General features: G+C 34.9%; 18 protein-coding genes across 41 annotated transcripts in view; 13 read left to right on the top strand and 5 right to left on the bottom strand.

Moving 5' to 3' along the window:
* Window positions 1-22,973: 22,973 nt before the first annotated feature.
* Window positions 22,974-25,463, top strand: LOC126694015 (transcription factor WER-like). Its single transcript, XM_050390045.1, has 3 exons — window positions 22,974-23,106; window positions 24,248-24,377; window positions 24,926-25,463. The coding sequence occupies exons 1-3, from the start codon at window positions 22,974-22,976 to the stop codon at window positions 25,461-25,463; spliced, it is 801 nt and encodes a 266-aa protein (XP_050246002.1).
* A 31,065-nt stretch (window positions 25,464-56,528) lies between these two features.
* On the top strand, window positions 56,529-58,774 carry LOC126694014 (transcription factor MYB30-like). The gene is made up of 5 exons (XM_050390044.1): window positions 56,529-56,661; window positions 56,905-57,034; window positions 57,557-58,085; window positions 58,489-58,549; window positions 58,647-58,774. Exons 1-5 carry the CDS (start codon window positions 56,529-56,531, stop codon window positions 58,772-58,774), a joined length of 981 nt encoding a protein of 326 aa, XP_050246001.1.
* A 10,784-nt stretch (window positions 58,775-69,558) lies between these two features.
* LOC126694106 (uncharacterized) lies at window positions 69,559-71,108 on the top strand. Of its 2 annotated transcripts, XM_050390172.1 has the most exons (3): window positions 69,559-69,738; window positions 70,376-70,554; window positions 70,780-71,108. In XM_050390172.1, the coding sequence occupies exons 2-3, from the start codon at window positions 70,381-70,383 to the stop codon at window positions 71,011-71,013; spliced, it is 408 nt and encodes a 135-aa protein (XP_050246129.1). In that variant the 5' UTR covers window positions 69,559-69,738; window positions 70,376-70,380; the 3' UTR covers window positions 71,014-71,108. The 2 variants fall into 2 exon arrangements, with proteins under 2 accessions (XP_050246129.1, XP_050246130.1); XM_050390173.1 differs by lacking the exon at window positions 69,559-69,738 and having other exon boundaries at window positions 69,747-70,554.
* Window positions 71,109-81,278: 10,170 nt separating this feature from the next.
* LOC126694103 (probable amino acid permease 7) lies at window positions 81,279-118,084 on the top strand. Of its 4 annotated transcripts, none has more exons than XM_050390168.1 (7): window positions 81,279-81,656; window positions 83,331-83,567; window positions 84,533-84,626; window positions 84,937-85,151; window positions 85,672-85,805; window positions 85,900-86,127; window positions 86,397-87,069. In XM_050390168.1, the coding sequence occupies exons 1-7, from the start codon at window positions 81,575-81,577 to the stop codon at window positions 86,796-86,798; spliced, it is 1,392 nt and encodes a 463-aa protein (XP_050246125.1). In that variant the 5' UTR covers window positions 81,279-81,574; the 3' UTR covers window positions 86,799-87,069. The 4 variants fall into 4 exon arrangements, with proteins under 4 accessions (XP_050246125.1, XP_050246124.1, XP_050246126.1 ...); XM_050390167.1 differs by lacking the exons at window positions 83,331-83,567; window positions 84,533-84,626; window positions 84,937-85,151; ... (1 more) ...; window positions 85,900-86,127; window positions 86,397-87,069 and adding exons at window positions 114,441-114,677; window positions 115,551-115,644; window positions 115,957-116,171; ... (1 more) ...; window positions 116,918-117,145; window positions 117,415-118,084 and having other exon boundaries at window positions 81,363-81,656; XM_050390169.1 differs by lacking the exons at window positions 81,279-81,656; window positions 83,331-83,567; window positions 84,533-84,626; ... (2 more) ...; window positions 85,900-86,127; window positions 86,397-87,069 and adding exons at window positions 106,675-106,765; window positions 114,441-114,677; window positions 115,551-115,644; ... (2 more) ...; window positions 116,918-117,145; window positions 117,415-118,084.
* LOC126694104 (transcription factor MYB80-like) lies at window positions 95,141-96,457 on the top strand. The gene is made up of 3 exons (XM_050390170.1): window positions 95,141-95,273; window positions 95,355-95,484; window positions 95,743-96,457. The coding sequence occupies exons 1-3, from the start codon at window positions 95,141-95,143 to the stop codon at window positions 96,455-96,457; spliced, it is 978 nt and encodes a 325-aa protein (XP_050246127.1).
* On the bottom strand, window positions 96,430-141,075 carry LOC126694102 (proteasome activator subunit 4-like). 4 transcript variants are annotated; one of them, XM_050390163.1, is made up of 35 exons: window positions 140,776-141,075; window positions 137,975-138,077; window positions 137,768-137,880; window positions 136,826-136,948; window positions 135,931-136,032; window positions 135,602-135,767; window positions 134,317-134,433; window positions 134,145-134,212; window positions 133,942-134,043; window positions 133,639-133,855; window positions 133,220-133,444; window positions 132,996-133,123; window positions 132,795-132,912; window positions 132,480-132,698; window positions 132,238-132,393; window positions 132,028-132,104; window positions 131,723-131,931; window positions 131,288-131,504; window positions 131,116-131,195; window positions 130,906-131,023; window positions 130,643-130,813; window positions 129,597-129,765; window positions 129,310-129,353; window positions 129,176-129,218; window positions 128,955-129,100; window positions 128,564-128,658; window positions 127,531-128,435; window positions 126,339-126,620; window positions 126,154-126,249; window positions 124,734-124,912; window positions 124,242-124,323; window positions 123,629-123,753; window positions 122,584-122,676; window positions 120,955-121,108; window positions 96,430-96,712 (listed from the first exon to the last, which is right to left on the bottom strand). In XM_050390163.1, exons 1-35 carry the CDS (start codon window positions 140,934-140,936, stop codon window positions 96,671-96,673), a joined length of 5,445 nt encoding a protein of 1,814 aa, XP_050246120.1. In that variant the 5' UTR covers window positions 140,937-141,075; the 3' UTR covers window positions 96,430-96,670. The 4 variants fall into 4 exon arrangements, with proteins under 4 accessions (XP_050246120.1, XP_050246121.1, XP_050246119.1 ...); XM_050390164.1 differs by lacking the exon at window positions 120,955-121,108 and adding an exon at window positions 96,822-96,975; XM_050390162.1 differs by lacking the exon at window positions 96,430-96,712 and adding an exon at window positions 120,675-120,844 and having other exon boundaries at window positions 140,776-141,074.
* Window positions 107,328-108,190, top strand: LOC126694107 (uncharacterized). The gene is made up of 2 exons (XM_050390174.1): window positions 107,328-107,568; window positions 107,794-108,190. The coding sequence occupies exons 1-2, from the start codon at window positions 107,473-107,475 to the stop codon at window positions 108,025-108,027; spliced, it is 330 nt and encodes a 109-aa protein (XP_050246131.1). The 5' UTR covers window positions 107,328-107,472; the 3' UTR covers window positions 108,028-108,190.
* LOC126694105 (transcription factor MYB80-like) lies at window positions 119,255-120,610 on the top strand. The gene is made up of 3 exons (XM_050390171.1): window positions 119,255-119,387; window positions 119,485-119,614; window positions 119,875-120,610. The coding sequence occupies exons 1-3, from the start codon at window positions 119,255-119,257 to the stop codon at window positions 120,587-120,589; spliced, it is 978 nt and encodes a 325-aa protein (XP_050246128.1). The 3' UTR covers window positions 120,590-120,610.
* Window positions 141,076-154,703: 13,628 nt separating the features above from the next.
* LOC126694101 (proteasome activator subunit 4-like) lies at window positions 154,704-179,395 on the bottom strand. 3 transcript variants are annotated; one of them, XM_050390159.1, is made up of 35 exons: window positions 179,041-179,392; window positions 171,254-171,356; window positions 171,045-171,157; window positions 170,689-170,811; window positions 169,895-169,996; window positions 169,642-169,807; window positions 169,082-169,198; window positions 168,906-168,973; window positions 168,700-168,801; window positions 168,391-168,607; window positions 168,037-168,270; window positions 167,821-167,945; window positions 167,565-167,682; window positions 167,246-167,464; window positions 167,010-167,165; window positions 166,761-166,837; window positions 166,451-166,683; window positions 165,918-166,134; window positions 165,738-165,817; window positions 165,487-165,598; window positions 165,227-165,397; window positions 164,348-164,516; window positions 164,228-164,271; window positions 164,084-164,126; window positions 163,859-164,004; window positions 163,542-163,636; window positions 162,536-163,437; window positions 161,662-161,940; window positions 161,478-161,573; window positions 160,560-160,738; window positions 160,105-160,186; window positions 159,698-159,822; window positions 157,065-157,157; window positions 155,241-155,394; window positions 154,704-155,159 (listed from the first exon to the last, which is right to left on the bottom strand). In XM_050390159.1, the coding sequence occupies exons 1-35, from the start codon at window positions 179,199-179,201 to the stop codon at window positions 155,118-155,120; spliced, it is 5,463 nt and encodes a 1,820-aa protein (XP_050246116.1). In that variant the 5' UTR covers window positions 179,202-179,392; the 3' UTR covers window positions 154,704-155,117. The 3 variants fall into 3 exon arrangements, with proteins under 3 accessions (XP_050246116.1, XP_050246117.1, XP_050246118.1); XM_050390160.1 differs by having other exon boundaries at window positions 166,451-166,659; XM_050390161.1 differs by lacking the exons at window positions 154,704-155,159; window positions 155,241-155,394; window positions 157,065-157,157 and having other exon boundaries at window positions 159,699-159,822; window positions 160,105-160,160; window positions 179,041-179,395.
* Window positions 179,396-184,653: 5,258 nt separating this feature from the next.
* On the top strand, window positions 184,654-186,441 carry LOC126694100 (uncharacterized). 2 transcript variants are annotated; one of them, XM_050390157.1, is made up of 3 exons: window positions 184,654-185,571; window positions 185,675-185,758; window positions 185,865-186,441. In XM_050390157.1, the coding sequence occupies exon 1, from the start codon at window positions 184,852-184,854 to the stop codon at window positions 185,518-185,520; it is 669 nt and encodes a 222-aa protein (XP_050246114.1). In that variant the 5' UTR covers window positions 184,654-184,851; the 3' UTR covers window positions 185,521-185,571; window positions 185,675-185,758; window positions 185,865-186,441. The 2 variants fall into 2 exon arrangements, with proteins under 2 accessions (XP_050246114.1, XP_050246115.1); XM_050390158.1 differs by having other exon boundaries at window positions 185,852-186,441.
* Window positions 186,305-191,377, bottom strand: LOC126694099 (THO complex subunit 3). 2 transcript variants are annotated; one of them, XM_050390155.1, is made up of 11 exons: window positions 191,210-191,377; window positions 190,972-191,067; window positions 190,161-190,290; window positions 189,293-189,408; window positions 188,995-189,063; window positions 188,271-188,328; window positions 188,085-188,184; window positions 187,611-187,697; window positions 187,445-187,523; window positions 187,006-187,138; window positions 186,305-186,918 (listed from the first exon to the last, which is right to left on the bottom strand). In XM_050390155.1, exons 1-11 carry the CDS (start codon window positions 191,279-191,281, stop codon window positions 186,884-186,886), a joined length of 975 nt encoding a protein of 324 aa, XP_050246112.1. In that variant the 5' UTR covers window positions 191,282-191,377; the 3' UTR covers window positions 186,305-186,883. The 2 variants fall into 2 exon arrangements, with proteins under 2 accessions (XP_050246112.1, XP_050246113.1); XM_050390156.1 differs by having other exon boundaries at window positions 189,317-189,408.
* Window positions 191,378-197,826: 6,449 nt separating this feature from the next.
* Window positions 197,827-205,405, top strand: LOC126694098 (KH domain-containing protein At5g56140). 2 transcript variants are annotated; one of them, XM_050390154.1, is made up of 7 exons: window positions 197,827-198,202; window positions 199,191-199,276; window positions 201,682-201,788; window positions 202,674-202,793; window positions 202,873-202,989; window positions 204,498-204,641; window positions 204,754-205,405. In XM_050390154.1, exons 1-7 carry the CDS (start codon window positions 198,057-198,059, stop codon window positions 204,901-204,903), a joined length of 870 nt encoding a protein of 289 aa, XP_050246111.1. In that variant the 5' UTR covers window positions 197,827-198,056; the 3' UTR covers window positions 204,904-205,405. The 2 variants fall into 2 exon arrangements, with proteins under 2 accessions (XP_050246111.1, XP_050246110.1); XM_050390153.1 differs by having other exon boundaries at window positions 197,829-198,202; window positions 201,643-201,788.
* Window positions 205,406-206,564: 1,159 nt separating this feature from the next.
* On the bottom strand, window positions 206,565-210,925 carry LOC126694097 (probable calcium-binding protein CML21). Of its 2 annotated transcripts, none has more exons than XM_050390152.1 (5): window positions 210,512-210,925; window positions 209,604-209,856; window positions 208,838-209,040; window positions 207,779-207,950; window positions 206,565-206,963 (listed from the first exon to the last, which is right to left on the bottom strand). In XM_050390152.1, the coding sequence occupies exons 2-5, from the start codon at window positions 209,800-209,802 to the stop codon at window positions 206,845-206,847; spliced, it is 693 nt and encodes a 230-aa protein (XP_050246109.1). In that variant the 5' UTR covers window positions 209,803-209,856; window positions 210,512-210,925; the 3' UTR covers window positions 206,565-206,844. The 2 variants fall into 2 exon arrangements, with proteins under 2 accessions (XP_050246109.1, XP_050246108.1); XM_050390151.1 differs by having other exon boundaries at window positions 209,604-209,860; window positions 210,512-210,924.
* Window positions 210,926-220,497: 9,572 nt separating this feature from the next.
* LOC126694096 (ubiquitin-conjugating enzyme E2-17 kDa) lies at window positions 220,498-225,229 on the top strand. 2 transcript variants are annotated; one of them, XM_050390149.1, is made up of 5 exons: window positions 220,498-220,661; window positions 221,240-221,346; window positions 222,082-222,209; window positions 224,513-224,617; window positions 224,879-225,229. In XM_050390149.1, exons 2-5 carry the CDS (start codon window positions 221,277-221,279, stop codon window positions 225,020-225,022), a joined length of 447 nt encoding a protein of 148 aa, XP_050246106.1. In that variant the 5' UTR covers window positions 220,498-220,661; window positions 221,240-221,276; the 3' UTR covers window positions 225,023-225,229. The 2 variants fall into 2 exon arrangements, with proteins under 2 accessions (XP_050246106.1, XP_050246107.1); XM_050390150.1 differs by having other exon boundaries at window positions 220,513-220,661; window positions 221,245-221,346.
* Window positions 225,230-242,709: 17,480 nt separating this feature from the next.
* On the top strand, window positions 242,710-249,225 carry LOC126694095 (phosphatidylinositol/phosphatidylcholine transfer protein SFH13). 4 transcript variants are annotated; one of them, XM_050390147.1, is made up of 15 exons: window positions 242,710-243,051; window positions 244,074-244,165; window positions 244,344-244,647; window positions 244,758-244,857; window positions 245,164-245,430; window positions 245,780-245,857; window positions 245,933-246,037; window positions 246,125-246,174; window positions 246,261-246,360; window positions 246,522-246,620; window positions 246,713-246,826; window positions 246,918-247,080; window positions 247,379-247,755; window positions 247,844-247,918; window positions 248,616-249,225. In XM_050390147.1, the coding sequence occupies exons 2-15, from the start codon at window positions 244,159-244,161 to the stop codon at window positions 248,634-248,636; spliced, it is 1,860 nt and encodes a 619-aa protein (XP_050246104.1). In that variant the 5' UTR covers window positions 242,710-243,051; window positions 244,074-244,158; the 3' UTR covers window positions 248,637-249,225. The 4 variants fall into 4 exon arrangements, with proteins under 4 accessions (XP_050246104.1, XP_050246105.1, XP_050246102.1 ...); XM_050390148.1 differs by having other exon boundaries at window positions 242,711-243,051; window positions 247,544-247,755; XM_050390145.1 differs by having other exon boundaries at window positions 242,712-243,051; window positions 247,370-247,755.
* A 13,585-nt stretch (window positions 249,226-262,810) lies between these two features.
* On the top strand, window positions 262,811-280,588 carry LOC126694093 (GPI-anchored protein LLG1). Of its 3 annotated transcripts, none has more exons than XM_050390143.1 (3): window positions 262,811-263,165; window positions 276,039-276,095; window positions 279,882-280,588. In XM_050390143.1, the coding sequence occupies exons 1-3, from the start codon at window positions 263,063-263,065 to the stop codon at window positions 280,238-280,240; spliced, it is 519 nt and encodes a 172-aa protein (XP_050246100.1). In that variant the 5' UTR covers window positions 262,811-263,062; the 3' UTR covers window positions 280,241-280,588. The 3 variants fall into 3 exon arrangements, with proteins under 3 accessions (XP_050246100.1, XP_050246098.1, XP_050246099.1); XM_050390141.1 differs by lacking the exons at window positions 276,039-276,095; window positions 279,882-280,588 and adding exons at window positions 263,241-263,297; window positions 264,852-265,444 and having other exon boundaries at window positions 262,821-263,165; XM_050390142.1 differs by lacking the exon at window positions 262,811-263,165 and adding an exon at window positions 275,497-275,939.
* A 465-nt stretch (window positions 280,589-281,053) lies between these two features.
* LOC126694089 (pentatricopeptide repeat-containing protein At5g66520-like) lies at window positions 281,054-282,993 on the top strand. Its single transcript, XM_050390133.1, has one exon. The coding sequence runs from the start codon at window positions 281,160-281,162 to the stop codon at window positions 282,753-282,755; it is 1,596 nt and encodes a 531-aa protein (XP_050246090.1). The 5' UTR covers window positions 281,054-281,159; the 3' UTR covers window positions 282,756-282,993.
* The window catches only part of LOC126694090 (actin-related protein 8), a 77,953-nt gene continuing 72,475 nt past the window's right edge, over window positions 282,881-288,358 (bottom strand). For all 5 annotated transcript variants that reach the window (XM_050390138.1, XM_050390137.1, XM_050390136.1 and 2 more), the window contains exons 6-12: window positions 287,646-287,743; window positions 286,778-286,859; window positions 286,306-286,448; window positions 285,376-285,524; window positions 284,002-284,135; window positions 283,758-283,876; window positions 282,881-283,411 (exon numbers count right to left, since the gene is read on the bottom strand). In XM_050390138.1, the coding sequence (XP_050246095.1) occupies window positions 283,334-283,411; window positions 283,758-283,876; window positions 284,002-284,135; window positions 285,376-285,524; window positions 286,306-286,448; window positions 286,778-286,859; window positions 287,646-287,743 (803 nt within the window). In that variant the 3' untranslated portion in view covers window positions 282,881-283,333. The remainder of the gene's footprint in view (window positions 283,412-283,757; window positions 283,877-284,001; window positions 284,136-285,375; window positions 285,525-286,305; window positions 286,449-286,777; window positions 286,860-287,645; window positions 287,744-288,358) is intronic.

Genomic DNA, 288,358 nt, shown 5'->3' with positions numbered 1-288,358 from the left:
ATTTCTAACTCCCCTAGAAGAAAAAAAAAAATCTAAGCTACCACTACATATTAAATATTTATTTTACACTATATTTCATTAAAGGTGTAAATACACTTTTGGTCCCTACATTTTGGGCCAATTATCGTTTTGTTACCTATTGTTTTTTTTTTTTTTTTTTTTTTTTTTTTTTTTTTTTTTTTTTTCCTGAATGTAGTCCCCAAAATCAAAAAAAAATTCTCATTTTAGTCCCTAACGTCATCTCACCAACGAAAATAACTTATGTGGTAGACGGAGTGTACTACAAAGATAGACATGGCCATTAAAATAATATTTTTTTAAAATTAATTTGCCATTTTTTAAATGCCATGTCATCATTTAAATTAAAAAAGCCAAGTTAGAAAAAATTAAAAACAAAATTTCTAAATTTCTATTTTTTTTTTAAATAATTTTTTTATTCCAATCATTATTTTTTTCGTATGAACATGTTCTTCCACATAAATGACTGTGCATGTTCATTTTCAATCCTTATTTTCTTGTCTTTGCTTTGGCTTTCTTGTAAATTCTGGCATTCTGTTTGCAATATAAAAAAATCAATTTATATACATAACCAAACTTCAGCAAATACTATGTGCCTAGATAATCAAACTGTACACTGAACGAAACAACTTTCTCACAAAAATGTTAGCAAAGTTTGCCAATTATGTATATAACTTCCTCAAATCAAAATTGCAAAATAACCATATATACTGCAACCAAGTCAATCAAGTTTACATATTTCAGCTCACAAAAAATGTGATTAAATTACATACACAATAAGTTAGTGCTTACTGCTTAGTACTACTATACCCCAACCCATGTCACTCAAAGTCACGCGGGGGTGGGGGCAGGTGGCCCCTGAACTTTCAAATTTTTTACTAATTAATATTATAATAACCTAAAATACCTTATTTTCCCCGACACAAAAGACCAAAAAAAAAAAAAAAAAACCTCGATTCAGTGAATTCTAAGCATCTTTCCTACAATTCTATATATAAAACCATTGGGTCCCACTTAGTAATGATTAAAAAATAATTCTCTACATTGATTCATTGAATGATAGTCTGAACACAAAAATTTGATGGACTAGACAAAAACGTACTAAAGTCTACAACTATAATATAAAACTGTGGGTGCCACTTGGTAATGATTAAAAAAAAAAAAAACAATTTTGCTACACCTACCCAGAATAGAAATCAATATTAGCATAGAACTCTAAAAAAAATATATAAAAAAAAATAAACAAATAAATGTATATACAATGCAAACAAAGTATGCCTCCCATCAAAAAGTGAAAAAAAAAAAAAAAAAAAAAATCTTTTCATACCTAAGTCACACGTTCAAATATTCACATGTATACATACTCTTAATGCTTTTGCTTTGATTTATTTATTTATTTATTTACTTTTGAAGAATCAATTATATGTTTAAACTATTTATATTTAGATGGAATTCTTGATTTGACTATTCTTAACCATAAATTTATAATTCAAATTATATGTTTAAACTATTTGTATTTATAATGATCTCTTAATTTGATTATTCTTAATCATAAATTGTAATTTTTTTTTCTTTATTTTAATGATATGACATGTATATTTGTAGTTAATTGACATATAGTTGTTTATTTATTTTATTATTAATATTGATTAAATTTTTTACACTAATTTTTTATGTTCAATCTTGTCTTTTAATCTTGCCCCCGACCTAAATTCCCGACTTTGTCACTGTTCAAAGTTGATGCCTTTTACTAGGGCAAGCTCCTTCTAATTGGCTCATTAATTGTTAAATCTCCTGTTAGAATAGAAGCAACAGTAATGATGGGAACAAGTGGCACTCTTCCAGTCCCACTTCCAGAAAAGTAGCAACTCTCTTGGTATATATTTAGGGAACTTTTTAGGTTGCATTAAATCAAATCATGAATTTATACTCTTTTTTTTTTTTTTTTTGGAGACCAAGTTATAAATCAACTTCTATTAATTAGCTAATCATTATCAAAAGTTGTTAGCTACAAAATATGAGACAAAGTGAATGAGAAAGTAAACATAATTCTTTGCACTAATAATGGCTAATTAAGTACACTTGATGCTTATGATGAACCCTGAGTGCATCCCCACAACAGTTTGAAATTATGTTGCCAATCATTAAATCAAAGCAATTGATTGTCAATAAAAATAAAATATTTATTCTTTTATCTTTTTGAATTATAAAATAATAATTGTGAAGAAGAGTACTTATTCATTCTAACCGAAATTATTAAACCCATGAACGCATCTTCGTGGCAACATTAGTTTTGTGACTTTTGTCCCCTTTCAAGTAATTGAAAATGTGGGAAATCGATGTAATCACGATCTCTTTTTTTTTTTTTTTGAAAAGGAACAAAGATTTCATTGCAAACGAGAAGGAAAATACAGAAAGAAGCCTGCTGTGCAGGTCTATTAGAGCAGTAAATCTGCTTGTACAGTTTATTCTAAAAAGGAGGGAGTAACCCCTTTCCACAAATGATGAGATCCATTCCTACGGGCAAAGAGAGCAAGCTCATGAGTTGCATAATTAGAAGCCCGGTTTAGGTGCCTAAAAGAGCAAAAAGAAAAGGTTTCTTTGGCTTGAATAATGTCCTGAATAATGTGCCCAAATGGAGTCCCTAAGGCAGAATCGTTGATAGCATCTATCACATTGGAAGCATCACTTTCAAACATCACATGAGTGAGCTGCAGATCTTGGGCGAGCAAAATACCTTGCTCCAAAGCAAGGACTTCCGTTAATTCCGCTGGGAAGTGGGACTGAAGAGGTTTGTAGAGGGCAGCAAAAGTTTCACCATTGCAATCTCTGATTATGACTCCAATACTAGAGGATCCATTAAGGTCCGAAGAGGCTCCATCCACATTAATCTTGAATACACCAGGAGGTGGAGGGGACCAGCAACCAGCAAGAGTCGGCCTAGGAGCAGAAAAATCAATGGTTGCTGCATCAGAGAAGTCCTCAATGGAACTTCTAGCCATCTGCCAGGCCTGTAAAGGGGAAGAGCACTTGCCTTCATGAACAACTCTGTTTCTGTTATACCAGATAGCCCAAGCTGCCGTGAAGAAAAATTCAAGATCTTGAGAAGGCTTGTGAGCAAGAATGAACATGGCCACATCAGGGAGGGCCCAACTGCTCCTTTGGATCGGTTGCAGCCCATCACACCAAAGATTCCAAACCTGGGAAGCAAACTCACAATGTAATAAAGTATGATGAATAGATTCAATTCCCCCATTGCAGATCGGGCATTCATTGCTGGTAATAATGCCACGGGAGCACAACTTTTCCTTGGAAGGCAGCCCATTGACACAAGCCCTCCAAGCAAAGATTTTAATCTTTGCAGGGAGGTTGAGGTGCCACAAACACTTCCAAAGGGGCTTGAGAGGATCTCCCATAGAGCTTCCCACAACATCCCTTTCTTCAAGCAAGCAGTGGGCAAAGTGGTAAGCACTCTTCATAGTGAACTCCCCACGGCTGTTCCCCATCCATATTAATTTGTCTTCAAGCAAGCTTCGACTAAGAGGCAATTTTAGGATTGTTTCAGCTTCAAAGGGAAGGAAGGTTGCTCTAATAACATCAACTCTCCGCCATCAACTCTCCACGTTTTCAAATCAATACTTTGCTGTCGCTAGTTAGTACAATATTCCAAATCAATACTTTGCTGTCGCTGGTTAGTACAATATTCCATACGTAGTTGGTTTCGTTTTGTCTTTATATATACAACGTTGAGGACCACCAACAGTACCTTTGCCAAAACTTAGATCTCAACCTCACTTACCATTCACATCAGACCACACAATTTAATTAGAGATTTGACTTCAAGCCTCGGGACACGTGGAAAGATCTCCGGGGTGACACACCAAATATTAATCCATGCAAAATCAGACTTCAAGCCTCAGGACACGTGGAAAGATCTCCGGGGTGGCACACCAAACGATTCACGCAAAATCAGATAGAGGATATAGAATATATATATATATATATACATATATATATATATATATATATATAACTTTGTTTGATGAGAGATGCCGCACCGTTAAGAAGCAGAACACGTATACTTCTAAAAAATAAGAAACAAAACACGTTTGCTTCTGAAAATAACCTCAAATCCACGAGGATTACTTGAATCCACAAGGAGAAAGGGTTTTGGAATTCACCAAAGAAAAACAATAAACAAAAATCTGAATTTTTATTAATATCAATAATACTGAGAAACGTTTGCGGACTTGAAGGCCTATTTAAAGATTCCATAAAACTTAACAGACAAAAAAATATATTTTAAAATAAGCCCTAATTAATACCTAACCATAATATGAACCAAATTTGACTTAAAAGCATTAAAAGCACCTAAAAAACAAGGAAATAAATCAACCAAACCTAAATAACGTTTTTTACATAAAAATACCAAAATTAAATCATTACAAAAATTAAATTGTAGATTCTGTCCTACATTAGAGCCCTACACTTGAAACAAAATCGTCCTCGAGTTCATCTTTGAAATCTAAAATCTCCCGTGCCATGAAAATAAATACTTTGAATACTTCATCTTCTTTGTCTGATTGCCAAACTTGAAAGTCATTAATTGGGCAACTTGAACCTCTTCTCCCTTTATCTTCATGCAATTGACAATATTCACCAAATAAGAGACAATGATCAAATCAAATCCTTCCACCCCAATAAAATCAATAAACTTTGTTTCAGTGACTCCCACCAAAATAATAGGAGCTTGAATGTTGCAATCATCTAACTTGACTTCATCGAGATCGTTGACAACTTCCTCTATAATTTTTTCTTTAATGGTCTCTACAATCTCAACCTCAAGATCTTTCTCTATAATAGGGTCTTCATTAATCTCCTCCACAATCTTGATTTCAGGTTCTTCTTCTATAACAAGGCCTTAATTAATTTCCTCAAAAGTCTATATATTTTCTTCTTTGACTTTTACATATTCTTCAAGAAAAGTAATTTCTTCAACACATAATTTTTCTATTAATGGTGGAATACATGGCTCTTTAAAATAATACAAGTGTGAACTTCTTGGCCAATAATAATCTTTTTTCATATACAACAAAAGTTCATCACAATCCGAAGGATAAAATTTGATAGCAAACATCTTTTTCATCCTTGGCCATGAACGAATTTTGTTTTTACCTCATATGAGTCTATCAAACTGCATTCATTCCCACCAATGTAAGGCATACTCTCTAAGTTTATACAAAACAAGTTCAACTTTTCTCTCATCACAAATATTCTCATAGTCAAATAAATCTTCTAGATCAAGTAACCAATCAAGAAAATCTTCTTTATAGAAATAAACTTTAAAACTTTCAATTTTTTTATAAGACCTAATGAAATTTGTTTACCAATAGGTTGCCCGTGAGTTATGTCTTTGCGACAGTTATCCCTATTGTTTCCATGCTCCAATGACAGACAATAAAATATATTATAAAATAAGCCCTAAAAAGTATTAAAAGCACCTAAGAAAACAAGGAAATAAATCAACTAAACCTAAAATAACATTTTTTACATAAAAATACTAAAATTAAATTGAAAGTTCTTTCCTACATCATTGTTAATGAATAGTAGCTTAATAGAGGTATTGACTATTGAGTTACTATTCATTTGTTATTTTTGAATGCTAAACAATTGAGTCTGGTGCTTGCTGTTTTTAGGGATATTTCGTGATAAGGGTGTTCTTTCAAAATAAATTCTTGACAAGCAAGAAAGCTAACAGTTCCTATGGGCCCGTCAACTTTCTTGAGCATATACGGAATGGAGGAAGCGATAGCATCATAAACCGACAACCTCACCACAATACCTGACAGGCGTCTCCATAGGCCGATGGGAATTCTCAAACGGAGCAGATGACTGACGGATGTGGAAAGGCTGATGAGGTTAAAAAGGCTGATGGGTCCAACCTGTCTTAACTTGACCCCCACAGATATTTATGTACGGAAATTTCTTGTGTCCCACGATCAACCCTAATCAAAGAAATCCCTACAAGGAAAGGATCCCGCAAAATTCGTGTATTAATGAGGATCATCCCTACAAGGAAAGATCCTCTCCACCAAGAAACGAATGTCAATTCTACATTAATATAAAAATCTCAAAACCCTCATAAATCAAGGTACACATAATTTACCTCAGTTTTGACACTCTAGAGTTGTGAAAGTTCTCTAACTTAACCTTCAGAGGGTATTTGGCTAGTACCACACTGGTACTCTCTGTAAGGTCTTCTTTGTTGCGTAGGTTTTGTCAAGAACACGTGAGGACTGTGACTTACTAATGATTTTTTGGCATCATCAGTTGTCATCGTCTATGGGAATGGAAATAGTAACAGCCATATTACCACTTACTAGATGAAGAGTTGTATGGTACTCATTCGCTCAATGGCAATCAATAACCCTACCGGAGAAGAACCATGCACTAACTACCCTGGAAAGACAGTTATAGACCCTAGCTGCAGTTGTGGAATGCCTTACTAAACAAAACCACGACTTAGAGGAACAGCTACGCCAAAGGGATGCTGGGCCCAACAGTCACAGAGAAGAGCAAGAGGGCACCAGCACCGAAAGGGGGGACCGAGAAGGACCAAAAGGCAGCAATGCTTCGAGCAGACAAGAGGGATAAGATACCAGTCGTCCATCCGTCACAGAAACAACACCATCGCACATAGTCGCAGAGATGCAGATGATGAAGGAACAGATGGACTTCATGATGAACGCCCTTAAAGGATGGGTGTCAAGCGACCTCGACGAGTTAGTCCACTAGACAGACTCGCCTTTTACTACACCCGTCACTTCATTCCACCTTCTGCCGAAGTTTCGTATGCCACAGGTAAAAGCCTACGACGGGTTAAAGGATCCCTTAAAGCACCTAGAGTCCTTTAAAACCCTTATACACTTATAAGGCGTGGTGGACGAGATCACGTGTCGAGCCTTCCTGATTACGCTGAAGGGTCCTGTAAGGGTATAGTTCAGCAGGTTGACGCCCAACTCCATCAATATCTTCAAGGAGCTAAGCATACAATTTGCCTTGCACTTTATGAGGGGGGCACAGGTATAAGAAGTCCACTACGTGCTTGATGAGCATCAAGCAATGGGAGGATGAGACGCTGAGATCCTACATAACCCGCTTCAATAAGGAAGCCCTCTCGATAGACGAAGCTGATAACAAAATACTTGTTGCTGCCTTCACCAATGGATTGCGAAAGGGAAAGTTTTTGTTCTCTCTATACAAAAATGACCCAAAGACTATGTCAGATGTGCTTTATCGAGCCACCAAGTACATGAACGCAAAGGACTCGCTATTGGCCCGAGAGGAAAAACCCAAGAAGAGGGAAAGGCAAGAAGATGTGCGGCAGGACAAAGGGCGAAAGACGACTAGAACCGGAGACCAACAGGAGGATAGGTGCTCCAAGCCCCCTATCGAAAGATTTGCAAACTTCACCCCGCTAACAGCCCCTATCGATCAAGTCCTGATCCAGATCAAGGATGATGCAGCCTTGACGTGGCCTAGCAAGTTGAAAGGAGATCCTAGTAAGAGGTCTAGAGACAAGTATTGTCGTTTTTATTGAGACCATGGTCACAACACGTTTGAATTCTATGACTTAAAGTAATAGAATGAAGCCTTTATTAGACAAGGGAAACTGCAACGACTCATCAACAAAGAAAGGGCAGATCTACCACAAGAGCAGGTTGCTAGAAGGGACAATGAGCACCCCAAGCTACCCATAGGGGACATAAGGATGATTGTGAAGGGCACAACAGCTTCTGGTTCATCCAAGAAGGCTCGTAAGACTTACCTTAGGATGGTTCAGAACATCCAGTTGACAGGTTTCGTCCCAAAGATGGCACGGGTCAACAACCCTATAGTTGGATTCTCGGAAGAAGATGCTTGACATCTCCACCACCCACACGACATTGCACTCATTGTTAGTATTCGGGCAGAGGATTACAACACTCACTGGGTCCTAGTCGATAATGGAAGCTCTTCTGATATCCTCTACAACCCAGCATTCCAGCAGATAAGGATTGAGAGAGAGCAACTTGTACCAGCCGACATTCCACTCGTTGGGTTCAGAGGAATGGGGGTATACCCCCTCGGCACGATCACATTGCCCGTGACCGTCGGTGACTACCCTTAACAAATTACTAAGGATGTTACATTCCTTATTGTCAACTGCTCATCTACCTACAATGCTATACTGGGCAGACCTACAATCAACTCATGGAAGGCCGCGATTTCAACCTATCACCTGATGATCAAATTCCCTATCGAGTATGAGTAAAAGAGGTACATGGGGACCAAGTAGCAGCACACGAGTGCTACATAGCAATGTTAGAGATGGACGACCACTTGCAAACCATGAGCATTGAAGAGCAGAGGGCGGCTACAAAACCTGTTAAAGGATTGGATTAGAGGAGATACTTCTGAATAACTCTAGGCCTAAAAGAACGACTAGGATCAACACCTTCGCCAGTCCACCAGTCCATCAAGCGCTCTCGACATACCTAAAAGAAAACCAGGACGTCTTTACTTAGAGTCATAAAGACATGCCCGAGATCGACCTTTCAGTCATGGTGCACAGGTTGAATGTGTCACCCTCTCTTCCCCCCTATCCATCAAAAGAAACGAGTGTTCACCCAAGAACGAGACCAAGCTATAGCGAAAGAAGTCCACAAATTGCAAGATGCAGAATTCATCAGGGAGATGTACTACCCTAACTGGTTGGCCAATGTAGTTATGATTAAAAAAGCCAATGGGAAATAAAGGATGTATGTAGACTTCACGGACTTGAACAAGGTGTGCCCTAAGGATAGCTACCCTTCCATGCGTTGATATCATGGTAGACTTGACAACAAGATACCAGTTATTGAGCTTCATAGACGCATTTTCTAGTTACAATCAGATCAAATTGGACAAGGCTGATCAGGAAAAAACTTCATTTGTCACTAGTCAAGGCCTCTTCTGCTATAAGGTGATGTCGTTTGGTCTTAAGAACGCAGGCGCAACATATCAGAGGCTCATGAACAAAATGTTTGCACATCAGATTGGAAGAAACGTCTAAGTTTACGTGGACGACATGCTAGTGAAAAATCAAAGGGAGGGCGATCATTTAGACAACCTCAAGGAGACCTTTAACTCCCTCTACTTTTATAACATGAAGCTCAATCCAAGAAAATGTGTATTTGGGGTGACGACTGAAAAATTCTTAGGGTTTATGGTGTCTTAGAGAGGTAACGAAGTCAACCCAGACAAGATCCGGGCCATAATGGAAATGGCACCACTAAGGAACATAAAAGAAGTGCAATGCCTCAACGGTAAGGTGGTTACACTGAAAAGGTTCTATTCGAGGGCAACAGACAAGTGTTTGCCTTTCTTTCACATGCTGAAGAAGTCCTTTAAGTGGACGACCGAATGCCAACAAGTTTTTGATGATCTAAAAGCATACCTCTCTTCCCCATCATTGCTAAGTCCCTCCCAACTAGAGGAAGAGCCATTTCTTTCTCTAGCCATCTCTCTAGCCGCTGTCAGGGCGACCTTAGTCAAAGAAGAAGACAGAGTGCAGAAGCTCGTGTACTACACTAGTCGGGCACTCTGTGGCGCAGAGGAGAGGTACACACCAATGGAAAAGCTCACCTTCACTTTAGTTACCATAGCCCGTAAGCTCAAGCCATACTTCCAGGCCCACACTGTAGCTGTTTTGACAGATAAGCCTTTACGACGGGCAATGAGTAACCCTGAAGCAGCTAGACGGATGGTGCTATAAGCAATAGAATTAAATGAGTTTGACGTACGATACCATTTGCGTACTACCATAAAGGGACAAGTGGTCACTAGCTTCATTGCGAAACTCACCAACGTTGAAGGCCAAGGGGCAAAAGAGAATTCCCACATGGAGTATTCACACAGACGACTGGTGGAGCAGGTATAGTGCTTCGTTCTCCAAAAGGGGACGAGATCGAGTGTATGGTTCGCCTTAACTTCCTTATGACCAACAATGAAGTAGAGTACGAGGCCCTAGTGGCAGGATTGGATCTCGCCAAAGCCGCAAGGGCCACAAGTGTGGTTATGTACTATGATTCTCAAGTGGTCATGAGTTAAGTGAACAGTGACTACAAATGCAAAGGGGAAAGAATGAAGAAATACCTAGAAGCAACTGGACCACACCGATAGTTTCTTATTTGAAAAACGGCACACTTCCTGACGATAAGGAGGCCGCAAGAAAACTCAAGGTCCTAGCAGCATTGTTCGCCCTGATAAAGGATGTCTTGTACAAAAAAGGCTTTTCCTGCCCGTACCTAAGGTGCTTAGGCCCTGAAGAAGTAGACTATGTCATGAGAGAAGTCCATGAAGGGATCTACGGGAACCATTCCGGGTCAAAGTCTTTGGTGCATAAGCTGATTCGTGCTGGAAACTATTGGTTCACCATGCAGAAGGATGCCCAAGTCTATGTCAAATCCTGCGAAAAATGTCAAAGGTTCAACCATGTTATCAGACATCCAACAGAAGAGCTCACTCCAATAATAGCCCCATGACCTTTTGCTCAATGGGGTTGGACATCATTGGCCCATTCCCAATAGCGATAAGAAAGCTGAAGTTCCTAGTGGCCAGCATAGATTACTTTACCAAATGGGTAGAAGCTGAATTCCTGGCCACCATCATAGAGAAGAACGTACGAAACTTCATTTGGAGGAACATCATCTACAGGTATGGGATCCCTAGAGTCTTGGTCTCAGATAATGGAAAACAATTCGACAACGACTTGTTTAGAGATTTTTACTCACAACTGGGAATCAAGAATCATTACTCCTTACCCATCCACCCTCAAGCCAATGGACAAGTTAAGGTCACAAACCGATCCTTACTCAAGATCATCAAGACTCAATTCGAGGGGGCAAAATGTATATAGCCAGAAGAGTTGTCAAGCGTACAAGACGAAGGCCAAGACACCTACCGAAGAGATGCCATTTCGACTAGCGTACGAGAGTGCTTGTTCACTCCCAAGTGCAGGAGATCATAGCAATATATTTCTCGAAGTACCGAGGTCGAACCACAAGAAGTAGGGTAAATTCAAAGACAATATAATTAAATAACAATTTGAGTGAAGAAGAAAAATACTTTTGCTTGGTGATTGTTAACAAGAATAATAATAAAAACTGGTTTTAATCAATAATGTAAATACTAGGGCATCAAGGTGTTTTCCTATATCGATATGAAATTCTTTGTGATCTAAGAAAATATCTATTTCATAATTGATTGTTCTTATACAATTAAAAACTTATGATTCGGTTGAACTGAGATAATTCAAGAACGCATGATAACCTCGATTGATAATGCAACTAGAAAAGTTTTCAGAAAAAATCCATTCACTTTAAATCCTGATTTTTATTTGAAACTATTAGAAATTCATCTAAACAATAAGAAAAACATAATTGAACTTATTGAAAGCATGGAAGAACTAATACATCAAAAGAAATCTAATTGAACAATCAAATATGTTGTACATAAAATCCTAGAAAGAATCACATTGAACATTCATACCATATAGAAGAAATATAACCCCTAGCCCTAGCAAAGAGTTTAGGCTGCCATTAGAGAAAGGAAAATACAAGGTTTTCTCTCCAAAATTCGTTCTACACAGCCTCCCTTCAAAACCATAATGTCTAAGTGTCCAAAGAAAATAAAACATTTACTATTTTAATTTCCATCCAGGTTTACAGCGGTAACTTGTGAGTTAATTTCGGCCTTCAAAAATTGATAATTTCGAAAAACTCAAAACTGGAAAGTTGTAGATATTTACGTCACGGTTCCAACCCATATAGTCTTGTGTCAATTGGATTTTTGAGGAGAGAGATATGCCCAAAATACTGATCAGTGCTCAAATCAGATTTTTCCTTTTCAGATTCTGCTTCTTTGATTTCTTTCCTTATTTGAAGCTTCCAATCATGGTAGACGATCCAAGCACTCCAGCTGCACCTCCTTAGACATTTAAGCATGATCATTTAGCTCCACTTTAATTCTAGTTTGGCCTCCATTCTCTCACAAATTCCTGTAAACTCATCTTTCTCACATAATTTCCTGAAAGTAGAAAATCACACACAATGAATAGCATTTTATTCAAGAAATTATGTAAAGATAAATAATAGGGACAAATGCAAATCATGGCTTAATTATACAAATTAAGCATAATAATAAGGAGATAAAGCCCATATAAATATATAACAAGTATACATTTTAAGGCGTTATCAGAGAGCGAGGCCGTCACCTAGTTGAGGTCGGACTCACAAGCTACAGAGTGGAGAACCATGATGAAAATAGGAACAACGAAGCCATGCGCCTACCGCTTGACTTAGTAGATGAAGTAAGAGCAATAACCAAACAAAGGTTAGTGCGGTACCAGGATCTCATGGCCAAACATTACAACTGCAAAATCAAACGCAGAGATTTCCAAGTCATAGATCTCTGCCTAAGGAAGGTCACGGGCTCCATGAGAGATCCCTCCTAGGGAAAGTTGGGGCCTAATTGGGAAGGACCCCACAGAATCACTTCATGGCAAAGGAAATGCACCTACCACCTAGAGACGCTAGACAGACAGAAATTGCACCACCCATGGAACATGGAGCACCTGAAAAGATACTACCAATAGACAACGGCATAAAGAACAACATTCCTCATTTCCAGTTTATTTCATTTTAGTTAATTTTTACTATCTACAATACTTTTTAAGCCTAAAGGGCAACTTTTTTCAAGAACAATTTTTTACTTATACACACATTTATCACAATAGAAGATAGTAAATGTAACCCCAACGGGTAATTGTCTTTACATGGAAAATCCCAAAAAGAGGGCCTTAATTACTGTCTTACAAATAATTTCACAAAATACTTAAATACAAAAAATAAAGAAAATCAAGACAAAGGGACATCAGGTACATTAGGATTCACTATGGCAGACCGTCGGTAGTAGTAGGGTTCTTAGAAGGCGGACAGTCGAGACCACCAAGAGCAGGTTAGGCAATGACCACACCGTTAATCTCCACCTCTTGCTCAACCATATGAATGGAGTCAACGGTCTCATCAGTAACAATGTCCTCTCCTCCAGGCATCAGCGAGACGGAGGTGTTTATTGTGATTTGGGACAAGTCAAGGTCAAGATGAACAGCTTTCACATGCTTCAAGCAATCCTTGAACCCTTCGCCATAGTAGATGCCTCATGCATCAAAGAAGGGCTGGGAAATGCGAAACTCCGAAACGGCGTTGGCTTTGGCTTTCTCCATCTATTCATGAAGAGAAGCCAATTCTGTCGCCAAATTGGTCTTTGCCTTCTTTGCTTCCTCGAGCTAACGGGTCTCTTCCGTAAGTGCTTTAGTTTTAGCCGTCAACTCCTAGTTAAGGGTACAGACAGCCTTCGAGTATTGAGCTCGGTCCTTATTTTCAATCTCCTGGCACTTGTGAAACTGACAGATGACCCCCTCTCTGGCCACGTACCTATCTTAGAGGGCCTTTATGCACACCAACGCTTGAGATAAAGCATGACAATTAAAATTAAAAGAATAATTAAAGTGCAACATAAGTGACGGAAACATACCCTTGACAAGTCGTAGAGGACAGAAGCCCCCAAGTCCTCTAAAGTATGCCCCCCACACGAAGTGACCATCTCGACGGCGTAATCTTTGTGAGTAATAAGCCTTTGGACAGGGTAAGGATCAACAGGCCCTTTCCCCGCCATTAGGCCTTTCCCAAATCTATGACGAGGGAAAGGAAGCAACAGAGCCTTCTGTTGTTGCTTCCCAATTAGTGGACCCGTCCCCTTCTTTGACAGACAGTCATCTTTGGTATTGGGTTTTCTCTTAAGTGTGGTCTTAGGGCCCATATTAGGAGCTGATCCCAATGCCTGCTCTTGTTGCTTACGAGTGGCAGCTATCTTCCTCACCAAAACTCCTTGCCTACCTATGTTCATTTTTGAAAAGGCAAAAAGGTGAGTTATGCAGATAGAAGGAGTAAAAACAGAAGTAGACGAACAAAGAGACTTACAGTGACGAGAAGAAGCATGCAACCGTCGAGCTTCAAGAGTTGGCTCTGGACCACCACAAAAAAGTGTAAAGGGTGTCAAGGGTGACCAAATCCTTCCACTTCCTTTCTTCTAGAGGGATCGCCAAAGCCCTTTTAAGGAAATTCTCTTGTTTTTCGGTTATCTTGGGACGAACCTGGGCTAAAAAACCAAAAGAGCAGAAGGTTAGGTACACAATTTAGGCTAACGGGGCTACAAAAAGGGACACCAATGACTCACCAAACTCCTTGACTATACCCAAGTATTGTCAAACCTGTTGGGCATGCCATCCCACTCTTTAGGCCTGCACACCTATTCCATCCCCTTGACGAAAAAAAAAATACATATTTTTCCAATTTCTATTGGAATCTGGCATGTCAGACACTAATCTAAGTGACATCTTCCTAGCCAAAAAATGATAAATGCCATTTGATGAAGTCATTTACTGGGGCTTGTAACAATAAAAGAACTCATCAAGCATAAGTTGACGATTCCCTAGGCTTAGTTGACCCCATATCACCTCGACACCTATAAAGATCCTCCATGTGTTCGGGGTGATTTGGCTGACAGACAAGCCGAGGAAGTTGGTGAGCTAACGGTGCAGCACCATCAACGGTAATCTCAACCCAACAGTAAACATGGCGTCATACATTCCCACATCTGTCATCTTCCCTGAATAACATTTCTTAAACTTTCTTGGCAAACGGAGGGGAATGTTGTTTGGCATTTGGTGATGGTCACGGAGGGTATTAAAAAATTTCCTAGTCATGGTCAGGTAAAAGTCGTTTACTATCCATATACTTAGTAAAATAAAAGGCCAAGTTTCACTACTTTCAACCCAACTTACCGACCCTTCATCATTTTGTTCACTCCCCCTGTCACTCTCATTTCCCTCATCATCATATCCTCCCTCCCTGTCATCTTTTTCCTCCCCTTCAATGTCTCCTTCCTCCTTACCACAACCTTCTTCCCCCTCAACAGGAGAATAGACAGACAGTTCCCTTGTTGAGGACCAGGATAAATACTCCTTGGGCTCATGCCCTGATGGATAGACCTTGTCATAGCCCATGCCTTCATGGATTGACGACGATTGTACACTCGTCGCTTCTCTACCACCTGACATCTATTCACTTACAAGCGATGGAGGTATTCTAAGAACCTATTTGACTGGTCTCTAAACAAGCGATGACAAACAAAAAGGTAAATAGAAATAGACAATGAGGCGAAGAAACTTACTGTATGGTGGTTGTACAAGAAGTGACGGTTGTACGAAAAGTGATGGCGTGACACAGCAGCTCTAATCCCCCAAGCTCTCATATAATAAAAAGCAAATTAGAAAAGAATGACTGAAGAACAAAGAACTATTTATAGAGAGAAGGGGCACGGTATACGAAGCGATGCTCATGATTGGAAACGAGGCCAATTAGCAAGCATCATGTGTCTCCTCATATCTTAACCAAAAGCTACCTTTGCCATTTAATGACACAGGCTCCCATAAAGTCTATTAATGGTCATAAATGCTCATATACTTCGCGGCCTGTCAACCAAAGCCGATGGGACCACGGAGTAGGGGGCAGCTGATAAGGTGTTCTTGCAAAATAAATTCTTGACACGCAAGAAAGCCGACAATTCCTACGGGTCCGTCAGCTTTCTTGAGCATATATGGAATAGAGGAAGTGGTGGCATCATAAATCGACCTGATGGATGTGGAGAGGCTGATGGGGTTAAAAAGGCTGACGGGTACAACCTAGCTTAACTTGACCCCTACGGATATTTATGTAAAGGAATTTCTTGTGTCCCACAATCAACCTTAATCAAAGGATTCCCTACAAGGAAAGGATCTCGCAAAATACCTACATTAATGAGGATCTTCCCTACAATCTCCACCAAGAAACGAAGGTTAGTTCTACACTATTATAAAAGTCCCAAAGCTTTTACAAATCAAGGTATGCATAATTTACCTCAGTTCTGGCACTCTAGAGTTGTGAAAGTTCTCTAACTTAACCTTCAGAAGATATTTGGCTAGTACCACACCAATACTCTCTATAAGGTCTTCCTCTTCTTTGTTGCGCAGGTTTTTTCAAGAGCACATGAGAACTGTGTGACTTACTAACGATTTTTGGCATCATCATTCAGTTATTTTTTTAATCATATTGCTAGTTTGACTAACTTGATGTGAATACTCTTTGGATCCAATGCTTACATTGATGCTAATTGATAATCTTCAAATATCTATTGAAAAAAATTTGACAACTACTACAGAGAAGAAGTGGCTTCTATACAATGGAACACAGCTTATGTTACAGCATGTAAACACACTCTAAATACTCCTCAAACCAAATATCAAAATTACTATACTCCTCCAACCAAGTCAATCAAATTGCATATTTCAGCTCACAAAAAATGTGACCAAATTACATATACGGTAAGTCAGTACTACTATACCCCAACCCTTGTCCCTCATAGTTGATGCCTTTTCTTAAAACTCATTTGAAATGGGCATGAGATTAAATTCTATAAAGATGTGGTGTAAAACCCAAGTTTTACCCATCAAATTTCAACAAATGTCATATCATCATATTACATATTAAAGAATAGGCACAACCACACTTAATCAATTCTAATATCCATTTGAAAATTCAACTTCTAGTGAGTTTATTGAGATGTTATTATGTATGATAGGATGTACTGAGTTTTAAGTAAAAAACTAATATGGCAACTTCTTATTGGATGGTGTAAAATGCGGACTCATTTAAAACAATGACATGAATAATTTAGATGTTGAATTACAAAGTCTAAAAAAAATTAAAAAAATAAAATAAAATAAAAACTTGTTTTTAGTCAATACTTTATGATGCGGCATAAAGGACAAAATTGTCTTATGCCCTTTTCACCCAAATTATATAGCGTTATGCCCCATTTCCCAAACTAATTAGGAAAATGCCCCTCTTTTGAAACTTGACATTTTCAAAATCGAGTTAAGCCCTATAGTGACATTTTTAAGGACCTATAGTGGCGTTTTGTAACTTGAGCTCCATCAAATCAAGTTATAGGCAATAAAATTACTATAACTCGATTTCATGGAGATCGAGTTACAAAACGCCACTATAGGTCCTAAAAATGTCACTATAGGGCTCCAGATTTTTTTTTTTTTTTTTAACTCGATTTTGAGAAAATCAAGTTACAAAAGAAGGACATTTCCCTAATTAGTTTGGAAATGAGGGTATAAGGCTATATAATTTGGGTGAAAAGGGCATAAGGCGATTTTGTCCTGGCATAAAAGGTTAGCAGGGTTTTGTCAAATGTGAGCAACATATTCTTGACGCAAATGCACATAAAAATGTATGGCTGACCTTTTTTTTCAAGTTCTCTAAGGTTGCGAAATTCTTTTTTGGTTCTGCTCAATTCAAAAGTGAATTGACTAAAACTAATTTTTTCATCAAATCTAGCTAGCAGGAGAGAATAATTTAGATTCGTAGTGTCAGAAATTGGTCTCATATTCTGATATTCATCATCACATCTGACCATGTAACCATGAATTCAAGACAATATTTTTTACTGTTCTTATCGTACCTGTATGTATGTTCCCATGAGTAGCTACTACGCATAGATTTGTAATCCTTTTTTTTTTTCTTTTTTTCAAAAGAGATTCATGCATTGTTGTCAATTGATCATCTTCAAATGTATGCCTTAAAACTATGTTTCCTACGTCAGGGTTAGACCGAATAGGAGCTTATTTTAACTTTCATTTTTGTAATGACTGGTAATTCAAGAAAATTATTATTAATAATGCAACAGGGCATATGTCAAAGCAGCAATGGCTCTAAGAAATTTTTAAAGAACTTAAATATATCAACATTGCAACAATAACATTAACAATAGAAAACAATTATATGAAATTTTACAATTTTTTTCTACTAATAAAATGAAAAGACAAAAAGAAACTGATAAGAAAAAAATGAAAACTGAGAATGCTGAGATGAGAGTAATTAAATGAGAGAGAATCTGAAATGATTATTGTGGGGCCCAATAGTTTATGGGCCCGGCCCGCTCGCTTATGGGGAGTCTACAGGTCCACACTGAAGGAGGCCAGGGCCCAAGCTCAAAAATAGGAAAGCCCAAAGTGGCCCGAAGATACCGCCGAGGACAGCTTAGTCCTCGGCATACCCAAAGTCCCATGGGTTAGAATGGAATACAAGCCAACTTGAAAGATCAGAAAATATCTTGGGGGAAGTTGTCCTTAATACCCTTCGCTGACATGACATTGCACCTAATAGAACCGGATTCCCAGGCTTTATTGACCATCTCCCACAACTTCGGGATTAGATTGATGGGACAAATCTCTGTCCTGGAAAAGTCGACCCTACACGTGGACGAGGGATAATGAACGTAGGCTAGTATAAAAGAAAACGTAAGGTGACAAAGTGAGGGATCCCATCTGACTTCCTGAGAAAAACTTCAGGAGGGAGAATGCCCGGAGAATATATGCGCATCACCCCGAAAAACCCACAGTCGGGTAACCGGAGAAAACATTATCGCTCCTCGGACATGATCCGAGGAGCCAAATCTCTCGAGATACAAAGGTGTAAGGCCTGAATATCCAAACTAAAGCCTTTTCTTGTCTTGGTTCATCTAAAACCCGGCCTGTACTAACGCCTCGTGACCCAACGTTGGCCTTTCAAGCCCACTCTCTATAAATATTATTGTAAGGGATTTTCTGTAGGCGAGCCCAGCGTCGTTGTTGGGTCGCCAGAGATTCGTGTCCCTACAATTATATATATATATATATATAAGGAAAAATGGAGAGAGAGAGAGAGAGAGCAACAGATGATACATATTGTGACTACGAGCCTAATAGAGGTTTAATTTTTTTAAACAAGCTTTTTGTTGAATTTTTTGATAATTTGTTGTTTGACTTAGTCTTGTTTTTGTTTGCACTATTATTGCTATTATTTGAGCTCATTTGTATTGTTGCTACTTGATCTTTTATTTTTGTTTAAGGGGTTAAGGATCATATTGGGGTCCAAGATTTTTTTCGAGTGAAGAGTGATGTTACATCCACAATATTTTAACAATAATTATTTCACAGCAAATCATAGTTAACAAACTCTTATTGGTGCTTTAAAAAGCAGTAACAACTTACCACCTAAAATTTGTTATGAAAATATTATGAACGTAATATTACTCGTATTTTTATTGAACCCAAATTATTGGGATTCTCAAGTTATGTGTGGTGGTTTGTTCCCAACAACCTTGGACATTAGGGCCCAAGCCTCCAATTTACTTATACTCTAGGTTAGGCTTGTCTTACAAAGAGAGGTCCAGGAAATGGCTCTAAAGATTACTAGGGGAGTTAAACTGTTGTTTTTGGCCAAAAATTCCCTTGATCCTGGCTCAACCGAGATGATTGTATAGTCAAGCCCCCTACCCTAAAATCCAAACAAGATTTCTTAATCCCCAAGTTGTAATTTTTTTCCTTACTACTCTCGAGTTTCACTTTCCCAATTTTCCAACCCCCGATCCTTGTCTCTCCTCCTCAATTTATAGTCTCCCCTTAGAGGGGTTGTCATGATGATGGGATTTTCCCCATGTCAGTGGGTCCTTCTATACAATATTCCTGACCAGATGAGACCCACCACAAACTACAAATTAAAGGTGTCAAATGAGTGTGTTTGGATGGGTTTGTATTGGGCATAATTGGGTTAGGTACATAAAACTCATTTCCCATTTAACTAATTACTTCTAACCCAAATCCAACCCAACCCAATTATTATGGGTAAACCTTAACCCACTCAATTACCTAATAATCAAAAATACCAAAATGCCCCTAAAACTTGAAAATGACCAAAGTACTCCTAAAATCCTTTAAAATTACCAAAATACTCCCTAAACCTAAAAAAAGACCAAATATACTCAAAAACCACTAAAAATTACCAAAACACCTCTAAAACTTAAAAAATTATTGAAATACCCTCGAAATCTACAAATTGACCAAAATACCCTCATAAATCTAAAAAAATGACTGAAATATCCCCAAAACTTATAAAAGACCAAAATATCCCCAAAATCTAAAAATTTACCAAAATACCACATAAACCTAAAAAATGACCGAAATACCCTTGAAACCTAAAAATGATCAAAATAACCCCGAAAACCTGAAAATTGACCAAAAATACCCCCTAAATCTAAAAAATGACCGAAATATCCACCAAAACCTAAAAACTAACCAAAATACCCCAAAAACCAAAAAATTAACCAAAATACCACCTAAACCTATAAAATGACCAAAATACCCGTCGAAACCTAAAAAATGACCGAAGTACTCCTAAAACCTAAAAAATGACCGAAATATCTCATAAACCTAGAAAATGACCAAAATGCCCCTTAAACTTATAAGATGATAAAAATACACCCTAAACCTAAATAAATAAATAAAATTTAATCGAAATGCCACCAATTTTTTTTAAAATGACTAAAATACCCTGAAATCTAAAATATGACCCAAATATCCTGAAACCTAAAAAATTACCAAAAAACCCCCAAAACCTAGACAATGACCTAAATATCCCTAAAACCTTAAAAATGACTGAAATACCTCCGAAACCTAGAAAATTACTGAAATAGCCCCAAAATCAAAAAATTAACGAAACACTCCTAAAACCTAAAAAAGTACCAACATTCCCTCGAAACCTACAAAATGACGGAAACACTATTAGAACCGTTAATTTGATGAAAATACCCTCGAAACATCGAAAATACCCCAAACCTCTATTTTAGTAATTTTAGAGGCTTTAGGTGTATTTCGTTCATCTTACAGGTTTAGTGGTATTTTGGTCATTTAAGATATTTTGAGGGATATTTTAGTCATTTTGGAGATTTAGAGCTATTTTGGTCATTTTAGAGGTTTCAGGGTGTTTTGGGTAATTATAGAGGTTTCAGCTTATTTGTGGTCATTTTAGAGGTTTTAAGGGTCTTTTGGCCTTTTTTTTTAGGTTTTGAGGGTATTTCGGTCATTTTTTAGGTTTTGGGGGGTATTTTGGTCAATTTAAGGTTTCAAAGGGTATTTCAGTCATTTTTTAGGTTTTGGAGGTATTTTGGTCATTTTCAGGTTTCTAGGGTATTTTGGTCATTTTTTAGGTTTCAGGGGTATTTCGATCATTTCTTAGGTTTCGGAGCTATTTTAGTCATTTTTTAGGTTTCAAGAGTATTTCAATCATTTTTTAGGTTTAAGGGATATTTCGGTCATTTTTTTAGGTTTAGGGGTTATTTCGGTCATTTTTTAGGTTTGGGGGTATTCAGTCACTTTTTGGGTTTCCAAGGTATTTTGGTTGTTTTTTAGGTTTCGAGGGTGTTTCAGTCTCTTTTTAGGCTTCTAGGGCATTTCAATCATTTTTTGGATTTTGGGGTTATTTTTGTCATTTTTTAGGATTTGAGGGTATTTCGGTCATTTTTTAGGTTTAAGGGGTATTTCGGTCATTTTTTAGATTTAGGAGGTATTTCGGTAAATTTTATGTTTCGAGAGGTATTTATGTCATTTTTTAGGTTTATGGGGTATTTTTGTAATTTTTAGGTTTCGGAGGTATTTATGTCATTTTTTTAGGTTTTGGGGGTATTTTGGTAATTTTCATGTTTTAGGGTATTTATGTCATTTTTTTTAGGTTTCAGGGGTATTTTTTTCTCTTTAATAGTTTTGGGGTATTTTAGAGTTTGGTGATTTGTAGAAATGATACTTGAGTCATAATTAATTGGGTCTAATTGAGAACTCAGTTAAAACCCAATAAACATTAATGTTAATTGAGTTAATACCCATTTAACCCAATTAATAATTAGATGGGTTTTGGTCTTATTTAAGTGGGTGAGTTTGGGTGGACAAATGGGTTTGGGTTAATTTTGCCACCCTTAGTACTGATATGACCTCCTGGGAACTCACATCCAATGCCAGTTGCTGCTCAGCTGGCGGATTCCCCCAAAGCATTATTTCTTGTTCACGGCATATCATGGGGTATGCAGTGTAAATGTTCAGCCTGACCTATCTAGACTCGATTAAGTGGGCTGAGATAGGCCAAGACCATCCAGAGAGTGGGCCTGCAACTGGGGAATGGATTGGTATTTCTTGGTCCATACAATTGTGGTGGTCTATTCCCAACAACCTTGGGCTTTTGGGGCCAGACCTCCACATTATGGTATTCATTTTATTTTAAGCGAAGAAAAGACTAGTTAGTTGTGTGTTTGTATATATATATATATATATATATATATATATCTTCTTTCTTTTGCAAGTAAAAATTTTGTCAAGTTAGAATGTCCTTGTGAGCAGTGAAGTCTGAACACTCTTTCAATAATGTAGAGTTGCCACTGTGCCGAAGCATGCGACACATTTTTTCTTTTTTGAGAATCCATGCGACACATTAGAGTAATTGAAAATGTGGGAAATTGACGTAATTAAGATCTCATCTTGCGTTTGACCACAATTTCAACTCAATACTTTGCTGTCGCTAGCCATGTTATCGACATGTGCTTGTTAGTACACATTTTCCAATCGCCGTTTGCTGTCTCTGAACATACAATGGTGAGAATCACAGCTTATGCTGCAGCATGTAACACACTCTAAAGAGTGCTTCATTCATGGAATCATTACTAAAAGTAGGCGGCCAAAATGAAGTTGCAACGAAAAGGGCTTTAAAAGCCCTTTTCGTTGCAACTTCATTTTGGCCGCCTACTTTTTTTTTTTAATATTATTATCTTGGCGAAACATATGATAGCTAGGTCCACCTTCAAGGCTGTAATTATTGAACATTTTTCAACTCAAATTTTTTGTATAAATATGCTACTTAGACCTAGGGAATCACTTGACCTAAATTTTTAATTAGAGAGAGATGGTGAGAGCTCCCTTCTATGATAAAAATGGACTAAAGAAAGGTGCATGGAGTGTAGAAGAAGATAATAAACTAAGGTCTTATATTCAGAGATTTGGCCACTGGAACTGGCGGGAACTTCCCAAATTTGCAGGTAATTAAGAAACTCTTTGAAGCTGATAGAAATCAATCCAAGAAGGACATTTGTATTTTTTTTTTTTTTTTTTTTATAAGAAAAAGAGAAATGTATCATTAGTCGTTAACCATGTTAACTGCCTCATGAAATGTCTAGATAATTAAGGCTGTCTAATTCCTCGGCTTCTCTCAAATTATACTAAAACATGAAAACGTTGTTTAAGCACTTTTAGTTCTAATTTTTGACAACCTTTTCCTTTAGGGTGTGTTTGCTTTGAGGTAAAATAAGGTGGATGGAAAATTTTGGAAAGAAAATAAGAAGAAAAACTTTTTTGAAGTGTGTTTGGTTGGATGGGGAGGAAGAAAAATAAATGGTGGGGTCCAAATGTTTTCTCCTTGGGCCCACCAAAAAGTGTTCTCCCCAAAATGAAGAGAAAATTGAGTATAAATGAATTTTTTCTTAATTGACAAAAATGCTCATATTCATGTGCACATGAGCTTCTTCAAGTTACCTTTAATTTTTTTTTTTTTTTTTTTCCCATCTCTCTAGCAGTAACATTGCCTTGTCGCTTTTTTTTGCATTTTTTTTTTCTCTGTACAACGTGGCCTTTTTTTTCTTTTTCTTTTTTATTTTTTTTTTACTAGGGTCTAGGTGTGATACTAGTTTTGTTTTTTTTTTTTTTTTTTTTTTTAACTAGACGTGATTTTTTTTTGGTACATGATTTTTTTTTTTTAATAAATTTGGGTGATTATTATTTTTTGTGGTTATTTGTCATTTTTTTTGTTTTAATTAAGCATCATTCTTTAACAAAGGTATATGAGTAAATTTAGTCAAACTCATTTTTTCCATTTCTCCATTTTTCCACTCTCAACCAAATAAATAGGCAAGAAAATAAAATCTCTTCTCTGCTCCCACTTTCCCATCATCTCACCATTTTCTATCATCTCTCTTTTCTACTTCTCCAATCAAACGGACCCTTACTTTTATTATTCATTTTTATGCATGATTTGCCTTTATTGACTATCATGATTGTCTTCCATTTTCTGTCATACTTTTCTTTCCTGGGAAAATCCAAATAAATAAATAAATAAAAATTGGAATCATGTGGCATTACAGTACTTCATGTTAATCAACCTTTTTTGTTATACATTGATTACAGGTTTATCAAGGTGTGGGAAGAGTTGCAGACTGCGATGGATGAACTACCTCCAACCAAATGTAAAACGAGGAAACTACACAGAAGAAGAAGATCTTACGATCATCAAATTGCATGAAGAACTAGGCAATAAGTAAGGACTTAAAACTTCGAAATTCTTCAACAAGAATTTGGATGAACATAACTTTATTTACAAAATCTCCCCTTCTTTCCATGAGCTTTTTCTTGTATGCATGTTTACATACTTGATAACAAATATTTATGAGCATAAACCTACTTCACGCATGCCAGTCATTTTGAAGAATTCAGCGTAAACATGTTGGCATGGTGAATACTCATAAGCATCTTATGTCTGCATTAAATGCGTCTGTAAGTAACCAAGATATGTCACTATAATTAGTAAGTTTTTCTTTGAAATGATTCAAAATGAATTTTTCAATGAGCTTAAATATGTGAATATAAATATATTGTAATGTAACTACATATAAACTTTTGAAATTGAGTTAGATTTGGTGTATATACTGGTGTTCCAGTTCTGCTAATAGGTGCTGTTACTTGAAATTTTTACTCTAGACATTTGATGCAATACAATCTTCTCATTCATCGGAAAAAAAAAAATAATAATAAAAAATAAATAAATAAATAAACCTCTATATAAACCCCATGTATTTTCCTTTGTAGATGGTCTATGATTGCCGCAAGCTTGCCAGGGAGATCAGACAATGATATAAAAAACCATTGGCATGCCCACCTGAAGAAGCGCACCAAGAAAAATCCTACAACATCAAAGATGAAAACGCTATCCAATGAAGCTTACCAACATGACGTTGATATAGCAAGGAAAACAGAAACTGACAGTTCTGTAAGCAGTTCTCCATCTTACCAAATTCAGGAGAGCTCCCAATTACCCCTAGAAACATCTTCTAGTGAATTCTCATACTTGAGCTTTGATAATGCACCTTTATCTGGCATAAATTGGACTGCAGAAGATAGTCTCGCTACATTGGAAACACTTGAACAATCGTTTAGTGACTTTTGGACTGAACCCTTTATATTGGACAATACCTACATCCAGAATAACTATCCAGAATCCTTGGTAGATGGAGGATTGAGTGCATCTCAATCATGCTACAATGAAGGCATAGATTCCATCTACGAGGCAATGCAAGAAATCGAGAACTACCAGAGAATTAATGAAGATCCATATTTGGTGAACTAGTGTGTTGGTGCATTTTCATATTAAGTATCCATTTGGATACTAAGTTTCATATTTGTGTTATGCGTTTCACGTTTTTTTTTTAATTGAGAAGTGCATTTCAGTGCTTTACAATGGGTCCCGTGCATTGTTTATAGGACCCACAAACCTCTTTTTTAACAAAACTTTCATTAAAATGGGTCTCCTGACAGTATTTACACATTTAAAAATTATTTTGTTATAGTGTTTTCAATTTTCAGTTTTCAACAAAATAAACAGTATCCAAACACATCCTAAATAAATAAATGAAATATTTATCAATATACAAATTAGGTTGTTCTTTTTAATGTGAATAATTAGATTAATTGAATGAGAAAATGTGGGAGTTTCATGAGGTAATCATTTCATAGAGGGGAGTTTAGTGTTAAGAAAATAGATTCCTACATTAATAAAGAGAAAATCTACATTATGTTATAATTGATGATGTTATTTGCTTAAGAACATGATGCATACAAATGATACAATCCACACTAGGGGAGGTGAAACGCTGGAGATTTCCAATCCAATTCCATTTTCCCATGTAATTTCAAATTAATTTTTGTATTTCTATTGACAAGATATGATAATTATATTTCCTCAAATGCTTTCTTTTGTTTCTTTGTTTCGGAGGAAAACATTTTCCTTGAATTTTATTTTATCTTATTTTATTTTTTCAAAAAGAGTGACTAGTTTTGATGTTTATTGTAGCGAATTTGAATATGACCTTGAAAATGTTTTATATACATCATTTAATACGCTTTAAAATCATTAATATTTCATATAGACTCAATGCTAGTTTAGGTGAGAGTACTAATGGTAGTGGCCTCAAAGATAGTAGTGGTGGTAGTGATAGAATTAGCGATGGTCGTGTTGAAGGTAGTGAAGGTGGTAGTGGTGATGGTGATGGTTTTAGGAGCAAGAAGAAATGAATGGGTGAGGCCATAAGGAAATTGTATAAAACCACCTCCCACTTCTCATAGAAAATGCTTTTCACCATTTTGACTTATTTTGTATAAACCATGGAAAACATTTTAGGAAAATCTTAGACCCCAAATTATTTATGCAGTGGATTAGTTGGTATTAATTGAATAATTTATGTATATTCCAATAAGTAATTCAACCACAGTAATCAATCACCAATTCTAAAACAATAAGAGTAAAATCAATAAAAGGCACACTAATTTTGGATACAAAGTGGAAAGTTAAGATTTCAAGTTGTAATGTTCAAGATGTATGTCAAAGAAGACAGAATTTAAAAATTTTGACTGCCCTAATGCTCAATTGATCAAACAAGAGCCTTCAATGACCTTTTAAATTTTAATCACAACTCAATCAATCAAAAGCAAATTCTTGATATGGCTTGATCGATCAAAAATTAGGAAAGCTAAATCTGACATGTTTTGTTTAAGTCAATGTTGTCTTGGTTTTTCATTCCCGACATGCAAGCATAAAGGTCATATTATAGCGTGACTCAGAAGATATTTTAGAGAGTTATTTTTGTGTGCTACAAAGAGAGAAAATCTTAACCAAATTATCACCAACCCTTTTTTTTTAGAGATAATTATAATATGCTGCTAACCATACCGCTCGAACCATTTCTCTCTATGCCCTTAAGCACCTTGATTAGAACAGTTTGAAGCTAAAGAGCCAATCCTAGAACGTTGTTTCAGAACAATTTGAAATTACTGCAGTCAATTTGGTCATTATCATTAATTCAAGTCCCTAGTGAATTAACAGTAAGAATTGAATTGACTGCAAGTTTAAAATAATAGAGACCAAATTGACTGCTACCAAAATGTATGGACCAAATTGGTATTTTTGCTAAAAATAAATAACAAAAGTCTAATTGACTGGTCCTCTCAAACTTTGGTCAGATATTCTCTATCAAATAGAACGCTTGAGCATTTCAATCAAACGGTAAAAAAAATTAACTAAACAAGTAATGTTAGGAGAAAAAAAATGTGCTTTTGCGTAATGGCCTAACTTGGGCCTATGTCCAACCTTAATGAAAGCAAGGAAGTACGTAGTAACTTATCCTGGCCATTGGAGGGCTACACCAGTGGCCTAATGATGAGCAAGTTGGCGTATTCTTTTAACCATAAATCAATATCTAGAATTATAACATTTTAATGATTACTGCAGATATAAACATTTTCAGATTTTACAATTAAAGATTAAGTAGACAGTAACATTTTGATTATATTTTTGCGTTTCCAAAAGTGTAAGAAACCTTTTTCTATGAGATTCCTACTGGAGGGAGGGGAGACTGACATTGTGATTTCCATTGCACCAAATCAACCATCTAAGATCAAATCATCCAGTAACAAATGTATAGTTCTTTACCCAATCATGCATTTGCAAACATTAATCTTGACTCCAAAATAAAACAGAACCGATTATTATTATTAACCCACATATGTGGACTAGAAACGTGAGAGCAATACTCAAATAAGAAAGAAATGTCAAATTCAATAGCATATTCAAAATTGACTAATAGAGCGCACAACAACTTCACGCGTTTTATTAAAATACACGTGAATGGATTTTTCCATTTTAAGTTTTCATTTCTAAATTGTGTGTGTGTGTGTTTTTTTTTTTTTTTAATACGCTAATTTTTTTTCTTATTGAAAATTTGAAGGTTATTCAAAAAGCAAAATCATCATTTTTTTTTTTGTATTATTATTAATTTTTATGTCCTCTTTGTTTTGTATGTATTAGGAGCATGAAATAAAAGAATTGAAAATTAATTAGTTGCTTCGAATGCACATCCTCTATCTCAAAGTTCCTGTCCCAATTCATGCTCCACTACTTAACAGATAACATGCGTCTATTTTTTCTTTTCTATTCTTAATACATTAATGTTTTTTTAAGTTTTAAGTCTTAAATCACCGTGCACCCTTGACGCGATGGCCTGGATTCAAGTCTCCAAGAGGGAGTTTCACATACATAAATACTTAAATTAGGCTAGAGTAGAATTTCTATTTTGTATCAATTGATGCCCATTTTTGATAAAAGGCCCAATAGTAGAAGAAGCCCAACAATAAGGGAAGTGAAAGAAAAAAGAAATATGAATGGTAAAAGCAAGTTAGTAAACTCAATGGGCCAATTGGCAGAAATAACAGCTAGCAAGCCCATGGGAAGAATAAGAGGTAAAGATGAAGTAGGTGGATCGAGGAAGCCTAAGAAAAGAGGAAGCAAGCCCAATGGGCTAACATGGCAGGAATAACAGCCAGCAAGCCCATGGGAAAAATAAAAGGTAAAGATGAAGTAAGTGAGCCAAGGAAGCCCAAGAAAAGAGGTAGCAAGCCCAATGGGCCAACATGGCAAGAATAATAGCTAGCAGGCCCATGGGAAGAATAAGAGGTAAAGATGAGGTAAGCATGGGAAGAATAAGAGGTAAAGATGAAGTAAGTGAGTCAGGGAAGCCCAAAAAAAGAGATAGCAAACCCAATGGGTCAACATGGTAGGAATAATAGCCAATAGGCCTATGGAAAGAATAAGAAGTAAAGGTGAGGTAAATGAGCTAGAAAAGCCCAAGAAAAGAGGTAGTAAGCCCAATGGGCCAACATGGCCAACAAGCCCATGGAAAGGAAGAGGAATGGTAAGAATAGGAACCCAATGGGCTATATGGGCAAAGGCCCTTGTCTGGACAATGACCATTCCAAGAAGGGACAAAAAGGTAATGCAATCCCAAAAGCCCAGACATTCCTCACGCCGCAAAAGACAAACATTACCCAGTACATGTAGTAGAAGAATACGGTGCAACAACGGCAGAAATGGTGTGGGAATGAAAAAAGACAAACGCAGATGGTAGTGGCACTCACACAAGGCCCAGGACACCACCAACGTGCATCCAGCCAATACATGGGAGGTGGGCCCTCAGTCAAGGGATTCAAGAGGCGTGGTTTGGTAGTAGGATGAAAAGAGGTCTATTATGGGGTTCCTATCGAGACTCCTTTCAGGAAAATGCTTTACTGGGATGGCATTTCTCCCAAAAGTGGTAAACACAGGCTAGGACCACTTGATTCATGCCATAAAGGTAGGTGTAGAGAGCCCTCAACCCTTATCCGCTAAGGGGAGGCAAGGTAGCGAGCAGGAGAGAAACAAAACAAGAACTTTTGTCTGGAAATGGAGAGTGGTGTGACAAGCACACTCTGAGCAAAGATAATGGTCAGGCAACCAACAGGTTAGTGGGTAGTCCTGGAGAGATGCCCATAAGAAACCAAAGTGGTTGGCATAATCTTAGGGACAAAAAGGAGAAATCCCATAAATTTAAGCGAGTATAAAAGGGATAGAGGTAACCATGAACAGGGACATGAGGAGAGAGTGGCAAGAGGTTAACGGAGAAAAAAAGCATATAGAGAGAAAAGAGAAAAGAAACTTAAAAAAAAAAAAAAAAAAAAGAATAAGAAAATCAAGTGGTAAGGCAGAGAGAGTTATGGCAAAAATAGGGCATGCATCAATAGATCAAATTTTCTCTCCTCTTGACATTCCCACTCTCTTTGACCTATAATCCAGAACTCAAAACCATTTAGGCCCTCTTCCTAGCACAAGTAAGTTCTATAGCAGAAACCTACAATGAGGTTACCAGCATTAGGGATTGGCTCCCTTTTTGGACCCGTTCCTGCTAAGCAGCCAAGCCCAAGATTAGGGAAAGCAAGGCTATCCTCATTGGACTACTGGGCGTCTTGTCACAGTTCCCTTTTGGTTTATGTTAGCAGTACTAATGTTACTAGTTTTGTGCTAGCATTGCAAATCCAACTGTAATGTCTATCTTCTTTTTCTATTTGTTGTATCAATTGTTCTGCTGTAACTCTGTTTATTTTACTTATGATGTTAGTTGCCTATCATGACTCCATTTAACATGTTATACTTTAACATGTTTATTTCTGCTATAACAACTATCTAGCCACGACTACGCCTCACATTCAGCCTGCAGTGCCCTCAACATCTTATCTCAACATTGGGTGAGCCCAACTCGTGCACAAGCTGGCCTATGGTGCAACCTAAACTAGGCCAGCCCCAACCCCCTTACTACTAACTCATGAGCCTTAATACAACAGAAGGGCCAAGGTCCAAACACGCAAAAGGCCCCCACAGTATCAAAACAAGAAAGTTTTAAGTCTTACAAATATCTAGATTCATGGTAAAAACAAGTCATTGGAGATGAAAGAAAAGTGAAAGAGGCGTGAAATGTCTTTGCACGTGATTAGACATTCACAATCACACCTAAGGGCTGGAAAAACAAAAAAACAAAAACAAAAACAAAAACAAAACAAAACAAAAGAGCCATGTGATGTCTTTTGAATTCTAATAATATGTATTTTTTTTTTTATCATTTTTAAATCTCTAATGGTTGAATAAGAAATTTAGGGCTCAATCCTCCTCTATATCGAAAAATCGATTAATGTCTTAATTTAATGATAAAAAACTATTATTAGGAGTGGACGCCAAAAGTTAAAACTCTCTTTAAAAATAAAAATAAAAAATAAATAAATAAAAACTTTTAACTAGAATATCTATTCTCGACTAATGCTTACATTAGACAATAATTAAGAATAGAAAATATAAGTAGATGCATGTCATCTATTGAGTGGTGGTGCATGGACTAAGGGGTACTTCTTTTTTTCTTTTTTAGCAAGACTGAGAGGGACATTGAGATAGAAGATGTGCATTCCTTAGAGCATCTCCAATAGGTTCTCTAAGACTAATCTTGGAGAACAAACACACCAAAAACTCACTCCAATAGCTTCTCTAAAAGCAAAACTTTTCCCTTTTTTTTTTTTTGAAGTTGCTACAGTAGTTCTCTTTATCTAGAGAACACTGTAACAACTCCAAATGATTTTTCTTCTTAAAAAAATCATACAACTCAATAAAAAACAATTCTTTCTCTCTCCTCTCACCATTGCTACAAACATTCACAACGGCTACAAACACAACAATTGTTTCTCTCTAACATCTCTAAACTCAAGCATAATCAAAATACAAACTCAAAAATACAGTTTTAAAATTAATCAAATCATGACAATAAAAGAAAAAAAAAAAGGGCACAAGCCGTCTAACCCATCTGGGCTGCATTGGGGAGGAAAACAAGTGACGGCGGAGCGGAAGGCGCTGCTTGGCACAGTGAACGCCGATTCTCCGCCGGCCTGTGTCCTTTGATCAATGGTGGAGAAAGCAAGATCTCTCACTTGTTCTTTCTCTCTCTGCCTCTTTCTCCATTTCTTATCACAGAGAAAGCTAGAAAGAGAGAAAAAAAATTTAAAAAAAAAAAAAAAAAAAAAAAAAAAGTAGATAAAGAGAGAGAGGTTCTGGAATCAAGTAGAAAAAGAAGTAGAGAAAAAAAGGGGAGGATGGAGATAGGAGTGGGTATACGTGTGTGGTGGAGAAAAAACAAGAGAGAGAAAAAAAAACGTATGGATGAAAGAAATGAAAAATAATATAAAGAATAAGAAATTACAATTCAGAAATACTACCACAATATTTTCACAATAAATCATAAGTAAGATATTGTTATTAGCTAATATTGGTGAATAAAAAAATAATTTCAGTGGTGGGTTGAAATTAGAACTAGTAACAACTTTCCATATAAGATTTTCTTATGATTCTTGTGAAAGTATTGTTGACGTAACACTTTTTGTTGAGAATGAATAGAGGAAGAATAAATAAAGAATAAAGAATGAATGAAGAAATAATATTTAAATGAGATAGAGAAAGGATAAAAAATCTGTTAGAATGTGTATTTGAAAAAGTGAGTAGGTAAAAGGTAAATGTCACTGTTCACTGTCCAAACAATACAAAAATTTGGATAAATTGCTGGAGATGCTCTTACTTACTATCACACACAACTTTGAATAATCTTCCAAATGTGTTAATAGAAAGTTATATATACAAACTCTTCTAAACAGCAAACTGGACTTTGACTTTATCTTCTTCTTTTTCCCCCCATAGACTTGTATCTCTGGAATTTTATTTTAATTCAGACTTTTATTATCTACCAACTAGTTATTTTTTCTCTTTCTGAAAAAAGATAGTTAGACCATTTAATTATTATTATTTACTAACTATAACTATAAATAAATTTCTGCCAGATTGGTTCTTCAAAAAAAAGTGAGAACTTAAATCTTTTTTAGAGACCATAGGAGAAGAAGTTGCAGATGATCAAACCCCATTTTTTCAAACTCAACTAGCTCATGAGCATCCTCTCCAGAGAACTGGTTTGGTTTCAGTTCACCCTTTAATTAACCCATTGTGGTGGGCCTTTTGTGATTTTAGGCTAAACTACCTCCTGTTGTACTGAGACCTAAGTGTTTTAGATAGGAGAGTCGAGACCAGTCCAATTGCAACTCATCTTGGGCCAACTTGTTGACAAACTATGCCCCTTTCGCTAGAATTTTGGTCACATGCCCATGGCAAACGAAATTGTTACAGAAGAGTTATGGTAGACAAATACAATATGACAATAATAACAACAATATGCTTCCCGTTAGACAAAATAAATAAGAAATCCTTACGTAAAGAAAGGAAAAGAATGACATAGAAACAAGAAACACATTATAAGTGAAATTGCAAAGGCAAGAGAGGAAATAATTATGATAAATAATTAAATCAAAAGGAAAAGGTTAGTCTGCCGTGTTTAATTATGTTATAGGACTAAGACCAAGGAGGGAACCATTTCCTCAATGCAGGTAACCTCGCAAGAGGATCCTGCTATAGAAATTATCCACTTTGAGGGAACAAGCCTGAATGGCTTATGCCTAAATAAATTCTTTTATCCTTAACAGAGGGAAGGCTTTTAGAGGGAGAGAAGGAATTAGCCTATTAGTGCATGCCTGCCATTTTTACACTCTCTATTTCTCTTCTTGATTCTCTTTCTCTTTCTCTAGGTTTTATTACTTTGATTCTTTACCACTCTTTTCTTTCTTTCTTAGTGCTCACTCGTGCAGTGTTATGGCGATGGTGGACCTGTAATTCTCTCCTAGTGGTTGTTACCATTTTCCCCTTTCTCTCACTATTCATGGTGAGGTCCCTTTATATACTGCCTGCAATGACTGATTTTTTACCATTTTGACCTTTAACTGCTTTTTTCTGGATGTGGGTGTCCTTCTCGACCACCCACTAGTTTGTCACCTACCTAGCCACTACCATTTACCTATGCTGCCTGTGCCACTCTTCATTACTAGACAAAGAAAACTATTTTGTTTGCTTGTTCACAGTGGCATTCTTATCCACCACAGTGTGGGTATTCTCTCTTACTATCCCTTATGGCATGCACCTAGTGGTTCCAACTCATCCTTCCCTTTTTTGGGTGGCATGTCATCCCAATAGGATATTTCCCCCAAAAGAGTTTAAGCGGGAACCCCAGAATAGGCTTTCCCTTCTCCCCACTGCCACACCATACCTTCTTTTACCTCTAATCCATGACCCACCACTTCTAAATTGGCTGGGTACAGGTTGGTGGTGTCTGGGCCTTGTGCATGTTCCACTTCCGTGTATGTCCAAAGCTTGTCTGCTACTCATGCGTTTGCCATGGACTGGAGGCTTGTTTGTGCATTCTACCGCTCATTCTTTTGACCTTTTGTGGCATAATATGTTTTCTGATCCTCTATCCTTTAGGGCTTGCTTCCTCTAAGGGATGGGTCTTGCCTGATTGTAGGCTTTTCTTTCTTTTAGCCCACTGTTTGCTTTTTCCGTTGGCTTACTAGCATTCCTGCCACGCCATTTTGTTATTCCTGCTACAATGCTATCTAATCCATGCTTGCTGGACCTACTGTATGCTCTTTTCTCACTTGTTTATAATGACCTAGTATGGTCATTAGGTTTATACTCATGCTACTTTGGGCTTTCTTGACCCACTACATTGCTTATGGGCTCCCTTGGCCCCTTTCTTCATCCTTGGGCATCCTCGGCCCATTTCCAACTCTATATTCTCATGGGCTTTTACTAACTCTTTTGGGCTTCCTTGGCCCAATTACCACATCCTTTATCCTTGGGGTTCATGGGCTTTCCATCAACCCCTTACTTTCTTACTTTTGATCTGTCGTGGCCCATTCTTACTTTTCTACATCACATAATGCCCATGGGTTTGCTACTTCCTTCTCCGGGCTCCTTTAGGCCCATTTGCTTTGCTCAAGACCCAGTTGTTTATTTCATGGGCCTACGACCCATTATTCCTGCCATTCGGGCTTAATGGGTTTTCTTTCAATCCTGCTCACTCCTTCCTGCCCGTATTGTTGGGCTTCTTCCTGCTATTGGGCTTTTCCTAAATGAGCATCAACACCCATATTTAGTTCTTTTGTTTTATTTTCAATTAATATGGTGACTATCATAAAGTGCTTTGAAAGAACAAAGATGCAAGGGTCTCAACTTCTCATTTTTCTATATGTTTCCTTTCACAGTATTTTCAAAATTCCAATGAGTTCCAAATTCAATTTTTTCTTTTCTTTTGTTCTTTCTTTTTTCATAGTTTTCATGATCCATGCAATAATGGGAGAATCACAGCATGGTATAGGAACTAAAGTCGCAAGCAATCAGCAATTTTGGTGCATCTACCTACCAAATTTTCTCTCATTCTTTTATATTCTTCTAAAATCATTTAACCATTATTCTAATATTGTGTGCTCTCTAAAGAATTTAATTATAAAATGAGGTATGTAATTGCATGCTAGTACTTATAGAATGACATTCCATAATTATTGGCAAAAGAATAAAAAATAACTTACATCATGAAGCCTCCAAAAGAAGAAATTAGAGAACAATTTTGAAGCGTAAACTATTTTATTAACAGTAATATATCACAAGGGTGTATCTTAAGCACTAGAATGAAACATGTACGTTTTTAGACCCCCTAAACCCAAATAGATTAACATAATTAATTAGCCAAGTGATTACTTAGTCAAATTATTCCAATCTAGGTTAACACAAAAATATCATATCATGTAAAGTAGTGGAAAATAAATAACACAAAGATATGATGACCTAGGAAAACCAAATCAGTAAAAAACCTAGGGAGGATTTAAGCTAGCTATCCTCAAGGTAAAACAGATCCACTATGAAAGAATTGAAGTTTACACAATAGCAACTTAGACCACTAACATGTTATTGCTATCTCGAGTAAGAAAATTACTACCACGACCACGTGACAGCTCCGAGTCCATAAACTACTTCTTTCTTGGATTCACAGCAACCACAAGTACTCCCACTTGTGTTTCTTTAAGCTCTTTATGCATCAACCAAACCGATCATCAAGCTTTTGACATAATCTTGATTCTTGATAACCCTAAGTATATGTGAAGGCAAACACCTCTAGATCTTATAAGAGATTCACATACACAGTATAAACAACAACCTAAAAATGTGGCTAGAGTTTTCCCTTTTATACTTAAGGTAAGACAAAACCCTACACGTCAAACGGGCTTGGGTTGAGTTGGAAAATTTTGCAAAAAAACAATCTACATGAGCTTCGATCGATCGAGTCTAATTCTTGATCAATCGAGCCAGGCAAATTTACACAATAAATCCTGCAGTACACTCGATTCCAACTTTACACGTAAACATACTTTGAGCAAGTCTAAAACAAGACTAAACGTTTTGATCATGGTTTGCCAATATTACAAATGAAGTTCTAATACCTTTAAACCTAAAGTCTTAGAACCCAACAACAAGCTCAGTTTATTCCACCTCTTTCCAAGGCATATAATAGCATTTCTTTGTGCCATTTTCTTTAGATTATATGGATATACTGCACCAGCACCACCATCCTCAACCATGTCTTCTTGAACTTCATCACATGCACTTGGAAGTCCTTGGATGCAATTTTGTCATTGTGGAAAATGGGCACCAGTGGAAACATCATGAACTGGTGAAAACATAGGGAGGAGGTTTTGGGCGTGTGAAAAATATGGGGTAATCTAAAAGTATTTTCTATCATCTTTTTCATAACGGTCTATGTGTCAAGTTGTTATTGAAGAAAACAGGAAAAGCTTGTATGTGTAACAATGGCAGAAGCACAGAGAGAGAGAGAGAGAGAGAGAATGAAAAATTACTGATTTGCATTGCAACACTAACTAACTAATACATAATGTGATAAGCTTAGCCTAATCTAACAAACAAATTGTAATTCTATAATAATAGGAATTAGTTACACAGATTATCAACACGTGATTAATGTGCAAAATACAGAGAAAATATCTGAAGTCTTCATCATTGAGCTACGCGGGCAAGGGGGAGGAAAAACTCAGGAATGTATAACTGCAACCTTTGAAACGACGTCGCGTTGGATGAAGACTTTAGCTCACGTGTTGATCCTTAGGCAAAACGTCACCATATTCATTAATGAAATACGGTGCCGTTTTGTGTAAACTCTGCGACCTGTAAATGACCGTTGAAAACTAGCGGTTGGCATCAATCTCTTCTATTATTCTATCATCCCCTCAAAACCTTAGGCATAGCAGTGCACAAGATTTTGGAACTCAGAAATTGAAAACGAAAAAAGGGCAGACTCTTGGTGAAGATATTAGCCAAATTATTATCAATAGAAATATATTTGACTTGAAGATCACAACGAAGGACATGCTCTCGAATGAAATGGTAATCGACCTCGATGTGTTTTGCTCGAGCGTGGAAGACAAGATTGGAAGCAATGGCTAACGCAAACACGTTATCACATCAGAGCTAAGGAGCAGTGGTAAGAAAAATTCCTAATTCCTTCAAGATTTGCCTAAGCTAGCACAACTTAGCAGCTGTGGAGGCAAAAGCTTGATACTCTGACTTAGTAGAGGATCAAGAGACCGTGGCCTACTTTTTAGTATTCCAAGTGATTGGATTATAGCCCAAATAAACCAAGAAACCAGAAGTGGACTTCCTATCTGTAGGGTCTCCAACCTAATCTGAGTCTAAAAAGGTAGAGAGATGAAAGGGACCAGGCCTAAGATGAATGCCATAGTTTTAAGTGCCATTAAGATATCTCAAAATTTGTTTTGCAGCAACAAGGTGTACATCAGTAGGGAAGAACATAAATTGACAAACTTGATGCATGCAAAACTAAGATCTTGCCCAGTGAAAGTGAGATAATGAAGAGAACCAACAAGGCTGCAATAGACTTGAGGATCAAGCAGAAGGGTGCCCTCATTTGGTACCAATCTGACATTGGGGATGTAAGAAGTTTTCACAGGCTTAGAGGTGAGCATATTGTGTTTAGTTAGCAAATCCATAATGTATTTTGCTTGATTAATGAACAGACCAGCAAAGGATCTATGAATGTGAAGACCAAGAAAGTAATGAAAAGCCCTAAGATCCTTAAGCTCAAAAGCTTGTCCTAATTGAAGAACAAGAGAATCAAGAAACTGGGAAGAATTCCCAGTGATAACAATATCATCCACATAAACAAGAAAGTACAGCAGAATTCTACTCTCCCAAAGAATGAACAAAGATGAATCAGCTTGGGATGACTGAAATCCCAAATGAAGTAACTGAGTACAGAATCTCTCAAACCAAGCTCGAGGAGCCTGTTTCAAACCATAGAGAGATTTTTGCAATTTGCAACATGATTTGGAAATTGAGGATCCATATTACCCGAAGGTTGAATGATGTATACTTCTTCTTTGAGATGACCATAAAGGAAGGCATTTCTCACATCAAGCTATTTAAGCAGCCAATTAAACTGAACTGCAACAAAGAGGATAATTCTGACAGTGGGAGGCTTGATGACTGGGCTGAAGGTTTCATCAAAATCAACTCCATATTGTTGATGGAAGCCCCTTAGAAACAAGCCTAGCTTTGTAACTGCTATTAGTACCATCACTGTTGCGTTTTAGCTTATATACCCACTTACAACCAATCATATTCTAACTCGGATGAGGGGAATCCAAAATCCAAGCTCCCTGCCTTTGAAGAGCATCAAACTCCTCATCCATGGCTTGACACCACTATGGGTACTGCTAAGCAACTCTAAAAGTAGGAGGCTCCAACTCAGTGTTGTCAATCTTAGTACCTTTGGTCTGAATAGCAGTAAAGGCCTTGGTCTTTAGTTTAAAAATAACATTCTTGGACCTAGTCAATCTTAGTACCTTTGGTCTGAATATTGACAAGGACAATAGGAAATTCTACAGAAATGACTATAGAAGTATCTAGAACAAAAGTTATAAAAAGGAGATTAAGACTCAACAACAAAAGGGGAAGGACTAGGCACATCAAGAACAGGACTAAAGGAAGGAATAGGGTCAGGTTGAGGGTGATCTACGATAACAGGGTCAGGCTGAGACTGAGAACAAGGCTGTGAGGTGACAAAAGGTAAAGTAGAGGCAGGAACATTTGAAGTGTCAGGTAGGGAAGTGTCCAAGATTGATAGGAATGTGATGTAACCCAAGAGGAAGGAGTAGAGTGAGTAGGAGAAGATGTACCAATTGACAAAGTAGTGACAGTGGAAAAAGGAAATTCAAATTCATTGAAGAGTGCATGTCTAGAAATGAAAATTCTGTGTGATTTAGGCTTAAGACAAATATATCCCTTAGAATAAGTAGGATATCCCAGAAACACACAAGGCTTGGTGTGGGGTTGTAATTTTTGAGTATTATAAGATCTGAGAAGAAGAAAACAAGTGCAACCAAAAATTCTAAGGTGAGTGAGATCAGGCCTAGATTTGTATAAGGCTTCCCAAGGTGATATATGATTTAATGTAGGTGTGGGAAGTTTGTTTATTATATTGTTACTGCAGAAACAACATATGACCAATAGGAGAGTGGGAGAGCAGAATGTGAAAAGCATAGTAAGAGTACATTCAATAACATGTCTACACTTTCTTTCTACTAAACCATTTTTTTTGAGGAGTGTAAGGGCAAGAAAGTTTATGGTAAATGCCATATGTGGAATAGAAATCATTGAAGGCTTTAGAAGTGAATTCACCACCGGAATTAGTTATAAAAATCTTGATTTTGTGATCATAGCGATTTTCAAGAATGGCTTTAAAATATTTGAAAATATTGAACACATCAAACTTGAATTTAAGAAGATAAAGCCAAGTGAATTTTGTAAAATCATTAACAAACACTACATAATACTTGTAGTCATTGATAGAGGTAACTGAAGTAGGGCCTCACACATCACCATGCATCAATTCTAAAGGTCTAGAAGATTGAAAAGTAGACTCCTTGAAAGGATTTTGATGCATTTTGCTACAGAGGCAGTGTTTGCAATGTGATACAATAGAATTTTGTTTTGTTACATCTCTATCAAAAGAAGTTTTATTGGATACAAGAGAAGACAAAGATGAGCTAAGAATTTTATCACTAAGATGTCCTAGCCTATGATGCCATAGCAACCATTTATTAGATTTCTGAATAGTGAAGGCAAGATAAAAAGACTAAGGATGACATGAAGTAAAAGGAACAAGAGCAACAGATGAAGCTTGGAATGACTTGGAGTAGATTGGATAGAGTCCATTCTTACTCAAGTCCTTGTAAAGGATTTTCCCTGTAGGAATAACCTAGATATGAAATTTGTATGCATCAAAATAACACAAACATTTATTATAGAGACAAATTTTGTGAACAGACAACAAATTGGATGCAATTCTAGGTACATGAAGGACATTTCTAAGCTGAAATTTATGAAATTTGGTGCTGAGAATAAAATTACCTATATGGTTGATTGGTAAGGATTGACCATTCCCAACTGCTATATGATCTAGACCTTTGTACTGAGATTGGACTGACAATTTGTTAAGATTAGTAGTAATGTGGTCAAAAGCTTCTAAGTTAGTGAGCCAAGGACCAGAATTACCAATGATGGCAGTGTTTGATGCAATAGCCATTGCAGTCAGTTTTGTTGGTGGATTTTTTTCCTTGAAATACAAAATCCATCTTATGATAGCAATCAATGACCAAATGTCCCATTTTGCCACAAATCTGGCACTAAAGATGAGTACATACTCGTTTCTAATTCCATAACTGATGTTGTGATGTGAAATTATTGTTGTTAAAGAAGGATCCATAATTGTTGCCATTTGATAGGACATATGTGTTTCACATGTTAAGAACATATGTCATAATTTTATGTAATTGGCTTATCCTTTGACAAAATGCACTTTACTTATATTTGGGTAGATTTAGGATGTGTTTAAAGAACTTCAAGAAACCACGTTTCAAGATCAAGTATTGAAGCCTTCAAGTCTGTCCAAGAAAACAAGTTCATAGTGCAAAATCATTAAAGCTCAACAGCTGGCTCGACAGCTATATCTATCGAGCTTAAGAAAGCTGTTCGAAGGTTCGATGTGCTCGACACCTGCTTGACACCTCCAATCTGTCGAGGTTTAACATTTTCAGAATTCAAATATGATTTTCTTGGGATCCGTGAATTTGTCTTTGGGCTTTCTTTTCTCCCAACCCTAGACATATAAAAGGATTGTTTTAAGGGCCATCAAATAGTTCACAAGTTGCACAAGCTTTGAGCAAACTTTGTTCAAACAAATTGTGACCGGAGACGAAGTTCTTGCCCTAGTTCATCTCTTTCTCTTGAAGAAGTTGCTGTGTATGTGTACCGTAGGGTTTTGTGACCAAGCATCTTCTTGATCTTCATCGTGTGGATGAACTGAAGAACTTTGCAACCAACAACCTTCTTAGTTGAAGATTGAAGTCGCGTACTGGGATCCGCGCAATTGGTTAGTCACATATTTGGGAGTTGTGTATCGAAAGGGGAATTGTCACTATAGAACAAGTCCAATTGGGTATTGGGGTAAGGGTTCAACTGTAGGATGGTAAGGTACTTGGGATTCCTTTACTTGTAATTGCTTGTTGTGATAATAGTGGAGTTTCGGGAGTGGTGACCTGAAAATCACCCGGTGGGGTTTTCGCCGTTAGGTTTTCCCTATTCGTAAACAAATCACCGTGTTATTTATTTTTTACAGCATTATTAGTTTATTGGTGCTTTGTTTGTGCTACCACGCATTTGCATGATAAATTGATTAATTAATAACTTGGCTAATTAATTAATTTCTATCATAAGGGGTCATTCAGTTTGTGGCCTATCAAGTGGTATCAGAGCAGGCACACTCTGATTAGGATTTAATCTTTGCTGTGTTGATCCATTGACCCCTGTTTGTCATGGATAGAGGACAGTCATTAATCATACCTCCTTTATTTGATGGCACTAACTATGCATACTAGAAAGTACACATGAGAGCTTTCTTGCAGTCTTTAGATGAGAAAGTGTGGCAAGCTGTGGAGATAGGCTGGACTAAGCCTACAGAAGCGCCAGTCGACTAGGATGATGCCAAGATTAAGGCGGAAAACTTCAACAGCAGAGCATTGAATGCATTGTTTAGTGCAGTCACCAATGAGGAGTTCAAGAAGATATCCTCAACTAAAACTACCAAGGAGGCTTGGACCATTCTCCAGACAACCTATGAGGGTACTAAGGCTGTCAAGGACTCAAAGTTTTAGAGGCTCACTACAAGCTTTGAAGAGATAAAGATGAAGGAGGATGAGTCATTCAATGAGTTCTATGCCAAACTAAAGGACATAGCGAACTCAGCCTTCAATCTTGGGGAAACCATTCATGAACCTAACATTGTGAGGAAAGTGCTCAAATCTCTACCCAAGAGATTCCATGCCAAGATTACAGCAATAGAGGAATTAAAGGATATTGATAAGATTCCTCTAATTGAGCTGGTTGGAAACTTGCAGACTTACGAGCTAGGGTTGACAAGAATAGGCAAGTCAGGTAAAAGCAAGAGTATTGCACTGAAGGCCAAGAGCAGTGAAACAGATGAATCTTCTGATGAAAAAGATTCCAAGATGAAGTCCTACATCACCAGGCAGTTCAAGAAGTTTATGAAGAACGCCAATGGAAATGGTTTTAACAAGGACCGCAGGCAATCCAGTTCTTCTCAATTTAAAGACCAAGACAAAGGGAAGAAGGATGCTATGAAAGGTGGTCAGTACACTGTTCCCGTAGGACCTAAGTGCTTTGGGTGTCAAGGTTTTGGTCACATGAAGCATGAGTGTCCTACATATCTCAAGAGCATTAGGAAAAGCAAGGTACCTACTGTTACCCTGAGTGACACCAAGCCTGAGGATGATTCCGACAATGATGATGACGGAATCTTGAATGCCTTCACTGCCACTGTTGATCCTACTGATGGGATTGTTGAAGATGTGGTTGAAGAAGAGGAATTGGTGGAATCTAAGTTTGAGAAGATGGATGATCAAGATGACATCCATACAACCTATGAGAAGTTGTACAAGCTTTCTGAGAAGCATGAGGAACTGTATAGGCTAACCACCAAGAAGCTTAGTGATGTGGAACTTGATCGTGATGAGCTTTCCACAAAGTTTGATGAAGCGAATTAGACTATTGGAGCACTAAGGTTCGAGAACAATTTCTTGGCTGAGAAGACCAAGAAGCTTGAAGCAAAGCTGTTTCAAGTCAGAGCTCAATTGGAGAGGACTTCAAGTGCAAAGCTTGATGAGATGCTCAGCATTCAAAAATCTACTTCAAATCAAACAGGTTTAGGGTATGGACTTTCTTCCTCTAATACTGCTTCTTCTAGTACTACTATTTTTGTACCTCCTGCTAATAATGTTAAAACTAAGAACAATGAGATTAAAACTGAATTAGCTAGTGAGAACATAGACAAGGGTAAATCTATCTTAGGAGCACCTCCTAAGCTTGAGAAGAAAGATATTAAAAACCCTAGGGCTAAGAAAGCTAACTTTCAAAAGCTTAAACAGAAGAAGTAGCATCTCTATCATCATTGTGGAGCTACCGGTCATACTCGACCAAATTGCTACAAGTGGCTTGCCACTTAACAGAGCAACGGCATGATAGCATCTAGGAACCAGAATCAACTTCAATCCTCTCTTGCTTCCCTTGGAGATCTTCTCAAAGCCCTCAGTTCCTTTCGAACTTAAATGGTTTTAATTCTTCCCCTTTACCACCGGTTCAAGGGTTTGCTAGACGGAAAAGTTCTTCCAAGGTGTGGAAGGAAAAGGGCTCCAAGTCTAGGAAGATTAGGGTTAATCTGAAAGAGTCTAAGTCTAAGAAGCCTACCCTATCTAAGGACAAGACACATGATAAGCCTACATGAATTTGTCACTTTTGTGGAAAGTCTGGACACATTCGTCCAAACTGTTACAAGCTGCAAGCTGCAAAGAGAGCAAACAAACCAAAAGTACATGTGCCTCAAGCACAAGATCCTATGGTACTTATTGGTAAATTGGTAAAGGCTTTAAACCTTTATTCCATTCCCAGAGTTGGTAATCATTCCCATGTGAATAAGAACTCCAATGCTCATGGTGCATCTAAAAGTTTTTGGATGCAAAAGACTCGAACTAACTGAGTCTTTCCGATATGATCCTTATGCTTCATTGCTCTACCTTTTGTGACCATTAATGGTGCCTTTTGGGAATTGGACCTTTTTCTAAAACCCTTCAAATGTTTTCTTTTTAAAGAACAAGACTCGGAAAGGGCATGTAAAGGAGTTGAAGAAGAGGATGGAGGTGGCTTTGACACAACAGTATCAGCCTCTTTACCTATGGACTTGGTGTTTAATGATAGCTCTGTTTCTAATTCACTCAACCTAACATCATCATCTCTATATTCTACGGTGGTCATTTCTAAATAATGTTTTATTAGAGATTGACGAATCAAAGGGTAAAGAGTGAGCAAAACGGGCTTGAAAGCAGTGAAACGAGACATAAACAAACCTGCTTGAGGACGTCAACCAAAGGAGTATTCAAGAAAGACTCCTAATCTAGCAAAGAAGAAGGAGATAGAAGGACACTCTTGTCTAATGAACTCAAAATCAATCATCAAGAGAGCATAAAGAAAAGAAACCTTACCAGGAGAAAGAATTTTGAAATTTCAATATCTTCGGAGCTTTAAACGCAGAGAAAATGAGGAAGAAGAAGGGGAACGATTTTTTTTTTCCAAAAAGGAAAGGTTGAAATTAAGGCGCAAGAAAATCTAGAGAAATTCGCACGTACCACAAATAGAAGAAGAACATGTGTCCATCATCTGACGAAGGATTCGCTTCACATTTATTGTGATGGAAGAAGAATCTCAAGAAACGAGGAAGACCTCGAACCGTCACAACCGTTTGTATTCCTATACTAGTCCAAGACCTAGACGATAAAGGAATAAAGGGGGCAACTAATGAGTAGTAATCAAATGGTCATCCATCAAAAGGACAACCTAAAGTACATTCAAGTCAGATATAACTCCACCATTCAAGCTAGCAATAAGTAACGACAGTAAAACCGTTACAAGTGCCTTCATGAGCCGCCTCCTATGTGTTACAAACTGTTAGGACATATGTGATTTAGTTGTTAGGAACATATGTCACTATTTTATGTAATTGGCTTATCATTTGATAAAACGCACTTTACTTGTATTTTGATAAATCTAAGATGTGTTTAATACTTCAAGAAACTGTGTTTCAAGATCAAGTGTTGAAGACATGCAAGTCTGTCCAAGATTCAAGCTGAAGAAGTGTTGTTCATTAAAGCTCAACAGCTAGCTATCCATCGAGCTTAAGAAGCTATTCAAGCCCCATGGCTCGACAACATCTTGACAGATAGGTATCTGTCGAGCTTTATGAAAAATAGAATTCCAGTTCTATTTTGACTCTAATTTGGGATTTTGTGTTTGGGCTTTCTTTTCTTCTAACCCTAGACATATAAAAGGATTATTTTAAGAACCGTCAAAGGATACACAAGTTGCACAAGTGTTGAGCAAAGTTTGTTCAAGCAATTTGTAACTGGAGACAAAGTTTTGCCCTAGTTCATCATTCTTGTGAAGAAGTTGTTGTATATGTGCACCATAGGGTTTTGTGACCAAGCATCTTCTTGATCTTCATCATTAGGATGAACTGAAAAACTTTGCAGCCAACAACCTTCTCTAGTTGGTGATTGAAGTCGAGTACTGAGATCCGCACATCGATTAGTCACATACTTGGGAGCCGTGCATCGAAAGGGGAAATTGTCACTACAGAACAAGTTCAATTGGGTATTGGGATAAGGGTTCAATTGTAGGTTGGTATAAGATACTAGGATTCCTTTACTTGTAACCGCTTGTTTTGATAATAGTGGAATTTCGGAAGTGGTGACCTGAAAATCACTCGGTGGGGTTTTTGGTGTTAAGTTTTCCCTATTCCTAAACAAATCACCGTGTTATTTATTTTCAGCTACATAATTAGTTTATTGGAGATTTTTTTGTGCTACCACGCGTTTGTATGTTAATTAACTTAATTAATTCACTTGGCTAAATTAATTAGATAATTTATCACAATGGGTCAATTCGTTTTTGGCCTATCACAAACCTCTTTTAAGAGGCACTTCATTGCCATTATGATCCAACTAAGGTGCAACGCCCAAAGGAGATCAATGGACAAATGCAATAACTCATGAGTTGGCTATACAAAGCCAACAAGAGCAAGTAAGTAAACTCAGATACATTACACTACAATATAATCTATAGATTCCTAAAGAGATATCCTAACTTAAGCATCAGAAGGTTCTTGGTTGGCACCAACCCAATGTCTTTCATTATTTGGTGTTTTCTCTTAAACAGGAGCTACCATCATCCACTGGCATCGATGAGGAACGTACTGACGAGGCAATTTCTTGTTTTATCACTAATCACTACCCTCATAAGTCATGTACTCCATTTGAAACAATGACATGAATATACTTTAAATTTTGAATTACAAATTCTCAAAAAACAAACAAAAAAAAATGTTGTTAGTCAATACTCTATGATGCGGCATAAAAGGTTAGCAGGGTTTTGTCAAATGTGTGCAACATATTCTTGACGCAAATGCACATAAAAATTTGGATACAAGTGATGCTGTAGCCTGTATATGAAATTAACAGCTTATACGTGATACATCATATATACAAAAGCTAAATCTCGTAATTAATTCGAAAGTGAATTGACTAGTAACCAATTCTCTCATCAATAATCTAGCGTGAGAGAATCATTTGGATTTTGGAGTCTCAGAAATTGGTCTCATTTTTATCATCTCATCTGGACCATATATGTAACCATGAATTTAAGACGATATTTTTTGACAGGTCGTATCGTATTGTCAAAAAAATATTTGGGGTTAAGGAATATATTTATGGTCCAAGACTTTTTTGGAATAATATATAATGTTACGTCCACAACATTTTAATAACAATTTCACAACAAATTATAGATAACAAATTGTAATTAGTAAGTAAAAAAGTGATGTTAGTAGTATGCCCAGATTAGAACCAGTACAAGCTTGCCATCTAAATTTATTGTGAAAATATTATGAAGGTAACATTATTCTTATTTTTAATAAACTCAATTTTTTGAAATTTTGTTTTTTCAAGTCAAGGTGTTACGGTGAACACCTTACTATAATGTAGAGCCGCCATTGGCACAGGCAGTGTATTAAAGCATTTAACACATTGTGAAGAAGAGTACTTATTCACTCGTAGTCAAGGGTGGAGCCAAAGGGGGGCAAGGGGGCCACCTGCCCCCCCTGACCCCTAAAATATCCTTGCATATGTAGTTTACTCTAGTTACTTCCTGACTTGGAGAAAAAAAGAAAAAGAAAAAAGAACTCCCACTTGAAAGTGACACAGGAGAAAGAAAGAAGTTACTCTTAAAGGCCAAACTGTGTACCTTTTCACCAATTTCACTATTCTTATAAAAAGCTTTTGTCTTTCCAGTTTTGCACCTATTTCACTATTTTTTCTTTTTTATTTAATATCATTATTTTCACAATTTTCACTGTGATACCTTTCACAACATTTTATTATTGGGTAACGTTAGAGATATTACAAATTTTACTACTTATGTCTTACAAATTGGCATCTCACCAACCACAAAAAATAATTTCAAACATATATTCATTATATTGTTTAAGTAACACTAATCACATTTTTACCACATCAGTTTGTAAAATTTGTAATAGCTATGACTATGAATTGGTATATTTTTGGTTATTTATTTTAATACTATGAAATATATTCATATTTTCTTGCAATTTTTTATTTATTTTGTTATTATTATTGATTAATATTTTTTAGATTAATTTTACCTTTAATATTGTTTATTAATTTTGCCCCTCTAGATTAAAGTCCTGGTTCTGCCATTGCTCGTAGTTGATTCAGTATTGCATAATCTTACATCCACAACATTTTAACAATAATTTCGTAACAAATTATAAGTAAAAAATTATAATTGGTAAGTAAAAAAGTGACATTAGTAATAAGTTCCAATTAGAACCAATAATAGCTTTTCACCTAAAATTTATTGTGAAAATTTTTGTAAACGTAGCATTACTTTTATTTTTAATCAACCTATATTCTTGAAATTTTGTTTTTTCAGGTCAAGGTGTTATTTTAAACACCTTATTATAAGGTAGAGCCGCCACTGTGTCAAAGCTTGTAACACATTGCGAAGAAGAGTACTTATTCATTCTAACGGAAATAATTATTAAACCCATGAACGCATTTTCGTGGCAACATCAGTTTCGTGGCAATATCATAATACGTTTTCAAATCAATACTTCGCTTTCGCTAGCTATGTTATGGGCACGTGCTTGTTAGTACAATATTCCATACCTAGTTGGTTTTGTTTTCTTTTTTTTCGGCTACATAGAATAAGTGGCTTCTATACAATGGAACACGGCTTATGTTACAGCATGTAATACACTCTAAATATTCCTCAAATCAATATATATAAGTATATGTATTTATCATTGTCCACCAATACATAAGGATTATCTAAGAGCTGGACAAGGCCAAGGATTTGGAATGATTGGGCTGTCCCTAGATTTTATTAATATATATTCCCTCATTTCATGTTAATTATTTGTTCACCTCATTTTATATTCTTTTTTTTTAATTTATTGTTTATTTAAATCTTTAAAATTAAATTTTCAAATGAACTAACATAATTTTTGTTTGGAATCACTTGGTTTAGTGTTCTTGCACATAGGTACCCATTGGAATGGGTAAATATGTTAAACACCTGTCATGTCCACATTTAACAGATCTAATCTACATGTGCATTTGATTCAAAATTCAAAACTTTGCCTTTTTTGTTAATTTTAAAATTGAGAATGATTTTTTATTATGTATTTTTTTTTAATGAGTCCAAAGAAATCTAATTTTATTATAATGATAGTTGATTTTGAATGGTGTGATACTATGTAGTATACAACTATGCATAGCTTTGGATTTATGTAAAATGAAATGTTATTCAAATACATCATTTTAATATTAAAGCATAGAAATAGGATCTTATGTGTCATTTAAGTAATTTTAGAAATTGATAATCTTTTTTTATTATTAGTTTAAAGCATTGCATCAAATAACACTATTCAAAACTAATTTTTCTAGTAAGTACTACACTCAATTTGAAACAATTACTATACGCACATGTTAATTAAGGAACTTCCCATGTGCAGAAATGGGCTTTAAAAAAAGTCGTTGGGATCAATCGCAGCCGTCAGAACCGGAAGAGAGAGATCTCCTTCACATTCCCCCCCTGCCTTCCACCTATATATAAAGTAAAGAGAATCATTTGGAATTTGTAGTGTCTGAAATTGGTCTCATATTCTGATATTCATCATCACATCCCATGTAACAATGAATTCAAGACAATATTTTTGACTTTTCTTACCGTACCTGTATGTATGTTCCCATGAGTAGCTACTCCATATAGATTAGTGATCCTTCTTTTCTTTACTTTTCTTTTTTCTTTTTTCAAAAGTGATTCTTGCATTGTTGCCAATTGATAATCTTCAAATACGTGCCTTAAACTATGTTTCCTACGTCAGGGCTAGAATGAATAGGAGCTTATTTTAACTTTTATTATTTTAATTAGTGTGTAGCTTTGTGCATATGCATTGATACAATTAAAAATAATTACAATTATATAGTTCAAATTATAAATTTTCTTTTAGAAGAGATTTAAATAATACATGGTATTAGCTAAAAAAATTTTAACCACGCATTTCTAAAATATGTAATGGACACTTAAATTTCTTTTTTTCACCCAATAATTTATTTGCCACAAAATTAAAAACTTAGATGGATATGTAGCGAAAAATTAAACTCCAATTGAAATCCAATTTAGAATCTAATTAGATTTGAACTCTTCAATTTTTACACTCAATAATTCACTTTACACAAAATTAAAAATTAAATAAGACACAAGACACAAGACACAAAATTGAAAATTCAATTAAAATCTAATTAGATTTTCTCTAAATTTTGGCAAAATATATATAGATTATGGGGGTTGTTTTTAGGGATTAATTAGTTCTCTTATAATGAGATGTGAGTGGGAGGTGTTGATGTAATGATTGGGATCTCGATGGTGTTCATTAATCATGCTCGGGCTCATCAATCCAAAGTGACTATAAGGGGTTGTTTTCAAGGAAGTCAATACTGTACCGAAGATCGTTTTAGTTTAGTCATATGAACAATATATTTCGGTATCAATTAATACCGATGTACCGTTTCGGAGTTATGCAAATTAACATATATATATATATTCATTAACGTTTAAAATAAATAAATTCAGTATCCTTTTAATATATATATATATATATTTTTTTTTTTTTTTGATGGGGATCCTTTTTAATAATTTTACTAGTATATTTTTTGTAATTACTTATATACTAATACAAATTAAGCTTATAAGTTATAAGTGTAGTAGATAAGAAAAAAAAGTACGAAATGATGCTGTGGTGACGTGTTTGGGTAGGGAAGTTGTTAGTAAGGAAATATTTTCTTTTTTGACAAAAGTGAAAAAAAGAAAAAGAAAAAAAAAAAAATATATATATATATATATATAACTAATGGCTTCAAATGAAAGGAATCAAGAAACAACAAATACATCACCCGTTTTATTATCTTTTCACTCGTTGGTACTGCCTTTTTTTACTTTTTCCTCTCCACATGTTTCTCTCTCTCACATTCACTGGTTTTCACATCATTCAATAAAAAAATTACTGATATATTCTTTCACACCTTCTTCTCCACTTTCAAATTTCAAACGATTTTAGCTCTCTCTTCTTAGTTTTGTCTTTGAGCTTTCAGTTTTGTCTCGTCTCTCTCAGTTTTGCAGTTTCGGTTCCAAATTCATTTTGCTGCTTGTGTCGCCGACTCACCATCCATCACCACTCAAGATCCAGTGAGAGGCCGTTGGCTTCAATGATCAATTATTGAGTTCTAAAATAATGAATTTTTTCAGTTTAAAATATATTTTTTTCCTTTTTTTCTCACAGAACATGGTCAAATATTGTTTAAACAAAATCATCACATGATCTAAATTACCAACCTTCATCATTGGCTCTGCGTGATTACATATTCATATTATGTGTTTCAATCTTCAAAAGAAGAAAGACACATGGAAAAATGAGAAGAAATAAAATTAAGAGTGTATTCAACTCCTTGAATTTTGACTATAGCGAAACGTTTGGAAAAATTCAAAAAAGGAGCAAATGAAAGTCATGGTCTAGCTGGCCATCGTTGAGTACGGGCCAACAATATGTATAATTGAAAATGGATAGTTTCTTGTCTCAAAAAAGAAAAAGAAAAAAAAAAATGGATAGTCTCTAAGGCTTTTGAACCAATAACCTATTGACACAAAAATTTATAAAGTTAAAATTGGATACATGACACAAAATTGAATTTCAATTCTAAAATCTAATTAAATTTTCTCAGAACTTTGCCTATTGATATATATATATATATATATATAAATGACTGGTCAAGAAGATAATTATTTATAAGGTGAAGACATCATTTTGGTCCCTATATGTTAGGACATATGTGATTTGATGTTAGAAACATATGTCAATTTAGAATTGGCTAATCCTTTGACAAAACGCACTTTACTTGTAATTGGGTAGATCTAGAATGTGTTTAACGCTTCAAGAAACAAGGTTTCAAGTTCTAGTGTTAAAGCCATGCAAATTTGTCCTAGAAACAAGTGAAGAAGTGCTGGATTTTAAAACTCAACAGCTAGTATCTATCGAGATTTAAAAAGCTGCTGAAACCTGATGCTCATCCATCACCACTCAAGATCCAGTGAGAGGCCGTTGGCTTCAATGATCAATTATTGAGTTCTAAAATAATGAATTTTTTCAGTTTAAAATATTTTTTTTCCTTTTTTTCTCACAGAACATGGTCAAATATTGTTTAAACAAAATCATCACATGATCTAAATGACCAACCTTCATCATTGGCTCTGCGTGATTACATATTCATATTATGTGTTTCAATCTTCAAAAGAAGAAAGACACATGGAAAAATGAGAAGAAATAAAATTAAGAGCGTATTCAACTCCTTGAATTTTGATTATAGCGAAACGTTTGGAAAAATTCAAAAAATGAGCAAATGAAAGTCATGGTCTAGCTGGCCATCGTTGAGTACGGGCCAACAATATGTATAATTGAAAATGGATAGTTTCTTGTCTCAAAAAAGAAAAAGAAAAAAAAAATGGATAGTCTCTAAGGCTTTTGAACCAATAACCTATTGACACAAAAATTTATAAAGTTAAAATTGGATACATGACACAAAATTGAATTTCAATTCTAAAATCTAATTAAATTTTCTCAGAACTTTGCCTATTGATATATATATAAATGACTAGTCAAGAAGATAATTATTTATAAGGTGAAGACATCATTTTGGTCCCTATATGTTAGGACATATGTGATTTGATGTTAGAAACATATGTCAATTTAGAATTGGCTAATCCTTTGACAAAACGCACTTTACTTGTAATTGGGTAGATCTATAATGTGTTTAACGCTTCAAGAAACAAGGTTTCAAGTTCTAGTGTTAAAGCCATGCAAATTTGTCCTAGAAACAAGTGAAGAAGTGCTGGATTTTAAAGCTCAACAGCTAGTATCTATCGAGATTTAAAAAGCTGCTGAAGCCTGATGCTCAACTACTTGCTCGATAGATACCATATCTGTCGAGGTTTATGGAATTCATTTTTTCAAAGTTGATTTTCATCAAATCCATGTGTATATGTTTGGGCTTTCTTTTCTCACAACCCTTAATATATATAATGATTATTTTAAGGGCCATCAAAGGTTGTACAAGTGTGAAACAAAGTTTTGTTCATACAAATTGTAACCAGAGACAGAATTTGTCCTAGTTCATCTTTCTCTTGAGGAAACTGTTGTATTTGTACACCGTAGGGTTTTATAACCAAGGAACTTTGCGATCTTCATCATGTGATGAACTGAAAAACTTTGCAACCAACATCTTTATCAAGTTGGTGATTAAATCGCATACTGAGATCCGCGCATCTATTGGTTAGTCACATACTAGGAGCCATGCATTAAAAATGAGAGATTATCACTACATAACAAATCCAATTGGAGATTGGGATAAGAGTTCAACTGTAGGTTGGTATAAGGTACTAGGATTCCTTTACTTGTAACTGCTTGTTGTGATAATAGTGAATTCTCGGGAGTGGTGACCTTAAAATCACTCAGTGGGGTTTTTGCCGTATAAGTTTTCCCCATTCATAAACAAATCACCATGTCAATTTAATTTCTGCTGCATTTAATTAATTGATGATTTGTTTATACTACCACGCATTTTGCATGTTAATTGAATTAATTAATTAACTTTGCTAAATTAATTGGTTAATTTATCACAAGGTATCAATACATTCTTAGCCTATCACTATATTTTGTGGTTACAGTCAATTCAGTCTCTACATTTTAATAATAGTCAATTTGATCATTGTTATTTTTAACTTGCAAACAATTTGGTCCTTACCGTTAACTTATTAACAAAAAATCTCATTGTGACAAATGGTGTGAACTAAGAAGCTTATGTGGCCTGTAATATGACAGGTTTGGCCCAACAAAAATCAGCCACATCAATTAAAAATCCAAGTCACATCCACGTTAGAAAAATTAATAGATCTAGTTGTCTCTTCGTTACTCATCCTATGCAACCCAAAACCATCCATTCTTTTTCATCTGTTATTCATTTTTAATGTGATGAAGAATGGATGAAAAAGAATGGATGGTTTTGTTAAATTTGCTAACGTGGAAATGGCGTAGATTTTTAATTGTTATGGCTGATTTTGGTTAGGCCAAGTGAGTCATAGTGCACATCATTTGCCACGTCGGCATTTTCTATTAATAAGTTAACGGTAAATACCAAATTGATAACAAAAATTATAGGTGATAAGGCAAAAATGTATTGACCCCTTGCAAATTAATTAATTACCCAAGTTAATTAATTAGGTTCAATTAAATGCAATGGCATGGTAGCACAAACAAATCACCAACTAAACTAAATGCAGCGGAAATTAAATTTGACACGGTGATTTGTTTACGAATGGGGAAAACCACCAAGGCAAAAACCCCACCGGGTGATTTTAAGATCACTATTCTCAAGAATCCACTAATCAATAATCAAGCGATTATAAGTAAAAGGAATCTTACCAACTACCCTTGGTCTATCTCAAATTACTAACCTACAGTTGAATCTTCACTCCAATACCCAATTGGACTTAATCTTGTAATAACACTCTTTCCGTTTAATGCACAAATCCTAATACGTGACTAACCAATGATGCACGGATCCCAGTACGTGACTAACTCTAGTAACTTGAAGAAGGTTGTTGGATGCAAAGTTCTTCACTTCATGCACAATGAAGATCAGGAAACTCTTTGGTCACAAAACTCTTTGGCGTAAAAACGCAGTAGCTTCTTTCAAAGAGAATAAGGCACTAAATCACTCAATGCATGTGCAACGACCTTTAAAATAATCCTTATATATGTCTAGGGTTGTGAGAAAAGAAACCCTACACAAATATACAAGAATCTGCATGCAATCAAATCTGAAAAGTTTGATTTTGTAATTCTCGACAGAAACAACTTGTGTCGAGATTCTATCGAGCTTCAACATTAATTCTCGATAGAAAGGATTCTGTCGAGTTTTAGTGAACAGTTCTTTCTTCACTTGTTTCTTGGTCAGATCTTCATGACTTTAACATTTGACTTGAAATCTTGTTTCTTGAAATACTAAACTCATCCTAGATCTACCCAATTAAAAGTAAAATGTCCTTAACAATAGAGACCAAATTGATTGCTACCAAAATGTAGAGACCAAATAATTGTGACTCCAAAATGTAATGATCAAAATAGTTTTTTCGCTTATTTATAGTGCAACAGGGCATATGTCGAAGCAACGGCAGCTCTAAGAAATTTTTAAAGAACTTAAATAAATCAACATCACAACAACAATAACAAACAAATATATGAAGTTTTACAATTTCTTTCTACTAATAAAATGAAAAGACAAAAAAGAGACTGATGAGAGAAAAACTGAGAATTGAGAATACTTAGATGAGAGAAATAAAATAAAAAGAAAATTTGAAATGATTATAGAAAAAGAAGAGAGAGAGAGAACAATGGATGAAACTTACTATGACTACTAGCCGAATAGAGGTTTTATTTTTTAAAATGAGCTCTTTGTTGAATTATTTGATAATTTTGTATTGTTTGACTTAGTCTTGTTTTTGTTTGGACCATTTTTGGTATTATTTGAGCTCATTTTTATTTTTGCTACTTGATCTTTTATTTTTTATTTTAGTTTAAGGGGTTAAGGATCATATTTGGGGTCCAAGATTTTTTTCAAGTAAAGCATAATGTTACCTCCACAATATTTTAACAACAATTATTTCACAACAAATTATAGGTAATAAATTGCTATTAGTGGTTTAAAAAGTTATGTTAGTAGTAGGTCCATATTAGAACTAATAACACCCTTTCTATAATGTAGAGCTGCCACTGTTGAAGCATGCGATTGCGACACATTGTGTATGTTTGGATAGCACTTAAACGTGCTGCGTCTGCGTTCTCTTTTTTTTTTTTCTCAGCCGCAACTGTTGACCGGTCCTTTGTGAACAGTGCATAAATGCACTCCATTTTTTATCAACTTTTTTATTAAAAATGAGTCACACGGTACTATTTACACATTTAAAAATTATTTTGCTACAATGTTTTCAGTTTTAGCAAAATAAGTTCTATCCAAACAGACCTATTAGAGTAATTGAAAATGTCGGAAATTGACGTAATTAAGATCTCATCTTGCATTTGGCCATGATTTCAATATAAATATATATATATATAGACATATATATATATATATATATATATCGAGTTACTATTCATTTGTTATTTTGAATGCTAAACAATTAACCCTGGTGATTGTTGTTTTTTTTGGAGTATTTAGCTCTCTTTTTTTACCATATTTAGCTTGTGCAAAAATTCACGTCTATTTTAATATAAGAATTTACTCCTTTTTTTTTTTTTTACATACTCACTTTTTAAAATACCTTATATTAGATTATTTATTTTACACTACATTTCATTAAAATGTCAATTTTCTTGATTTAAAAAAAAAAAAAAAAAAAAACTATTTATCTTTCTTCACCCACAACAACCAACATCCACCGTCATTTTTTTTTCCTCGAAATACATTAAAAAAAAATAATAAAAAAACTAAATGCAAAATGAATAGTGTCAGATTAAATTTACATAATTACTTTAACAACTATATACTTTTGCACAACTTTGCATGACGTGATTTATATGAATTTTAGACTTTATTGACTAAAATGTAGTACTTTCTTCTATTATACAAGCATGATGTGAGTGCTCTTAGGCTCCAAGATTTTCATGGATGCTAATTGATAATCTCAAAATATCTAGAGAAAAACGTAAGCCTACTTTACGGTTACATAGAAGACGTGGCTTCTATACGATCGAACATAGCTTATGCTGCAGCATGTAACACACTCTAAACAGTGCTTTCACTCATGGAATCATGACTTTATCAAAAGCCCTTTTCGTTGCAACTTTTTGGGGGCCAACTTTTTTTTTTTTTTATTATTATTATCTTGACCAAACATATGATAGGTCCATCTTCAAGGCAGAAATTATTGAACATTTTTCAACTCAATTTTTTTGTATAAATATGCTACTTAGAGCTAGGGAATCACTTGACCTAAATTTTTAATTAGAGAGAGATGGTGAGAGCTCCCTTCTATGATGAAAATGGACTAAAGAAAGGTGCATGGAGTGTGGAAGAAGATAATAAACTAAGGTCTTATATTCAAAGATTTGGCCACTGGAACTGGCGGGAACTTCCCAAACTTGCAGGTAATTAAGAAACTCTTTGAAGCTGATAGAAATCAATCTAAGAAGGACATTTGTATGATTTTCCTTTACTTTTTTTGTTCATTTTTATGCATAATTTGCCTTTATTGACTATCATGATTGTCTTCCATTTTCAGTCATACTTTTCTTTCCTGGGAAAATCCAAATATAAAAAAATAAATTGGAATCCTGTGGCATTACAGTACTTCATGTTAATCAACCTTTTTTGTTATACATTGATTACAGGTTTATCAAGGTGTGGGAAGAGTTGCAGACTGAGATGGGTGAACTACCTCCAGCCAAATGTAAAACGAGGAAACTACACAGAAGAAGAAGAGCTTATGATCATCAAATTGCATGAAGAACTAGGCAATAAGTAAGGACTTAAAACTTCGAAATTCTTCAACAAGAATTTGGATGAACATAACTTTATTTACAAAATCTCCCCTTCTTTCCATGCGCTTTTTCTTGTTTGCATGTTTTCATACTTGATAACAAATATTTATGAGCATAACCTACTTCACGCATGCAAGTCATTTTGAAGAATTCAACGTAAACATGTTGGCATGGTGAATACTCATAAGCATCTTATGTCTGCATTAAATGCGTCTGTAAGTAACCAAGATATGTCACCATAATTAGTCAGTTTTTCTTTGAAATGATTCAAAATGAATTTTTCAATGAGCTTAAATATGTGAATATAAATATATTGCAATGTAACTACATATAAACTTTTGAAATTGAGTTAGATTTGGTGTATATACTGGTGTTCCAGTTCTGCTAATAGGTGCTGTTACTTTAACTTTGTACTCTAGACATTTGATGCAATACAATCTTCTCATTCATCGAAAAAAAAAAAAAAAACCTCTATATAAACCCCATGTATTTTTCTTTGTAGATGGTCTATGATTGCAGCAAGCTTGCCAGGGAGATCAGATAATGGTATAAAAAACCATTGGCATGCCCACCTAAAGAAGCGCACCAAGAAAAATCCTACAAAATCAAAGATGAAAACGCTATCCAATGAAGCTTACCAACATGACGCTGATATTGCAAGGAAAACAGAAACTGACTGTTCTGTAAGCAGTTCTCCCTCTTACCAAGTTCAGGAGAACTCCCAATTCCCCCTAGAAACATCTTCTAGTGAATTCTCATACTTGAGCTTTGATAATGCACCTTTATCTGGCATAAATTGGACTGCAGAAGATAGTCTCGCTACATTGGAAACACTTGAACAATCGTTTGGTGACTTTTGGACTCAACCCTTTATATTGGACAATACCTACATCCAGAATAAATATCCAGAATCCTTGGCAGATGCAGGATTTAGTGCATCTCAATCATGCTACAATGAAGGCATAGATTCCATCTGCGAGGCAATGCAAGAAGTCGAGAACTACCAGAGGATTAATGAAGATCCATACTTGGTGAACTAGTGTGTTGGTGCATTTTCATATTAAATGAATAAATGAAATATTTATCAATATACTAATTAGGTTTTTCTTTTTAATGTGAATAATTAGATTAATTGAAAGAGAAAAGGTAGGAGTTTCATGAGGTAATCATTTCATAGAGGGGAGTTCAGTGTTAAGAAAATAGATTCCTACATTAATAAAGAGAAAATCTACATTATGTTATAATTGATGATATTATTTGCTTAAGAACATGATGCATACAAATGAAACAATCCACACGAGGGGAGGTGAAACGCTGGAGATTTCCAATCCAATTCCATTTTCTCTTGTAATTTCAAATTAATTTTTGTATTTCTATTGACAAGATATGATAATTATATTCTCTCAAATGCTTTCTTTTGTTTCTTTGTTTCAGTGGAAAACATTTTCCTTGAAAAAAGATTTTCCAAAAAGAGTGACTAGTTTTGGTGTTTATTGTAGTGAATCTGAAAATGACCTTGAAAACGTTTTATATACATCATTTAATATGCTTATAAATCATTAATATTTCATATAGAATCAATGCTGGTTTAGGTGAGAGTACTAATGGTAGTGGCCTCAAAGATAGTAGTGGTGGCAGTGATATAATTAGCGATGGTCGTGGTGAAGGTAGTGAAGGTGGTAGTGGTGATGGTGATGGTTTTAGGAGAAAGAAGAAATGAATGGGGTAGGCCATAAGGAAATTGTAGAAAACTACTCCCACTTCTCATAGAAAATGATTTTCACCATTTTGACTTATTTTATATAAACCATGGAAAACATTTTAGGAAAATCTTAGACCCCTATTTATTTATGCAGTGGATTTGTTGGTATTAATTGAATAATTTATGTGTATTCCAATAAGTAATTCAACCATAGTAATCAATCACCAATTCTAAAACAATAATAGTAAAAGCAATAAAAGGCACACTAATTTTGGTGACAAAGTGGAAAGTTAAGATTTTAATAGAGTATGTAATGTGTTATCGAAGTTCAAGGTTTAATGTTCAATGTGTATGCCAAAGAAGACAGAATTTAAAAATTTTGACTACCTTGACGCTCAATTGATCAAACAAGAGTCTTCAATGACCTTTTAAATTTTAATCATAGCTCAATCAATCAAAAGCAAATTCTTGATATGGCTTGATCGATCAAAAAATGGGAAAGCTAAATCTGACATGTTTTGACTAAGTCAATGTTGTCTTGGTTTTTCATTCCCTACATGCAAGCATATAAAAGGTCATATTATAGCACGACTCAGAAGATATTTTAGAGTTATTTTTTTGTGCTACAAAGAGAGAAAATCTTAACCTAATTATCACCAACCCTTTTTTTTAGAAATAATTATAATATGCTGCTAACTACACTACTTGAACCATTTCTTTCTAAGCCCTTAAACACTTTGATCAGAACGGTTTGAAGCTAGAGAGCCAATCCTAGAACGTTGTTTTAGAACAATTTGAAACTACTGCAGCCAATTTGATCATTACCATTAATTCATGTCCCTAGTGAATTAACAGTAAGAATTGAATTGACTACAAGTATAAAATAACAGAGACCAAATTGATTATTACCAAAATGTATGGACCAAATTTGTATTTTTGCTAAAAATAAATAACAAAAGTCTAATTGACCAGTCCTCTCAAACTTTGGTCAGATATTCTCTACCAAATAGAACGCCTGAGCATTTCAATCAATGGGTAAAAAAAATTAACTAAACAAGTAATGTTAGGAAAAAAAATGTGCTTCAGCGTAATGGCCTAACTTGGGCCTACGTCCAACCTTAACGAAAGCAAGGAAGTAGTAACTTATCATGGCCATTGGAGGGCTACACCAGTGGCCTAATGATGAGCAAGTTGGCGTATTCTTTTAACCATAAATCAATATCTAGAATTATAATATCTTAATGATTACTGCAGATAAAAAAAATTTCAGATTTTACAATTAGAAATTTAGACAGTAACATTTTGAATATATTTTTTCGTTTCCAAAAGAGTAAGAAACCTTTTTCTATGAGATTCCTACCGAAGGGAGGGGAGACTGACATTTTGATTTCCATTATATTGCACCAAATCAACCACCTAAGATCAAATCATTCAGTAACAAATGTATAGTTTTTTACTCAATTATGCATTAGCAAACATTAATCTTGACTCCAAAACAAAACAGAACCTATTATTATTATTAACCCACATTTGTGGACTAGAAAAGTAAGAGCAATACTCAAATAAGAAAGAAATGTCAAATTCAATTAATAGCATATTCAAAATTGACTAATAAAGCGCACAATAACTTCACGCATTTTGTTAAAATATATGTCAATGGATTTTTCCATTTTAAGTTTTCATTTCTAATTTGTGTTTTTCTATTTTTTTTTATAGGCTAATTTTTTTTCTTATTAAAAATTTGAAGGTTATTCAAAAAGCAAAATCATCATTTTTTTTTGTATTATTTTTTTTTATGTCATCGTTGTTTTGCATGCATTAGGAGCATGAAATAAAAGAATAGAAAATTAATTAGTTGCTTCGAATGCGCATCCTCTATCTCAAAGTTCTTGTCCCAATTCATGTGTGCTCCACTACTCAATGGATAACACGCATCTATTTATTCTCTTCTATTCTTAATACGTTAACGTCTTTTTAAGTTTTAAGTCTTACACCACCATGCACCCTTAGCACGATGGTTGGGATTCAAGTTTCTAAAAGAAAACTTTACATATATATACACTTATGTACATTTTTAGACCCCTTAAAACACAAGTTATTTAACCTAGTTATTTAGCCAAGTGATTGCTTAGGTAAATTATTTAAATCTAGGTTAACACAAGTAAATCATATCAAGTAAACAATGTGGAAAATAAAGAACACAACGATATGATAACCCAGGAAAACCAAATCGGTAAAAAACCTGGGGAGGATTTAACCTAGCTATTCTCAAGGTAAAATAGATCCACTATGAAATAATTGAAGTTTTACAATAGTGACTTAGATCACTAACATCTTATTGCTACCTTGAGTAGAAAACTTACTACCGCGACCACGTGACAGCTCCAAGTCCACGAACTACTTCTTTCTTGGATTCACAGCAACTACAAGTACTCCCACTTATGTTTTTCTTTAAGCTTTTTATGTAGCAACTAAAGCGATCACCAAGCTTTTGACATCAATCTTGATCTTGATAACCCTAAATATGTATGAAGGCAAACACCTCTAGATCTCACAAGAGATTCATACACACAGCATAAACAACAACCTCAAATCGTGATTAGGGTTTTTCCTTTTATACTTAAGGCAAAACATAAAACCCTACACGTCATACAGGCTTGGCCTACGTTGGAAAATTCTATAGAAAACATTCTGCACAAGGTTCGATCGATCGAGTCTAATTTTCAATTAATCAAGACTTGCAGAAAGTGAACAGTAATTTTCTGCAATTACTCAATTCCAACTTTATAATAAACATACTTTTAGCAGCCTAAATCTAGACTCTAAGTTTTGATCATAGTATGCCAACATTACATATTGAAGTTCTAAAACATTTAGATCCTAAATCCTTAGAACCTAACAAACCTAACAAACTCCCCCTTTGGCAATCCTTGACAAAACACAAAATAAAACAAAATGCTCAAAGTTACAAAAACAGCCCATTACAATAAAATTTCCCAACCAAAAACAATTAAACCTAACTACTATCTATCAATTGCAAGTGTAGACAGCAGCATGACTGAATCAACCTGTATATTCTTGTAACACTTAACAAACACATAAACGCATGTGTGGAAAATGCAAGTAAAACAAAATAAATTCTTGATTTCACAAAACATAAAATAAAGGACATATATCATAAATAACCTCATAATACAAATCAATAGCCAATGTAGCACACTGTGAAACAAGAAACAGAAATAAAAAAAAATAAAAAATAAAAACATAATGTCTCCCCCTAACATATACAACACATAAAAATAAATACATCAAGATAAACACATCATGAGCCAAAAAATAAATACATCATGAAGCACCTAGATACAATCTAAAGCTCCAAAGCTCCAAAAACTCAAAAAATCTTCCCCTATCTCCATCCATATGTACTCCCCCTTTTTATGAAAAATTGCCAAAGGGCAATCAAGACTCATCATCAAAAGGAGGTGGTGGAGGTGTCCACCTAATGCTCGCCAAATCCGCATGCAAGGCCTGAAGCTCCGTGAGCACATCCTCCAAAAGCTAATCATGAGCTGCCTGAATGATCATGACAGTGTCCAACATGCTCCGAATGCTAGAATCACCCAAAGTAAAAGGTGAAGGATCAATAGCAACCGTCAGATCAACATACTCCTCAGCTGTGGGATCACCTGAAGAAGGAGGAGGAGGAGTTGCAACACTCGAAGAAGACTCTACACGAGGGCGTTTAGAGCTAGCTCTCATCTGAGCAGCTCTCTGCCGAAGGAAGGTGGCACCTATAGGAGCTATAATGTGTACGAGCTCAGATGTTGGAAACTCATCTAATCCTAGATGTAACAAAATCCGATGAATAAAAACAGGGAAGAAAAGACCATGTGCAGTAGAACTACTCCTATGAACCTCAACCAAGGATCAAATGAAAAGAATAGGAAAACTCATAGGAGCATTTGTCACAAGGGCATACAGAAATGCACATCTCTCAATAGGAATGGTATGCAAGTGAGAGATGGGCAAGATGGAATGACAAGAAATCCGAAAAAACAAGTAATGAATCTCGATCAACTCATGAGAGGTAATCCGAGGATCAGTACCCCATTGAATGGAAGTACCGGTGAGATATGACATAATGTCATCTAGAGGAGAAGTCTCATCATAAGGGTACATAGGCTGCTGTACCTTAGGCACCCTAAGAGCAGAGGCCACTACCGAAGGTAGGGCTGTCCATCTCACCCGCTGACCCGTCCAACCCGCCCAACCCGCCCGTACCCGACCCGCTACAACCCGATCCGACAGCTCCGGTGGTCGGACGCGGGTCCCGAGCTTCAAAACCCGACGCCGGCGGTTCGGTTTCGGTTCCCTTCCTTCAAAACCCGTTCAACCCGACCAGCCCGAAGAGAGAAAGACGAGCTGCGATTTCAAGCTTTCCGGCGAGTTTTCCAGCACGATTTGGCAGATTTCGGCGACTAAAACACCAGATCCGGAGATTCTCAGCACGATTTGGGGGAAAAGCCATCGGATTTGGCAAGATCTCTGCCAAATCCGGCTAGATTGCACCGGATCTTGGATGGATCGGGAGAGATCTCGCCGACGGCGAGTTTTCCAGCACGATTTGGCAGATTTCGGCGACTAAAACACCAGATCCGGAGATTCTCAGCACGATTTGGGGGAAAAGCCATCGGATTTGGCGAGATCTCTGCCAAATCCGGCTAGATTGCACCGGATCTTGGATGGATCGGGAGAGATCTCGCCGATTTTCTACGTTTTTCGTCCTCTCCGGCGGGTTTCGGCCTCACCCGAAACCGCTGCTCACCCGACGGGAAACCGACCCGTAAAACCCGACCCTAATACGGGTCGGTTGCGAGTCCGGCACTTCCCTACCCGATCTCCGGCGGGTCGGTTGCGGGTTGGGCACAAACCCGACCCGCCCGACCCATGGACAGCCCTAACCGAAGGAGTAATGACATACTCTTCACCCCGTATCCAACTCTTCACAAACTGAGTGTTAGAATCATTAAAGTGGATAAAGAGGTTCGAGTAGAACTCTCTAATCAAGGTAGCCGGAGGAGGATGATTTATATCCAACAAAGGTAACCAGCCCCTACGCTCAAAGTTCCTCCTAATCTCCGAATCTAACTCATCTAACACAACTTTCCTCTTAGCCCACACAGACCTAAGGATGTTCAGCTTCTCATAGGTTTCTTGGTTTTTCTTAGTTCGAAATTTCTCACTATCAAAAGCTGGAGTAGAGGCGGAGGTGGATGTCCTATGGGCTCTAGTCTTCCTAACCATGATGCTAAGGGTTGGAAATGATAGACAGAAAAGAAACCAAAGAAAGAAAACAAAGAAAAACCAAGGGCAGACTGCATCAGACAAGGTCAGAGAGAAAAAAACAATTGAAAAAATCACTCTATATGATGCATGAACAGAATAAACACATGATGCATGCTATAATGTAGTGAAAATAGTCCAATTATACTTTTAAAAATAAGAATTGACATGAGCATGGTGTTTATAACAAAAACCCCAGATTTTGAAAACCCACTTTCAAAAATTTAACCAAATTGAGTGATTAATCATTACACTAGATAGAAATCAACATATAATGACATAATCAATCAATTTCTCAAGTCAGTTTTACCAAATTAAGTCCAATTGAACAAAATCCCCAAATTCGTGTAGTTATAAGCCCTAGGATTTCAAATTATTCTCAAATCACCAAATTAATCAAATTAAAGCATGGTAAACATGTTTACATTATCTTAGAACAAAAACCCATTGATCAATTTGGACAGAAACCAACTCAAAAATCAAAAACCCCAAATTTTGATAGGTTCGAAAATATCCCTAAAAATGCATGAAAATAGTGAATAAACTAAAAAAGAAAGGGTATAGAGGTCATACCGGCACTAGAAGAAAAAAACCTTGAGAAAAATTTGGACGAAAAACGACAAAAAATGGACTTGAATATGGATCGGTTGAAGAGAGAGAGAGAGAAAAGCTTTTTGAAAAGTTTGAAACAGTGAAGAACACATGAAAAGCTTTTTTTAAAAAAACTCTCTTAATGATTTTCGATCGGTCAAAAATTAGATTCAATCGATCGAAAATCACATTCGATCGATCCAACATCAATCAAGCAGCGATCAAGCCAGACAGATTCAAACCAAGTTTTTTTATCGCAATTTTGATCAGTCGAGCAACAAGTTTGATCGATCGAAAATCGAGAAAAATCAATTTTTTTGAAAAACAAAGCATTTTAATGTAGAAACTCTTCAAAGCACAATGTTGTATGAATAGAATGCATGAGTATGAGATGAAAAGTTTTTCAAAAACTCTTGAATTTAACCCAGATCTTCCAAAAACAAGATTTTCAATCAATTTGTCCTCAAATCTCAAACTTTAAACACATTTTAGCATTAAAATCAAGGAACTTTTAATCTTGGATGGCCACAACAAGATCACACATAATATAATGTACTAAGTTTAGCAAAGAGTAACTTGTGTAATGTGTGCAACTAACAATGGCTTGAGATATATGTGAGGTGATAAGTAAATAGTGAACAATCACAATTTCAACAAAATTCATCACATAAATTTGAAAGTGACTATCACCTAAAGAGTTACATCATATAACTCTCACATCTCTTAAAATAAAAGTTTGCAATCATGTAAGTTTCTTATTTTGCCTAACATACCAATTTTATTTGATTTGAAATTTATTATATCCCAATAATGTACACACCAATTTTATTATTATAAGCCGAGGCTACACCTTATGTTCTTTTTGTGCATGTCTACACTTTCTCGAGCACAAAATCTTATGATATGCACTAAGGTGTTCATGATTGGCTAGTAAACAGTAGTGAGATGATTATTTATGTCTTTCTCTTAGGATTTTTTAATCCTTACAATCAAAAGCAATTGACTTCAAGATCAAGATCATGTGATCAAAAACTATAAACAACTTTCACACAACATGCACTACAAAGCTCAAACTAGTAGAGTGCAAAAAAATTAGTTCATCCAAGCTAAACAAGGTACATGAACATGTTATGTAAAGATAATATGGCCAACCTTGATTTCAAATCCAAGAAAGATAATGCAAAACACATTTTTCTTTCCTTTTCCTTTTTTTTTTGTTCTTTTTTTTTAATTTTTGAAAATAATAACAAAAACAACCTAGTATGAAATACATGAATGTTATGCAATGCAAATCCTAGAAACAAAGAAAACAAAAACAACAAAGAAGAATGGTCACAAAGAATAGAGAGATGAAGCATAAGAACTACGTCAGAAAGACTCAATTAAATTGAGCCTTCTACATCTAAAAATTTTTAGATGCAACTCTTGTATTAGAGTTATTATTCATATTAGAATGCGGAGCAACTCCAGGATTGGAATAAAAGTTTAAAACTTTTACCAATTCACCAATAAGTACCATGGGATCTTGTGCTTGAGGCACAGGTACTTTTGATTTATTTGCTCGCTTAGCAACTTGCAACTTGAAACAGTTTGGACGAATGTACCTTGACTTTCCACAAAAATGACAAACCCACACAGGTCTATCATGCAACTTGTCCTTAAGAGGGTTAGGATTCTTAGGCTTAGACTCTTTAAGATCAACCCTAATCTTCCTAGAAGGAGTAACTTCTGATGGTTTGACAATCTCACTCACTGGAGGGTCAGAAGAAGAAACAAAGTTTGTGGAATGATTCTTAGGCATAGAGATGCTATCTTCAAAACCTAGACCAGTTTTGTCTAAGGGAGACTTCTGAATACTCAACATGTGTTCAAGTTTAGAACTAGCAAACCTATTTGTTTGTTCTCTAGCAACAGATAATTCAAGTTCCAAATTCTTAACTTTATCAAGTAACAACATGTTCTCAATCTTCACCTTATCAAGCAATCCATTAGCATCAAACAATTTCAAGGGCAAATTTTTCTTATCAAGTTCAAGAGAAGTAATTTTCTGTAAACCTAAATCAACATTCATAGCATCCTTTGCAGTAACCTTGCAAAACTTATTATAGGCTTCTTGTAAATCAACATTCTCAAAGAGTTCCTCATCAAAAGGGTTCTCATCAACCACAACACTTTCATCAACTACAGTAGTAGCTGTGAAAGTAATGAAGTTTCCATCCTCATCACTATCAGACTCATGGTCAAAAACTTCATCATCACTAAAGGTTACAGTCATAGCTTTACCCTTTGATCTCAAGAATGTAGGACATTCTGATTTCACATAACCATACCCTTGACATTGAAAACATTGTTGACCCATAGAATTATTGGAGGTTTGACCTACTTTTTCTTTAGGTTTTTCAATATTGTTTACTTTAGTGGGATCGTTCCTCCTAAAATTTCTAGGTTCAGCATTGTTTTTATCTCTTGCCCTTCTATTATGATTCCTAAGAAAATTTCTAAAGTTCTTGGCAAGATAAGCAATCTCTGTAGCAGAGAGTTCATCATCAAACCCATTCCCATCAACATTATCAACTAACTTAAGAGCCATTAATTTAGATTTGTTTGTCTTAGGTAGGTCTAACTCATAGGACTGGAGAGATCCTACAAGTTCATTAACAGGGATGGAGTTCACATCCTTGCTTTCAGTTATGGCAGTCACTTTGGGTCTAAAGTTTTCAGTCAAAGATCTAAGTATCTTCCTAACAATCTTAGATTGATCATAGACTTCACCCAAATTATAAGCAAAGTTAACAATATCATTCAATTTAGCATAGAATTCATCAAAACATTCATCATCAGACATTCTAATACTTTCAAACCTAGTAGTTAACTGCTGCAGTTTGTTAATCTTAACTGCCTGTGTGCCTTCATGCACAGTCTGGAGAATATTCCATACAGTATGAGCAACCTCAACATTAGAGATTCTCTTAAATTCCTCCATAGAAACAACATTATAAATAGCATTCATAACTTTGCTATTAAAAGCAGCTGCTTCTTTCTCAGAAATTTTCCATTTACTAACAAGAGTAGTGGGCTTCTCCCATCCATATTCAACGGAGTTCCAGACTCTCTCATCGATAGATTTCATAAATGCCTTCATTCTTACTTTCCAATAAGCATAGTTGTTCCCATCAAAATGAGGTGGGATCACAAGAGAGTGACCATGTTCCATGACAACAGGGGTCAAGAATCAACTCTTAGATCAAATGATCTAAATACTAGAGCTAAACCGCTCTGATACCACTTGTACGTTTTTAGACCCCTTAAAACACAAGTTGTTTAACCTAGTTATTTAACCAAGTGATTACTTAGGTAAATTATTCAAATCTAGGTTAATACAAGTAAACAATGCAGAAAATAAAGAACACAATGATATGATAACCCAAGAAAATCAAACCGGTAAAAAACCTGGGGAGAATTTAACCTAGCTATCCTCAAGGTAAAATAGATTCACTATGAAATAATTGAAGTTTTACAATAGTGACTTAGACCACTGGCATCCTATTGCTACCTCAAGTAGAAAACTTACTACCACGACCACGTGACAACTCCGAGGCCACGAACTACTTCTTTCTTGGATTCATAGCAACCACAAGTACTCCCACTTGTGTTTTTCTTTAAGCTCTTTATGTAACAACTGAAGCGATCACCAAGCTCTCGAAATCAATCTTGATCTTGACAGCCCTAAGTATGTATGAAGGCAAACATCTCTAGATCTCACAAGAGATTCATACACACAGCATAAATAACAACCTCAAAACGTGACTAGGGTTTTTCCTTTTATACTTAAGGCAAAACATAAAACCCTACACGTCATACGGGCTTGGGCTGAGTTGGAAAATTCTGCAAAAAAAAAACATTCTGCATGAGGTTCAATCGATCGAATCTAATTTTCGATCGATCGAGCCTTGTAGAAAGTGAATAGTAATTTTTTACAATTACTCGATTCCAACTTTACAATAAACATACTTTGGGCAGTTTAAATCTAGACTCTAAGTTTTAATCATGATTTGCCAATATTACATATTGAAGTTCTAAAACATTTAGATCCTAAATCCTTAAAACCTAACAACTTAGATTAGATTAGAGTAGAATTTTTATTTTGTATAAAAAAATAAAACAAATAAAACATAAAAAATAAAAAAATAAAAAGTTTTAAGTCTTACAAATATCCAAATTCATGGTAGAAACAAGCCACTGGAGCTGAAAGAAAAGTGAAAGAGGTGTGAAATGTCTTTGCATGTGATCAAACATTCACAATCACACCTAAGGGCTGAAAAAAAAAAAAAAAAAAAAAAGCCATGTGATGTCTTCTGAATTCCAATAATATGTATTTTTTTTTTATCACTTTTAAGTCTCTGATGGTTGAATAAGAGATTTGCGATTCAATCCTCACCTATATCAAAAATCGATTAGTGTTTTGATTTGGTGATAAAGAATTATCATTGGGAGTAAACGTCAAAAGTTAAAACTCTCTCCAAAAAAAATAAAAAAAATTAACTAGAACATCTATTCACAACATTGGTAAGCTAACGTACAGTACTTATAACTTAAAGAGACATCGAAGAATTAAGAATAGAAAATATAAGTAGACACATGTAACCTGTTGAGTGGTGGAGCATGGACTGAGAGGGACTTTTTTTTTTTTTTTTTTGGAGCAAGATTGAGTGGGACTTTGAGACAGAAGATGTGCATTCCTTACTTACCATCACACACAACTTTGAATAATCTTCCAAACGTGTTAACAGAAAGTTATATAAACTCTTCTAAACACCAAACTGGACTTTGACTTTATCTTCTTCTCTTTCCCCCATCGGCTTGTATCTCTGGAAAATCTATCATCTTTAATTTACAAATTTCAGCTATAAATTTAATTTCTGCCAGATTGGTTCTTCAAAAAAAAGTGAGAACTTAAATCTTTTTTGGAGACCATGGGAGAAGAAGCTGCAGATGATAAACCCCATTTTTTCAAACTCAACCAGCTGAGCATCCTCTCCAGAGAACTGGTTTGGTTTCAGTTCACCCTTTAATTAACCCTTCTTTAGTTCTTTTGTTTTATTTTCAATTAATATGGTGGTGACTATCATAAAGTGCTTTGAAAGAACAGAGATTCAAGGGTCACAACTTCTCATTTTTCTATATGTTTCCTTTCACAATATTGTCAAAATTCCAATTTGTTGCAAATTCAATATTCCTTCTTTGTCACAGTTTTCAAGATCCATGCGATAATGAGGGAATCATAGCATGGTATCGGAACTAAAGTCACAGGCAATCGGCAATTTTGGTGCATTTACCTGCCAAATTAATTTTCTCTCATTCTTTTATATTCTTCTAAAATCATTTAATCATTATTCTAATATTGTGTGCTCTCTGAAGAATTTAATTATAAAATGAGGTACATAATTGCATGCTAGTACTTATAGAATGACGTACCACAATTATTGGCAAAAGAATAAAAAATAACTTACATCATAAAGCCTCCAAAAGAAGAAATTAGAGAACAATTTTGAAGCGTAAACCATTTTATTAACAGTAATATATCACAAGTGCGTATCTTAAGCACTGGAATGAAACAAGCTCGATCGGTTTATTCCACCTCTTTCCAAGGCCTATAATAGCATTTCTTGGTGCCATTTTCTTCAGATTATATGGATATACTGCACCAGCACCACCAGGCCTCAACCATGTCTTCTTCAACTTCATCACATGCAATTGGAAGTCCTTGGATGCAGTTTTGTCATTGTGGAAAAAGGGCACCAGTGAAAACATCATGGACTGGTGAAAACATAGGGAGGAGGTTTTGGGCGTGTGAAAAATATGGGGTATTGTGCTAATCTAAAAGCAGTTTCTATCTCTTTTTCATAACGGTCTGTGTCAAGTTGTTATCAGAACAACATGAGGCTATTTTTATTAGCACTAATCATAATATACAAATTTAACAATTTGTGGAATTTATTGTGTCCAAACTTATTGAATCTGAAAAATAATGTCTCTCTGCCTCTCTGTTATTTAAGTATTAATTATGTTTAATCTCTTTTTGGCTGCAGGTTGATGATACTTGTGGATACTTTGTTTGGCTTGACCCTCCTACATGTGCACGTGGTAGAGAATTGCCGCCTTTGCTTAGAGAGAAGATAGATAGTTTAGAGAAGGAGGTGGCAGCAGCCCATGCAAAGGAGAAAAATGATCGTATTAATACGAAAGACGGGATGATAGTGTGTTTTTGTACTTTTGCTGTTATTGGGTTGGTGTTTATGATCACATTACGAATGATAGGATGATATTTATGTACTCTTAACAACTAGATTTACTTTCTTTTTCTTTTCTTTTCTTTTTTAAATAAATCTAGTGAAATAAAAAAATGTCACTCTTCCACAACTAGACAGGGCAAATACTTTATAATTTCATTTAAAATTATTTTTATGTGTTTTTATAAGATCCATACATAATATTCATTTTGTTGTATAATATTTATGATATTTTTTTCACACTATTGCTGAATTCTTTGAAACCCGATTTCCTTAATTCACATCTTATAAATTTTTCTTGTCCTAGAAGTAGTTTCGAACTGTTAAGGGGATTTTCTTTACTAATCTAGATATATGAGGTTGGAACTGAATAGTGCTTAGACACAAAACTATATTTTATTATAAATTTAATATTAAAATGATTAAAATAAAAATCTAAATAAAAAGTAATCTTAATTTTTTATGGTGAACCAAAAATCAGACCATCTCCTATGCATCCATAGAGTCGTCCAGGACTAAGAAGATTAACTCAACATAGGAAGGCCAATCCACCGTGGGGAGTTCATCCATGGGTATGAAGGTTGTCCATCATGGAAGTAGCTGGACGACCTTACAACACTTAGAAAATTTTCAAAATAAATTTGCACACAAAAGCTTATGATTTGGACTACGTTATGTCGTTTAGAGATATGAGCAAAATCCTTATTCAACGCTATAACTTCCTACTAAATTCTTAACTTCTAATAGCAGTTGTAGAAGATAAGATTGAACCTTCTAACTTCTATAGTAGTTGTAAGAATTAAGTCTGAATCTTCTAATTTTCGTACACGTTGAGAAAGTTACTAAACAAGTAACCACTCCAAAGCTTACTATATAAGAACTCATCCACATCAAATGAAGGTAAGTTTCCACTACTCCTAAAGTTGGAATTCTTGAATTCTAGAGAGAAAAACCAACTTAACATTGAAGGGTTCTTGGCCGGTTCGCCCCAGTCACTTTTGATCTTGTGTTTCTTTCTTTTCAGGCCTTCCAAACAACCACTAGCCCATTGAAACTTGGAGCATTCAGCCTACTGATTTTCTTTGCATTATCAATTTTTATAACTGAACAATTATTAAACACTTCCTCAATCATTCCAATCTCACCACCAGATCCCAAGACCCCAATTCGCAAACATTGTGTTCATTATCTAAATGAGATGAAATCATTTGTGTACCAACATAAAGAGAACATGATCAAACAACGAAAAAATGGCCAAAAACACTTTCATTTATTAAAATTTAATTGCCTCTAACTAGGCCTCCATATCCTTAAAAAACACAAACAAAAAAAAAAAATTGAAATTATCATAATATTTTACTTTTATGGATGTGGCTCATATTGATTCCATATTAAATAGCAGTCAAATAATACAAAGAAACCAATAAATTTTATGGTCTAAAACAAAATATATAATAAAATAAAATAAGAGTGGCTAACTGCAGCAATAATATCAATTAGCTAGAAGTGGTATTTATATTTCTCTTCTCTTTTAGGGTTCAAAAATAAAATAAATTTAAAATCATTGTATGATAGTCTTATTATCAAAACTGCAAACTACATCTCTTTCAAAATTTTAGTCAAATAAAAATATTCTTGGCCTTTTTTTTTTATTCATAAGGACTTAATATATTGTTAAAAGGACCAAAGTTCAAGGAAAAATTTTGGTTACAAACTTAGTTGTAACTACAATTCTGACTAAAGAAAATTAACATGGCTACTTATTTTAAAAATCTAACTGTTAAATTGCATGTTCTTTATGTTCTTAAAACACATGTTAAATTTCATGTCAATTGGATATTATTTATCAATTTTATGTATAATTTTAGACTACAAAAAACTTGAAATATAAATATTTGATTGATGACATAATTATTGATCTTTGATTTTCTTGAAATTTTACAAGTGTGCAGAATATAAGAAGAAAATGTAATCTAAAGGTGGATTTGTCAAAATTCACAATCTAATAAAAAAATATTTAGTTTGAATGGAGTTATAGTCTTAGTCTACAACCAAGTTTGTTGTCAAATAATTTTGTCCAAAATTTAATTATGTTGGGCCTAAAAAAATTTATGGTAGTTACAAATTTTTTTTAGAATAAAAAAATTTAAAATTTTTAAAATTTATATATAATAATATTAATTTTTTCCAATCATGGTAGTTCTGTGACCATCCTGAATCCAATGTGAAGTCACCCCCCGTAAGAATAAGATGGGATGACAATGTTGGGCTAAATATCTGTGTACTTGAAGGTATAATAGAACTCGGGTTCCATAAAATATCAAAAAAATTCCTCAAATCAAAATATCAAAATAACTGTACTCCGACCAAGTCAATCAAGTTGCAAATTTCAGGTCACAAAAAATGTGACCAAATTACATATATACAGACAGTAAGTCATGAGTACTACTATAGGCTATAGGCTATAGGCCCAACCCATGTCACTCAAAGTCGATGCATTTTCCGAAGTCTCCTCCTAATTGGCTCGTTGTTAAATCTCCTGTTAGAATAATTAAGCAACAATAATGATGGGAACTTGCGTCATGATTCCACTCCCACTTCCAAAAGCAGTAACTCTTTTGGTATTTAGGGAACTTCTTAGGCTGCATTAAATCAACTTATTATTCTAAAAAAAGAATAAGTTATAAATCAACTACTATTAGTTACTCATTATCAAAAGCTGTTTGCTACAATAAAGGAGGCATAGTGAATTAGTAATTAGTAAGTAAACACAAGTCTTTGCATTAACAATGGCTACATAAGAACACTTGATGCCTATGATGAACCCGGAGTAGTGCATCCCCGCAACAGTTTGAAATTATATATGTTGCCAATCATTAAATCAAAGTAATTGATTGTGAATTTTAAAAAAACCATTTTATATCTTTTTGAATTATAAAATAACAATTGATTAAGAGGGTATAAAAGTAATTTTATACAAAATTCAACATCCTCCCTTTCACAAGGTATACGAGTAATTTCACACTCAAATTTCCGCTCTTGATAATAGTTCTTTGATGTATGCAAGAATTGAATTTCAAATCTCTTATTCAACCATCATAAACTTTACCAGTTAAGATAATTGGAACCCACAATAATTGAGTGGTCAAGTTTTTACTAGTTGAGTAATTTTCATCCTAACTTACTACTAACATTATTTTTTTTCTACTTTCCAATAACAACTTGTCACATCAATAATTATGAATTTTTTTTTTTTTTTTGAAAACTTTAGACTTATTGAAAGCAAGTGGTAAAAAATTAATGGGACTAAAACTGGCCACCTTGCTACATACACAAAATTCATAACACTGCATTAATGGGGGAAAAAACTATGATTACTGCAATATTATATTCATATGGACTACAGTTAACATTTCATTTTACAACATCACAACTTTTCATCTCAACAAATATAAAATTTATTGCGTTATTGCTCCATCTTTTCATTCCCTTTTCTCTTTCATTCTACCAAAAGGTCCAAAACAAAGGACAATACATCATTTGCTTTCCACCCATTTGCATTTCCTTCTATCCTCACAACCACAAACATATGGAACATTATTAATAATTGACTCTCGCATTTGGGCATGTCCCGTTGCAAGTATCTTTTTCTATTGAATCAGCATTAAGACATATACTGTTCTCCCTTATGGTCAATTGTCATTGTACAATAAATTGACATGTACTTGTTTGTATTTGCACATAGTATATAACCTGCCTAACCATCCTGTAACAAACATAAAGTCCGTACGCAGGCTGCCATCCACTTGTCCACAACCAGGCCTTTCATCTATAGACAAAGTCCAAAATAGAACAAAACCATTCTTATTATATGATTATTATTATGTAATTAGCCTCTCGTTTTCAGATTTGAAAAATAAGAGCCGTAGTAGAGTAATCAAACAAGAAAGAAATATCAGAAGCATATCCAAATTGTTTAAAACCCACAATAATTTAGGCGTTTTGTTTGAAGGGTAAAATTTAAAATTACATTATCTTAGGTGTTCACCAATGCACTTTTTTGTGTGCAGTAAAGTCATATGATTAAATTTATTCGAAAAACTTAAGGCATAACACTTAAAAAGAAAAGAAACGGTATCAAATTTACCTTATTAAAATATATGAAGGGCAATTATAGGTTTATATTGTACTGGGAATGTAAATCTTACATTGTAAATTAAACAAATGTGTACAATAATATCTATACTACTATTTAAGGGGTTTCTCCTGTTTGGATTCCACATTTTTCATGTCTAAGATACCCTCATCATATCAACTTACAAGTTTTCAACTACCGGAGATATATATGTAAATTAAAACTTCTACACTTTAAAACCACAAACTCACGTTCGCTTTGCAGTTTCTATCTCACTTTCTCTCTCATTCTTCTTCAGATTGAAAACATTTAGTTTATCTCTACATCCTCCTTTCTTTTTCTTCAGATTAATGACATTTACTGTCAGAGGCTCCAACAAATTTTCAGGTTCTATCTTTTGCAAGTTCCTCTTTGTTTTCTTTTCTTTTGTTTATGATTGAATTTCTTTAAGTTCTACCGTTTTTTTTCTTATATGTATCATGTTAACTCTCTTTTTTTTTTTCTTCTTCTTTTTTTTAAATGTAATTTCGAAATAAATGGTTCCTTCATATACCCTACTATTGTACTTCTTAATGAATTGTCATTTCATGTTCTAGGTATTGTGATCCAAAGACAGTGCTGCCTTATGCTACAAAAGAAGCATTCAAAATCATTCATGAACAGTTAAACAGTATGACTTCCCTTACCTCCTTTAATAGCCTTTGTCTACATTTTATTTAAAAATTTTGAATTGAAATAAAAATAGTTACATATAAATGATCAATTACTATTTCCTTCTCCTTCCTCACTTCACTTCTTTTTTTTTTCCTTCTTCATATTTTATTTTTTCTTTTTAAGTAAAAAAATTTTTTTTCTTTTTTACCATCATTGTATATGTTTTTGGCGTTAAATTTTTTTATTTAGGTATGTAGCAACCTTGAGTTCTACATTTTTTTTTTAATGTATCACGTTAACTATCCTTTTTTTTTCTTTTTTTTTTAAATGTAATTTTGAAATGTTGGTGGTGACTGAATGTATATGTTTTTGGTGTTAAATTTTTTAATTTTTTTTATTTAGGTATGTAGCAACCTTGAGTTCTACTTTTTTTTTTTTTTTTTAAATATATATATATATATATATGTATCACGTTAACTCTTTTTTTTTTTCTTTTCTTTTAAAAAAAATTTTTAATTTTGAAATGTTAGTGGTGACTGAATAATTTTAAACGTGAGTAAGGAAAGTGAAGTTTAAAAAAAAATAATAATAAATCTTGATAAAAGAAAAAAGAAAAGAGAGAGAGAGAGAGAGCGAGAGAGAGAGAGAGAGAGAGAGAACGTGAGTGAGTTTGCTTTGAAAACTAACAGAAAGTTGTCTTATTTTGTAGGGAGTTAGATATGTATCTTTATTCTAAACAATTTTAATAGGATTTTCAGGAAAAATAATCTCATCAAAATTTAAATTAAACACAAACTCTAACAAACTTAAGCTATTATCTTTAATAACATGCACGCTAAAGTTGGTTTGTTAATTAAAGTTTTTTTTTTTTTAAATACTTGATTTAACCCTAATTCTTTTATCTCTATCAGGTTCACGTACGCACAAAATTTTTGGATTGCATTGAGGAGTCATTGGAATGAAATATTAAATAAGTTCGGGTGAGAGACTTTAGAAGAATTATTATGGTGCAATTTGGATAGCCCATCTGCGTTTTCTTTCTGCGTTTCCTTCTTTTTTTTTTTTTTTTTTTTCTCCCCAGTCGCAACTGTTGACCCGGTCAGTTATGAACAGTGCACTTGTGCACTGTTCATGGGTCCCACAAACTCCACTTTTTATCAACTTTTTCATTAAAAATGGGTCCCACAGCACTATTCACATATTTAAAAATTATTTTGCTACAGTGTTTTCAGTTTCAGTTTTCAATTTCAGCAAAAATAAGCTCAATCCAAACGGACCCTATATGTATTAAACCTCACATAAAGTGGTTGTTATCTAAGAAAGTGTTGTAAAAAAATTTCTTTTCTAATAGAAACTATATTTCTTTTTTATAAAATTAACATGTATCTCTTGCCATAAAATTTTCAATTTAAGCTTTTATATACTTATGTTATGGATGTGTAGTAAATGACTAAAACATGTTTAACTTACACTAAAACATTGCCTACAAAATAGAAACACTCTCTCACTAACCCACTTCTTCAAATTAACTATACGTTTATTTATTTTTTAATAGAAAAATTAGCTAAATTACCTACGTTTTTGTTGTTTTTTTCCTAAAAAAAAAACTTACGTTTCTAATACTACTTTATTATTAAAAAAAAAAAAAAAAAAAAAAAAAACCCTAAGTTTATCCAAAAAAAGGTGTATATATCTATTTAGTTTAATTTTTATAAAAAATAAATAAATAAATGTCAAAAAAAATTTAAATAGTTATCAAAAAAAAAAAAAAAAAAACTAAACTAAATAGATATATACACCTTTTTTTTTTTTTTTTGATAAGTAGATACATCTTTAACTTCCATTAAAACGTTGCCTACAAAATAGGATCACTCTCCTAATAGTTTTCAAATTGCTTTTGCTTTATCCATTTAAAAAAGTTAAAATTAAAACAAACACACTTTTTTAGTAAAACAAAACACATTTATCGTACCAAAACAAAAAACAAAAAAAAAAACCACATCTACCGTTACAAACTATTTGATCCTAAATTTTAGTTCCAACTCTCCAATATATCTTACGTTTCAAAAATATATATATAACTGAAGGTAATTGTAAAAGTTGGATTGCTACACCTATTAAAACCACGTTTGTTCTCAAACAAAAAAAATAAATAAAAAAAATAAAAAAAAAAAATACCACGTTCTCACATCCACCACAATATTATCCTTCTCCTTCAGTTTCTTTTTCCGTCATCCACCCAATCATCTTCCACCATCTTTCACTCTCACTTTTTTAAGTCTTCAATATTTTTTCAAATCCTATTCATAAATTGATACATGTTTTGATGTCAAAATGGTAGGCCTCTGAATCTGAAATGGGCAAAGGCTCTAATAGTGGCTCCAATGTTGTGTTTTGGTCATTGTTGGTCCTCAATAGGAAGGTCGGGGATAGGTTTTTGGTTTTGGGCACTTTCTCACTAATTCCACTGGATTATCATCATCGTCATCCTCTACTTTTAGTTTACTAGATAGATTGCGGCTGTGGGTTTAGGAGATTATGATACTTCGTTTGCTAGAAGCATTATTAAGGGTATCAATACACCTTTCAATTTGTAGTAATTATAATTCGGAACTTTTTTGTTGTTGTTATTATTCAAGGGTGTCTGATGATTTTGATCACATTATGCCTTCACTTCATACATTTTTTTTAGAGGAATTTTTTCTAGAATGTCTCATCAATTGGCCAAATTCAAGATTAATGTACTGCTATGAATGTTCATTGTATTTTGTTATTGTGTTAGCCACATATGTAAACAATCTTAAATCCATTTCAATAAAAAAAATTAACTTCCACAAAAAAATTTATTATATTATTTGTTTGTGTTTGATTTGAACTCTTTAATGTGGGTAGTGTACAAGAAAAATATTAGTATGAGATAGGATGTTAGTCATTTGACTCTTTCATGGTAGAGTCAGATAACTATAATCCTTTCCTAAATCTAATCTTTTTTTGACAGGCATGAAGAAATGGGGAGAGAAAAGCCAAAAGAAGGAGGAGAGATAAAATGAAGGGTATTTACGCTACTAGGTTTTTTTTTTTTTTTTTTTTTTAAGGAATTTATGTTATTCTATACTACTATTTAAGGAGCTTCCCCTGTTTGGATTCCTCAATTTTGATGCCCAAAATACCCTCAAATTTATTAGTTTGTAAAACTTAAATGATAGGGTTATAAATGCAAAAAAAAAAACAAAAAAACACACACACATTCAAACCCACATTCAAATATTTCTTAAAAATTTTATTTAAAAAAAAAAAAAAACCACTTTCAAAATTTTTTTTTTTAAACCACTTTCAATTCTATAACAAAAGTTTCGGATAACTCCCATAAAAATAAAAATAAAAAGTTTCAGATAAAAAATAAAAACCACGTTCAATTCTATAACAAAAAAAAATAAAAAGTTTCAAATTTTCCCTAACAATTAAAACCCCACGTTCAATTAAAAAAAAAACCAATTTCAATTCTATAACAAAAGTTTCGGATAACTCCAAAAAAAAAATTGGATAAAAAATAAAAACCAAGGTCAAATTTTCCCTAAAAAAACCCCACGTTCAAATATATTTTTATTAAAAAAAAAAAACCACTTTCAATTCTATAACAAAAGTTTCGGATAACTACTCTGCTAAAAAAACTGAAAGTCAAAAAATAAAAAAATAAAATCCAAAAAATTTCAAATACCACATCCTAACCCAACCCACGTTCAGCCCCATCAAAAAAAAAAAAGAAAAAAGAAAACCATGTTATTTTTTATAAGAGTTTCAAATGACTATGACTAAAATAACTAAAGGAAGTTAAAAATATGTAACACATGTATATATTTTGAAATTGAGATTCTTATTAAAAAAAAAAAAAAAAAAAAAAAAACCACATCTCTAACAACTACTACTATAAAAAGTAAAGGAAGTTAAAAATAGTTTTGGATTACTACTACTACTATAAAAAGTGAAGGAAGTTAAAGATCTACAACACATCTTGGTTGGTGTTCATAGCAAGCCTTTAATGGAGGCTGCTTCGGGATTACATCATTGTACAATTATGAGAGTAGAATTTGAGTTCCAGCCGAGAGGGTTAATTGCTGAGTTGAGTGTTTGGAGGTATGGGTTTTAATTTAGAGATTTTGTGAGCGTGTGTTTGTGTTTTTTGTTTGAACTTTCATTTTGTTGCTGGCTTTGATTTCAAGTATATGCATTTTGTTTTTTGTTATGTGTGTCATGTATTACATATTCCCAAATCGAAAATTTCATGTTTTAGAGAAAATGAATTTGTTTGAGATTGAAAGGTTTGGTGATTTTTCTATGTACAACCTTCAGTTTTTAGACAACAAAATCTTATTGCTATTAATTTCGTTTACAATGTATACTTACCATTACTTTGGTTTTATAGGCATTTATTAATTTTATAAAACTTAAAGACTTAACTGTTCACAAACACAACTACTTGTATTCCCCCCCCCCCCCCCCCAAAAAAAAAAAATCCTTACATCTAGACGTCTATACACACGTTTAAAAACTTGAAAGTTAATAATTTGCATCAATTATAATTTGGAATTACTATATTTTTCACTCACAAAAAAAAATTAGGAGTATGATGAGTATTATGCGTTTGTAAGTGAAATAATTTTTTATCACACTCCTAGGTTTTTTTTTTATTGGAAAATGTAGTAATCTCAAATTATAATAAATGTTCTAAATTAATTCTTACTCAAAAAATAGAAGAGCCTCTGAGCACACGTGTGCTCAGAGGCTAGTATACTTTTTACAAATATGTCCAAAATTATACACATTTGTATAGTTTAGAGCACCCACACTAGATGTGGGATATGTGCCAAATGCTAAATATTTGGCACATATCCCACACCAAACCCAATTTTAGCCCATTTAGTAGATGTGGTAAATTTTTTTTTTTTTTTGCAACATTGAACAGTACCGTGGCAAATTTGCCACGGTACGGAAGAGATGTGGTATTTTGTTTGTTGTTTGTTTATTGTGTTGATATGTAGTAAATATTATTTTAATGTGTAGTAAATATTATTTTAATGTATAGAATTGAATTATAAAACATCTGATAAATGGGATGTTGTAAAATGATGTGGTAAAATAATAAAGTATGCATTTGATGTGGTAAAATGGCATAATTTTTGGAACATCTGCTACAAATGCTCTTATAAGGTGTAAAACTTACATTATTAATATAATGTAAACTAAAAATTTCCCTTACGTGAATGGTTTCTCCATTTTAAGTTAGTCATTTCAAATTTGTTCTCTTATTTAACAGAATAAATAAAATAAAATAAAAAAACATATACTTTGATTTTTTTTTATTTTTTAATCTTTTTTCTGATACGAGCAAGGATAAAATAATAATAAAAATTAGATGCATACCTATGTGGGTTCATGGAAGAAAGGTAGTTAGGCTTAGTCATGTCTGGTTTTTTACATTTTTTTTTATCTTTTAGAAAACTGTTTCAGTCTGTTCTGATTGAAATCAGTTAATGCCAGGTTTCGGGTGGCCAAGTTAACATTATACATTACAATTATTGACCGTTTGACACTACCTTAGAATAATCTCCCAGAAAGTACATTAGAAAGTTGTACGCTCTTTAGAACACGAAACTGTAATTTGACTTTCTTTCTTTTTTTTTTTTCTTTGCTTCCCACATAATCTATCACTCTGGCAGTTTTATCATCTTTCCAAATTTCAGCTATAAATGAAATTGCTTTTCAGGTGGGTTCCTCACAAAAGTGAGCATTTGTTGTTTAAAGGCCATGGGAGAAGAAGATACAGATAATCAGATTCAGACCCCTTTGTTGCAAACTAACGCAGCTGAGCGTCCTCTCAAGAGAACTGGTTTGCTTTCACTTTTCAGTTCACCCTTCTTTGATTTGTTTTATTTTCTATGGTGGTGATTAGAAATAGTTTTGAAAGAATAAAGGTTCAAGGGCCTTAACTTCTCTGTTTTCTGCTTTTTAGGATTTATCAGAATTCCCAGGAGTTGCAAATTCTTTTTTTTTTTTTTTTTTTTTTTTCCTGTACAGTTTCTTATGTGCCAACGTAGTTTTCATGTTCCATTGAATAAGAGAAATTGAGAATAAGATGGGCACAAATTTCACAAAAACTAGGCACCTCTGTTGCATCTTAACTAGATGTGACCGACTCTGACCTAGTCTATTGAGGATCTATAGCCAATCCCAACCCCTAAATTTTGGGAGTAAGGCTTCATCGATGTTGTTGTATCTTAGAGCGTCCACAGCAGTGGATCTATATTTTTAACTTTTTAGCTACACAAAAAGTCATTTTATCTATTTTACATCCACACATGCTGCAACAGTGGATCTATTTTAACTTTCAACCCAATAAAACCCAATAAAATAATATAAACATCCCAATAAAATAATATAACCACTAAAATAAAATAATATATTCCACTACAAAAAAAAACCTCCACAGCACCATCCACAACCACCTCTACCATCAGTCACACCCACAACCACCACCACCACCAGCCACAACCACCATTCTACTTTGGCAACCACAACAAAACATAGAAAAAAAAAAAACAAAACAAAACAAACAAAAACAAAACCACAACCACATTCACAAATTCCACAAACACCATTTCTATTCTCAATTCATTGAATCAATCACTTCTAAACAACGATTCCAGGCACCGAGCTCCCGACCTGAGCTGTGGGACCCAGATTCTTGATCTTAACCGTGGCGGAGGAGCTCAAATTCTCTGTCTTGATCTTCGTGTTTCGAGCTGAGTCGAACTGGAGCCTCCACCCGCGTTGGCGGCGTCGAGGCGAGCTGTGGTGAAGGTGCGAATGGAGGAGTTGTCTTTATTGGAGTTTCAATGTTTGCGGCTTCGGGGGCTTCCTCGTCGGAATCGTCGTCAGAATCAATGTGGGCGATGGGGCTTGGGGTGGGTCGGCGAGTTGGCTCGGCAGAACAGATCGGCGATGAGGGAGTTGGCCGGCGAGCTGAGGGAGATGAGGGAGCTGGCCGGCGAGATAGAGAGAAAAAAAAAATTAAGGAAGAAAGAAAAAAAATTGAGGAAGAAAGAAGAAAGAGAGAAGCCGGAGAGAGAGAGAGAGAGAATAGGAAATGTATATTTAATTGGAGAGAAGAGAGAATTGTAATAAAAAAGTTTTTTTTTTTTTTTTTTTTTTTTTTTACCTGTGAACTACAGTGCACATCTATCTTTAGATGTGTACTGTAGCTGAGGAGCTAAATCTTTTAAATTTAGCTCCACTGCTGCATGGTATTTTTGTGATAAAGAGTTTAAAAAATACAATTATACCTATATAGCACCACTGCTGCGAATGCTCTTACTTGCCATATTCTCTAAACAATTAGAATAAAGTATGGGTGCATAGTTGCATTATTTTCCAGTATTCTAATAGAATGAGTTATTTTTCTTCATTATTAGGAGTATTATATTTTTTTCAATATTAAAGTTCATTTTTTGCTTGAAGGGTGATTTTTTTTTTTTTTTTAATATTGAATATTTGAATTTTGAAGGGAATCTATGGACAGCAATAGCACATATAATAACTGCGGTGATAGGATCAGGAGCGCTATCACTAGCATGGAGTATGGCACAGCTTGGGTGGATTGCAGGTCCTTTGGCCATGTTATTCTTTGCGGCAGTCACTGTTGTTGCTACATTCCTTCTCTGCAACTGCTATCGATCTCCTGATCCTGAATATGGTCCCGGTAGAAATCGGTCCTATGTTGAAGCTGTTGACATGAATTTAGGTAACATAAGCAGCTAGCTACTTTACTTTTGATTTCCCATGATTGAATTTGATAATAGTAATACCCATCAAATGACATTTTTTTTTCTGATAAAGTAAAAGATTCATTAGTTAATTAGCTTTAACCAAATATCTTATATAAGTAAATAACATCATTTAAGATAGTTTGAGTCGGAATTTTCATATGGAAGCCACAACTTTTTTTTTTTTATATGACAAGATATTCATTGGATCATTAAGAGCACAACAGAAAATAAGTGATTCATGTTTCTTTGTGCCAATATTTGAAGAGAAGTTGGACGAATAGAGAGGGTACAACTAACCAACAGAAAAATTGAAAGCAAGAATTCAAGATTGTGTTGTTAGGGAATGGAGGGAGTCCATCTACCCTTCTAAGAGGATTTGAATTATGCTGTCTATTCTATTGTACAAAATATGTCATTTAGATACCTCACCGACCGAATTCAATGTTAGTTGTGCATAAAAAAGAAAACGCGTGTGTGTATATATATATATATATATAAAAGTTGAAAAAAGAAAGAGGGGCTTGATTATAATATAATGCAAAAACGTGTGGATCTCTTCAACAAAGAAAAATCTAGGAGCCATTAACTTTGTGAAATCATTATGTTCAAGTCTCATGTAGTGGGTCCTATGGTGTGGTGTGTGTGTGTTTATATCAGGCTGTCACTAGTTTGATTGTGTCATGCAAGTCATTTCCTAATAACTAGTAAGTGTGATATTGACCTTTTCATAGATGGTAAAGGTTGTGGGGCTGTCTTAATAAAGAACCAAACGCTAAGTAGCAATTTATTATAACTTTAGTAAACTTACGTGGTAGACCATCAGCTTATTTTGAAGAAAATGCCTAATCATCTTTTCAGAAAAAAAAAAACAGGTTTTCTTTCTTCATTTGATGTAAAATAACTAAGTTGGATTATAGCTAATGCTTATAATGGATTGCAGGAAAAAGGAATGCATGGGTGTGTGGCTTCTTTGTGCACTTCAGCTTATTTGGGACAGGCATTGCCTATACAATTACATCTGCTATCAGCATGAGGTTTGTTATATGCTCCTCGTCTCACCACCAACATGATTCTATAGTGGAGTGATTTTGGTTTCAACTTCAGCTTTTCAAGAATTGTTGCCATTTATTATTTTAGAGATGCATTATAAGAGTTTTTGTTGCCAAATTTTGTAATTTGGGTCAATTAAATTCTAGAGGGGACTATATAGGGAAAACAAAAAATATTGGTTTTGTATTAGTATTGTTGTTAGTGTCACCAAAAAATAACAGAATTGGCACTTCTATGATTTTACATGGTCAAACATTTTCCATTCAGCACTATTTTTTCTCCCTATGGATGCAGAGCAATCCAGAAATCAAACTGTTACGACAAAGAAGGGCACGAGGCCGCATGTAGTTTTGGAGATACCTCTTATATGTTACTTTTTGGAGTTGTCCAAATTGTACTATCTCAGACACCAGACTTTCACAATATAGACTGGCTATCTATTCTTGCTGCAATCATGTCCTTCACTTATTCTTTCATTGGATTGGGACTTGGCTTCGCAAAAGTTGTAGGTATGCTAGCTCAAGCCATAGGCTTATACATTGAAAAAGAAAATGGTAAAAGTACACAAAACCCCATGTGGTTTCTTTGTAAAACACATAACACTCTCAAAGTTTTGAGTGTGACACTTAAGTCCCCGTGGTATTGTTTCATGTGTAAACCATTAAATATCCGTAAAAATAAATGATGAACTGCTCATGTGATAATATGTGTCCATTTTTAGAATTACATTTTCACATAAAACAATATCACAAGAGGGTTTAGTATTAAAATCAAAAACCCCAAGGGAATTAGAAGTGTTATACAATTAACGGTTTACACAAAATAATACCACTCAAACCTCAAGGGGGTTCCGTGTTTTACAAGCAAACTACAAAGGAGTTTTCTGTATTTTTCCCAAAGAAAAAAGAAAATTTCAAGAGATTATAAACTTATTACGTTAGTGGTGATTTTTTTTTTTTTTTCTTCCTTCTTTCTGTATTTTAACTTTTCTTCCAAAAGCTAATAATTTTCTTGTCATAAATATTGCAGGAGATGGATATGTTAAGGGCAGCATTGGAGGAATTTCAACTTCTAGTGCAGCAGATAAAATATGGTTGGTAGCTCAAGCTACTGGAGACATTGCATTTGCCTTTCCATACTCTCTCATTGTGATTGAGATACAGGTTTGATACCCTTTAGGTCTACATATTTAACGATACAGGTGCTTGAAAGAGTTAAAGAGGTTGATATAAATGATGCATTTTGTAAAACATGAAGGATACTTTGAAGTCACCTCCACCAGAAAAACAGACCATGAAGAAGGCCTCAACAATAGCAAGTGTAGTTACAACCCTCTTCTACCTCAGCTGTGGAGGCTTTGGATATGCAGCCTTCGGGGATGATACCCCAGGGAACCTCTTGACAGGGTTTGGATTCTATGAACCATACTGGCTCATTGGTTTTGCTAATGCTTGCATCGTGCTTCATCTACTTGGAGGATATCAGGTAACCCTATTATATGCTAAATTTATCATACTTAAATCTTCCAGTTCTTGTTGGCATCTTAAATCTCTGCTAGACCTTTGTTATGTTTCTCTCAGTGGCCAAGATTATGGTAGCTATTTCTTTACCATTAGAAGTAGTGCAAAGTGCAGCACAGGACTATATATATAAAATAGGCAACACAGAATATTGCTTTGGTATAACATAGTTTTAGTACTAGAATGCTAGTCTATATCTATTTATTATGCTTTTACATGTGTTTATGTTGGCAGGTTTACAGTCAGCCATTGTTTGCAAATGTTGAAAGATGGTCTGCTGACAAGTTTCCAAGCAGTGGATTTGTAAATGATAACTACACTTTAAAACTGCCATTGCTCCCAGCGATAAGATTAAACCTTCTCAGGTTGTGTTTCCGAAGCATTTATGTTGTGTCGACAACTGCAGTTGCAATGTTGTTTCCCTACTTCAACCAGGTTTTGGGAGTGATAGGAGGCTTGAACTTCTGGCCCTTATCGATATATTTTCCAGTGGAGATGTACTTTAAGCAGATGAATATTGAAGCTTGGACAACTAAGTGGATCCTGCTTCGAACTTTCAGCATGTTTTGCTTGCTTGTGGCATTATTTTCCTTGATTGGTTCAATTGAAGGACTTATAACTGCAGAATTGAGCTGAGAAACTGCACTTGAGTCCTTTCATAAAGGAAAAGGAGGATATAAATATATCTAATGATTTTATGCAGAATGATGATGATGGCCCAAAAATTGTGCAGAAAAATTGTTATTGATTCACGAAAGTACAAAAAATATCAGACTTAATTATTGTTTATGATGTAGGCATCTCTAAGTTTTAATGAGAAGCCTAATACATTGTCAGGATTATAGGGAACATGACACTGTAAATTGTTGTTTTTAAATATATATGAATTAGAAGAACTTATTCTTTATTCAATTTGTTGAAGTGACTCTTTGCAGGTAATGGCCCAATTTATTGATCAAAAAAAAAAAAAATGGCCCAATTTAATGCAAGCTGTGGGGCCCGGCCCAAAAATGATGGGCTATTCCAAGCTCAGGCCCGTCCGAGAAGCGTCCTGTCCAACGAAAAGTCTCATATGAAGCGCTATTCAACCCCAATAGCGTCAAGGAAACCTGTCCGAGGAGTAACTCCTCCTCGGACATCGCGAAGCCCAGACAAGAAACTTGCCCCAGCCATTTCAGCTCGTCTTCCCAACATATAAAACGAATTAAATTCAAAATATCTCACGGAAGGCTACCACCACATTAATTGCGCCCCAACCACCCTCTTGGCCGCATTAATGAGGAAAAGACTCCTGAACAGTACCGCCTTGGCCTCTGCAACTCACAAAGGGTCTGATGAAGACGTCTGATGGGACAGGTGCTCGAGTGGATGCTTGGATGATTAACAGGTGTAAGGCTGGGATGAAAAGAAGAAAAATATATAATGTAGTGGAGTCCCTCAAAGAAGGGGACGAGAGAACTGTATCAGGAACAAAAAAGAAATAAAATCAGACTTGAGAAAGATCCATTCTGGTGTTTTTCTATTTTCCTTTTGCAAACCATACTGCCCATGCATAAGACCGAACAAGTTCACTGAGGCCAAGTTCTTTGACCCATCCTCTACAAATAATTATTGTAGGTTGCGCTTTGGGCCAGGGCCTAATCAACACTAGTTGGGCCAGGAAAATCGTGTAACCACAATTGGCGCCGTCTGTGGGGAGAGCTAGGGCATCAGCTAGTGCAACAGTCGAGCATGGAAGAACTAGATCCACACCAGGACGATCCTCACCAAGCTAACTCCCAACAAACACGACCTGCCGAGTCCCAGACTCGGATTCTCGGCTACGAACAATGAAGCCGAATACGAAGCCTTACTTCAAGGAATGGCAATGGTTCAAAGTTTGGGTGGAAGAGTAATAGAAGCCTTCTCGGACTCCAGATTAGTGGTCGGACAAGTGATGGGAGAGCTGGAAGCTCGAGATACTAGGATGCAAGAGTATCTGGGACAAGTCAAACGGCTACAGGAGAGCTTTGAATCCTTCAGTTTAACGCACATCTCCAGGAGCGTAAACACTCATGCAGACTCGCTGGCCACTCTTGCCACGTCCTCGGCACGTAATTTGCCACGAGTGATCCTAGTCGAAGATCTAGTTAAGGCCAGTCCCATCAGTGGAAACCCGACCCAAGTCCATCAGATAAGACAGAGCCCCAGTTGGATGGACCCCCTAAGGAATTTCCTCCAAGATGAGATCCTACCGGAAGAAAGACTAGAAGCCGAGAAGATACGTAGAAATGCTCCTCGTTTTTGGCTATCAGAGGACCGCAAACTTTATCGGCGCTCCTACTCTGGACCGTACCTGCTCTGCGTACATCCAGAAGAGTCCGAGTCTCTTCTTGAAGAGTTGCATGAGGGAGTATGTGGAAGTCACACCGGAGGAAGATCGCTAGCGCACAGGGCACTCACCCAAGGATACTGGTGGCCGAACATGCAGAGACAAGCCCAGGGATACGCTAAGAAGTGCGATCAGTGCCAAAGATTCGCCCCAAATATCCACCAACCCGGAGGGGTTCTCAACCCACTCCCCAGTCCATGGCCGTTCGCGCAATGGGGTCTTGATATTGTCGGACCTTTCCCCAAGGCTGCGGGGAACAAGCGATACATAATAGTCGGAACCGATTACTTCACTAAATGGGTGGAGGCTGAGCCTTTGGCCAACATCAGGGACGTGGACGCCCAGAAATTCATCTGGAAGAACATTATCACCCGCTTTGGAACTCCGAGAACACTCATTTCCGACAATGGTCTTCAGTTTGACAGCAAGAATTTTAGGGAGTATTACCGTGAGTTTGGGATCATTAATCGATATTCCACCCCCGCATACCCCCAAGGAAATGGGCAAGTCGAGGCCGTAAACAAGGTCATAGTGAACGGATTGAAGAAAAGATTGGATGAGTCAAAGGGGAGATGGGTAGAAGAACTACCGCACGTCTTATGGACCTATCGGACAACGCCGCGGCGTTCAACCGGTGAGACCCCCTTCTCAATGACTTACGGGGCCGAGGCTGTGCTTCCGATCGAGAACAATTTCCCTACGTTGAGGTCTAGCTCGTTTACCCCAAGTGATAACGATGAGTTGCTAGGAAGAAGTCTGGACCTAGCCAAGGAAAGAAGGGAAAAGGCCACGATTCACATGGCCTATTATCACCAGAAGTTAAGACAAGGGTATGATGCTAACGTCAAATTGCGGCCTCTGGGTCCAGGTGATCTCGTGATGAGGAAGATTCTCGGCAGCGCAAAGAACCCTTCTTGGGGCAAGTTGGGGCCCAATTGGGAGGGACCATACCGTGTCACATCCGTGGCCGGAATAGGCGCCTACTACCTAGAAGATTTGGATGAAAAAGCTGTACCTCGACCATGGAATGTAAATAACCTCAGGAGGTATTATTATTAATAAGAATGGCTTAGCATACGTTTTCTTTTATGACTATTTGCCGCTTACCAGTCTACATTACAATTATTTACAAGTTTTAAACAGAACTCAAGTCCTGCATGGCTCCTCGGACCACAGACTTGGGGGAAATTAATATTTAAGCCGATTGTTTATAAGCTTTAAACGGAACCCAAGTCCTGCATGGCTCCTCGGACCACAGACTTGGGGGAAATTATTATTTAAGCCAACTATTTATAAGTTTTAAACAGAACCTAAGTCCTGCATGGATCCTCGGACCACAGACTTTTGGGGAAGTTATTACTCATGATAGCTCATAGTTTTAAACAGAACCTAAGTCCTGCATGGCTCCTCGGACCACAGACTTTAGGGGAAATTATTACTCATGACAATTCATAGTTTTAAGCGGAACCTAAGTCCTGCCTGGCTCCTCGGACCACAGACCTTTGAGGAGATTATTACTTGTGATAGATTGGGAGATTATTACTTAAAGGAAATCACTTTTAATACATGCGCACAGTCTAGCACCATCGCGACCCTCAAATGAGCAACCCAAAAACCCATTTTCATTTTGACCGTTTGCCTGTATCTACCTCGTTGCAAATGTTTAAAAAAAAAGAACGCTATTGACATACATTCTTAGTAAGCAAAACGAACATTTTATATTAATATTCCGAGTACATTAAAAAAGAGAGGTCCTTACAAAAGAATGAAAAAACAAGACAACTCTCATTAAAAAAAAAAAAAAAAAAAAAAGGGGGCTAAGCCTTAGCGGGAGAATCTTCTTTCTGCTCGGGCTGAGGAGGAGGAACCTCAATGGTAGAGTCTGTGGCAGGATCCTTAGCCACATCAGGCACAAGGACGGCATCAGGCACCGCCAGGTCTTGCTCCGAGGCGACTTGGGCTTCATCAGGGTTAGCTCGGATCTCCGGAGGATAGAAGATGCTCTCGGGCAGTCTTAGGGCCGAATCCGCAGGAACTCCCGCAGCGTCGAGAGCATGAGTCCATGAAATGTCGCAGTACTCTCTGCATACCTCAAGAATCTCCTCAGACAGCCTGGCCTCCGTCTCTTCGGCCCCGAGCTGGCGAGCAGCATTCTTCTCAGCCTCTGTGGCCTCTCGGATCAGCTGGGCCTCCTCCTTTACTAGCCTCAGCTCATCCTCTACCTTTTGCAGGGCAGTCCTGAGATCCCGCACTACCTGCCTCTCGGTGGTGAGGTCGAGCTGCGTCGTGTACAGCTCTTTGCGCTGGTCCTCCGCCTGGGTCTCAGCACTCTTTAAACCAGCCTCTGCACTCTTGCGCCGGTTCTCCGACACCTTAAAGTCGTCCGTGAGTTTAAGATGGTCGTGCTTGAGAGACCCCAAGGCTTTCTCCATCTCTGCCCGAGCCTGGGTCTCAGCCTCAGCCCTACTTCGGCTATCGCGGCAAAACTCATCAGCCACGAACACCTGTTGGGTAATCTGCGAACGAAACAAGAGTGTTACAGAAATCTAACAAAATGGGAAAATCAATAGACCAGTAAAAGGACTACTTACCAACGCGAGATCCCTTTTTAGGGATAGGAAGAGCTCGGGCTGAGTGCATCGCCTATAGGCCTCCATGTCCCGAGGAAGGAGTAAGGGTTGCTCCAAGGCATCCGCCATGTACCCTACCCGTCCTCAGTTGTACTCTCGAACCGAAGCATTGTAGGAGATGGCAACCCCATCCAGCTCCAGCTTGGGGTTCCATACACGGGGGGAGGTGCGAACGTCAGCAAGGTTCTCCTTATCCCGGCTCTCCGAGGAGTTACCCCTTCTGCTCCTCGGCGCCCGCGTAGTCTTTTGCTGTTTGGTCGGCTGGACAGCCATCTCACCCTCCTCAGGGGTGTCAACCGGTCTCTTCTTCTTCAGGTCCGGGTTAACCTTAAGGCCAGGGTCCGAGACGCCCTGGGGGACCAAAGGGGGAAGGGTTTTGACCTTTGATGGACTTGGTCCCTTCGATGGCTGAACCTTTGATGACTGACCTTTCCCCCGAGAGGACATCAGCTCCTTTAGAGACTTTCCCTTTCCTGCCATGGGCTCTACCTCTTCGTCTGAAGTATCGTCCGAGCAGATAACGATTGAGGGAACACCAACTGCGGAATGTTGGTCCTGCTCTACTTCGGGATTAGAAGACTCCACCAAGGGGTTTTGCTGAATTTCCTCCTCGAAGTAAAACTTATCTATCTCCTCTTCAAGGGAAAGACGAGATGATTCAGCCTCTTCTTCAACCAAAACAGCAGCACCAGGCTCGTTTACCGGAGGTAACTGCTCCGCTAAGTAGGGATTTCTGACACCTGGCAACACAACTGGTGGCAAATCGTGGTCAGCTAGGAATCCGTCCCGGGACACGTCAATTCTGGCCAGCCTCGGGCTGCCAGCCCTTATAGCGTGACCGATTGCCTGGAAAGCGCTGCTCAGAGGTTGATAGCCCAAAACCAGATGGGCCGCACGCAACTGTCCGTCCCCGGTAACGTAAATCTCCGACTTGAGAAGATAGTTCAGCGCTGGCACGTTCACAAGTCTTATCTGAGGAGCAACGTGATTTTTGTCTGCAAACAAACCAAGAAAAGTGAGGTCAGATCATGAAATTTTCCAATTACAAAGAAAGCAAGAAAAAATAACCCCTCAACACTAAATCCTTTCCCCAAAAAGGATCAATCCTAAAAGCGCCGCACCTGGGTTTCCTGCCCGAGTTGGACAGTGAATACCGTCGAACCACTCCCCAAAAGCAATGAGGAAGTCATTCTTCACGGTCTTATTGGAAACTGGAAGACAAGAGATCAACCTAACGTCCTCGTTCCGGGATTTAAGATAATACCCATCATCCCCGAGGCGGTGACATTCGTACAAATAAGCCACATCGTGCCAAGTGAGGCCTAGATTCATCCGCTCGTTTAAGACATCTACACAGCCTAGTATCTTGAACATATTTGGGGCACACTGATACGGCGTCAACCTATGGTTGAACAGGTATTCCCTTGTGATCCTACGCATGGGAAGTGTCATCCCTCCCTCTATGAAAGCAATCATGGGGATAACGACTTCTCCCTCAACTCTATCGGTCAATATTCCTTCAAGAGGACAGTGCCGCAGCCCAACCCTCGGGGGAATGTGGTATTTAGCCCTAAAGGCTTCCATAGCGGCAGGAGTTTTTACTAATTTTTCGAATCTACCCATCTGAACTAAACTGAGGAAATGAAAGTAAAGACTGAAAAGAAAAGTAGAGTCCGAGGAGGGAATTGAAACGGAGAGAAAGGCGAAATGTACTGGTACCTTCACAAAACGCTCAAGGGGATGCCTGGAATCTCTCTTGGACGAAGCGCTTCACAAGAACGGCTACGGCGGCGTAACGGACGCAAGTGTTCGTATATCTCTGGGATTCGATGGAGTTCTCTGGAGTCTTTTGAGGTTTGCGAAATGCAGATGAAAGAAGGAACTGAACCCCTCTGGCGTCTTATATAGCCGGGAGGAGAGAGAAAAGATCATCCCCGCCTAGAAATACGGGAAGAAACGATGGCCGTTCGATCCACGCCAAGCCGTTGGATGAAGGGAACATAACGCCTCCAGAAGTTAATGGCCACGTCTCGTAAATTGTAGCGCGTCAAAAGTAACGGTCCGCACGCGCGCCCCACGATCTCCTTATTTCCCTCCACTCACAAACATCAAAACCCCGCCTTTCCCCTCGGAGGGAGGTAAAAACCGGAGTTTTGAGGGACTATTGTGGGCCCGACCCAAAAATGATGGGCTATTCCAAGCTCAGGCCCGTCCGAGAAGCGTCCTGTCCAACGAAAAGCCTCATATGAAGCGCTATTCAACCCCAATAGCGTCAAGGAAACCTGTCCGAGGAGTAACTCCTCCTCGGACATCGCGAAGCCCAAACGAGAAACTTGCCCCAGCCATTTCAGCTCGTCTTCCCAACATATAAAACGAATTAAATTCAAAATATCTCACGGAAGGCTACCACCACATTAATTGCGCCCCAACCACCCTCTTGGCCGCATTAATGAGGAAAAGACTCCTGAACAATACCGCCTTGGCCTCTGCAACTCACAAAGGGTCTGATGAGGGCGTCTGATGGGACAGGTGCTCGAGTGGATGCTTGGATGATTAACAGGTGTAAGGATGGGATGAAAAGAAGAAAAATATATAATGTAGTGGAGTCCCTCAAAGAAGGGGACGAGAGAACTGTATCAGGAACAAAAAAGAAATAAAATCAGACTTGAGAAAGATCCATTCTGGTGTTTTTCTATTTTCCTTTTGCAAACCATACTGCCCATGCATAAGACCGAACAAATTCACTGAGGCCAAGTTCTTTGACCCATCCTCTACAAATAATTATTGTGGGTTGCGCTTTGGGCCAGGGCCTAATCAACACTAGTTGGGCCAGGAAAATCGTGTAACCACACAAGCAATTTTAGAAACAACGAAATTTTTTATAGGCTGACAAACAATTGAACCTACACATTGGGTTGGTTCAACAATCAACAGGGTTGATAATTGGGGCATAATTTGCCCCCCTTTCTTGGGTCAAACCATTAACACAATTTCAAGTTTGCCCAAAATTATGCACTGGCAATTTACGAGACACTGTGATCTAGATCCAAAACTGAAAACACTAGTTCAAAAAAAAAAAAACTGAAAACACTCTCAACATCTATGGTAGTCATAGACATTTTGGGTGAAAACCACTTTGTTGTGAGACAGAGTGCATTAAAATTGATGTACAAGAATACAAACTCCTCAACATCCGGACAATGATGTGTTCATCATAAGATAGGGCCAATTCTATCCAGCAAGGCCACACGTGAATCAGTTTTGTACGGACACTATAACGGTAAATAACAGTTAAGCCGCCACCAGCCAATCTTGAGGGAATGTGTTAGTTACATGAAATATGGGTTCACATAATGAGCCCCACTGAACCCCACGTGCAACATCAACCTAAGCTTTTGCAACCTTCGAAGGGTACGTGACTCGGTGCAACCATTTAAGGTGGATTTGTGTGTGAGTCAAGCAGAAAGCCACCCAATAAAATAATATATTTTTCTTCTTTTTATTTTTTGTATAAACCCAAAACAAAGTTAGAGAGTCAACAAGAGAGAGAGTAAGGGTTGACCGGGTGTCTTATGGGTGAGCTACCTGCCCATCTCTCACACGCACAATAGCGTTGAATTCTTTAATAAAATCATGCACCTTTGATGTCTCTTTTTTACCTTCACAAATTAACACCACCATGCAATTGCAACCCCATTTCCTATATATAAGAAAACCTACTTTGGTCTCACATATTAGATATCTAACCAATCAAAAATATTATTTCAGCTCCTTTCTTTTTCTTGAAAACATATTTTTTTTTTTTAAAGATTATAAAAGAGCTTAAGTAGAGAGAGGCAGTAGAGAATTCTCTTTTACTTGTGTCTCTTACTCTAGCCTTCCTTTTTTCCGTTAATTGCATTAAAAACATTTCTTGCACCCCACATTTGCTTTTATTAGGGAGGAGAGTAAAAAACAAAAAAAAAAAAATACCAAAGATGGGTAGGATTCCATGTTGTGAGAAGGACAATGTGAAAAGGGGACAGTGGACTCCTGAAGAAGACAACAAGCTCTCTTCCTACATTGCCCAACACGGCACCCGTAACTGGCGCCTCATCCCCAAGAATGCTGGTTTGTGCTCTCTCTCTCTCTCTCTCTCACATAAATGTATTTACAAAATAACTAAGGCTACTTCCATATTTCATATAAAAGGTCTTCAAAGATGCGGCAAGAGTTGCAGGCTTAGGTGGACTAATTACCTGCGTCCTGATCTTAAGCATGGCCAGTTCTCTGATGCAGAAGAGCAAACTATAGTGAAGCTTCATTCTGTTGTTGGTAACAGGTACACCACTTCATGTTGCTCTTTGCTCAAACTGGAATATCAATATTCTTTTGCGAACTAACAAACACTATAAGAGATTAAACAGAACACCAAGTGTGTCATGAATGATTAATAGTCTAATTCTAATTGACCTCAATTTTTAACTTATATTTATCCTCAAAGTCCATCGTTTTGTTAGTTTAAACAAGCAGTTCTATTCCTATTTTTTTGTCTCAATATTTTGGGTACTAAGTAATTATTTCCTACATGGGCATCCAGATGGTCACTAATTGCAGCTCAGCTGCCTGGCCGCACAGACAATGACGTTAAAAATCACTGGAACACCAAACTGAAAAAGAAGCTGTCAGGCATGGGAATTGATCCTGTGACCCACAAGCCCTTCTCCCACCTAATGGCTGAAATTGCAACCACACTGGCACCCCCACAGGTGGCTCACCTTGCAGAAGCAGCCCTTGGCTGCTTCAAAGATGAAATGCTCCATCTCCTTACTAAGAAGCGCATTGACTTCCAGATCCAACAACCCAATGCAACACTAAGGAACACCACTGCCACTTATATTAACAGTAATCAAGACGAAAAAGATGATACCATTGAGAAGATCAAGCTTGGCCTATCAAGGGCTATCCAAGAACCTGAGATGCTACCATCAAACAAGCCATGGGACAGTACTGGAGCGACATCTGCGAATTTCGCAGGGGCCTGCAGTGCTTTACCTGCATCTATGACTGGATATCAGTATGACCCGTCATCTTTTGGCAATGACGGGGACAGATCACCATGGAGCCAGAGTATGTGTACAGGAAGCACATGCACAGCAGGGGACCAGCAAGTTCAGTTGCATGAAAAACTTGAGGAAGAAAATGGGGAGGATTCTGAGGGTGGGAAAGGAATCAGAAATGGGTCCAGCATTTTCAGTTCAGACTGTGTCTTATGGGATTTGCCATCTGATGATCTAATGAACCCAATAGTTTAAGAAAAGTTACAGAACAGGAGTGCGAAGAAGGCAGGAATCCTACTTCAAGGATTAAAAATAAACATCTTACAGCACTTATAATGATTGACATGTAAATAAAGCTCATTTCATAAATCATGATAAAATACTAGAAAAAAGCATTATTTCTTGCTAATAATTTCAACTATCTGTGTTCAAACTATATCTTTGCTCTTACTAGAAATACAATGTAGGTCAAGCAAAATATGAAGATGAAGAGGATGTATCAGCCAGAACCTGCAAGTAATCAAGAAGAAAAATAATTTCAGAAAACAGAATTAAAGTTTTTTTTTTTTTTTAACACAAGGCTAGAGTTCTTGGAGAAGTAATATTTCTGCAAAGCTACCTCAAGTTGCTCTTCAGTAAATGAATTTTTCTGAACATTCCATGTATCTGCATGGGTCCGCCGGAACTCTGCAACTGCTTTTGTAACTGTAGATTTTACAGGCGTTGGCTCCCCGGCAAAACGAGCCAGTAATGTAACATGCTCAGGTAACCAACTGGTGGAAAAAAAAAACACCCTAATGCTGTTAAGGAACTAATATATCAAAAGGAAAAAAATATATATATATATATATAAGAATTGGCAATAAAATTCCATTGAAACCATTCAATCTGATGTCCCATCCCTGAATGAGAGCTAAAAGGTAAATAGTTTGAATGTTATTGATATATTAAACAAAGAGGTTTGAATGTTTAAAAAGATCCAGCATAGTTATACCAGAACTCTAGAAGAATTGTAGGACTAGGCAAACCAAGAGGGTTTTGGCTCCACCTCAATCCGCTTCCATCAAACAAATCCAGTTGATGAATCCTTTTTTTTTTTTTTTTTTTGATAAATAACGGAATTGTATAAATCCAGTTGATGAATCTAAGCAAAACACGTGGAACAACTTATTTTTCAGCTTTTTGAAAATAGGATTATTTGAAAAAACTGTACCTAGAAAAAGTGAAATTATAAAAAGTTGTACTATGAAAAAGTGCAGGTTGAAAACACACTACCAAATGGGCACGCAGTCAGTTTGTAGGGTCCTAACTTGCCATGAGGAACTGAGCTTATCCTTTCTGGCGGGGTGGAGGTTTTTGTGAAGGTAAACTTTTTCACCACAGAGATTTTGCGCCTCATTTCCACACAAAATTTGTAGACCTTTTCACTATCTTCCATAAGAAAGATATGTTTGTACGTACACCACTCATTTTAGTCAAATAACCAAAAATCTTTTGGGATCTTTCATTAACTAATATTAGCTAACGAGTCACATTTGGTCAATTTGCACCCATTTAGACCAAAAACCAAGATTTGGTCTTTGGGTTGGTATAAGTGCACCTATTGTTGACTGACGACTCAAAGAAATTGGAATTTGTAGAAATGTTATTAAAGGAACAATCATAATTCAGAGTTTTCTGATATATAATTGAATGAAATTTAAGCATATTGATGCTATTATTAATTCCATGAACATGATATTTAAAGAAAATAGTGGAAATGTTATTATTGTGAAATGTTATGCAAACTATGAATTTCAGAATGAAGTATAAGTATGAAATGTTTTCGGGTTATGTCTTCTGGTGATATGAACTTGGCCAGTAGGGGTTAAATTACTGGCTTTCCATAGAAAATATTATCTGTTTGGCCATTTAAAGTTGGAGAAAATAGGGATGCCCGTAACTCTAATCTGTACAAGACGTCCTCCCCAAAGTGTACGGACGGCGGGAAGGAACAAAACCTTAAAGGGATGTGCCATCAGACCTCCCAAAGAGGACAATATCATGCACATGAGGGCACCCAAATGTGATGAGGCCTTCTCTATCGTGGACATGCACCAAGTACAAATTTATTAGATATGGACTAGCCAATATGTTATTTTCAGCTATGTTATTTTATTGATCATGAGAGAATGAATTGTTTAAATGCATTATGAAAAATTAAAAGCTCTCATGAAAGGAATTTTATGATGAAAAGAAAAGTTGTTCTTTAAAGATAAAAATTTCTGAAGTTCTATTGTGCTTTAAAGATAAAGAATCTGATGAAAAAGTTTTAGTGTTCTATAAAGATAAAGTTTTTGATGAAAGTACAAGTTTATGTTAAAAAGTTATCAGATATCTGTTCTTTATGAAACGTTAAGTTTTATGACTATGAAAATTATAATATTTTACGAGAAGAAGTTTATGAAGAAAAGTTTTATTATTCTTTAAGATGTTTCTAGTTTAAAACAAAGTTACCAATTATCTGATTTAAGTTAAAATGATTATTTTGTAATGAGAATATATATATATATATATATATATATGTATGTATGTATATGATTTTAAATAATCAATATTATATTTGGTGACTTTGTAAGAAATGAAAGAAGTTCAATCCAAAAAATTTTGGTAATATTATTCTAATAAGAAAAATGAGAACAATTATTTTCCTATGAAGAACGTATAAGTTATTATTATGAATAGTATAAAATACTATGCATGAAAAGATGTTCTCCTATCTAAATATTTATAAAATGAAATGATTTGATTTACATGCATTCTTATTAAATTCTTGTATATCTTACCCTTATTGAGCTGTGTAGCTCACCACTTCCACTCTTTCAGTTAACAGGTTTTATTTTGAAGCAGAGGAAGCCTTAGTCGAGTTTTGGAAGGAGTTGGTTTTAGCTTTAAAAGTAGAGATCCCAAATTAGCAATTCGATGTTTAGCTTTGTAGTATTGTATACCATAAAGTATTAAGAGATGTATTATGTGAAAGTATGGAAATTGAATGACTGGTGGCTTATGTTATTCTTGAAGTACAATATAAATGCTCTGAATATCAAGTGAAAAGTTATATTAAGAAGTAAAAAATCAAGAATCAAAAGAAAGCGGGAAGCTTTTGTAAAAAGTTTAGTTGGTTCTAGTTAATATCAAGTTTAAGATTGATATTAGCATGCCGGTCATGGTCACAAATCCGGGTATTGGATTTGGGACGTCACAATGATGGTTTTAGGAGCAAGAAGAAATGAATGGGGGAGGCCATAAGGAAATTGTAGAAGACCACTCCCACTTCTCATAGAAAATGCTTTTCACCATTTTGACTTATTTTATATAAACCATGGAAAACATTTTAGGAAAATCTTAGACCCCAAATTATTTATGCAGTGGATTAGTTGGTATTAATTGAATAATTTATGTGTATTCCAATAAGTAATTCAACCACAGTAATCAATCACCAATTCTAAAACAATAATAGTAAAAGCAATAAAAGGCACACTAATTTTGGTGACAAAGTGGAAAGTTAAGATTTCAAGTTGTAATGTTCAAGATTTATGTCAAAGAAGACAGAATTTAAAAATTTTGACTGCCCTGACTCTCAATTGATCAAACAAGAGTCTTCAACAACCTTTTAAATTTTAATCACAACTCAATCAATCAAAAGAAAATTCTTGATATGGCTTGATCGATCAAAAAACAGGAAAGCTAAATCTGACATGTTTTGTTTAAGTCAATGTTGTCTTGGTTTTTCGTTCCCTACATGCAAGCGTATAAAAGGTCATATTATAGCATGACACAGAAGATATTTTAGAGAGTTATTTTTGTGTGCTACAAAGAGAGAAAATCTTAACCTAATTATCACCAACCCTTTTTTTTAGAGATAATTATAATATACTACTAACTACACTGCTCGAACCATTTCTCCCTAAGCCCCTAAGCACTCTAATCAGAACAGTATTTGAAGCTAAAGAGCCAAGCCTAGAACGTTGTTTTAGAACAATTTGAAACTACTGCAGTCAATTTGGTTATTACCATTAATTCTTGTCCCTAGACCCTAGTGAATTAACAGTAAGAATTGAATTGACCGCAAGTTTAAAATAATAGAGACCAAATTTACTGTTACCAAAATGTATGAACCAAATTGATATTTTTGCTAAAAATAAATAACAAAAGTCTAATTGACCGGTCCTCTCAAACTTTGGTCAGATATTCTCTACCAAATAGAACGCCTGAGCATTTCAATCAAAGGGTAAAAAAAATTAACTAAAAGTAATGTTAGAAAAAAAAAAAATGTGCTTCAGCGTAATGGGCCTAATGGCCTAACTTGGGCCTATGTCCAACCTTAACGAAAGCAAGGAAGTAGTAACTTATCATGGCCATTGGAGGGCTACACCAGCGGCCTAATGATAAGCAAGTTGGCGTATTCTTTTAACCATAAAGCAATATCTAGAATTATAACATCTTAATGATTACTGCAAATATAAATATTTTCAGATTTTACAATTAAAAATTAAGTAGACAGTAACATTTTGATTATATTTTTGCGTTTCCAAAAGAGTAAGAAACCTTTTTCTATGAGATTCCTACTGGAGGGAGGGGAGACTGACATTTTGATTTCCATAATTGCACCAAATCAACTATCTAATATCAAATCATCCAGTAACAACTGTATGGTTCTTTACTCAATCATGCATTAGCAAACATTAATCTTGACTCCAAAATAAAACAGAACCTATTATTATTCTTAACCCACATTTGTGGACTAGAAAAGTAAGAGCAAAACTCAAATAAGAAAGAAATGTCAAATTCAATAGCATATTCAAAATTGACTAATAAAGCGCACAATAACTTCATGCGTTTTGTTAAAATATATGTGAATGGACTTTTCCATTTTAAGTTTTCATTTCTAATTTGTGTTTTTTTATTTTTTTTTATAGGCTAATTTTTTTTCTTATTGAAAATTTGAAGGTTATTCAAAAAGCAAAATCATCATTTTTTTTTTGTATTATTTTTATTTTCTATGTCATCTTTCTTTTGCATGCATTAGGAGCATGAAATAAAAGAATAGAAAATTAATTAGTTGCTTCGAATGCGCACCCTCTATCTCAAAGTTCTTGTCCCAGTTCATGCACGCTCCACTACTCAATGGATAACACGCATCTATTTATTCTTTTCTATTCTTAATACGTTAACGTCTTTTTAAGTTTTAAGTCTTACACCACCACGCACCCTTAGCACGATGGTCAGAAATCTAGTTTCTAAAAGAAAGTTTCACATACATATACACTTATTAGATTAGGCTAGAGTATAATTTTTATTTTGTATAAAAAAATAAAATAAATAAAACATAAAAAATAAAAATAAAAATAAAAAGTTTTAAATCTTACAAATATCCAGGTTCATGGTAGAAACAAGCCGCTGGAACTGAAAGAAAAGTGAAAGAGGTGTGAAATGTCTTTGCACGTGTTCAGACATTCACAATCACACCTAAGGGCTGAAGAAAACAAAAATAAAAATAAAGAAAAAAGAGCCATGTGATGTCTTCTGAATTCTAATAATAATTTTTTTTTTTATCATTTTTAAATCTCTGATGGTTGAATAAAAGATATGCGATTCAATCTTTACTGTTAGAAATACAGAGTAATTGTATTGTATTTCATTAAGTAATAGAATATACATAAGTGCCTTTATATAGGAGGCAGAGTGTGCAGTACAAGTAAGTGTGTTATACAAATAAACAAGGTGGGCCTAAAGCCCACATACCCTAATACACGTTTATAGCCCCCCTTAAACTCAATGTGGATGTGAGACCAACTTGAGGTTGTCAACCAAAGTGCAAAGACGTCCCTTAGGATGTGACTTGGTGAAGATATCTGCAAGTTGATCTTTAGAAGAAACTGAGATCAGCTTGAGAGCACCATGGACAAGATGATAACGAATAAAATGACAATCGATCTCGATGTGTTTAGTCCGTTCATGGAAGACATTATTGTGAGCAATATGAATGGCACTCTGGTTGTCACAATAAAGAGGTGTAACGGAGGATGTGGACACACCTAAATTTTTGAGAAGCCACCGTAGCCAAAGGAGCTCAGATGTGGTATCAGCAAGGGCACGATATTCTGCTTCAGTACTGGAGCGGGCCACATGAGTTTGTTTCTTGCTTCGCCAAGAAATCAAAGAAGAACCAAGAAGAAAGCAATAACCAGTGGTGGACCTACGATCAGTGGGATCTCCTGCCCAATCAGCATCAGAAAATGCACGGAGAAGAAGAGGAGACTGAGCAGAGTAGAAAAGACCATGGAAGAGAGTGCCCTTTAGGTATCAAAGAATACGCAGAACAGCAGCATAGTGAGTCGATCGTGGAGCAGATAGATACTGACTCACCTGATGAACAGCATAGGAAATGTCTGGACGAGTGACAGTGAGATAAACTAGGCTGCCAACCAAGCGTCTGTAAAGAGAGGGATTAGACAATGGTTTCCCCCCTGACGGAGTCAGATGCGCATTAAGCTCAACTGGAGTGTCAACAGTCTTGCTATCAGTGAGTCCAGCTCGAGCCAAGTGTTTAGAGGCATACTTGGCTTGAGTAACATAAAGTCCATCTGTAGAATGAGTGATTTCAAGACCCAAGAAGCAGCTGAGATGGCCAAGATCTTTCATCTCAAACTGCTGACTGAGAAAATCCTTGAGTTCTTGAATGCCACTGAGGTCATCACCAGTTATGATCATATTATCCACATACAGGAGAAGTAAAATAGTGCCTTTGTCAGTGCGATGAAGAAATAAGGCAGAATCATAATGACTGGCCATGTAACCTAAGCGAGAGATGGTAGAGCTGAATTTGGCAAACCAAGCTCGTGGAGCTTGTTTAAGGCCATAAAGAGCACGCCGAAGGTAACAAACCTTATTTGATTCAACAGAGAGACCAGGAGGAGGTTACATATAAACTTCTTCACTTAAATCCCCATTAAGGAATGCATTTTTGACATCCATCTGAAAAAGGTCCCATTTTCTGGCAGCAGCAACAGCTAAGAGAGCTCGAACAGATGAGATACGAGCAACTGGAGCAAAGGTCTCTTCATAATCAATCCCATACTCCTGTGTAAAACCTTTTGCAACAAGACGAGCTTTGTAGCGCTCAATGGACCCATCAAAACGAGTCTTAATCTTGTAGATCCACTTACAACCAACCACAGATTTCCCAGGGGGGAGATTCACCAAATCCCAAGTATGGTTTTTAGATAATGCATCAAGTTCCTCTTTCATTGCAATCTGCCATAAAGGGTCAGTGGAAGCCTCACGATAGGTGTGAGGCTCATGCAGTGTAGCAAGGGCAGTGTAACAATGATAATCAAGTAAATGTGTAGGAATGGATCTTACTCGAGTTGAGTGGCGAGGTGGAATGTCTTGTGCAAGATCTTCAGGCGGAGCAGGAGCAGGGGACCTAAGCTCAGGGTTGGGTAGCTCGTCTTCAACCTGTGCATTTTCCACCTGTTCATTAAAAGGTGAACTAGGAAAGGGATCAAAGGTATCTGGTGGTTGGACAGAGAAGTCTATAGGCAGATCAGGAGCAACTATAGGAGGATCAGGAGCAATTACAAAAGGAATATGTGCCTCATCTAGAAAAAGATCTAAAACAGAGGAGGAAGATAGGGAGGCACGGAAGTGAGAGAGCTCGACAAATGAGCGATGTTCCCAAAAAACAACATTGCGAGAGATACGAAGACGATGAGAGACAGGATCATAACACCGATACCCCTTTTGAGTTTCGCCATAACCAAGAAAACAACAAAGCCTTGATTGAGGCTCAAGTTTGTTATGCTCACGTTTGTTGTTTTCTTGGTTATGGCGAAACTCAAAAGGGGTATCGGTGTTATGATCTTGTCTCTCATTGTCTTCGTATCTCTCGCAATGGTTATGGCGAAGTTTTCGTTTGGCTCTACCATTTTGCTTAGAGGTACCTGGACAAGTTAGTTGATGAACAGTGCCATAGGAATGCAAAACAGCTTGGAAAGCATATTGAGTGTACTCAAGAGCATTATCAGATCGAAAAATTTTGATACGTTTTGAAAATTGAGTTTCAACCATTTTTGCAAAATTAGAATATACTTGCAATAACTCAGAATGATGTTTCATATTAAAAATCCAGCTATAGCGAGAGTAATCATCAACAAAGACAACAAAATATCGAGACCCACCAATACTAGAGACAGAGGAAGGCCCCCAAACATCAGAATGAATAAGGCCAAAGATATCAGTAGATATTGATTCACTAGTATTGAAAGGTAAAGCTGGTTGTTTTCCTAACTGACATGAAACACAATCAAAATTTTCTGTAGACACTGAACCTAACAAACCTCTAGAAGCCAATTGTTGTACACGAGAGGAAGATGCGTGACCAAATCGAGCATGCCAAAGTGCAAGGGAAGGAGTAGAAGAAACTGCAGCAGCTACAACAACAGAAACAGGGGCAACAAGTGGAAGACGAAGGTTGTCCACGGGAAACATACGCCCAACTCTGGGACCGATCCCAAGCTCCTGTCCCGTCCTTGGATCCTGCACAATACACCCAGAATAATCAAAGATAATGCAATAACCTAACTCAGCTAATTGACCTACAGAAAATAAATTGTAAGAAAGGTCAGGAACATTAAAGACACTAGGAACCGAGAGATTGACGGTTGAAACGGAACTTATATTATGACCAGACATAGTGGAACCATTTACTGTGTGAATATTAAGAGGGTGTGGTGCAGATTTAAGTTCAGAAAATAAGGACAAGTGAGGAGTCATGTGATTGCAACAAGCAGAATCCATAAGCCAAGAGGAAGGAGACATACCAGATAAAGCTGAAAGAGAAGAGGAATAAGATGCATTACCAACCATATGAATGACATTGGCGATGATGTTTTTAAGGTCATCTGTGGACATGGTGAAAATGCGTCCTGAAGACTTAGACTGTGCAAAGACGGGAGCCATTGGTTGGACACTCTCAGTGTTGGCAACAGTAGCAGCGGATATAGACACAGCTTATTTGTTGCGATGATAGCAAGTCTAAATATTGTGGCCAAAACGTTTGCAAAAACTGCAAAGACGTTTGCTGAATTGTTGGCGACGATTATTGCAACAAGAAGAAAACATGTCCTTATTTCTCATTCAGAAGCAAAATATGCAAAAAAAGGTGCGCAAAAATGAAATCTAATCGAAAAACTGGGTAAGGAGGACCCGGACTGCAAAAAGTCAACTCTTGTCAAAAGTCAACGGTCAACCTGGTCAAAGTCAACGGATGACGTCAGCAGGCTGACAGGTGATTACGTCAGCAGATGATGTGGCGCTAACGTAAGCAGGTGATGTCAGCTAAGGCTGACGTAAGCAGGCAGGATGATGACGTCAGCGAACAGGTTCCGGCGCGTGGCGGCGAATGGCGGCGCGTGACTGATACAGGAGGTGCGTGACGCGTGACGCGTTTTGGCGGTGCGTGGTGGCGTGTGCCGTTGACGTCGAGAATTCTGATGGCGCGTGGAGGCGCGTGGTAGGTCCGATGAAGACGAAATTTCACAGAAAGGCAGATCGGAAAGAGTACTTTCCAATGATGCTATCTGTGGTCTGATCGGCGAAGCGGAAGCGATGGTGGAGGCAAGGCAGTGGTCTTTGATGCACTGGAGTCACGGTGAAGGCAGCGGTGCTGCTCACAAAAACGGCTGCAGAGGATACCCAAGAAGACAAGACTGCTTAGGAGCAGCACACCAAAGGATTAGAGCAGTGGCTCTGATACCATGTTAGAAATACAGAGTAATTGTATTGTATTTTATTAAGTAATAGAATATACATAAGTGCCTTTATATAGAAGGCAGAGTGTGCAGTACAAGTAAGTGTGCTATACAAGTAAACAAGGTGGGCCTAAAGCCCACATACCCTAATACACGTTAACATTTACCTATATTAAAAATCGATTAGTATTTTAATTTGATGATAAAGAGTTATTATTAGGAGCTAACGTAAAAAGTTAAAACAAAAAAAAAAAAAAAAAAAAAAAAAAGAAAAGAAAAGAAGAGGGTTTTAACTGGAACATCTATTCTCGACTATCGTTTACATTAGGAAGCTAACTTATAAGTAGACATATGTAACCTGTAGAATGGTGGAGCATGGACTGAGAGAGACTTTTTTTCTTTTTTTTTTTGTTTTTTGAGCAAGATTGAGTGGGACTTTGAGACAGAAGATGTGCATTCCTTACTTACCATCACACACAACTTTGAATAATCTTCCAAACGTGTTAACTGAAAGTTATATAAACTCTTCTACACACCAAACTGAACTTTGACTTTATCTTCTTCTTTTTCCCCCATCGACTTGTATCTCTGGAAAATCTATCATCTTTAATTTACAAATTTCAGCTATAAATTTAATTTCTGCCAGATTGGTTCTTCAAAAAAAAGTGAGAACTTAAATCTTTTTTGGAGACCATGGGAGAAGAAGTTGCAGATGATCAAACCCCATTTTTTCAAACTCAACCAGCTGAGCATCCTCTCCAGAGAACTGGTTTGGTTTCAGTTCACCCTTTAATTAACCCTTCTTTAGTTCTTTTGTTTTATTTTCAATTAATGTGGTGACTATCATAAAGTGCTTTGAAAGAACAAAGATTCAAGGGTCACAACTTCTCATTTTTCTATATGTTTCCTTTCACAGTACTGTCAAAATTCCAATTAGTGGCAAATTCAATACTCCTTTCTTTTTTCATAGTTTTCAAGATCCATGCGATGATGAGAGAATCATAGCATGGTATAGGAACTAAAGTCACAGGCAATTGGCAATTTTGGTGCATTTACCTGCCAAATTAATTTTCTCTCATTCTTCTATATTCTTCTAAAATTATTTAATCATTATTCTAATATGGAAGAATTTAATTATAAAATGAGGTACGTAATTGCATGCTAGTACTTATAGAATGACGTACCACAATTATTGGCAAAAGAATAAAAAATAACTTACATCATAAAGCCTCCAAAAGAAGAAATTAGAGAACAATTTTGAAGCGTAAACCATTTCATTAACAGTAATATATCACAAGTGCGTATCTTAAGCACTGGAACGAAACAAGCTCGATCGGTTTATTCCACCTCTTTCCAAGGGCTATAATAGCATTTCTTTGTGCCATTTTCTTCAGATTATATGGATATACTGCACCAGCACCACCAGGCCTCAACCATGTCTTCTTCAACTTCATCACATGCACTTGAAGTCCTTGGATGCAGTTTTGTCATTGTGGAAAAAGGGCACCAGTGAAAACATCATGGACTGGTGAAAACATAGGGAGGAGGTTTTGGGCGTGTGAAAAATATGGGGTATTGTGCTAATCTAAAAGCATTTTCTATCATCTTTTTCATGACGGTCTGTGTCAAGTTGTTATTAGAACAACATGACGCTATTTTTATTAGCACTAATCATAATATACAAATTTAACAATTTGTGGAATTTATTGTGTCCAAACTTATTGAATCTGAAAATAATATCTCTCTGCCTCTCTGTTATTTAAGAATTAATTATGTTTAATCTCTTTTTGGCTGCAGGTTGATGATACTTGTGGATACTTTGTTTGGCTTGACCCTCCTACATGTGCACGTGGTAGAGAATTGCTGCCTTTGCTTAGAGAGAAGATAGATAGTTTAGGGAAGGAGGTGGCAGCACCCCATGCAAAGGAGAAAAATTATCGTATTAATACGAAAGACGGGATGATACTGTGTTTTTGTACTTTTGCTGCTATTGGGTTGGTGTTTATGATCGCATTACTAATGATAGGATGATATTTATGTACTCTTAACAACTAGATTTACTTTCTTTTTCTTTTCTTTTCTTTTTTAAATAAGTCTAGTGAAATAAAAATATGTCACTCTTTCACAACTAGACAATGTCCCGTGCCATGGGCAAATACATTATAATTTCATTTGAAAATTATTTTTATGTGTTTTTATAAAGATCCATACATAATATTCATTTTGTTGTATAATATTTATGATATTTTTTTCACACTATTGCTGAATTCTTTGAAACCCAATTTCCTTGATTCACATCTTATAAATTTTTCTTGTCGTAGAAGTAGTTTCTAACTATTGAGGGGATTTTCTTTACTAATCTAGATATATGAGGTTGGAACTGAATAGTGCTTAGACACAAAACTATATTTTATTATAAATTTAATATTATAATGATTAAAATAAAATCTAGATAAAAAGTATTCTTTATTTTTTATGGTGAACCAAAAATCGGACCATCTCCAATTCGTCCATAGAGTCGTCCAGGACCAAGAAGGTTAACTCAACATAGGAAGGCCAATCCACCGTGGGGAGCTCATCCATGGGTAGGAAGGTCATCCATCATGGAAGCAGCTGGACAACCTCGCAACACTTAGAAAATTTTCAAAATAGATTTGCTCACAAAAGCTTACGATTCGGACCACGTTCTGCCGTTTAGAAGTATGAGCAAAATCCTTGTTCAATGCTATAATTTCTCACTAAGTTCTTAACTTCTAATGGCAGTTGTAGAAGATAAGATTGAACCTTTTAACTTCTATAGCAGTTGAAGGAGTTAAGTATGAATCTTCTAACTTCTGTGCACATTGAGAAAGTTACTAAACAAGTAACCACTCCAAAACTTACTATATAAGGACTCATCCACATCAAATGAAGGTAAGTTTCGACTACTCCTAAAGTTGGAATTCTTGAGTTCTAGAGAGAAAAACTAACTTAAGCATCGTAGGGTTCTTGGCCGGTTCACCTCGATCACCTTTGATCTTGTGTTTCTTTCTTTTCAAGCCTTTTAAGCAACCACTAGGCCATTGAAGCCCGGAGCATTCAGCTTACTGATTTTCTTTCCATAATCAATTTTTATAACTGAACACTTATTAAACACTTCCTCAACCACTCCAATCTCACCACCAGATCCCAAGACCCCAATCGCAAACATTGTTTTCATTATCTAAATGAGATGAAATCATTTGTGTACCAACATAAAGAGAACATGATCAAACAACAAAAAAAGGGCCAAAAACACTTTCATTTATTAAAATTTAATTGCCTCTAACTAGGCCTCCATATCCTAAAAAAACATAGAAATTTTTTTTTTTTTTTTGGAATTATCATAATATTTTACTTTTATGGATGTGGCTCATATTGATTCCATATTAAATAGCAGTCAAATAATACAAAGAAACCAATAAATTCAATGGTCTAAAACAAAATATAAAAATAAAATAAAATAAAATAAGAGTGGCTAACCGCGTCAATAATATCAATTAGCTAGAAGTAGTATTTATATTTCTCTTCTCTTTTAGGGTTCTAAAATAAAATAAATTTAAAATTGTTGCATGATAGTCTCATTATCAAAACTGCAAGCTACATCTTTTTCAAAATTTTAGTTAAATAAAAATTTTCTTGGCCATTTTTTTTTTATTCGTAAGGACCTAATATATTGTTAAAAGAACCAAAGTTTAAGGAAAAATTTTGGTTACAAACTTAGTTGTAGCTACAATTCTCACTAAAGAAAATTAACATGGCTACTTATTTTAAAAATCTAACCGTTAAATTGCATGTTCTTTATGTTCTTAGAACACATGTCAAATTTCATGTCAATCGGATACTATTTATCAATTTTATGTATAATTTTAGACTACAAAACTCGAAATATAAACATTTGATTGATGACATAGTTATTGATCTTTGATCTTCTTGAAATTTTGTAAGTATGCAGAATATAAGAAGAAAATGTAATCCAAATGTGGATTTGTCAAAATTCACAATCTAATAAAAAAATATTTAGTTTGAATGAAATTATAACCTTAGTCTACAACCAAGTTTGTTGTCAAATTTTGTCCAAAATTTAATTATGTTGGGCCTAAAAAAATTTATGGTGGTCACAAATTTTTTTAAGGATAAAAAAATATAAAAATTTTAAAATTTATATATAATAATATTAATTTTTTCCAGTCATTCTGTGACCACCTTGAACCCAATGTGAAGCCACCCCTGGTGAGAATAAGATGGGACGACAATGTTGAGCTAGATATATGTGTACGTGAAGGAATAATAGAACTCAAGTTCCATAAAATATCAAAAAAATTCCTCAAATCAAAATATCAAAATAACTGTACTCCGACCAAGTCCATCAAGTTCCAAATTTCAGGTCACAAAAAATGTGTCCAAATTACATATATATCAAGGAAGTCAATACCGTACCGGCCTGTATGTACCGTACTGGTATGTATACCGATATCAAAACATCAACGTTTCGTACCGGTTTAAATACCGACCGTACCGACCATACCGGCCAATTTCGGGCAATACCGGCCGGTACTGAAAAATGTTTTTTTTTTTTTAAGTTTTGTAATTTTTGAATTTTTATTAAGGTAGAATGATAACTTATTTGCATTAACTTATTAGTATTATTTGTTTTCTTAGTATGCAATGGTAACTTTTAAGCTTTCTATTTTTTATATTGTGTTTTTTTTTTTTCTTTTTCTTTTAATTGATACTAAAGTCTAAAACCAATTAGTTCTGAATTGAGAAAATGTTTTATGGTAAACTTTTATATTTATTGTAATACACACACACACACACACACACACACACACATATATATATATATATATATATATATTTTTATTTATTTATAAATATAAAAAATAGCGGTAAATCCGAAATGGTACATCGGTATTGACCAGTATCCGAAATATATCATACCGCTGATCAAATCGGTACAACCTCCGGTACGATATTGACTCCCTTGATATATATACAGACAGTAAGTCATGAGTACTACTATAGGCTATAGGCCCAACGCATGTCACTCAATGTTGATGCATTTTCCTAAGTCTCCTCCTAATTGGCTCGTTGTTAAATCTCCTGTTAGAATAATTAAGCAACAATAATGATGGGAACTTGCGTCATGATTCCACTCCCACTTCCAAAAGCAGCAACTCTTTTGGTATTTAGGGGACTTCTTAGGCTGCATTAAATAAATCAACTCATTCTAAAAAAAGAAAAAGTTATAAATCAACTACTATTAGTTACTCATTATCAAAAGCTGTTAGCTACAATAAATGAGGCATAGTGAATTAGTAAGTAAACACAATTCTTTGCATTGACAATGGCTAAATAAGAACACTTGATGCCTATGATGAACCCGGAGTAGTGCATCCCTGGCCGCAACAGTTTGAAATTATATATGTTGCCAATCATTAAATCAAAGTAAGATTTTATATATTTTTGAATTACAAAATAACAATTGATTAAGAGGGTATAAAAGTAATTTTATACAAAATTCAACCTACTCAAATTTTCACTCTTGATAATAGCTCTTTGGTGTAGGCGATGATTGAACCTCAAATATCTTATTCAACTATCAGAAACTTTACCAGTTAAGGTAATTGAAACCCACAATAATTGAGTGGTCAAGTTTTTACTAGTTCAGTAGTTCTTTGGTGTAGGCAATGATTGAACCTCAAATCTCTTATTCAACCATCAGAAACTTTACCAGTTAAGATAACTGAAACCTACAATAATTGAGTGGTCAAGTTTTTACTAGTTCAGTAGTTCTCATCTAAACTCACTACTAACATTATTTTTTTCTACCTACCAATAACAACTTGTCACAATAGTAATTATGAAATTTTTTTTTTTTTTTTGAAAACTTTAGACTTATTGAAACCAAGTGGTAAAAAGTTAATGGGACTAAAACTAGCCACCTTGCTACATGTATACACAAAATTCATAACACTGCATTAATGGGAAAAAACTATAATTACTGCGGTATTATATTCATATGGACCACAGTTAACATTTCATTTTACACCATCACAACTTTTCATCTCAACAAATATGAAATTTATTGTGTTATTGCTCCATCTTTTCATTCCCTTTTCTCTTTCATTCTACCAAAAGGTCCAAAACAAAGGACAATACATCATTTGCTTTCCACCCATTTGCTTTTCCTTCTATCCTCACAACCACAAACATATGGAACACTATTAATAATTGACTCTCGCATATGGGCATGTCCCGTTGCAATTATCTTTTTTTCTATTGAATTTGCATTAAGACATATACTGTTCCCCCTTTTGGTCAATTGCCATTGTACAATAAATTGACATGTACTTGTTTGTATTTGAACATAGTATATAACCTGCCTAACCATCCCGTAACAAACATAAAGTCCGTGCGCAAGCTGCCATCCACTTGTCCACAACCAGACCTTTCATCTATAGACAAAGTCTAAAATAGAACAAAACCATTCTTATTATATGATTATTATTATGTAATTAGCCTCTCGTTTTCAGATTTGAAAAATAAGAGCCGTAGTAGAGTAATCAAACAAGAAAGAAATATCAGAAGCATATCCAAATTGTTTAAAACCCACAATAATTTAGGCGTTTTGTTTAAAGGGTAAAATTTAAAATTACATTATCTTAGGTGTTGTATTAATATAGGTTACTCCATGACCATGTAGTACAATTTGTTCACCAATGCACTTTTTTGTGTGCAGTAAAATTATATGGTTAAATTTATTTGAAAAACTTAAGGTATAACACTTCAAAGAAACGGTATCAAATTTACCTTGTTAAAATATATGAAGGGCAATTATAGGTTTATATTGTCCTAAGAATGTAAATCTTACACTGTAAATTAAACAAACGTGTACAATGATGTATACTTTTTACAAATATGTATAAAATTATACACATTTGTATAGTTTATAATGTGTAAAACTTACATTATTAATATAATGTAAACTAAAAATTTCCCTTACATAAATGGTTTCTTCATTTTAAGTTAGTCATTTCAAATTTGTTCTCCTATTTAACAGAATAAAAAAAAACATATACTTTGATTTTTTTTATTTTTTTTATCTTTTTTCTGATACGAGCAAGGATTAAATAATAATAAAAATTAGATGCATACCTATATGGGTTCATGGAAGAATGGTAGTTAGACTTAGTCATGTCTGGTTTAAATTTTCCTTACATAAATGGTTTCTTCATTTTAGGTTAGTCATTTCAAATTTGTTCTCCTATTTAACAGAATAAAAAAAACATATACTTTGATCTTTTTTTTTTTTTAATCTTTTTTCTGTTACGAGCAAGGATTAAATAATAATAAAACTTTGATGCATACCTATATGGGTTCATGGAAGAAAGGTAGTTAGGCTTAGTCATGTCTGGTTTTTTACTTTTTTTTTTTTTTTTGTCTTTTAGAAAACTGTTCAGTCTGTTCTGATTGAAATCAGTTAATTCCAGGTTTCGGGTAGCCAAGTTAACATTATACATTATACATTACAATTATTGACCGTTTGACACCACCTTAGAATAATCTCCCAGAAAGTACATTAGAAAGTTGTACACAATTTAGAACACGAAACTGTAATTTGACTTTCTTTTTTTATTTCTTTGCTTCCCACATAATCTATCACTCTGGCAGTTTTATCATCTTTCCAAATTTCAGCTATAAATGAAATTGCTTTTCTGGTGGGTTCTTCACAAAAGTGAGCATTTGTTGTTTAAAGGCCATGGGAGAAGAAGATACAGATAATCAGATTCAGACCCCTTTGTTGCAAACTAACGCAGCTGAGCGTCCTCTCAAGAGAACTGGTTTGCTTTCACTTTTCAGTTCACCCTTCTTTGATTTGTTTTATTTTCTATGGTGGTGATTAGAAATAGTTTTGAAAGAATAAAGGTTCAAGGGCCTCAACTTCTCTGTTTTCTGCTTTTTAGGATTTAACAGAATTCCCAGGAGTTGCAAATTCTTTTTTTCTTTTTTTTTTTCCCTGTACAGTTTCTTATGTGCCAACGTAGTTTTCATGTTCCATTGAATAAGAGAAATTGAGAATGAGACGGGCACAAATTTCACAAAAACTAGGCACCTCTGGTGCATCTTAACTAGATGTGACCGACTCTAACTAGTCTATTAAGGATCTATAGCCAATCCCAACCCCTAAATTTTGGGAGTAAGGCTTCATCGATGTTGTTGTATCTTACTTGCCATATTCTCTATACAATTAGAATAAAGTATGGTGCATAGTTGCATTATTTTCCAGTATTCTAATAGAATAAGTTATTTTTCTTTATTATTAGGAGTATTGTTTTTTTTTTTCAATATTGAAGTTCATTTTTTGCTTGAAGGGTGATTTTTTTTTTTTTTTTTTAATATTGAATATTTGAATTTTGAAGGGAATCTATGGACAGCAATGGCACATATAATAACTGGGGTGATAGGATCAGGAGTGCTATCACTAGCATGGAGTATGGCACAGCTTGGGTGGATTGCAGGTCCTTTGGCCATGTTATTCTTTGCTGCAGTCACTGTTGTTGCTACATTCCTTCTCTGCAACTGCTATCGAACTCCTGATCCTGAATATGGTCCCGGTAGAAATCGGTCCTATCTTGAAGCTGTTGACATGAATTTAGGTAACATAAGCAGCTAGCTACTTTATTTTGATTTCCCATGATTGAATTTGATAATAGTAATACCCATCAAATGACATTTTTTTTCTGATAAAGTAAAAGATTCATTAGTTAATTAGCTTTGTTAGAGATATATTAGCCCATTAGAATTAGGCTTTAACCAAATATCTTATATAAGTAAATAACATCATTTAAGATAGTTTGAGTCAGAATTTTCATATGGAAGCCACAACTGTTATTTTTTTATATGACAAGATATTCATTGGATCATTAAGAGGAGGGAGTCCATCTACCCTTCTAAGAGGATTTGAATTACGCCGTCTATTCTATTGTACAAAATATATGTCCTTTTAGATACCTCACCTACCGAATTCAATGTTAGTTGTGCATGAAAAAGAAAACGTGTGTGTATATATATATATATATATATATAAGTTGAAGAAAGAAAGAGGGGCTTGATTATAATATAATGCAAAAACGTGTGGATCTCTTCAACAAAGAAAAAATCTAGGAGCCATTAACTTTGTGAAATCATTATATTCAAGTCTCATGTAGTGGGTCCTATGGTGTGGTGTGTGTGTGTTTAATTCAGGTTGTCACTAGTTTGATTGTGTCATGCAAGTCACTTCCTAATAACTAGTAAGTGCGATATTGATCTTTTCAAAGATGGTAAAGGTAGTGGGGCTGTCTTAATAAAGAACCAAACGCTAAGTAGCAATTTATTATAACTTTAGTAAATTTACGTGGTAGACCATCAGCTTGTTTTGAAGAAAATGCCTAATCATCTTTTCAGGAAAAAAAAATGAAGGTATTCTTTCTTCATTTGATGTAAAATAACTAAGCTGGATTATAGCTAATGCTTATAATGGATTGCAGGAAAAACGAATGCATGGGTGTGTGGCTTCTTTGTGCACTTAAGCTTATTTGGGACAGGCATTGCCTATACAATTACATCTGCTATCAGCATGAGGTTTGTTATATGCTCCTCCTCTCACCACCAACATGATTCTAGAGTGGAGTGATTTTGGTTTCAACTTCAGCTTTTCAAGAATTGTTGCCATTTACTATTTTAGAGATGCATTATAAGAGTTTTTGTTGCCAAATTTTGTAATTTGGGTCAATTAAATTCTAGAGGGGACTATATAAGGAAAACAAAAAATATTGGTTTTGTATTAGTATTGTTGTTAGTGTCACCAAAAAAATAACAGAATTGGCACTTCTATGATTTTACATGGTCAAACATTTTCCATTCAGCAATATTTTTTTCTCCCTATGGATGCAGAGCAATCCAGAAATCAAACTGTTACCACAAAGAAGGGCACGAGGCCGCATGTAGTTTTGGAGATACCTCTTATATGTTACTTTTTGGAGTTGTCCAAATTGTACTATCTCAGACACCAGACTTTCACAATATGGACTGGCTATCTATTCTTGCTGCAATCATGTCCTTCACTTATTCTTTCATTGGATTGGGACTTGGCTTCGCAAAAGTTGTAGGTATGCTAGCTCAAGCCATAGGCTTATACATTGAAAAAGAAAATGGTAAAAAGTACACAAAACCCCATGTGGTTTTTTTGTAAAACACATAACCCTCCCGAAGTTTTGAGTGTGACACTCAAGTCCCCATGGTATTGTTTCATGTGTGAACCATTAAATATCCATAAAAATAAATGGTGAACTGCTCATGTGATAATATGTGTCCATTTTTAAAACTACATTTTCACATAAAACAATATCACAGGAGGGTCTAGTGTTAAAATCAAAAACCCCAAGGGAATTAGAAGTGTTATACAATTAATGGTTTACACAAAATAATACCACTCAAACCTCAAGGGGTTCCATGTTTTACAAGCAAACTACAAAGGGGTTTTCTGTATTTTTCCCAAAGAAAAAAGGAAATTTCAAGAGATTATAAACTTATTACATTAGTGGTGTTTTTTTTTTTTTTTTTCCTTCTTTCTGTATTTTAACTTTTCTTCCAAAAGCTAATAATTTTCTTGTCATAAATATTGCAGGAGATGGATATGTTAAGGGCAGCATTGGAGGAATTTCAACTTCTAGTGCAGCAGATAAAATATGGTTGGTAGCTCAAGCTATTGGAGACATTGCATTTGCCTATCCATATTCTCTCATTGTGATTGAGATACAGGTTTGATACCCTTTAGGTCTACATATTTAACGATTCAGGTACTTAAAAGAGTTATAGAGGTTGATATAAATGATGCATTTTGTAAAACATGAAGGATACTTTGAAGTCACCTCCACCAGAAAACCAGACCATGAAGAAGGCCTCAACAATAGCAATTGTAGTTACAACCCTCTTCTACCTCAGCTGTGGAGGCTTTGGATATGCAGCCTTCGGGGATGATACACCAGGGAACCTCTTGACAGGGTTTGGATTCTATGAACCATACTGGCTCATTGATTTTGCTAATGCTTGCATCGTGCTTCATCTACTTGGAGGATATCAGGTAACCATATTATATGCTAAATTTATCATACTTAAATCTTCCAGTTCTTGTTGGCATCTTAAATCTCTGCTAGACCTTTGTTATGTTTCTCTCAGTGGCCAAGATTATGGTAGCTATTTCTTTACCATTAGAAGTAGTGCAAAGTGCAGCACAGGACTATATATCTAAAATAGCCAACACAGAATATTGCTTTGGTATAACATAGTTTTAGTACTAGAATGCTAGTCTATATCTATTTATTATGCTTTTACATGTGTTTATGTTGGCAGGTTTACAGTCAGCCATTGTTTGCAAATGTTGAAAGATGGTTTGCTGACAAGTTTCCAAGCAGTGGATTTGTAAATGATAACTACACTTTAAAATTGCCATTGCTCCCAGAGATAAGATTAAACCTTCTCAGGTTGTGTTTCCGAAGCATTTATGTTGTGTCGACAACTGCAATTGCAATGTTGTTTCCCTACTTCAACCAGGTTTTGGGAGTGCTAGGAGGCTTGAACTTCTGGCCCTTATCGATATATTTTCCAGTGGAGATGTACTTTAAGCAGATGAATATTGAAGCTTGGACAACTAAGTGGATCCTGCTTCGAACTTTCAGCATGTTTTGCTTGCTTGTGACATTATTTTCCTTGATTGGTTCAATTGAAGGACTTATAACTGCAAAATTGAGCTGAGAAACTGCACTGGAGTCCTTTCATAATGGAAAAGGAGGATATAAATATATCTAATGATTTTATGCAGAATGATGATGATGGCCCAAAAATTGTGCAGAAAAATTGTTATTGATTCACGAAAGTACAAAAAATATCAGACTTAATTATTGTTTATGATGCAGGCATTTCTAAGTTTTAATGAGAAGCCTAATACATTGTCAGGATTATAGGGAACTTGACATTGTAAATTGTTGTTTTTAAATATATATGAATTAGAACTTATTCTTTATTCAATTTGTTGAAGTGACTCTTTGCAGGTAATGGCCCAATTTATTGATCAAAAAAAAAAAAATGGCCCAATTTAATGCAAGCAATTTTAGAAACAACGAAATTTTTTATAAGCTGACAAACAATTGAACCTACACATTGGGTTGGTTCAACAATCAACAGGGTTGATAATTGGGTCATAATTTGGCCCCCTTACTTGGGTCAAACCGTTCACACAATTTAAAGTTTGCCCAAAATTATGCACTGGCAATTTATGAGACACTGTGATCTAGATCCAAAACTGAAAACACTCTCAACATCTATGGTAGTCATAGACTTTTTGGGTGAAAACCACTTTGTTGTGAGACAGAGAGTGCATTAAAATTGATGTACAAGAATACAAACTCCTCAACATCTGTACAATGATGTGTTATATCATATGATAGGGCCAATTCTATCCAGCAAGGCCACACGTGAATCAGTTTTGTACGGACACTATAACGGTAAATAACAGTTAAGCCGCCACCAGCCAATCTTGAGGGAATGTGTTAGTTACATGAAATATGGGTTCACATAATGAGCCCCACTGAACCCCACGTGCAACATCAACCTAAGCTTTTGCAACCTTCGAAGGGTACGTGACTCGGTGCAACCATTTAAGGTGGATTTGTGTGTGAGTCAAGCAGAAAGCCACCCAATAAAATAATATATTTTTCTTCTTTTTATTTTTTGTATAAACCCAAAACAAAGTTAGAGAGTCAACAAGAGAGAGAGTAAGGGTTGACCGGGTGTCTTATGGGTGAGCTACCTGCCCATCTCTCACACGCACAATTGCGTTGAATTCTTTAATAAAATCATGCACCTTTGATGTCTCTTTTTTACCTTCACAAATTAACACCACCATGCAATTGCAACCCCATTTCCTATATATAAGAAAACCTACTTTGGTCTCACATATTAGATATCTAACCAACCAAAAATATTATTTCAGCTCCTTTCTTTTTCTTGAAAACATATTTTTTTTTTAAAGATTATAAAAGAGCTTAAGTAGAGAGAGGCAGAAGAGAATTCTCTTTTACTTGTGTCTCTTACTCTAGCCTTCCTTTTTTCCATTAATTGCATTAAAAACATTTCTTGCACCCCACATTTGCTTTTATTAGGGAGGAGAGTAAAAAAAAAAAAAACACCAAAGATGGGTAGGATGCCATGTTGTGAGAAGGACAATGTGAAAAGGGGACAGTGGACTCCTGAAGAAGACAACAAGCTCTCTTCCTACATTGCCCAACACGGCACCCGTAACTGGCGCCTCATCCCCAAGAATGCTGGTTTGTGCTCTCTCTCTCTCTCTCTCTCTCTCTCTCTCTCTCTCTCATAAATGTATTTACAAAATAACTAAGGCTACTTCCATATTTCATATACAAGGTCTTCAAAGATGCGGCAAGAGTTGCAGGCTTAGGTGGACTAATTACCTGCGTCCTGATCTTAAGCATGGCCAGTTCTCTGATGCAGAAGAGCAAACTATAGTGAAGCTTCATTCTGTTGTTGGTAACAGGTACACCACTTCATGTTGCTCTTTGCTCAAACTGGAATATCAATATTCTTTTGCGAACTAACAAAAACTATAAGAGATTAAACAGAACACCAAGTGTGTCATGAATGATTAATAGTCTCATTCTAATTGACCTCAATTTTTAACTTATATTTATCCTCAAAGTCCATCGTTTTGTTAGTTTAAACAAGCAGTTCTATTCCTATTTTTTTTTGTCTCAATATTTTGGGTACTAAGTAATTATTTCCTACATGGGCATCCAGATGGTCACTAATTGCAGCTCAGCTGCCTGGCCGCACAGACAATGACGTTAAAAATCACTGGAACACCAAACTGAAAAAGAAGCTGTCAGGCATGGGAATTGATCCTGTGACCCACAAGCCCTTCTCCCACCTAATGGCTGAAATTGCAACCACACTGGCACCCCCACAGGTGGCTCACCTTGCAGAAGCAGCCCTTGGCTGCTTCAAAGATGAAATGCTCCATCTCCTTACTAAGAAGCGCATTGACTTCCAGATCCAACAACCCAATGCAGCACTAGGGAACACCACTGCCACTTATATTAACAGTAATCAAGACGAAAAAGATGATACCATTGAGAAGATCAAGCTTGGCCTATCAAGGGCTATCCAAGAACCTGAGATGCTACCATCAAACAAGCCATGGGACAGTACTGGAGCGACATCTGAGAATTTTGCAGGGGCCTGCAGTGCTTTCCCTGCATCTATGACTGGATATCAGTATGGCCCGTCATCTTTTGGCAATGACGGGGACAGATCACCATGGAGCCAGAGTATGTGTACAGGAAGCACATGCACAGCAGGGGACCAGCAAGTTCAGTTGCATGAAAAACTTGAGGAAGAAAATGGGGAGGATTCTGAGGGTAGGAAAGGAATCAGAAATGGGTCCAGCATTTTCAGTTCAGACTGTGTCTTATGGGATTTGCCATCTGATGATCTAATGAACCCAATAGTTTAAGAAAAGTTACAGAACAGGAGTGCGAAGAAGGCAGGAATCCTACTTCAAGGATTAAAAATAAACATCTTACAACAATTATAATGACTGACATGTAAATAAAGCTCATTTCATAAATCATGATAAAATACAAGAAAAAAGTATTATTTCTTGCTAATAATTTCAACTATCTGTGTTCAAACTATATCTTTGCTCTTACTAGAAATACAATGTAGGTCAAGCAAAATATGAAGATGAAGAGGATGTATCAGCCAGAACCTGCAAGTAATCAAGAAGAAAAATAATTTAAGAAAACAGAATTAAAGTGTTTTTTTTTTTTTTAACACAAGGCTAGATTTCTTGGAGAAGTAATATTTCTGCAAAGCTACCTCAAGTTGCTCTTCAGTGAATGAATTTTTCTGAACATTCCATGTATCTGCATGGGTCCGCCGGAACTCTGCAACTGCTTTTGTAACTGTAGATTTTACAGGCGTTGGCTCCCCGGCAAAACGAGCCAGTAATGTAACATGCTCAGGTAACCAACTGGAGGAAAAAAAACACCCTAATGCTGTTAAGGAACTAATATATCAAAAGAAAAAAAAAAATATATATATATATATATATATATAAAAGAATTGGCAATAAAATTCCATTTAAACCATTCAATCTGATGTCCCATCCCTGAATGAGAGCTAAAAGGCAAATAGTTTGAATGTTATTGATATATTAAACAAAGAGGTTTGAATGTTTAAAAAGATCCAGCATAGTTATACCAGAACTCTAGAAGAATTGTAGGACTAGGCAAACCAAGAGGGTTTTTGGCTCCTCCTCAATCCGCTTCCCTCAAACAAATCCAGTTGATGAATCCTTTTTTTTTTTTTTTTATAAATAACGGAATTGTATAAATCCAGTTGATGAATCTAAGCAAAACACGTGGTACAACTTATTTTTCAGCCTTTTGAAAATGGGATTGTTTGAAAAAACTGTACCTAGAAAAAGTGAAATTATAAAAAGTTGTACTTTGAAAAAGTGCAGGTTGAAAACACACTACCAAATGGGCACGCAGTCAGTTTGTAGGGTCCTAACTTGCCATGAGGAACTGAGCTTATCCTTTCTGGTGTGGCGGAGGTTTTTGTGAAGGTAAACTTTTTCACCACAGAGATTTTGCGCCTCATTTCCACACAAAATTTGTAGACCTTTTCACTATCTTCCATAAGAATGATGTGTTTGTACGTACACCACTCATTTTAGTCAAATAACCAAAAATCTTTTGGGATCTTTCATTAACTAATATTAGCTAACTAGTCACATTTGGTCAATTTGCACCCATTTAGACCAAAAACCAAGATTCGGTCTTTGGGTTGGTATAGGTGCACCTATTGTTGACTGACGACTCAAAGAAATTGGAATTTGTAGAAATGTTATTAAAGGAACAATCATAATTCAGAGTTTTCTAATATATAAGTGAATGAAATTTGGTGTATATATCCAGTGATAAAAGTTGGTTCCAATTTCAAATTATATATATATATATATATATACATATATAAGTAAAACAATAGTTACAATGGGGGAGAGGGGATTTAAATCCTAGATGTCTCCGTTAGAAACCCCTAAAGGTGTGCCAATTCAGCTACAAGTTTCTTGGCAATTCCAATTTCACATGTAAATTTAAAAAATAGTTTTATTCCAGAAATTTGCTGTAACAATTTACTATTGCTAAGTTATCAATATACCATTTTAAGAAAACAGACTGGTGGGTTTAGTAACATTTGAACTCACTATCTAGATCCCACCAAACCCACCCATTGGAAGCTTTAAGTAAGATACATTATGATTGTGTTGGCCATATATTTTCATAATTACATAAACATCAGATTCATGCATCCTGTGTATTTAAGCTTTCCTTGATTCAATAAAATTATTACTTAAATTTTTTTTACGCATCATCAAAGTTGTTACAGCATATCTCTAAAAGCTAACTATAAGATCAACTTCTTTAACTTAATGTAACACACCTGGGTATGTCATACGGCGCTGATAACACAGAAGCAGTCAAAGCAAGGACAGCACCATGTATAGAGGCAATGGAGTGACCAGAACTTATATTTCTGCATTTATAGACATTAGATCAGAATAACGAAATTTTACACGAAATACCTAGTAATAGTGACTCAATACAAAGGGTATCCAAATTATAAAATGATTCACATATATAAATACATGAAAACATGCATGAACAACTTACCGGTTAGCATATGACTGCATTATTATTAGTGTTCATCAATACCATGAGGCATAAAATTCAGTACTTAAAATCTCAGCAGATGAGTACAGATTTCTTTATATTTGACAATGCACTCAAGCACATATTGCATACAAAAATTACTACAATAACAACAAAAAACAAAGCCTTAGTCCCAACTTTTGAGGTCGGCTATGAATCCTCAACAAATTAGTTAGGGTCAGTCATATGTATTCTTTTCCTCCATTCTGCTCAATCTAAAGTCATACTCGCTGTTATTCTCTTAATTGACATGTCCTTTTCTCTTACTTCTACTGTGATTTTTGCATATAAAAGATTATATTCATTAAAAAGCATGAATCATGCATCCTGATCCAAAATGCATTCAACAGCTCAACGAAACATTTAGGAGTGGCTCAGCAGAAGAAAAGATATAATTGATTTCTTTGTTAATAATTGTTCTTCACAACGATCCATTAAATTACTCTTCAATTGTACAAAGATATATTCATGAATCATGAACTAGCAGTCTGTCTGTTTCAACCCACTATTCATAATACTATCCGCATTTCCCCAAATCACTCTGGTTTCAACTTCCATGAAACAAAAGAACCTTACTAGCAGAAATAGAACTTATTTATGAAATGCAAGCAGACGCGTTTACATGTGTCTATATGCATGCAGGACATGAGACTCTAAGAAAGAATACAGCAGAAAGTGTTGTGCGCATGAAAATGCAGATAAATAGGGGTTGTCTCCTCATCGAAAAGGCATATCAAGTAATGCATAACTAAGGACTTCAATAACATGATTCTAACCTCTGCTTTCTCTTTCTTTGAAGATTATTTGCCTTCAAGTAAGCTCTATCACGAAAATCTCTTGCTAGATCTTCATCCCCGCCCTTCATTAGGCCTGCCAAAACTGCTGCAGCATGCTCTCTTACCTGAGCCAGAAGTTAGCTAAATAAGTTGAAAGGAGCTAAATTCTACCCCTAGACCCAAAAACCTTAGCTTTTTTTTTGGGGATAGAAAAGCCCAAAAACCTTAGCCTGTAAAGAAGAGCTATAGACTCCTAAAAGGTCCCAAAATATTAGGGCATAATTGGTTAAAGAGAAAATCTCAAGAACCATATAACTTGTTCTTACTGCTACTTCATTTCAGGGGTCTATGACTTCTGAATAAAAATGAGTTAGCAATATCATTGTTCTTATCAATAGCATCACAATCTTATATGTCCAAACCTGAACTACCCAAAACATTACACCCAATATTCCACATTACTTTTCAAATAAGCATCCAGAAGTTAATACTTTTTACTTGCCACAGACAATCCCATATTACAATTTTTGGAGGGGTTATCCCATCAGTGAACCCCCTTAAAAGTCGAAAATTTTCATAAAAAGAAAACTACTACTGTAGGTTAGAAACTTGCCTCCACTTGGTTATCTATAAGTAGCTTCTCCACAATGCTCCAGATTTGTTGTTTCTCCACACTTGAGAGAATGAAAGTGTGCCTGTTATAAAGACATAACATGACTTTAAATGCCTCTGCCTATAGCAAACATTTCTCTAAAAACTATGACAGACTCCAGTCGACACAAGATATCAAGTCAATATAAGATATCATGAAAGGCTGAAGATAAAGAAGTAATTAGAAGAAAGAAGGGAAAAAAAACATTGAATCTTCATTTATAAATGACATTTTTTGAAGTATAGATACTCGTGCAAAAATATGGACACTGTCAAATTTAAATTGCCCAAGAAGAAATTTATTCAATATTTGATAAGCTAAACATATCACCCCCCCCCCCCCCCCCCCCCCCCAGGTCTCTCCCAGAGCCAAAAAGACTAAACGGTAACCAGCTATATGACTTGTAATCATTCAAGGATGCAATGCAAAGGGGAACCTCTTCAGTTACCATACCTATACATAAAGGTTCGCAGATATGTCAGTGTTGCAGATCTAGTCCGCCAGTTAGAATCATTGGCTGAAGAAAGAATCACAGATACGGCCTCCTGGAGATGAGGTTCCCAGAAAATCCTCCATTTTAGCAGTTCAAAAGCAGCCTTGGCCAACGTTGACAAATCTTTATTTGATGTTTCCTTCAAAAGGCAGTAATAATTCTCAGATAAGAAGTTGTGATGCGCAACCTACTAGGCATCATGATGCAAATAAAACAAATGAAAAACAAAAACTCCAATAGTATATTGTCTCTGCAATAAATATCTCCAAAGAATTGAAATGTAATACAACAGAAACATCTCAGACTTTGTACAAGGAATCATAAATGTTAAAGATCAGAAAGAGCCATCAAGTTGCATCCAAAAATCTATATCACAAATCAGTATATGGTCTCCTGTCTGTCTCAGTCACCACTGTCGAATTGCGCTTTAAGCAGAAAGTACAATCGTGCTCTCTGATTAAGTTAGTAGAGGCTCCACTAATGACTATCCCAAACAGAAGCACCCAAAATGAAAAGACAACTACTTCAGGTAGTAGGGACTCCACTAGTGACTACTCCCAAATAGAAGCATCCAAATGGAACGCTAGCTACTTACATGGCAGAAGTCTGTCACAAGATATGAATGGTGTTGAACAGATTGTATGAGACTGCAAATCATCAATCTCTCTTAAAAAATAACTATAAAAAGAGAGGAACGAGAGAGCCAAATAATTTAGCAGTTAGATTGAGTGCAAAGGCATTAAGAATCCATATGCCAAAGAGCACATTGGAATTGAAGTCAAAACAGAATTATGATTTTCAGTATACAATGATTTATCTCACTCAACAGAACAGAATTTCAAAATTACGAAAAGAAATCCATTTTCAGAGGGACTCCTATCTTTGATTTGTAAATTTACTTCAATACCATGCTTTAGATGATTTTGTAGGTTTGTACAAGGGGACACTAACTTTTAAAATAAAATATAAAAAAAATTAAGGAAATACTACTAAAATTATTAGAGCATTCGAAGAAAACTGGAATAGCAAACAAAGTGAGATGTGCTATTCTGAAAGTTACTTGTTGGAAAATCAAAATTTTAAAAACATGAAGAACAAAATAAAAAATTATGAACTTTATAATTTAGAAAACCTAATTCTATCAATATTACTTCAGTTAAGGAATGAACAATTCCAAGTTCTCTCTGACATAGTGGTCAACAAACCCCAATTAAAACCTAAATACTAAACTGACAGGAACATATTTTTTTGATAAGTTAAACAGACAGGAAAATATTTAAAAAATAAAAATTTAAACACTGGTGAATTTCAGAACCAAATATTAATACAATGCAAATCAGTAGAGTAATATTAACACAAGCAAAGAGGTGCTCAACATACCTGCAAGGAAATTACAGGATAAAGAAGCCCCACAATTACATCCAGCAAATATGAAGATCTTCCAGACTTCAAAGACGAGATGATAAAATGGAATAGCTACACATAATAGGAAAAATAGATCAATTAATGACAGATTTTATGAGTTAAAAGGATATTCAACAGAAAAGTTTCCTGAAACTTAGTACCGTTTCCATCCATTTGACATCATCTTGTGAATCTCCATTCAAATGTACATCTTGAAGTTTTGAATCTATTGGGGTCTCCAAATTGTCAGATTGGCTGCTACTCTGAATATTTATTACCACTTCAGATGCTCGTTTTATTAGGAACTGAACCCAACCTCCATCTTTAAGTCTGTTATCAATATCACTATTTCTCCCTTCATGTGAAAAATCATGATCCGAAGACGCATAAAGCCGAATGTTAGAGCACAATACAGAAAGGTTAACACCTATAGCTTCTCTTACCTGCCCATGTGAAAGATGCACAAAACAAAAATAAGAAAATAACTCCCAAGGTTACAAGGAAAATAATATTGTATTAGTTAGTTCTTTGCCTCAATAACATTGTAATTGTTATTTCTTCTCATGTTTAACATTGTTAGAATTATGTATGAACGATTAAATCCACCATTTCCTAATAGTTTAAAATTTTGGGACAATCGGTAATTTATTATGATATCAGAGCAGGAAATTCTAAGTTGATCCTTATTTCCACTCTACCGTTAAAAATCCCACATGTTAGGCCCCACTTATTAAGGGGGACTATGGGTCCATATGTGAGGAGGAGTGTTAAAATTAACCTCCATTTGGTAGGGGTGAAAAAAGAATGGAAAATTTTTGGTAGAAAAAAGGGTGGAAAATTGATGTTTTCCATTGTTCGGTTAACAAGCGAAAACAGGGGGAAAATAGTGGGGGCCAAGTGTTTTCCACTTGGGCCCACTAAATTGTTATATCCCCAAATTGGGGGGAAAAAAAACTTGGGTGAAAAGTAGTCTAGTCAAAATGACTTTAACTACCCTTCCACACCACTTTTGATTTTTATTTCCCTACCCACCAACTATCATTTTTGTCCTATTTCAACCCCTTTTTAGTAAATTCACATAAACTTCTCTCATTTTTCTACTCAAAACAAACAAATGAAATTTATTTTATTTCTCATCCTTCCACTTTTCCATGCCCCCAACCAAACGGAGCCTTATGGTTGTATGATTAAATTCATCATTTTCTAATAGCTTAAACTTTTGGGACAATCAGTAATTTATCAAACATAATCTACACTTACCAAAAAAGAAAAGAATTATCTGCATACATACACAAGCACATACAACAAAAGTTAGACCAGAAATGAGTGAGACCTTCAAAGAGGAATTCTTACTTGGGCAGATGAATGGCACATATTACCAAGCAGCTCCTCCAAAAGTTCATTATGCAGCCGTATCTCAGCTGCCGGCATTTTCTGTGGGGATATTTCTATAAGTACAGCTGATAGAAAAGCATAGCGCTTGGCTACTATGGTGGTGGTTGCAGTTGAAGGTAAAGGATTTGCCAAACAATCTAAGATTTTTTGCCTCAGAAGAGGAACTTTTGTTCCATACTTTCCCTTTCCAGTAACTGCATAACGTATACAAGCTGCCCACTCAGGTATTGATTCCACTGATTGCGCTAAAATAATATTCTGGAACTGGGCCATCAACCAACTGTCCCATGCTCCTAAAAGACCATCGACATCAGAATGCAACACCCCAGCCAATGCTTCAGCAGCAACACATTGCTTAGACCTCTCCTTGGCATTTGCAAACTCCTCCAAGGTGCTTCTAAGAGCCAACAAAACTGGCATGCCACATTCTTGTATTAACCGTTTAAAAATCCGGGCAAAATTTGAGTAGAAGGTATCACTTCCTAATAAAGAAATCCAGCTAGGGGTACGTGGCCATGAAGCAGAAAAGTCAAAATAAAAACGGGTGATTGATTTGTCTGCAAAGCTCTGAAAAGATGAATTTCCATGTCCTCTGGAAGATGTGCTCTCTGTATCAGTGATTATGTGAACATGGGAAAGACTATTCAAAGTCTCATAAAAAAAGCCCTCTTCCTGAAAAATTTTAGTTAAAACTCCTTCCAGTGATGATTTTGTACTTTCTTGTAAGTCACTGGAACCAGAAGAGCCAGACTGTTTCCCAGCTGAAAGTTTATAAGGTGATTCCTTTAACAGTGTATTTAGAGCCGATATTGCAAGTATTCTAGTCTGAGGAAGTTGACTTTTCAAATTCTTCAAGAAGTGACCTGTAAAGTTTTTGAAATGAGAGTATTTGGAAAAAGTTAAAACTGAGACATTTGCACTCAGTTAATTGCATGAGCACTATTGAAAAGAGAAGACACAATTCATCGCTCAACAAGAAATATGTACTGACCAGCAGTTTCACTCAAGATCGTTGAAGAGACATTTGGGTCATTCCGAGATGCCATAGCCAACAGGAGCAGAACTCTATTAGCCATAAGATTATACCTGGAAAAAAAAAAAATTTTAATTAAGACATTATCTAAAATATTTACAAAAATTGTAGGTTAAGAGAGTATCATTACTATGAACATAAATTTGCACTGAGTGTTTACTATACTTGCTCAAATGAAGATCTCAACCACCCAAATATTCATTCTATTTTCATTAATTGATAGGAGTCCACACAACAGTCCAAAACAATTCATAACATATAGGGGATAGCCTCAAACAACTTCAGATTAGATAAATAATGGGATTAAGAAAATATAAAAATAATAGTTTTCGAATAGTTAGATATTTACCGCCAATGCAAGCCAATGGAATCAAAACTCATAGAAACAATTTGAGAAACCAAATCTCCAAAAACTTGTCCATCCATGTCATTGTTTGATGTCCTGAAAATGCTTCTAGACACTCCAGCAAAGTAGATGTTGTATTTGACAAATAACTGTTGGCACTCAGATAATGTTAAGCAACAGAATTCACAACTACACACTCTAAATCATCTAATGGGGGAATTTACCTCATTGATTGCTTTCTGGGCTTTCAGTGACTCATGATGGGAGCTTCACGAAGAAACAAAGGAAGGTTAAACAGAGTTTCTATTTATTTTTTTCAGAATCTAACAATCTTAAACATAAATCAATGCAGATTTACCTGGAAAGAATCCCAATGATAAAGGAAGAAAACGCTTTTGGATCCTGGAATAACAAAAGATATATCAAGAAGATGTTGGGTTACACGTTTGAGTGAAGTCCCACATTGAATAATTATAAGAAAAATGAGTAGTTAATATAACATAATTGAGCATATACCCATAGGGCTTAGGCCTTTTGGGTTAAATTGTCTTTATATGTTATCTTAATTATTCAAGGAAACTCTCCAAGGTGTTTATCTATTCATTTTTTTAAGTTTGTTTTAAGTGTGTTGTCCTGAATGATTACCGTCGTCAAATGCTTGAGAACCGATTGTGAGGCAAGGACTGCACAAGAACCTAGAACCACATTTTCTGGTGCATTTGGGTCCTTTAAATTCTCAGCAAGAGAGAGAACACACTTTGAAATCATAGACGGCCATCTCTTGATCAGCTTCAGTAGAGATTTGCCAGCGAGTCTAGGAACCATGTCAAAATATTAAATCAGATATCATAAATCACCATTACTTTAAAAATAAAAAATAATAATAAAAATAAGAATAATAATCGAACACCATTGCAGCCAAAACCAAAAAAATAAATACTAAGAGAGATTAATATCTCTGAACCACTTGCCATGAAAATATCAAAGATTCTAACCATTAGTTTTAGGAATATGTTCCCACCCAGATTGAAAAACTCAATGCATACCACATTCTAAGATCTGTCGGAAAACACAACTTAACATGTCTTTTTTCCATCATTATTCAATAAAATTCAAATTTTTACCAAAATAGCCAGTCAGACCACATTATATCTGCTAGGGACCCAACATGGAGGCTGCCATTGAGAAATTCACAGAACTCCTCCATACTTGAGAATAAGAGCTAAAGTTTGATCATCATTTTTTTGATAACTTTGAAACTTTATTACCGCCAAAGACATCACCTTATCTACATGTGGGCTGTATGCAGTGTCCTCTAATTGGTTTCATTCCCTTTATTGGATCATTGCTTCTAGAATGATCTTGTGCCCTTTTTTAATTATCATTTATAATTATTAATAAAAATTCAGTATAGCAGTCTATATAATAATTTTTAAATTACTAAATCTAAAATGCGCATTACACAAGTCACATTACATTCAAAATAGACAATAGGATTTAGTGCCCATTTGGCATAGCAGTTTGAACACTTTCTTAAAACACAGATTTTTAAATCTCACTTTTTTCTTAGTACAGCTTTTTCAAACAGCACTTATTCAAAAAGCTCAAAATAGGCTGTACCAAACAGGCACTTAGAAGATCTGTACTATGATTTGATCATATAGTAGGTCAAAGAAGATTGGTGGACTCACAAGCGAACAGTTTCATAACTATGCAAAGATAGATTTAGAAGATCGTCCATCAAGAGATTCAGATGATCTGATGGAATGAACTTTGCACTTGTACGTAATAGATGATAGGATGACTGTGAGGATCTCCATGTATTGTGCATGTATGCCTTATCAATGAGTGCCCACCTTGGCCTGGAACGAAAGAAAAGAATCATTTTTTAAATGCTACAGCATTGATACATAATTTCGTGTCAAAATAGAGATCCAATGAGAATATTCTTCACCTTCTCTTTCCCTTAGAATGAGATGATACAATAAAATTAATCGGAGGTTCAACTATGGCAGCAGATTCCAACTTCCAAGCCTGCCTGTGATTTGACCACTCATCATATTCCAAACTTCCTGTATGACAAAAATCAAGAATAATTTATGAGAGGCAGGACATAAAAGAAAAAGGATTGATATCCAGCTCATCTAAACACAGTGTGCATTACCATAGTTTGCTAATGCATCCATAATACGAATAATGAGTATCAATAAAATGCTGTCATCAGATTTTTCCTCTAACAAGTATCTGCTCAAAGCACAAAGATCAATGAGGTTTAGCAAATCAGACCCAGCCAAATAGGAGTAATGTCCAGAGGAATACTGAAGTTTAAACATTACTTGCATGAGGCATGAATAACCTCAGCAGCTTTTTCCCGCAGTTGAGTGCTGCCAACACTTGAACCTGTTGCTCCAGCTATTAAGAAAGAAGTATGATCTGGATCTTCAACCACTGCATTGCTGGAGGACGGCCTGAAATCAGGCAAGCAAGACAAAACACCTTGCAATGATGAATCAATCCGCAAAAGAGTCACTTTCAAGTGCTCTTTCTCATCTCCTGTGTGACAGATTGCATGTAAATTGTCAGATAATGGACAAACCTGTATAAACTTCATGTTCATCTGTATACTGCTAATGTAAATTAAAATAATGTGGCATTAATAAAATGATATATACTGAAGAATACATCCTTTCTTTCTAGATGAGATTTTTTATTTTTTACCACATCAGTTAGGTTATGGGAAAAGTTCCTTGAGGAATAACTATGATAATTACCTGAATCTGAATGGATTTTAGTTTGGCACATTGTAAAAAGATCATCCAAAGCCGCTTTAAAATGAAGATCCAAGAGTTCGTTTGCAAAATTAACTTCTTCATCACTAGGGATATGCCACTTAGGGCCTATTGGCAGTTCATTATTGGAATAATCTTTTGTGCTGATCCATTCCTCTAGTTCAGAAGCCACAGGGTGACGGAAGATGCACCTAAGAAACCAGAATTTTGAGGATTTCATTTTCAAATAAAGAAATTAAATTAATAAGCATTTAAATACAACCACTAATGGAAAGAGGAAAACATACTTGTACTGATCAATAGGATAATAAAGAATCAGGCTACCAAGGAGGGAACGGAGAAGATGATCACCAGCACCACTGACCTGTCAAATGACCAAAAAATTCTTGAAGGGTGAGATTTTATAATATAAAAAAATAAAAAATAATAAAAGAACGAATCACAGATGCAAGCCTCAAGAGCAGGTACTTTAATCAACAACAGGATAAATACAAGACCTTCCAAGATGGAGAATCAAAAGCAGAAACAATAGCTTCCTTAAACTGATCCTTGTAACGGAGAAGAGCAGGACCCCCATAACTGATGGCAACTGATAGTGTTTTCAATTGATAATCAATTGATGTTTCAAGAGCAGGAGAAAGAGTGGGTTTTGCCTGGAAAGAAACCAATTCAAATTTCAAAAGAAGAACTTAGGTTCAACATGAAAACATATAACACACACCATACATGGGAGAACCACCTTTATTGAAACAGAGGACTTAGAAGTTCCTCTTCCTCCAAATCCTGTAACTGGCACTCCTTCTAAAGAGGAGATAACAGAGGACAAAATGGGCTCAATAAGGTGAGTAACTGCTTCTTCTGGGTTTGAATGCACACATGCACAACAAAGCAGTCCAACCTCAGCAATTGCCCCTGGAAGGATATTTGTCTTCACAAACTTACAAACTTTTTTTAAAGCCTGTTAGGAGCATGAGGAAAAGTAATAAGAACATCTTTGATTGAGATTCTAAAATTCAAAAAGAACTGAACTGAATATCATTAACCAGAACTAAACCTGAGTATACAGGGATTTTGAAAGTCTCCCAAGCAAGATTTCAAGCATGCAATAGTAGTAAGGACCATCCTCAACGAGAAAAGTTCCTGATGTTGCAGATGAATGTAGGCCTTCATTCCTGCAGCAGCAGTAACCAATTATTCCAATACATAATAGAAATGTAGAACAGAAGATATGGAAGAACTGAATGTTAATACTAACGTAACACTGCTGGGTTCCAAGTGCAGAAGCAAGGAAAATAGGCGACATAAGAATTCATCAAGCCATTCAGAAAAACGAATCATAGGCAGGAATGACGACTCGTCTATGTTATCATCCAAATAAGCCAACTGCAAGTATAAATGGATTAGTAAAAGCATTTATTCATGGTTATAAGGGCAATGATAATTGAGTATTCTAAGAATATTACGGGCTTGTGTGCTTACATTGGAAAAAATGGAGCCAATTAGTTGCATGGTTGCCAAGGTTTTAGGAGGATCATTGGCATCCATTCCAAGTAATACATTGGACAATGAAACCATCAAAAGATCAGTGAACTCATCACCACTTTCAACTGATTCTACTGAAGTTGAGTGGGAGGTGAGAAATAGTGAACGCCCAACAAATGCTACCGACATTACAGCAATTTTCAGCTGGTGGGTGGCAGTCATCTGACTAGACATAACATTGGTGAAAGAGAAGTTAATGTGATGAAACAAGCAAAACTTAAAGGGGTGAACAATACTATTAATAGGACATTGTTTCACAAATGCACAGGTGTTTTCCATCAGGAAAACTGCAGACAATCATTATAAGTTTCAACAATTCTGTGATGTAATGAAATAAATGATACAAACTTACTTACCGTCTCTAAGGCCATATGGAATCGAGATGCCACAAAAGGAAGAACCAAAGAGGGCTCCACATAAGACAAAACAGAAGTTGCTGCAGCAACTGTCTCAGATAAATGCTCATTCTTGCTATATTGACCACGATCAATTAACTTCAGCACCACATTGACGAAATACGTCCTTTCTGATCTTCCAAGAAGCAGTTCGGGCTGTCTACTGTTTTCTGTGTTCCTGCAGTAACAGTACTTTAGTAGAAAGAATAAAAATGTGCTAAAGCATGAAGAACAGATTTATATCATCATGCAAGAAATTCTTACTGTTGCTCATGCTGTAGGCGTTTCTCAAATTGTATTACCAAATGGAACAAAAATCGCTCCAATGAATAAGTCCAACGACCACCATTGGAGGGATGGTAATATCTACAACAATAGACACCAGTAAAGAACTAACAGTTTTTATTACCAACTCACATGCTTAGAAAAATAAAATAAAATGTGTATGAGAATATGAGTGAACAAACTGTTCCAAGAGGTTGACCAATTTCTCAAACTGATCTTGCATCAAACTACCAGGTCTTAATAGATACACCTGCCACCAAAATTATAAAATATATACCAACATCTTAGGAACCATCCAAATGGGGACCACTTCATGCAAAGAGTAAAATGTAGGCCATAGTGCAAAAGTCTTACAATTGCTTTTGCGATGGCCTTTGCTGGGGTGACTGTTTTATTGGAGAACAAGAACCTTGTGTTTCGGGGAACATCCACAGAAAAAGGATATGATCCACTTCCATTTGCCACAGGAACCTGTGGTTGACAGATTGGGTGAAGGCATATAAGTGTGCATAGTAACAATAATAATAATAACATAATATAGCAATAACAACAACAATAATAATAATAATAGTAATTCTTATTAACAGTAGCAGCAGTAGTAAGTCTTAGGCTCCATTTCATAGTTAAATGTACTCCAGAAAACATTTTAAGAATTTTTGGGTGTGTAAAAAACCTTGGTCAAACCGTAAATATTTTTAGTTGACGAGGAAAACACATTTGTAAAAGTTGTAAATTGTTTTATGGCAATTTTTTTTGTAAAACATTTTTCAAACCCTTTCTCACACAGACAACACCCCCCCCCCCCCCCAATTCTTTCACACACAGACCTCCACCCTCGTTGCTCTCCTTCTCACACCCAAAGGATGCCAGCTGTGGGGCATGGGATCATTAGCACGGTGGCACAGTGGTGAAGTGGCATGGTGGCACAGTGTTCGTCGGTGCAGAGGGTTCATTTTTTTCTGATCCACTTGGTGGTCAAATGTTGGGGTTTGTTGAGGCGCAAAGGCTTGGCAGTCAATGGCGGGAAAGCGGTGGCCATCAGCACTCTGCTGATCTGCCACTGCAGATGATCTGTTATGGGTGTTGTGATTTTGGGATTTTTCCACCAATCTGTAATGGGTGTTTGGGATTTTCCTGCTGCCAATCAGTAATGGATATTGTGGATATGTAGAGTTTTGATCTATTTGGGTGTTTTGTCCTGTAACAGGTTTTGGTTGTGGATATACAGATTTTGTGATGGAGGAAATTTTCCACATTTTATCTAGCAACAAACACCGAAAAATAATTTCTGAAGCATTTTCAAAAATGCAACCAAACACTAAAAAAGAAAATGCTTCCCTAGCTGAAAAAATTTTACATCAAAAAACATTTTACAATAAAACAAACAGAGCCTTATAATTATTTTAGGCCATCTTGTAGGAGCAAATAAAAACATCATTTAATTGTTTGACATTATTGATGCATAATCAATCAAGGATCTACAATTTCTGTCAAAATGTACTTCTACTTTATTTATGATAAGCATTAGTTAGAAGAAAATCATGTTCAACTACAATACTCATATCCACATGCTAGGGACCACTGTTTGTAACCAGTATCAATACATATTCAACACTATTTAAACAATTCATACACTCACCTCAAACATATTCAAGTATCTGGCAAAAAGTGTGGGTAAGAAACACTCCCATTCTATGGAGTTGCAGTTCTTTACAACACGAGCTACTAGAGCAGCCCATTGACTATTCCAAAATTGGCAATTTGGCATCGAGTCCCACAGGTCTATACACGATTTAATCCAGTCACTGCCATGCCAACAATAGGAAGTTAATTTGCCCAAACAAGCATAAAGAAAACCACAAAGAATAGGAGTTCTCAAAAATATGTGATGCTAACAACAACAAGAAGCCTTAATCCCAAATTTTTGGGGTTGGCTATGGCTTCTCAACTAAAATATGTGCAGCTTACTTTGTAAAAAAGTCCTGGTTGTCTAAATTTGTAGGAAGAAACAGTCTCACAAACCCAGATCCTTCAAATGATGAATTATGCCATGGATTTTCCAATAAAGATCTGCAGGTTTGTTACATTAGATGGTAAGCAACAAAAAGTAAAGAATGAACACAGAGCTTTCACCATTATGACCACACCAAAAATTCAATTCAATTGGGACGAGTGACTCCACTTCTTAACATTCCTAACACGAATGCTATAAATTCAGTATAGTACAAAGTTTGAAGAGATTTTTTTTTTTTGATAAGTAAGAATGTTATATATACGAATGGCTACTCTATGAATGAAGAACATAGAGCAAACCCAGAAAATACAAGAAGAAGAAAACAGAGAACAAAGTTTGAAGAGATTTAAAGCCTACATTGACCAAATTGATTTCTATTCAGGCTACCTATTTTTTGTTGCTGAATCATCAAAGGCTAAACATCGGGGACTGCAGGAGAGTACAGATGTTTAACAAAAAGTCAATACTGAAGTGACCAATTTGAGTTTTTTTATTATTTCTAAAACCTAATATTTTGGTTGTTTTAAGATTATTAAAAAAACAATAATAAAATCATATTTTCACAAAAAAAAAACATGAATTTTCATAGACAATGTCTGGTGTACTTGGTGTAGCTATTAATAAAACAAATTACTAAAACTCTAGTGTATTCTGCCTCCATGAAAAAGCTAAAGGTCAAAAACATTAAATATATGCCATATGTAACTTAAGAGATAGATTCATATGTAATTCACTTTGAAAAAATCCAAAATCAAATTGAACCTACTGATGGCCAAAGAAATCCAAAGTAACTTCAAGGCTTTTAGACAGATCAACAAAATCTAAGAGAGAGATCCTCAGAGCACTGACCTAAACTCAGACCATATCTCAAAGGCAGAACCTGGTGGGAAAAACCTCCGGCAGGATCGAACAAGGGAAGTAATAGCCTCAAAATGTCTCTGTCTCAATCTCCACCCTTCAGGACCAGTATCCCTGTAACAGATGAATAATCCTAAGTCATCAGCATATAAAGTTTCCAAAACTAGGAAGTACAAGACAAAAAATAGTGTATATGCAATTCAGTGAAGCAAAAAAAAGCAATTATTGACAGGTCAAGAAAAATTCAACTATATTAAGTTGAAGGGAATGCAAAGAAGTATGACAGCAACAACAAAGAGAAAGACTTTAAGCTAGAGACCATGGATCATTAAGAATTTACTTTGTGATACAGATTTTTTTTTTTATGGAATGATTTCCCTTTGGTTAATGTGGGTAATTTTGAAAAAGAAAAACCACAAATTTAATGATGGCATTCTCTCTTTTATTGGGCTGAAAACATTGTTTGTAAGGTTGTTTGAATGGGCCCAAACATTTGGCACTAGATGCACGTTCTGTTGTAGAGTTTATTGATTCTATTTCCTTTAGATTGTAATTTTTGTATATTTTAATTCTTCAGGTTCACTGTATGTATACATCCTGTGTGCATTGCGCATTCCTCTTTTCAATAAATTGCATATTACTTATCCAAAAAAAAAGCTTCAAAAGCACTAAACAGTTTTAGTGCATAAATAGGAGATTTCATGATAAAATATCTTTTTCCTTTTTTTGGATTGGTTATTTATACACAATCCAACATAACCTCATCATTTGCCTCATTCTTATTTGGGGGTGGGGGGGTGAGCTGCCATTGAGTGTTCATAATGAATTATCATAATTTAACCAATCAATTAAATCATGGCAATACTTTGTTGAACTAAGAATAAATAAATAAATGAAAACAATACATTTTGAAGGCGAATACTTAAAACTCACCTTGTGAAATGTGTATTAACCAAAGTATCGTACAAAGGTCGCCATTGAACTTTCAAGGACAACTTCTTCCGATACTTATTAAGTACCCTTACTAAGATATTTCCCCATCTAACCTAATCAACACAAAGAGAACATCATATCAGAAAAGAAAAATTGTAAAAGTAAATATGTACAAGGAGAAAATATTTCACAGAGACAATAGATCACCTGGGCATAAAGCTTGTTTTGTGAATTTTTAAACAATTCCAACCCTATCTCAACAAGTGTGCTGACATCTTCCAAAGATACATCACTTTTTGCCTTTATGAAACTGCATAACAAATAAATTCAAGTCAGATTTCAATCCTGTCACCAATCAATATAGATGGGACAAGGCATGGATGAGCTAGCTCCATCCGCTTCACCAACAAGTTCTGCAATTACTAGCTATAAGTGAAAAAAGACCAGTCTGATAGAAGGACCAGATCAACTATGTGCCAAAAAAAGAAACAAAAAACAAAACAAAACAAATTTTCAACAATTTCTGAAAAGAACTTTTTCAATTGAAAAGCAATATAAACACATTAGATCTACATCTTCCAAACCAACTGACATATATCTACACCAGCTTGAGACCAACCATAATTTGTGTGCCTCCAACATAAAAAAATTTACTATGACATATATCTCACATGCACCATCCATAACACATAGTAATTTGCTTCATGCATCTTTTTGAGTGACTCTCAGTGATATCCTTAGTACAAGGCCTGTGTAATTGGGGTCCATTGTACTCTTGTTTTTTAATTTTAATAAAGTTTTACTTTAAAAAATACGTAATTTATAAAATAAATAAAACATAGTTATTGGCCATTAAGAGACTCATACATCACCAAACACCAACACAATGAGAGATAATGTATGACCAGTATTAACTATTAAATAATAAAAATTAGAAATATATGTGACAAAGAGCCATATAGGCACAAGACAAACCCTAATGTGCTAGTGCATGAGATCTTATACTGATGAACAAACACCTCCAAGCAACTGAAATCCATGGTGACAGCTTAAAGCTTGCTTTGAAAATGTAAGGTTTAGTAGTTATAACTGGATATCTTCAGAATTTGTCAAGGTATAGCATGAAGTGTCTTCCATGTGAAGTTGTTACGGTCATTATGACTGGTGGTGAAGTTTGTTAAATGAGACAATAGTTTAACAATGTAATCACAAGTTGAGGATTACATTCTGTTATGCACCTCACTTTATTGATTTTTAACCAGATCTCTTATTGATTTTCATTCTTTTATAAGTGATTCTCATTCAATTCCTGGCTTGAATCTGTGATCAAATGATTTTACATTTCAAAGGTCATGACACTTCAGCGATGCTTGCACTTGTTTATGTCTATGGAGGGCAGGAAATCATTAAAATATTGGTTGAATGATTAAATTCATCATTTCCTAACAACTTAAGTTGTTGGGGTCACTTGGGAAAATTGGTAATTTATCATTGTATTAGAACAAGTGTACCTGAGTTCAAACCTTGTCTCTGCTCTACCTCCCATTTAAAAAGTTCAAAAAATCCCATGTGTTGGGCCCCACTTATTATGGGAAAGGCTAGGCCCACACGCAAGGGGAGTGTTCAAATATTGGTTAGATTATTAAATTCACAATTCCCTAACAACTTAAACTTTTGGGAGAATTGGTAATTTATCAAATATGTTTCTAATTTCTCACAAAAATTTAAAATGATACCAATTTGTAATTCACTATTTGAACATCCATATTGAAAATTGGTCAGCCCTGAACAAGTTAAATGCGCTCCCTCAAAATGTTATGTCAGCACTTATAGCAGACACTAGGGTCTACCTCTAGAGCACACCATCTATGCCATCTTATGAACCAAAGCACTCCCAATCTCCCAATGCCAACTTGTATAAGAGGCAAAAGCCAACTATCATTTCTTTTGTATGGCCCATAGCAAAAAGCAATCAGTTAAGCAAGGATTTAGGTTAGCCTGCCACTCAAGCCAACCTAAAAGGGAGGGAGGCTCCTTGTACTCAGTGATGTCAACCCCACAAATGCAGCAGGGCAGAAGATTCCAATGATAAACTCATATTCGTAAGTAGTGCTAATTGGCTCCATTCCTAGAGGCAGAGTATCTATCAATGCCACACCCCCTACCCTCTACATGCAAACACCCTAAAAATATGAAATTCACCAGTGCAAGTCCCTCATTCCAAGTCTTGTATCCCACTACTGCCATAGTCATCCCTCAACTCCAATGTGAATTTCCCTGCTCCCCGACTCAAGCTAAGGCATACATACTCTTCAGCAAAAATTTCTATAGAAATGCCTCTATTTCTCAATATCAGTACAGATAAACAAGTTCATTATCTATTGTTTCATGTAACTCAACCCCTAAAGCTCGTCTATTGCTATTGCTTAATTATTTTGATAAATTTATAAATAAATAAAAAAAAATCATACCATTTTCATGTGAAATTAGAACAGTTATACATAGATAAATGTCATGCAAGTACCACAAACAACCCACGTAGTGAGGTAGGTATTATTATGAACAAAGACAGCTTTATATAAGAAAATTGAAACAAAAAAGTTAAAGGGCCAAGCCATAAACGAAGAACAAAAGGCACCCAATAATCCACCTTAAACCCCAATCTTCACTGTCAATGATTCATTTCCTAACTCACTCATTGATCAAATGGGCACCCAATAATCCACAATTCGGAACCATCAAAATTATTGTTATTTACTCGTGCAAACAAAAGGCATAACCAAATTCTAGAGACAAAATCAAAACCAAGCAAATTTTCAACATGAATTCAGATAAGGAAAAAACAAAACACACCCAGAATCGAAATGATTCTGAAAAATCCCAAAAGACCCAAAATTTAGAGTCAAATTGAGAAAAAAGAGAAAGACCCAAGATCGAAAACAAATTGATAAGACTGGAAAAGGAAAAACATAGACAAGAAAGAGCAAAGAAAATTAAAGAAAGCTCACAGGTCGATGACAGAGATCCACTTGAGAGTGGAGTAGACAGAATCTGGGTCATCAGGTTTGAAAGAGTTCTTGACAGAGCAGACGACCCGAGAGAATGACTCTTTCTCTCTCTTGGTCTCTTGGGCCACCGGTGGTGGAAGCCAAGCATTGTAGAGATGCATTTTTTTAGTGTTTTGAAGCAAATGAAGAAGTAGAAGAAGAACACGAAGGCTTGGATGAAATTTGCGAGGAATGGTATTCACTATATATATAATGTTTTATGTGCGTGTGAATTGGTCTGGCTTTTCTTTCTCAACAAGAAAGTTAAGACTATACAGAACAAAAAACTAAGGCCCCAAAATGCAAACAACGAAAGTTGCAGTTGAAAGAGAGTAGGATGGTCCTACATGACTTTTCAGTAACCAATAGGAAACTTACAGATTAATGGTATGGTAATCTTACAGATTTTTCTAGGGGAGGGTGAAAGTAGACGGTTTCACCTAGTACTCACGAAAACATCTCCACACTCTCTCTTACACACATTTCGGTAGTGCTCGAAATAATAGAGTTGGTATCTAATGAGACATGAGACTGCTCGATGGAGCGGATAAAGCCGGTCACTCACATTATGTGGATTTTTTTTTTCATTTAACATTAGATTGCTAAGGATTTCGTTAGTTGTCCAGTTTCAAAACAAAGTGGAAAAGTAGCATCTTGAATTTTTAAAACTCGAATTTCGGGTAGAAATCAAGTTTCTAATACTCGAGATCTTGAGTTACAAATATCTAACGTGAACTTTTTTCCATGTGGAGCCACGTTGAAATCGAGTTTCTAATACTCGATTTGTGATCATATTTCAAACACAAAACACAGACTCAACTTTTATTTCACTTCTCACTCTCACTTAAGCATCCAGAACACTCTTACTCTCATTGACACTCAAACATAAAAACCTCAAACCCTCACTCTACTAGAGACAAGCGCATCTCATCGGCGATAGAAAACTCATCTGCGGCAGAAAACTCTCGTCTCCTCTCAACGGCAACCTCTCATTCAAAACCTCACTCAACTCTCTCACTATCTCACACTGAGGTCAGTAGTAAAACACAGCCCCTCTCCTTCTATATTTACTCACAAACATTTGGCAATTCTCCTATCTTTTATCACTACTCCCATTTGTTCATTATCAAACCACATCAATCCACTGGGAATTTTGTTTTTCCCTCATTTCCACATAACCCCAAACCAAATACATAAAACACTTAGATTTTATTCCGGTAGAAATCGAGTCTTGCAAACTCGAGATCAATGGCATTTCCCGAAGAAAATCGAATCTTAAAGACTCGGTTTTGCTTTGTAGAACTCAAGTCTTTAAGACTCAAGATCTATGTGGCATAATAGTGTCCAACTCAACAAGTAGGAAGCGAGTCTTTAAGCCTCGAGTTTTATATGGAACTCGAGTTTCTAAAACTCGAGAAGCTAGTTTGCAATTATCTTTCAAACGCATGTTAACTTACTATATTTTATCCCCTTACTATGCTAGTCCCCAAATATCCCCCATTATGTGAGACCGTTGTTCCTTTTCTAAGTGACCGTATGTTATGATTGATGCACAATAGAAATGGTTAGTGTATTACTGTTAGTACATTTTAAATTAAATATGTTAAAACTCAAAATAACTGAAGATGAATAAATAGATGAGTTATAATAAAAGTTGTTAAAGAAAGAGTTACTTGTATGTAAGTTAGATTAAATAAATTAAGAGAAGTTTTCTAAATTAATAATAACATGTAGGTTATGTGAAGGGTTGGAAGACTATATATACGGCTATGCTATGGACTAATTTCATATCAAGAGTGAATGAAGAAAATAGTTAAAAGCAAAGTGTATTATGTGAGAGAGTGAATTCTATAATATTCCTAAATACTTAAGAAATTTCGAGCCAAAGAAAGGTGTTCTTCTGGTGGAGCTTTGGGTTTGAACACTTTGTGCAGAAGTTGTTCTAGCCATTCAACATTTGTTGGGCTGTTATATCCTGGAGGAGACAAGTCAGAGAAGGTCTGCACCGGTTACAAAGTTTAGCCAACCAAGGGCTTGAATCTCCTTAAAGAGAGCAAGTGCTGCACCTCAGTCCAAATAGTGTTGTGTAATTTTTCTCATTGAATTAATAATATTCAGAAGTACTATTCAGTTTCTCTTCGTGTGTTATTTCCATTATTATTGTATTTGCACCAACAATTTTAAGGAGATTCAACACATGGAGCCTACACAAGAGAAACCAAATGAACCTGTTGGAGATTTCAACAAGCCCTTTCGCTTTAAGGGAGCCCACTTCAAGAGGTGAAAAGGAAAGGTCCTCTTCTACTTGAGTCTTCTCAAAGTCTCCTACATCCTCACTGACAAGAATCCATCAAAAGTTCCTACCGATGAGATGAGTGAGGAAGAATATAGCCTCCATCAAGAAAAAATAGATAAGTATACAAAAGATGAATATAATTGTCGCTCTTATCTTTTGAATTGTCTTGCCGATCATTTCTATGATTATTATGATACAACTTACAATTCTACCAAGAAAATTTGGAAAGCTTTACAAAGCAAGTATGATACCGATGAGGTTGGTGCAAAGAAGTATGTTGCTAGTAGATTTTTCCGTTACCAAATGGTTGATGGAAAATCGGTGGTGGATCAAGCACAAAACTTCCAAATGATCGTGGCAGAATTGAGATCCGAAGGCATAAAGATTGGAGACAATTTGGTGGTAACTGGCATAATTGATAAACTACCACAATCTTGGAGGGAGTTCCAAAAGACTTTGCGGCACAAGCAAAAGGAGACATCCTTGGAGACTTTGATCATACGCATCCGTGTGGAGGATGAGGCTAGAGGACAAGATGCACTCATGACACAAGAGAGCAATGGTAATTCCACCACAAAGGTAAACCTTATTTCAACCAATAATAATATGCCCAAAAATCATTTTCCTAGAAATGTTCAATTGAAGCATAAAAAAAGAGCCTTTAAAAATAATAATAGACCTCAAGGAAGGGGAAACCTAAATAAAAATTACAATAAGAACCAAGGACCCCCTTCACAAGATCAATTTAATAGATCATGTTTTGTCTGTGGCAAGAGTGGGCATATTGCTCGATTTTGCAAATTTCGGAAACGTGAATCTGTCCCGCAGGCTAACGTAACCGAAGAGCCTTTAGTGGCTATGATTACGGACATTAATATGGTGCAATATGTTGAAGGGTGGTGGGCAGATTCTGGTGTTAATAGGCATGTCTGTTATGACAAAAATTGGTTCAAATTGTACACTCCTTTTGAAGAAGAAAAAACTGTTATGCTTGGTGACTCTAGCAAAACCAAGGTTCTTGGGAGTGGTGAGGTTGAATTGAAATTCACTTCTGGACGTGTGCTAACATTGAAAGATGTACTTTACACTCCGTCCATGAGGAAGAATTTGATGTCAAGTTTTTTGCTTAACAAGGCTGGTTTCAAGCAAACTATGGAATCTGATAATTATGTAATCACTAAAAAGGGATTATTTGTGGGCAAGAGTTATGCTTGTGATGGAATGTTTAAATTGAATGTTGAGAATAATAAAGCATCTACCAGTTTAGTTTATTTGCTTTCTTCTATTAATTTTTGGCATGCTCGTTTATGTCATATAAATAGTAGATATGTGGGAATCATGAGTAGTTTAGAATTAATTCCAAGATTGTCAAAAGATTTTGAAAAATGTGAAACTTGTAGTCAAGCTAAGATTACAAAAAAGCCTCATAAAAGTGTTGTAAGAAATACGAAATTGCTTGAGTTAATTCACTCCGATTTATGTGAATTTGAGGGAATTTTAACTCGTGGAGGAAATAGATATATTATCACTTTTATTGATGATTTCTCAAAATATACAACTATTTATTTGTTGAAAAATAAAAGTGATGCTTTTGAAAAATTTCAAGATTTTTTTAAAAGAAGTTGAAAATCAATTCGGTAGAAAAATAAAAAAATAAGAAGTGATAGAGGCCGTGAGTATGAATCAAGTGCATTCAACTCATTTGTTCAGTCTTTGGGAATTATATATGAAACTACTGCACCATATTCACCTGCTTCTAATGGTGTGGCTGAAAGAAAAAATAGAACTTTAATTGAGTTAACAAATGCTATGTTAATTGAATCTAGTGCACCTCTACATTTTTGGGTGAAGCTATTTTAACTGCATGTCATGTTTTGAATAGGGTGCCACATAAAAAGTCACATACCACACCTTTTGAGATGTGGAAAGGACATAAGCCAAATTTGGGATATTTGAGAGTATGGGGTTGTCTTGCTTTTGTAAGGCTTACTTTCTTTAGCACACAGGCCCAAGGATCCTGGGCCAAATAGTTGTATTTTGGTGGACTGGGCTTGGTTCACCGCAGCTAAATGGGGGCTGATTACGAACCAAGTTGTGCGCAAGTCACATAAATCTCCTCAAGGCAAAAATGCGATTCCTCCCCGGGCGTACTGTCGTGGGATCCCGGGGCGTATTAGGCCTGTAAGAACCCAGAATCTCTGGTTCTGTGCACTATACAATCTTTCTTCATGCTTGTTATGCAATGAAGTTTTGTCCTTTCCTTTTACCTCTATAGGTCCTACACAAGAACAACTATACAATGCACATATCTTCAAATAATTGTTAGTTTCTTAGATTAGGATATATATATATATATATATATATATATTAATACATATACATATATGTAAATGAATTTCATAAGAATGATTCAGCCACGAGGATCCTGGCCCCAATTCTCACAGACTTATGCTTTTGCACAAGACTTGTGGGATTTGGAACTCAAGTCTGAGTGGCTTTGCTTGGGCAGGGACTCAGCTTTACAAGCAAGAATATATATGTATTGAGCAGCAAGAAGCAGTAAAGAAATATGCAAAGTAATTGTTAGAAATTCTCAAATCAATATGAGATATTTCATTATTTTTCTTGATTATGGATTACAAATGTACTCACTAAGACGTCATACAAGGTTCAAATAAGTTCAAAAATTACAGACTTTGATGGCTATTCAAACCTCTAAGACTTGCAAAGTTTGAATCCTTTTGAATCCAAGTATGTGCTATAGTGGCTGTTTCTGGGATACCGAGAGACATTCCTCTGTTTTTCTTAAATTTTACAGAGTTCTAATGACTCTGTTATGATATTCTCCCTACTGAAAATCCTCCCCTTTCAACATGGGTTTTCTCTTCCTTTTATAGTGTGTTTTCTAGGGCTCCATGGTACTAATGATTTCTCTCTTTTGCCCCTCAGAGCTCGTGCTGTGACAGTTGCTCAAGGGCTGGTCTCTTCCCTTTTTTCTCATAGTTTTCATCTTTTATTACTGTTTCTCTAAAAGTCATTTGCTGACTTTCCATTACGGGGCGTCCTCAGCAATTAGCCTTCAATCTCTCTTCTTTCAAGGTTTCTCATTTTTCAAACTTAGCTGTCGGTGTTATTTCCTTATTGTCATTATTCCCAAATAATTGGAATCTTTTACTGCTGGGTTGAAAGTTCTCTTCCAGTTGCTTCTACGTATGATTTTCTCATTCTTGGTTCCTTGTGGTACAGCTGCTTTGTTCATGAATGTTTACTTTATACTTTATGATTCTTTGCTGCACCAGTGGGTACTTGAGAAGGACATCTCTGTTCTTCATTTCTTGTATTTCATGGTACCTTTCTTGAGTTGTCTCAATCCTACAGTAGCTGTCCTACATTACCTGAGGATCCCGGGCGTCTGGCAGCCTCTGGATATCCCGGCCCTCTGGCAGCCTCTGGGTATCTCGGCCCAGTTCTTTCACTGAATTTTGTTGGACTTTTTAATGACCTTTTTGCTGGAAATCTGAACATAAATAGGGCCTTAATGTTGATTCTTCTTGCTGCTTGAATTAGGCCTTCTTTACTTTTCATGGAATGTGAAATTTTAGCCTTCAACAATAGTGCAGCCTATAGATTTTTTGATCTTGAAAACAAAATAATTTTTGAATCCGGTGATGCAATTTTTCATGAAGAAAAATTTCCTTTTAAATTGAAAAATAGTGGGGGTGAAAAAAATATTTTGTCACAACCTAGTTCTTCTACTTCACATTTACAAATTCAAGAAAATTTTGAAATAGAACCTAGAAGGAGTAAAAGAGCTAGAATTGAAAAAGATTTTAGTCCTGATTATTATGTTTTTAACATTGAGGAAAATCCCCAAAATTTAAAAGAGGCTTTAACATCACCTGATGCTATATTTTGGAAATAGGCTGTAAATGATGAGATGAAATCTCTAATTTCTAATAGAACTTGGAAATTAGTAGATCTTCCACCGGGTTGTAAGACCATAGGTTGTAAATGGGTTCTTAGAAAAAAGTTGAAACCGGATGGATCAATAGATAAGTTTAAAGCTAGACTTGTTGCAAAAGGCATTAAACAAAAAGCTGATCTTGATTTCTTTGATACATTTTCTCCGGTAACAAGAATTACATCTATTAGATTGTTAATTGATATTGCTGCAATTTTTGATTTGAAAATTCATCAAATGGATGTAAAAACTGCTTTTCTAAATGGGGACCTAGAGGAAGAGATTTATATGGACCAATCTGAAGGCTTTGTAGAGCCTGGACAAGAAAGCAAGGTATGTAAGCTAACTAAATCCCTATATGGCTTAAAACAAGCACCTAAGCAGTGGCATGAAAAGTTTGATTCTTGCATGATTGAGAATGGTTATAAATCAAATGAATGTGATAAATGTATTTATTATAAATCATGGAATAATCTACATGTTATCATTAGCCTCTATGTGGATGATATGTTGATTTTTGGCTCAAATATGCATGTTATAAATGAGACAAAAAATATGCTTAAAAGCCATTTTGATATGAAAGATCTTGGTGAGGCTAATTTTATTTTGGGTATGAAAATTACAAAAACATGTGATGGAATATATCTTGATCAATCACATTATGTTGAGAAAATATAATTTTCATGATCACAAAAGTGTAGCAACTCCTTTTGATTCTAGTGTTTATTTATTTCCTGTGAATAATGATGATGAGATTTTTAATCAAAAGGATTATGCTAGTATCATTGGTAGTTTGCGTTATGCTACTGATTGTACTAGACCTGACATTGCATATGCAGTAGGAGTGCTTAGTAGATTTACTAGCAAGCCTAGTAAAGATCATTGGCTAGCTATTGAGCAAGTCATGAGATATTTAATTGGTACCAAAAACTATGGCATATTTTATAAAAAGTACCCTGCTGTGATTGAAGTTTTTAGTGATGCCGATTGGAATACTTTGTCAGGAGATTCTCTCTCTACTACTAGTTATATTTTTACCTTAGGTAGTGGTGCTATTTGTTGAAAATCTAAAAAGCAAACAATAATTGCTAATTCAACAATGGAAACTGAATTAATAGCATTAGTTTTAGCTAGTGAAGAGGCAAATTGGCTTAGAGATTTGTTATATGAAATTCCACTTTGAGAAAAGCCAATTCCACCTATATTAATTCATTGTGATAGCACTGCCGCAATTGGTAGAGTTAAAAACCGTTACTACAACGGTAAATCCAGACCTATAAGAAGAAAGCACAGTACCGTGCGATCTTATTTGAGTAGTGGCATCATAACTGTAGATTATATTAAATCTAATGATAATCTTACAGATCCATTTACCAAGGCCTTGGCAAAAGATAGAGTCTGGAATACATCGAGGGGGATAGGACTAAAGTCCATAGAATCATGAGCCATGTATGAGGATACCCAACCCAAGGACCAGAGATCCTGAGAATTAGATTCAATGGGAAAAACGAATCATACGATGATCGTAAGAAATGCACTATTCATTTTTTTTAATTAATTATTTATTCTGTAAATAATTTTTTAATTGTTCATCCCTATGATGTAAGTGCATTTATCCTGTAATATGGAGAGGTTGAGAAAAAAAACTCTGTAAGAGTGCCTTTTTCGGGATACTCAAGCCCAAGGATCCCGGGCCTGAATGAAAAGGAAGGATTTGGTGGACCGGGCCTTGACTCACCGCAGCTAACGAGCTGTTTAAGAATCAAGTGAATGCAGAGAATACTTCTGACAATATACAGAAAAAATGACAAACAAGGATATCGAAGAGTGCCAAAAATTAACAACGTAAGTTCAGAAAGAAAGAAAAAACAGGATTAGCAAGACGATAAAAAAAAAAGTGCTGTGGGGATCCTGGGAATTATGAAACAGTATTTCATTAATACATTATCTGTTTGATTACAGAAAGCTCACTAGGACGTGATACAAGGTCCAATCAAGCTCAAAAATTGCAGTCTTGAATGGCTATTTCAGCCTTCAAAACTTGCAAAGTTTGATTCTCGTTGAATCCGAGTATGTGCAATAGTGGCCTTTACAGGATATCGGGAAGCAGTATTTGTTTTTCCCTTAGTATTTTTTTTCTGCACAGATTTTTCTGATAGTTTTTCCTAGAGAATTTCTTCTTTCTTGCCTTTCTTTCTTTTTTTCTCGCTGCTTTCTTCACAACCCATCCCCTCCTTTTATAATGGAGTTTTCTGGGCGTCCCGGGGAACCGTTGGTTCCCCTGTTTTGTTCTTTTGCAAACAGAGCGTGTTCTGTCCCCATCGTCTCAGTAAGTCCCTTTTCCGTTTTCTCTCATTCTTTCCTTCTCTTGGTTCTGATTCCTTCGAAAGCTTCTGGTTGGCCATCCTCTTTGGGACGTGCTGAGGTATGCCCTTCTCGGCATCCCCATTTCTGGCGTCTTCCTCTTTTCCCTTTCTTTCCTTTTTGGGCGGAATCCTGTTTTGCCATTTTTGAAAGTCATTTGTTACCATTCTTATTCCCTGTCCTGGCTCCCCGAGGTCCTTTTCTGTCTGTGCCATTGAGAGGTCGCTCGCGTCTTTTGCTTTTATTTCTTGTTTTTCTTCTTCTGTCTTCTTTCTATCGATCTGTCCCAGTCTTTCTTTTTATTTGTGCTTGAAGGGATCTGCGCTTATTGAGGATCCTTGCTTCTTTATACTTTGCCGTGGTCTCTTTTTTGGATGCTTCTTTCTTTTCTGGGCTTCAGGATCCTCTGGGCCTTCCTTTTATTCCCCCATGGGTCATCCGTATCTATTGCTTTGGGTTTAGCCTGAATTTTTCCTTTTGGGCTTGACTTGCTCTTCTGTTTTGGGCTTATTTTATTATGACCCTTTTTTTTTAGACCTCAACAAACTCTTAATGAAATTTGTAGCTCGTATGAGTGGGGTGTCAGAATTACAGGAGCACCCTTGACAAAATTTCACCTATGTGAGTGTGGGGGTGGGGCCGCTCCCTATGAGATTTAGACTTAATCTCAGATACACTCATGAAACTGGGATCAGCACACAACTGTAAAGTGCTAGCTATAAAAGCTCATGTCAACACCTGGATCATTATGTGTGAGCATCAATACTTTATTTCCCTTAAGCAGTCATAGTTCAAGTCGGAGACCACTACTGACTCTGGAGTAGAGATTGTTGTTTCACTAAGTGAAGATTCAATGCAGAGCACACCTTCATGATGCATAATAATCCCTCTTTGCCCGGTAATCTCTCATTTTCCAAATTTAATATTAAAATGAGTGGGGGAATGTTAGTACATTTTAAATTAAATATGTTAAAACTCAAAATAACTGAAAATGAATAAAGAGATGAGTTATAATAAAAGTTGTTAAAGAAAGAATTGTTAAAGAAAGAGTTGTTAAAGAAAGAGTTACTTGTATGTAAGTTAGATTAAATAAATTAAGAGAAGTTTTCTAAATTAATAAATAACATGTAGGTCATGTGAAGGGTTGGAAGACTATATATACGACTATGCTATGGACTAATTTCATATCAAGAGTGAATGAAGAAAATAGTTAAAAGCAAAGGGTATTGTGTGAGAGAGTGAATTCTATAATATTCCTAAATACTTAAGAAATTTCGGGCCAAAGAAAGGTGTTCTTCTGGTGGAGCTTTGGGCTTGAACACTTTGTGCAGAAGTTGTTCTAGCCATACAACATTTGTTGGGCTGTTGTATCCTGGGGGAGACAAGTCAGAGAAGATTTGCACCGGTTACAAAGTTTAGCCAACCAAGAGCTTGAATCTCCTTAAAGAGAGCGAGTGCCGCGCCTCAGTCTAAATAGTGTTGTGTAATTTTTCTCATTGAATTAATAATATTCAGAAGTACTATTCAGTTTCTCTTTGTGTGTTATTTCCATTATTATTGTGTTTGCACCAACAATTACTAACAATGCTCATGTGAATATATTATATTAGACTGTTGTGGACGTGCGTTGCATTTGTTGTAAAAGATGGAGTTGGATTTGTAGAAATAGTCTGTGGTCCACACCCACCAAACCATTTTTCGAACATCATTGTATTCATCTCATCCTAGCCCACCATGGTGAGATAGCCTTCGTCATAGCATCCCTCAACCTTGTGGACCTATGGCAAGCAATTGGTTCTCTCAATCCCCCCCCCCCCTTTTTTGTAATGTGGATTAAAATGGGTTTTTGATATGCCAGCCATAGCGGCGACTATGTGAGCTTGGGCTTGGTTGAGTAGTGTGGGAACAACAATATGGGTGTAAGCTTTACTATGGGGTTACTAGCATGAGAGAAATAGTTGCTTATGATTCAGTATTGTCTCATTTAAGAGAGCTTTTTATACTCAAACAAGGGAAATTCAAGGAATTACAAACTATGAAAATAATGCATTGTGGATCAAACAAGACTAACAAGTAAGAACTTGAATCAAATTGAAACAAACTTGTATAAACAAGATTACAAGGAAGCACTAACAAGCATTATGAATTGTGAGAAAATCTCATAACTAAATATTACAAGAGAATGATTTGATCTCTATATAGGTAAGTTTGTAAATGGAGAGGGGTGTGTTTATCTTGAAAATGAGTCCTCTATTTATACTTGAAACTTGACAGTTACTAACAATTGTTCCTTTCATGTGTTTCTCTCTCCTTGAGCTTCATTGACACACATCACAATTTTTTATTATGCTTTGCAACTTCTTAAAACTACTTCGATGCCACTTATCTCTACTGTGTACACTTTTACAAGAGTTAGTAACTGTCATATCATCCCATGTTACTTTCTATGTTCCTGTGCTTTTACAAGTGTAATTACCCTATCGTGCCACTTGTTACATTCTTGAAAATTCAGGAAATTTTGAATTAATACCAACATGAGTGAAGGATATTATTTATGAGTTCTATTAGAAACCTAATTTCTCAATTGACCTAAACCTGCCTATATAAACATTCTTAAGCATGTTTCTCAAGTAAAGAGAGAGCAACCCACCAAAAGCAAATCTGAAAAGCAATATCCTTGAGCCAAAAAAAAAAAAAAAATCACTCTCTTTGTTCATTGATAAAATCATAATGTGATCTATTCTACTTGTGCTTCAACCAATGTTCTTGAAACCGCAAAGCCTGCCCTACAACAATGGGTCGTTTTTGCTAGCTTTCAAGGTTTTAGATTGTAAACAAGTTCGTTCATAGAGGAGACTCGCATTAAAGGGTTTGTAAGTAGACTGTTGTGACTATTTTGACTAGTGACTTTTTTTACAAGATTGGATTTCTGGGGGAGGTTTTTTCATTGAAAAGTTTCTTCATTTGTTTTCTACTTAATCATCAAAATCTATGTACTTTTTATTACTTTTTACTATTATTGCTTTTCTTTTGGTGATTGATTACTATGGTTGATAACTTGTTGAATTATTAAGTGGTTGAATTAATCCAATTAACCTGCTGAACGTCACAAAAAGTTCAAAACTTTATGATGAGAGAGATATGGTTAAAGGCGGCTGTATGTAACATTTTCTTAAATAAATAATATTATACCCATGAAAGTGGTTTGCGTGAAAAGTGTGGAACTTTTTAGGGGAAGGCAGTTTAATGCGTTACAAGTGGCTGAGAAGTGGCCATTAAAATACACATCTTTACTCAACGTCAACATATACAGAGGAGAAAAAAAAACAATTCTGCAATACAAAAAGTTTCTCAACCTTGAAAGCTCATCCCCTTCCCCTATACATGTGTTGCTCAAATTATTAAAAAAATAAATAAAATAAATAAAAAAAGTTTCTCAACCTTTTCACTAGACAAAATTTAGGAAACAACTTTTGCTACAATTTTAATTATAAGTGGTAAAAAAAAAATTTAAAGAATTATAAATTCATATGAAAATAATAAGCAGTCAATTAGTTATAATTTATCACATCAAAATTATAACAAAATTTTGTGCTATAAAAGTTGTGATTCTAGAAAAAATTCTTTCTATAATCTCTGAGATGTCTAATAAAAATTAAATATTTAATAGACCGATACAAAAGCAATATTACTTTCTTATTAAATTCTGACAAATATTTGTAGAAAAAGTAATGTCAGGTATTGTATACTGAGGTGAGAGTTGGTTCACATTAAACTCGTCTCCAGAGTCCACAGATTGAACATTAGGAGTATATAAGAGATTCTTTGTAAACTGATTGGGGCCTTTGTGCCTTTTGCCTTTTGTAAAAACGTGGGTAATTGAGATTCCTCTCATAATTGGCTATTTGGCAGCAAACAATTGGATGCAAACTTTTGAAAAAGTGAATATATTGAAAGTGAGAGAGGTTGCGAACTTTTTACTATAGATCCCTTTTACAACGGGCTGTTCATAAAGATTAAGACTATGAGAATCAATTACATTATTGTTATTGACATCATAGAATAACAATATGCTAATGGAATTTCATAGTACGATTCAGTGATTTCTTTTTTTTTCGTTAGATTTCTAGACTAATCAACGCTTGAGCCCGTAGGATTATGTTGGCAAACCGTGACCATAATTTGGGACAATTGTTCCATTAGTTTTCCCAAGATCACCATATTAGTTGTCTTTGCGGTCTTTACCTTATATGTGCATACCAATTGAGACTTGAAGCATACTTGGATTAATAATTAACTTGCCATCAAAATTGATAAATAATAATAGATTGATCTCCACTTCATAAGGTAAAGCTTCAATTAATTCACTATATCACATTGTCTCAATCTCACTAAAATAAATTTAATGGAGCTCTCAACAGTCTTAATGCAGTCAATTGTTACTTTATTAATGCATTTTGGACTCCATTTTCCTTTACTACTAGGCAAAGTGGACACGATAGCTAATAGTGGGGTATGAATTGGAATGATTCTTTTTCACCCAGCTGTATGACATAAACGATAGAGAATTAAAGGAAAAGGCGTTCACTTCAACAACCAAAAAAGGGTAACCATTATATGCATCAAATATTAAAGCATTAAGATATATTATTTGGTTCTGTTAAGTCTATACAAAGAAAATTGACAGACAAACTACGATTTGACTATAGTAGCATTTTCTTTTAGTGTCACAACATTCCATCCAATATTCACAATCTATATTGGATTTTGACAAGCGGCCAGGAATTTCCATGTCTATTGAAGAAGAATAGCCAGTAGATATAAACCCGAACCCAAAAGCTATCTACCCCTTAAAAACCTTCCACAGACCTTCAAGACATGCATAGTGATATATTTTTTGATTGCAACATGCATGGCGATAGCTATTTGAACCACGTACATGTGACATTGATGATATACATGTGCCTTGCAAGTTGCAACAGCCAACCTCCAAATGGGTATTGGGTACATTTACAAATGGTGTTAATAGGGAAAATATCATCATGCCAAACCATGTCATAACAAATATGACATGGGTCTCATGGCATCAAATTACCATCAGCTCATCCAATGAATAAAGTATATTCCACAAGAAGAAGGCAAGTAGTACTCCTAGTTCATGGTGTCATGGCATAAAGAAACAAAATGCCAATGCTAATCAAACTGATCTCTCTATCATGATAGATTTCTATCAATAAATGCACTATCTCTTGCTGATATTTCCAGTCATTTCTGTTTCAACTATATCTTCTTATTCTTGCAAGTACCTAAAAAAATTAATATGAAGTGTGTCCCAAGTAAACTGAATATTGTATACAAAAAGGCTTGCTGCTACAAATTACAGTCTAAAAAATCAAAAGTAGTTTGTCATATACAAGAGGTCTTCCCACAAATTACATTCTAATAAATGAGGTCTGTCTCAATAAGACAGGAGACTGCCCAAACTCCTAAGCAGTAGTTCATTTATATAAAGATTTTAAGAGCAAATATTTCAATGTGTGTAGAAAGCTCCTGTCAATCTGATTTGTTTCTTTTTCACCAAATCCAATGCTACTCAAAGTGGGACAGCATAAAAAATTAGACTACTTTTGTGAACGCGAACCTTGAACCAATCTCTTTATCTTACTAGGCATACACTGTAGATCAAGCAAAATACGATGATGAAGCGGATGTATCGGCCAGAACCTGCAAGTACAGCAGAACTAATGATCAAACATTCCAATATAAGGTAGAGTTTTTGGGAAAAGAATATCCCATCAAAGCTACCTCAAGTTGCTCTTCAGTAAACGAATTTTTCTGAATGTCCCATGTATCTGCATGTGTTCTCCGGAACTCTGCGACTGCTTTTGTAACTGTGGATTTCACAGGTGATGGCTCCCCCCCAAAACAAGCTAGTAATATAACATGCTCAGGCAACCAACTGAAACAAAACAGTGAATATTTTTAATTTTACAAGGTAAGAAAAAGTAATACATTATTCTGGGTGTGGGTCAAACAATATCAAAAATCAAAATCTTTTAAAATCCTCAACCAGTGTCCCATCCCTCAAGCAGACCACATCACACAAAATTAAAAGTCATGAGATGATTCCTACAATCTAATCAAGTGCCTCACATTGGACAGTGAACAGGCAATCAGTTTAAACATTAGACCTTGGCCAACCCAAGAGCAGTTCAGCTTCTCTTCAATCTGCTTACTTTAAGTCTAGTGTAGTTGATGGCTCTAAGCAGAACATGTCACTACAGTCTGGTGTAGGTGTCTCATTTATCAAATTGCCAATTCTTCAGGCAAAAGCAGGTGCTGAATTGTTAACATGTTCAACATTTCTTGTAGTTCTTTCTTTTCTTTTCTTTTCTTTTCTTTTTTTTTTTTGTGGGGGGGGTGGGGGGGGGGGGGGGGGGTGTGGTTGTAATACTACTGTGTTGCATGGACATTGGATTTTAAATATCCATGTAATACCAGTGTACTTTAAGTAGGCGCTATGAACATCTTAAAATGCCCATACAGAAAAATTAATTGAGACTCCATCAGATTTAAGCATGCCTTTCACATTTTAAAATAGAAGCATCTAATTATGTCCATATTTGTGCTCTTGTCATTTAACATTTCAAATTGCTAAAGAATTAAAATAATGACAGATATAGTGGAACTTCAAGTGTATGTTTCCAGTAATATAATAACTCCACTTCTGATTGATAATATTATAGTTGTTTTTCTACGTTTAAACAAATAGAGCATACTATGTGTGCATCTGGCCGTGCATATATGCATAAGTGCATGAATATAAACTTTTATTTGGCCGGAAATACACAATGTATGCACCCATTTGTAAAAGGTGGCTCAACTTTATCCTTTCTGGTGTTGAAAAGGACCAAAGAAATACTGTGTGCATCTGGCCATGCATATATGCATAAATGCATGTATAGAAAGTAGAAACTTTTATTTGGCTGGAAATACACATTGTATGCACCCATTGGCAAAAGGTGGTTCAACATTGTCCTTTCTGGTGCTGAAAAGGACCAAAGAAAAAGGATGAGTTTAACACATGAATATTTGGGGAACTCATTTCTATAACATTTTCTTCAAAACATTTTACATTTTGCACCATTGCAGATAAAATCTCAAGGTTAGAAAGTAGCACTTAGTTTATTAAATGACCTAAATGTTGACCAACACCTTCTTTAGTCAAAAGTCACACTTTTGTTTCTCACAGAGACAACTTATGAGAGACAGCAATCCACTAAGTGAAAAAAATTTCCAGCATTTCAGAAGGATGAGGGCATCCATCGTAGTCCTGATTCCTTGGATACTTGTCCAATTAACAATCGAAGTTTACACAGTCATGGGTTCTCAGGATTCAAGTTTGAATTTAAAGACACAAACAGGCCCATATTGTTTGATCATAGTGCTTTTTATTTATGTAAATTTTCAACCTTTCTAATAGAATGTTTAATACCAATGGATCTTAACACATGATGCTACCTAAGTCCAACACAATAACAGCTTCATCAATCATGCATAATGAAACTCGTAACACAGTTCTGGAAACAAATTGTAAGATCAATTTTTTACTATAACATCATAACACACCTGGGCATATCATAAGGGGATGATAATACACAAGCTGTCAAAGCAAGTACAGGACCATGAATAGAGGCTACAGATTGACCACCACTCATATTCCTGCATTTTTTAAATTACCAAACCAAAGATCAGAACATAAAATCACACATGGAATACCTAGTTTTAGAACTTAATACATGAGTAATAAAAAAATGTAGGATGCACACTCTTAAATACATGGATTCATACGTGTACTCACTTATTAATTACATGGGCAAATATGTGTTATAAATATTCATAAATGTCATAAGGCATAAAAATGAGAATTTAAATCCCATGCAAGATATAGGAATGTCATATTTGATGCTGCATACAAAATTTATATACCAAAAAGATTGCACACATCATTCATACTGATTCCAACAGGTGATAAAATTAACTATCAAGGGAAAATTTAGGTCCTATACACTAAAAGATAAGATCTGATAAATTAAATACGCAAAAAATAATTTTCATTATATGGCTATCCAAAAGAGGAATCATTTTAATAAGAGAAGAATCTATAACACATTGCATCATGATTATTAGGGTTCATAGATGAGTTGGCAAATCCTAGTGCCAAAACATACCAGTTTAGATTGCATCAATAGAATTGTGTTAGGATTGAGTCTATGTAAGAAGCTTCTTGAGGTGATGATATACTCAAAGATAGTGAATTTATGATATTTTGCCCGTATATTTTACACCATAATGAATCTTTGGGTAAAACTTATTTTATTGGAAAGTAGACATTTGGGCTTCAAAACAAACACAAATTTGACCCAATTTAGATTTGAAATGAGTGAGATATGGCCATTGGAAGTTGACACAACTACACTATCTCCGAGATTTTGCACGACCCTCGCTAGATTGAAATTGCCACAAATAGTAAACTGACTTTGAACTTTGAAGGTCTGACGACATAACCTAATGATTTCCTATATGAAACAAACCCTTGTCGCACAATTAAGAGCAGAGAGACTGTCATTCTAAGAGCAAACCCTCTTGAGCTCAAACAGTCAGAAACCATCTCCCTTGAGTTTTCTCTTTGTGAGCTCCTTCCAGAGTTTCTCTTAGTGAGTTTCTCATTCAAACCACACAAGTTGTTAACCCTTACCAATGAGTTCACTACTGTATCCCTCCAAAGAGTCCTTTGGATTACTAGAGTTCCAATGGTTGCAGCCAGCTGAGTTCTTTCATAGTGGGGATTTCTGTAGAAGAATCCCAAAGTTCTGGGGCTACTATAGTAGGAGGCGAATGGGTTGTTTGTTGAGGTTACATAAAAGTCTAGGACTGCAAAGGTTTTGTGAATTTAGACTTAATGTAAATATTTCTTTATAGGGAAATTTCTTACAGGTAGGTTGCCATGGAGTGGTTTTTCTTTTGAAGAGTTCTTCAAAAGTTTTTCATTTCACCACCAAATCCATGTGTGCCTTTTGTTAAAATAATGGTGAAATGATTAAATTCATCATTTTCTAATAGCTTAAATTTTGGACAATCGGTAATTTATCACCTTTATTGGTTTTGGATTTTGGTGTTACCGTGGTTGTGCAATCTATCAAATTGTTAACTCTGGACTTAACCAAAAATTAGTCAATTCATAATCCACTACTTATGATGTAGAATAGACAGCACGTGCCTTCTTGGAGCTGCAGGGGCGCTGGAAATCACAACACAAGATAAAATGTGGGTGCTAGTATGGGGCATTAGGGTGACAGTGTCAGAATTGCATGAAATTTGGCAGGTTGAAGGGAAACAACATTCTGATCCAGACTCATGACAAGGCTATAAGCGTCGCCGAAATTTAGGCGAATTCCTTCATTAAGGCCCCGAAAACAGTGTTTTTGCTATTTATAGTAATATTTGTTTTTCCTTAATAACTTTTAGTTTAAAAGTCAAAATAAGGTCTCGTCTGTTTTGGGACGACCCTTAAGGTCATTAACTTATGATTCTGCATTTAACTCAATTTTGCCATTTTTGGTAAATTTCGGTATTTTGTCACCTAATCACATAATAAGTGTGAATTAGGATTTTAGACATTTTTCTCAATATTTATATGTTTTGTAGCTGTCAAAGACAAATCAAACTAATATCAATAAACACAAACTTTTGTCAAATTATTTCTCTAGTGGATTCCAGTTATCTTCTCCTTATGGATTCAGGGAAACCCTCCGTGGATTCGAGGTTTACAACCAAAAGCTAATAGATTAGTTTCTGTTCCATCAAGAGAGCATCGTGTGTGCTTTCTTCAGGCTTCCGCGACACCAGCTTAGGTTATTGAGGTCTAAATCAGGTTTTTTCAATGATAAAGTTGAAGATTTGAAGGCACTAATAAAACCTATCACGGATAGCACATGCTCCATGGAGCATTCATAATTCTACTAAAGTCATTTTTTTTAATGTTCCCTTGTTTCAATTTCCATGAAACAAGAACTTTATCAACAAAGAGAAATTATATATGAAAGCATGCAGATTGGAATTTAAGGTATACTAAATGCATGCAAGACATGCAGGTCCTAAGACTGAACACATGAAGGCTGCATGCACAATGCATTGTCCCTTGTTGGAGAGGTACATCACATTAATTATAAACTAAAGAAATTCAGAAGCCCAAAAGGTACCTTTGCTTTCTCTTCTCTCGAAGAGCAATTGCATCCTTGTAAGCTCTATCACGGAAATCTCTTACTAGGTCTTCATCCCCATCCTTCATTAAGCCTGCTAGAACTGCTGCAGCATGCTCTCTTACCTAAGCCAGAATTAAAAAACAATATATAAGTTGAAATTTACGAAATCCTATCCCTTTACCAAGGACTCCGGTCTGTTACAAAAGTCATAAGGTCTTCTTAAAAACTAAAAGACTTCCGGCCTTGTGTTCTTCCAAATACAAATTTAGGTCCATGAGATCAGCATTCTTAATAAATACCACCTCCATCTTTTGTGAAATATCAACTAAGAATTCAGGCAAAACAAGGATTATATCACCATATTTCACTTTATTTTTCAATTAATTATTCAGCCTGGAACTTGCCTCCACTTGGATGTCTTTAAGTAGCTTCTCAACAGTTCTCCAGATTTTTTGTTTCTCTGTACGTGAGAGAATGAAAGTGTGCCTGTCAGAAAAGAATGTACAACTTTATTTGCATCTTTGTTATAACAAATATGCCGACTACATATTGCTAGAATTCAGCTAATACAAGTTATCATCTTGTCAAGATAAGAGATCACATGAACCACAATACGAAGAGCTAATTTAAAATAAATAAATAATGTTAAACTTTCACTTATAATAAAAATGTATGTACAAATGCACATGATAAAAATTAGGACATACTAGAACTGAATTCAATTTAATTTTAACCCTAATGTAATTACGAACACACAAGAAAAAAAGAAGGAAAAAAAAAATGGGCTAGTTCTCTAGAATCAGAAGGCTCATATTATTAGGAATACATGATGTGAAAGAAAACCCTTTATGTACCATACCTATGCATGAAAGTTTGCAGATATGTCAGCGTAGCAGATCTCGTTCGCCAGTTAGAATCATTAGCTGAAGAAAGAATCACAGATACAGCTTCCTGGAGATGGGGTTCCCAGAAAATCCTCCATAGTAGCAATTCAAAAGCTGACTTGGCCAATGCTGACAAATCTTTATTTAATGTTTCCTTCAAAAAGCAAATAACATTCTCAGATTTGGTATTGTGATGCCCAATCAAATTGGCATCATGATGCAAACAAAATATTGAAAAGAAAAAAGAACATCTTGAGCAGGTTTTTTCTCTATCAAATTTCTCCTAACTATTAAAATGGGCTCTAAGAGCATGTTAAGTCATACACGTTAAACATCAGAAAGTTCCAAAAAATTATATTATGATATGCCTTTTGTGATCATCACAAATGAAATGCTTGAAACTGGTTAGTGTAGATAATTACCCCTTGAGAAATCTGTATATAAGGATATCCATGAGGATGAAGATCTATAAGACCAAAAATTATAAATTACACCAAAAAAATTCTACTTTTGCTTCCATAACATTTATTAATAATTTCACAAGTTTACTGACTGCATGGAGATTGTGAGAGAGACAGGAATTGAAAAGATGACTAGAGCAGCTAATAGCACACAAATCTGTTATTCTAGGTGCACTCATTTGCAAATGGAAATTCTTCATGATTTAGGAAACAAATATATCAATACCGTGAAACTCCTGCCCATAACTGAACAATAATTACTTTCGAACTGTTATAACTTGCATAATGGTCAACTACCCCTACTAGCTGCTCAAGAATAAATTGATAGGGACATATATGAAAGCAGTAGACAACACTATTGAACTTTAGAACCAACAAGAAACCTCAAATGCAGGTTAGTCAAGTAATATGAGGAATCAAATTTCTACTTACCTGCAAAGAAATTACAGGATAAAGAAGTCCCACAATTACATCTAGTAAACATGAAGATCTTCCAGACTTCAAAGATGAGATGATAAAATGGAATAGCTACAAACATTAGGAAAGTAAATATTGATCAATTAAAGATTCTACAATTTAAAGACATTTCATTAGGACTAATTCTTAGAATACATACCGTTTCCATCCATTTCACATCATCTTGTGAATGACCATTCAACTGCACGTCTGGAGCACTTACATCTCTTGAAGTCTCCAAAGTGACACTGTGGCTTGCATTTTGAATATTCATTAACACTTGAGAAGCTCGTTTTGTTAAAAGCTCAATCCAACTTTCCATAAGTTGGTTATTGACATCATTGTTTCCCCCTTCATGTGAACGATGATTATCAGACAATGCATAAAGCCGAATGTTGGAGCACAATACAGAAAGAGTGACACCTATAATTTCCCTTACCTGTCCCACACAAAAAGGTAAATTCAAAAGCCATACATCAAAACATGACCAGAAATATTAGCCCTTACATTATTTGCTAAAGAAGGATTTGGAAATAAAAATAAAGTTACTCCTTTTTTTCACCCATGAATACCTACAGAAATTGTTCCCTTTCTTTCTTTTATGTAACTAGATAAAAGACAATAGAGATGAAATGTTTTACCACTTGCCAGAATATAAGTACAATGAAGACACAGAAAAAGGCTAAGATGACTTTTAAAAAACATAGGAGGATCAAACACAGTACTTATTTGAGTAATCTCCACTTGATCTCTTTGTTGTCTATTGACCATTACCTCAAGTTCAAATTCTGGTTTATATTTGTTTCTGCTCTGACTAGAAGATTAAGAAAAGAGAAACAGGTAGATGGTATTATTCCAAGAATGTGGTGCGTTTGCACATACAAATCTAGATTTAACATTGGAATTGCTGTGTTTGAGATTTTTCTAATAGAAGTTTAATTAATTTTAGAAATTAAAAATAAAGAAAGGGACATATGGAAGCAACATTTAATCAGAAAAATTGGTGACATTTATATAAAAAGATGAATTCTTACTTGTGCAGAGGAATGGCACATATTACCAAGAAGCTCCTCTAGCAGTTTATTGTGGAGTTGTAGTTCACCTGCAGCCATTTTCTGTGGGGATATTTCTATAAGGGAAGCTGATAGAAAAGCATAGCGCTTGGCAACTATGGTGGTAGTTACTTTTGGAGGTAAAGGTGTTGCTAAACAATCTAGGATTTTTTGCCTCAAAAGAGGAACTCTTGTTCCATATCTCCCTTTTCCACTAACAGCATAACGTATACAAGATGCCCACTCAGGTATAGACTCAACTGATTGTGCTAAAATAATATTCTGCAACTGAACCATCATCCAGCTGTCCCATGCTCCTAAAATACCATTGACATCAGAATGTAATATTCCTGCAAATGCCTCAGCAGCAACACACTGCTTAGACCTCTCCTGGGCATTTGCAAACTCCTCCAATGTACTTCTAAGTGCCAATAAAACAGACATACCACATTCCTGCACTAGCCGTTTAAAAATTCGTGCAAATTTTGAATAAAAGGAATTACTATCTATTAAAGAGATCCAACTAGGAGTACGTGGCCATGAAGCTGAAAAGTCAAAGTAAAAACGAGTAATGGATTTGTCTGTTAGGCTCTGAAAAATAGAATTTCCATTATTTCCTCCCGAAGATGTGCTTTCAGTATCAGTGATTATATGAACAAGAGAGAGACTATTCAATGTCTCATTAAAAAAACCGTCTTCTTGAAAAATTCGAGTCAGAGCTCCTTCAAGGGATGATTTAGTGTTTCCCCATAAATCATCAGAAAAGAGAGGCTGTTCCTCAGCTGAGAATTTGTAAGGAGATTCTTTTAACAGTGTATTTAGAGCTGAGATTGCAAGTATTCTTGTTTGAGGAAGTTGACATTTTAAACTCTTCAAGAAATGACCTGAGAAGGTGTGAAAATGAAAACACATTTAAAAAGTTAGACTAAGACAGTTCAGTTAATCAACTGTGCTAGTGCTCTGAAGAAGAAGAAGAATTTGTGCTGACCAGCAGTATCACTCAGGATTGCTGAAGAGGAATTCAGGTAATTCCTAGATGTCATAGCCAAGAGGAGCAGAACTCTATTAGCCATCAGATTATATCTGACAAAAGCAAAGAAAAAATTAAGCCATATCTAAAAATCTTTACAAATTTAGCATGTAGGAGACTATAATATCTACAAATGCAAAGTGTCCACTAATTGATTGGTGTTTGTATCACACACAAAAATGGTTAAAACAAATAAGAGGAGAGTCAAAAAACTTCAGCTCAAGAGAGAAAACATAATTTAACAAAAAAGAAGAAGCAAATTATCAGATATTTACCGCCAATGCAAACTGCTCGAATCAGAACCCAAGGAAACAATCTGTGAAACCAAATTAGAAAAATCTGTTCCATCTATATGATAATCTGATGTCCTGAAAATGCTTCTAGATATCCCAGAGAAGTGGATGTTGTATGTAACAAAAAGCTGTTGGCACTCAGATTTTAGCATTAAACAACAAGAAAATCACAGCTGCAGATTTTAAATCATCCAATTGATATTTTACCTCATTGATTGCTTTCTGGGCTTCTAGTGACTCATGATGGGAGCTTCAATTAGAAACAGACAATCACAATATGATAATCTTAATAAACTCAATCAATGAGAAAACAAGGTTTTTTGAAGTTTTTGGTCCAAAAAAAGAGGTTACCTCAAAAGAATCCCACGGATGAATGAACAAAATGATTTTGGATCCTGGAATGAAAGAAAATAAATAAGATAAAAATTACTTTTCAATATCTTTCTTAAGCACGTTGTCCTGAGTGACTACCATTGCCAAATGCTTGAAAACTGTTTTTGAGGCAAGGACTGCACAAGAACCTAGCACCACATGTTCAGATGACTTGGAATCCCGTAGGTTCTCAGTAAGTGAGAGAACACACTTTGAAATCATAGATGGCCATCTCTCGATCATCTTTAACAGAGTTTTTCCAGCCAGTCTGAGCAACATATCGAAATTTAAATTAGCTATTATGAAACACTACTGTAAACACAGAAAACATTAAGCATGACTTGATAAGAAACCAATGCCATAGAACTAAAATCCAACAAGAGATATATTATTAGTTTAAGAGCAATGTCCATATGATATGTTTGACAAAGGCAATGACATGATAAACAAGTTGAGCACTTGACAGCATTATTCTTTGCTGCTCTGCCACATAATATTAGAGATATTTCTGAGGCTTCTCAATTCTTCATTCTATCAAGAGTTTTAGGCTTCCAACAACAGAGTAGAACTTTTATGGATGCCACCATATTGAAGTGATGCAGAAATAGAAACATATTTGAACTGCTACCATGTGTGAGATTATAATCAGATTCAATTTAGTCAATGGTTTAATTTTCTGCAGATTCTGGGCAAATTAACCGATTTATTCAATTCAAATTTTGTAGTAAAGCTTGGTGTAGGACATTTTTAAGCTTCTGAAAGTCACAGAAGTGTTCCCTAAGTTTTAAGTTAATCTATTGGATGATTCTATTAGGTAGTTGTCAGCTTCCATATCCCAGCAGAATGGGGAAAAGTTCAAGTCTAAATAAATGATGCATTGGACTTGAATAAATGTCACATTATAGCACTCAAATTGAATGAAAGGTTTCTGTAAAAGATTGATCATGTAGTAGGGTCATAATAGTTTAGTGGACTTACCTGCGAACAGTTCCATAGTTATGCAAACTGAGCTTAAGAAGATCATCAATTAAAAGAATCACATGGTTTGATGGATAGAAATTCCCCCTTGCACAAAATTTATTATAGGATGACTTTAATGCTCTCCACATACTGTGCAAGTATGCCTTATCAATAAGGTACCACCTTGGTCTAAACAGACACAGAGATTTAGGGATTATTAGCTTAGAAATAGATGCATAGTTCATGTGACAAGCTGACCAAATGGTTGGATTATTCACCTTCTCTTTCCTTTATAATTTGATGACACAATAAAATTTATCGGAGGTTCTTTAATGGCAGCAGACTCCAAATTCCAAGCCTCCCCAGACCAAGCATCATACCAACATCTTCCTGTGACACATTATATAAAAAGAAGGAAAGAAAAAAAAAAAGGTGAGACAGGAATTAGAAGCGGAAAGGAGGGAGATGATACTTTTCATTGCTAAAAAATTTCAATATATGTAATTCATCCAGATGCAGTGTCCATTACCATGGTTTCCTAAAGCATCCATAATACGAATAACAAGTATCAATAGGATGCTGTCATCTGATTTTTCCTCTAATAAGTATCTGCTCGATTAAAAAAAATGAAGAGGGAAAGAGAGATCAATAAAATTCATAACCACCCAAATTGAAGGAGTGATATGAAAAACTGAAATTTAAACATTACTTGCAGGCAGCATGTATGACCTCCGTAGCTTTTTCCCGTAATTCAGTGCCGCCAACACTTGAACCTGTTGCTCCAGCTATTAAGAAAGGAGCATGATCTGGATCTTCAACTGTGCCATTCCTGGAGGATGGATTGAAATCAGGCAAGCAAGACAAAACACCTTGCAATGAAGAATCAATGCGTAAAAGAGTCACTTTTAAGTGCTCATTCCTGTCTCCTGGGTGAAAAATTGCATGCAACTGTCAGATATTGAGTTTATGCACACACACAAAAACATAAAAGGGAACTTATTCAGTATACATGTATGTCACTACTGTGAAGAAATGTATGCATAATTATATAGGGAACTGGCATTTGTAGCAGAAAACACTCCTTAAAATATTTGGATTAGACTAAATAAAATGAAAGCAAGACATAAAACCAGGCTTCTAACTCAAAAAGAACATAACCTCCTCAAGGTAAGAGATTCTTTTACTACTAAATCTGCCCAGGATAACAGAAAAACTATGCAAGGGGATGAATATATCAATCACCTGGGCCAGAATGGATTCTAGCTTGGCATGTTCTATAAAGATCATCCAAAGCTGATTGGAGATGGAGGTCCAAAAGTTCATTTGCAAACTGGACTTCATCATCACTTGGAATATGCCACTTGGGGGGCATCACTGGTTCACCATTGGTATAATCTTTTGTGCTGATCCAATCCTCTAGTGCAGCAGCATCAGGGTGAGACAAAATGCTCCTACCAAGCCAGAACATTATATTTCTTTCATTTGCAGGTAAAGACTGAAAAGGCAAGAAGACTAAATACAATTATGAATTTCAATGAAAAGATTAACATACTTGTACTGATCAATAGGATAATAGCGTGTCAGGCTTTTCAGAAGTGATCGAAGAAGAGAATCACCAGCACTATTGACCTGTCATATTACCAGAAACTTAACAAACTAAAGTAAAATTTAATGTATGCAAAGAATTATCAGACTATTGTGCAGTATTTTCAGTAAGAATTCCATTAAGACACAATTATTCATTAGTACAAACAATTCTCAATATGCACATAAATCAGTTAACCACAGGCCATTACAAGACCTTCCAAGATGGTGAGTCAAAAGAAGAAGTGATAGCTTCTTTAAATTGATCCTTGTAACGTAGAAGTGCAGGACCTCCATAACTGATGGCAATTGATAATACTTTCAGTCGATAATTAATTGTTGTTTCAAGAGCTGGAGAAAGTGTGGGTTTTGCCTGAAAACAAAATACCTAAACTTTAACAAAAAGAATCTAGTTGCAACATAAAACTACATAATAAAACACAACAGAAGTACCTTGATTGAAATTGAGGCTTTGGAAATTTCTCCTTCTTTAAATCCCATAACTGGTGTATCTTCTAAGGAGTTTATGACAGACAACAAAAGTGGCTCAATTAGGTGAATAACCGCCTCTTCTCTGTTAGAATGGATGCATGCACTGCAAAGCAGTCCAACCTCCTCAATTGCCCCAGGCAGAGTATTGGTCTTGACAAACTTGGAAATTTTTCTCAAAGCCTGTAGGTTTTTTGGGGAAAAATTTAGACCAATATCTTAGCCCAGCATTCTAAGGATATAAAACCATCACACCTGAGTACTTAAAGCCAAGAACTGAGACCTGATCATACAGTGATTTTGAAAGTCTCCCAAGCATTATTTCAAGCATGCAATAGTAGTAAGAACTGTACTCGACCAGAAAAGTTCCTGATGTTGCTGGTGAATGTAGGCCTTCATTCCTGCAGCACCAGTAACCAGTTATTCCAACATTTCACATAGGGAAACTGATGATAATGTTAATCCAATTTAATTAGATTGATGATTATCCAGGAAACATGCAAGACATGAAGATATGGAAACTGAAGTCCATTACTTACAGAACACTGCTCGGCTCCAAGTATAAAAGTAAGGAAAATAGGCGAGATAAGAACTCGTCCAGCCACTGAGAAAGGCTGATTCGCATGAATAACAACCCATCTATATTATCATCCAAGGAAGCCAACTGCAGTTAAAAGCCGATTAATGAAACTGTTTATTCAAAAAGTAGGGGCATGAACAACATCTGCTTGAATGTTGAGGGCTGATGTGCTTACATTGGAAAATATAGAACCAATTAATTGCATAGTTGCCAAGGTTTTTGGAGGATCATTGGCATCCATACCAAGTAATGCATTGGACAATGAAACCATCAGAAGATTAATGAACACATTCCCACCATCAAGATGAACAGAGTTTATTGAGGAAGATGATATGGACGTGAGTAGTAGTGAACGCCCAACATATGCTATGGACATCACAGCAACTTCCAACTGGTGGGTGGCAGTCATCTGACTAGACATAAAATATGGTAAACCCGAAGTTAATTGGACGAAAAAAAAAGGAGAAAGAAAAAATTCAAAAGGAGTAAATCCAATTAGCTCTTATTGCTTTCAAACGCAAACACTAACCGTTTCCAATGCTATATAATATCGAGATGCCACAAACGGAAGAACCAAGGAGGGCTCCACAAAGGACAAAATAGAAGTTGCAACAGCAACTGTCTCAGAAAGATCTTTGTCCTTGCTATATTGACCACGATCAATTAACTTGAGCACCACATTCACAAATTTAGTCCTCTCTGATATTCCCAGATACAGTTCGGCACATCTACTGTTATTTGGATTCCTATAATAACAGCAATTTGGTAGAAATAGCAAAGCAATATGCACAACACTGAGGAGAACATGTCTAGTATAATTAGGCAGACAAATTCTTACTGTTGTTCGTGTTTTAGGCGCTTCTTGAATTGAGTTACCAAATGAAGCAAAAAACGCTCCAATGAATAAGTCCATTGACCACCATTAGAAGGATGATAATATCTATGACAAACAGACACCAGTAACAACTGATGAATAGAATTTATGAATAGTTTATATGCTACGAAAAGACAATAATAAAAGCAGAAATATGTTAGTAAACAAACTGTTCCAAAAGGTTGATGAATGTCTCAAGTTGCTCTTGCGCTGAACCATGAGGTTTTAGTAGATACACCTGCAATTGCAATTATAGTTATATTGCATAATAATCTCTAAGGAACCACCCTTGTGGGTATCACTTAATGAACATGGTAAATTCTAGGCCATATTCTGTCAGCCTTACAATTGATTTTGCAATGGCCTTCATTCGGGTAACTGTTTTATTGGAGAACAAGAAACTTGTGTTTTTGGGAACACTAAGAGGAAAAGGATATGATCCACGTCCATTTGCTACTGGAACCTGTGATTTCCAATTAGAGCATGAAATCTGTTATGGAAATCCAAATGGCAATAAAAAATAAAAAAGGAGAAAACGCCCAAGATCAAACAAACAAAATTCAATGAAATGGTATCTTGATGTTGTGAATGCATGGTGAGTTGAAACTTGAAAGCTCATGTTTACTATATATGCAGCTGCTGAAAACTAAATTCCATTTAACCTTCTGATGCAAAACATTTATAATGAAAGGATCAAAGAAATTTAGTAAAATTGGTTAAATATCTTAGTATAATCACAAGCCATATCAATATATAAATTACATCCAAAACATTCTACTTCCATTCTGATAAAGCTTCAGGTAGAAGTGAATCATGCTCAACTATAGAACTCAAAAACCAGTCACTAATCATTTAATCTATTTACCAACACAGGTTCCACAATAGTTGAAGATTTTATATTCTCACCTCAAACATATTTAAGAATCTACTGAAAAGTGTAGGTAAGAAACACTCCCAATCAATAAAGTTGCAATTCTTTACAGTACGAGCTATAACACCAGCCCATTGGCAATTCCAAAACTGGCAATTTGGTATTGAGTCCCATAGGTTTAAACACTCTTTAATCCATTCACTGCCATGTAAAGAATTGTAAGTTAATTTGACAGAATTGGTCACATCTGAAACCATAAAGAATAGAAGTGATATTTTTGCTTCTTACCATGAATAGAAATCTTGGTTGTCCAAATTTGTAGGAAGAAATAGTCTTACAAATCCAGATCCTTCAAAGGATGAATTATTCCATGGATTTTCGACTAAAGATCTGCAAGGTTATTTGGTTAGATGAAAAGCAAAATAGAGCAACTTAAGAAACTGGAATATCTGACATTCCACATCTTATCATTCTAATGAAAACTAGAATTCACTAAGAGGATAGGAGGATTGAACAAGCTCAAGCCTGGCCCTTCAAAGTCTTTTTAGGCTATATCGTTTTTGGTTCTTTAAATGTCAAAAGAACCACATCAATAGAGTATGGATGTCAAATAAAGGTCAAGCCTGAAATGACTGAATTTTGATCTATTTGTTTTTGCAAAAGCTAAGGGCCCGTTTGCTACGTATGTTTAAACAACAGTTTTCAGTTTTTTTGGAAATACGTGTGGGTAAAAGAGTGTGTGGAAATATATGTAATATTGTTTAAAAACTAAAAACATGTGTTGGAACTTGCGTACCAAACGGGGCCTAATTTTTTAAACTATTAGTTTTTTAAAAATTTCATGAAAGGATATGTAAAACAACATATTCCATGTGTGTAGCTAATAACCCAAGAAAAAATCAAAAGGTCAACCAACAAATTTGACAACTATACATATATGCCTGATGTAAAGCGAAAAGCTGGAATGACTGACAAATCAGAACAACTAAAGGAGCAAACAGATGGATGGAGAAATTTTTTTTAAAAAAGCAGTAAGGATCTCAGATGGATGTCCAAATTTGAGGGAGCCTCATAGCAGTTACCTAAACTCAGACCATATGTCAAAGGCAGAACCTGGTGGGAAGAATCTCCGGCAGGATTGAACAAGAGAAGTAATAGTCTCAAAATGTCGAAGTTTTAATCTCAGCCCTTCTGGACCTGGATTTCTATTACATGTATGTAACTCTAAGTTAATAGTATACAAAGTTTTCAAATGCAAGAAGTATAAGACAGTATCATGTTATATTTATAATTACTATTACCTTCATTACCATGAATCATTGGTTACAAATTTAAAACCAGTGCACATTTCAAGAGCAAAAAAGGAAGCATTAAACAGTAATTGTATCAATCTATGTCCACACAGGCAATACATTCAAAAGGTGTTTACATAACTCACCTTGTGAAATGTGTACTAATCAGAGTATCATAGAAAGGCCGCCACTGAACTTTCAATGACAATTTCTTGTGATACTTATTAAATAATTTGACTAATATATTTCCCCATTTGACCTATCAAAACAAATTAAACCACAATAAAAAACAGATCAAAAACAACCACAAACATATACAAGAATTTCTGCTTGTTTTTTTAACCCAATGTATTACCTGGGCATGAAGGTTGTTTTGTGATACATGAAACAATTCTAACCCAATTTTGACTAGTGTGTCAACATCTTCTAAAGCCACTTCACTTTCAGCATCTATGAAACTGCATCACAAAGAAATAAGTTAGATTGCATTCCTGTCATCAGCCCCATATGGTTGTGATAAGGTCTGAACCTACAGAGCATCCACTTCATCAAAGTGTTCTATCATTAATAGCTATTAGTGATAGAAGACCAACATAAATAGAAGAGGACAAAGCATGACCATGTAAAAAACATAAACAGAACTTTACAACTATTTCTGAAATTGGCTTGTTCAATTGAAAGGTGAGATATATCCATTTGTGTTACATCCTTCAGCAGATATGGACTGTGACAAACCATGACATGCTATGTATGCCTATAAGCAGGTTTATATTACCATAAATTGTATCATTCAAGCATCATCTGAATACCCATTCCCTCCATGGAAGGCTAATATATTGAAACACACTAACAAAATAAAAGGCTAGCTATGACTAGAACTGAATAAAAGTTTTAAGAGCTATTAAGTGATAGAGACATATAGGAACAATGCCACATCCAGATGTGTTCATGCATGAGATCTTACACTGATTAACAAAAACCTCCTAGTTCCAAATGTTCACAAAGAAATACTAACAATATGCAGATTGTTTTAACATGATAAGGTTTCTAAGTAGGTATGTGGGTAGAGCTTCAACATGGAGTTTAAAGTTTTACACGAAGCTTCTTTCTTTATGTGCGATGATATACTGATGCTGTGATCATAAGATTATACTAGTCTTTACTCTTTCAGTTCAGGTTGCCCCCAAGGACAAGAATTCACAAAAGGGTCATCTAACAACCTATTGTATTACTGCCAGACATGCCACTTTGATATTTTATTATCCAAATTTCTACTAACAAGCTTCTCAACTCTCACTCCTTTTTTGTCCTAGTGGGTAACTATACCCCATCTTTGTAAGCATACATCAATTGATAATATGATTCAATATAGTCTACTAGTCATGACCCTTGGGAAATGATAGATCCTTTACCATAAAACCAGCAAGAACTTATGTTTTACAGACAAAAATGACATGTTTGTCATTGAAAGTCTAAAATTTTGTCAATTTGGTAATTGACTTTGTGAGAATCGTGACAATGAAGAGTCAACTTCAAATCAGCTGCATGGCATTTCCTCAGATGTCTTGGAGTAAACCAAATCAAGTAGGGAGTCCCAGAAACATGAAAGCCACAAAATTCCCCGTTTGATCACAATGCAAGGCCCTGCACTTAACCAAATGCTAGGGTGCCCCACCTACATGCCATCCTATGAATACAGAGAACACCATATTGCTCTAATGCTTAGTTGTAAAGAAGCAATGCCAAGCAGTCATCTCATTAGTCATAGCCACAGTGCCTAGCAATTAGTTATTATTGGAATTGGGTCGATGATTGTAGGAGAGAAGTTAAATGTGCATGTAAGCTCCTAGTTTTTCAAGAGCCCATTACTCAATTCAGCCTGAGATAGAAAAGGCACTTATTGCCTCTAATTCATATTCTAGCCATCATGCTTTTTTGATAAGTTTTGGCTCCAAAGGGAGGAGGAAGTAGAGATTCAAAATAGTAACCTAATCTTCATGAGGTGTGGTCCCCAGTGAATTGTGCTACCACTTGGGGTTATATTTTAGCCACCACACACTGTCCTTTTGAAGTCTTTCTTGACCCCACCAGCTTCAAGGGCACCAAGGTTGAGGGTTTATAACGTCGACTAATGCAGTTCATTTTTAAAGCTAGTTGTTTACTAGTGCTTATGTTGTATGATAAGCAGATTCTGTCACTTGTAACAGAAAGTTAGTTAATTGATAGATTGTTACTGATAAGTGCAATAGCCTATCAGTTAGTTAGAGATATTTGTTAGGCTTTGGCCAATCACATGGCAGCCACATGGTAGGTTCTTGTAACTAACTTTCTAGCCAATCAGCAGCTTGCTTATTTATCTATAAATAAGCAAGGCTGCCCTCATTATAACTAGTTGAATTTGAATCCAAGAAATTTACCTATGAGGTATTATTCCAAGAGTGTGTCTCTTGAAGAGCTAGTTAATTCTTTCTTTTCTCTAAGCAACTTAGCTTTCTAAAACGTCTTTCATTTTCACCATTTTTTCCTCCATCATAAATTGGTATCAAAGCTTGAGGTCCTCAGGATTCAAGTTTGTTTGCAATTTGTTTCTTCATTTTCTGTCATCAAGAACCTGTCAAGATCCTATCTTGATTTCATTTTCTTATCCTCTACTTGTGAGCCTAAGAATTTGTGTAGATGGCACCAATAGTTTACAATAGAAGGAACAAGAAAGCTTCTGTAGCACATAAACCTGAGGTGCAGGTTCATCCCAGGCAGCAGCCACAATTACACCAAGAAGGAGAACCTCGGGTGACATTGGAGTAGACTGTGGAGCTGCTAAGGGCTTGCTGCCTTGACTAAGGAAGTGAGAAGAAACTAGTGTTATCATCCTAGAAATGATGATGAACCTGCTGAAGATGCTGAAACTGATAGTCACAGCAACTTCAGTAACCCGATTGGTTAGCCTAGAGGAGGTGTTCCAAGACAAGTGCCTGGTCCTCCAAGGGGAGAACCAATATGGGAATCAAACTTCAAGATTGAGTTACCTAAGTTCTATGGTAGCTTGTATCATGAAGAATTCATGGATTGGCTTAACCAAGCGGAAAGCATCTTTGATTTTCATGAGGTACCAGATTCCAAGAAAGTGAAATTGATCTCTATCAAGCTGAGAGAGAGAGCTTCAGCCTGGTGGGAACAGCTCCAAGTTCAAAGAGTTAGGAGGGGTAAAAGAAAGGTCCAAGATTGGTGCAAGATGAAGCAGAAAATGGGAAACCAATTTCTGCCTTTCAATTATATGCAGTCCTTATACAAACAACTGAATAATTTGAAGCAACATGGCAGTTTGGAAGAGCATACAGAGGCATTTTATCAATTGGTAGCTTGAGTAGACCTAAATGACAGTGAAGAGCAGATTGGTTGCAAGGTTCTTGAGTGGTCTTAAACCACCAATTCAAGATGTCTTATCTTTGTATCAACTGTGGACTCTTTTTGAAGCTTACAATAGAGTCTTGATGTTTGAGAAGCAACTTGCAAGAAGAGCTTTTGTGCAGTTCCAAGCTTATGGTGCTGGCAGAAGTACCCAAGTCAGCACTCAAGGAAGGCCAACTACTAATAGTGCACAGCCTTTCAAGATTGTCAGTGTAGGTCTGCCTTCAACATCTGGTGTAGCCAAACCAATCCCTAAAGTAGCACAAAGTTTTACATTTAAGTGCTACAAGTGTGGAGAAGCTGGGCACAAGGTCACAGATTGCAAGTAAAGGGGAATTAATGCTCAAGGCAAGGGGAAAGCTTTGATAATTGAAGGTTGTGAAGACTAGGAAGATGAAGAATTTCCAATATATGAAGAAGAAGAAGAAATGTGTGATAGTGTATTGATAATTGAAGACAATAGAGGATGGGAATGTATTCAAGAACCCGTATATGATCAATACGTGGAAGAAGAAGCAGATGCTTATATAGAGGAAGAAGAGGATTTATCATTAGTAACAAACGTCTTGCAAGTTCCAAAGACATAAATGGAGGATGACGAGTGCCTTAGAAGAAGTAGTTACGAGGATATGGTGTCACAAGAAGTTTTTAACAATCTTGAATCAAAGAATCAAGACCAGCCCCAACCACAAAAGCTATCTTGCTTCAAGAAAAGAGGTGAAGTTGGAGATTCTAGAAAGTGTTTAGTGTTCTTAATTATTGACTTTCAAGATTATGTTATTTGTGTGACAACCATGGAGGTTTGCCATCTCTTACTTGGGTGTGAAAGATTATGTCCATATCAAACCATTTCAGGTGGAAGGAGCAACACATCTAGCTTATACAAGAAAGGAGATTGTTACACATTGCAGCCAAAGAAGGGGAAAGCTAGTCTTAAACCAATGGTCAAAATGAAGAAGGTTGGATGCAAGAGCATCTACATGGCTGCTTACACTTGCAACCTTGACACAAAGTAGCAACAGACCTTAATCTTTAGCATGATGTAGTAGCTTAATACAGCAACTAATGAGAATGCAGATTAGTGGAACTACCAGATCATATGCATATCTCCAACAGTTTCAATGTGCATCACTTGCTGCCCTGTCATGCACCAAATCATCTTACAACTAGCCACACTTAAGGACAAGTGTGTTCCAAAGAGGGACAGTCCTGATGCAGTTCATTTTTAAAGCTAGTTGTTTACTAGTGCTTATGTTGTATGATAAGTAAATCCTGTCACTTGTAACAGAAAGTTAGTTAGTTGATAGATTGTTAGTGATAAGTGCAATAGCCTATCAACTAGTTAGAGATGTTTGTTAAGTTTTGGCCAATCTCATGGCAGCCACATGGTAGGTTCTCGTAACTAAGTTTCTAGCTAATCAGCAGCTTGCTTATGTATCTATAAATAAGCAAGGTTACCCTCATTATAACTAGTTGAATTTGAATCCAAGAAATCTACCTATGAGGTATTATTCCAAGAGTGTGTCTCTTAAAGAGCTAGTTCATTCTTTCTTTTCTCTAAGCAACTTATCTTTCTAAAACATCTTTCCTTTGGACCATTTTTTCCTCCATCATATAAAGCCTGCAGACAGGCCTTATCTTTAATAGTCATAGTGATTGCTTGAAGACCCACATCAATTAACCCATCTTCTCCATTACAATACCTGTTAGAATATTGGCTTAGTTTGTTTGTAGGCTAGTACATCAAAGACTTAGGCCCATTATTATTACTTGTACAACACTCCTATTTCTTGTAGATCACACATAAGTGTGCCTATAAGTATAGGCCTCTACTTGTACAGTTTTATATATAGAATTCTCTTTCGCTCTCTCTTTCTTTCTCTCTTTTAACATGGTATCAAAGCCACTTGCCCATCGCCAACCATCGTTTGGCTCAACCAACCTAACCATCATTTGTTCCAACACCGCCAACCATCGATCGGAACATTCACCACTGGCCACCATCTCAACATTGCTAATAGTCATTTCTCTAACATACGTGTCTTCCATTCATCTATTTTGCTGTTGAGCACTCCAATCAACAGATTTCTCAAAGAACTGCCAAACACCAAAAGAATCACTTGGAAACAGCATCACATGTGCCTCAAACACTACCCAAAGAAGCTACCCCAAACCTCACGTTGTCCAACATGCATGTCTGTTGGAAAACATTATAAATTAGGATTAGAGGTCATTTTCTCTAACAAAGGTTGTGTTGTGTAGGATCCACAAATAGGTCAGCTTCTTGGGACAGGCTGTAAATGTGGATGCCTATTCAAGCTCTCCTCTCTTCATATTCCAGCTAGCCTAGTTGCTTCTACCTCTGTATCATCGCTTTCTAGAGCCTCTAGCACTTGCGTCTGGGTCATGCTTCTCTTTCATGAGTCTTTCTAAGGGTCGGTTAGGGGCTGTGTAGTTAAAGTCCTTTGATCATATTCATTTCCAACTTGTAAGACAAACTGCTCTATCGGTTAATTACACTAATTCTATTTCTAGTGCACCTTTTGATCATGTACACTTATATTTGGGTGATTGCACAAATTCCCACTATAGGCAGTGCTCGCTACTTCATTATATTTGTTGGCGATTTTTCTTGTAACACATGGAATGGTCTATTAAAAAATAAGGTGAATCTTCACAAAATTTATCAAGATTTTCATCAAATGGTTCATGCCCAACTCTCTTGTACCAGATTTTCCGATCTAATAACTCAATGGAATACAAAGAGTCCACCTTTCTTGAAATTTTACAACAAAATGGTACCCTTTGTCACCATTCCTATCCTAGTATCTCTCAAAAAAATGATCTAGGTGAACAAGCATAGACACATTATCAATACAATTAGAGCTTTCCTCATGTTTGCATCAGCCCCTGAAAATCTTTAGGGTAAAACAACACATCCTACCATCTACACCATAAATTGGGTACTCCCTCCCACTAAACTCAACAAATCCCCTTTCAAATTAATTTATGGGACCCCTCCTGATTATGACTCCAATAGAACATTTGGGTGTGACTGCTTTGTCCTTCTCTAACCCCACGAGTAGACTAAGCTAGAAACCTAGAACCTCACTCTCATTTGTGTTGTTCCCTAGACACAAAGGCTATCGATGTTATGATCCTAGTTCTAGGCAACTTCGCATCTCATGTCCAATGGATTTTTGGGAGTTTGCTAGCATGTCTAGTTTTCACTCTTCCACTCTAGGCTACACCCCTCTTTTCACTCACACTTCCTTTACCTATATCCTGATTCTTCTGTTGAGACAGGTACTCCAAGCTCTACAAGCGACTCCACGATGATTGTTCCCCTTGAAGCTAACATGGCTATTGATCTGTCCACCGCCCCTCCTAATCTTTCTCCCCCTACTATCCTTAGGTTCTTCTTTTCCCCCTACTATCCTTAGGCTCTTCTTTTCACCCAGGTAAGAGCATCTCCTTCACACCTAAGTGACTCTCATTATTATACTACCCTTGTTACACTACATGAGCCTCACTCTTTTTGTGAGGCTCATACTCACCCTCTTTAGCAGCAAGAAATATCTAAAGAACTTAATACTCTTAATAAAACCCACACTTCTAGGCATAATAAGAAACAGTCTATTGTAGCTCACTCTAGTACTGACTACTGAGGCTGACTACTATGCTCTTACTAATACCACCTTTGAGCTTCTTTGGTTATGTAGGTTGATACAAGACCTTGGTGCACCTCAGCATTCTACTCTCTTATCTATTGTGACAGAGTACTATTAAAATAGCCCACAATGATGTGTTTCATGAGCACATCAGACATCAAGATCGATTTCCATTTTGTGCAACATCACTTGCAACAGGTCATGCTCCATCTTTGTCCTATTACTTCTACTGATCGGCAGAGATATTTACCAAGCCTCAGCCAGTCATCCTCCAAACCGTTTTCATACTCTTGTTACCAAACTCAAGATTGGTCTCAAGACTACCACCTTGGTTTTGAGGGAGCATGTAAGAATATTGGTTTAATTTGTTTGTTTGTAGGCCTGTACATCAGAGGCCTGCGCCCATTATTATTGCCTGTATAGCACTCCTATTTCTTGCTGATCAATCATATGTGTGCCTATAAATATAGGCTAAATCTTGTTACACACTCCCTCTAAAATCGTGTTTTGAAAACACAAATGATGTGGCAGTGTGTTCCATACACAGTGTGTAACTATCACTACTCGTTTATGTCTCTACTTGTAAGGTTTTACAAACAAATATATAGAATTATATTCCGCTCTATCTCTTGCCCTTTCTCTTTTAACAATACTTCCTCCCAATAACTTAATTCTCAAATAATACTGATCACATCATACCACTTACTCAACAAAGCAACAACTTAAAAATTAAAAATTAAAAATTTAACCTCCTCTAATACTAAAACACACAAACAAATAGTACCACTCTAATAGGGAAATGTCATTCAATTATTTATTGCAGCAGTGGTTAAGACTGTTGCTCTTTGCACAAACAATCCATAGCTTAAAAATTAAACTCCAGACGAACAAAGACAACACTAAATTCAGAACTCAAAATAAAAACTGAAACTCAAATGCATTTATCAGAAACCTACAATTGAAGTCAAAAGACGACATGCAAAATGGACACCACATAGAAAGGAAGAAACTTGAAACCCCAAAACAAAAAAAGAAGCCCAAAAATGAGAAATTGAAAACTAACAGTTTGATGACAGGTATCCATGTGAGAGTTGCATAAACAGAATCAGGATCATCAGGTCGATACAACTCGTTGACAGTCCTCACTACCCTTGCAAACGATTCCTTCTCTTTCTTAGTTTCCTCAGCCACATGTGGTGGAAGCCAAGCATTATAGAGATGCATTGGAACAAAGAAACAATTCCCAGAAAAGAAAAACCAGAGCCAAGAGCAAGAGCAGCAAGAGTCTGCAGTAGAAGACTATGGAGTTGACTGTTATTCTTTCTTTGTTTCGTTTATTGTTATGTGTGGTGGTGAAGGATAAAACAGGCTTTGTTACAGACATAGACACAGACACAGACACTGACACACTGATAAAAACATGTTTGTTAGCTTACAAATACGCGCAATTGTATTTGTACCTGCCACTTTGTCACTTTCTGAGGAATCACATTCACATTCACGCGGCTGCTAACAACAATGTCCAAAACAAGGAATTAATTGGGGTAAAATAAATGTACCACATAGACAGAAATATTCTTAAATTGGTATAAAAGTCAAATGATTGTAATAAAGGATGCTTTTCCATTGGATGGCTCACAAAATTTGCAATTTGCTTACTATATTATGTTTGCTTTTTAACAAATTTTACTACACTTTTTTACTACATCAAACATGAAAGTAGTATTAAATTTACCATAAAATAAAAGAACACCAGTTAACATAAATCATTTATTTATTATATTTTATTAAATTTTTATAAAATATTGAGTCTGAGCTATGTTAGAGACATAATTTTTTGATTTATTAATTAAGATACTAAGTTGTAGATTGTGTATAGTACCCAAAAAAAAAATTGTAGATTGTGTAACATTAATTTTATATAAAGTTATCAGTTGATTATGTAGCAATCATAACATGACACTCTAATAGTTGTAATAAATTTGCAAAAGCAATAACACAGATTGACAAGAAATTTCACAATCTTTTCATATTTTGTTTTTTTTGTGACATATTGTGAAATAGTACCATGCTTATTACACACATTTGTTTTTAATTAATTGAAAACGTGACTTGACAGTGTGGTGTGTAATTGATACTGTGTGTGTGAGTAAAAAATAAAGTTGTACACATCTCGTTGTACTTGATCGAGTCTGAGTTAGTAGAGACCATTGAAAAAGATGCGACTTTTTTTTGTCATAAACTATTAAGTGAGTGTAATCAAAAGTTGCTTTTCCAACAAGTTGTGAGTCCCGTGTGAGTTTCTGTTAGCTTTTTCATCTATAGGTTTTTTTGTTTCAACAATAAAGCAAACAGGGCCGGGCCTAGGGCTAGGCCATAGCCTAGGGCACCTACTAGGGAAAGGCCCCCCAAATGGGGACACTAAAAAAAAAAATATATATATATATATATATATATAATAAAGTTTTAGTTAATACCAATTAAGTTCAATACTTTCCAAAACTAATCAATTTAATTCTTAAAATCAATTTAATTCATAAACAATGTTAGGCTAGTTATGGCCCGTTTGGTAGAGCATTTCAAACACCTATTTTCAGTTTTTAAATAATATTACACATTTTTTCATTCACATGAATTTCAAAAAATTACAAACAACACTACTCAAACTACTCTACCAAACGGGCTCTAGTAATCTTTTTCAACTATCTTGGAGATTAAATTGGTTTTAGGGATTAAATTAATCAATCTGAAAAGTTTTAGACCTAATTGGCATTAATTTAAATCTCAAGAAATGTTAATGAAATTTACCCAAAATATTTTAGTTGTACTTATTTTCTTTAATTTCCAATAAATTTGAGTAATATTAGATATAATACAAATTTTATTATATAAATTTTATAAATAGATGTATCTCTAATCACAATAAATAATTCAAATAGAAAAATCTTAGAAACACTAATAAACTTTACAATATAGGCTTTACAAATTAACGTGATAATAAATATTATTGGTGTCTTCAACAACCTAATATATGTATGTTTGAATTACTTTTATGTGTTTGGTGACATATCTTTATAAGTCTCAAGTTGTAAAATTTATAGTATCTTTATCATCACTTATTCACATACTAATTTGTTACTTTCTTAAAGTGCAATTAATCACATATATTTTCACATCAGTTTGTTAGTTTATATATATATATATATATAAAGTTAGTTTGTAAAAAAAAATTACAGTAACTTTAGCATTTTCCCTAAAAATTATGGATTAATATAAATTTAACCCAATAACCAGCAACAAGTGATTTAGTTATATTAAAAAGTAATGATTTAAAATAAATACAAAATATAAACTAAATATTATTTAAATGATATTTAAATATAAAAGGCCCATTCAAAGTTATCATCTTAGACCTCTAAATGTATTGAGTCGGCCCTAACTACAAACACATAATTTCGCACATAATTTTACAACATGTTGATATGATTTATTGTGAATGTTCAACAAAAAGTTGTGGATCCATATAAACAAGTTTGAATAAAAAATATCCACCACTCACAATCAATCACATCAACATGTAAGGAGTTTGGGTGTGTCACTAGAATTATTGCTATATTTGCTTTTTACAATAAGTATAGGGACACTATCAACAATAACATATCAAGTTGTGATTGTTCCGTGATAAGTTAAGTGTTAATAGTAAATTCACATTGTGAAAGTAACGTAACTCTCATCATAAATTGAAAACTCACAAAAGTGTGAAAGGGAGAATATCCATAAGATTCTTGTCTCTTTTTTAGTACAACTATACTTTTGTCAATTTTCAACAAAATATACAAATAAGCTTTCAATAGCTTAGTTTTAAAAAAAAATAATAATAAAAAAAAAATGCTTTCTATAGCTTTCGATAGCTTTCAGAAACAAAAACTGGGCCATGAAAGTCAAGGCCAAACAAGAAACTATCACGTATTGTCAAAACGATGCTAGTGTGATTTGAGCTTGTCCAACGACAAAGTATATTTGCCACGTAGAACAACCCCACAATGAAATGACATGCAAATTGACATAGAAGAATAATGCTAGTAAAGAGGAATGCTATGTTTTTTTTTTTTTTTTTGACAACTTTTTTTTTTATACTAGTTAAATTAACGAGTTTTGGTTCTTCTTTGAACTCAACATTAACATCATTATTTTATTTATTATTAATAATTTGTCACATCAGCAGGTGTCAAATATTTTGTATCTCTAGACTTTCTCAAAAGTAAAAGGTAAAATTTTCCACACATAAATGAAATCAAAACACAAAACATAACTCTTGCAACTATCAATGAATAAGCTTTCAAACACAAAACATTAAATTTATTATTATGTTATTAATGTGATATTAATTGTATATATTGTTTTATCAAATTTTAATATTTTATAGAAAAATTAGTAGTAGTTTTAACTTTTTTTTCTATAGAGTATTAAAAAATTTAAGATTGAGTCATGTTCACCTAAAAAATAAAAAAAGAGTTATGTTAAAGACAAATTATTTTACTTGTTAAGATGATAAATAAATAGTAATTGGTGTAGTAATCATGCAATTTATAATCTTAGCATGTCATCTTATCTGATTATGAAAATCTTATTAAGATTTTTATATGAATAATGTTAGAAATACAAGAAATTTTACAACTTTTAACAATTTTTTAATGTGCCAAATTGCAATTAGTGGGAACATGACTTGCCCATTTTTTAATGTGCCAAAAAAAGTTATGAACATAGACTTGCCCATTTTTATCACTGGAATTATTGAGAAATGATGTGAGGAAATTGAAGTCCTTTTCTCTAATTTTTGGTCGCAATCGAAGTGAGTGAGTGTAACCAAAAGAGCTACTTTTTCTGCAAGTAGTGAAGGCCAAAAGCAAGAAAAAAATTCATGAATGTGAAAACCATGCTAGTGCGATTTGAGCTTTGACAACAAGAAAGAATATTTGCAGCAGATATTTACAACCCCACAATGACATGACATTGCAAATTGCAAATTGCAATTGGAAGAAAATAATGCAACAACTGAAAAAGAAAGATTTTCCAATTCCACGCGGAGAAGGTAATCAATCAAAACTCTTTTCTGCTAAAGCAACAAATTAAGAACATCTAAACACAATTCTATGGTAAGACTAAAAAAAAAACATTAAAATATATCTGTGGTCCTTAAAATTTGGTCAAACTTTGATTTATGTCCATTAAATTTAAAATTTTATAATTTTATCCACGAGATTTTAAGGTCCCAATGTCTCCCTTTTGTTTATATGCCATTAAAGAAATTGTTTGCATGTTCTTAGAAACTGTTCTATAAAAAAAATATTTTTTAAAAAAAACTTCTAGGTTGGCACAGGACTCATTGGGTCTAAAAGAGACTTCTTTAGATTGGTATAAATTAAATATTAGTGGTTGTGTTATAGGATGTCCTGGACTTGCAGGTGGTGGTGGCCTTATTAGGGACCACCAAGGAAGATGGGTTAAAAGATTCACTAGAGCTATAGGTTGGTCTGATAGTTTGGAAGATGAACTTTGTATACACATCTCCAAATCCAGGCAGTTGAAATCGAATTAGATGCTAACTCTGTTGTTGGATTACTATACAGTAATGATGTCTCACTTGCTGAGTATGCACCAATGGTTGATGATTGCAGGAACTTGATGAATCAAATTCCCAAGTGGAAGCTAAACCATTGCTTTAGGAAAGCCAATGCATGTGTCAATATGCTTGCGAAAATGGTAATCTACCTTTAACAAGATTTTGTTATTTTGGACACTCCTTTTATGGAGCTGTCCTTACTTTTGTTATATGGCCTTACTGGTTTTGGCCGTAATCGTTTATGTACTAAAACGGCATCTATGGCAATGTAACACTTGTTGTTTATGTATCAAATTTCCCTGTTATCAAAGCAAACAAACGGAAAATTGTTTAATGTACTATAACAACATAGGGATAGGACAAGTTTGAAATTTTCTTAACATTCTAGGAACCAAAATCAAACTTGAACCAAATTTAAGGAATGAATGTATATATCAACGGAAAGAAACAAAAAAATATAGAATAAAGGTCAAAGAGGAAAATTAGAGTAATTTCCACATAAAATCAATTCATAAAGGAGACTTTTGTAAGTGTTGAAGACCATATATTTTATCTTAAAAAAATGGTATTCAATATTCATAACTCTCTTATTGAAAAAGAAAGTAGGCCGAAAGATATTCAAAATTATTAGGTTCATGATTACTTTAAAGTTTTTTAGTTCAACTATACTTTATCAATTCGATTCAAAATATGATTAAATTGCCAATGGTCTTGCAGTGTTTTCTACGGAAACGCCCAGCATTCAATTCCTCCTTCCCCAGTCCCCGATTAGAGAGAGAGAAATTAGGTGACTGGGCTGCCTGGGTCATTACATGACAAATGGGCCAATCATCAGTTCGATCCAAAACATATAGGCCCACGGTATCAAAAAAAAAAAAAAACATATAGGCCCACCCCGTGAGAGAGAGAAACGTAACCGTTGAAATTAGAAAGATAAATAATACTAACTAATGATCTGACCGTTGCGAACAGAAAAAATATATCCGTTGGGAATCCCAGGCGTTCAGCAACAATTTAAATAGAACAAAGACCAACCCATACTAAATCATAATCAAACTTCGCTCTATCTGAAAATTCTCAAAGCTCTCTCTCTCTCTCTCTCATTTCTTTGCCAACGCGTTCTATTCGCTTCTGTTTTCTGTTTTTCCTATTATATATAATATAGCATTTCATTTTCTGCATTTTTCATTCTATATTGTGTTTGTGTTTCCATTTTTGCATTGAATCTTTTTGGCATTTCAGTCATCATCAATGGCCCAAATCAAAGATACCCACATCGTAGAAATCCCAGTAGATGAAGAGCACCAACAAAAGCAACTCTTATCTGCAATCCAACACCACCCATTAATGGAAATCTCAGAAAGCCCCGGCCATCTCTTGCTTCTCAAGCTCTGGCAAAGAGAAGAGGATCTTTATGGCCGGCGCATTGCTCTCAAAGAAACTAGAATAGACTCTCTCAAGAGAGAAATTTTCCAACTTTGCTGTTTCCTTTTCATCTTTCATGGACTTTTCTTGACTATGTTGTTTACCTCTTCCATTAAGTCCCAAGATCAGGACCAGCATACACATGATACTTGTAAGAAATGGTGGATACCGGCTCTTTTATTGCTGTCCACCTCGTCTGCTGTTGTGTTATTGGTTCAGGTGAAGCTTTTCAGGTTCTGGAAGGTGTGGAAGCAGTTGCAAAGGGAGAGGAATGATAACCGAGCGCTTGCGAGGTGTATTCAGGAACTGAGGATGAAAGGGGCTAGCTTTGATTTGTCTAAAGAGCCCCAATGTGGGAAGAAGATGAAAAGCTCCAGCGTTGAGATCAAATGGAAGCCACTTACTTGGTGTTCTCAGTATCTGATTACCATTGCTCTTGTCTGCTTTACAGGTTTGGTGTTTCCGGCTAGCGAGTTCATCATCTGTGGCTTCTAATCATGGGAATTGTTTGTTCGATGGGTAATATATCTGTGAGAGCAGAAAAAGGTAACTAATAATAACATTGGCATTATACTGTGACAGATGAAAGTTAAATCCCAAGCTGTAGTTTCTTCTTTGTCCTGATTTTTTCTGGTTTCATATGGTGTAGTTTCCGCAGGCTGTGTTATGGATGAATGTGACCCAGAATAGAATTGTACATGGAGCTGTCTGATTAATCTAACCGTGTCTCAAGGTAATAAAAACGTGTCATTGATAAAGATTTTAGCTTTTAGAAATGCAGATCTGCTTGGTTTTTGAAATGCTTCCTTAACTTAAGATTTGTCAGACCTCTCATGCAGGATTTATGAAATATTCCGGCAGACTTTGAAGGCTGGTAATGGAAGAAATCTTACTCCATTACGTCTGTTCAATCTCTTCAAGGGGATGAAGCGTGTTTGGTCCGATCACCAGAACAAGCAAACTATATAACCGTTTGAAGTTCTGATTATATTTAGGTTGAAAGTTGAAGAAATTGATCAGATTTTCATCTCTGAATTGTGCTACTGATTATAATGAGAGGTGCCTGATTGAGTGGAGCGGTGATAGCTAAATCACAAGAGGACTTTGCGAGTGCAAGAAAGCAACTTCAAATAAAATACATCATTTGCCTTGAACATGAGCACATTTTATAGCCAGCAAAATTATACTATTCCAGACTTTGGTGCCAGGATTCTTCTTCTCTTGCAGTCTTTGTAATATGGCGCATTAGAAAAGGCACTATCTATCATTGGTTTGAGGATTCTTTTTTTTTTTTTTTTTTTTAAGAAACTGGGTTTGAGGATTTTGTAGCATTTTCAATTTTAGTTTCAACACCACACTGCCCGTGTGCTTCTCCCTTCTTCCTTTGCAATGAAATTTAGTTCTCTATTCAATAAATTTTTATTTTATTTTTTATAACAGTTCTCTATTCATTGAATTGCCTATTTGGGCTTGTTTTCCATATAGCTTTTGTGTGCCAGATTTTGGCTATTAAAAAAATAGTTTTACTCATTCAATTGCAGATGGTTTACAACTGAATTCGTCTCATTTGACTTGGGCATGAAAAATATAGCACTGAACACAAATTTGGGCTTGTTTTCATATAGCTTTTGTGTGCCAGATTTTGGCTATTAAAAAAAAAAAAAAAAAAAAGTTTTACTCATTGCCGATGGTTACAACTGGATTCGTCTCATTTGACTTGGAATATGCATGAAAAAGCACTGAACACAAATTGAATGATGATAATTTAAAAAATACATTTGACAACTTGTCCCTTGGAGAAAGGTGAAGAACATCTATGGGTTACAACTCTCTCTCAGTTAACTCTCTGCCCTAGATGTTAGGGGCTTTCAAAGCCAAATATTCTAAAAACACCTGCGGTAAGAAACAAAAATAAATAAGTTAACAAAAAGCACCTGATGCACATCTGATTTTCCTAATATAGCAAGAAACTGCAATTACCTTCATCAGCCTGATATTTGTTCTTGTCATCCCCAGCATACGCGAGTAAATTGTACTTAGGATTCCATTCCACACTGTTCATAGCGGCCCGACATGGTATCTGATGCACTGTTCGTCCAGTATGAACGTTTGACTGTGCCACAAGGAGGCAATATTATTAATTCTTTTTGTATGTCCCACTTTAGGTGAAAAGTTGGATACGTAGAATCCTATATGACCCCACTTTAGAAATTATTATTATGCATGACCAAGCTGTCTTTTCAGCTAAAAAGTTAAGTGGGATAGTCTGTGTTACAAAGTAAAGCCCATATGCATAAGCCAGATGGAAGGAGAAGCTTTTGAGCCATGCTAAGCTTACTAGACAATTCTTCTTTCATTGCAAAGGGAAAAAGACACTTCTTAGGAAAAGAAAAGCTGGAAAAGTCACTCGAATACTTACTATATCAATAAACAAGTCTTCACTGGCAGAAGCAATATAATCTCCAGTGTAATTAAAGCTTATTGTGCGGACAGGCCATCTGAGAAAAGTATGAAAAGGTCAATTCCATGCCTACAGATGCAATAACTGAGTCCAAAATGATGGATAAACCCATGGGAAAACTCACTCAAGTTTTGTAAATGTTCGCACACAGAGCATCTCCGATATCTCCCACAGGCTTACTAGGGAATCAGCACTTCCAACAGCAAAATATCTGTCACAGTTAGAAGAATAATTGGGAGTTAGAAGAAATTAATTATGTTCTTTGTGATATTTTTATAGATAAATATGAAAGGGAAAAAAAAAGAGAGAGAGAAAAAAAAAAAAAAGGCAAATGTTACAGAAGGATCAGAGGGACAGTTGTAGTATACCAGCTATATACTCAACTATCGACTCATGATCACTCACATATGCAAAGAATCCAAAAAGTCTACAATGCAGGAAGGAAAAGGAAATAACTAAGTATACAGAGGAGTTTTAATAAGTGGACATGATTGGGTATCCACATACATAGGTAGTAAGCAACTATTCTAACAAGTGAAACTCCCAAAAAAAAAAAAAATATATATATATATATATATAAGTGAGCTTTGAAGCACACCTTCCCATTGGATCAATTGCTATACAATAGCAACCAGCTGTATGAGCCACGAGGGTGTCAAGTGGTCGCAGAGATGGGTATGCTAGTACTTCAACAGTACCTGAACAGAAGAATATATGATCAACAAATATTTAGACATTTTGCAGCACAGAGAAAAGGGACCACTCTCTTAGATATCAAGCTTACCATTTCCAGTTGTCAAGAAGAACATCTCCCCTGTCATGTTCCACGCAATCTCATTTACCTGGAAAAAGAAGTGGACTACTCAAGTAGCAATTGATATATGAGATAAATTATCATAAATGGAATTCAAAGACATCCCAGCAATTAGATAGTTGCATGTATATATATGGTATAGTTAACAGCTCTCCAGATAAGGTCAAATGTATTTACAACTATAGACCAGTCAGAATATTAAATTGGTGAGCTATAATGGCGTAGAGAGAGAGAGAGAGAGAGAGAGAGAGAGAGAGGAAGGAACTCCATAGTTGGCCACCAGGAAGTCTGGCCAGATTCTGAGCACAAACCAAAATTAGATCTAATTTTTATTATACTCCACATTGTAAAGTAAAGTTGCACAATGATGTAATTTTTATGGCTTCCACAAGGTAAAGTCATGTAAACAGATTAATTATGTGACTGAGAAATGATGATTGCTAATGTGAGAAGTGGTATAAATCATGTTGAAGCATTATGCGGACTGGAGGCAAGGCCAAAAAGTGAGATGACCATAACCAGATCTGGATGGCAATGTTTATAGCAAAACATATTTCAGGGTGAAACGATATATATATATATGGACATTCCTAGCTTTCAGTGAGACATGGCACCAGACCAAATTCAACCCCCCCCCCCCCCCCCCCCTTCAACAAAAAAGATATTCTAACATCAAGTTTGAAATAAATATTACCTCATAACTGAACTTGCGCTTATGCATTGGTTTAAATTTCCGAACATCCAGTATTGTCAATTCATCATCCTACAACCAGTGAGAGGATACAGTAAGAAACGGCAGCTAGATACTTTCCTAATATGCCTAAAGGAAGCAGTTAACATATCCATCCAAGACCAGCTTAAGACCTGATAGTTACACAGCAACAGAACTAATAATACTCAAATTTTTCCGAGTAGAAACTTTAAATGTTAGAATTTTCCGAGTAGAAACTTTAAATGTTAGAACAATGACAAATCTGCAGAGGTCTTAGCACCTGAAACAGGACTGTAGAACATACCCTATTACCAACAGCTATGTGTGTACCATCAGGTTTGTAAGTGATGTTAATGTTCTCCCCACTGAGTTCTGTCTGCATTGAGCATTTTCCACCTGTAAAACTCAACATAAATAAATATTTGTTCTGAAAGCACCATAACAGTCATCATTTTCAAGTTAGGTAGCCTTCCTTCAAGTAAACCATACGAGATTATCAAAGTCATCAGGAAAAAGAAAATATCGATTGTTCACGCAATTCAGATATCATGATATTCAATTAACTCTAACTTCAACCTTCCTAACGCTCCGTTTGTTTTAGTAATGATGTTTTCTAGAAAATAAGTCATTTTTCAAAAATTATTTTCTATAAAACTATCTCATTTTCCAATATTTGGTAGCAATTTTAAATGAGTTAAAAAACAATTTCCTAACTTCCCTTATTTACCTTGCTGTGAGATAAAGTTGTTTTCCAAAAAAATTTAATGGGAAACAATGTCTAAAAATAAGTCATACTTTTTATGTTGACCAAAAATAGTTTTCCTTTGTCTCTTTTTTTATGCTACCAAACACTGGAAAACACGGAAAACTATTTTTACACAAGGTTTTCCATCGAAACAAATGGAGCGTAAGGAGTATTTAAAAATCATAAGCTATTTGCTAAGTCAAAGACGTTTTTCACAATTCAAAATGCATCCTTTTCGATAAAATAGCTAGTGACTAGATGATAAGAACCAAAACCCAAAAAAAAGACATCTTTTAAGAATTATGAAGACAACAGCAATGTAATCATGAGAATTTAAAGGACTAGGAAGTTAAATTTCAGACAAGTTCAACAGAGATGATTATGCTATAGAGCAGTAACTTACTTCGAGCGTCCCACAAACGAACAGTCTTGTCACCGGATGCAGTAGCAATTAGATCGCCATGTTTGGGATCCCAACACAGCTGATCTACACTATCAGTGTGACCCTTCAATTCAATATCCTTAACCTTACCCTGTAAAAACCATATGGAGTCATCCCTGTTATTATTTTTGTTATCATTAATTAATATAATAATAAGCAAGTATTGCCAAAGGTAAGCCCCATGAAAAATGGTTTCAAAGTTAAAACCCTCTTCCACATTTCTAAAGATGAATAAGGTTCCATGTCATTTAAAATTGTTCCCTGATGCAGAGTAGTGCTATATCCTATAGGTACTACAACTTTTACTGCATGGAGCTTACAAACTAATGTGTCACCAATCACTAAGAGGCAATTCAAATATTCATTTATGAAAGTCCACCAATCACATTAATCGCCACATCAATTTGTAAGCTTTATGTAGTAAAAGTTGTAGTACCTTTTAACATTTGAACCTGTGGCATCTATTCCATAATGGAAGCGGAATTCGATCTCAAGTACATTATTTAACGACAAGAGATATTACTAATTGCAACTCACATATTAAAATCAGTTTCATTTCTTATTCGGCGGAATATTGATTATAAACAAAGTAGCAACATAGATATAAATCTAGCAAAAAACAAAGTCTTGACCATGAAATGAAGAAAACACTCCACTTCAAAAGATGCCCAATTGGAAAATAAGTTTTTTTTTTTAAATAAATTTATGGTAAATAAAATTCAAAGAAATCAAAATAAAAAGAATTTTAAAGAGGGGAAGTAGGAGTTCATACATGGCCGTGTGGCTCAATGTGCCAAAGTCGAGCGGTTTGATCGACAGAACCGGAAGCGAGCTTTGTGCCGGTGCAATTCCAAGCCACCGAATGCACCTGAAAAATATCATTCAAATCAAATCATCAATTCCTTCTTCTTCTTCTTCTTCTTCTTCTTCTCTAGGGTTGCCCCAGTGAAAAAAAAAATTACAAAATCGGAAATTGAATATTAATGAAGAGAGAGTGAGAGAGAGAGAACCTTCTTCTTGTGACCTTGATACTCTCGACTATGGAGGTTCTTGAATGGTACTGCTGTACTTGTTCCCTCCATCTCCTCTTCTTTCTCTTTCTCTTGCGCCACTTCCTCTTCACTCACTCGGACTCAGGATTTTCAATTTCAAGCTCTACCGGGTTATTATTCGGGCGAGTTTAATATTGCTGGATACGATGGGCCGGGTTATAGGTTATAACCCAGTTATTTTTTTAAAAAAAAATTAAATTAAATTCGATAGTTACAGTAAAGAATGAACCGTTTAGCCAAATTATAATTTAACTTTTAAAGAAAATAAATATTTTACAAGCATGTATATATAATTGTAAAACTGTGTTATAGTAACATTATGGCATGTAAGTTATGGTAAGTAAATCATTAAGAAAGCTTTAAAGCTTGAGTTCACGTACCATAGACGACACCCGTAGGCACTAATCTAGTAGAAAGTGAGGATGTTGATTTAAGTTTTAACTTGGGTTGAAATGAGTTTGAGTTTGATAGAGAGGCTAAAGAGGTGGAGACCACCATTGTTAGTAGTGGTGGTGGTACTAAGTGTGAGAGACCATAGCCCTAGCCCACCAACTTTTTTAATTTGTTGGATCAAAACCTGTACGAGAGGGGGGGGGGAGGGGGGGGGGGGGACCATGTGTAGTGTCCCTCATGGTGTTGATTCAACAGATGACATCTCCCTCTTAAATTGAGGGTTTTACAATAAATAGAAAAAAAAAATCATCATTTTTATTTATTTGATAAAAAGTACATCAATTTGAATATAACTAGGGCATTACAAGGGTTTGGTCCAATATACAATCTAAGAAAAAAATTATATGGGTTTGCTCCTAATTACATTCTAAAAACTGAAAAGTATATACATAGGTGTTAATCTACGAACCATTGATTAAGTTTGGAGCCTAAGGGTCCATTTGGTCGAGGTAAAATGAATAGTGTTTGACTGGGGGGAATATGGGGTACGGAGTTTTCTTTACAAGCCCACCGTTTAAGAGGAAAAAGTCTTCTTTCCAATTGGCGAGAAAACTAGAGAGAAAAGTGAAAAGGAAGTGGGTTTGATATGAAATTACCCATCTACCCTCCCTGTTATTTACTAATGTTGTTGCTTCTTTTTTTCTTTTTCTTTTTTTGGTTTTGAAAATGTTATTGCTACGCTACTGCCTCTTTATTTTTGTTTTGTTTGTTTTTTATTTTTCTATTTTTCCTTTCTTCTTGTGTTTCCTTTTCCCAGTTATAGTAGTGCACACGTTTTGGCCCTTCTTTTTTCATATCAAATACAAAACTTTTATTATTACTAGTTTTTTTTTGCTAGATGTTTTATTAGTTGTGTTAGTTTGTAGTAATTAAAAATAATAATTTTTATAAACTATTAAAATTGTTTTTTATATACTAGGGACATGAGAGTAAATTTATACAAATAACATTTTCTATCCTCCCACTTTTTGGCCCTTCTTTTTTCATATCAAATACAAAACTTTTATTATTACTAGTTTTTTTTTGCTAGATGTTTTATTAGTTGTGTTAGTTTGTAGTAATTAAAAATAATAATTTTTATAAACTATTAAAATTGTTTTTTATATACTAGGGACATGAGAGTAAATTTATACAAATAACATTTTCTATCCTCCCACTTTTCTACTCAACCAAAAAAATGAGTTTTCTGTTTCTCTACTTTTTCACTTCCTCGACCAAACACACGGAGGGAAAACTAAATCTTTTCTATTCTCCTATTTTTCCACTTCCTTTATATTTTCTATCCTCCCAACCAATCAAACCCAAGTTTCAAGGTGGGACATAACTTTGCCCGCTAAAACTAGTCTTCTAAACTATGGTGCCCAATAGTCATGTCACATAATCCAAGCAATCAACAAATTATAATGTTTGAAATAGGTGCTTGCGTGTGCACGGTGAAAGCCTTAAATTTAGCATGTGATCATATAAGATGAACGGAAAATTAAAGCATGATGATTGTGTGTGTACCATCTGATAATGCTTAAAAAACATGTTTGATGACCCTAGGATCTAGCATATGAGTTAGAAAATACCCTCTTAAGTCTTATCTTAATCTAAGTTCATCCCTTTTCACCCAAAAAAACAAAAAAATCTTCAAAAGAAGCAGTAGAGTTGAAACTAGAAAGTACATATTCGTTGGCCAAAGTTAATAAGTGTTTCCACAAAAAAAAGGCAAATATTAATTCACAAACGAGAAAAGGTATGGTCATAATGTCACAGAAATAGTGAAATAATAAATAATTGTTTGCATAAAAAAGGAGTGTTACTATAATTTTTTTATAATCATTAATTTGGGGAAACTACAAGTAAAAATCTATGAGGCAAGTGATCATTAGTTCACTACCTTTTGAAGTTGAACTGAGTTGTGTAAAATATATAGATGCACACAATGTCAATGAGATGGTTGTGGTTGTGGTTGTGGGTCTGAACTGATCCAGTAGATGGCTGTAGGTTTTGGAGTGAAAGTCCGTCCAATAGCCAATCTCTGAAGTTTAATTTGACTAGGTTTATCTTCTCCATCTGTTCCAATAAACTCTTCAAATGTAATTCAAAAACGTAGTTATCTATCAAAACTCCTAAAGCAACATCTCAACCACTTAAGCGTGTATTGGCTAAGATATTACCATACTACAATTGATTTGCAAGTTTTGCATGTACGTACGTCTATGTCTTGCAATTTTACTAATTTATTTTATTATATATAGCAAAAGAAATCAAGATTATATAAGCTATAGATCACTCTGCCTTGCTTTGCTTTACAAATTATTTCGTGCACAAATTGACCGATGACCACAATAGTTGGTGTCGTTTGCAAACAGGGCAGCATCAATCAGAGTTCTTAATAACGTCCAAAACTAATAGTCTATCATTGGGAACATGATTCTCTCTATTTTGTCTATTTCATAGTTAAATTTTTTTTATTTTTTTAATAGTATATAGACTGCCTCTAAATTAGTAAAATTTAATTTGAACAATGAGATAGATCCGATCCAATCCAAATGGAGAGAATAATTTTTCTACGTTTGAAGGTGGTTATTTTCGAAATTGAGAATCCCTGTTTTCATTCTTGGCACAACCTTAAATAAGGTATTTGTTGGATTAAAAAAATAAAAATAACTCTCTCCATCGTGTTTTGTTTATACAATTTAGAAAATTCAATTTTTTTTTTATAAAAAAGATAAACTGTATTTAATGTATTGCCTTTAAAATAAAAATTTTATCAAGTTTTAAAATTACTCATATTATTTCAAACTCAAATAAAATAAATGTAGAATGATGACTTTTCAATAGAGAAAAAATGTATTGATTTTTTAAAATTGCGGCTATTGATTTTTTTTAAATGAATGATATTTTGGAAAATAAAATATGTAATAATAGACCAAAAAAAGGGAAAGAGTAACGAAAAGAGCTAGGTTTAACTAATAAACAGCAAATTACCAACAAAAAAAAAGTACAATAAATCTAAGATGAAATGCTTATTAAGAAACAACCATATTGCGTGTATGCATATTTTAATACAATCTCCATCACAAGAAATGAATCCCTCTCAAAATGTTACACGTAGTTAGACTATAATTGGTTTGGTTGGTCCCTATTGATGTAGTTGGCTGCACTGTGTGACCTCAAAACCTCAAACACTTGCACAAGAGATAATAATCAAACGAAGTGCATTGTCATTGGTTGGTAGTAGACTCTCTTAAGGTATGTTCAAATTATTTGAACTTATAGCTTTCTTGCTATTCAAGTTGATTAGACATTCTCAAAAATAGATTTTTAACGTCAGTCTCGTGATCATTATTAAAGAGATTATTTATTTTCAAGAGTGAGCGCTTTAAATTATCATGGAATAATCTCATACAAAGGTTACTCCAACTAGTTGGGAGGTTAGCTCAATTCATCATTTGACCAAACTAACTTACAACGTTGAGCCGTGCTAGCCACACATTATCTTCTCATCTACCGATTATTTTTGTAATTCTACCTTTTTATTTTATAATTGTTGACAATCATGCTATTTTAATAAATACTAAATAGTAGCCTAATAATAATTTTTATGAGTTGGCTAAATAATAATTTAAGAGTTTTTGTAGCTTTGAATTGTTCCCCCTTCAAAAAGAAAAAAGAAGAAGAAGAAAAAAGCATTATTTGAATTGTAGTGATTTAATATGATACGCAATCCATTATTAATGAGAAGAAAATTTGTTGTCCTTGGGGTTTGGAGTAGTGACAAAGCCAAATCCAATATAATTGTAAAAAAAGATTAATGTTTGGTAGCTAGCAGCCTAGCAGCATAATGGTGGAATTAGTTTGGGACTTGGTCGTTACTCCTTATGAATATGTTCGTTCCTTCGTTCGGTTCTACCATAATTTATTTGTACAATGTTTTCTTGTCTACGCTATGCCTATGCACTTCAATCCACATGCAACAAAACTTGTTCTTTCTTCGTTTTATCTTTTGGTCAAACCAAAAAGTTGGTCTTCGGACAAAATTAAAGTAAACACCTTATTATTTCATATATTCTCAATTCCTTTTTTTCCCCCATAGAAGATTCAATATAATGCTGTGGCTACAAGAAAGAATAATTTACTGATTATAAATACACTAATAATATCAATTTTATTTTCTCAAATTTCAATAATTACAACTCAATCTCTGAAATTTTTAAAATATGTCAATTTAATTCTATTGTTTGTCCAACTTTAACTCAAATACCATATTCTCCCCAAAAATTAAAAAGGACATATCTCCCTTTATTAAAAATGATTAAAGGTAAGGTAGTAAATTCAAAATCTATTATTAAAGTGTGTAAAACTTATCAACAAAAACAAAAACAAAAAAAATGCTTCTAGACATTTTTTACCTTTTATATATGTGACAAATACAAAGAGTTCACATGTTAGTTAAAAAGTTGTTATGGTCGTTAATTTCCGTTTAAAAAACTTAATTGATAAAAATATTTTGTTGACAATTAAGAGACACGACTAAATACTTTAATATGTATCAATTTAACCCTTTTTTTAGAAGAATTTAACCCTGTTGTTTGTCTATGAATTTGATCTCAAATAACATATTTACCACTTAAAAAATGGGCACATATAATCCCTCTTATAAAAAATGGTTAAAGGTAAGGTAATAAATTTGAAACCTACCAAGTTTGTAAAACTTACCATCAAAAACAAAAATGTTTCTAAAAATTTTAACCTTTAAATACACGTGATAGATAAAAAAGGTTCATGTGATAGTTAAAAAGCTATCACGAACATTAATTTCAATTAACTCAACTAATACAAATCTTCTTTCAGCAAATAAGAGATGCAAAAAAATTTATAATTATCAATTTACTTCTAACATTTGTTAATAAAGTCTAACTCAAATAACATTTTTCAAAAAAAAAAAAAATTCACAATATAAAAAGGGGGACATACACCCTTATGAAAAATGATTAAAGGTAAGGTAATAAATTTGAAACTTACCCCAAAAAAAAAAAAAATTTGTAGATTTTTGCCTTTAAATATATGTGACAAATAAAAAGGTTCATGTGTTAGTTAAAAAACTATCACAAACGTTAATTTCAGTTAACTCAACTAAAACAAATCGTTTGTCGGCGAATAAAAGACACAAAAAAATTTAAATTTATCAATTTACTTTTATCATTTGTCAATAAGCTCTATCTCAAATAAAATTTTTCTTTAAAAAAAAAGTGTTTCACTATAACAAATGGTTAAAGGTAAGGTAATAAATTTGAAACATACCAAGTATGTAAAACTTACCAATAAAAACAAAAATGCTTATGTACATTTTTATCTTTAAATATATGTGACAAATAAAAAGGTTTCACATGTTAGTTAAAAAGTTGTCACGAATGTTAATTTTAGTTAACCCAACTAATACAATTCTTTTGTCGGCGAATAAAAGAAAAGAAAAATTATCAATTTACTTCTGTCATTTGTTAATAAAGTCTAACTCAAATAACATTTTTCTTTTAACCAAAACATGTTTTTCCCTATTAAAAAAAAGGGGACACATCCCTTATAAAAAATGATTAAAGGTAAGGTAATAAATTTGAAACATACCAAGTGTGTAAAACTTACCAACAAAAACAAAAATATTTACGTACATTTTTCACTTTTAAATAAACTGTGTCAGATAAATATAGTTCACATGTTAGTTAAAAAGTTGATACCGGTATTAGTTTTAGTTAATTAACTCAACAAATAAAAAATCTTTGCCGGCAAATAAGAGAAACGTGATCAAATCCCATACAAAAAAAAAAAAAAAAAAACACAATAGTAATTTCGCTCGAGAGTAAAGCGCAAAATTCATTTATCAAACCATAAATCCAAATTCTTGTATTTTTTTATATATATATATAGAAAAACATATGGTATAAGTGTATAACCATATAATAAAAATAAATAGAATTAAAAAGTTATTAAAAAACTTTAAAGAGAGCATAATAATTAATAAAGAAAAAGTAGGGAAAAAATAAATAAAATGCCAAAATAGGGTGTGGACCTAAAAAATAATAAAGGAGGAGCATTAAACAGAAGAAATGTTAGGGTAGTGAGAGAGCAATATAAATATGAACAAGGCACCGACGCATAGACACACAGAGAGTCTGGTCGGGACCTTCCCACCAGTCCAGAGAGCCACACATACAACCATACGCAAGACTCAAGAGTCAGAGACCCTAAAAACCGCTCTTTTCCACAGCGTCTTTACTGTTTACTTAACTGTGGGTTGAAACCGCGGGGGATCTGTTGATAAAAAGTGTTGATACTTGACACTACAACCAACAAACCGAAGAAAGAAATGGCGTCTTCTGTTGGCGGAGCAGCTAGGTACATGGCGTACTCTCCGTCTCCGTCTGCTCCTCCTTCTCCTCACCTCTCCGGCCTCCGCTCAGCCGCTGCCGCCGCCGCCGCTTCCTCCGCCGCTGCACTCCTCGACCAAGAAAAGTACCACTCCCTCGATCTCACTCTCTGTTTGACTTTTCGGTCCGATCGCTTTTTTTTTTTTTCTGCTTAATCTCTCACTGTTTGTGATGTACTGTGAATTACTTCTACTTCGATTTTTAGCTTAAGTGCTTAGTTAGCTTTGGTTCTTATGAATCGGATTTCGATTTTTTTTTTTTTTACATGTGATCTAAATCGGGATTTGAGTTTATTAGTGCAATATCACTTTGATTTAAGTGCTCTTTGCTCAGTTTCACTAATTGAGATTTACTTTGAATTAGTTAATAGTTTGAGTAGCTTAATTTTTTTTTACTTTAATTAACCAAAAAATTGGTTCATAGAATTCAGATTTTGGTTTCTAGTTGATCTAAATCGGATCTGATTATGTTTGTGAAGTTAATCTATGCTCACATTATTGATTTTTGTGTTTATCTCTCAATAATTGCGATTTACTGTAAATTAGTTATTATAGTTTGATTAGCTTAGTTTCTTTCTTTAAATAACAACAACAACAAAAAGTTTCATTTGGATCAGATTTCGGTTTTTATTTGATCTAAATCGGATCGATTTTTGTTTGTTTGTTTGTGAAGTCAATCTAAGCTTGCATTATTGATTTTTGTCTTTATTGTACTCCTTGCTTAGTTTCACTAACTGTGAATTAGTTAAAGCTTGATTAGTTTTATTTTTTATTTTTTTATTATTTTTTTATTTTTTTTAAGTGTTTATAAATGGTTTCCTATTAATTGTTGTGATTCAAGTTTTGGTTTTTGTTTGATCTGCATCAGATTGATTCTATTATTTGTTTTGTATTTTTCTTATTTTGTGTGTGAAGTCTACGGCTTGATGTCAGTTTATTTATTAGTACATTATTGTGCCATTTATGGTTGATTGGTGATCCTTGTAGGTAGTGTCATGCATTGATGCAACTGTGTGAATTCTGATCTGTAATTTGATCTTTGATTTTGACTGGTTTCGGATTTTTCGGTGATAGGTATCTCACTGAGTTATTAGCGGAGCGTCACAAGCTTAGTCCATTTATGCCCGTGCTTCCCAATTGCTATCGCTTGATAAACCAAGGTAAGGTTTGCATTTACAAATTACTGTAGTTTAATATGTATCTTGCCATATCTGGTTATGTGTGATATAAATGGAAACAAAATGTTATTCGGCGTGTAAAAGAGTAGAATTGATGACCAGGAATTCAACTAATTGACAACACACTTTTGAGTTATGTCTAATCATAGATCAACGACTTACCAATTGAGACAACATGATTAATTTTAACGAACTTTTAAAGCACAAATAAATGGTGTAGATGCTGAAGCATGGCCAGATCGGTCCCCCTTGTTGGATTGATGCGTAACCTATTTATGGACTCAAAGTTGTAGAAATTCAGTAGTATTATAAATCAACCAACATAAATGACTAGCTTCATCCTAGGGATAAATGGTTAAAACCAAAATTCCCGAATTTCATTTTGTATTTATTCATGTGTGTTTGGGATAGAAGAATGACTAGTCATAAATTAGAGAATTTGAAGTATTGATTGGTGATTATATTTTGGTGTTATGCTGGCATACGGCCGTTAGAGGATTGTGACATGCATCAATCAACTTTGTCTTATTGATATGTAAAGGTAGGCTACTTCATTTGTATAATATTGGGAAGTCACTTCACGTTCTTTGATAACCTCATTTAAATGGTTAGAAATTAACTCTCTTGATTCAGATCATAGTATTCCTTCCTTTCAATTGTCTGTGGACTCGCAAGTACTTAGCATGGGTGGATATAAGTAGTTTAGGGTGATTAGTGCATTGCAGATTGGAGATTTTCATCAATATCTCCAACTCTACAATATGTTGGTGTATGCCATAATGAAGACTATGAACATTAATTTATTGATTAATTTAAGGCTCAAAGGGTTATTATTACGAATTATGCTTAGTATTAGGTATCTAATAGGACCAATTAGAGGAGCTTCTGTGATTTATGGCTTTGTAGCGTATATGGGCAAAAGAAATCCAAATTAGGGTGATTTGAGCTTCATTGTATAACTAATTCACTTTTATGCTAATAAAAAAACAAAGGTTAAGAAGATTTATGATATCATATAAGTGATTTAAGTATTTAACTAATATGAGGTGTTCCTTCCTTTCGAATCTGTAGTAATAAGCTCAATACTAGAAAATGGGGATAGGCTGATGACTTTTAGTTCAAATGGCACCTCTCTCCTTGTGGCTCTGGTTTGACAATGGAGGTTTATGAATCCTTCTACTTCAAATTACATTATAGTTACATAAGATGTTCATGGGAATAAATTTTGAATATCAGTCTCTGCAATTGTTGTTAGATGCAAACTTAGTATCTTGTGCCTGGCTAGGGTTACTTTAGGATGTGCGGAAAATTAGTACATATCCACCAACATCTCTATCGTCCCTTAGTGGGACGATAGAGTTAAATTGGTATTAGGTTAAGGTTGAAAATTTCAATTAGACAGTTCAAAGTTATTTCCCCTTGTCTGGGTTACCCCAACTTCAAAAAAGTATATAAGCTGAGAATATTTGTTAACTGCCTAGCAGCATGGAGGAGGGGCTATTGTACAAACTGGGATGGTAGTCTGGACTTAAAACCTAGTAAAAGTTGTGAAATCTATCTAGAAATTTACCTAAAAAAAATCTATATAGTTTGTGATACAAGATTCAAGAGAGCACTTTAGGTTGGTCTTTAAAGCCTTGTTCTATAAAAAAAAAAGCCTAGTGCACGTTGAGGTCTGGGTAATTTGGTTTCCTATGGTTGGGGGATATTTCTCTAACAACTATATGGTCTGTCAGACACTGTAGCTGAAATATTTGTTTTCTATGTTCAAGTGCTAGGGACTCCATTATAGCAGCTAGATCACATTTAGCTCAGGATTCCACCTTTCCATGCTTAGGGATGATCATGGTAGCAATTTCAGTGGATATGTATTCTTCTGGGGTTTTCTTCACCTGTATGACTATGGATTCTCATGTATGAGTCGTGACTTCTATAGTTTATGCAGTCTAATCTCTAAAATAGTTTTTGCAGATGCCTGACAACGTTCATTTATACCACCAATGAGTTCTAGCTCAAATGACACCTCTTTTACCTATAAGACAAGGTTGGAGGGTGAGGCATGGGTTCGAACCAAGACTCACTGCATGTGTGTGTAACTTACCAATCAAAAGACAATGTTCATTTATATCTGACTTTGCTTTAGTATAACGAGATGTATTAAACTTCATTTTCCTTCTTATTCTTAGAGTGCATTCTTTATAAGATTAAATTTATTTCATGGGGAAAAGCATTAATTTTAACTGACTTAGAAAAATCCGTGTTGTCTGTCCATTTTGTGGTGACTGCTAACTTTTTAACAAATGCTGACTGGTACATCTTATTCTTGAAAATTGACATTTTTGGAGCAGAAATATTGCGTGTAACCACACTGTTGGGGAATGCATCAGTTTTAGGTCAAAGTGGGCTTGAACATGCTAGCCCGTTGGCTTCTGGAGGAATATTTTCGAATGGAGGTGCCGATGTGAACGGATGGGCATCACGGTTCCAATCAGAAGTACGGATACTAACCATTAACATAACCTTTTTTTCCATCTAATTTTACTGTTTTTGTAGAAGTATTACTGACGCGATCATTTCATTTCATACTGACTTATGACATTTATTTGAGTGCTTGTAGATTATGCCACTTTTTGACAGGTGGTTGAAGCTAACATCCTCAAGCAATGTAAAATAGATTTTAGCTTACCATCCTGTTCCAGAAACCTAATAAGATGGTTCTCCATCTCTTCCGTATATTGTTGCGAAGACACTCCTATACTTGAAATATTTGTTAATTTCACTTCTGATGTTAGACTGCAGTTCCTGCTTGTATGGATGTCCTATATGCAGAGCATTGAGCAAGACATTTCCTATTTATATGAGTTTTGAGACTCTGGGAATCGTAAATTTCTCCTGTATAAAGCTGACTGCTGACCATTCAGTTAATGAATATTGTTATTCAGTTTTCCTTATGAGGGTGCTATCTTGTGATATTAATTGACTGGTTTGGGAATTCAAGATTTTACTGATCTAAAATGTTGCTGAAACAGCTGGTCTATCTGACTTTATCTGATGCAAGAAACTGCAACTGTTGAGGCTCCTATTAGTTGTTGAATATGAACATTTAATTCCCATGCTCTATACTTTTAGATTTAGAGCCCTTGAAGTTCAGTCTTCTCTGATATAATTGAATATTAGCACATGTTTTAGTTGTTCTATTGCTAATTTGGTTATAGCATTGTTATTAGTCCTTTGTGTGGTTTTTGGTTTTAAAATATTTTCTTAGAGCTGCTCCCAAGACATTTTACATATTTATACTCTTATGCATGTGCCATGTGAAGCAGGACAGTTCTATTTATCTATTACTAAGTTTTAATGAATCTGGAATAATAATGTGCAGATGTCGGGTTTGATACAGCCTTCATCAGCACAAAACTGGCTGAGTTCTCAATGCAGCTCATCTGGTCTTATTGTCAAAAGAACCCTCAGAGTGGATATCCCTGTCGAAAAATATCCTAATGTACGTATAAACTTCTCTCTCCTGTGTGTTTGCTCATGATTTTTCTTTTCAGCGGTATTTGATGTTGATTTTTATACAGTATAACTTTGTTGGGCGTCTCCTTGGTCCTAGGGGGAACTCTCTCAAGAGGGTGGAAGCAAGTACAGAGTGTCGTGTTCTGATCAGAGGCCGTGGTAGCATTAAGGATCCAACTAGGGTAATAATGAGATTCTCTTCTACTGATGATTGTGTTTACTGAAACTTATATTTTCATCAGTAAATGAGGAACTCTTTAAAATGTTTCATATCATATATCTAGTAAAGTGTGGATGGATGAAGTGAATTAGATTGGAATAATCTCAGGAATAAGTTCCATGAGAAATTTGGAAATTGCACAAGTGCCATTTCTATTTTTCTACACTTCATGCTGGAAACTTGGTGATTATTTATGAATGTGCATTTATTCCAATCTGTATATAAATACACATATATAGACATTGAGCTTTGGCACCAGTAGCTAAGAATAGGGTGGAGAGTGAGATCATGATTTTTAGACTTCTAAACCCAATGGACACACACACATTGCATTGCACAACACAAAGTGTGCAGTTGAACTATCTTGGATGCCACAATGTTCGATATGAATTTATTAACCCTCCCCTCCCCCCACCCCCCCCCCCCCCCTCTCACCCCAAAAAAAAAAAAAAAAATCGAAGTATAATTAATGATCTCTTTAGTTGGTAATTTCAGCATCTCTCATTGCATCAGTGAATAGTTGGAGAGAGCTACATGAATTTAATACAATAAAAAAAGCAAAGGCCATTCACCGTTTGGCCTTTTCTAGCACAAAGGGATTAGGGAACCTTGGCTTTCATGTTGTCTGTTGTTTGTTAATTGAAAAGCTTTCTCTTTTTGGAGAGAGGTGCTAATAAGAAGCTTTGCTAGTTGCTTTTGATTGTTTGGGCTATGTGGACTAATATGGAATGCTTTCGTGACTTTCTTCCAGTTCTCATGTGAAAGTAAATGTGTCAAATCAGACTTGAAACAGACTTTTTAGAATTTTTTTTTTGAGAAATAATTACAATATGCTGCTAACCTTGCAACTCGAATCTTTTCCCCCCAGACTTCCAAGCACTTTGTGTATGGAGAGGTGCCAATTAAGCTACAAGGCCTTTGGCAAGACTTTTTAGAAACTTTAAGATCATTCATTTTTCACCTTCCCTTTCTAGAAGCTTCTTGTCACTGCATATAAGAGAAAACTGTTGGGACACTTCTCTGCTATATGAGGCTTTTTTCCTCAGAGGCTTCTATTTCTTAGTGCCTGTTTGTAATGGCTTATTAGTTAGCTTTTTGGGATACATCTTTTTAAAGCGTTTTTTTTTTTTTTTTCTAGGTGTACTTTATTAAAAACACCACTTATTAAAAACACCACTTATTAGAAGGGGATTCACTTTTGAAACTAAGCTGCCCAAATAAACTACCTAAATGGACACATATAGTTGCTAAAGTTCTCGTTTTTTGTGGCACTTGACAATATTTCAAGTGAAATTACAATTTATTATCTTAATCATTTCATTTTTGCATAGTTGCAATTATTTTCTTTGCAGAAAACTGCCTGAGCTTAGGCTGTTAATGCCGTATCACCACTTGAGATCTGATTCCTGCTTTTCACATGTATTGTGAGAATATCAAAATATTGATTGCTGTGTTGCTTCTGTTTTAAAGGAAGAGATGATGAGGGGAAAACCAGGGTATGAGCATTTGAATGAACCTCTCCATATTTTAGTTGAGGCAGAACTACCAGTTGAAATAATCGATGCTCGACTAATGCAAGCACGTGAGATACTTGAAGACTTACTGAAGCCTGTGGTAAGTTTTCTTTCTGCTCCTCTTGTAAATCCTATTCATTCGTGTTGAATTTAATTTTTCCTTATTTGGATTAATCTGGGCTTACATGGTTCTTTCTATTTTCCTTATTTAGGATGAAACTCATGATTTCTACAAGAAACAGCAGCTACGAGAGCTAGCAATGATCAATGGTACACTTCGTGAGGAGGGTTCTCCTATGTCTGGTTCAGTTTCCCCCTTCCACAACAGCCTCGGTATGAAGAGGGCAAAGACCAGGGGCTAATGAATCCCCATTCTTAAAAGGCTTTTGGAGCTAGTGTGTTAGTTTCTGCAAGTAAACAGCAATTCCCATGCTGTAGGTGTTGCCATCCCAGCCAATGCCTCCAACTGCCATCGGGGCACTGGCACTACTGTGTGCCAGTTCTAACTTGTTTCTATATCAAGTGTGTTTCTCTTCTGTAAGGTGGAGGCTAAGACACAGTGTTACTTAGTAAAGGACTACATTAAGTACCGGGTTTATGCTTGTGTGTGTTGCGTTTAGGTTGTTTGGTTGGGGCATTTCCCCTCCAAAGCTGTCTTTATGTTATTAGGTTATAATATAAGTTTGAGATGGCGATTTTGTTTATGGTAATGGGGGATATCTATTGGGGAAGTGAAGGTATGGTCTGTATACGAGCGAGGCAAAAAAACAATGATCTATCCTGTTGCGTGTGGTCTGGGTTGGAATGTTTTTGTATTTATGAAGTGTAGTGCTTAGATTTGATTATAAAGCATTTTTTGATATCTGCTATAGCTTTTCCTCCATTTTAATGCAATCTTGCAGCATCAACTCTTTAAGAATTGTCAGACCGCAGCGATGCATTGTTGTTTCCTGCTTGTTTAATGAATGTCTTAAAGAGTCTAATTTATGGAATTAGATGCATTATTTGGTATTAGTTATTCAAGGAAAAAGTGTTTAGTTTGCAACGATGTTTAACTGGTGATCATGCTCTTTCTTTTGGCTGGTACCTGATAGTTTGTAGAAACAACTATTGTACCTTTTTAGCCCCAATTGTCAGTGGGGGTTTGGCTTTTGGTCGAGGGGAAGGGGCAAGATATGGGATCCACAGCCAGTGATCCCATTATGTCATCCCAACAAGACTTGTCAGTTGTCACATTATTTACTATTTGTGGTCCTAGACTTTTTCCTCGACTTGTCACATTATTTACTATTCAAAGATGTTTTAGATACCAAATTTTTTGTCAAGGATTCAAACCTCCTCTCCAGAATGGGTTATAAGTTAGGGCCTACACAATAAATGGTGTGAAGTCTCAAAAAAAAAAAAAAAATTCACACGGCAGAATCTTAAGATATGAATTTAAGGAATAACACTTAAGTACCGTACTTAAGTCTTGCTCATATATATATATATATATATATATTAAAAGTGGTTTGTTTACTTTATTGATATAGCATCCTTATATGCTAAGAAAATTACTGAAGTATATTGTGTTGAAAAAGAAAGGCCTTAAGGCAGCTTATCATATCTAAGAAGATACAAAAATTTCACGGACGATTAACCGATGCTGCCATTTTTCCAACATTCTTCTGTAATTTTGACAATGGTTGGTGATTTTTTAAATTTTATAATAGCAATTTCATGAAACTTTTAGAAATTTATTTGATGAAAAAATATTAAAGATTGTTTGCTCACTTGATTAATATCAGGTTTAAAGAATATAAATGAATGTGATAGGAACAAAAATCCTTACCTGCTAAGTCAATGCACGAACATGTATTGTAAGGAAAAAAAAAAGATGTGCTACTTTATAAATGGTGAAGCACATTGGTCGATAAGTAAATTGTGTAATAACTTATAAGAGGAGGCAAATCCACTGTGTGACTCACCCCCCACCCCCAAAAAATAAAAGAAAAAAAAAATTCTGATCACAATATTCAAAAAATAATAAAAATAAGACTTCCATTCATTAGCTCTCCTTCATGCATGACTACAGGAAATCGTTTCAAATTCATCCTGAAGCAGATAACAGTTGCATGGAGTTCTATACCTGACTATATACATTCCAAATTCAAGGAAGTAATGGAGATTTAATTATACATGTTTATATCAACATGGCAATTATTGGAAAAACAAACATGAAGGAACTTTGAAAGCCTGAGAAGCTTCAATACCAGGCATCATAATCAGCAACATCTGGAGAGACTCGAAAGATATTGATTAATTCAGACCTTCTCTCCGCCTTCTTCCTCGTCCTCATTGTCATCAATTCCAACCCAACCGGTGAATGCAAAAAGAAATTCTTTGAAGTTCACCATTCCATTTTTATCCCAATCCATCTCTTCTGCAAAAGTAAAATAAACTCATTGACTTAAATTAATTATGAAGGTCACTAGTTTGCATCAGAGTGGCTAAATCACATCCAGTGAATGCATAGTAGGTTCATACATGCTTCAAAACATGTTTAACCTCTAATCACTTGATGGGAAATGCAAATCTACATGGATGCAACGCATCATTGTTAACATATAATGTCAGACTCAAGAACATTCAGGTTCAGCTGTTCATTGAACTGTGAGTTTCTCTATGAAAATCATCTACGTTACAGCATTACTACAAATAGATCAAGACAACAGGTGGACAATAGTATTGAAAAATACTGCGTGCTAGCTAAGGTAAACCCCAAGAAGCCTATACGCCAACTTCATCAATATAGATATCTATGAGACCTAGGGAATTAAGATTTCCAAGCAATACAAATCAATATGAAGCCAATTTTGAAATTCTTTAGAAAGAAAAAAACACTTATACAATCTAGTTTGACCATCAAATGTGGCACCACAAAACCATCTCATCAATATAGATATCCATGAGACCTAGGGAATTAAGATTTCCAAGCAATACAAATCAATATGAAGCCAATTTCGAAATTCTTTAGAAAGAAAAAAACGCTTATACAATCTAGTTTGACCATCAAATGTGGCACCACAAAACCATCTGTTAGTGATGCAGGTTTCCTTCACGTAAAATGCTTGCACATTAGCATATGAATCTCTTTACTTCATGTGTACAAGTTAGGCACAGGGAGAGAGAGAGAGAGAGAGAGAGAGAGAGAGAGAGAGAGAGAGAGAGAGAGAGAGAGAGAGAGAGAGAGAGTACCAAATCTTTTCATGGCTATTTGTCCAGAACCTTCCCCTGATGTAGTTTCATTAATGGCTTGGACCATCTCACTCTTACTGACATAACCATCCTTGTTCTTGTCCAAGAAGACGAATGCATCTACCAATGTTTCAAATGTGGCCTCCAGATCGGGCATTCCCACCCGTGCTTTCTAGCAATGTCAAGGAATACAAGAAGAAGAAGAGGAAAGAAATACAGGAAAACATTTATTTCCTCATGATGGCAAGATGATAATCTTATAATCTGCTCCTTTTACATGACTCACATTTTTCAATCATCACTCAACTGACACAAAGCATTGATTTGAGTTTTCAAGGAGAATATCAAGAAAAAGTCACTCTACGGACAGTCTTTGGTGATTCTTCAAAATTGGTGGAAGGATTAAATTAACCCCTCCAAAAGCCCACCCCAAAAAGAACACTTTAACCTCCAAGGTAATTAGGAACTTATAAGCACATTTTCTTTGCAAAAAATATATCTTTATAAAGACGGGACCAACTAGAACAAATATACATGTACGTTTACTTCACCAGGAGAAAGATATAGGCATACTGCAGAAAAATTCAGGACATCACATACCATGAATGTATAGCCCTTTATTTCAAATTGATAAATGATCTGTTCAATGCAAAGAGACCTATAATCTAGTCACAGGAAACAGGAAAGTGCATGTATCTGCTAATAGAATAATATAGTACAATAACAACAACCTAGCCTTAGTCCCAGAATTTTAGGGTTGGGCATGGATCCCAACGGGCTAGTCAAGGTCGGCCACATGTATTCTTTTCCACTGTTCTATTCTATCTAAAGTTATACACTGGTATATCTCCTTAATTTACATGTCCATTTTCACTGTTTTTTACAATTGTAAAAAATATAGTAAGGCAGAAGGCATATGAAATATGACTCCCTTCTCTAAATGATAGAAGATATTAGGCTTTTATCTGCCAAACATCTATTATTTATAGGCTTCATGTTTCAGCTGTCATGTAAAAGGAAACTTAAAAGAAACTGAACAGATAAAAGATTTCAGGATACAGCATGAAGGGTAGCCGCATCATCTTTGAGAAGATAGACAAGACAGAGAAGTACAATGAACTCATTGAAATCTATTCCCTTGTCCTCATTAATATCACATGCCTGAAAGAGATCATTGATTTCCTCTTCTGTACATGAAATTTCCAACTTATGGAAACTTTTTTTCAACTCCTCATAATCAATTGCACCATTTGAATCCTCATCTACAATTAAAATAATGAAAACACACGTCTAAGTAGCTATTAAATAAATAAATAATATATATATGTACACCTATAAGAGTAACATGTGTGCGCGTGTGAGTAAATCATACAAAAAAACAAGAAAGCCATTCTTCGTAGCAGTTATAAGGGGAAAAAAAATGTAGGAGTAGATGGTTTTGCGTGTTGCTGTGTATGTTTTCAGAAAAAGTTAACACTTGGGCACCATCAGGATATAGGGGCTACCAAATAAATTTAAGTTCAGTAGTAGAAAATAAATACATATTTCTACAAAGTAGTTTTCTATGGTAAAACTCAAAAAGAATGATCCCCAACCCTAAAAAGAGTCTGATGTAAGATGGTCAGTTATATATGGTTATTTTATAAGCTGTTTCATTCAGCCTCTTAACATATTACATATCTATCCAAACAAGTCATTGATGCATAACTTTTTATTTCATTGATACGGTTTGACAACATTTAATTTATGGTCATGAATTTTGGGTTGCAAATAGAAATTATCTACTGCTAATGTTCAGCAAGCAAATGAACAGAAGTTTACCTACCAAATTGCTTAAAAATAACTTTGCAATTTCTTAAGCTCTCATCAATTTTTGGGAATTTCAAGATTATGCTGTTGAATGACTTCATGGAAGTTCCAGCAGCCGCCCTACGCTTCATAGCTTCAACCGTTTTGGCTTCAAGCTTTGTTTCAGGTTTTGAGACCTTTTTTGGTGATTCACTCTTTCCCACTTTATTTCCCATTGTCAGCTAACTAGACCAAATGGGATGCAGGAAACAAGCTAAAAGTATGTGCCACTGCCTACCCACACCAGGAAAAACAAAAGTGAGAAAATATTTGGGTAATTGCAGCACAAGACGAATCAATTGTGAAACATACAGAAAAATTAATTCAGTCTATAAAGTAAACATGTTAATAACTGTTCAAACAGATGAAACAAATATCCAACAAATGGCAAGATTCATAAGCACTGGTATGATCCCAAACTCATTAGATTGTGTTCACTACCAAATTCATATATTTCGTTTAATTGCTTCTGAAACACACATATTCACCAACTATAAGACATGGCAATATGTGAATGGACAGTGAATCTTATAGATGTTGCAATACAACAGAGTACAGTTTACATCCTGATGATATGGCTCTACTAGTTGATTGATCTTTATCTTCGTTGACTAACCAATGAATTTGAAACACAACCCTCCACACTGAAATCCTTGTTGATGTAGGAAAGCCTAAATTAGCTTTAATATTTCTTGGCCTTAGATGAGGACATGCAGGAAAAGAAAATTTTTCCAACAATAAAGCTCACCTCACACAATTCATAAACTTGTCATAACTATGGTTTGGCAATTCCAATGCTTGAAAGTTCCAAAATTGAAAAAGAGAGAAAAAAAAAGCATAAGAAAGAAAGAGATATAAAGTGTAGCAAGCCAAATAACCAAGTACCTTTCCAGCTCCTCTTACAGATAATAAGATCAGAAGCAGCAACAGGAATCAAGAACCCAAAAATATGTCACTATGGAAATGGCTTCTCTTGCAACCTGTTAGAAAAATGAAAGCACCCAACCAAACAAAGAAAACAGAAAAGTAACCAGAAGAGAAAAAGACAGAAAGAAGCAGAAACAAGAGGTGCAGTTTGTTGAAAAGCCAGTTTCTACACAAGGAGGTTGCAAAGGTTTGTGAAAGATCTAAGACAAAGTTGAGGATATGAGAAGTGGGGGGGTTTGGTTTGTTAACTCAGTTTGAGGGGGACCCTTTCATGTCTTATTGGAGCTTTAAATCTTTTGATCCAATATTTGTGCTCCACCCACCACGTATTGTCGTGCTTCACCATCTAATTCGATTTCTAAGGCGCTTTCTCACGGTTACAACCTTCGCTGACTTTCCATACACGTACAAAAACAGAGCAGATCAACAAAAATAAATTAATAAATAAAAAGAAGTTCAGAATATAGAATAAATATATGCTTTTTGGGTATTGAAAATTGAAGAATGAAAATAATTTTTAATGAGATTGTGAGGTCCAACTTCCCATGCAGTGGTCTAGATATTGAAGCCACAAATATTTATTAGTGTGGCAGCACTTTTATGCAAGTTCACGCACACCAAAATGTTATCTTTATTTAATGATTATCAAATTTAATTATGTAATTCATTAGTTTATGCAATTATATGCTTAAATTTAGTAAGAAATCTAAAATAGAGTACCTGAAAATTATATCCAAATTTTTTTTTTTGATTAAAAAAAGGGGTCAAAGAAGTTGCAAATTACAAAGATGTATTTGAAAATTTTCTAAAAAGTGTATATAAGGTAGTTCATTAAAATACCTCGCCAAAAATAGCAAATAAAATTAGCTCATGATGTATTGATCATTGTTACATGGCTGTCACAAATCACAATTCAAAGCATATATTATGTCTAAGATAATCTTAACCTGCCATTTTTTTTTTTTATAATTATTTTATGGAATACACTGCCATTTTTTGATGACTGTGATGTGTGGAATCAATGACTCATATGATGCCTATTTTTTTTTAGGGTCATGCTAACGAGTGCCCTTAAGGCATTGGTTAACAATCCATTTTAGAAAAGTTTTGACATCATTTTTATGGGAAATGAAAAAAATGTCAAAATATTAATTGTTTTTTTTTTTTTTTCCTTTTCCCATAAAAACTTGTGCGCGCGAGAAATGAGGTTGATGAACCGACCCTCACTTGGGCTCACAATCTATTTGTAGTGTGGGCTTTGGGTTTCTTACCTTAGGTAGTTCCTAACACAAATACCTAACACAGTAACCTCTCCTTACGAATTCCCCTACTCTCACTGCTATTATTTTTTTGTTGCCTCTCTCACTCCCTTTTTTCTTAGTTTCCTATGTAACCATTCAACAACCACCTTTCTTCCTCAGCTTCTCATATTTATAGCGTAAAATTAGTGGAAGAGTTATGATTACCCTAGGTTGTTAGTGGGCAAGGGGGTCCAATTCCATTGCTTCTAAGTGGGTTTTTAGTTGGGAGTGGGAGTGGTGGTTTTGGAACTAGTTCCCACCTCAAGAAGGATGCTCAGCAGCGATATTCCCTAAGGAAATACCGGGTAGTTGAGGTATATCATCCTCGAGCAGTCACGTTCCCGATCAAGATGTGACTAATCGGGCAAGTCCTAGATTACGAACCATGACGTGTATGAAATTGCTTGCATAATGGGCTTTGGATCGAGCCTAGTGGCATGGGGCCCAGGCTCATTGCTTCAGCAGGCCTGGGGCCCAGCTTCAAACAAAGGGGTAAGAACCATAGGCCTCACTGTAGGATTAAAGTTCAAGGCCCAAATGGGCCTAGGGATCCCGTGCCGTACAAAACTTTTTTTAAATGGATTATTAATCAATACCCTAAAAGCATTCGTTTGCATTTTTTATTTTTATTATTATCTAATTACAATGTGTGGTGTGGGAGTAATCATGGACTATGGGACATATTATTGATTTATTTACTCCCACTATAACTAGATAGGTCCCCATATATACATTGCATTCCTTGTGTATTCCTTTTTGTCCACAAGATTTTTTTTTATTTCTCAAAGAAGTGCCTTTAAGGCATTGATTAACAATCAATTTTAGGAAAGTTTTAACACCACAGACCACATTTATAAAAAATGAAAAAAACTGTCAAAATATTAATTGTTTTTTTTCCTTTTTCCCATAAATTTTTTTTAAAATGGATTATTAATCAATACCCTAAAGACATTCGCTAGCATTTCTCTTTTTTTTTTTTTTTTTTTTTATTTTTATTATCTAATTACAATGTGTGGTTTGTGGGAGTAATCATGGACTATGGGACATATTATTGATTTATTTACTCCCACATAACTAGATAGGTCCCCATATATACATGGCATTCGTTGTGTATTCCTTTGTCCACAAGTTTTTTTTTTTTTTTTCTCAAATGAGTGTCTTTAAAGCACTGGTTAACAATCCATTTTATGAAAGTTTTGACACCACATTTATAAAAAATTAAAAAAATTGTCAAAATATTAATTGTTTTTTTTTCCTTTTCCCATAAAAACTTTTTTTAAATAGATTATTAATCAATGCCCTAAAGACATTCGTTAGCATTGTTTTTTTATCTAATTACAATTTGTGGTTTGTGGAAGTAATCATGGACTATGGGACATATTATCGATTTATTTACTCCCACTATAATTAGATAGGTCCCCATATATACATGACATTCCTTGTGTATTCCTTTTTGTCCACAAGATTTTTTTTATTTCTCAAATGGACAAATTGCTAACTTGACCCAACTGTGTTAAACAATCCAGACTTATCTCAAGTTTCAAGACACGTTTGGTCATGAGCTTCATTGGTTTTTCTTTTCCAATAAAGTGAATGTGACTTCCACTCTAATTATGCTTTGGTATATTCATTTGCTTTTAACATTGATTTATAATTTTGGCCAAACTACAATTTTGTTCCATAGATATTTGTGATAGTTTCAGTTTCATCTTTATTTATTAAATTGTGTCAGTTTTGTTTTAACTTTCAAAATCAAGTCTATGAACTTTGATTCTAAAAGTTAAAAGATGAATGGACACAATTAATATTTGAGGAATGAAATTAACACAATGAAATATATCTTTATAAAATTGAAATTATCCCGTTATTAAAATACCAAAAATGCATTTTTACATTTTTCTTAATAACCTTGGAACTTGGCCTAAAGTTTCTAAATTATTCTTGGTGGGACACAAAAGTTGTGTTGGGGCTCAAAATGATCTTTTCAGTACAGTCCACTTTTTCAAACTTCCTTTATGTTTGTTTTACTATTCTAAAATCATATCTTATATTTTTACCGGAACAAGGATAAGTTAATTAAATTAGAGATATTTTTAAAGGTAAAAAAAGTAATAACTAACTTTCTAAATCCTTTTAATAGGTAAAGATGAAATCTTTTAATATATAGAGAAAATAAGAAATTTGAACTATTCTTATATATATATATAAAAAAAAAAAAAAACTTGCTAAGGTTCTTTCTCTTTTTTTTTTTTTTCATTATTTTTAAAAAAACTAAAAAGAAAGAAATTTGAACTCTTCTAATATATTAGAAATTTGCTATAAAAACACCTTTAATATGACAGTTTTTAAATTCTTTAAACCTAACATCCTCATGAGAAAACAAATCTAGAATCTTGATATCCACCTTCTCAAGGACTCTAAGCATTCTCTGTTGATTTGGGGTTTGGATTTTTTTTTTTTTCTGGTTTCTTTTATAAATAACTTTTTTTAAAAAAAATTAATAAATAAATAAATAAATAAAATTTAAAATCAATCCAAAATGACATCGTTTTGGGGTGTTAATGGCAGTGATGGATGGTTGTTTAACGAAGGACTAAATTGACGAGTTTTGAAAGTTAGAGGATTGAATGACTAAATGCAAACTTAGATGACTGAAATGAAAAATGATAAAACTTAGAGGGTAAGTTTTGCAAATAATAATAATTCAATAGTTATAATAAGGGAGGGGGAGATTTGAATCCTAAATGTCACTAAAAGGTGCCAACCAATTGAGCTATAAAACTCTTAGCCACATTTATGATATTAATTGGCTAATGAAAGATCCACTTGAATTAACTTTTACAAATGTTTAAAACTTAGGAAAGAAGCAAATCAATGTGTGTAAGAGAGGGGGAATGTGCCAAAGAGAACTTATACCTGCCAAAGTTTTATGATTGTGGAGGAAAAAAAGTGTGACTGATGTATAAATAAAGTTGGTCTATTATTTCTTCTCGAAAAAAAAAATTGGCCTATTATGTTCAACTCTTTTACTACCTGACCAAAAAAAGAAGAAAAGTAAAAAATAACTATGGCATTAGGAGAACTCTTTTAGGTTGGATCCTATTAAGGACCTTCTTTCCGTTATTCTCAGGGCTGATGTAAGAAGGTGTGGGTTCTTATTTTGGACAGTACCCAAGCCCAAGTAGAAACAAGAATTCTGGGCCTTATACTTGTTGTTTGGTGGACTGAGCTTGGTTCGCCGCAGCTATATTGGGCTGATTACTAATCAAGTTGTGCACAAAACATGGGTCCTACAACACATACATATCCATACATGCAAACATATACACATTGTAAAATAAATGGCCAAAGAATAGTAAGGAAATAAAGAAAAAGCAAGTATGGATGTTAGGGATTCTTAGAAAATAGAATGATATTTCATTATATTAAGTTTTAGTACATTGGAACCTTCTTTTCACTGGGATGTGTCACAAGGTTCAAATAAGTTCAAAAGTCATAGATTTAGATAGCTATTTGTAGGCTTCTAGGACTTGTAAGGTTTAAATCTCCTTAAATCCAAGTGTATCCTCTAATGTCTGTCTTAGGATCCCTCACAGTATTTTTCTTTTTTTCTATTTTTTTTGAGGTTTAATGAAGTTTTTCAAATGATCTTTTTGCTCTGATTTCTTATTGCTGAATGAATTTTCCTAATGGCTTGATCCCCTTTTATAGTACCTTCCTAAGGTTTTTGGTGTACCATTGATTATCTTCATTTGCTGCTTTGGGTACCAGAAACAATGTTATGTCAGTAACATTGGTGGTTGGTCATTTCCTCATTTTCTCACTATATTCTTATTTTGAGGTTTCCCTCTAAAAAGTCCCCAACTGACCTTCCTTTTTTGGGGGGTCCTAGGGGTTGACTTTTAATCTCTTTTTCCAAAACTTCTAGAGAGGCTTTTCAGAATCCTCCTTTTGGCTGCCTCACCCTTTGTCTTTTTTCTCTAAATAGGCAGATTCCTCCCTGTTACGCTAAAAGATCCCCAACCATCTTCCTTTATGGTTCACCTTACTGCTCTTCCTAAGATACCAAGCTTCCCTTCATAGGTATTGGTTCCTAAGTCATCTCCTGTTTCCAAAGTCTTTTCTTCTGAGTTGTAGGCGACTGATGGAACATGTCTTTCTTCGTTCCTTGTGCCCATGAGCATACTTCCTTGAGCTGTCCAACTTCCAGCTGATTGTTTCCTGCACTTTTCGAGGATCCCCTCCCTGGTTTTGGCAGCTCCTCGGTATCCTGGTCCAATCTCTTTCTGGGCTTCTTTGAGGTTCTTCTCACAGAGGCTAGGCCAAACTTCTTTTGCTTTTTTTGCCTTCTCTAAGGCCCAAGGTTTACCCATTCATGAATTTGGGCTTCTTTTTTACCCATTTTAAATGGGTCTTGGCTCACGGATTGGGCCTTTCCTATCCTTGAGGGTTCATTAGTTTTGGATTTCAATACTTGTAATATTTTAGACCTCAACAAAAGGTTCCTTTTGTATGTGGCTAACCCTTTTCTTCTAATTTAATTTGCATAGAAAAAAAAAGTGATTACTAATTAACACAAAGGAACATTGCAAACTCCACTCAAAAGTCATTACAACTTTTAGAAGAAATGAAATAATTAAACATTTAAACACTATGTTAACATTTTAAATAAGTGTAATTAGGTTAGATTAGCATTTTGGTGAGGACCCATTTTTAATTAACACTTTGTTTGTTTCATTGCAAAACGTTTTATAGAAAACATTTTCAAATTTTACTATAAAATTCTTTGTAAAATGTTGTAAAACATTAATCATAAAAAACTTGGTAAAGCATTTTATAAAAACATACCATTGCTCTCCCCCTCATATGGTGAGATCGAGAGTCGCTAGTCCAGCTATTGCTAAGCTGAGGGTTTGTGCTTGAAAATTTTACATGTCACACAAAACATCTAAAAATATCTACAAATGTAACACTTTAAAACGAGGCGTAGCTCACACGCTAAGCCAACAGCCCAACAAAATTGAAAACCAAATCTCAAGCCCCCATGATTTCATGTAGGGTCTTTTGATGGGGGAAGACTTGTCACTATGCCTAAATAAAGCTTGAAATCGGGCCCAACTTCACCCAGCAACTAGGTAGGCAATGAATGCCTGGTAGCCATATATACAATTTTTGAACAAAAACTAAATCAGTCCTTGAGAAAAAAAGAGGCAGAAGAGGAAAAGAATCAAGTAAACCAATTTTCATTCTCGCCAATAATTTTGATCTCGAGAAGAAAAAGAGTGGTTCATTTCAATTTCCTTGGGCGAAGCCTTACCAAAGTAGAGTGAAAACAAAAACACACACACAAAGGATAGCACCAAACACATATAGGGAGAGATAAATATCTTTTCTAATCATAAATACTAGATAACTCAATAGTAATCTCCAGCATCACTTTCCCAGCCAAAATAATACTGGAGTATCAATTTGTGTTGACTGTTGAGTGTCATACCAAAATAATGTTATTCTGATTGAATTTTTACATTATAGTAACTCCACCATGGAATTTTTCAATTTCGAAATTAGTGGGTTTTATTTTATTAAGTTATCAATAATAATTTTCCTCAAAAAAAAAAAAAAGTTACCAATAATTTAAATAGATATCTTTTGGAAAGTATATTTTACTTTCCATGTTAATGAAGACCAAATCAAGAGATTAATTTATAAGAGAAAATCATGGGATTGATTGCTAGAGAAAATCATGGAATTGAGACAATTAATATGCAATTCAAATTCAAATTATGTTTGACTATTGTATGTAATCCCATTATAAATATGGGTTCTCTTGTAATGTGATATCAAGTCAAGTGAATCAACCTTCTCAAAATTAAAAAAAAAGAAAAAAGAAAGAAAAAAAGAGTCAAGTGAATCAAGATGTAGTCTTTTAGTGTTTAGTTTGCATCTTCTACAATTTTCCACTATTCTCTTTAATTTTCACAAAAACAATGATAGTAAGATTTGTTTGAAGGGTCCGACCTGTGTCCAGTGGAAATTTCCACTAGACACGTCTAGCCGTGTCCTTGTTTAAATATTGATTATGTGGTAAAATCCAATTTATTCATTTCAAAATGAATGAATAAATAAATAGAATCGTAGAAACTCTACGATGGAATTATCCTAGAAATCCTACAGGACTGTAATTCGAATTTTATGAAGTAGTCATGTAGATTGTAGTCAATTGTAGCCTTTACAGATACAAATCAAGTGACTCGATGTTCTATGACATAAAGGAAATGTGTAGCCTTTCACAACTATGTGGACCATTACAAAATAATGATATGTCTCTTGCTTCGAAATTTGAATTATTTCTCTGTATTTTGCATCTACATTTACTTTTGGCAAATTTTGCTTTCTTCCAAATCTTTGCATTGGATTTATTGTTACTTCCATCCAATGACATTTTTTTTTTTTTTGAAAAATAATTACAACATGCTGCTAATCCCGCAGTTCGAACTCTATCCCTTCAATCACTTTGTACATGGGGAGATGCCAATTCAGCTAAAAGACCTTTGGCTCATCCAATAACATTCTAAAAATAGAAAAAGAAATTTCTAAAAATCTATAAAATATTGTACAGATAAAGGAACTCAAAACTTGTTAATTTTTTTTAAAAATAATGATAACTAAATTGATAGAAATTTATTTCATCAATTTAATCTTTCATTGTTTTGATGAATGTATAATTAGAAAACGAGAACAATTAAAAACAACAATAATGGTAATGATGGTATGGTATAGTGGTGTTAGTAGTGATAATGTTGAGCTAATAACGATTTTGGGTAATGACCGATGGTAGCAACAATAATAGGAGTGGTGATGTTGACAATGTTTATGGGTGGTGTTGGTGATGGTGGCAGCCATGGGAACGGATAGATCATTGATAGTGACAGTAATGGTGATTATAGGTGATCGTAAATTGGTCGAGCTCGAGTTGAAACTTACCCCCATTGCTCAACTTGTGCGTATTATTAGGTCTTTTTTTGAGATAAGTAGATAATGGGAAATGAGGAGGTCGGGATCGAACCACAAACATGAAATATTACAAAGAATGTGACCACCATTGGGCTATCACTTGAACCCTTAGAATATTAGGTCTAGTTGTTGCATTCATTTATCAAATAATGAGTTTAAATAATTTAATAAAAAACTTAAGTTTTTATTTTTTATTTTTTATTAGCCCTCACAAAATGGAAGTTTGACTAATTTAATGAAGAACTTAAATTTTTTTACTAGCTCAACAATATGGCTCTAAACTAATCCTTATGAGTTGGATTAGGTATTTTGCAGCTCAATAAGGTTGGATCAAGTTGAAAAATATCGCAAACCTAAACTAACTTGACTCGTGTACATCCCTAATGTTACGTGAGAGTTGGTACAATAGATTATTGACCAATGTATTGGGTGCAACTGCCAGCACCACATTTTTGTGTGAGCAGTCGAATTATTAAGTTGAACCCTTAACTTTGAACCATCTTTTAAAAAAGAGGGGGGGAAGGGGGGGAAGGGGGGGGGGGGGGGGGGGTTCGGTCGACGGCCAGCCACAAACAGAAACAAAGAATGAGTTCACCTTTAACACAACATAATCAATGGTTATTCACTGGTAATAGTGAAAGAGATTTTTCACATTCACAGTCAATACTAGGTAGCAGTCAATTGGAAAGTCCTTTTGACTTGGTGCCAACTTTTCTGTGCCCTCTTGGGAGGAACAACCCTTAAAGAACTTGATAACTTTAAGGGACCTTGTCAATTTGCATTAAATGAGGTGAGAGTGTCCTTTCATAGTTTCATGGTTTAAGGCAATTAGTCTGAGATTTGGGCAAATACACCAGATTAGTAAGGTGCTTTCTCCTCTGTTGTCAACACATAGGCTTGTTCATGGATTTTGCAAGAGTCCTTAGCTCACTTGGCAAAATCAATTCCCAAATATGGGTATTACATTTGCCATGTATACCTCACTCCTTTAATTTGCCCATTAACCTTACATGAGCTTGGGTCATGTGAGAAAAAAAATAAAATAAAAGAAAGCATAGAGAGAGATAATAGACTCAAGAGAATTGGGCTTTGGCCTTTTATAGACCATTAAAAAAAAAAAATACTACGTTTATAATATTTTCATAATAAATTATAAGTGTCAGCTTGTTATAGGCAGTTGTTGGTGGGCATGGAAGCAATTTTAATGATAGATTCAAATTATAAACTCGTAACAACTTATCACTTAGAATTTGTTATAAAAATATTGTGGATGTAACATTTCTCTAAAAATATATTTAAAAAAGCACCAAGAAAGAGGAGAGTATTTTGATATTTGAAGAATAATCACATTAGTATATTTTGAAAATTTTTTTAATGGCTAAATCATAACTTTTTATATTAAAAAAAATCCCATCTTCTTTTAATATGAGGATAAAAATCAATCTATAAAAAGAAAAAAGAAAAAAGAAAAAAAAAAGAATTAAAGAAGTATTTAGAATATAAAACAAAAGCAAAAAGAGAGAGAGAGAGAGAGAAAGGGGAAGTGGCAGAAGGAAAGAAAGAATACGTGGCAGCGGAGTGAGCTGAGCGCCACAAAGGAAAAAAAAATAAAACGCTTCCCTTCTTTCCCTTCCTTTCCTTCCTTGCTTCACACACTTAAAAACTCCTTCTCCTCTCCTCCTTTTTTTTATTATTATTTAACGTTATCTCTCTCTCTCTATTTCTTTTCGACTCTCTCTCTCTCTCTCTCTCTCTATAGCTTTGCAGACCCTAAAACTCGCACACAGCCACAGGTTTGTCTCTCTCTCTCTCTCTCTCTCCGATTTTTCATGGTTTCGATCGCCGATTCTCCATATATTTCCTTTCTTTTTATTTCAAATGTTTTCTTTTTCACCCAAAAATATTAGGGTTTCCGATTCTTTTTTCCCCCAAAACTTTTAGGGTTTTTTTTTTTAATCTTTTAATTTTTTTTTTCGCTTGCGCATTCCAAGAACGAAGAAGATTGTTGCGTGTTTTAGATTAAATATCTAATTAATTTATTTTATGATTATAATTATAATAATATTGTTTACGTTTGTTGTCTTAATAGATCCTCATCAGTCATCATGGTTGGCCTGCGATTTCATTTTTATATATATTTATATATATATATATTTTTATTTATTATTTATTTCAGACCCTGTTTGTTTGTTCGTAATTTTGACAACAACAATAATTATTAAAAACCTAATTTCGTTATTTATATATATTTAATATCATTTAGCTGCGAGGATTTGTTGTCACTGTCTGGGTCTCAATGATTTTTTGTGGGCTGTGATTTTGGTTTTTTTTTGGGTTTTTATAATTAATATATATTTGAATTTGGTTTTAGTTTAGGTGAAGATTGTGAGACACAAGGGAAATTTGTGATGGCTTCGAAAAGGATCAACAAGGAATTGAAGGACCTCCAGAAAGACCCTCCTGCTTCATGCAGCGCTGGTTCGTTTTTTCTCGTTCTTAAAAGTTGCCTATATGGGTTTCATACTCTGTTCACTGTTTTTCCTATATGGGTTTCATTGTATCTACAGCTTTATAACTATGAACTTTATTGCTTTGCACAACTTCAGTGGAAAAAGAGAGAGAGAGAGAGAGAGAGAGAGAGACGAGGGACGAGAGAAAACCAAGTCACATATTTAGCTGTTTGCCTAGTTTCTACACCCATAATTTCGCAATGTGTCTTTACTTTAGCTCTGCCCATGAGCCCCTAAACTGTACCCATTTATAATTTTGTTCAGTGCTGGTTAGTTTCATTGCTATCTGATTTTTATCCAAATTCTTTTGAACTCAGTACTTTGTTGCTGATTTGGGTTTGATTGTATTGAGGCTTTTAATTATTATTCTTTGAGGATTCATGAGTTTTGCAAGTATAATTCTTATTGTTTTTTAAGAATCATAAACATGTATAAGGCTTGGTTGTGTTTATTAGTGGGTGTTTTGGCATCCAGCATATGTGTGTATGAGTAAGATGATCAACATAATGTGTTATTGTGTTTCACATGGCTTTTTTTTTTTTTTTTGGGTAAGTGGTTAACTTAATCATAATAGGCTATTACCTTGTATTGGTGCTGGTTAGATGGTTGGTTTTTGGTTTGATGCTCTTTTTTTTTGGGTGTTTTTATTGTTGCTAGTTGTTACTGTTACAGTTTTTAATTCAGTAGTTTTCCATTTTTGCAGGCCCTGTGGCTGATGACATGTTCCACTGGCAAGCAACAATTATGGGTCCTGCAGACAGTCCATTTGCTGGGGGTGTTTTCCTTGTATCCATTCACTTCCCACCAGATTACCCATTCAAGCCACCCAAGGTAAAAACGACTCACGTGTCTCCATTAGCTTGTTTAATTCCTCATGTGTATCTCTGTCTGCATGGTGCATCTCTTCTCACATAACATGATTGTTTTCACTACTTGAAATATTTGAATTGTGTATCTGTTGTCCTTTATCAATGAAAAGTTTATTTGGTTTCAGTATTTACCTAATTGAAGGATTCCTCTTGTCTTATTAATTTTTGGAAGAGTTTTTTTTTTTTGGGTTTTTTTTGGGGGGGGGGGGGGGTTGGATGTTGTTAAATGTTGGACATAAAACTTCTGGCACTAATTTGGCAGGTTGAGGATGAATTTGCCTCACAATTGTATGTTTGATTGTGAACACTGGTTATTGGCTGTCATCTATATACTTGTCTCTCTTATGTTAACTTAAAAACTGCACCTATTGGATTTGGGATTGAAATGCATGCATCCAAATACCTATCTATGAATTGCAAAGCCTCCCATCTTACTCTAGCTTCAAGCAGTTAGCATATGAAATGTTAGCAAATTCATTAAGTATTAAAAGTTTGAAAGTTATTCCATCAACTTGTTTAGAGAAAAAAAAATTGTTGAATTGACCAAAACATTCATCATGGTTTACTTTGGGTGGTGTCCTCCTAGCATTTTATTTAATGAAATTCTACTTACAAAAAATTCATCTTAGTTACTTTAATGTTATGATTTCAAATGTGATGGGTAATGTGATGGGTTGGATGTTGTTAAATGTTGGACATAAAACTTCTGGCACTAATTTGGCAGGTTGAGGATGAATTTGCCTCACAATTGTATGTTTGATTGTGAACACTGGTTATTGGCTGTCATCTATATACTTGTCTCTCTTATGTTAACTTAAAAACTGCACCTATTGGATTTGGGATTGAAATGCATGCATCCAAATACCTATCTATGAATTGCAAAGCCTCCCATCTTACTCTAGCTTCAAGCAGTTAGCATATGAAATGTTAGCAAATTCATTAAGTATTAAAAGTTTGAAAGTTATTCCATCAACTTGTTTAGAGAAAAAAAAATTGTTGAATTGACCAAAACATTCATCATGGTTACTTTGGGTGGTGTCCTCCTAGCATTTTATTTAATGAAATTCTACTTACAAAAAATTCATCTTAGTTACTTTAATGTTATGATTTCAAATGTGATGGGTAATGTGATGGGTTGGATGTTGTTAAATGTTGGACATAAAACTTCTGGCACTAATTTGGCAGGTTGAGGATGAATTTGCCTCACAATTGTATGTTTGATTGTGAACACTGGTTATTGGCTGTCATCTATATACTTGTCTCTCTTATGTTAACTTAAAAACTGCACCTATTGGATTTGGGATTGAAATGCATGCATCCAAATACCTATCTATGAATTGCAAAGCCTCCCATCTTACTCTAGCTTCAAGCAGTTAGCATATGAAATGTTAGCAAATTCATTAAGTATTAAAAGTTTGAAAGTTATTCCATCAACTTGTTTAGAGAAAAAAAAATTGTTGAATTGACCAAAACATTCATCATGGTTACTTTGGGTGGTGTCCTCCTAGCATTTTATTTAATGAAATTCTACTTACAAAAAATTCATCTTAGTTACTTTAATGTTATGATTTCAAATGTGATGGGTAATGTGTGAGCTTTTCTTGAGCTGTGCTTGCACGTGCATACTCCTCAGCCTGCCCTCCCTTTGGAGCCATTCACTCATTGATTTACGAGCACAGGAAATTCATCTTAGTTTCTTTATGGTCATATTATGATTTCAAATTTGATGGGTAACGATTTTTTTTTTTTTTTTGGGGGGGGGGGGGGGGGGAATTAATGTTTTATATGCGTACTCCTTGTTCTCACCCTCCCCCTGGATCTAGTTACTCGTCAATTTACATACATGCATGTGTGCTTGCACATGATGGATACAGCCTCTGAATCTGCTCCTGCTGCCATGGTGTACAACTATTTGTGTTGGGAGGTAACAATGTGGTGTTTCTTAAGACAGCCCATTAGAGGGTCTTTTATGTGCTCAAGCAGATACGGCTGGGAGGTCACACTTGGTCCTCTTTACTCCAGGATGCTACCATGCATATTGATTGCAGTAATTGTTTGTAGGATACTTAGGATTAGAGCAGGGAAGATACTTTTCCCCCCCAACTCTAGTGTATAATATGAGCTGAGAAAGTCAGGTGATGAGGGGAAGAGGTAGATTTGAACCAGAGATCCCCTTTTCATGAGTCTTTCATGGTTAAATTGTGTTATTATAGCTGATGGTGCTTATTTACATACATGATCTCTGCATATTTGTGCACTGGACAGGTTTCCTTCCGGACAAAGGTTTTCCACCCTAACATTAACAGCAATGGCAGTATCTGTCTTGACATCCTCAAAGAGCAGTGGAGCCCTGCCCTTACCATATCCAAGGTAATGTTCTTTGATTCATGGGCATCCATATTTCTTACTGATTGTTACATGTGATACAATATTTTAGGTATTTGCACTATCTGCATATTTTTGGCTGCCATCCCAAGGCTTGGAGTTGGCAACAGTATGCATAAGTCTTTGTTAAATTTTGCATTCTATGAAAGAAGCTCAATTATATAGGTTTTATTTTTGTGCTTGATGATATTTAGTTTTGTGGTTGATTTTGTAATGTGCTGAAACTTTAACAATTGTTTCTTGCAGGTCCTCCTCTCGATATGCTCACTGCTGACAGATCCAAATCCTGATGATCCTTTGGTGCCTGAGATTGCTCACATGTATAAGACGGACAGAGCAAAGTACGAGACTACTGCCCGATCTTGGACCCAGAAGTATGCCATGGGCTAAGGCTCTTGTTCGCATGAGGGAATATTTCATGCTTAAAAGCTATCCTATTAGTAAATAAACAAATATGTAAGATGTTCTGAAGATTAAAGAACTTGTTTGGTCGGTCTTGACACCTCGTGTCTTTGGGAAATTTTATAAATGGGTATCTTAAAACTGCAACATCTTACGTTAACAGGTTGAATAGTTATGTGGAACTTGGTGGCAAAATAGTGTTTTTTGTTTTGCATTCATCATTCATGGTTGGCATTTTAGTGGTTCTGTTGTTTTAAATCTTTACATTTACTGGCATCTTTATTCTGGCCTATTGGCATTGTTGAATTTGAATGAGGAAAGATGGCCTAGAGAGCTTCTGTCCCACTGACATATTCTGAATAGGAAGAGAACTCAGATCACCCAACTTCTCCCCCCAAAAAAAGTGAATTGCTGTTTGCTTCTTGGGGTGATATGTAAGCAATGAGATATTGGTGCTAACAGTTGTGGTGTCATAGATTTAAACGTGGTTGATTATCATATTTGTCTTAAAGATTTGCCATGTCTTAAGCCAGTTAATACGTAGCAGTGTTGGTGTAATTCTTCTTGTTTTTTAGTCTCTGTATGTTTGAAGAAGGCATTTGGTGTATTGAACATATGGAAGGCCCCTCTTACATGGGGATGAGTCTTACGCTTGTGGGGTTCACTCCCATATGAGAGGAGTGCTATATTTGTCTAATACATGAGATATTTTTTTTCTTTGTATTCGGAGCAGCCATCTGTGTTTAGTCTCTGTGTTTACTATCTTCTCTTTTATAGAGAGTGCTTTATTATCGTTACTATAAATATGTCATTCTATATTGCTCTTTGGCGGCAAAGACTGTCTATATTTATCACGGTGCCAAAAATTGAGTTCCTATTCCCAAGAACTTGCCTACCTACGGCTTAAACTTGTTGTTGACAAGAGATAGGGGTTTGACGCAAATACAGGTTTATGGGTTTCACAATAGCTATAACGAAACATCGACAATAATAATCAAGAATACTTAAAAAAGAGGATTGATATAGAGATGCCTGCTTAATCTTGCGAACTAGTTAGATTCCATCCCGCTCATTTACAAGCTATTAAAAAGATGTAGGTTCTTATATCAATCAAAGAGAAAGACTCAAACTTAAGATGTGGAGAGAAGGTATCCTTAGTTTTTACTTGAAGAGTTCTCCTTACGAGTAAAAAGAAGTGTTCTTCTTAGGACAATTGTCAATAAAAGAAGACAGATACAAACTAGCAAGGAAGATAAGAACAGAGGTGTTCTACTCAAGAGAAATTGTTATAAAAGAAGACAAATACAAACTAGCAAGGAAGATAAGAACAAGTATTGTCCATAACTTTACTAAAATAGCTTTATATAAAGTAGTTTTTATTCTTAGATATAAGTTGGTATTAGGGGCCACTGGGCCTTGTAGCCCAGTGGCACCTGGTGTCCCCATATACCTTGAGCTTGGGGTTCAAGCCCCCGCATATTTATCTAGAAAAAAAAAAGTTGGTATTAGGGTAAACTTATATCTGGAACCCATATTTATACGAGAGAAAGATGAAGCATACGAAAATCAAGGAATAATTTCTTGAGAGATTGTTGCATCCCAATCCCAAGCATTTGCTTGTAGCATAATGCAATGTTTTTGCAAAGAATAGTAATATGGAAAGAAATTGAATATTGGTCAAATCATGCCCATTCTATTTCGGTTGGAATATTCCATATGGTAAATCAACTTGGACAAATCATCTCCTTATTCCACATCATCCTATTCCTATATTTTGATCGATTCCACTAAAAAAAATTTCTTGGTATTTTTCATTTCTGTATTAGAATATAAATTAGAATTTGATTATTTTATTTGATATTATTTCCTTGAAAAACTTTAAGCAATTTTAGCTATTAATTTGATTCATCGTAAATTTTGTTTTATTGATTTAGTATTTGAAATTTGGTCCTATTAGGCTAAGTTACTGATTCATCCTCATTGCTATGTAGTCAGATACTCCTTGTTATGTAATGTTGATGTTAAGGCTGTATATTATTTTATACTTAGGTTCTAAAAAAAAATTATTTTACACCATATCAAATTATCAAACTCAAAATCAAATAATTTACACTCTTCCTTTTTTTTTTTTTTAAGTCATATTATTTGGGTTTTGAATTGATAATTTGATATGGTATAAAATAATGTGACAAATTGACAATACCGCTAACTTTTAATCGATATGCTAGAATAGATTGATATTGAAATATTTTGTTCTGATGGACAATAAAAATGATCAATGCTATGAAATTGACAAGTTCGGATTCAAAAATCCAAATTTCTTAACTAACCAGGACTTTTTTTTTTTTTTAATAAAGGAAAACGAGACTTTTACAGATAATTGAAACCCATTACATTTTGTTATTATATATATAGAGCTGGCCCATCGCAAAATCAAATGCATATATAATATTAGGATGGTCTCGTGGACATGGGATGAGTGACTCAACATGAGTCCAAGTTAAAAGGCATTCTAGATTATAAAAGGGCTCTGTATGTTGTCTGGGCTTCAACATTGGTCAATTGGGCTTGCTATAAAATGGGCCGTGCTGCTCCTGAAATATATATGTATGTCTCTGGGATGAGCAGTTGAGGGGTCATCATGTGTTTTATTAAAATGATGTAAAAGTCGCATTTTGTTGGATTGGGATAATTGAATTTCTGTGGCTATTAAATCACCATGCTCGCTGTCGCTGCTCTGTGGTCTATTGAGCAGAAACACAGCTTTACTTACCGAGTGTAGTAGGTGGCATGTCTGAATTGGGTCCCCCTATATTTGTTTCACTTGCATTGCTGTCTCTGAGTATCATAAATTTACCGTTAAGTAATTTGGTAGTGTAGGTATCAATTGGGTAGGTAAAAAATCCAAATTGTCATACTGTAAAACATCTTTAGCAACCAGTGCAGTGCATTTACTTACTTATTAGGGCAGCCTGCAGTGGCAGTGTGGCACTGATCGTGAAAATAACCACTCAAAGAAAACATAAATGCTATTTGACTCACGGTCATTTTATGTCTCTTTCTTGTAATTATTTTGAGCGTACAGGGTCATGCATTTAATATACTTCATAAATCATACATCATTAATTATTTTCACCATGTGGAATCTGTACATTGTGAGAGGCATTTACTTTGGGATAAGACTTACGTGCACCTAGGATATGAGATACAAGTCTAACAGAAATTCTGGTGTCTCATTATTTTTTTCCTATTATATATAGGACAATTAATTAATGTCTCTATCACAATTCCATTATGTCCTTTTGCATCTTGTGGGGTTGCACTAGTTTCCCTTCTTCGATCTTTCCTTCTACTTCTCTATTAAGTTTAAGTGTTTCAAGAACGACAACAACGTTTGGGGGTCCATAATAACTCGGTGTCTATTTATGTCTCTATTATACTACAGTATATATTTTACACCTTGTTTGTATTGTACAGATAAAAAGTGAAAGCCAAGCAGAGGGAGAGAGTATGGTAAGATGGGGCAGAAAGAACTACAGGACATGTCCCTTTCCAACTAGGAGGAGGCACTGTTTTCCTTTGGCTCTTCTAACTTTTTTTTTTTTAAAGCTTTTTCTCTCAAGTTTCAGCTATCAGAGTTGTTGGTCCAGCCTATCGCTAATTAAGGATCGAAAAATGGCATTCCCTTGGTCTTGACTTTAAGTTTAAGGTGAACTTTGTCATGTACTACCCCCTTCAAGAAAAAGTTTACATCCAATCCAAATTTGAAGAAAAATTTTCCAATCCATTGCATGGTGATTGACAAGATTATCTATTTGTATTTATAATCACATTACCTATATATAATAAGTCATTAACTTGTTTTGATCATATACGTAATTAATTTTATGAGTAGTCACGTAAAGGGTTATGGAAGATTCCTCTAAATTGGTTTGGATGAAACTTTGTCTGCTATTTTTACAACACAAAAACTCCAGCAAATCTAAAATGAAAAGAAATTATGTCATTGTCGGCAATTTCCATTTGACATAAGATTTCAGAAATTGAACACCTTGGGTAACACAATTGGTTGAAGATCATATCTTAAGAAGCAGAAGCACTTTTGCTCAAAAAAAATAAAAACAAAAAAGAAGCAGGAGCACTAATTCGAATTTTTGCTTCTCTTCTTCTTGGGTAAAAAGCTCACTTAAAAAAAAAAAAAAAAAAAGGATGAAAACCATCTCTAAATTTTACAAAAATCTATTATTATCCTAAACATCTCGTATTTTTCATATCATGCTCTCAAGGACGAAGATAGGATTTCATATAGGGGAGCTAAACCATGAAACAAAAAATATTCACCTTTAAGAGAAAATGAAATATAAGATTCAAATAGAACTATAACTATACATTTCAATTCAATCACATATAAGAGCATCTCCAATAACTTAGATAAAAGCAAAATAATATCTATAATAGAGAATGAGACCCAAAAAATGGTCTCCAATGGATTCTCTAAATTATGAATTTTTTTTTTTGGCTTATGAATAGTAGCCCATCAAATTTGATGGGCTACTGTACATTAGCAAAATAATAGAACTAAATAAAAAATTAGTTAAGAAAGGAGTGGGGATGGGGGTATGGGAATATGTGTGTTAAAAAATGAATAAATAATGAATGAAGAAATAATATTTAAATGAGATAGAGAAAAAATAGAGAATCTGTTGAAAGATGTATTTGAAAAAGTAGGTAGGTAAAAGGTAAATATCACTATTTACTGTCCAAACAGTATAAAAATATAGAAAAACTGCTGGAGATGCTCTAATAATGAAACTTGGTGTTATTTTGAATTTCGAAAATTATATATAATAAATTTTGTTGAAATGAAAACAATCACATTCATTGTCAAATCGGTTTGTAAACCTTTGTGTTAACTTTAGTATTTTTCAAAGTCAAATATTGCAATGTTTTTTTTCCGTCATCTACAAATCAAACAAAATTTATATTTATTATATCATCATATATCCATTATTCTTCTACCTAAAAACCAATTAGTGTTGTCAACTATAAAAAAAGAAAAAAAGAAAAAAAAAGGTTAGAAACTACTCAGCCTTAGTCACTTAGCATCATATAAGGGTAAAAGTTAGATATAATATTTTAGGTGTAGTATATTAGGTTCCTCTATTGAGTTTAAACACATAGTTGCATTAATCAATAAAACACAAATAGTGTTTTCTTTTCTAAAAAACAATTAAATTCAATGCCACTGTAAAAAATAAATAAATAAGTAAAATAAAATTATGCAACCAAGTGTTTGAATTTTATTAGAGAATTGAATGTATTGTAAGTCTGTAACTAAGATTTTAATGTATTGTAATAAGGTACTATACTTAAGTTTTATCTATAATCTACACAATGACAAAGATTCTTATGATGTGTTTCCACGTAAAATAAAATATTTTTTTTTTTAAAAAGCCCTAACAAATTGTTTAGTGTAGTCTTATAGTATCACGACGACATCCAAATCTCAACATTTTTATTTTTATTATTATTTTTAGTTTTAACTTTGGATCCCAAACAATTAAGAATTAAAATATAAAGAGTAATTTAAGAAAAAAAACAGTAATTTGAATATTAAAAAAAAAGCCAAATAAGTTGACAAATAAATTAATACCAGTAAAACTTATAATTAATTCTATAAAATGGAAATTTTGTTTTGGGAGGGGATCCATAATGGGATAGATAACCTTTTTTATGTTTTGAATTTTTCTGATTTAGGTGGGGGGACAATTTTTTTTTTCAATCTCTCTCTCTCTCTCTCTCTCTCTCTCTCTCTCTCTCTCTCTCTCTCTCTCTCTCTCTCTCTCTCTCTCTCTCTCTCCCACATTATGTTTTGCTTGAAAACTATGTAGATAAAAGTACAACTTTACTTTTTTTTTTTTTTTTAAAGAAAAGAAAATAATGTGAAACTTAAAAATACATTTTTTTTTATAGAAGAAACTTAAAAAATACTAATTATACCTTAATCTACTTATAAAATAAAATAACCAATAAATGAGGAGAATTATAAGTTTCTCATGGTGGACCACATCACTTTTGCCTAGTGGTCCATTATTACATTAAAAGACCCTCACTTGATTAAAGATTTGCTTACTTAATTTATGATAAAAATAAAAGTAAAAGATAAAAACATTTAACCGTTACTCCTCTTGAGTCTAAGCAGAGTAGAAAAAAAAAAAAAACAAGACGAGACTGAGCAAAGTAGAAAAGGACTTAGGTGTGTCCACATCTTCTGTTACTCCTCTTTATTGTGACAACTAGAATGTCATTCATATTACTCACAATGATGTCTTTCAAGAACGGACTAAACACAATGAGATCAATTGTCATTTTTTCCGTTATCATCTTGTCCATGGTACTCTCAAGTTGTTCTCAGTCTCCTCTAAAGATCAACTTGTAGATATCTTCACTAAGTCACATCTTAAGGGACACCTTCATGCTTCGGTTGACAACTTCAAGTTGGTCTCACACCTACCATGAGTCTGAGGGGGGCTGTTAATGTGTAATAGGTCGTCGGCTTTAGGCCCACTTTGGTTACTTGTATAACACACATACCTGTACTACACACTCTACCTCCTATAAAAAAGGCACTTAATTATGTATATTTTATCATTTGAGAAATACAATAATATTCATTCAGTATTTCTAACATCTATATTACCCCTTATATGGAAATCATGATTGTTTGCAGGGAAAATTACACTAACCTCCCATAAGGTTTTCAATTATTACACTCATCTCTCCTCTAGTTTAGAATAAGACACCGCCCCTAAAGTTCATACAATTTTACACTAAGCTCCTCTAAATTGCTAAAAAAAGGTTTTAAAAATTCAAAAAAAAAAAAAAAAAGCTTTAAACAATCTCAAAATTTTTATTAGAAGGGGTGTGGATGGCAGCTTAAGTGAATAGTAAATAAGAAATTCAAAAAATTTTAAAGTCTTTCTTCAATCATCCAAGGAAGGTCAATGTAAAAAATTTGTATAATAATTTGCATTTCAGGGGAGGTGAATGTCTTATTACAAACTAGAAGGAAGTTGAGTATAATAACAAAAAAGCTTAGGGCAAGTAAGTGCAATTTCCACATTGTTTGTATGTGGTATGTCCAATTTTTTTTCTAAGGATTTACTGAAAGTTGAAGAATTCGAGTGTTAAGTGCTAAGGTCAAGCCACACCCCTTAGGACTTAGGAGTACCATGGTGGGCTCATTGGTCTGGGGATTGATATGGACACACCTAAGTCCTTTTCTACTCTACTAAGTAAAAGATAAAAACATTTAAATGCTATTTGCTTTAAAAAAAAAAAATTACATTTCTCATCAACATCTCCTAAAAAATATTAGATGTGATATCTAGCTTTGGCGCCATCTACAAACATAACATCATTTTGATTTGTAGTGTTTGACTAGATATGAGGTTGTTAAATAAGGCACAGTGTATGATTAAGGATGTAAATTAAAAACTGTGTTATGTTATGATAGAAGCCATTGACAAAAGCATACCTCCATCATCCATTTGAGTGTTTATGGTGCAGTGCAGTAAAAACTAAGTATAAAAAACTGTGTTATGTTATGATAGAATGAAACACAAACAACTTTTCAACTTAACGTCTACCGCTAAAGAAGGATTTTTTTTTTTTTTTTTTTTTTTAGCGCTTAAACAAGGAATTTTTCCCTCTTAATTTTTTACTATTTACACGACTCTATATATATATATATATATATATATTTTTTTTTTTTTTTTTTAACAGATAAAGTTTAATTTTTGTTATCTTTTACTTTTGTTTTTATCATAAACCGAGTCAGCAAATTTTTCAACAGATGAGAGTCTTTTAATGGAATTATGAACCACTAGACAAAAGTGACATGGTCTACCAAGAGGACCTTATAATTTCTTGAGAAGGAGTATGACTCAATTCAAATTGAGATCTAGTGCAATTAACCATGTGATGAGAGAAAGAGGTAAAAAAATAAAGTATAAAAGTGAAATGGTAAAAAATTTCAAAAAAAAAATTATTTAAAGGTTGAGAATAAAATTGACTTTTGCAATTTTTAATTTCAACTAGTGCAATAGCCCTAGCTATTTCACTGATGATCCAATTCCATTCAATGCGAGAGATAGTCAAATTAATTAATAATGGGCTAATTAATAATGGGTCCTGCTAACGAGTGCCCTTAGGACATTGGTTAAGAATCCAATTAAAGAAAGTTTTTATGAGGAAAAAAAAACAATTAATGTTTAACAGCTTTTTTCATTTTTCATAAAAGTGATGTCAAAATTTTCTTTAATTAGATTTTTAACCAGTACCCTAAGGACACTCGTTAGCATTTTCCTTTAATAATAGTAATGGGATAAGAGGTAAGAACAGTGAATCTTTCCCCGCCTTGTTAATTAAGACTCGCTTCCTTCCATCTCAAATCTCTTAATATTCACTCACCTCTCTTATGTGTATTTATTCTAGAGGCATCTAACAAAAGCATGAATGTGGTGTCGGTGCCTTAATTTGATGTTGTTGTACCTATATGTATACGTGTACCTTTTCCAGATGCATTTAATATTCTTTGATTGAAAGAAAGAGAAGGAGTATTCTTCACCCTTAATTTCTTACCGACGCCAGACAAATATACATTCCATAAAATGATTTCAACTTGAGATTATTTTTTTATTTTTATTTTTTAAATTCACTTCAGATTTGATCAGTGAATACGTTAATAAGATACAAAGCTTTCTACCCAAATAAATAATAAAAATGAAAAATGATACAAGGCTGAGCTGCTTGTACATTCTAAAATTCAAAGAAGTGTTCGTTTAATGGCAGCTATTGTTAATGAATTATTTTAGAAAAATTTTAACTCCTCTTTTATAAGATATATAAAAATTTGTCAAAAAATTTAGTAACTTTTTTTTTATTCATAAAATATTGTTAAAAATAGTTCATAAATCAATTCTTTTTGGACCTTTATTAACTTTTTCTTTCAAAGTATATATTGGATATAGCATTAGCTAATGGTTTGAGGATGTTAAAATTAAAATAAAAAAAGAGGGAGATAGAATAATAAGCTTGTAAAATTGGCAGAGATGAAACTTGGAAACGGTAAAAGGCATTTAGTTTACAGTTATAAACAGGATTTTACTAATGTGTGTCCTTCATTAATTTTCATTGTTAAAATTTAAAAAAAAAAAATAATAACAACTTTTTTAATTTTTGAAAAAATATTTTCAAAAATAAAAAGCTTAATTAACCGGAACCTTATAAACAACACCGTGTTAAATGTTTGGGATCAAATCCTAGACAAGTTTAGGGGATTGGAGACTTGACTGAAATGATAGTTCAACTAAAAAAAATACTATTATAATAATATTTTGCATGAATTTAATTTGTTTTGATAGTTGACTAGATTTGGATGTGGATGTTTCAGAAAACCAAAGCAAATGTCGGACAAACAAAGGACTCTAAAATTAAACAATAAAAGTACTCCCCCTGGTACTAGCACTTTCAAACAAACAAACCAACAAAAAAAAGGTTCTCCTACCATTCCAAATTCCCAATGGTCCGTAATTAATTAATTAATTCTTACTCTACTTTAATGAGTGGCGAGAGCCATGGGAGGAGAGAAAGAGAGAGACAGAATTCTCTAACCTCTCACTCTTTAGGCTTTATATGTCAGTGAGTATAGGGGGTGAGCGTAAAACCCAAGAGTAAGTTTGGTGTTACAAATTTTTTTTTTTTTATAATTTTGCCACAATTTTGTTATTTGACAGTTCTTTAGTGGTGAAATCATGGATTTATGTGGATCTATTATTTTATTTCCACAACATTGTCCCAAAACAAAATTATGACAAAATTATGAAAAAATTTGTGGTACTAAACTTACTCAAAACCCAAAACAATAGGTCAGGCAAAGAATCACTTTTAGGCTTTATATTTTAGTTCAATTTGTCAATTTTTTTTTATTATTGAATAAGAGAGCAATTATTATGAATACATCCATCATAGTAATTTGAATTGGCATACATTAACAAATCTGTTTTTAGAAAAATTTTATTATAAATTAAAAAAACTGTCAAAATTTTTTCAATTCCTGATAAAATTTGCTCAAAAAATGATATGCTGTTGTGTGCCCTTAAAACATGCATGAGTATAATCCTAATAATTTTAGGGTTTTTGAAAAGTCATATAAAAGTATAAGTAAATTGTATCTGTAATTGTGATATAACAGAGAGAGATGTCAGTGAATTCTGAAACGAAAAAAAAAAATCAGTAGTATCTTTGTATGAATAGGTAGTATCTATATATGGTTATATACGATGTCACTTTCTTGGACGTGGGAATGTCTGAGGCTAATGCCGACACACCTTAAGACAATACAACATAAAAGATTGGTAATGCCATGCAGGCATGCACAGTAGTATAAAAGTTACAAACAGAAACACCCAAATATATATTAATTACTACTTCCTCTCCCTAGCTAAGCTAGTTCTGAGCCTCTCAAAATCTCAGAGACTCACACACAATGTGACCATACACTATACTATAATATTGGGACCATTGGGAGAGAGCGACACAGAGCAGAGACGAAGTAGCTAGATTGATTAATATAAAAAAAGTATTGGGTAGCTAGCTCTAGCTAGGAATTAGATGGTGAAAGTGACCATTAATTAACTGCATCTGCATGCAATATCGTCTCCCCCTCTCTCTAGTCTTTGTCTTTTCGAGAGTGACTTCTCGATATTCTGACGCGCCCTTCTTCTCCTTTCTCTATGTCTCCATCTTATACGTATGCTGTGTTGTTGCTTTTGTTCTTTGGCCTTTGCTTTAACACCTGGAGGTGTTGCTCAGTGGTCACCACTGTTATCACTCATCATTGTGTGTAATCTCTTTTCCTCCAATTCTATTTCCATAGAAATTAGAATGTCATATAAACTTTAATAGAACTTGTTTCTAGTTGTTGCAGAATCAGTACCTTTTAAGCCAAATTCTCTTTTAGGTGTGACCAATGTGGTGTCTTCCCTTATCCTATGCTAGAGACTGGTGCATGATCACTATCATGTATATACATATATAAAATTTGTGTAATTTTTTAAAGACTCAAGCAAATTATGCATGTATTCTCGATTCCCTACCCTCAAATCAAAAAGATGGCGACTTGTTTTGTAGTTGTTAAGCACAAAGAATTTTTACTTTTTTGCTTGTTTCTTAATGGAATTAGGCATCTTTTGACCACTTAAATGCAACTTAGCTTAAAGCTGTCCTATCATGGTTGCACACTCTATTATATGGTTGGGGGTCCAAATTAAACAAGTCTTTGATTAAAACGTGGAACAAAACTTCATGCTTACGCTAAGTTGAGGTTAATGGTTTGGATTCATATACGACTTTGATTAGATGGATAGTTAACTATACGAAGATAATTTATTTGACAATTTCAAAAATTGACATTCATGGACTAGTACTTAGCAGCCAGAGCACTCAGAAGAAAAATGTACAGCATATCTAAAAATAACAATGATGTAAATGTCCACGAATCACAATTACAAAAGGTCAACATCTAATTTTCATTTGCTGTTGATGAATTTACGTGATGGGTATGCACCATCAAAGGCAAGTAATTAATTAAAAAAAAAAACTCCGGCAATATATCATAGCTGATTAGGTAGTAAAAATTCTCATATCGCTTCACATGATATTTGATAGGAGTTGGGTGGTACACATGGTACTGGAGACCTCCTTTTTTATTTAGCAAAAAAAAAAAAAAAAAATCCATAATATAATAATGGTATCTTCCCTCCTCTCATGTAAAAGTGAGTCTTACTAACTATATTTATGATTGAATTCATTATTATTTGAAAGGAAGAAATACATTATTATTGTACTATTGAAATATTATATAATTATCTATCAAAAGGACAATTTTGTTTTTGTTTGTGATTTCTTTCTTTTCAACATCTTTGAACTCCAAATTGACTTTTCATTGGTGATGAGACTTTGATGACTTCAAAATTAGTGTTATGTGAGATCCATTTGTCTACATTGAAAAAGAATTGATATTTTGGTCTAATGATAAATAATAATAATTATGAAGTATACACTATCAATTAAAATTTTATCATATTTAAAATAAAAAATAAATAAAAAAAGTTAGAACTACATGGGCAGGTTAGAAGAAAATTGTTTGACACTAATTTTTCTTAACATTATTGACTTATTGTCTTTGAGAAACCACTTTTATTTTTAATTTTCTTTTAAGAAGACTTTGAGAAACCACTTGATTGAGAATAAATCTAAAGTGGCACTATAATTTGTCTGGACGACTTATTAGGTATTAAATTCCTCAACAAAGTACAGTGATCAAATATATAAGAACCCAACTTTTATTTTTCCTTCTGAAAAAGAATATATGGTTTTTGACTTTTTCTGTCTTTGATGCTAACGAGGCATTTGGTTTTGACTTCATATAATTTACCTCAGTACTATGATCAATATTGATGCAACGTACATAGATTAGTCTCTAGAAGAAAGAAGAAGCATTGAGAAGAAAAAAGTAAATTAAATTTAAAGCAGCATCGATTCGTCAATGCTTAACTTTAGCAACGTTTCTATCTATGTTAGAAAGAGTATGAAACGAGCCAATTAAGCTGTAATTGCTTTGCCGTGTCAACCTCGTAGCTTGGAATTATGATCAGACAAATGGAAATTTCTCATTAATTAAAACGTCTCCTTCGTTAGGTTTTCTTGCGTATAGTGATGGGTCCATCTCATATATTTTCTTCTTTACTCCTATTAATAATTAAGTTTTCCCTCACAACCAATAATAATAGAATAAATAAAGTTGTTTGGTTGTTGAGAATAACACTTAACACAAAAAATACCATAAAGCATGTACAAGTATTTCACGACACTTTACCTTAATTAATCCATGCTAGTTGTTGTGATTACTGATTAGGCTCAGACTTTCGTTTGCCCCGACCCCAAAAAGCAAAAATATACATATATAAAAGGGTTAGGAATTATATCTTATTTTAAATTACGTCCCATATTTGCCAATAAAAGTTCAAATTTATGCAACTATTTTTATTTTAAGTTTCGTTATATATTCTGAACAGTAACATACCAAGAAAAAATGGAAAGAGATGAAATTGTTGATAAAACTTTCGGTTTAACCTAGGTAAACAGTTTCTATTTTCTTGCATAGAAGACCGATTTTCACTTTCTCATTTTAAGTGGAACTTTCTTTCTCCAAAACGTGCTTTCTCTCTTTATCTTATTTGTTTAATGGTAGTCAAATTGATTTATAAATAAGTTTTATGTGAAACGTAAAATTTTATCTAACATTTATCATGTTTTTCTATCCCATTACTACTTAAAATAGCAAAAAAAGAAAGGGAAAATTTTCAAATTAAACTGATCTCATAAATTTAAAATTGATAACTAAGAGCATTCACATCCAAATATGCAAAATGCATATGGATGATACAATAGCAACAAATCACTAAAAACACACTGACTTCCGGTTATACATTTCTATTCAATTTTTTACACATTGCTATATATTGTATCATCTAAATACAGATGATCACTATAGCAATATTTATAAATTAAAAAGGCATATTTTATCGAACAGGGTACAAAAGAAAGAAAAAAAAAAAGATTGTTGAGAATAAATAATAAAGAAAAAGTAGTTAAATAGAGTGATAAGAGACTAAATAATGAAATATATGATGTATTGTTGAAATGGTGATGTTAAATAAATAAAGTAGTTTTTTTTATAATGTGATAGAATGCATTTTTCATATATAATAATAGTATGCGAATGCTCAAATCTAAATTATGCTTGAGGCCTTCTTATATAAAGCGGTATTTGTTTTACACAATATATTTTATACCCACTGTATTCTTATAACTTGAAAACATGACTTGAAATTAAGTTTTTAATTAAATCACATAAAAATTCAATTTGTAAAACAATTTCTTGCCTTTTATGTAATTTAAAGAAGAAAATGGTACGTTGGGTACAGTGATTTAGGTGCAGATTTTGGTTTTTTCAATGCATTGCGGTAGAGTGATGTAACGGGACCAGGTAGTTGGCCTGTATGCCTACTTTAACAAAACTACCAACTCAACTACTAACTAACTCTCTGCAAGTAACATTCAACGTTTCCATATCCTCGGATTATTAATTACTGTCTCATTAAATACATAATAATGGCAAAAATATACTATGACACAATCGTTTATTGTTGTTCTGAATTTTGTAGCCACATAATAAATATTTGATCGTGGACTTGTACTATTCCTCCACGCATTAAAGGAGATCTATGAGCTAAGCAGGGCAACCAAAAATGGATCTTAATTAATTCTCGACAGTGAAATCAACTTGTATAGTAGTACATGTTTTAAGTAAGGTCTTCTGCCAAAAATGGTTTGTAATTAAAATATGAGAAATATTATCAAATATTCTAAAGACATTAGTTTAAGAAGTATTTTTGTAAAAAAAAATTATGGAAAAAGAGTAAAAGTAATTAATTGTTTTGATCACTTTTTATATTTTCAATAAAAATTATGTCAAAATTTTTCTAAAATAATTTATTAACAATTGCCCTTGAAGACACCCGTTAATACTTAATAGGACCCTTTAAATAAATAGGAAACTAAATTGGCATAGATTACAATATTTTGGTTGGACATTAAGACTCTCTTTTCTGATTTTTAGTAATGGATTATTATGATTCAAATCCAAGAGTAATGGGGCTACTTTTTCTCTTTAAATCCTTTCCTTCTCCTCCCTTCCTTTGCTTAAGCCAGGAGTCATGGGGTTTGCTTTGTCTACATTGTTATGATCTTATCCCCCTTCACACTATTTAGTGGATCTCCTCCAATAATTTACTATATATAAAATAATATAACGTAATCGACACATTATTATAGCAAGAGTAATGTTACATATAATACAAGTTTCATTACATTGAGTGTACAAATTGATGTGTCATTGATCATAAAGAGACAATTTAAATTTTGAGTTATAAGGTGGTTGAAACCTACCAATTGCATTTATTATCACATTAGTTTGTAAACTTTTTATAATAAAACTTGTAATATTTTTAGCATTTTCCTTAAAGTAATATTGCTCAAATCTCTACAATTAGGTGCATTTGAGTTAATTTAATTGATTAAATCTTTAGTCCTTGGATAAGAAGTCAATATTCAAATTCTTTCAACACAAAACTTATTTTAAAGTTTTGACATGACAAAAATAAAAATCTCTACTATCAACATAAAAAAAAGGCGCATATCGCTGCATTGAATATGTATAGATGGAGTAAATCAATTTAGAAAATAAAAAGTCTAACCCTTATACAGTAAGTTCTAAATATAAATAAATTTTTAAAGATATTTTCTCAAACCTTCATAAATACTACGATTAGATCCTTTTGTACACTTAATATAAATGTTGATGTGTAATGCAAGCATACAATATGAGTCTTAATTTTTTCCTGTGAAACATTAGATATCTATGTTGCTGTAATGATTAAGGTAGAGATAATTTTGTAACAAGGTGTTTATATATTAAGATTTTACTAATGTATGCTTTTAGAGCATATCTTAATAAATCATTTCAAGAAAATTTTTATATAAAAAAAAAAGAGTCAAACTTATTATGTCTTGTTATTATCGGGTTATGCTACCGAGTGCTCTTAGAGTATTGGTTAACAATTTATTTTAAAAAAAATTTGATATCACTTTTATAAAAAATAAAAAAAATTATCAAAACACTAATTATTTTTTTTATAAAAATTTTCTTTAAATAAATTATTAACCAATACCTTCTTAAAAATATTCGTCAGCATTTGCCCTAAAAGAAAGAAAAAATGAAAGATAAAGTAGAAGTAATACAGTACATTCATTGCAACCCATGTGAATTGGGAATATATAATATGATAATAATAAGAAGATAGAAGGTACAGTATATCGGAACCAAGATTAGACAAGTGTTGCAAAGTACATGTTTGGTGTGAAATTGGCACAAAATACATGGATACTCATTCTCATATTGATATTACTATATGCTTAAAGTAAAGTAAAAAGTGTTCCTGTCTTCCTGCCATAGCCTGATAGCTTCGGCCATAAGATCAGCAACTAGTAGTATAGGGAGTAGTAGTATTGATGATGAGAATTTCGTACTTTAATAAATTAAATAATAAATAAACAACTTCATCTTCTCAAAAAACAAAATAATAATAATAAATAAACAACTTCATGGATTCTGAATTGAACAGCTAAAATAATAAAGTTCAAAAGAGGAAGCTAGCTAGCACGCCATTACTTTTATCAAACAACTCGCCGACGCCCATCCTATCCCATCAACCTTCCTAAAGTCACCGACGTCTGTTCATTTTTTTTTTTTTTTAATTATTGTTAAATTTTTTAAATCTATTTTTTTTTTCGCTGTAAAATAAACCCAATTGATAGAGTAATATTTTAGTAATTTGCTATCCGTTCAAATTATTCCTTAATTTTCCCCTTTTTTTTTATATCACTCACCCTCACCCACCCTTTCAAATACAGAATCTTTATTAAACAAACAGATTTGATAGGATTGACCGATTGAGATGATCTAGCATTGATTCTCCAAACAAAAGAGAGAGACAGAGAGAATCTAGTAATGTTTGATAACTCTGCGTGAACTTAGATTTTGAGTTAATCATGTATGTATAGTTCAGATTTTAAAACCGGTGGACTTGACTTATGTAAAGAAGTTTGTAGAATACTAATCTAAATTGATTAGATGAATTCCACCAAAAAAATTTACCTCTATAATAACTTGTGGACAAAAATTATGTTTTGAATTAAATTGCATTGACCATTACAGAGTTAAATTGATGGTAATTAGGGAGAATAACAGGTTTTGTGTTATATTCATCAATGCAATCATATATATATATATATATATATATTGAAATCCTAACCTCGTGATTAACTATTTATTCGCTTTTGTTATTAAATTATTATAATCTATTAGTCTTATTACGTATGTTTTGCATGTGCAATGAGTTTTTTTTTTTTTTTTTTGAATTTTTATTTTGGATAAGTTTGTTTTGAAACATGAATTGGTAGGAGAGTGTTCTATTTTGTAGGCATTTTAAGTGGAGTTAGAGATATATCTTTACCAGATTGTCCTCAAGTTTTTTTCTAGTTAAACTTAAGGTTTATGAGTATTTCGAAACTACATAAAAGTTTAGTTCAAAGAGAAAAATTCTCTTATAGATAATATAGATTATGGCAAAAAAGAAAGTTACTAACGCTAAAACAATATTTTTTTTTCAAAATTATTATGATTGGAGCAACATTTATTTAATTTTACTTTAAACTATTATTGCCACTATTTTTATACACCAATTACAATGCGATACTAAAAAAAAAAAAAAATTGTTAGACTCATAGTTTGAGATGATAAGTTGTTAATAATAGATAGTAAAATGATAATATAAGAATAAGTAAGAATTATACTAATTAAAGTGTGGATAAAAATGTTATTACTCGCAAGAAAAAAAAAAAAAAAATAGAGAGACAGGTGTGCAAAGGGAGGGTGACAAATAAGCAAAGTCCTGAAGTAAAGTAAAAGAAGGAAAGAGGCGTCGCTGGAAGGACCCTTCACTTCTTTTAGAGAGAGAGAAATTGTGAGAATTGAGAATTCCCTTTATTTCTCAAATCGAAGAGAGAGAGAGAGAGAGAGAGAGAGAGAAAATATTTAGATCTTTTTTTCTTTTTGGCTCGCTCTTTCAGAGCTGAGCTCACACACAACACAAATTTTCTCTTTTTTCTTTGGGAATTCACCCCAAAATTCTGTTTGTTTCTTGGGAAAATAAAAAAGAAAGAAAGTTCCTGACTCTCCGGGAACGGAGTTGAAAAGCTTCAGTTTTCGCTCCGTTTCCGAGAGAGATAAAGACTCTCTCTCCATCCAGCTCTCCAATTCTTGGTAGACGGTGCGTTTTGTAATTTAATGTGAGAGAGATCTAATTGCTATTGTCGGCATTGTTCTGATTTTTTTGCTTGCGTTTCTAAATTTGTACCAACTGTTACTTTCATTAACATTAACATTATTAATGTTAATTTTGTTTCAACGCTATCACTCTGTTGCATTTGTTTCAAGTGCTATTATTATTATTTTTATTCTAAATATAAATAATATTAGTAAGTATCGCTGAGTTTTTGTATGCTAAATTTGATGACTTTTCCTTTTTATTTTTTATTTTTTTATTTTTTATAATGTCTTAGAAGATTCTTAAGATAAAATTTAAGGCTTTGGTTCTCAATCTTCCGGAAATTGTTGAATCAGGAAGTAATAATCTATCAAAGGTGGTGAATTTAATATCTTATTGTTTTTTTTTTTTTTTTTGTTGGGGTGGGGGGGAGAGGGGTGAAGGGGGGAATTTCGTTTCTATGGATCTATTGGATTTACAGGATGTTTTGGTGAAAAAGTTATAGGATTTGTTTGGTTAGCGTGAAAGTTTGAGGAAAAATTCTGACTTTCTTGTGAAATGTTTGAGTTTCCCGGAAAATAATTGTTGTTTCACGGGAAAGGGGCAATTTTTGATGAGTTAAGATACAGGGAAAGTGGCACGTCACAAGAAAGTTGGTTCATTCTCATCCACAAGCAAAACCCATATGTTGATTTTTTGTTGTTTAGGTTTGTATTACTGCCAATTAGCTCTTCTAGCACAAATGGCACCTTCTCCTCCCACAAGTTTGGATGGAGGTTTGAGTTTGTGGATACAAAACCCACCTAGTGAATTTTTAGCTTACCAATGAAAAAGAAGAAAGCTTGTCAACGATTGTTATTTCTTCTATTTAAGTAGGAAGTTTGTTGGTCTTCTTTAAATAAAAAAAGAAAAAAGAAGTCAAATATATGTTGCGCTTGTGAGTTGTGACATACAATATATTATGGTGTCTTACATTTGGAATTTGGATACTTAGTTGCTGTTTTTTTTTTCTGTGTTCTTGACAGTGTGGAGCTGGGTTTATGTCCGTGAGCTTGCTGTGGATTTGTCTTAATCCTCTGAAGATTAGGGTTGAGACTCTAGTGGTCTGAAATGTCAGGTAAGCTTATATGCCCTGTGATTTTCAGTTTTTCACTTTCTAAATTTGATGTTTGATTAATTGGGAATGTTAATACAAAGTAAATAACTAAAGATGATTGAATCTTTACAATAGTGGTGGGATCAGTAGTTATGCACTGTGATGTTTTCACTACTAATCTGTATTTGTCCTGTTGAAGGCCTAGAAGGTTCGGGGGCTCATGATGATATTCGAGAAAGAAAATCAGATTTTGAAAATTCTGAGGATGAGAGACGAAGATCAAAAATTGGAAACCTCAAGAAGAAGGCAATTAGTGCTTCAAATAAGTTCACTCATTCTCTTAAAAAAAGAGGGAAAAAGAAAATTGATCATCGGGTTCCACCAGTTTCAATAGAAGACGTACGGGATGCAAAGGAGGAGAGTGCTGTATGTGAATTGCGTCAAAAACTACTTGACAGGGATCTTTTGCCACCTAGGCATGATGATTATCATACTTTGTTGAGGTAAGTTGTATCTTTCAATGTATAGTTTGTCTCACCTTTTATAGGGCCAAGCAATACGTGCATTCTGAATTGTAATCCTCCTCCTTTTTATTTATTTTTTGTGTGAGCAGATTTTTGAAAGCTAGAGACTTTAACATTGAAAAAACAATCCTGATGTGGGAAGAAATGCTTATTTGGAGAAAGGAGTATGGAACGGACACCATTTTGGAGGTAATCATATTAACTTATAGTTAGTCCACAGAATTCTTTAGTGCAGTTGAAAAAAAAAAGGAACCTTCTTTTTCATTTTCTCAATATAAGCATAATATAAGGATATTGCAAACTTCTAACTATATCTGTCATTGATAAAATAAAAATTGGTGGCAAAAGAAAAAGGAAAATCATAACTTGGGAGAATAGTACAGTTGCATCTGGGTTCTACTAGTCCTCTAATAATCAGAATGCATTCTATGTCAGAACTTATTCTATCTACATTTTCTGTGATTCTGATCCTTTTTGGATCTAATCAATGTGAAGGATTTTGAATTTGAGGAGCTGGAAGAAGTCTTGCAGTATTACCCCCAAGGCTACCATGGAGTTGATAGAGAAGGCAGGCCAGTTTACATTGAGAGGCTTGGGAAAGCTCATCCGAGTAGGCTTATGCGTATCACTACAATTGATCGATACTTGAAGTACCATGTCCAAGAGTTTGAAAGAGCACTGCAGGAGAAATTTCCTGCTTGTTCCATTGCAGCAAAGAGACGTATCTGTACTACAACAACGATATTGGATGTGCAAGGCTTGGTATGTAGACTTCTACTTTTGGAAAGCCTTTGGCAAATTGAAATTGGTCTGTCACAGAAAAAAAATTCAGTACAATCTTGCTAAGTTTTTAGGAATGGAAGTTTAGATTTGCTTCTTGTTTTGCATGTACCTTTAAGAGTTCAATCAGACCAGGCTTTCAGTTTTTATGCTTTATATCAGTATAATGATCAAGGTGTCTAGATCTCACTGTTAATAGACTGGGACAAGAACAAAAGACTCGTTATGTTTAGTGATAGGAACTTTTTCTGCTAACTGCTGGTTGTTTGTGTAACCTGCAAGTGCTTATCTGCTGGATTTTAACTGTCAATTGATAATATGTTGAAAACAGGGCATTAAGAATTTCACCAGGACTGCTGCAAGTCTCTTGGCTGCAATGTCAAAAATAGACAACAGTTATTACCCTGAGGTACTGATGTTTTCCAAATGATATTTTTATTTTCCTATATTGTGTTGGTAAATAATTGTTCTCACAAATCTACAGACATTACATCGAATGTACATTGTCAATGCTGGTCCTGGCTTCAAAAAGATGCTTTGGCCTGCTGCACAGAAGTTTCTTGACGCAAAGACTATTGGAAAGATACAGGTAAAGGATATGGTTAGGCGGGCTATAATTTCTCAGAGTAATATTCCTGCAGCCTCTTCTGACTGTATTTATTTTAAAAAATTGCAGGTTTTGGATCCCAAATCATTGTCTAAACTACTGGAAGTCATAGATTCGAGGTAATTTGTCATCTGTTTGTTCTGTCTTGTTTGAATGTCCATCTGTAACACCTGTTAATTAATTGCTTAGACACGTTTCCTTTCAGTCAGTTGCCAGATTTCTTGGGTGGTGAATGTACATGTTCCATTGAAGGAGGGTGCCTCAGATCTAATAAAGGTCCATGGAATAATCCTGACATAATGAAGGTAAGCTTCTTGTAAGAGTGATTTTCCTTTATGTTGCCGATTTATCTTTTTTGGCCAGATGCATGTGAATTCATAGTACCTTAAGCATGAAATCTTTTTGAGGATTGAACTTTCTATTGAACTGAGTATCTGAAGATTAACATTGGTCTCCCCATGTTTAGCTTGTACATAGCGTGGATGCAACATTTGTGCGGCAAATTACCAGAGTTTCTATTGACCAGCAGAAATCTGACACTTATGATAAATTACGGCCCATGAAGGCAAGTCCTAATTTGATTGGCACAACTATGTTGATGCATTATTTGTATATCTTGTTCCTAAGTACCACGTTCCTTTTTTCTTCTAAATTCAGGGAAGATGTAGCAACACATCAACAGCAGAATCAGGGTCTGATATTGACGATCCTTGTTCCCCAGTTAGACGAAAGAGCTCTGCATTTCCTCATTTGGCCCCAGTTCATGAGGAAGTAAGTTCTAATACCTGTGGCCCACATTGCTTGCAACAATTATTATTTGTATGCATGTAATTTATGTGTGTAATCTACAATTGGTATGCAGGTAAAGGCATTAGATACAAATGCCTACTACAGTTGTGATGACAAGTTTTCTTTGGTTGAGCAAGTCGTGAGAAGTGATCAAGAAGAGGGATATTTTGGGGATCAATCACATAACATTGATGAAATGGATAATACTCCTCCTGTGGGAACATCAAATTTGGAAGGTACTTGTTAATGTAATTCATAATGGTACCTGTTCATATAATATACGATGACAATCATTTATTTCTCAATTTTTCTAGCATGTATTAGATCAACATATTGTTTGTGCCTTTTTTTCATCAAAATAAAAAGAATTTTTTTTTTGTTTGTGGCTCATAGGGTATTGCATGAACATTGTAAAAAAATTGATTATGAGGCATGGCATTTTCTAGTATATGTTATTATTATATAGTTGTGTTTCATTATTACGCTATTATTGGAATTTATCTCTTAATTGACATCTTGTGTCAGGTACTCCAGTTGGTGGTTGGTTCAACACTGTTAAGGAAAAAGTTGAGAATAGTGATTTTCAATGTGTTGCAAGAGCACTGATATCTTTCTTCTTCAGAATAGTTGCATTTTTACGTGTTCTACGATTTGAATTTTGGAGAAGGCAGAATAATGTTCACCCATCTAATTTGACAGAGCACAGCATGAATAGTCATCCACCAGCTGTTGAAGCTGCAAATGAAGAAGACCGTGTCCTTCCATGCCTAGAACGTCTTCAGAGACTAGAAAAAGCATTTGAGGAACTTAGTTGCAAACCTGCTGGAATTCCTTTGGAAAAGGAGCAAATTCTTGTAGAATCTTTGGACAGGATCAAGTCTGTTGAGGCTGACCTTGAACAAACAAAACGAGTATGATTTGTTCTATTTGATTTATTCATGTGAAAATGAAATTTTGATTGTATTGATGGTGATATATTTTGCTATCATTTGGCTACAGGTACTACATTCTACAGTGGTGAAGCAACTAGAGATTGCTGATTTGCTAGAGAAATTAAAAGAGTCTGACTGTCATGTAAGTATAAAGCTGCATTTTTTTCCCCTGTATTAAATTCATATTCCCACCGTCAAAAAAAAAAAATCTATTCCCTTCTTGCAACATCATTATCCTGTCCTATAGGAATTGTGAGGCTTGAATCCATTGGGAGCCCTGGTGATTATCATAGTTAACTACCAATCACAGAGAGTGGATAAATACTAAGAGAGGCCTTCTTTCTGTTAACTTTTCCTTTAGATAAGAAATACATTTTTCTAACACACTTTATCAAACTTCTAGATTCTCAAAAGGCTGGATTTTGGATTAATGTACTTGGATTAATTTCTGGTGGTGACTTGGAAATATTTACCAGATATTTCATTTGATATAACAAAAAGGGTGGACTGCTAGCAAAAACTCATATTCATTTTTCTCCACTTCCCATTATCTTCTATGACAGAATTCTGCTAATATGGAATATACCATGACCTTTTCTTAAATTACGTGTAACTGCCATGGTGCACCTGAGTATAAAGCATTTTTGTTCTTGAAATTAAAATGTTAAATGCATATATTTGATTAGTTAGTTTCTCAAATAGTGATTAATTTATATTGTTGTATGCATTCAACTAGTTGTCCTCTTGTTAGGAGGAAATTTGTTTTTGCTATCATTGTGTTTCAAAATTAATAATCATATTTAAAGTTCCTTTGTTGAAACTGGTGATCCTTAATGCAGCAAAGAAGATTCTTCTGTTGAATACTTGACGATAGGAGGGGTAGAATGGGAGCTACTGGGAAGAGAGAGGAGGATGATGCAACGAGCATGCCATTCCAGGGGCATTTCTTGGTTGTGGGACATACTGGGAAGGCAATTCTTGTTTTTCTCCCCTTTTCTTTCCTATATTGAGTACTGTAGACAAAAATTTACGGTTGAGCTGCATGGGTTTGCCTCCCCCCTCAGCTTTTGCAAAATTGTAGAGAAAAAAAAAAAAAAAAGTTAATGAAATGGTTTACCATACGGCATATTTTTGTAACCATTCTTTCCACTCCACTGAATATACGAAATGCTCAACTGGACTTCATATGAACCTCCTTTGAAGCCATCCAAAAGGAGCTTCTTAAAAATAACAAGGTTATATTCTTCAATCTTCCATTGATAAATAGATACAGTTCCTTATTTGCCCTGAGATAGGATGAGCTACATATGGGCTTATTCAATATTTCATTTCTCTGTTTGCTGCATTTGTTAGATACGACAAACATAAACTTTTTCACAACTTTTTGATGTATGTTGTGATTGGTTTAACATCACTTTTACTGAACTACTTTATGATTCTTTTTCTCTATTATTCTCTTCTTCTTCCTACAACCTACAAGTATGTATTTGTTTACTCTAAATTTTTCCCATTAAATTGAATAGGTTTTGTGTATTTTTTGTCTTTTGTTTAACCTAATTTGCTTAAGTTTTATCCAATTTATATGATTATGGTTTGAGAATCAATCATTAAATATGCTTAGACATGATTTTTTAAATTATTTTGTGTTTTATGACGTGGGTTCCAATTGTGATATGTTGCTTTCATCCTCTCAATTTTGATTTAGAGAACAATCTTCTTTTTAGCTTATTATTAAGCATGTCTTGATATAAATTTGATGATAAATTGTTCATAAAAAAGTTGATTTTTTTTTTCCTGATTGAAATAGCTTTGGCTAACTAACACTTTGACCTATAAAAGAAGGCAGGCTATCCATTTAGTTTTTTATTTTATTCTATTTTATTTATCAATCATTAAATATGGTTTGACATGATTTTTATCGATCATTAAATTTTCTGATAAAGAACCATGACAAACAAGAACCAGGATACACTAAAAATATAGTGTACAAAGGAGTATTCAATGAATTCCCAAAGATGCGAATTTCTCATTAGAGCACAATTAGTATGTTACAAAATAATAATTTTTTTTATTTAGGTGTTATCATTTTTTATTTGATAGTTATTATACCAATGCAATTTATTCTTTTTGTTATTATAATAATTATTTATTTCGTTATTGTTTATCAAATAAAATATATATTCTATAAATTTATGATAAAACCATGCAATGCGTAGGCCTTTAACTAGTTTAATATGAAAATTAAGATGGAAGAGGAAGAGTGGAAGTCGATGAAAGTTGAACAAAGTGAAATGGTAGAATTCAAGAAGATATAAAAGATAAAATTTAAAAACCTATAAAGGGAATCAAATTAAAAATTTAAAAGGACAATGATTGGAGGAGACGAAAGATTGAATTAAGAAGACAATTATTGTTGAAGATTATGAAAGGTTGGACAGGGTAAAAATTGCAAAAAAATAATAATAATAAGAAGAAGAAGAAGAAGAAGAGAGGATTTTAATTACGAGGTGCAAAAAGTGGTTTATAAAATTTATTGCAAAACTTCCATTATTATATATAGTATAAATAGGTATGTATAAACATTGTTTTTGGTTTTTAATTCTTCATTGATTTAATTGTTTAGTTAAAAATACCTAAACTAAAGTAGATGAATATGTAAAGGCATAATTATATGTAAAGCTAAAGCTTCCCAAGATGAATGAGTAAAGTCATCAATCTATTTATTTATATATTTAATATTGTAAAAAACAATTGAAGGATGATAAATAAATAAGAAAAAGAATGATTATGTAGTGAATAACGTGGCAAATGAGGTGACACAACAAGAGTATAGCAATATTAAATATTACACTTCAGTTTTTATATATATACAAGTTAAAGGGTCATGTGTTGCACGGTTTTATAATAAACTTATAGAATACATATTTTTTCTAATAAACAATAACGAAATAAATAATTATTATAATAACAAAAGGAATAAATTGTATTAGTATAATAACTATCAAATAAAAAATGATAACACCTAAATAAAATATTATTATTTTGTAACATACTAATTGTGCTCTAATGAGAATTTTGTATCTTTAGAAGATTGTTGAATACCTCTTTATACACTATATTTTTAGTGTATCCTTGTTCTTGTTTGTCATTGTTCTTTATTAGAAAATTTAATAATCGATAAAAGTCATGTCAAACCATATTTAACGATTGATAAAAATTAAAAATAAAAACTAAATGGACAAACTGCCTTCTTTTATAGGTCAAAGTGTACAACTCTAATAGTTAGCCAAAACTATTTCAATCAAAAAAAAAAAAATCAAATTTTTATCAAGAATTGCTTAATAATAAGCTAAAAAGAATATTGTTCTCTTAAATCAAAATTGAGAGGATGAAAGCAACATATCACCATTGGAACCCATGTCATAAAACACAAAATAATTTTAAAAAATCATGTCTATGCATATTTAATGATTGATTCTCAAACCATAATCATATAAATTGGATAAAACTTAAGCAAATTAGGTTAAACAAAAAATAAATAAAAAATACACACAACCTATTCAATTTAATGGAATAAAAAATTAAAGTAAACAAATACATAAGGTTATAGGTAGAAGAAAAAAAAAAAAAAAACCATATGATAGGTATTCATTATGAATTATTTGATATATATATATATATATATACACTTTAAATTAAAGAAGTTGATATAAATAAAAAGTCTAATGTTAGTCTAATTTTTAGAAATGTGAAATTGAAGTCAAGTGGAGTGTGAATAGAAAATCTAAAGAAAAAAAAAAGTTACGTTGTGTTTTGCATTTTTTGATAAACGCGATTTGGTCTCCTTTGGACTTGGTAGTTGTGATAGGTGGTGATAGAGTTTCTCTCTCAATAAAGTTCCTAGTTCTAGGATGTTAGGCATTTTCAGTTGGGCATTATCTTACCGGTTGGGTTTTTCCAATTTTTTCGTTATTATCCAATTGTATTTTCAGATTAATTGTTGTGAACCGGGATGAAAAAAAGATAAATTAGTCAATTTGAGTTGATTAGTCTTTCTTTCAAAACTTGAGAGGTAATAGATTTTTTGATTTAATTTTGTGCTTAATTTTCATTATAAGTTAAAAAGTGCTATGTTCACAACATTTTTACTAAGATAAAATAACAAAATCAACAAATTCTAAAACTTAGAAACCAATCATATCCTAAAACATAGGAATTGATTTGTATACAAGCAAATAACAATATTAATTTACTACTACCTTATTTAGATAAAGATTTATCACTAAGCCTAAATTCAAATACTAGTAGTAATTTAAATAACAATTTATTCAGCACAATATCTTGGTTCATAATATCATCCCCATTGTATTTAAGCAAGATAATGTTTAATAAAACAGCGGCAGAATTATACTCTAAATTTCATTTCCCTCTCTCACAATTCAGTATATTTCATTTGAGATTAAGTTGAGGATACATCATTTGCAATACATCTAAAGAGGAAAGGTGAAACCTTCTCTAGCGAGTTTTTCCCATTTCAGTACTTCTAGCTTCTTTTCCAAACTTGCAACAAGAAATCTATAGAAACAACATCCATAGCGTACCTCATAAGAGCATCCACAGCGGTGGAGTTAAAAATTTAGCTATTTGATATCACAAAAAGTTACTTTATCTATTTTACCTACTCATTTTACAAAATATCTAGCAGCAGTGGATTTATTTTAGCTTTTAACACAATAAACTAATATATCTACTAGAATAAAATAATATATCCACTACAATAAACAATCACAACTACCGCAACTGCTACCGCTACTGCACCAACTCTTCCACCGCCGCCCCCACCACTACAATGATATTTTTTTTCCACTTCAAAAAAAAAAAAAATTTGAGAAAATTTACTACTTCAATTAAATATCCCTTCTTTATTTTTTCTTTATTATTTATTATTCTCTCTTTCTCTCTCTCCTCTCCGTCTCTTTCTCTTTCTTTGAACCAAGATGACCACTTCAAAAAAAAAAATTTTGAGAAAATTTACTACTTCAATTAAATATCCCTTCTTTATTTTTTCTTTATTATTTATTATTCTCTCTTTCTCTCTCTTCCTCTCCGTCTCTTTCTCTTTCTTTGAACCAAGATGAAAGTGATCCAACTTTCACTCTTTCTTCTCAACTCAGCAAACCCATAGTGCTCTCGAGCCTTAGGCCCGTGGAAGCAGGGAACGTCCCACAGTCACTTGTGGGAGTAAAGTGACCTTTTGCCTTTAGGTAGTAAGGCCAGGTGTGAGGTTTTATTGTTTTTCTCTTAGGAAAAATGGCAGAGGAGTTGGAGATTCTATGGCAGAAACTGAAAGTCACGGAGGAAGAGGAGGCAAGCATCTCGCTGGGAGCTGATTGTACTAGAGCAACAGTGGAGAGAGGAAAGAAATGTGTGTTTATGAAGGTGTTGTCAAGGAAAGGTCTAATGATAGAGGCGCTGCGAAAAAACATAAGGATGCTCTGGAAACCAAATAAGAACATCCAGCTCTCTGTAATAGGAGAATTGGTAGAGTTTGAAGATGAATGTGACAAAAGACGGGTCATGGACATGAGGCCGTGGCACTATGAAAAACAATTGGTGTTGTTTCAAGAGTTTGAAGGAGATAAAAACCCAAAGGATATCTTGCTGAAATGGTCTCCTTTTTGGGTGCAAATATATAATCTTCCATTGAAGAGCCGAACAAAGGAAACGGGGAAAGCCATTGGAGAAAGCATTGGGAAGTTTATAGAAGTTGATGTGGAAGACACCGGTGTACAATGGGGGACTTGTCTAAGGGTACGGGTTGAGATAGATGTTACCCGGAAACTGATCAAAGGGCAGAAAATTAATATGGAGAAAGTAGAAACAAGGTGGGTGCCTTTCAAATACGAGCGCCTTCCGAATTTTTGCTACAGGTGTGGGCTCTTAGAACATGATTTGAAGGATTGTCTGGAAGAATCCGGGAATGACAAAGTAGTGGGGAAGGGTGATCTCCAATATGGAGCATGGTTGAAAGGAGAACCAATAAGAAAGGGAGGTTGGGAATTTGGTTTTGCAAAGAAGAAGTTCACCGGTGAAATGAAAAATAGAGTAAATTCCACAAAGGGTGGGCAGAATGGTATGGCTGAAGCGAGTGAGGGGGTGGCGCGTGAAAATCAAGGACTGGAAGCTATCTGCCTCGGGGAGGGTAGGCAGGAGCAGCAGGGTGATAAGACTGGTGGGTGTGAGGTGACTACTGAGGAAAACGTGGAGAAAGGTATGGCTGAGAGCTTTGGGAGAAGCCACATAGGAGAGCCAGCTGAGGTAGGAAAGGAAAACTGGGAAATTGGGAAAGGGAGTGGTGGGAAAGAGGCTTGTTAACACGGGAGGGCTGAGTTATTATCAAAGGCTATCCCAAATTTCGAATTTGGGTAAGGCCAGGAGACGGTAAAGCAAGAAAACAATGTGGGCTTGGGCTTGGGATTAGATGAGGGTAAGGAAGGCCCTATGGCCATGCAGTATGACCCAGAGGTGGGTTGGGTAGCAAATAAGCTAGGCCCGACTAGTGGCCACTGGAAAAGGAAAGTGAGGGCTGGGCCGGATGAGGAAATGAAGGAAGTGCTGGGCCCAATGCAGAGGAAAAGGGAAGGGGACTTAATACTCAGTGAGATTGATCAGAACGTAAGAGTCACTAAACGAAGGAAATGTGAGGGTTTGAGCAAGGAAGAAACAGGGGAAGAGTGCATCAAGGATGGCGGAGTGACGGTGGCTGCAAGGCAGCACCGCCGAGCCAAATGACGGCGCTAGCGTGGAACTGCCGGGGAATGGGATCAGCTCCGGCGGTTCGAGCTCTCACCAAAGAGGTGAAGAAAGGTGATCCGGTTTTGGTTTTTCTAGCGGAGACCAAAGCTTCTCAGAGAAGGATTAAGGGGCTCCAACGCAAATTGGGTCTAACACAGGGCATTACGGTGCCGTCCGATGGCCGGAGTGGGGGCTTGGCAATGCTGTGGAAAGAAGGAGCTGACGTGAGGTTCAAAAGCTACTCAAATTCGCACATCGACGTGGTGGTGTGTGAGGGTAACGGAGCTTTGCCATGGCGAGCTACGGGATTTTACGGCCACCCCGATACAGGTATGAGACCTATCTCATGGAATTTACTTGAATTATTAAATAGGCAGTGCAATATGCCTTGGGTTGTGTTTGGAGATTTTAATGAAATTATGAATTCTGATGAAAAATTAGGATGGTTGGAGAGGGATGCTAGACAGATGGAATGTTTTAGGGAATGTTTAAGTAATTGTGGTTTGTTTGATTTGGGTTTTGTGGGTCAGAGATTCACCTGGTGTAATGGGAGAATTGGAGATCAACGAACTCTGGTTAGGCTGGATAGAATGGTAGCTAATGAGGCTTGGTTGAATTTGTTTCCGGAGGCGAAAGTAGTTCACAGATCAATGGCGGCCTTTGATCATTGTCTGTTGTCATTATCGATTAGAATGAGAGAGACGAGGAGGGTAGCTAGGAGAAGATTTATGTTTGAAGAGATGTGGACTAGGGAAGAGGGCTGTAGAGAGGTGATTGAAAGGGCCTGGGACCCTTTGGATTGTAATCCGGAGGTGTCGATTCAGAAACGCTTGAAATGCTGCCAGTTTCAGCTCCAGAATTGGAATCGGAGAGTGTTTGGGAATGTTAATAAATCTCTGAAGCAGAAGCAAAGTCGATTACAACACTTGGAAGAGCTGAATTTACTCCACGAGTCGGCGAAGGAAGTTCAAAAGTTGAAAATGGAAATTAATGAAGTTATGCTTAGGGAGGAGATAATGTGGAATTAGAGGTCAAGGGCGCTATGGATCAAATACGATGACAGGAACACAAGGCTCTTTCATGCAACAGCGAACAATAGACAGAGAAAGAATAGAATTGAAGGAATAAATGATTCAGAGGGTAGGTGGAGAGAGAACTGTGAGGAAGTTGAAGAGGTTATCCTGGAGTACTTCAGGGAGATTTACAGTACGACTTTCCCCACTGAGTTTGGTGCGAGTCTGGGGGCAGTAGGCAAGAGGTTGACTGAGGCCATGAATGACGACCTCTTAAAAGAATTTAAGGATGAAGAAGTTTGGCAAGCTCTCATGCAAATGCATCCGACAAAATCTCCGGGACCGGACGGTATGTCCCCTATACTTTTTCCAAAAGTATTGGGATGTGGTTGGGCCTCAAGTAGTTCAAAGTGTTATCCATACTCTTAGAACGGGTATTATGCCAAATGGAGTTAATGATACATACATTTGTTTGATCCCCAAAGTAAAATGCCCCCAAAAAATTACAGAATATCGCCCAATTAGTTTATGTAATGTGATATATAAACTTGTATCCAAAGTACTTGCTAATAGGTTGAAGAGGGTCCTCCCGGATGTTGTGGACGAAGCCCAAAGCGCCTTTGTTCCAAGAAGGCAAATCACAGATAACGTTCTAGTAGCATTCGAAGTTATGCATTGCATTAATCAAAGGAGGAAGGGGAAAGAAGGGTTAATGGCAATTAAACTCGATATGAGCAAGGCGTATGATCGGGTTGAATGGGGGTATTTGGAGGCGATGATGCGAAGAATGGGTTTTCGGGAAAGATGGATATCTTTAACGATGATGTGTGTGACCACTGTTTCTTTCTCGGTGTTAATCAATGGGGAGCCAAAGGGAAGGATTGTCCCTACTAGAGGACTTAGGCAAGGAGATCCTATTTCTCCTTACCTATTTCTTTTATGTGCGGAAGGCCTCTCAGCCATGTTACAAAGAAATGGGGGTGGGGAGGCCGTGAGTGGTGTTCAAATATGTAGAAGGGCGCCCAAGGATCTCTCATCTCCTTTTTGCGGATGATTGCATAGTCTTTGGCAAGGCGTCGTTGGAAGAGAGTTTAAAAGTCACCAAAATCCTTGAAGACTATGAAAAAGAGTCCGGGCAAAAGCTAAATAAGGAGAAGACTTCCCTCTTTTTTAGTAAGAACACGTCTGTGGAGGTTAAAGAAGTGGTAAAGGAGATGTTTGGGGCTGAGATAATTCACCAACACGAGAGGTACTTAGGGCTGCCTCCGTTGGTAGGAAAGGGCAAGAGGAAAGCTTTTAATCGTATAAAGGATCAAGTGGGGCGGAAAATAGCAAGCTGGAAGGGTAGGTTACTGTCCACTGCAGGCCGGGAAATTTTGATAAAGGCAGTGGCTCAAGCTACCCTGACGTATACAATGAATTGTTTTATGCTACCCGACTCCCTTTGCAGCGAGCTAAACTCTCTGGTTCGTAACTTCTGGTGGGGCCAAAGGGATAAAGAAAAGAAGCTTGCTTGGATCGCTTGGGGGAAAATGTGCAAGCCAAAAGCTGATGGGGGGATGGGTTTCAAAGATTTGAAGGCCTTTAATCTGGCCTTGTTGGCGAAACAAGGGTGGCGGCTCTCCCAAAACCCGTGCTCCCTTGCTCATAGAGTTCTAAAAGCAAGGTACTTCCCAAGTAACAACTTTATGGAGGCACAGCTTGGCAATATGCCGTCATACACATGGAGGAGTTTGTTGGCAGCAAGAGAGGTTCTGGAGAGGGGAATTCGGTGGAGCATAGGAAATGGGCAAAAGGTGCGGATTTGGGCTGATAGATGGCTGCCAACCCCTCACTCTTTCAAGGTGATTAGTCCTAAACCACAAGCATTCGAAGGTGAAATGGTGGAGTCTCTAATTAATCAGTTTGAGGGGGGCTGGGACAAAAATCTGGTGAGGAGTATCTTTATCCCCCACGAAGCAGAAACTATCTTAAGTATTCCAATAAGCCTTTCTCTACCTGAGGACGTTGTGACATGGGCTTGGACTCCAAATGGGTGGTTCACGGTAAGCAGTGCCTATAAGGTGGCGTGTGGCTGGTTGTGTGAAAGAAGAAGTAAAGAGGAAGCCTGTGAGGTGTCGGATCCAGGAAAGGGTAGACAGTTTTGGAAGTTTCTGTGGCAGTTGCACTGCCCTAGTAAGATAAAGCAATTTATGTGGAGGGCGTGCAAGAACATTCTCCCTACGAACTACTACCTAAAGCATAGGAAAATTCCCATTGAGGATGCGTGTGGGGTATATGGAATGGTAGAGTCATCTGGGCATGCTTTATGGGATTGTGAGGCGACGGGGGTTGTGTGGAGGGAGTCAAATTTGCTGCTGCCAAAACTCAGAAATGCACACCGTGACTTCATGGAGGTTGTGTGGAAGCTTTGGGAAGGGAGAAGGGAGATAAATTGGGAGTGTTTTGCTACAACGGCTTGGTGCATTTGGAAGAATAGAAACTCCTTAAAATTTGAAGGGCGGGGCAAGGCAGGAAAGGTGATTGTCAAGGAGGCTGAGCTGCTGGTGGAGGAATTCAGATCAGGGAATATGAAGGAAAAGCTTCCTATGGTGTCGAGAACTCAAGTATGGAGACCACCTAGGGAGGGGTGGTATAAAGCTAATGTGGATGGGGCGGTATTTAAGGAGACTAACAGCTGTGGTATTGGAGTTGTGATTAGAAATGACCAAGGCCAAATTATGGGAGCTATGAGTAAGAAGCTGAATCTCCCCTTAGGAGCTGTGGAAGTAGAAGCAAAAGCTTTTGAAGAAGGTTTACTGCTAGCAGGGGACCTTGGTTTGAAGCAAATAATTCTGGAAGTAGATGCTCAGATTGTTACCAATGCTCTGCTGGGTAAGTGCTTGCCGCCAACCTCAATTCAAATGCTTATTACTGGTGCTAGTCGCTGGAGGCAATGGGTTCAGGAGTGGAAAGCCAGCTATGTCCGTAGAACAGGAAATTGGGCTGCTCATGTAATGGCTCAGAATGCCAAACTTATTACTGATTGTGTAGTGTGGGTAGAAGATACCCCACCAATGATTCAATGCCAAGTGCATAGAGATGTACTTCTGATGAACCAGTGTTCAAATTAATGAAAGTTATTTGTGTTGACTATCAAAAAAAAAAAAAGCAAACCCATTGCCACCTAAACCCCCACGTCACAACCCAGCCATAGCCACCTCCAAATACCCACTACCTAGCAACCATAATCACTGCCAGATACCCACTGCCCAGCCACCATGATCACAACCCATCATCGCAAATTAACTCACTGAGACCCACCAAACTCATAGCCCAGCCACCGTGATCACAACCCAAACCCCCACCGCTGTTACCAAACCCATCAAGAAAAAACCCAACAACCCAAAATTGCAAACCAATCGGTAACCCACCACCAGAGGCTCTCGCCTTCCTCGCCGGTGTCGATTTGTGGGTTGTGCCATGGGTTTGTGATCTTTCTCTCTACTTTAACCGATCTGCCATGGGTTTGTGATTTGTGATGTGGGTTTGTGTTTTGTGATGTGGGTTTGTGTTTTGTGGTGGTTGTATGGAATTTGGACCGGCATTGCTTCAATCTTTCTCTCTACTCTATCTCTGTGCGTTTGTGTTTTATGTTTTGTGATGTGGGTTTGGTGGATCGGCGTTGCTGGTAGTCCTTTCCAGTGTTTTTCTGGTGGTTGGGTGTTTGATTTGGTGGGTTTTATATGGATTGTATGAGCACCACCGCCGGCGAGCTGGCCGGCGAAGCAGAGAGAAGATGAGGGATGCTCGAGAGAGAGAGAGAAAAAAAGAAAAAAAGAAAAAATTATTTTAACGAGAGAAGAGAGAAGTTTATAAAATATATATATATATATATATATATTAGCTTCTTATAGCGGTGTACTATAGCAAAAAGTTAAAAAAAATATATTGCAGTAATGGATCTATTTTAACTTTCAACACAATAAAATAATATAAACATCACAATAAAATATTATAATCACTACAATAAAATAATATATACCAATAAAAAAAAAAAAAAAAAAAAAAACCACAGCACCAACCACAACCATCTCTACCATCAGCCACAGCCACAGCCACAGCCACAACCACCACCACCACCACCAGTCCACAGCAGGAGAAAAAAAAAAAAAAAAAAAACCCAAATCTCCAATCTTTTTCCTCAGCCACAGCCACAGCTACAACCACCACCACCACCAGTCCACAGTAGGGAAAAAAAAAAAAAAAAAAAAAAAAAACCCAAAGCTTGATTGACGGAAAAACCCACAAAACCCACGACAAGGAAGGCAGCGGTGGCTTCGACGATGAAACCCAAAGCTTGGATCGACGATCAACGATGAAACCCAGCGGCGGCTTAGGGCTTGGGGACGGACTGGGCGAGCTGGGCGATGGGGCTTGGGGTGGGTTGGCGAGCTGGGTCGATGAAATAGATTGACGATGAGGAGCTGGCCGGCAAGCTGAGGGATGAGGGAGATGGCCGGCAAGCTAGAGAGAAAAAAAAAATTGAGGAAGAAAGAAGAGAAGCCGGAGAGAGAGAGAGAGAGAGAGAGAGAGAGAGAGAGAGAGAGAGAGAAGGAAATGAAAAAAAATAAAGAAAGCAGTATTATTTTAATCTGGGGATGAATAAAAAATTAATTTTTTTTTAGATGTCTGCTACAGTGCACATCTATCTATAGATGTGCACTGTAGCAGTTCAGCTAAAAATTATGCCTATGCCTCCACTGCTGCATGGCCGTTTTTGGTATTTTGGTGGAGCTAAAATAGCATTATAGCTATTTAGCTCCACTGCTACAAATGCTATGCATTTTTGTATTTTGGTGAAGCTAAAATAGTTATATAACTATTTAGCTTCACTACTACTAATACTCTAAGCGAGCTTAAGCCACTGGATGCTCTTATCTTTTTAGCGTTTGGACAGTACCACAATACAATTTTCACTAATTCCATATCATTCTAACATACTATGTTGGTAGGTTGTTGTAGTAGGTAGGGCTGTAAATAAACTAAATTTGAGGTGTGGCTCGATAAAAAGCTCTCGTGTTTGTTTGTTTATAAACAAACTAAACTTGAGACTTAATTTTAGGTTTGTTTAATTAATGAGCTGAGCCCAAGCAAAAAAAGTTGTTCATAAACAAGCTCGTAAACAACATGGCTCAATAAAAAGACAAGTCCATGTTTTGACTGTTTTATGGATCTGTTAATAAAACTTGATATGAGCTTGAAAAATAAACTCATATCTTACTAAATTAGTTGGAAGTTGAGAATACATGTCCAAACCAAATGAGATTGATAATATGCTTAATATGATTTTGATAATGTATTTGTGTTGAATCTTGAGCAAAAAAGCTTAATATTGAGCTTGAGATTGACTTGACTAATGAATTAAGCCAAGCCAAACTAAGTTCAAACTTTTGGATTATCTAACATGCTTAAGCTCAAACATAGTTTGTCGTTTAAGCTTAAGCCAACATTTTATATTTGTTGTCGAGCCAAACTTTTGAACATTTAATACTCGACAAAACTTGGCTTAAGCTATTAGTAAATTTGGACAAGAAGACACCATGCTTCAATTCTTTCTTCCAAAAGCCTCTCTATATGTGTCAATTAAATCTGCCACTATAGAATCCTCCACGAACACCTCCCAGGGTGATCACTTTCGAATTAGAATCTATGGGCAACCATCTATCCTTCCGCACTAAATTTGGATCCTATTGCCAACTCTCCACTTGGAACCTTGCTTAACAGGTCTATTGTAGCAACAATACTTCGGCAAACATAGTTTCACTTTCGCTTGCGTGAAGGAAGTGAAAGGGAAAGATTTTCTTTAAAGAGAGGAGGAATTAATAGTTGATGAGACGCCAACCTTGCTTTACTAAAAGCTTTATAAGATGGGCTTTAAATCCATGAACGCCATCCCTCCTTTTTCTTTTGATCAACACGTATAGTCTTCATTGTGTGCATGCCACTGCAAACCATTCCTTCATCTTCTTCTCCCCTATCTTCCTCTCATTAGTCATTAGCTCCAAATCAGCAAAGAAAATAGATGAACAAAAAAAAAAAGAAAAAAAAAAAAAACATCAGACCTTTTGAATCTCTTAAAGACCCTACTGAATACCTTTTTGGGCTATCATCCTAAAAAAGGACTTTTCCTTCTACTAAGAGCAACCTAATCTAGGTACATCAATGAAGATTCTTCCCTCCAAAAGATTTCACTAAGGACCATATCATATTATTTACTTTCTTATGTTTCTGTTAATGGAAATTGTGATTTTCTTCCACACCTTTGGAGGGAAGAAAATCACAGCTTTTCCTCAATAGAATAGATATAAAAATGAACCAGACAGATAAGTAAATATATAATACACAAACATTTTAAATACATGAAACTTTTACTTGATAATTTTTATTATAATTTTTTAAAGTTGCATTTGTTTGACTCTTATAAAATTTATATATGAATTCTTCACTATGACAAAGTACAACATAAGGGTTCGTTTGGAATTTCCATAGGAAGTAAAGCCTGTAGAACTTTAATTATAGAATTTAGTCCCTAAACTTAGAGGAAAACTAATTTTTTACTTATATGTTGATTTAAAAGTGAAATTTTAACTTCTATAAAAAGTTAATGACATTATGTCACCTACTCAAGAACTAGGGATAGGATCTGATGACATAACATATAGGTTGGAGATAAATGAATAAATTTTTTTAAAAAGTAAATTAATCAACCCTTAAAATCTTTTGTAATGGAATAAAAAATTTGAAATTTGATTTACTTACACTAAAAATTAATTAGTCTTGACCTACTAATAAAAGGCAATAATAAGCGTGCTTTATAAATTGATAAAAGAAGATTAAAATGGTCATTAGTTACAAGTGGTTAAAGATCATCATTTATTCATTTACCTCCAATCAAATAAATAAAAGTGAAATCAAGAAACACAAATGGCTAAAATTATATAAAAGACAAATTTATTAAACAAAAATATCGACATAAATGATAAATGAGAAGCTTTTACACGAAGGAGTGTAGGTGTGTGCTGACGGGGTCATTCTCCATGGGCCATGAGGAAATCCAGTTTTCGCGTTTCCTGCTGTAACCCACTTCAATCAATCAAGCAATCATGTCTGACTGTCTCTGTCTTTATTAAAATATGTTTATTTATTTATTTTACAAACTTAATAAATAACATCAACTCTGACTAATATGTGTTTGCGCGTCCCACTTTCCTCTTCTTGTCTGTCTGTAAACTGCCTGTAATCTTATGTAAACTTTTTGTGTGAAACTTGAATAGCTCAAAGCCTTTTTCTTTTGTGTGTTAAAAAAAAAAAAAAAAATTGAAGGAGCTAGGTAGAGCATAGTAGTTAGTTCAGTTCAATAAATAAAAGGTCTCTCTCTTTCTTCTTTTCTCTCTCTGTGTCTCTCTTTCTCAAGCCCAAAGAAAATCCAAGAAAATATGGACTGGAATCGATGTTTCTGCTTCTTTTCTGCAATTCTCTTGTCCTACCTTTTGATGGGTCTTCCTGTTTCTTCTTCTTCTCCTTCTACTTTCATTTCAGGTACTTCACATTTTTCAACAGTCTTTGCTATATATATATATTTTTTTTTGCTAACGTTTGTGTGTGTAATTGCAGATAGTATGTTTGAATCTCAGTCATTTACTGGCAGGAACCTTCTTCAAGCTAAAAAAGGTGCTCACTTTCACAACTGATTTCTTTATTTTGGATCGGATATTTTCTGGGTTTGTTCTTGTTTTTGTAATGCATTGGTATTGGATCTGATAGCTAAAAAGCCCCAACTTTTTGCTTTATGCCCATTTTTTAGTTTTCAATTAGATCACGTTGGATCCATCAAATCTATCTATAGGCTGATGGATTTTGCCTTTTCAGGCATACCCACTTGTAATTACTACTAGTTTTTTACTTTCATATTCCTTTCTGTTATTTTCGTTTTTTTTTTTAGTTATATCTTTCTGGTTTTAAGTTATTAGTAGCATTGCAAATATGACATTGAGAAATTATTTGCTGCAAAATTAGAAACCTGTGATTAAAATAGGGAGATCTTGCCCTGAAGGCAGAAGGACTAACGAATTCAAGAGTAGAAACCTTTTTCAAGGTTCTTGCTCCATTGCCATAGCACTAAAAGAGATGATTATGAGCTTTTCTACAACTGTCAACAACATAAAATAACAACAAACTGATTGGGGTTGGATATGTATCCTAAACAGACTAATCTGGTTCAGCCACATCTGTTCTTTTTTGGGGGTTCAACATTTAAAAACATAAAACACGATTAAAAATTAAAAATTGATGTACCTTATTTTTTATGGGGCAAATTATTCCCGTATCCCCCAAAGTATGCTATTCTTTCGGTCTTGCTAGATTAGCAAAGTTATTATGGTTATACTACATTAACAGAGATATTATTGGTTTCTTTTGAAAAGGTTTTCTTCCTGAAATATTTGTGGGATATTTGCTTGTTATTTGTTCCAGAAAAAATAATTTTTCTGTTATTCATGTATAGCTTTTGTGTTGAGGAAGTGATGCTGCAGTTGGGTTCATAGAGTGAAAGTTCCTTTGTTAATATCTTATATTATAGGATGCCTTCTAAGTTTTCTTCTGATAGCTTCATGCATTTGTTTAGATTACTTGATGCCTATTGCACAAGGGTGGCATTAGAGATCATTGGAAGTGACCGGTATACCTTACTCTGCAAATAGCAGATGACTGAATGATCAGGATATGATATACAGATTAATTTTTATGTCAAATAAATTTCCACAATGGTGCTTCAGATCATTTTGAATCAAATGAGAGTGAATTAGGTGATTGACTTTGTGAATGGATATAATGAGTTTAATTATATCTCTGATCCATTCAGGGCCATGGATTGTATATATAGCTGGCTGGTTTCTGATGTGCATATCCAAGTCTTCTTTTGCTTGTTTATGCAAAGCATCCATATTTTGTGATTTGAGAGGTGGCATATTTGAGAGAGAACTTGCCTAAGGAAAGTCATTGATGTTATCTTTAGATGGTATATTGTTTCACACTAAGGCTTTTTTTCCGTCTAGGGAACGAATCATACAGTAAGGGAAGTGAAGGGAAATTGATAAATCACTATGGGAATTTTCTTTTTCAAGGCATTAATACCTTTTCTGATTTCATAATTAATCACTTGTTCTACCCAATATACAAAGGTAATAGAGTGGTCTGATGATATGTATACTTATGCAAAATCTGCAGCTTGCCCTGTGAACTTCGAGTTTCTGAACTACACAGTCATCACAAGCAAATGCAAAGGACCCAACTACCCACCTGATTCGTGTTGTGGATCATTCAAGGAATTCGCTTGCCCTTATGCGGATGTGATAAATGATTTGACAAATGATTGTGCCTCAACCATGTTCAGCTACATAAACCTCTATGGAAAATACCCACCTGGCCTTTTTGCCAGTGAGTGCAGGGAAGGCAAGGAGGGTCTTGCATGCCCTGCACCAGCACCATCAGTTTCAGCCAATGAAAGTGGGACTCACAACATGTATCCCTCGCCACTGCTAATGCTCACAGCCGGCTTCTTTCTGTTATTATTTAAGTCTTTATGAAGGCCAAAAGTCAACCATCTTTTTCTTTTTATTTTTCTCTATGACCTTGTGAAGATTGAAATTTTTTGATACAATAGGTTCTGGGCCTTGTTTTCCATTCTATCATCACCAGCTGGAGCTCATAAAATTTCAGTTAGGCATACCCAAAAATTAGTTTTGAGTCATTATTTATCAATTTGTACTTCGCTGCACTCAAGCTGTTGGGGTTAGGTATTGGTTGGTTGTTGTATCTTTTATTTATTGTTGATAAACTTCAATTTTTATTCATTAAAAAAAAAAACTAAACAGAACTACAGTTTTTATGTGTTTGACTATTATAAAATTTAAATATGAATTCCTCACTGAGGCAAAGTACAACATAAGGCATTTCAAAAAATAAAAAAATAAAAAAAAGGTACAACATAAGGGTTCGTTTGGCATTTCCATAGGAAGTAGAGCATGTAGAACTTTAGTTATAGAATTTAGTCCCCTTTTTAAGTTTTTGGGCTAATTACAACTTTTATGTTTCTAGTTTAGTCAAAATTTAAGTTTTACTTGTAGTTTGAAATTTAACATTTTACTCACATGAGGTTAACCTAATTAAGATTTTGTAATCCACCTCCATTAAAAATGGGTTTAAATATGCATTTTTGCTCCTTTTTGTCTCTCTTCACCAAAAACAAGAAAAAACATAGAAAAACAAGAGTAAATAAGATCAAAAAAGTGGTTGATAAAAACTTTTATGCAATGTTTTAGCATTTCAACCTTACATTTACACTAATTGCATCAAATTGACAGATTCTAGCAAATACCCATACTGAGAGATAGGAGGAACATAGTTCTTTATGTTGTTTTCTTCACATACGGAGTTTGGATTAGCAACTAATCCAAGGGTTTGGTTATGGTTACTTTTCTTTTGCAATTTAACTGTTTTATAAAATAATTAAGAGGGACAGACATCACTAAACAAATGATGACATATTCAAAGGTTTGATGTCACAACACACCAGATGAACATATGGGCAAAAAGAAAGTCTAAGAAAAAGAAAATCTAGAGGTAATTATAGATCAGTAAAGGATTCAATAGAGCAGGATGCCAAGAATCCTAATAGTGGAAGATCACTCAAGCGAAAAACCATAGCCAATGATGCCCACAAATCAAAATCATCCAAGGATGTAGATATGAATCTTATAAGGAATTAGCTATAGGACAAAACTGAACAGCAGAAGGACAAGAAAGATTTTAGGAAAATTAAGAGGTCAAAGAGAATTATGTTGGAAAATCTGGTTTTGTGTTTGCATACAAAATATACAGCAGAACTAACAAACACGGATCTACTTCATTCATGAGAGATAACATGTAATCTTGAATTCTAAAACAAAAAATAGAAAGCGTACCTTGATGCAGTGAAATTTAAAACCAAGACTTGAGAATACCTCTAATCAACATCTCAATTCCACATGGTGCCCAAGAAGAGTGGTCTCTCAATCAGTCTTTATGTACATTGATTCTTAAAGAAAGTTTTTCTTCTTCTCATTGTAGAGAAAAACTGTTTTCTTTTCTTTTCATCATACGTACATTCTAACTACCTTGGTAGTTACTTTATTTAATAACCCTTATTAAATAAAAATTGATTATCTAATTGGGTTAGTCTTTTAAGTCTACCTAATTGGGTTTTAGTTTGTGGCTTGAGATGGGACCAAAGGGAACAAATAAGACTCTAAGTTCAATGAGCCTTGGACTTATCTGTCAACTCTTGATAAGTCCAAAGTTGCCATTAATTATATTTAATAGGGGTGTCAATTCAGGTTAGCGTGTCGGTTTCGTGTCGTGTCGAGGTAGGGGTATTCAATTAAATGACTCAACCCTAACCCAACCCATTTAATAATCGTGTCATGATCCTTCAACCCTAACCCGACCTGTTAATAAGGCGGGTTGATCTGACCCAACCCATTTGACACGCTTAATAAACGAGTCATGTTGGATTGACACGAATGTAACACAACCCATTTCAACCTGCATAATATTAAATAGAACATCCATCTAGAAATATTTTTTTTTACATCCCAAAAAGCATATACTTCAAGTATTCAACCCACATTTAAAATAATATAGTTCAACAAAAATATAACATTCATCTAGAAATAAGTTCTTTACACCGCACAATAAGTGTATACACTTCAACCCAAATTCAAAATAACAAAGTTTCACAAAAATAAAATAACATAATTCAACAAAAATATAATATTCTTGGAACTCGTTAAATGCTAAGTATCAATATTGAAAGAATTTGAGCAAATAGACCACGATTATCATCCATATATTCTTTGTTGATGTCCAAATTCATAACATTTTCCACAAGCTCATCCAATTTTATTTGTGTAAGTTCTATACCAAAAAAAAAGTATAAATAGTTCTAGGGTCTGTAAAGTTTCAATTTCCAATTATATTCCTTATAAATTTTTGTAATTACTCACTTTTCTTTTTAAATTTAAAATATATGTTGGATATAAAAGGTATTTGACAAATCTAAAATAAAATAAATATTTATTTGTTATATGAGTTAAACGGGTTGTGTTAAGTGGGTCATTTCGGGTTGACACAAATAAATTGGCGTGTCAAACGTGTTTATTGCGAGTTACGCAGGTTGACCCGTTTATGACCCAAACCCATTAAGGCCAAACCCTAACCCGAAAAAACCCGTGTCGGATTCGTGTCGTGTTCACGGGTTGGGTCAAACATTGACACCCCTAATATTTAATACCACTATATAAATATAAGTGCACTATATGCCTTATTAATAAATTATATCCCAAAACTCTAATGATATCATTTGACCCCTCCATGAAATATCCATAATGAACAAAGTCATAATGAACTGTCACTTTGTAAACAATTATTTTATCCTTGAATACCCGGTTTAATCTTTTAGTTATTCATATTTATTGAAATCCGATTTCAATAAATATAAACTTTAGTAACTCCTTACTAAAGGGGGCACCCTGAATAACCAGTTTTCATTAAACTTATCTCAATGGGATATTTCGTATCTCTAAAGAAATAGATTATGGATTCCATCTTGAGAATATGTGTTCTCTCAACGCTACGTATGGTTACCCAACATACGGAGGTTTTGACCGTCAATATTAGATCTCACTCTTGATATATCAAAGTAACCTACATTTCATGATCAGGTTCACTATTCTCTCAGGATTGAGAGTCTATGAAATTAGAAGTCGTGAGATTAATCATTTAGGTGACAGTTTTTTATTGAATAATTAATCTCACAACAGTCCAGTTTAATATGTCTTAACACTTAAGACACATCAACACATCAACTAGAAGTCTCCACTTCCATGATCAAGACAAGCCATCTTAGTTGATGTGTTATAGTTTTCGTAGATGAAATGTCCAATTTTATCACTGACTACGAACTATGTTTTGAGTTTACAAGGAACTTGTGATTTATATCTTTTGTGACTAAATCAAAGAAATCACATACAATGCATCTCAAGGACTATGATATTGTCACATTAGTTCATTTATAAATAGTCTCATATAATTAAACAATTTAATTATTTATGACATACCAATAAATTGGATTTTAGGGTATAAACCCCAACAAATTACTCCCACTAGTCGTATGATTCTAACATAAGAAAAATAAATCCTCCACTAAGCCTTCCTCCACCACAAAACCAAACCAAAATATCACACCTAATCTCAACAAATTCATGGCCCCAAACCCAAACCCACCATTAACAAACCTCAAACTAATTTAACAACTTCAATTGAAACCAAAACATCCACGCTAAAGACTTCCTTTAGTCAAAACTCCTGATCCTAACCCACTATTAATGAACCCCAGAAACCAAACTCAACACAAACCCTAGCCTTCTTCTTAGATCAACCATGGAGTTGCAACAAATTTGAAGTTTGAATTTTTTGGGTTTGATTTAAGCTTTAGATGCTATAGCTTTGTTGGTTGCTTAGAAATGGGTGAAAGAATTTGTTTTTGTTGGATCTGATGATTCTTAACAAAAGTTTCTATGGTGGTTGTAATGTTTGTTCTTAATTTTTATAAAACACTCACTTTTTGATCTTACTTTCTCTTGTTTTTCTATGTTTTTCTTGTTTTTTGAGGAAAGAGACATAAATGGGAGCAAAAATACATATTTAGCCCCATTTTTAACAAAGTTGGGTTACGGAACCTTAACTGAGTTAACTTTAGATGGGTAAAGTGTCAAATTTCAAATCATAGGTAGGCAACTTCAATTTCGGTCAAACCATAGGTGGATAAGTTGTAATTAGCACTAAATTTTTATTTATTTTTATATAAAAGCTATAGAATTTAGTCCCTAAACTTAGAGGAAATCCTTTTTTTTTTCTTTTTTTTTTTATACTTATATATGTCTATTTGAAAGTGAATTTTAAACTTCCATATAAAATTAATGACATCATGTCACGTACTAGAGCTGGGGATAAGATTCAATGACATAACATATAGTTTGAAGATATATATATATATATATATTTTTTTTTTTAAATGAAGTTAAAGTATACTAGTCAATTGGTAAAATTTCTTATAGTTGAATAAAAAATATGAAACTGAAATCAGCCTAAAAAAAAAACTAATATGTCTTAACCTGATAGAAAGCAATCATAAATCATAAGTGTGCTTCATAAATTGATGATATTACCTACCCTAAAATAAGATTACAATGGTCATTAGTTATAAGTCATTAAAGATTATCATTTATTTATTTACCTCTAATCAAATAAGTAAAAGTTAAAGCAAGAAACACAAATGGCAAAAATCAATCAATCAATCAATATCAATATCAATATATATATAAAAGTAGAGACCTTATCATGTGAGAGTCTAAAGTTTTGTCAAGTGGCACACTCTTTGAAAAGGAGAAGTAAATTATCACCATCTTCTCAAACTAAAGAATAAAAACTCTTCGTTTTTCGAATGACTCTTTGTTTTACCACACTTCAAGTAATAGATAGTTAATGAGTACTCTTTCTTTTCCGAATTAACCACACTCTCCAAAGGTTCTAATTGACCATCGTTTCTTCAGCTTCTTTGTTTTTAAATTTTCATATGTTTAGTTTTCCGATTCCCAAAGCATACCACACCATCTTTTTTTTTTTTTTTTTTTTTTAGGAGCACACCACGCCTACTCCTCTTCGTCTTTTACAATATGCATTTTGATTTTGCTTTTGCTATGCTTATGTTGCTATTTACTAAGATTATAATTATGTATTGTATAGTTTGCTGAAATAACATGTTGTCTTATTGTGTTCCTAGGAAAAATTATTTTCATCTCATGAAATTTGTGCTGGATCCAAGGGCAAAAGAATCTTCCACATGTTCATTCACATGGGTTGGTAATCAACAATATTCCCCATCTTGCACATACCTGCCTAGGGTCCCCCATGGTAATTTTCTTCTCTCTCTCCCTCCGAGTATCAAGGTGTTCTTTTATTAAATGTACTTGATTCGTATGGCCTTTTGGGGAAGCATAATATTAAATTATGCATTTTACTAATTATTTGTGTCTAACATTATGGTGCCACATCTTCCAAATTTGTTTTTTTGGCGGATAGTTAATTTATTTTCTGAATTCCTCAATGTCTTTCACAATCTGCAGAGAAAGAAACATCATTGCAACTTCAATGATATCAATGTAATTATTGTTTTCCTTTCTTTTCTTTTCTTTTTTTTTTTCCCATTTTCCGAATTTGTGTAGTTGTTAAGTTGATGTTTCAGTATTGTTATATACAACTTGATTCATATATATTCAGGGGCGTAGTCAGGATTTTTTACATGGGGGGGCCGATTTTCGACGACGATGATTATCATTGTTGTATAGACAGTCTATATTTTTAGGTTGATATGGACCTTCTTTGAGATAAGCTCGTTGGATTCATCTTGTTTATTTATAGGAAATTCACATATTTGTTTACGTGATCCTGGATCACGATCTATCTCTTCAAATTGAATTCTTGAACATTTGGAAAGGTGTTCATTAGGCATTGAAGTATCAACATTTATTTCTACAGCTATATTTGTTTCTACAACCATAGGTGTCCTAAATTCTGAATTGCTAACATCTTTTTTCTTAAAAAATGCATCAATTGTTTTTCATTTGCTCATAATTCTTTAAGCTTTAAGAATATGACTCAAAAATTAACCTGAAAAGAACTTAAAAAATAAACTCTTAATTAGAAATTTTTACTTAATTATATGGATGTTATTCGTACTTAAGAAAAAAACAAAATTTCCACTGTAATTTAAACAGTCAACCTATCATCATTCCTATTATCAATTATATGGATGTTATTCATACCTCCCCATGCCTTCAATCATATATTTCTCTAAAAATCTATGAAAAATTAAAGTGCATGTAAATATTTAAGTAAGCGTATATAGTTGAGAAGAAGGGGGAAAAAAAAAAAACACTAAAAAGAGAGATGAAGGTGTAGTGCTGAAGAAAGAAAAGAAAACTAAAAACTCACCCTCTGAATGATTTATTTTAAGAAAGCAAGAAGAAAGAAAATAATGGTCAGGTTTTTTTTTTTTTTTTGGATCGTGAGGACTGAGTTTGAAAGGAGGGCTAAGCTGAGGTTTTGTTTGTTTGGGGGTTGCTGGTACCAGTGGAGTGGGTGGTGGCGTGTACATAGAAGACAAGAAGAGAATAAAAAGAAGAGAAATGATATGTCTACAATATTTTCACAACATTTTTATAACAAATCCTAAGTGGCAGGTTGTTACTGATTGTTATTGTTGGAGCAAAAAAGTAATCTTGGTGTTAGGTTCAAATTTGAACCAATAACAACTAACCACTTATGATTTGTAAAAATACTGTAAAAATTTTGTAGACGTAGCACCTCCCTAAAAAGAATAGCAAAAAAAAGGATTCTGATTTTGAGATTGAAAATGGGTGATAAAATGTTATTTTGTTGGGTAGTGCCTTTGGGTATTTAAATATAAGGGGGCCATGTTTTGTTTTATTAGAAGATAAAAGAGTCCTACAATTGAAACTGGAGCATGCTGAGGGGCCTGGGAGTGAATTGAATAGAAATGGGAGGGGGGGCCGGATGTACATCATTGGGGGGGCCAATTAAAATTTCTATAAAGGTTGGTGGACATTTTTTTTTTTTTTTTTTTTTTTTGCAGGGGCCACGGCACCCCCCCCCCCCCCCCCCCCCCCCAAGGGGCAACGTGGCTCTGCCCCTGTATATATTATTTTTCTTGATTGATTTGATACATCCAAAGGGAGACATTCGCAAAGGTAACATGTAATAATGTTGTTATTTGCTTGATTTTCATTTGAGTTTTATGAAGTTTTAGCCACCACAAGAATTAACACTTGAAGACTCCGACCAAAAAAAAACTCTTTGACGATTGCAAAAAGATAATTGTCTAACAAAAAACCACACAATTTGAAAGATCATTTCTTTAACCTAACGAAAATACATGCACTTTAATCCTTTTATATCGTTACTAATAATTTTAATGTGTAATTTTTTGGTGGTAGAGATTAAGAAGAACCATGACGTGTAGCTTGGTGGTGTTAGGACTTAGGAGAGCTCTTGAGCTAAGAAAGTTGTTTTTATCCAAAAGATTTTATTTTTATTTTTTATGGAAGAGTTTTAATACAACCTTTATGCATTTGTATATATTTTTGTGTAAGCACACACATACACGTTTATGTGTGTGAGTAGTTGTCATTATGTGATGCTATAGCTACTTTTTTATTAATCTTAATTCAAATATCGCAACATACTCCAACGGATTAAAAATATATTAATTAGAGTAATCATTACTATGCTCAGATTGTAATTTTCTATACTTGATTTATGTACTACAATTTCTATATATTTTCTAACAAAAATTTGCAATTGATTATAATTGTACAAAATTAGGTATTGCAATATTTCCAAGGCCATATAAGCTACAATTTCGTTCTTATAAAGATTTGAAGAAGGATATAATGAGGTATGTTATACTAAATGATAAGTTAACTATCTTACTACACATCAGCTTGCTTGCATCTTCAAATAGGTATTCTGTTGTTGTTTTTCTCACCAATTGGTTTAGTTCTATTCTTCCTCATAATTTGTTTTTGTGCCCAACATTATCTTTTTGGTATCTAATGATGTATTATTATCTAATGGGATGGTTTCATAATAATTCTATGTTTTTTTATTGAGCATTATACTTTGATGTCATATATATCTTTTTCTTTTCTTTTCTTTTTCTTGATAATTCAATAGTGGGGGAAGGGGGGTTTTAAATCCTGTACATCACCGTTAAAAACACCAAGAGATTCTTATTAATCTAGAAAGCTCTTAGTGATGTCTATGCACATCATAACATACCCGCACATCATGCGGGCACATCGGCTAGTTATATTAAAGACAAATTTAGTAAACAAAAATATTCACATAAATGATAAATGAGAAGCTTAGAGCATTAGCATTGAAGAATGTTAATGCTATATCTAAGGTTTTTTTGGCATTTCATAGTTAAAAATCATTTGCATCAAAAAATGCTATACCTCACTATTGCAAAATTTTTTGCAACAGTGCTACAGTACAATTCTAAAAAAATCATTAGAATTGTACTGTAGCACTATGCTAAAAAAAAAAAAAAATATATATATATATATATATATATATTTTATTCCACCCGTTAGTTGAAAAAAAATGATGATGTGAAAGAAATAATAAAAAAAAATTAAAAAAATAATATTTTAATAAAAAAGTAAAATAATAGAGTTTTTGGATGTAAGGTGTATTGTAAAATGGTATGGTATAATTGATAAACTAACTTTTTAAAATGATAAAATAGAATAGAGTAGCATTCTTCAATACTGTTGCTCTTTCACCGTGGAGATAGAGAGAGTGTTGGGGCAAAATTTGCCAAACAGTGAAAATTCTGAAAAATTTTAGCCGGACAGCACGCGTTCAAACTTATTTAGTTAGTTAGACTGTTTTTGAAAGTCGAGTTTGGCAAACTCGACTTTGGGCTGGAATACAGACACAATAGTGGCGTTTTTTTTAGTGGCGTTTGTCAAAAACGCCACTATAGATTCCCTATAGTGGCGTTTTCTATAAACGCTGCTATAGCCACTAAAAAAACGCCACTATAGTGTCTGTTTTCCAGCCCAAAGTCGAGTTTGCCAAACTCGACTTTCAAAAACAGTCTAACTTACTAAATAACTTTGAACATGTGCCACGCGCCTAATTTTTTCCCAGGAATAGTCAGTTTGGCAATTTTTTCCGAGCGTTGGTGTGTGCTGACTGCTGACGGGGTCATTCTCACTCCATGAGGAAATATAGTTCTCGCGTTTCCCGCTGTAACCCACTTCAATCAATCATGCAAGACTGTCTCTGTTTTTATTAAAATATTTTTATTTATTTATTAAAACTAACTTAATAAATAACATCAACTCTGACTAATTCGTGAGAGGGAAAGAGAGATGTGAGTAAGGGCCTGTTTGGGTAAGGAATTTTCGTCACTCAATTTCCGTCACTCAATTTCCATCACTCATCACTCATCACTCATAACTCATAACTCATAACTCATAACTCATCACTCATTTTTTCACACTCATTTGGCAACATCACTTTTATTTTCATCACTCAATTTTTTCACACTATTCATGGGTCCCACACCTGTCAGCCAGTACAGTAGTTTTTTTTTTTTTTTTTTTTATTTTATTAATACCCAACTCACCGAAGCTTAAAAAAAAAAAAAAAAAAAAAAAAAAAAAAAAAAAAAAAAAAAAAACAACCCAGGAAAAGAAAAAGAAAAAGAAAAAAAAATAAAAAAAAGGACAACGCCAACCCAGAAAAGAAAAAAAAAAAAGGAAAAGAAAAAAAAAAAAAAAAAAAAAGAACAACGCCAACCCAGAAGAAAAAAAAAAAAAAAAAAAAAAAAAAAAAAAAAAAAAAAAAAAACTGAACGGCCAACCCAGGAAAAGAAAAAAAAAAAAAAAAAAAAACAGCCAACGCCAACCTAGAAAAAAAAAAAAAAAAAGTCAAAAGGTTGTCAAAAGTTGCGGCTGTGGGTCCCTCATGTGTGTTTATTTACGGAAATGCCATTGAGTTATGAGTTATGGAAACTGAAAACAGCCTTTTGTTGTTTTCAGTTTCCATAACTCATAACTCAAAAATCAGAGAATTGAGTGATGGAAACAAAGTTATCGTTTGGCCAAACAATCTTTTTACTATGGGTCCCACCATTTTTGAGTTATGAGTAATGAAAACAGAGAATTAAGTTATCAAAAAACTCAATCCAAACTACCCCTAAGTATCTTCTTCCCTAATACCAAAGCTATCTCACTCACTCACTCACTCACTTCCTCTTCAAGCTTAAAACTCTGACTAATTCGTGTTTGTGTGTGTCCTACTTTCCTCTTCATGTCTGTCTGTAAACTGTAATCTTATGTAAACTCTTTGTCTGAAATTTGAATAGCTCAAAGCTTTTTTCTTTTGTGTGTTAAAAAGATAAATTGAAGGAATTGAAGGAGCTAGGTAGAGCAGTAGTTAGCTCAGTTGACAGTTCATTAAATAAAAGGTCTCTCTCTGTTTCTTTCACTTTCTCAAGCCCAAAGAAAATCCAAGAAAATATGGACTGGAATCGATGTTTCTGCTTCTTCTCTGCAATCCTCTTGTCCTACCTTTTGATGGGTCTTCCTGTTTCTTCTTCTTCTCCTCCCACTTTCATTTTAGGTACTTCACATTTTTCAAGAGTCTTAGTCTTTTTTGAAATATGTGATTCTCTATATTTTCTGTTTTTTTTTTTTTGCTAACTTGTGTGTGTAATTGCAGATAGTATGTTTGAATCTCAGTCATTTACTGGCAGGAACCTTCTTCAAGCTAAAAAAGGTGCTAACTTTCACAACTGATTTCTTTATTTTCGATCAGATATTTTCTGGGTTTGTTCTTGTTTTGTAATGCATTGGTATTGGATCTGATAGCTAAAAAGCCCCAACTTTGGTTTATCCCCATTTTTTAAGTTTTCAATTAGACCACGTTGGATCCATCAAATCTATCTATAGGCTGATGGATTTTGCCTTTTCAGGCATACCCACTTGTAATCATTACTAGTTTATGGCTTTGAGGCTTTCAGATTCCTTTCTGTTATTTCCGTTTTTTTAGTTATATCCTTCTGGTTTTTAGTTAGGAGCATTACAAATATGACACTGAGAAATTATTTGCTGCGAAATTAGAAACCTGTGATTAAAATAGGGAGATCTTGCCCTGAAGGCTGAAGGAGTAATGAATTCAAGAGTAGAAACCTTTTTCAAAGTGCTTGCCCCATTGCCATTGCACTAAAAGAGATGATTATGAGCTTTTCTACAACTGTCAAAAACATAAAATAACAACCAAATCTTATTTCCAAAATTTCAGCCGGCTATGTATCCTCAACAAACTAATTGGGGTCAGCTAGGTATCCTAAACAGACTAATCAAGTTCAGCTACATCTATTCTTTTTTGGGGGTGCAACATTTAAAAACTGTTGTGAGATTTGTGAAACAATCTGTTTACGTAAGGTTAAAGAGTAAAGAAGAGAAAATATGACACAAGAAATTTACGTGGTTTGGCAATATGCCTACATCCATGGGAGGTGACAGAATAAAGTTTCACTATAACTTTGGAGATTACAACAATAGCTTGAAGACACTCTCACACAAGCCCAAACCCCATATACACCCTTTGTTCTCTTACAAATAAATAGAGAACACCCTATTGTATTTAGACAAGAGTTGTAGGACACTCTAACTTCCTATCTTTGGTGCGCACACACTGTAGAAGATATTTCTCTTTTGCTATCTCACATAGGAGCTCTCTTGCATCTTCTCTATTTATAGCTAGATGTTCAGCCAAAATGTCAATAGTTTCAGCACATGAAACTTATCAATTCAAAGAAGATGGCCAGCATTATTGCCAACAGAGTCATCCATTTCAGCTACAAGAAGAAAGCAAGAATTTGGTTTGCATGTCAGATGTTGTTCGTTCCTTGCCTTTTTGACAATTCATGCAAGACAACATTTAATGCTTGCTTGTAATATCAATCCACCGACATTACAATTTAAGCCATTCCAACAAATCTCCACCTTGGCTTGAATTGTATCAAGCTTCACAAACGAAACTCTTCGATCGCCTCCACCTTAGCCCATATGGACTATCACAAGCCACAAACACTAGTCAAGTCCAAGCAGTGCTTGAATTTGTTTGTAGGTGCCAGCTTCGTCAATATATCAGCTGTATTCTCTAAAATGTCAATCTTCTCATGAACAATCTCTCCTGTGACAGTCAACTCCCTTATCTTGTGGAATCTTACATCAATATGCTTTGTCCTAGCATGATAAACCTGATGCTTTGCCAAGTAAATGGCACTTTGACTGTCACAATGCAACTAAACTCCTCCTTGGTTCAAACCAAGCTCTTTGACTAGCGCTTTCAGCCATAGTGCTTCCTTTGCAACTTCAACTACCGCCATGTACTCAGCTTCTATAGTAGACATGGCCACTAGGGATTGTACTGTGGATCTCCAAAAAATGGGCCCTCCTAACAGTGTAAACACATATCCTGTAGTAGACCTTCTGTCATCCATATTGCCTGGATAGTTTGAATCCACATATCCTACCACTGAATTATTCCCATGTTTCCTCGCAAACAAGATCGCATATCTTGCAATTCCGTTCAGGTATCTGAATATCCACTTCACTGCATTTCAATGCTCTCTACTTGGGTTTTCCATGTACTTATTGATAGTACTCACTGCATGAACCAAATCCGGCCTAGTGCAAACCATCATGTACATTAAAACCAAGCTGCACTTGCATATGGAACCTTTGACATGCCTTCAATTTCTTTTTCGTTATTTAGGAACCGACTACCAAATAATTTGAGGTGATTTGCCAATGGGGTGCTTACGGGCTTAGCATCTTACATGTTGAATTTTTCATAAACTTTTTTGATATAGTTCTTCTAAGATAACCACAGCTTTCTTGACTTCCTATCCCTGCAAATCTCCGTATCCAAAATTTTCTTAGCAATACCCAAGTCTTTCATGTCAAATTCTTTGCGCAACAAAGACTTTAGCCTATCAACCTCACACATGCTCTTAGCAACAATTAACATATAGTAACCAAAAAAATATAAGAACCATCATCGAGCCTCCTAACATATACACAACAATCATGCTCACAACGAGTATAACCAATCTGAATCATATAGGAATCAAACCTCTTGTACCGTATCTGGGAGATTGTATAAGCCATAGAGTGACTTTTTCAATTTGCAAACAAGATTCTCTGTACCTGGTTTCTTGAACCCCTCTAGTTGTTCCAAGAAGATTTCTTCCTCCAAATTCCCATGAAGGAATGCCGCCTGCACATCCAATTATTCCAATTCCAGATTTTGATGTGCTATCAAGGCCAACAGGCCCAACACTACCCTGATAGAAGTATGCCTGGCCACAGGTGAGAAAACCTCATCTAGTCAATCCCATGTCTTTGTAAATATCCCTTTGCCACCGATCTTGCTTTGAACCGTTCTCCTTCCCTTTTTGATACTGCTTCCTTCTTTTTGAAAACCCACTTGCAACCTATCGATTTCTTTCCCTTTGGAAGTTCTGACAACTCTCAAGTCTTGTTCTTATTCAAGGACTCCATCTCTTGCACCATAGTTTCCCTCCACTTATCCCTTTTAGAGCTATCAATTGCTTCTTGAAAAGTGGAAGGATTCCCGCTATTGATTACTAAGCAATAAGAAGCAAGATCCTCGAAACAATACCTAACCGGTGGTCTTATGGTTATACTACATTAACAAAGATATTATTGGTTTTTTTTTTTTTAAAGGTTTTCTTCCTGAAATATTAGTGGGATATTTGCTTCTTGTTTGTTCCAGAAAAAAATAATTTCTCTGTTATTCACGTATAGCTTTTGTGTGAGGAAGTGATGCTGCAGTTGGGTTCATAGAGTGAAGTTCATTTGTTAATATCTTATATTATAGGATGCCTTCTAAGTTTTCTCCTGATAACTTCTTGCATTTGTTTAGACTACTTGATCACAAGGGTGGCATTAGAGATCATTAGAAGTGAATGGTATACCATACTCTGCAAATAGCTGATGACTGAATGATCAGGATTGGACTCATTAATTTTTATGTCAAATAAATTTCCACAATGGTGCTTCAGATCATTCTGAATCAAAGGCAAGTAAATTAGGTGATTGACTTTGTGAATCCATAATGAGTTTAACCATCACTCCGATCCATTCAGACCATGGATTGTATACATACAGTTACGATGATAATATAGCTGGCTGGTTTCTGATGTGCATATCCATGTCTTCTTTTGCTTGTTTATGCAAAGCATCCATCTTTTGTGACTTGAGAGGTGGCATATTTGAGAGAGAACTTGCCTAAGGAATGTCATTGATGTTATCTTTAGAACGTATATTGTTCCACACTAAGGCTTTGTTTGCATCTAGGGAACGAATCATTCAGTAAGGGAAGTGAAGGAAAATTGATAAACCACTATGGAAATTTTCTTTTTCAAGGCATTATTACCTTTTCTGTTTTCATAATTAATCACTTGTTCTACCCAATATACAAAGGTAATAGAGTGGTCTGATGATATATTTACTTATGCAAAATCTGCAGCTTGCCCTGTGAGCTTCGAGTTTCTGAACTACACAATCATCACAAGCAAATGCAAAGGACCCAACTACCCACCTGATCAGTGTTGTCCAGCATTCAAGGAATTTGCTTGCCCTTATGCGGACGTGTTAAATGATTTGACAAATGATTGTGCCTCAACCATGTTCAGCTACATAAACCTCTATGGAAAATACCCACCTGGCCTTTTTGCCAGTGAGTGCAGGGAAGGCAAGGAGGGTCTTGCATGCCCTGCACTAGCACCATCAGTTTCAGCCAACGAAAGTGGGACTCACAACATTTATCCCTGCCCACTGCTTATGCTCACAGCTGGCTTCTTTCTGTTATTATTTAAGTCTTTATGAAGGCCAAAAGTCAACTATCTTTTTCTTTTTCTCTATGACCTCGTGAAGAAGATTAAATTTTTTTGATACATCAGGTTCTGGGCCTTGTTTTCCCTTCAATCATCACCAGCTGGAGCTGAAGCATTAGCCAGTTGCTATTTTAGCAACCCACTGGCTCAAATTGAGCTTTACCCGGGTGTGGGTTGCTAAAAAGGTGGAAGAGAGAGATGGGAAAGAAGAGAGAGAATGAGTTGACAAGGTAGCTATATTACTTTAATAAGTTGTATGTAAAAAAATAAAAACTAGGATGTTGTGTGAGATGTAAAACAGATTGGTAAAATAAATAAAATTGTGTTTGAGGATGTAAAATAGTTTTTTTATTATTATTTATTTTAATCCCCATGCTAGTGTTAAAACTAATTTTGGGTATGCCTAACTGAAATTTATTATGTATCAATTTGTACTTTGCACTTGCAGCACCCAAGTAGTTGGGCTTAGGTATTGGTTGTTGTATCTTTTTTTTTTTTTGGTAAAATGTTGTTGTATCTTTGAGTATTGGTTTGTGCGTTGCGTGATACAAAAATTAATTATTAATTAAATCTCTCCAATTATATTCACTGACAGATCAATTTGTTCTTGTCATTTCGCATTTTGTCAAACGTGTATTAGATGTGGGCCCAAGATGCAGCTGTCCTCTTATCCTCTTGTGCTTGGATATAGTTTGTGTGGCTATGGATATCTTAGGATAAAAAAAATAAAAAAAAAATACTAAAATCAAATATCTTAGCTGTATTATATTATATATTTCATTTCCTCGCCCCCAACTGACCAAACCTTAAAAACACTTTAAGAAATCAAGGCTACACTTTCTTGTCTGCAATGACAATTAGCTATTACTGAGCTTTGAAGTTTTATATAATTGTTTTTGGGTTCTCAAATTATGGCTGCTTTCCTCTTAGCTCCGTCCTTGCCCAAACAGAGGTTTCCTACCCCATTAGTAAGGACCCCAACTAGAATTCCTGCAAGCATCCACTTGCTTCAATTGTGCCAAAACTATCAGGAAGTTAAACAATTACACGCGCAGTTGGTTGTGACAGGTCTCCTTGACTGTTATCCAAATGCTGGGAGGCTCCTTGAGTCATATGTTAAAACGTCACAAATCAACTCTGCCTTTTCAATCTTTCATAGACTACCTTCTCCTGATGTATTTGCCTACAACACCATGATCAGAGGCTTTACACTCTGTAAGTGCCCACATGAGTCTCTCTTTCTGTATAATAAGCTGTTACTAGATGGACTAACCCCAGACAATTACACTTACACCTTTGTCCTTAAAGCATGTTCCCATTTGGAAGCTCTTTCCGAGGGTAAACAAGTGCATAGCCAGATAATAAAAGCTGGAATAGCACCTGATACCCACATTCATAGCTCACTAATCCATATGTACACAAATTCAGATAGCATTGCTTGTGCAGAGCGTGTTCTTGCAGAATTCTCGGAAGAGAACACGCATACCAAGAACGCTATAATCTCTGGGTACCTAAGTAAAGGTCATGTAGAAAAGGCTAGAAGAATGTTTGATACCATGGAAGCAAAAGATGTTGCATCTTGGAGTGCAATGGTTACAGGATACACCAAGAATGATATGTATTTAGAGGCTTTAGGTGTCTTTCATGAAATGATGGTTTCCCAAGTGCATCCAAATGAATCCACACTCGTGAGCTCATTGTCTGCCTGTGCTCATTTGGGTGCACTGGATCAAGGAAGATGGATACATGCATATCTTGATAAAGCTGGGGTGAAGATTGGTGTTACCTTGGGTACTGCTCTCATTGATATGTATGCCAAGTGTGGTAGCATCAGATGTGGCTATGAACTCTTTCAAAAAATGCCTCAAAAAGATATAGTAACATGGGGAGTCATTATATCTGGTTTTGCCTTGCATGGACAAGCTGAAAAATGCTTTCAACTGTTTGATGAGATGGTTGCTAGTGGAACTTATCCAAATGAAGTGATCTTTGTGGCTGTATTATCTGCTTGCTCCCATGCTGGATATGTGGAGCTTGGACATCACTATTTCAATCAAATGATTCATGATTTTGGGATTAGGCCTTCGATTGAGCATTATGGATGCATGGTCGACCTCCTTGGCCGTGCTGGGCAGTTGTTAGAAGCCGAAAAGTTCATCATGTTGATGCCGGAAGAACCCAATTCAATTATATGGGGTGCATTACTTAGTGCTTGTCGAACCTATGGTGACGTAAGGAGAGGAAACCATGCTTTCAGACACCTCATTGAGCTTGAGCCACTGTCAGGTGACCGATATAAACTAGCAGGGCTCATGTTGACTAGTGCGGGTGAAAAAGGGGATGCAACCAAAATTAGAAAATTCATCAAGAAAAATGACTTGGAGACAACATGTGGTATGAGTTTTGTTGAAATAGATGGTGTTGTCCATGAGTTTGTAGCAGGTGATATAGACCATAGCAAGCTTAGAGAGATCAACAGGCTATGGAAGGGTTTGATGGCAAATTAGAAATGCCCAAGTTGAAGATGGCATCTAATTAGCCAATACTCTCGATCGGGACTCGGATGGCCAAACCTATCCACCAGCTCAGGAAAAAGAAACAGTAACTGATTAGTAAATCCAAATAGGAAACATGAGAAAAAATAGAATCCTTCTCCATAGATTGGCATCAATGTATTCAAGTAAAATACACAATAACAGAAACTGGAATCCACTATCAATTACATCAGCTGAACAGCTTTATTCACTTTTGGTATTGATTATTCATTAACACATATAAAGTTACAGTGAATTCTTATTCAAGGATGCTTACTTTTATAAACACATAAAAAGTTACAGTGAATTCTTATTCAACGATGCTCACTTTTTAATATCAAGAATAAATAGGCAAGGAAGTTCATAAAAATATTCTTTGCCTAAATTCTAAAACTGAAGCTAACTCACTTAACAAGAACCCCTCCCTGCTCTCTGGAGGAAACAAAGAACCAGAAGGTCCCTGGTGCAGTTGAGCGATATCTTCACCAGATAAAGTTGGCCAGGATTTCCATCAGAAATGCCTCCTAGTCATACTAAGCCAAGTAATCTGATCACCACATGAGGTTGAGTTTAGACTTCAGTCCAGACGGCTTCTTTGTCAGACACCAAGGACCAGGAAAGTTGCTTAACTGTAATTAACAAAAAGCTTAAAAATAAATAACTAAACACTTATACAAAGAGAAGCAAAAAGTGCCATGTAACTTAGAGCTACTAGTCATCTAATAAAAGCCAGTCTGCACAAACTCAATGTCTGATCATGTATCTGAACCATGCTTTGATGTTTATGAAACTTCCTATTTAACATTTCAACAGAAACTTAATTAAGCTTAAGTGAAGTAGGGAGTATTCTTCGAAGAAGACCATTATTTTGGGATTTATTGAACAGTAGAGTTGACATGCCATAATGGATGGCAACACAAGCAATTTTTGGTGTTCATTGAGGTACAGGTAGCACCAGGTAATGAGGTAGCTTACATTGCTGACGAGCTTTGCCCCAAACCATGCAGTGTCCACACCATATGGAGGAGGAATGACTCTGATTCCATTAGAAATGGATGCGGGAAGAAGTCCATGTAGTTCCTTCTCTAACCTCTCTGAACCAAAAGAATTTACAATCAAATGTATCTTGTTATATTTCTTGATTAAGTCCATAAGATTAGAAAGAGATCCATTTCATCTTTCAGAGCTTTGTTGCAAAAGAATAAAACTGTTCAAGTACCTGCCAGCCCTGGTAAACATGCAGTCCCCCCTGACAAGACTACAGTCTTGAACCAAGCATCATCGCTTGTTAATTCTGCATCATGGCAGTGGTCCATGCAAAGTGCTACAGCCTGGTGCAAACCCATTGCACGCCTATACCAAGATCATATGATAGACTTAAACATACAAGGCAACAATAACTCAAAAGAAACAAAATATTAGGAATCCACAGCAAGGACAAGCATGGACATATACAAGTGGTTAGACTGTGTTTAGCTCGATGTAAAACATTTTCTGATTGTAAAATTTTTTCAGGTGAAAATATTTTTTGGAAAGGATAATATTTTCAGTTGTATGGTTGTGTTCTGGAAAATACGCTGGAAAATGGTTTCCAGTGTTTAGTTTGCATGTAAAATGGTTACCAGAAAATATGTATAATCTGGCAAATACACCAGACAGTGTCTCGGCTGGAGCTTCTCTCTCTCTCTCTCTCTCAGTTCGGGTGGCTGGAGTGAAGTGTAAAATGGTTGAAGGTAAAATAAAAGTGTAAAACAATTTACACTCCCACCCCCTCTATTTTATGGTCAATTTGACCGTATTTTCTAGCCCACCCAAACACCCTGTCAAGTGTAAAATATTTCCCGTATATGTTTTTCATCCGAAATAAACACAGCCTTAGACACACCTTTCCCTAATTGCCATCAACCAAAGGTTACTTACTGAAAAGAACTGATTCTAGAAATATCAACAGAAAGTGAAACTGCTTATGCATAAAGTAAAAAACAAACTATCAGGTCTATGTATATATTAACGGAGAATTTTTGGACAACTTGTAAATGTCAGTAAGAAACACTTAAAAATGACAAAATTGTCCAGTAATTTTTAGTTTAAGAGTAAACAAATTATTCAGCTTATAAACTCCAAAAGCATTAGTCTTGAGTTTGTCCTTGGCAATAAAATAGTTTCAGCTTGTAACGCTAGACATAAACCATGATCTGAAGAATTCACTTGGACATGCTCAGGATCAGGCCCCAACCACCATTTATAAAATTCAAGTCAATTTTAGGAGCACCAAGCAGATATGCAAGATGCTATTGATATGGGTGACAGAAACATATCTTGGTTTCCAAAGAAAACATTTATATGGGAATCCTTCAGCCCACTAGAGTGTGTTTGGCATTAGCTTTAAACTTTAGCTTTTAGTTTTTAGTTTTAATGTATAGCTTTTTAAAACCTCACTTTTTCCTGCCTTTTATCACTTTTTCAAAATTTTTCAAGATACAAATATATTTTAACACACTTTCAGCAAAAAAATTTCAGCAAAATGCTAAATAAGCTATTCCCAAATAGATACTTAATATAAATAACCAGATTTTGCTAGAAATGAACTTACACTCCTCCAATACTTGGCCGGAATAAGATCTCTCCTGTTTGAAACCGCTCTTTCGAAAGAGTAATAGGACCTTCTCCCGTAATTTCAAATGATGCTGGCATATTTTTAGATAATTCGGCCTCATAATCAGCAGCAACATAACATAGGTTCTGTGTGCTCATTCAGTCAACAAAAAAACAAAAAATTCAGTATGAATATTTCCTAGGGAAACATAATAATCACTGAAACCACAAACTTGACATGGATTCAACTTAAAAAAACAAAAAATAAAAACTATTCAAATAAAATCCATAAGAAATCATTGATACTCCTATACTTTCTAATCCCTACCCTTTGAAGCCAATAACACACGTCTCAACCTTTTAAAATTGAGATACACTTAGGAACTTCCTAAATATCAAGAAACCAAGAGGATAACATAATAATAAAAGTGAATATTAGTCCATAGACTGTACATTTTGAAATAATAAGTCCTGTTTCAGTAAGCATCATGTGATAATGGTAGCAATAGCAGTGATATTTGTAGCATTTGGAAATTTGAGATTGGAAGTGGATATGGCCATGTCAATAAGATATTTGATCAGACCAGAAGAAACTCTATTCATAGAATTTGGAATTACCAGCACTAAGCAAAAAAATTGAGACTCATAGGATCCTGCCTGACCAAAATAATAATAATAATAATAATTATTATTATTATTATAAATTTGAAGATTTGTCATACAACACAAAAAAAAGGACGCACCTAGATTTGAAAGCAGTGCATTCAGGTCTCCAAAAATGGAAGTACATAAGTGAGGATTCCCATTATTTGGAAAGATATTTTGATTAGCCAATTACTCTACATGCAAATTAGCCAGGACAAAAACAAACTAACCAATCTTTCATGAAACAAGAATAGAAATAAGAAAACCATTCTCAAAGCACTACCTCTTTCAGTGTGCGAACAGTATACAGTGATCCGAAATTTATATTGTTCAGCTGCATCAGTTCCTTAAGGAACCCTGTAAGTTTTAATGCTCCCACTCCCACAACTTCCACACCGACCTTGCGCATTACCTTACCATGTAAAACTGAAAAACACAGTAGCAAATGTATAATATGAAGTCCAATTACTTTTAAAGCTAAAAAGGTTTAAAATAAAAAGAAATTGAAAAGCTAAAAAAGAAGAAGTTGAGAAAGGGATTAGGTAGAAAATAATGGGCCTACAAATTGCATTATCCAGGAAAAGAGCCATAAGCAGCAATTAAGGCTCACTTTCATAATGAAGAATACAAGAAGGCTCCAAACTAAGCTTAAAGTGCCTATTAAGGCCCAATACCACAGGACATTGCTATAAAATACTCCACATATCAATCTCAACATCATGAAGTTAATAAGACAAAAAATGAGGAAAACTTACTTGGAACAACAGATGTGACTTGAAAACCAATATTAACAACAATTCCTGAAGTTCGTCTCGCAGCATATAATGCTAATATTGCCTAAATTTTTAGAAATAGATGCATAAGATGACATAGAGATAATGAGAATAACAATGGAATTATTGTTCTTTTTCTAAGTTCAAAAGATAGAAGAAATCCAGATCCAATTTACAGAACTTAAAAATACATACACGAAGCATCCAAATCATTAGGTTAATTTGGAGTATTGGTACACGATCATATTCATGCACCATGAAGACAAAAAAATTAGCATGGGTTGGGAGTACGGACAACTGGTTTGCAGAAGCTCCCTCGTCGTGGGAAATTCTACACAAAGACAATCTGGATTGCCAAACTCTCAGGTAAGATAATGTAATTAATGCACTGAAGAGAAGTCATTAGGAGAGTTACAAAAATATAATTTTTTTTAAGTGTGCACTAAAGTTTCAATTTACAGTCAGAGATGAATGTAAAATTATGACGGGAATGTTATAATGTACTAAAGAGAAGTGATTAAGAAGTCATTGCATTATTTAAATCTGGTTCAAGATGGAGTTTTTTTTCACTCTTTTCAGCTGCCCATAGGAACCCATTTTCATTAGGTTTAGGTTAGATTAGTCCATGGGGGTTTCTTTTTCTCCTTGCACATCTTATGGAAAGCTACAATAACTTTTCTAGGACATTTGCAATGGCATAGATCTAAGCTTTATAGAAGTATTTACATCTCATGGATCTTCTTATTCTTCAAATCACATAACTCCTTTCAACTTGATTTAGCTTTCTATTCTAACAGTGACCCTACCAGAATTTATTTAACAGAAAAGGCTTCTAAATAAAAAGATCAACCTGATTGATGGCACAAACAGCAGGGACATTCATATCAAATAAGGCTGAGTACATGGTTTTTTTGAGCTGCCGCCTTGATGCTTTGGCAGATTCAGTATCTGGAATAACCAGAGAAGAAAAAAATCACCATGTTATACAAACTGAGAGACAACATATAAGTAAAATAAAATTTTATCAATCGCCATTAAGCCAAAATCTAACATTGTCGGATCTGACAAAAAGATCAACAAATGTTTTTCTTTATGCTGATATATGAATTCAACATGCGATAATGTTCTTATTATTTCCTCCCCAAAACACGTTTAAAAATGCAGGTACAAGAGATGAATACTTGGAGTTATTAGACATAATTGATCAAGCATTACGTTTTCATATGACTAAAATGCAAATTACACTCTCTAAGTTTTGGGTCAATTTGAATTTGTCCTTTATGTTTAGAATTTTAGATTTTCATCTTTGATATTGTATAGCTCTTTGAATCCCATTGATTAGGTGGCTATTAAATGCCACCTCAGCTCGAAATGACATAGTTTTTATATTCAATACTATGTCATTTTCATTTTGAGCCCTATTTGAACCAAAGCAGCATACTTTTCTATTAATTCATATAATTCTCTTTTGTTTTTCCCTATTTTCCTTTACTGTCTCCTCTCTCTCTATGGCCGATTTTTTTCTTCTTCTCCGCTACTTAGCTCAGCACCGAATGCGTCGCC

Source organism: Quercus robur, chromosome 8 (genome assembly GCF_932294415.1).
Source record: "Quercus robur chromosome 8, dhQueRobu3.1, whole genome shotgun sequence".
Taxonomy (NCBI): Eukaryota; Viridiplantae; Streptophyta; class Magnoliopsida; order Fagales; family Fagaceae; genus Quercus; species Quercus robur.
The sequence above is the reverse complement of the archived record's forward strand: the minus strand, read 5'-3'. Positions and strand labels throughout refer to the sequence as shown.

What these genes read in the sequence shown, in the direction of transcription:
- LOC126694105 (XM_050390171.1), top strand. Translation starts at nt 119,255, where the DNA reads ATGGGTAGGATGCCATGTTGTGAGAAGGACAATGTGAAAAGGGGACAG. An exon ending in CCTCATCCCCAAGAATGCTG is followed by an intron (nt 119,388 to 119,484) that starts GTTTGTGCTCTC and finishes TTCATATACAAG; the next exon opens with GTCTTCAAAGATGCGGCAAG. An exon ending in CATTCTGTTGTTGGTAACAG is followed by an intron (nt 119,615 to 119,874) that starts GTACACCACTTC and finishes ATGGGCATCCAG; the next exon opens with ATGGTCACTAATTGCAGCTC.
- LOC126694096 (XM_050390149.1), top strand. Translation starts at nt 221,277, where the DNA reads ATGGCTTCGAAAAGGATCAACAAGGAATTGAAGGACCTCCAGAAAGAC. An exon ending in TCCTGCTTCATGCAGCGCTG is followed by an intron (nt 221,347 to 222,081) that starts GTTCGTTTTTTC and finishes CCATTTTTGCAG; the next exon opens with GCCCTGTGGCTGATGACATG. An exon ending in ACCCATTCAAGCCACCCAAG is followed by an intron (nt 222,210 to 224,512) that starts GTAAAAACGACT and finishes TGCACTGGACAG; the next exon opens with GTTTCCTTCCGGACAAAGGT.
- LOC126694102 (XM_050390163.1), bottom strand. Translation starts at nt 140,936, where the DNA reads ATGCATCTCTACAATGCTTGGCTTCCACCACCGGTGGCCCAAGAGACC. An exon ending in AAAACAAGCTTTATGCCCAG is followed by an intron (nt 137,881 to 137,974) that starts GTGATCTATTGT and finishes TGTGTTGATTAG; the next exon opens with GTTAGATGGGGAAATATCTT. An exon ending in GATACTTGAATATGTTTGAG is followed by an intron (nt 134,434 to 135,601) that starts GTGAGTGTATGA and finishes TGTCAACCACAG; the next exon opens with GTTCCTGTGGCAAATGGAAG.
- LOC126694014 (XM_050390044.1), top strand. Translation starts at nt 56,529, where the DNA reads ATGGTGAGAGCTCCCTTCTATGATGAAAATGGACTAAAGAAAGGTGCA. An exon ending in CATGAAGAACTAGGCAATAA is followed by an intron (nt 57,035 to 57,556) that starts GTAAGGACTTAA and finishes TTTTCTTTGTAG; the next exon opens with ATGGTCTATGATTGCAGCAA. An exon ending in GACTAGTTTTGGTGTTTATT is followed by an intron (nt 58,550 to 58,646) that starts GTAGTGAATCTG and finishes ATGCTGGTTTAG; the next exon opens with GTGAGAGTACTAATGGTAGT.
- LOC126694106 (XM_050390172.1), top strand. Translation starts at nt 70,381, where the DNA reads ATGGATATACTGCACCAGCACCACCAGGCCTCAACCATGTCTTCTTCA. An exon ending in GGGCGTGTGAAAAATATGGG is followed by an intron (nt 70,555 to 70,779) that starts GTATTGTGCTAA and finishes TTTTGGCTGCAG; the next exon opens with GTTGATGATACTTGTGGATA.
- LOC126694104 (XM_050390170.1), top strand. Translation starts at nt 95,141, where the DNA reads ATGGGTAGGATTCCATGTTGTGAGAAGGACAATGTGAAAAGGGGACAG. An exon ending in CCTCATCCCCAAGAATGCTG is followed by an intron (nt 95,274 to 95,354) that starts GTTTGTGCTCTC and finishes TTCATATAAAAG; the next exon opens with GTCTTCAAAGATGCGGCAAG. An exon ending in CATTCTGTTGTTGGTAACAG is followed by an intron (nt 95,485 to 95,742) that starts GTACACCACTTC and finishes ATGGGCATCCAG; the next exon opens with ATGGTCACTAATTGCAGCTC.
- LOC126694097 (XM_050390152.1), bottom strand. Translation starts at nt 209,802, where the DNA reads ATGGGAAATAAAGTGGGAAAGAGTGAATCACCAAAAAAGGTCTCAAAA. An exon ending in ATGCGGCTACCCTTCATGCT is followed by an intron (nt 207,951 to 208,837) that starts GTATCCTGAAAT and finishes TGACATTGCTAG; the next exon opens with AAAGCACGGGTGGGAATGCC. An exon ending in AATAGCCATGAAAAGATTTG is followed by an intron (nt 206,964 to 207,778) that starts GTACTCTCTCTC and finishes TTACTTTTGCAG; the next exon opens with AAGAGATGGATTGGGATAAA.
- LOC126694093 (XM_050390143.1), top strand. Translation starts at nt 263,063, where the DNA reads ATGGACTGGAATCGATGTTTCTGCTTCTTTTCTGCAATTCTCTTGTCC. An exon ending in TCCTTCTACTTTCATTTCAG is followed by an intron (nt 263,166 to 276,038) that starts GTACTTCACATT and finishes GTGTAATTGCAG; the next exon opens with ATAGTATGTTTGAATCTCAG. An exon ending in CCTTCTTCAAGCTAAAAAAG is followed by an intron (nt 276,096 to 279,881) that starts GTGCTAACTTTC and finishes CAAAATCTGCAG; the next exon opens with CTTGCCCTGTGAGCTTCGAG.
- LOC126694101 (XM_050390159.1), bottom strand. Translation starts at nt 179,201, where the DNA reads ATGCATCTCTATAATGCTTGGCTTCCACCACATGTGGCTGAGGAAACT. An exon ending in TAGAATCCATTCTGGCCCAG is followed by an intron (nt 166,135 to 166,450) that starts GTGATTGATATA and finishes TTTTTCACCCAG; the next exon opens with GAGACAGGAATGAGCACTTA. An exon ending in TTTTCAAGCATTTGGCAATG is followed by an intron (nt 164,272 to 164,347) that starts GTAGTCACTCAG and finishes CTTTCATTCCAG; the next exon opens with GATCCAAAATCATTTTGTTC.
- LOC126694095 (XM_050390145.1), top strand. An exon ending in GATTATCATACTTTGTTGAG is followed by an intron (nt 244,648 to 244,757) that starts GTAAGTTGTATC and finishes TTGTGTGAGCAG; the next exon opens with ATTTTTGAAAGCTAGAGACT. An exon ending in ATAAATTACGGCCCATGAAG is followed by an intron (nt 246,621 to 246,712) that starts GCAAGTCCTAAT and finishes TTCTAAATTCAG; the next exon opens with GGAAGATGTAGCAACACATC.
- LOC126694015 (XM_050390045.1), top strand. Translation starts at nt 22,974, where the DNA reads ATGGTGAGAGCTCCCTTCTATGATAAAAATGGACTAAAGAAAGGTGCA. An exon ending in GGAACTTCCCAAATTTGCAG is followed by an intron (nt 23,107 to 24,247) that starts GTAATTAAGAAA and finishes CATTGATTACAG; the next exon opens with GTTTATCAAGGTGTGGGAAG. An exon ending in CATGAAGAACTAGGCAATAA is followed by an intron (nt 24,378 to 24,925) that starts GTAAGGACTTAA and finishes TTTCCTTTGTAG; the next exon opens with ATGGTCTATGATTGCCGCAA.
- LOC126694103 (XM_050390167.1), top strand. Translation starts at nt 81,575, where the DNA reads ATGGGAGAAGAAGATACAGATAATCAGATTCAGACCCCTTTGTTGCAA. An exon ending in GCGTCCTCTCAAGAGAACTG is followed by an intron (nt 81,657 to 114,440) that starts GTTTGCTTTCAC and finishes TGAATTTTGAAG; the next exon opens with GGAATCTATGGACAGCAATG. An exon ending in ACATCTGCTATCAGCATGAG is followed by an intron (nt 115,645 to 115,956) that starts GTTTGTTATATG and finishes CTATGGATGCAG; the next exon opens with AGCAATCCAGAAATCAAACT.
- LOC126694107 (XM_050390174.1), top strand. Translation starts at nt 107,473, where the DNA reads ATGCAGTTTTGTCATTGTGGAAAAAGGGCACCAGTGAAAACATCATGG. An exon ending in GGGCGTGTGAAAAATATGGG is followed by an intron (nt 107,569 to 107,793) that starts GTATTGTGCTAA and finishes TTTTGGCTGCAG; the next exon opens with GTTGATGATACTTGTGGATA.
- LOC126694100 (XM_050390157.1), top strand. Translation starts at nt 184,852, where the DNA reads ATGGCCCAAATCAAAGATACCCACATCGTAGAAATCCCAGTAGATGAA.
- LOC126694099 (XM_050390155.1), bottom strand. Translation starts at nt 191,281, where the DNA reads ATGGAGGGAACAAGTACAGCAGTACCATTCAAGAACCTCCATAGTCGA. An exon ending in AGCGCAAGTTCAGTTATGAG is followed by an intron (nt 188,329 to 188,994) that starts GTAATATTTATT and finishes TTCTTTTTCCAG; the next exon opens with GTAAATGAGATTGCGTGGAA. An exon ending in AAGACTTGTTTATTGATATA is followed by an intron (nt 187,139 to 187,444) that starts GTAAGTATTCGA and finishes CTTGTGGCACAG; the next exon opens with TCAAACGTTCATACTGGACG.
- LOC126694098 (XM_050390153.1), top strand. Translation starts at nt 198,057, where the DNA reads ATGGCGTCTTCTGTTGGCGGAGCAGCTAGGTACATGGCGTACTCTCCG. An exon ending in CATCACGGTTCCAATCAGAA is followed by an intron (nt 201,789 to 202,673) that starts GTACGGATACTA and finishes AATAATGTGCAG; the next exon opens with ATGTCGGGTTTGATACAGCC. An exon ending in GCATTAAGGATCCAACTAGG is followed by an intron (nt 202,990 to 204,497) that starts GTAATAATGAGA and finishes TCTGTTTTAAAG; the next exon opens with GAAGAGATGATGAGGGGAAA.
- LOC126694089 (XM_050390133.1), top strand. Translation starts at nt 281,160, where the DNA reads ATGGCTGCTTTCCTCTTAGCTCCGTCCTTGCCCAAACAGAGGTTTCCT.